Below are 229,169 nucleotides of genomic sequence, written 5' to 3' on the forward strand. Positions count from 1 at the left end.
CATGACTATGTTGTCTACTTGTTTTGAATTGCTTCTAAGAGTGAAAATTATCTCTACATACCAACACATATCCTTTTATAACATGTTTTATCTTCACTCACATGCTCCTTCCTGTATTTTTTTCCTTTCTAGTTTTTTTTTTTTTTTTTTTTTTTTTTTTTTTTTTTTTTTATGACTGACGTTGGATGACGATAATCCTTCAACTTTTTAACAATCTATTACTAATGGAAGAAAACCATTTCAAACAAAATCCTCACCCTTATCGAAAATTTCCAATGAGCTTCGACATTATTCTGTTGCAGCTCTTACTCCAAATTGAAACCATCGATTGATAATATCTTCATATTTGAACGTCTACATACTCCATCCAAGTCCAAAAGAAGAAGGAGAATAGAGAGAGGGTAATATGAAGGGCCTTGGTCAAGCGTCAAATAGAACCAAAAAAAAAAAAAATAGAGACTCAAGGAAGAGGCTTCAGAATTAGGGCAATGGCTTTATTCTGAGAAAAGGGTAAAAGACAGAGAGAAAGAGAGGGTGTTCGATGGTGGCTATGAAGAAAAGAGGAAGAAGAGGGCAGAAACTGAGAATGCGGACTTTGGAGTGTAGTTTAGACGAAGAAAGAAAGAGAGGGGCGGAGACGAAGTGGGGTCTACGCCTTTTGGACTGGTTTGCTATCGAGAAAATGAGCACGAGTAAGAATATCTCGAGCATATTTTGCAACTGAAGTTTATGCTGACGACTCCGAAGGAGCAGTAGGCGGAGCCGGTGGAGAAGTAGTCAACGTCATAGTAGGTGGTGAAGTTCTAATGGACAGAGAGGGAGCCACCCCAAAAGCAAGGGACAAAGACAGTATTGAAGCCGGAAGAGTCTCCACAGTGGGCGAAGGAGCTGATTTTGGCGACGAGGCTAGTGGTGACTTGGTTGGCGAAGAGGCCAGTGCGGCATCCGGATTTCGAGGGTAAATCTCTGCCGAAGGTCAATAGGCTTCTCAAGATTCTGTATGTTTTCGATGAGAGCGCTGATGAGGATCCTGAAGTTAGAGTTTTTATGAAGGATGAATGGAAGATTAGGAAGAAAATGAAAGAGGCTATGTTGGCTAAGGAAAAACCGGTTGTGCTGGAAAAGGTGAGGTTGTATGTACAGAGTATGGCAAAGGGTAATTTGGAGGTCAAGAAGGTGGAGTCGAAGAGTACTCAATCGGCTCCGCCTGCAACAGCCTAAAGACTGCTCTTGTGACGTCAAAGCCAACAGTGGTGGAGAAGAAGATAGTAGAAAATTCAGAAGCTATTGAAAATAAAGGATTGAAATTGCTAAACCAAGAGAACTCTGATACCATAAGAATATTTGCTAAAACCAACCCACTAAATAATGGTGAAATTCTCTCCACTAAATAATGGTGAAATTCTCTCTTTATAATCATCCAATAAATTACAAAGAAAATTGGAAAAGCAATCAATAGAATATCTTACCTCTTGCTGCCGAAGACAATTATCTAATATTTGTCTTTAATAAAAAATATATATAAATATATATATATAATTCACGATTAAATATCATTTAACACTTTTATATAAGAAGGTATGTCTAGTTAAAAAATAATAATAATAATATTTATGTCAGCGTCAGTCAAAACAAAATCACTCGTAAGAGTTAAAAGGTCTAATTTTAAAATTTTAAAATTTAAATGCAATCAAATGGGAGGAGGCTAAGAATCTTAAACACTAAATATGAATTTATTATACTCATTTTAAAGATTTAGAAATAAATCTTGTAATTAAAAAAAGAAACGGTAATAAATAAACACCCATTTTTTTATCTCTCAAATTTGACTCTCTTTCCTCATAGATGTCCATTTTTCTTGAGGGGAGAAAGAATTTCCCGAGAAGAGTACGTAGTATCTACCGCTAGCAAATATTGTAGTATGCTACGTATTATCGTCAGTTTTATAATTTTAAAATATGTGTATTAAAGAGAGGTTTTCATCAAGTCCACATATAGCAAATATTGTCTGCTTTAGCCTGGGGGAGAGAGTTCCACGCCTTTTAAAGAAGGATTGTTTAAGGAATGTTTTGTTCTCTGGCTTTAATATTATCTGCTTTAGTCGAAGTTTACACAGATTTATAAGAAATGTTTCATTCGTTTCGCCAAGTTAAAAAGTTAAAAAGTGGAAATAATTTAATTTTTGTAAACAAATTAAATAAGAAATAATTGCTGTCGGGAACTCAACTCCTGAATTGTGTACAAAGAACCCATGTCTAGATCTGCACGAAATTGGATAATTTTAATATAGAAAATGAAATGACAAAATGGGATGGGGAAGTCCTCTTAAGGCTATGCTTTGTCGCCCTCTCTACATTCTCCCTTGTCAGATTGAAAGTTCAGTACAGAAATCTGGTATTGGATTAGATATGGTCCATGAATATTTTTACACTACAAACAAATTAGAAATCCAATCATTTCCCACTTTCTAAAATGCTTGTGAAATCTACTTTATTCAACACATTATATATCCTAATTGTTTTTTATTTTGAATTCGATCCTCATACTTTAAAATATTCAAATTTAACCCATATATTTTCAATAAATTTAAAATTGGTCACCTATTATAATTATCAGAGAAGTGGACTTTTGCAACTAAATCGGAGAATAATCTCCCCAAAATTTGCTCTATAATCAATGATTAAGATTAATTAAGAAGAATGGGAAAGGTACCACACCTTCATTGTCTTGATTAAACACCAAAGGAGTGCTGTGCTGTGCTGTGTTGTGTTGTGGAGAACATAAAAAGTTCAATACCCTCACCTTTATTGAACTTCAATGGCCAATATTTGTTAGAAATTCCCTTCCAAAATAACACTCTCCCCACAAATCCTGGGCTGCAAACTCTTCAACTTCAGACTTTCAGCCGTAGTCTTGAACCAAGCTTCCCACCTCCCACTTTGGCAATCCTTCCATTGTGGCAACATTTCCACAACATACTTCTGCAACAATTTCTGCTCAATACCCTCCTTTAGAAGTTCTTCATGAACTCCCAACTCTCCTCTCACGTCCCACAACACACTGTTTAGTCCTTGGTTCTTGCAGTAATCTAGAATGTTCCCCAAACTTAACTGATCCACAACTACCGTTTCAATCCCCTTCTCGGCCACAGTCGCTTCTTTGTCGGTTAAGATTACTACTTCCGTAGTTGCATCTGTGATGCGAGGAATGTTGATCGAACCATCAGGACTCGGTAGAATGATCCAAAGGGGCTGCTTGGCTCCAAGTTCTTTGGATGCAGGAATTTCAAATTCCCCAGATGATGAGGTAGGAGAAATTAGAACAGCATTATATTCTTGCAGTAGTTGTGAATAGTAGCCACCAGCGTCTGCAGCTCCTTCCCCAACCTGATCTATAAAGCAGCCATTTACAGAGAGGGAGTACCTGTGGTCAATCAAGCGTCGCCATAAGTCAGCAGTTTAAAAAAAAAACACATGAGATGAGACATAGATACGATATGACCCAACATTGTGACACGTTAGTTTACATGCTTATTATAAAGCATGAATTGTTTACAAATACGTATCATTTTTATACAATAAAGGAACTTAAATCTCAGTAAATCTATCCATTTATGTAATAAAAAGAAGTTCTATGTATTAGACTATCAAAAGTGTTTGGCATAAGTGAATGACTTAGGGATATTAACCCAAGTATTAGGGATTCATAGATGAGAAACTTTGACAAATGCAATTTTTCCAAAAATGGAATTTACCTCAAAGTAAGAAGAGGCTTCCCAGTCAAGATTTGATGAATATAAGCTTCATTAAGCTTCTTGCAAGAATCTTCTTCCATCCTCACAGTCACATCAATTCCTGCATCTCTGAGTCGTTGGACACCTTTGGAAGCAACAATAGGATTTGGATCCACCATACCAATCACCACCCTTTTCACTTTGGCTTTTATTAGAGCCTCCGTGCACGGCGGAGTTCTTCCATGGTGATTGCATGGCTCTAAACTAACATATGCTGTCGCATTTTCTGCCAAATCCCCAGCTTCTCGCAGAGCAAATACCTAATCATTTCATTTCTTGCTTCAAAAAATCAGTGGCACTTTTAAATCACAAAACAGATGGGTAAGATCTTGTTTGATAACCTGTTGCAGTAATCTTTATAAAATATAAGCATATTTTTAGAATAAAGAAAATCTAAGAATAAGTCTTCCTTTTCAAAGTCTCACTCTTATTTCTCTTTTTTAAATTCTAAAATTTGTCTTTTTGTCTCCTAACTTTTTTTACTCAATTTGTTTTCTAAATCATCTCCTAATCTGTGTAGCCAAGTTCAATTTTGTCCATGATATTTAACCTCAATTTTTATCTTGTAAAGAATACTTTCTATTGACAATTTTTATTATGACTATAACAACGAAACATGGCAACATGATCTTTGTTTCATAGTTTCATACAAAACAAACAAAATTACAAAATGTCTCCAACGTTTATAGTTGGTTTCAATTTTGCTCCAAACATTTGAGAAGTTTCAATTTACCATCAATATTCTAATTTCCATTAAACATTAAACAAATGTGCTAACACAAAGGGGTTCTTTTCGAACAAGTTGAAAATTTGGGATAGAATACGAACTTCTTAAAAGTTAGTAACAAAATCATATCCAACCACCTAAAGGGCCTTTCGTGTAGTTCTTAATTTTTATCCACCTATCTCTTGCTTATCTAGCTCTTTCTCGACAACCCTTCTTTTCATCTTTCTCACTTTTCCTTTTTTTCTATCTTTTTTAATCTCTAAAATTATCTTTTAAAAAAAGTTGTCATACATTCTAGAAAAAGCATGAAACCAAGAATAAAAGCACAAAAAAAGATTCTATAGGTTATAAATAACTACAAGTTTTCACCTCTGTAAAGCCAAAACGCATAAACTCTGAAAAGAGTAAAGTTGTGGCGAGAAAATGGAATGGAATTAGAGATTTACCTCAGCATGAGGTTGACCTGCTTTAGGATGAAAGCCTTCGCCAACAATCTTCCCATTTTTAACAATTACACATCCCACCATCGGATTTGGGCTTGTGTGGCCAACAGCCTTCCTTGCAATCTCCAAAGACCTCCTCATGTAAACCTCATCATCAGCATCACAATCAGTGTCTTGAATCGCACTAACACATTTGGCCAAATGCCCTCTCCTACATCTCTCTGATTTAACCGTCCATTTCAGTGAACTCAAAACCCTAGATCTTGAGCAATCATAGAGCCCAAGTTCGTCGTTGTGATGGTAATGGTGATGGTGAATTGATGGATACTGAGGAAAATTAAGGGACATAGGTGGAGTAAATTTTGGAGTTGCATTCCTTCAACATCAAATAGGAACAATCAGCAACACAACTTGAGTTTACATGAAAATTCCCTAGCAGAGCCTACAAGTTAAATCAAGCCAAATTCTGCTCCATTTGTAATGTCTCCAGGACATTTAGAGAAATTCAAACTCAACAGAGTAGTAAAAACCGGGGAATTTCAAGTAAACAAAAAATGTAACGACCTGGAATTCGTTTCACTGTTTTCACAGAAACAATTCTCGAAGAAAATTCCAACATCATTTTCCACCGAACAAGCAGCGAGATGAAAATTAAATACAATGAAGAACCAAAAACAGATCGCACCGAATCAAAATACTTAAATCAAGAAACGAGAAACAAAGGATACTAAAGGAATCGAGAAACAGAGCAAGTTCAAAGCAAAATTGTATCCATATCGACAAATCATAAAACATGATTCTTCTTACAGATTACGCGTTTTTGCAAGTGAGATTCATCGGAAAGTTAGGGAGGGGAACGAAACTCACCAGAGGGAGGAGAAGGAACTGAGAGCCATGATTCGCGTCGCCATTCGGAGAAGCGAGAATCGCCCCTCCTTTCAACTCCCTTTTCATACAACTCCGCTCTTATTTATTTTAACAGATTTCTCTAATATTTCCCCTTTTTTTTTTTTTTTTTTTATAAACTTTTTGACAAAAATAAGAACAGTTGACTGTGACCGTTGGTATCCTTATTATAATATAGTGCAGAGTTTAAATTCTTTGGGAGCCATTTCAGACAAAAAAATCTATAATTAATAAACACTTAATAATTCAACCAATAATTATACTTAATTCATATTATTCTTTAATTCAAAATATATTTAATAGCGGTGGTGAAATTCATACCCACAAGAAATTGTTCTTCGTCTAGTGGATATCCACAGATAAAATATCTACTATAAACCAATGCATCAATCATGTAAGATAAACTTCAAAGAATATGTGAAGAAAATGTTACTCAAATTATCCCGAGATGTTGCAATTTATGATTTGTTAAAGAAGAATCAAGCTCAATTTATTCCTGAATAGTTACAAATTTTGGGTGGATGATGATTTAGAGTTGTGATATTTGTTTAATGTATTTTAGACATATTTACCTAGCTGCTAATTGTGGCCAATTGTGGCCGTATTTGTAATGACTAATTTGGTCATGAAGTACGAAAGTAATCACTCTTGGAATGCCTGATGTAAGTAAGGTCAAGGGTTTTTCATTCTGAGGCTACATAAAAACATGTATGTTATGTTTGTACTTTGCATTTTTTTTCTCTTTAGCCAATGACTAAGTTTGTTTGCAATTCGAAGTAATTTAGATGGTATGTTTAGAATCATTCAAGCTTGACATGATCAACCTTGTTTTTGGAGTGATTCGAATCTCAATCAAATGTTCTTGTTTTGAGATATTTGATAAAAAAGATAATCTGAAATTTACTTTCCTCGAAGTGATTCCTCATCATTAGAGCTAAGTGTTCTTACCTTTTCTTTTAACCAAGGATCGAGTTTCTTTGCAATTCTATGCCGTTTAAGTTGCATGTTTAGAAAAGTACTCTGTCGCCTTTATCCAAATCCACAAGTTGTTCAAGTTTGCTCACTCCTTCCTTTAGTCTTGCAAGGTCCATTTCAAATTTTTCTTTTTACTCGGATGCAATATTTTGAAGTTGGGTTGTTTGTATATCTTTTTTAATTCGTACAACGTTAATTATTTCTATGTGAAATGACACTTTTTTTCCTTTTGCTTGATTATGACGACGTTCTGGTTCAAATATGTCTACTAGTTGGCATTCCTGGCGTCTCCTCTCCCTACATATCCTTTGTAACGCGAAATGGTAGTAGTTCTAGTAGTGCTTTTACCTACTCGTCGTTTGATGTCATCTTTTCTAAAAGTTTCTACATCAAATCTTGTGGCATGATCTTTGTCAAACATAATATTCAAATCATGATAACGTGGAAATGGTTTGCCGTGCATGCCTTTTGCATCTGGAAGACCCTATGCGTAAAAAATGAAATATTAGCATATGCACTTGAATAATAATTTAAGTGTGGTTTTACAATCTTACACTAGCCCATGCATTGAAGATCTCCTTATCTGCCTCGATGCACTTGAGCTCTTCATTTCGACCAAATCCAATACATGTTGGTCTGAACATCTCAATAAGTATCGTCTACTGTTCCTTGAGACTCTTGACCTTACGGTCCATAGTCGGTGTCCCTTTCAGATTGTAACTTAGTAACTTCTCTTTCATCAACCATTTTAGTTTTTATAGGTATCAAGGTGTCGTCTATTTTTGTGCATGATGCATGCATACTTTTGTGTTTTATTTTTATTAGCCATGACGTCTGCATACATATATCTCAATAATTATAAGCTTGAAATTTAAAGATTTTAAGAGACATATTATACTAAAAAAAAATACGAATTACAACTTGTAATAACACTTGGGAAACATAAATTGTAACGCCTTAGCCCAACAAGCATGTAATATCTTTAGATCAAAACAGTGATATCCTTAGTCCAACAAGCATGTAAACATATTAATATGATGTACGCATACGCCTTAGCCCAACTTGTAATATCCTTAGTCGAATTTGTGCATGATGCATGCATACGTCTTCTTTCCATTCTCGATGTACATCAGAACATTGACTTGCGATCCACTTGAACTCCGATTTCCTTCATGAAATTTATGCGAAATTTCTCTAAGAACAACATATTAAAAATTCAGAACCTAAATCTAAGTAAAACTCGAGGATTTGAGGAAAAACTGAGAACAATAACTTGAAACTCTTACTTCTCAAATTTTATCGTTTTTGGAAAGATTTTGGTCATTCAAAAGCCCAATTCGACTCACCTGAGTCCATTGAACAGTTCTCGTGAAAGATATTTGGTGAAATTCTAACTTCAAACCCTAGCTCCCATTCTTTCATTTTCAAACCTGATCTCATTAGAGTTCCTACAAACCTTAAACTAGGAAAAACGGGTTAAAATGACCATTTTGCCCCTCAGTGGTGACATTGACGACTTTTTTCTAATTTTTTTTATTGCTTTATTTATTTTTTTTTTTTTTTTTTAGATTTTTTAAAAGCATTTTTCTCTTCTACCTAATCTTGAACTTCGACCTCCGAAGCTCTCAACAAAGTCTCGAAAATTCGAATCCTAAAAGGAAAAATCGAGAAATTACTCTTCTCAGGACTTAGGTGTTACAGGTGACCATCGTAGCCCATCGTCATTAATCCTTAGTGACTTTACTTTGGCAACTATTCATGCTGGCGATCAATTCCAACGACCACCCTCGACAACTATCATCGATGAACAACTCCAATCATAACTCTGACACCTCCGACGAAAATATTTTTAAATATAAATGTGAATTTATTAGTTCATAGTGATAGTTGTAGTAGTTGGATATAAAAATGCTTTAGAGAAAATGTAAGCAAATATAATAGTATTTTAATTATAAACTATTTTTTTATTAAAAAAATGCTTAAAAAAAACAATAATGTTTTTGAAAAACATTTATATTAAAAATCATGCTCAATTTGGTGAATGAACAAAAGCACAAAAAAAAAAAAAAAAAAAAACAAAAAACAATACAAACAATTTTGTCTGTATTTACAAATTTATGGTTAAAATTAACAAGGCAAAACCAAATTCATAGACAAATTGATTTGTTTCTCCCTATTTTTGTTGCTTTTTGATTGAATTTGGGAGTCCCCAACAAAATCATACAGCGAAATTCATCATTGATCTGTTGTACTTTTCTGTAGAAGCCGCAATCGAGGTACCTACTTTTTGAAAGGGAACCTAGGATCGAAGCGACGACGAACAAATGCCATGGCCCTTCAAACAAATTGTCATCCACCGAGTTCGTTCTAGCGATCGATCGGTCCCAGAAGTCCCCATCATCGGTATCAATCGCTTCAATAATACTCGCTCTAAATTTTAAATTCCATTAGGAAAAATAATAGTTAATTATGAGAAGCTCGTGGAAACTTGGCATTTATCATGGTAGATGCTTGATTCCATTTGTGACATGGGCTTGACTGGCGTTGGCTGCGGCAGGTATACTTGCGTTTTCCACTCTCTTTCTCTCTGTTTATCTGTTGTTTATTTCCTTCTCTATTATTGTTGTTAATCTAAATGCAACTCGGCTGAAACCTTTCCCAGCTTGCGAAGATTTATCTTCCTTGGATGTCATCATCCCCCTATCTCTTGTCTCTATCTTAACTTCAATTTTTTTAATTTTTTTTTATGTATGAATGAGCATTTTAGTGATGATTTAGGGTTTTCCAGTTGATTTTCTGTGATGGGTTGTTGTGGTGCTTCTCTTTCTTGCAGGCTTTAGGCTGCTGATTGTTTAATGGTTTTGTTCTTTCACTTTATCATCCCCTTTCAGATGCTTGCCTTTGTTTGATTCATAAAATTTCTGGTTGTGTAAGGCTTATCACTCTGGAGTTCGAGAGAAACTCTCGGTGCTCTCTTCCAGTAGGTTTCTTTAGTATATCTGAGTTTCTTTTTGCAAATTCGAGTGTTCTGGGAAGAATTGGGAAGAACCCCAGGAAGTTTTAGACCCAGTTCCAGTTGAATTTCTTCATTTCTAGTCTTACTGTTAAGAACCCTTCTTTTGTTTGTTAAAAATTGTACTGTTTTTGGCATTCAAATACAGTTTTTCCTCTTTCTTTTTAAGTTCTTCTCTTAAACTGTCATTTTTAAATGTATTTGATTCTTATAACTTCATGTGTTCCTAGCCTCATTTTCTATGTCACTGGCCTGTTGTATTCCCGTCGCTGAAGGTGTCTACTGTATAGCATGTGCTCGTTGGTTGTGGTTGAAATTTCTCTATAATGCTGGCCATGAAAGTGAAAACTGGAGCCTGGCCACGACTGAGGAATTTGAACCTATTCCTCGCTATTGTCGATTAATTCTATCTGTCTATGAAGATGATCTCCGGAACCCACTTTGGGCTCCTCCAGGTGGCTATGGCATTAATCCTGATTGGGTACTACTAAGAAAGGATTATGAAGGAACTCTTGGTCGTGTTTCCCCATATATGATTTACGTTGATCACGATCACGGTGATGTCGTCTTGGGAGTTAGAGGGCTTAATTTGGCAAAAGAAAGTGATTATGCAGTCTTGCTAGATAACAAACTTGGGCAGACGAAGTTTTGTGGTGGGTATGTACACAATGGCCTTTTGAAGGCAGCTATATGGATCTTTGATGCAGAGTGTGAGGTTTTAAAGGAACTGGTTGAAAAGAATCCAGGTTACACTTTGACATTTGTTGGGCATTCCCTAGGGGCTGGAGTAGTGGCATTGTTGACGATAATTGCACTGCAGAAACAGGATAGATTGGGGAACATTCAGAGAAAGAGGATCAGATGCTTTGCTATTGCGCCTCCTCGGTGCATGTCGCTAAATTTGGCAGTGAGATATGCAGACGTGATCAATTCTGTAGTACTCCAGGTACAGTTATCAAATATGATTGCAATCAAACTTGTTTTCTCTGAATGTTTATAACTCATAGGTTTAAGATCTTGGAGATGGTATATTAAACAATTTTTTTTCTTTTTTTTTTTCGAGCTTCGTATAGAATTTAAACTAGATAGGTTCATGGTGGTTGAATTCAGTGAAGGCCACTTGGATACGTTGTACAGAACTCTGTACTGTGTAACACATCATATTCAAAGCTTTTCATCAGTGAAAATGTACTGTATGGTTGATATAAAATGATTGAAACGCGTCAATATTGGAAATGCTTACTGAACTTGTAAACACAATCTTATTTTTCTATAAGAAACATTTTTTTTTATAGTATGAAATTATAAGAGGGGATATGAAGCAACATAATTCATATCATATCTTTAATATTAAAAACAACATATGGGAGGGTATCTACCTTCTATGATATTTTCAGAGAAGCAAAGCTCAATGCTTGAAATTTCTGGACTATGGGTTGAAGATGTGTCGTTTGCTATGAAATGACGTCCCAAAAGAAGCATCGCTTTCATATGCTTGATGATGAACTTTGGATGTTGCATCTTACTTCTGCAGTATGCAGACATAAGATGATTGTGTGGTTTTGTTGACTATTTTTTCGAACACACGTTTAGTCTCTTGGAAGCAATAAATCTCTATTTATGCTTTACTCTTGGCATTAAATGATTATAGTCAATGTGCTTGATTGTGTTGTACCAGGATGATTTCTTACCTCGGACTACCACAGCTTTGGAAGATGTATTCAAATATCTTGTCTGGTACAATTACAATCTTGTTAGCACCTCTTTCTAAATTCTTTTAAAAATTCATGGACAAATTTTACATCTATGTTTCAACAAGCATGAATGGTAAATTGTCAGAAAAAAAATAAAAAATAAAAAAAAGATTCCATAGGCATTTGCTGAAGACTTCTTTCGTGTTAGTGAATTAAGCACTTTTGTTATATGCTAGATCTTTTACATCGTAATGATCGATTATCCTTGTCTGAACAGCCTACCATGTTTATTATGCGTGATGTGCTTGAAGGATACATGCACAATGGAGGAGAAGATGCTTAAAGATCCAAGACGCCTTTATGCACCTGGTCGTCTTTATCACATTGTTGAGCGAAAACCCTTTAGGTAAGAAAGGCTTTATTTAAGTTAAGGTAGTTCAAAGTTAGTTCAATTAGAAATGGTTCCTCACTTGGTGACATGATGATGCATTTTTTTACTAGATAGGGAACTCTCAGTTAAGTCATTTATTCTTTGCTCTTTTAGTTCCAACTGTTGATGGAGGTTGTTATTGAATGCATTGGGTGCTCATTAACGCTTTCTTAATAATCGTATTCAGAATGTTATTCAACTTCTTTGTAAAAAATTGTTTAGAGATGAAAAGCTAAAAAACCAAAGAATCTGATTGGGTGGATTTCCAGTTTGTTTTATGAATGCTAGGAGGGATCTGAAGGGGAGTTAATGTAATGGTTCGAGTTTTGAAGAGCCCGGGTAGTTAGAATTAGCAGGACTTGCCTTTCGTATTTCTGTTGTGGTAACAATGTTATGTGACGTAATAAAAAGAAGGGAAAAAGGTCGATAGACGCTTACCGAAGACCTTAGTGTGTTCAAACTTTCCTCAAGTCTGCTATCCTTTGTACTGTACTCTACGTTTCCCTTTTGTACTGTAACAGTGGGTGTTGCTCCATGATTGAGGAGGTCCTCTTGAACCCTCCTTCTCATGATAAAGGGGAAGAGTCCCGTGGCAGACTCGTTTTTTTTTTCCGCTATTTTGTGGGGCATTTTGCTTTAGAGGAATAGTAAAATCTTTAGAAAGTTCGAGAGGTCTTGTGGGCATCCGTTAATCGAACTTTTTCGTAACTACCAGTTTGGTCTCGTTCTTTTGGATTGGGGTCCGTTCTTCTAATTAGCTTTGAGGTTTGTTTTTTTGTAGGACCTTGTGCATCCTTCTCTCACTGAAAGCTTAGAGTTCTTTTCTTTTCTTTTTTTTGGCTGATCTTGTTAGATTTCTTTTAAAATATCATTGTCCATTTTCAGGATAGGAAGATTTCCTCCGGTTGTGAAGACAGCAGTGCCTGTAGATAAGAGGTTTGAGCACTTAGTCCTTTCTTGCAATGCTACTTCAGACCATGCTATCATATGGATCGAGAGAGAGTCTCAGAAGGCTCTTGATGTAAGTCATCTTTTGCCTCTTGCTTCATCAGTAAAACAAGATTATATTTTCTAGTTTAGATGGGGAATCGCTGGAAGTTCCCAACCACATTTTTATGATATGTTTGTGATCATGAAATTCACTTACGTATCAGTTAATATATTCGAGTCCTTAGTGCCAAAGTAATCGACATGGCCGAGCGTCTGCATGTGGCTATTTGACATCACATTAACGAGCTACATGTTGGACAGCTTGTCCATCCTTTTACCGCACAAGTATTTCTGATGATTCATTTAAGTTTTGGTAGGTTAATAGAATTTGCATCAGCTGAAATGGGTTGAAAAAAGTTAATGTCTTTTCCTTTCCCCAGATCATGTTGGAGAATGATAAAGCCTTGGAAATCCCAGTGCAGCAGAGGATGCAACGGCAGGCTTCGGTAGAACGAGGACATGGCGAAGAATACCAGGCAGCTCTCGAGCGAGCTGCTGCATTGGAAATCCCTGATGTAAACTTACCACCCTCCTATGGAACGTTCAATGAATTGGAAGAAGGTGAGAATTCTAGCCAATCAATCGAAGATGCATTGGTAGCATCATCGACGAAACGAAGGGATCGATGGGATAAATTCATAAATCAGTTTTTCGACGTGGATCAGTCTGGTAAAATGGTGTTCAAGAAATCTTAAGCCTTTCTGAATTATGAATTCTTAGGAGGAAGTAGAAGCTGCAAAGTTTCATTTTTCTTTTTTTTTTACTGTAAAAAGAAACAGAGATTTAGTAGATGCCTCATTTGTTCCTTGAATAGCACTGATAGAGTTTTTTTTTTTTTTTCCTTTTTCTTGGCTTTGATTTGCTTTGCTTCATTTGGTAAGCAAAAGCCTTAGTCTAGAAATGATGTTGTGGTAAAATGGATTGTTATCATTTATTATTTTATAATAGTGAATAAGATGTTGAGAATATTCTTGACATGTCCAAGAAAATGGCCTCTTGCATCCATAGTAAAAGGGTGATTATCATTAGTAATGCATAAAACACCATTTACAAGTGCTGTTCTGTCGATCAAATCATTGCAACAAATAACATCGATTACCCTGATCTGCAATGTGTTGACAACTTCCAATGTTTGTGGAGAGATTAATTGTACATCTTCTTGCTGGCTATACCTGGAGATCATGAACAGATTCTCCTGCATTTGCAAAGCAACAGTTCCAATTTATATGTTTTCTCTCTTATCAAGTCTATATCAACATGTTAGAATAGGATTTCGCAACGAGAAGAAGCGGACGAGAGCTTTACCGTGCATTCTCTTGACAAATCGTTCAAACTCCACGAGGTTATGTCTTTCCAAGAGAAGCGGAGTGAGCTTGTTATAGATAAAGGATGACAAATATCTCCCATCTGGATCGTCCAGGGGCTTGGCATTATCCAATATCTTGTTATAACCCACCCTGTCGAGGAAAGGAAGAGCGTTCTCACTTACAACTTCTACACCAACGTCCCGTGCAGCATACGTCACCTGGATTGTTGGAGAGCGATTTTGCGAAAGCAGAGAAAACATAGGGAGTGAAGAAGTGTCAAACAAGATTTGAAGTATGATTTCTCGTGGTAATATTTAGGTAGAAAATAAGGTATACGAGCGGTATTAGAAAATTTGAGTCAAATATCATGTTCTTACTTGCCAGACTACTGCCTCGGGATCAGACGACGTATTTGCGATGTTTTCTTGCTGATCTAACATGTGAAATCCAGCAGCAGTGAAGTTCAAAGAAGCAGAATGTTTCTTCAGCATTGCCATGATTTCAGCATAGCCATCACGATTGCAAGGGTTATAGAACCCAGCAGTCAATTCAGCCGCATGACTTGCTGTCTTGTACCACCAGTGAATACCTGAGAGCTGCTCAGCAATTAAAATGCAGTAGGTGTATTAAGCCAGCTACAGAAAACTCGAAATTTCGACCGGTTTCAACTTTTAAACAGAAGTCTACAATAGAATGTAACAAAAATACTTCAAAGAAACCTTATTGCCTACAAAGCTCACCTACCTTGGCAACAATGTGGGTTCCTTCAAAGGCTAACTTTGCCAGATAAAGTACTAGATCACCGTGATCTACTAAAACTTGGGAGTACCAATTAAGGAAGAATCGACCGTAGTAGCCATCATAATCACCACCATCACAAAAGAAACCTGTTTCATGTGGCCGAGAGCTATAGGAACCAGCATTATCTGGCCCTCTGGCCCAGAAGGAGTGTCCCCTTGCTTCTGCTGCTTTCCTCAAATATTTCAACAAATACTGATCATAACACTGAAATGAAGAAACTTTTAAAATCAGACTTGTTAACAAAAGGTTTAGGCTGAAGATGAGATATTAGTAGCAACAAAACGTAGAGGAAGTTCGGGGGGAAAGACACGACTTGTTACGTCAAAAAATGATTAGGGGGATCATTGTCAATTCCCAGAGTAAAAAAGCAATCTTTTTTTTTCTTTGGAACAGAAACAAATTTCATTGATGAATGTAATAATGGAAGGTGGATTACAAGAAAGCTTTCCAATTCAAAATGAAAATCGTTCCAAACAGTAAGTTTAACATTTAAGAAAGAATAAGAATCCACAAAATTGCAAATTTGAAGTTCTGATTGCAAGAAAATCTTATAACATTACATAGTGCAGCATATTACCTGGAATTCACCAATGCCGGGATATCTCCAGCCATGCTTAACAGGACAGGATGGAAATCTAAGCTCTCCACATGGTCCCAAACCGACTTCAATTGTCGTGATGACACCATCTTCGAAGAAATCATTAAATTCAACACGAAAGCTTCTCATGTAGTCAAAATAAACCTATATGTATTCACCAATGAAAAAAAAAGTTAACATTATGAAATTCGCCAATCCATGTAACGAGGAAAATTCGTAACGGATTTAATGTTTGGCAATAGAGGCTTTTGTTTCAATAAGAACACACACATGGCGCTGCCTCAACAGACACCAATGATAAAATAAGCATGCTAGGGAGGTAATGGATCAAGCCGGACTTAGTTGTTTGGTTTCAAGTATCCTCATGTTCAATTCATATCTTTACAATAAAACATGACCTCATAATAATCTTTTATTAAAGTTACCTCAAGACCTGTACGGCCTTTTAACACTCGCTCCTTATCGACTCCCCATGAGAGACATTCAGGATTGCGTCTTCCCTCCCTATCAGTAAAGAATATGTCAGGATTACTCCGACCAATTTCAGCTACCCAATGAGGTAGCGGAATACAAACATCATCACCAACATTGCCTCCACATTCATGAAATGATAGCACAACCTGAATTGTATAACCCAGATAAAAGATTTCAATTAACAAAAACTTTTAGAATATAATTCAGAAAACTACATATAAGATGCTGATGATTGAAAAGATGTTGATGTCTAATAATGCAGGTAGATTTTAAGTCTAAGATGACAGCAAGCAGGAATTCTAACAAAAGTTCAGTAGGAATTTTAACCAACCTCCTAAAAATTGGCTGAAACAAAAGTTCACCAAGTCAGTAGATATCAATACATCTCTTGGATGTTAAGCAAGACCAAGAAATTTATAATTTCTTTATGTTCAAAGATATCTACTTAGTCGAAGTGAAACTAAATTATTCAAACAAACTATACAAGGGGAAATAAATATGAGAGTTTGTAAGACTTCCCATCTTTGTAGCAAAATGCCTGTTTATGTGGAGAAGATAACTTACAAACTCGGCCAATAAATTTTCCTAGTGAAGACATTCCATACCAGAAAGCAACCTTCTATTGTAAACGAAGTTAACTTCACAAGAACAATTTAAGTATATGAGTTACAACTGCCAATTGCCTTCCAATTCATAAGTCTGACATGATGGCTTACCCAATTCATTTGTTGTGAGGGAATAGCTATCATAAAGATTTTCAACATTTTTCAATATCATGAAGCCGTCAAACTATGCCAAGGAAGAAACTGACAAGTACTATTACCAATTGCAGGTGTCCACCGAGGTGATTCAATGTGGGTGGAAGTTTTTATTTAAATAATGTCCCACCCTCCAATAGCTTATATCCTACATGCTAAGTATCATGCAAGAGCAAAAGATACACTCTCTGGTTTAAGGCTACATAACTAGAGACGACTCCAAAAAAGTTTGTAAATCAGTTTTTAAAAGTTATGTAATGCGTATTGTAATGTATTGTGAATTATAAAATTTTATCATAGACTTGAAAAATTAAAATTTTAAATTTCTCTACAGAGAACGTAACCAAGTATTTGAAAGTTTCTTTCTTTTTTCCCCCTAAAAGATTATTATAAAGAGAAGACTAAGAAAGATATGAGAATGAACGGTTGAGGATTGTTGAGAGGGAGTCCCACATTGGCTAATTTGGGGAACGATCATGGATTTATAAGTAAGGAATACATCTCCATTGGTATAAGGCCTTTAGGAGAAGCCCAAAGCAAAGTCATGAGAGCTTATTCTTAAAGTGGACAATATCATACCATTATGGGGAGTCGTGATTCCTCACATGAACTATGACCTGACCTTAACATTAGGAGACAAACATAACTATCATGAAAATGAAAGCAAGAGAGTCAAGGTGATATGAGACAATATCTTCACCTGTAATTTGAGCTTCAATTCATGCACCATCTGAAAAAGTCTCCTGTAGCCATTCCAATTATATTCCTGTGGAGAATGAGCTTCAACTATCCCCCACAGACAATCAACCATGACACCATCGATATTTACTGATTTCAGCAGCCTTAGCTGCTTTAGCAATCCATCTGGATCAACTAGCTCACACTTCATATTAATGACACCCAACTATCACCAAAAAAAGGGACATGTAAATAAGTAACTCCAAAATATAATGCATAGCAGCAGCAATCTCCAACAACGACCCCATTTTTGTCAACACCAAAAGATGCTTTCCAACAGAAGGCCGAATCGTAGAGTAACTCATGGGGAACAGAACTTTGAAGGGCACCTACCGGTAGCATCACATAAACTGGAATGTAAGCACTCCCAGCAAAGTCACGTTCGGGTAATTTTGGTGTCATTTCAACAATCTACAATGAACAATACATTATTTAATTTTCAATATATTGGTACAGAAAGCACTTGAAATAAGGAGTTCAAAGTACTAATTATCACTTTCTATGCTTTAAGTAGAATAATATGCTACGTGTTTTTTTATACTTGAAATCCTTAGATAAGGCGATTAAAATCAAGCGTGGAATAAGTCCGGTGTTTATTATGCATCATCCACCACCGTCGTGCCTCTACCACAGTGCATTCATAGTGAGGAATGAGAAATATCGATGTGATTAATCAGTGTCAAAGCACGAGCAAGAACGACAAGAACAAACCCGCATATGGACACAGAAACAACCAATTTGACTACCTGCATTCCATCTACAACATCAACTGAACTACTGATGAGAGGATGACTAGCTGACTGTTCTCCAGCATTTCCCACCAGGGATGAACTTTGACATCTAGCATTTGGGGAAGCATCATACGGTGGTGAATTAGGCATAAAAACACCTTTCATCCGACATGCATTGTTTTCCGGCAAGCTCTTAGAGCCACAACCGACTCCCCTAGTGGAGCTTGGTGGAGTTTGTCGAGAGGCCATATGGGAAGAAGATGAAGCTACTGCAGCAGAACCTCCATTAGCAGGTTTAGGGACCTGTAAAAGTTGAAGAAAAATGTTCCCATTTGGGTATTTCCTGATATCTGTTAGAGGTAATATACAAGGAATGTTGATGCACAAGTTTCACAATTAAGCTGGATGATGCTTATTTCATGAGTGAAATTTTCACTTATAGAGGAATGGCTACCTCGAGTAACAACTACCTGAGATCTTGAAGGAAACGTGGTTCCATCTGGAAGAACTACCCAACCAGCTTCTGTAGCCAGAGCTGCAATCACATCATTGATATCTGCCCTAACTCTAAGATTATAATTACCATGCCGCCGAAGACCTGCCAAGATCCTGGCAGTGATTGCCCTTCGATGCCGCTCTCTCAGTTTCGTTCTCTCTTTCTCTTCCAGCGGTCGACACCTACGGCCACCCCCAGGGGTGCCCAATTGTTCTTGCACATGGTGCTGTTCAAACTGGTTGTTGTTGCTACCACTCGACACCATTCCTCCATCATCCCCAACTATTAACGAAGTACGAACCCGCCTCTCCCCATCGTCTTCTTCACCATCCTCCTCTTTTACATCCATCTCCACATCTTCATCATCATCTTCCTCACTCGTGCCTATCATTTTTTGCATATTTGTTGCCATAATCACGTTGTTTCAAAATAATATACTGGAATTCCACTATTTCTCAATCTAGCAACAATTATTGTCCAGATAACGTGTTCCATATGGTACCACTACCACTATGCGCTTGGACTTCTCTACAAAGCTGGCAGGAAAAAGTACACTGCCAACAAAATCAAACAAGAAATTAACTATTACATGTCGAACTTCTAACATATAAACATCCAATAAAAATTCAAAACAATTTTAGAGTTTGAAGATTTCAAACTTTCAGTCAAGTTAGAACATTGAAATTCAACATATTACATCTTTAATGCATCAACGAGACAGAACAAGAAACTAGTTCAATTTTCATGGAACGTTGAAACATCATGCCTTGTTGGCTAGAAATATTCTGCTATTCATTTGATTTAAGACTACACAGTCCGAAAAGAATTCGATATCTATTCTATCATCCATAAACACCATGAAAAGTTAACTTCTGAAAACACAGATTGTATACAAGGGAGTCTGATTCGAGCGCATAAGTAGCTTAAACTTCTCGAGAATGAAAGCTGCAGTACTTACCTTAAGTACGTCACGTTTGATTTTCATCGCACAATCTCTACCAGCACCAGCAGAAGGCACGCATGTCTCCAAAGCCTGAAACCAACTGATTTCTTCACACATTTCAAATCTCAGTTCCGAATTCTGGAAGAACAATTAAACAGTAAAAACCAAAAAGAAAAGAAAAAAATCGGTATAAACACCTAAATCTCCAATAAAACCTAAAAATTTTCTGGCGGAAATGACGAAACCTTTCCAGCGAAAGGCAAGGTACTTCAGAATCGATTTGCCGTCAATCAGGCAGGGTCCGACCGGAGAAGAGTCAAGGAACATGGGTTCGATAGTCCACGGCGATTCACTGGTCCGGCGAGAAAGAGAGAGAGAGGGAGAGAGAGATTGATTCTCAAGCGTGCGAGCATGCGAGGAGGAAAGTCTTCGCACGCGCGCGCGTGTGGAGGTGTGGCACGAAGGAGGCGTGTAAGGGTATAAGCGTGAGAGGGGGATGGGGTGTGCCCCGTGTGGGTCACACGTGCTTTGAAGCGCGTTGGCTAAACTCCTATCTCCAACATGGGATTTTCATGTTTCTCCTTGCCTTCGAATACGCACAAATCGTGTGACGTGGACAAATTGCGTGAACCATGGATTTCTTTTCAAGGGATTTATTAAAATTTTTATTTTTATTTTATTATTTTAATATTTATTTCTACACTTTTAAAAATAAAATTATGTTTATTGATTGAATGTCTCTTTGAAAGTGACTTCGCCTCAATTTGATTTAATTATTTATTATTTTAAAAAAAAATTTACTTATAAATTGTTTACTCAACCATTCAAATATAAATAATTCTTTTTTATATAATAAGTCTTCTAAAAAAAATTATAAAAATAAATTAAGATAAAAAAAATCTCTGTCCACTCCCTCCCTCTTCTGTTTCATGAAATAAATAAATATTTTTTAAGTTAGAATTTTTCTTTTTTCTCTTCGTTAGTTGTGAATATATGCGTTGGAGTTGTGTCAAAAGGAAATGTCTAATCTAATTCTAGTCTTATCTCTTGATCGAATAGAATTGTCTTATCACATTGGTTATAAAGATTTATATTTCTTTTAAATAAATTTGAATGCATTATACCTAATTTGATTTTAAAGTGTACCCATTAAAAACTTAAATGTTTTCTTGAAACGTATGAATTTGCAACATGCATGCCTTCATCCTTCCACTTTGAAACTAACGTCGATATACATATGTAAACAAACTCGGATCAGTCTAGAATTTTAGAAACTCAAGTCATTACGTCTTTATTAACTAAAATTTGAAACAAATCATCAGAGCCTTAACTCTAGTTGTATAGTACAATAGAACTAAACTACAGAAAAAGAAAAACTACTATCACAAACTCAAACTTCACGTTAAAACCACTTTATATCCCAAATAAAACTTCACACCTCAAGACTAAAACACCTCATAAATTTAATGAAATGCATTTAACTTGCACCACACACTTAAATTTTTATTTATATATCTCTTTTATTCAATTAAATAAATTAAACTTTTTATTTTTTTATTGTTAAAAAAAAAAAAAAAAGACAAAAGATTCTCCTAACGTAAGTAAATAAATAAATAAAGTAGATTCTTCCTTGTTTTTTTTTTTCAATAAAATAAAATAATTAAACTAAATTTTACTTATTTTTTTTAATAAAGTAAATAAATAAATAAACTTTACAAAAATAAAAAGATAATATAATAAGAAATTTTGTTGTAGTAAAATCGGTTAGGATACTTGCTCTCACACTCGTTCAGGTCCCGACAAAAGAATTTGAATTTTCGTTTATTATTATTATTTTTATTTTGAAAAAGAACCGTGTTGTCTCGACAATGCCTTGTAAATCTACCTAAGAAAAAAAAAATCATAGCAACCGATTAATGGGAAATTTCGTTGTAGTCTAGTGGGTTAGGATACTCGGCTCTCACCCGAGAAACCTGGGTTCAAGTCCCGGCAACGGAATTTGAATTTTTTGTTTATCATTATTATTATTTTTCTTTTGAAAAGAAACCGCGCGAGGTCTCGGCAGTGCCTTGTAAATCTACCTTGGAAAAATAAAAAAAATAAAATCATAACGACCGATCCATGGGCAATTCCGTTGTAGTCTAGTTGGTTAGGATACTCGGCTCTCACCCGAGAGACTCGGGTTCAAGTCCCGGCAACGGAATTTGAATTTTTCGTTTGTCATTATCATTATTTTTCTTTTGAAAAGGAACCGCGTGAGGTCTCGGCAGTGCCTTGTAAATCTACCTTGGAAAAATAAAAAAAATAAAATCATAACGACCGATCGATGGGCAGTTCTGTTGTAGTCTAGTTGGTTAGGATACTCGGCTCTCACCCGAGAGACTCGGGTTCAAGTCCCGGCAATGGAATTTCAATTTTTCGTTTATCATTATCATTAATTTTCTTTTGAAAAGGAACCGCGCGAGGTCTCGGCAGCGCCTTGTAAATCTACCTTGGAAAAATAAAAAAAATAAAATCATAACGATCGATCGATGGGTAGTTCCGTTGTAGTCTAGTTGGTTAGGATACTCGGCTCTCACCCGACAGACCATGTCGGGTTCAAGTCCCGGCAACGGAATTTGAATTTTTCGCTTTATCATTATCATTATTTTTCTTTTGAAAAGGAACCGCGCGAGGTCTCGGCAGTGCCTTGTAAATCTACCTTGGAAAAATAAAAAAAATAAAATCATAACGACCAATCGATGGGCAGTTCTGTTGTAGTCTAGTTGGTTAGGATACTCGGCTCTCACCCGAGAGACCCGGGTTCAAGTCCCGGCAACGGAATTTGAATTTTTCGTTTATCATTATTTTTCTTTTGAAAAGGAACCGCGCGAGGTCTCGGCGGTGCCTTGTAAATCTACCTTGGAAAAATAAAAAAAATAAAATCATAACGACCAATCGATGGGCAGTTCTGTTGTAGTCTAGTTGGTTAGGATACTCGGCTCTCACCCGAGAGACCCGGGTTCAAGTTCCGGCAACGGAATTTCAATTTTTCGTTTATCATTATCATTAATTTTCTTTTGAAAAGGAACCGCGCGAGGTCTCGGCAGCGCCTTGTAAATCTACCTTGGAAAAATAAAAAAAATAAAATCATAACGACCAATCGATGGGCAGTTCTGTTGTAGTCTAGTTGGTTAGGATACTCGGCTCTCACCCGAGAGACCCGGGTTCAAGTCCCGGCAACGGAATTTCAATTTTTCGTTTATCATTATCATTAATTTTCTTTTGAAAAGGAACCGCGCGAGGTCTCGGCAGCGCCTTGTAAATCTACCTTGGAAAAATAAAAAAAATAAAATCATAACGACCGATCGATGGGCAGTTCCGTTGTAGTCTAGTTGGTTAGGATACTCGACTCTCACCCGACAGACCCGGGTTCAAGTCCCGGCAACGGAATTTGAATTTTTCGTTTATCATTATTTTTCTTTTGAAAAGGAACCGCGCGAGGTCTCGGCGGTGCCTTGTAAATCTACCTTGGAAAAATAAAAAAAAATAAAATCATAACGACCAATCGATGGGCAGTTCCGTTGTAGTCTACTTGGTTAGGATACTCGGCTCTCACCCGAGAGACCCGGGTTCAAGTCCTGGCAACGAAATTTGAATTTTTCGCTTTATCATTATCATTATTTTTCTTTTGAAAAGGAACCGCGCGAGGTCTCGGCGGCTTGTAAATCTACCTTGGAAAAATAAAAAAAATAAAATCATAACGACCGATCGATGGGCAGTTCTGTTGTAGTCTAGTTGGTTAGGATACTCGGCTCTCACCCGACAGACCCGGGTTCAAGTCCCGGCAACGAAATTTGAATTTTTCGCTTTATCATTATGATTATTTTTATTTTGAAAAGGAACCGCGCGAGGTCTCGGGAGTGCCTTGTAAATCTACCTTGGAAAAATAAAAAAAATAAAATCATAACGACCAATCGATGGGCAGTTCCGTTGTAGTCTAGTTGGTTAGGATACTCGGCTCTCACCCGAGAGACTCGGGTTCAAGTCCCGGCAACGGAATTTGAATTTTTCGTTTATCATTATTTTTCTTTTGAAAAGGAACCGCGCGAGGTCTCGGCAGTGCCTTGTAAATCTACCTTGGAAAAATAAAAAAAATAAAATCATAACGACCGATCGATGGGCAGTTCCGTTGTAGTCTAGTTGGTTAGGATACTCGGCTCTCACCCGAGAGACCCGGGTTCAAGTCTCGGCAACGGAATTTGAATTTTTCGCTTTATCATTATCATTATTTTTCTTTTGAAAAGGAACCGCGCGAGGTCTCGGCAGTGCCTTGTAAATCTACCTTGGAAAAATAAAAAAAATAAAATCATAACGACCGATCGATGGGCAGTTCTGTTGTAGTCTAGTTGGTTAGGATACTCGGCTCTCACTCGAGAGACTCGGGTTCAAGTCCCGGCAACGGAATTTCAATTTTTCGTTTATCATTATCATTATTTTTCTTTTGAAAAGGAACCGCGCGAGGTCTCGGCAGTGCCTTGTAAATCTACCTTGGAAAAATAAAATCATAACGACCGATCGATGGGTAGTTCCGTTGTAGTCTAGTTGGTTAGGATACTCGGCTCTCACCCGAGAGACCCCGGGTTCAAGTCCCGGCAACGGAATTTCGAACGTTTATCATTATCATTATTTTTCTTTTGAAAAGGAACCGCGCGAGGTCTCGGCAGTGCCTTGTAAATCTACCTTGGAAAAATAAAAAAAATAAAATCATAACGACTGATCGATGGGCAGTTCCGTTGTAGTCTAGTTGGTTAGGATACTCGGCTCTCACTCGAGAGACCCGGGTTCAAGTCCCGGCAACGGAATTTCGAACGTTTATCATTATCATTATTTTTCTTTTGAAAAGGAACCGCGCGAGGTCTCGGCAGTGCCTTGTAAATCTACCTTGGAAAAATAAAAAAAATAAAATCATAACGACCAATCGATGGACAGTTCCATTGTAGTCTAGTTGGTTAGGATACTCGGCTCTCACCCGAGAGACCCGGGTTCAAGTCCCGGCAACGGAATTTGAATTTTTCGTTTATCATTATTTTTCTTTTGAAAAGGAACCGCGCGAGGTTTCGGCAGTGCCTTGTAAATCTACCTTGGAAAAATAAAAAAAATAAAATCATAACGACCGATCGATGGGCAGTTCCGTTGTAGTCTAGTTGGTTAGGATACTCGGCTCTCACCCGAGACACCCGGGTTCAAGTCTCGGCAACGGAATTTGAATTTTTCGCTTTATCATTATCATTATTTTTCTTTTGAAAAGGAACCGCGCGAGGTCTCGGCAGTGCCTTGTAAATCTACCTTGGAAAAATAAAAAAAATAAAATCATAACGACCAATCGATGGACAGTTCTGTTGTAGTCTAGTTGGTTAGGATACTCGACTCTCACTCGAGAGACCCGGGTTCAAGTCCCGGCAACGGAATTTCAATTTTTCGTTTATAATTATCATTATTTTTCTTTTGAAAAGTAACCGCGCGAGGTCTCGGCAGTGCCTTGTAAATCTACCTTGGAAAAATAAAATCATAACGACCGATCAATGAGCAGTTCCGTTGTAGTCTAGTTGGTTAGGATACTCGGCTCTCACCCGAGAGACCCGGGTTCAAGTCCCGGCAACGGAATTTCAATTTTTCGTTTATCATTATCATTATTATTTTTCTTTTGAAAAGGAATCGCGCGAGGTCTCGACAGTGCCTTGTAAATCTACCTTGGAACCGATCGACGGGCAATTCCGTTGTAGTCTAATTGGTTAGGATACTCGGCTCTCACCCGAGAGACCCGGGTTCAAGTCCCGGCAACGGAATTTGAATTTTTCGTTTATCATTATCATTATTTTTCTTTTGAAAAGGAACCGCGCGAGGTCTCGACAGTGCCTTGTAAATCTACCTTGGAAAAATAAAAAAAATAAAATCATAACGACCGATCGATGGGCAGTTCCGTTGTAGTCTAGTTGGTTAGGATACTCGGCTCTCACCCGAGAGACCCGGGTTTAAGTCCCGGCAACGGAATTTGAATTTTTCGCTTTATCATTATCATTATTTTTCTTTTGAAAAGGAACCGCGCGAGGTCTCGGCAGTGCCTTGTAAATCTACCTTGGAAAAATAAAAAAAATAAAATCATAACGACCGATCAATGGGCAGTTCTATTGTAGTCTAGTTGGTTAGGATACTCGGCTCTCACCCGAGAGACTCGGGTTCAAGTCCCGACAACGGAATTTCAATTTTTCGTTTATAATTATCATTATTTTTCTTTTGAAAAGGAACCGCGCGAGGTCTCGGCAGTGCCTTGTAAATCTACCTTGGAAAAATAAAATCATAACGACCGATCGATGGGTAGTTCCGTTGTAGTCTAGTTGGTTAGGATACTCGGTTCTCACCCGAGAGACCCGGGTTCAAGTCCCGGCAACGGAATTTCGAACGTTTATCATTATCATTATTTTTCTTTTGAAAAGGAACCGCGCGAGGTCTCGGCAGTGCCTTGTAAATCTACCTTGGAAAAATAAAAAAAATAAAATCATAACGACTGATCGATGGGCAGTTCCGTTGTAGTCTAGTTGGTTAGGATACTCGGCTCTCACTCGAGAGACCCGGGTTCAAGTCCCGGCAACGGAATTTCGAACGTTTATCATTATCATTATTTTTCTTTTGAAAAGGAACCGCGCGAGGTCTCGGCAGTGCCTTGTAAATCTACCTTGGAAAAATAAAAAAAATAAAATCATAACGACCAATCGATGGGCAGTTCCATTGTAGTCTAGTTGGTTAGGATACTCGGCTCTCACCCGAGAGACCCGGGTTCAAGTCCCGGCAACGGAATTTGAATTTTTCGTTTATCATTATTTTTCTTTTGAAAAGGAACCGCGCGAGGTTTCGGCAGTGCCTTGTAAATCTACCTTGGAAAAATAAAAAAAATAAAATCATAACGACCGATCGATGGGCAGTTCCGTTGTAGTCTAGTTGGTTAGGATACTCGGCTCTCACCCGAGACACCCGGGTTCAAGTCTCGGCAACGGAATTTGAATTTTTCGCTTTATCATTATCATTATTTTTCTTTTGAAAAGGAACCGCGCGAGGTCTCGGCAGTGCCTTGTAAATCTACCTTGGAAAAATAAAAAAAATAAAATCATAACGACCAATCGATGGGCAGTTCCGTTGTAGTCTAGTTGGTTAGGATACTCGGCTCTCACTCGAGAGACCCGGGTTCAAGTCCCGGCAACGGAATTTCAATTTTTCGTTTATAATTATCATTATTTTTCTTTTGAAAAGGAACCGCGCGAGGTCTCGGCAGTGCCTTGTAAATCTACCTTAGAAAAATAAAATCATAACGACCGATCGATGGGCAGTTCCGTTGTAGTCTAGTTGGTTAGGATACTCGGCTCTCACCCGAGAGACCCGGGTTCAAGTCCCGGCAACGGAATTTCAATTTTTCGTTTATCATTATCATTATTATTTTTCTTTTGAAAAGGAATCGCGCGAGGTCTCGACAGTGCCTTGTAAATCTACCTTGGAACCGATCGACGGGCAATTCCGTTGTAGTCTAATTGGTTAGGATACTCGGCTCTCACCCGAGAGACCCGGGTTCAAGTCCCGACAACGGAATTTGAATTCTTCGTTTATCATTATCATTATTTTTCTTTTGAACAGGAACCGCGTGAGGTCTCGACAGAGCCTTGTAAATCTACCTTGGAAAAATAAAAAAAATAAAATCATAACGACCGATCGATGGGCAGTTCCGTTGTAGTCTAGTTGGTTAGGATACTCGGCTCTCACCCGAGAGACCCGGGTTTAAGTCCCGGCAACGGAATTTGAATTTTTCGTTTATCATTATCATTATTTTTCTTTTGAAAATGAACCGCGCGAGGTCTCGGCAGCGCCTTGTAAATCTACCTTGGAAAAATAAAAAAAATAAAATCATAACGACCGATCGATGGGTAGTTCCGTTGTAGTCTAGTTGGTTAGGATACTCGACTCTCACCCGAGAGACCCGGGTTCAAGTCCCGGCAACGGAATTTCAATTTTTCGTTTATCATTATCATTATTTTTCTTTTGAAAAGGAACCGCGCGAGGTCTCTGCAGTGCCTTGTAAATCTACCTTGGAAAAATAAAATCATAACGACCGATCGATGGGTAGTTCCGTTGTAGTCTAGTTGGTTAGGATACTCGGCTCTCACCTGAGAGACCCGGGTTCAAGTCCCGGCAACGGAATTTGAATTTTTCGTTTATCACTATCATTATTTTTCTTTTGAAAAGGAACCGCGCTGGAAAATAAAAAAAATAAAATCATAAAGACCAATCGATGGGCAATTCCGTTGTAGTCTAGTTGGTTAGGATACTCGGCTCTCACTCGAGAGACCCGGGTTCAAGTCCCGGCAATGGAATTTGAATTTTTCGTTTATCATTATCATTATTTTTCTTTTGAAAAGGAACCGCGCGAGGTCTCGGCAATGCCTTGTAAATCTACCTTGGAAAAATAAAAAAAATAAAATCATAACGACCGATCGATGGTTAATTCTGTTGTAGTCTAGTTGGTTAGGATGCTCAGCTCTCACCCGAGAGACCCGAGTTCAAGTCCCGGCAACGAAATTTAATTTTTCGTTTATCATTATCATTATTTTTCTTTTGAAAAGGAACCGCGCGAGGTCTCGACAGTGCCTTGTAAATCTACCTTGGAACCGATCAACGGGCAATTCTGTTGTAGTCTAATTGGTTAGGATACTCGGCTCTCACCCGAGAGACCCGGGTTCAAGTCCCGCCAACGGAATTTGAATTTTTCGTTTGTCATTATCATTATTTTTCTTTTGAAAAGGAACCGCGTGAGGTCTCGGCAGCGCCTTGTAAATCTACCTTGGAAAAATAAAAAAAATAAAATCATAACGACCGATCGATGGGCAGTTCTGTTGTAGTCTAGTTGGTTAGGATACTCGGCTCTCACCCTAGAGACTCGGGTTCAAGTCCCGGCAATGGAATTTCAATTTTTCGTTTATCATTATCATTAATTTTCTTTTGAAAAGGAACCGCGCGAGGTCTCGGCAGCGCCTTGTAAATCTACCTTGGAAAAATAAAAAAAATAAAATCATAACGACCGATCGATGGGCAGTTCTGTTGTAGTCTAGTTGGTTAGGATACTCGGCTCTCACCCGACAGACCCGGGTTCAAGTCCCGGCAACGGAATTTGAATTTTTCGCTTTATCATTATCATTATTTTTCTTTTCAAAAGGAACCGCACGAGGTCTCGGCAGTGCCTTGTAAATCTACCTTGGAAAAATAAAAAAAATAAAATCATAACGACCAATCGATGGGCAGTTCCGTTGTAGTCTAGTTGGTTAGGATACTCGGCTCTCACCCGAGAGACCCGGGTTCAAGTCCTGGCAACGAGATTTGAATTTTTCGCTTTATCATTATCATTATTTTTCTTTTGGAAAGGAACCGCGCGAGGTCTCGGCAGTGGCTTGTAAATCTACCTTGGAAAAATAAAAAAAATAAAATCATAACGACCGATCGATGGGCAGTTCCGTTGTAGTCTAGTTGGTTAGGATACTCGGCTCTCACCCGACAGACCCGGGTTCAAGTCCCGGCAACGGAATTTGAATTTTTCGCTTTATCATTATCATTATTTTTCTTTTGAAAAGGAACCGCGCGAGGTCTCGGCAGTGCCTTGTAAATCTACCTTGGAAAAATAAAAAAAATAAAATCATAACGACCAATCGATGGGCAGTTCCGTTGTAGTCTAGTTGGTTAGGATACTCGGCTCTCACCCGAGAGACCCGGGTTCAAGTCCCGGCAACGGAATTTCAATTTTTCGTTTATCATTATTTTTCTTTTGAAAAGGAACCGCGCGAGGTCTCGGCGGTGCCTTGTAAATCTACCTTGGAAAAATAAAAAAAATAAAATCATAACGACCAATCGATGGGCAGTTCCGTTGTAGTCTAGTTGGTTAGGATACTCGGCTCTCACCCGAGAGACCCGGGTTCAAGTCCCGGCAACGGAATTTGAATTTTTCGTTTATCATTATCATTATTTTTCTTTTGAAAAGGAACCGCGCGAGGTCTCGGCAGTGCCTTGTAAATCTACCTTGGAAAAATAAAAAAAATCAAATCATAACGACCGATCGATGGGTTGTTCCGTTGTAGTCTAGCTGGTTAGGATACTCGGCTCTCACCCGAGAGACCCGGGTTCAAGTCCCGGCAACGGAATTTGAATTTTTCGTTTATCATTATTTTTCTTTTGAAAAGGAACCGCGCGAGGTCTCGGCGGTGCCTTGTAAATCTACCTTGGAAAAAAAAAAAAAAAAAAATCATAACGACCAATCGATGGGCAGTTCTGTTGTAGTATAGTTGGTTAGGATACTCGGCTCTCACCCGAGAGACCCGGGTTCAAGTCCTGGCAACGAAATTTGAATTTTTCGTTTATCATTATCATTATTTTTCTTTTGAAAAGGAACCGCGCGAGGTCTCGACAGTGCCTTGTAAATCTACCTTGGAACCGATCAACGGGCAATTCCGTTGTAGTCTAATTTGTTAGGATACTCGGCTCTCACCCGAGAGACTCGGGTTCAAGTCCCGGCAACGGAATTTAAATTTTTCGTTTGTCATTATCATTATTTTTCTTTTGAAAAGGAACCGCGTGAGGTCTCGGCAGTGCCTTGTAAATCTACCTTGGAAAAATAAAAAAAATAAAATCATAACGACCGATCGATGGGCAGTTCTGTTGTAGTCTAGTTGGTTAGGATACTCGGCTCTCACCCTAGAGACTCGGGTTCAAGTCCCGGCAATGGAATTTCAATTTTTCGTTTATCATTATCATTAATTTTCTTTTGAAAAGGAACCGCGCGAGGTCTCGGCAGCGCCTTGTAAATCTACCTTGGAAAAATAAAAAAAATAAAATCATAACGACCGATCGATGGGCAGTTCTGTTGTAGTCTAGTTGGTTAGGATACTCGGCTCTCACCCGACAGACCCGGGTTCAAGTCCCGGCAACGGAATTTGAATTTTTCGCTTTATCATTATCATTATTTTTCTTTTCAAAAGGAACCGCACGAGGTCTCGGCAGTGCCTTGTAAATCTACCTTGGAAAAATAAAAAAAATAAAATCATAACGACCAATCGATGGGCAGTTCCGTTGTAGTCTAGTTGGTTAGGATACTCGGCTCTCACCCGAGAGACCCGGGTTCAAGTCCCGGCAACGGAATTTGAATTTTTCGTTTATCATTATTTTTCTTTTGAAAAGGAACCGCGCGAGGTCTCGGCGGTGCCTTGTAAATCTACCTTGGAAAAATAAAAAAAATAAAATCATAACGACCAATCGATGGGCAGTTCCGTTGTAGTCTAGTTGGTTAGGATACTCGGCTCTCACCCGAGAGACCCGGGTTCAAGTCCCGGCAACGGAATTTGAATTTTTCGTTTATCATTATCATTATTTTTCTTTTGAAAAGGAACCGCGTGAGGTCTCGGCAGTGCCTTGTAAATCTACCTTGGAAAAATAAAAAAAATAAAATCATAACGACCGATCGATGGGCAGTTCCGTTGTAGTCTAGTTGGTTAGGATACTCGGCTCTCACCCGAGAGACCCGGGTTCAAGTCCCGGCAACGGAATTTGAATTTTTCGTTTATCATTATTTTTCTTTTGAAAAGGAACCGCGCGAGGTCTCGGCGGTGCCTTGTAAATCTACCTTGGAAAAATAAAAAAAATAAAATCATAACGACCAATCGATGGGCAGTTCTGTTGTAGTCTAGTTGGTTAGGATACTCGGCTCTCACCCGAGAGACCCGGGTTCAAGTCCCGGCAACGGAATTTGAATTTTTCGTTTATCATTATCATTATTTTTCTTTTGAAAAGGAACCGCGCGAGGTCTCGGCAGCGCCTTGTAAATCTATCTTGGAAAAATAAAAAAAATAAAATCATAACGACCGATCGATGGGCAGTTCCGTTGTAGTCTAGTTGGTTAGGATACTCGGCTCTCACCCGAGAGACCCGGGTTTAAGTCCCGGCAACGAAATTTGAATTTTTCGTTTATCATTATCATTATTTTTCTTTTGAAAAGGAACCGCGCGAGGTCTCGGCAGTGCCTTGTAAATCTACCTTGGAAAAATAAAATCATAACGACCGATCGATGGGTAGTTCCGTTGTAGTCTAGTTGGTTAGGATACTCGGCTCTCACCCGAGAGACCCGGGTTTCAAGTCCCGGCAACGGAATTTCAAACGTTTATCATTATCATTATTTTTCTTTTGAAAAGGAACCGCGCGAGGTCTCGGCAGTGCCTTGTAAATCTACCTTGGAAAAATAAAAAAAATAAAATCATAACGACCGATCGATGGGCAGTTCCGTTGTAGTCTAGTTGGTTAGGATACTCGGCTCTCACCCGAGAGACCCGGGTTTAAGTCCCGGCAACGAAATTTGAATTTTTCGTTTATCATTATCATTATTTTTCTTTTGAAAAGGAACCGCGCGAGGTCTCGGCAGTGCCTTGTAAATCTACCTTGGAAAAATAAAATCATAACGACCGATCGATGGGTAGTTCCGTTGTAGTCTAGTTGGTTAGGATACTCGGCTCTCACCCGAGAGACCCGGGTTTCAAGTCCCGGCAACGGAATTTCAAACGTTTATCATTATCATTATTTTTCTTTTGAAAAGGAACCGCGCGAGGTCTCGGCAGTGCCTTGTAAATCTACCTTGGAAAAATAAAAAAAATAAAATCATAACGATCGATCGATGGGCAGTTCCGTTGTAGTCTAGTTGGTTAGGATACTCGGCTCTCACCCGAGAGACCCGGGTTCAAGTCCCGGCAACGGAATTTGAATTTTTCGTTTATCACTATCATTATTTTTCTTTTGAAAAGGAACCGCGCTGGAAAATAAAAAAAATAAAATCATAACGACCAATCGATGGGCAATTCTGTTGTAGTCTAGTTGGTTAGGATACTCGACTCTCAGACGACAGACCCGGGTTCAAGTCCCGGCAATGGAATTTGAATTTTTCGTTTATCATTATCATTATTTTTCTTTTGAAAAGGAACCGCGCGAGGTCTCGGCAGTGCCTTGTAAATCTACCTTGGAAAAATAAAAAAAATAAAATCATAACGACCGATCGATGGGCAATTCTGTTGTAGTTTAGTTGGTTAGGATACTCAGCTCTCACCCGAGAGACCCAAGTTCAAGTCCCGGCAACGAAATTTAATTTTTCGTTTATCATTATCATTATTTTTCTTTTGAAAAGGAACCGCGCGAAGTCTCGATAGTGCCTTGTAAATCTACCTTGGAACCGATCATCGGGCAATTCCGTTGTAGTCTAATTGGTTAGGATACTCGGCTCTCACCCGAGAGACCCGGGTTCAAGTCCCGGCAACGGAATTTGAATTTTTTGTTTGTCATTATCATTATTTTTCTTTTGAAAAGGAACCGCGTGAGGTCTCGGCAGTGCCTTGTAAATCTACCTTGGAAAAATAAAAAAAATAAAATCATAACGACCGATCGATGGGCAGTTCTGTTGTAGTCTAGTTGGTTAGGATACTCGGCTCTCACTCGAGAGACTCGGGTTCAAGTCCCGGCAATGGAATTTCAATTTTTCGTTTATCATTATCATTAATTTTCTTTTGAAAATGAACCGCGCGAGGTCTCGGCAGCGCCTTGTAAATCTACCTTGGAAAAATAAAAAAAATAAAATCATAACGACCGATCGATGGGCAGTTCCGTTGTAGTCTAGTTGGTTAGGATACTCGGCTCTCACCCGAGAGACCCGGGTTCAAGACCCGGCAACGGAATTTCAATTTTTCGTTTATCATTATCATTAATTTTCTTTTGAAAAGGAACCGCGCGAGGTCTCGGCAGCGCCTTGTAAATCTATCTTGGAAAAATAAAAAAAATAAAATCATAACGACCGATCGATGGGCAGTTCTGTTATAGTCTAGTTGGTTAGGATACTCGGCTCTCACCCGATAGACCCGGGTTCAAGTCCTGGCAACGAGATTTGAATTTTTCGCTTTATCATTATCATTATTTTTCTTTTGGAAAGGAACCGCGCGAGGTCTCGGCGGTGCCTTGTAAATCTACCTTGGAAAAATAAAAAAAATAAAATCATAACGACCGATCGATGGGCAGTTCTGTTATAGTCTAGTTGGTTAGGATACTCGGCTCTCACCCGATAGACCCGGGTTCAAGTCCCGGCAACGGAATTTGAATTTTTCGTTTATCATTATTTTTCTTTTGAAAAGGAACCGCGCGAGGTCTCGGCGGTGCCTTGTAAATCTACCTTGGAAAAATAAAAAAAAATAAAATCATAACGACCAATCGATGGGCAGTTCCGTTGTAGTCTAGTTGGTTAGGATACTCGGCTCTCACCCGAGAGACCCGGGTTCAAGACCCGGCAACGGAATTTCAATTTTTCGTTTATCATTATCATTAATTTTCTTTTGAAAAGGAACCGCGCGAGGTCTCGGCAGCGCGTTGTAAATCTATCTTGGAAAAATAAAAAAAATAAAATCATAACGACCGATTGATGGGCAGTTCTGTTATAGTCTAGTTGGTTAGGATACTCGGCTCTCACCCGACAGACCCGGGTTCAAGTCCCGGCAACGGAATTTGAATTTTTCGTTTATCATTATTTTTCTTTTGAAAAGGAACCGCGCGAGGTCTCGGCGGTGCCTTGTAAATCTACCTTGGAAAAATAAAAAAAAAATAAAATCATAACGACAAATCGATGGGCAGTTCCGTTGTAGTCTAGTTGGTTAGGATACTCGGCTCTCACCCGAGAGACCCGGGTTCAAGTCCTGGCAACGAGATTTGAATTTTTCGCTTTATCGTTATCATTATTTTTCTTTTGGAAAGGAACCGCGCGAGGTCTCGGCAGTGGCTTGTAAATCTACCTTGGAAAAATAAAAAAAATAAAATCATAACGACCGATCGATGGGCAGTTCCGTTGTAGTCTAGTTGGTTAGGGTACTCGGCTCTCACCCGAGAGACCCGGGTTCAAGTTCCGGCAACGGAATTTGAATTTTTCGCTTTATCATTATCATTATTTTTCTTTTGAAAAGGAACCGCGCGAGGTCTCGGCAGTGCCTTTTAAATCTACCTTGGAAAAATAAAAAAAATAAAATCATAACGACCAATCGATGGGCAGTTCCGTTGTAGTCTAGTTGGTTAGGATACTCGGCTCTCACCCGAGAGACCCGGGTTCAAGTCCCGGCAACGGAATTTGAATTTTTCGTTTATCATTATTTTTCTTTTGAAAAGGAACCGCGCGAGGTCTCGGCAGTGCCTTGTAAATCTACCTTGGAAAAATAAAAAAAATAAAATCATAACGACCGATCGATGGGCAATTCCGTTGTAGTCTAGTTGGTTAGGATACTCGGCTCTCACCCGAGAGACCCGGGTTCAAGTCTCGGCAACGGAATTTGAATATTTCGCTTTATCATTATCATTATTTTTCTTTTGAAAAGGAACCGCGCGAGGTCTCGGCAGTGCCTTGTAAATCTACCTTGGAAAAAAAAAAAAAAAAAATCATAACGACCGATCGATGGGCAGTTCCGTTGTAGTCTAGTTGGTTAGGATACTCGGCTCTCACTCGAGAGACCCGGGTTCAAGTCCCGGCAACGGAATTTCAATTTTTCTTTTATAATTATCATTATTTTTCTTTTGAAAAGGAACCGCGCGAGGTCTCGGCAGTACCTTGTAAATCTACCTTGGAAAAATAAAATCATAACGACCGATCGATGGGCAGTTCCGTTGTAGTCTAGTTGGTTAGGATACTCGGCTCTCACCCGAGAGACCCGGGTTCAAGTCCCGGCAACGGAATTTCAATTTTTCGTTTATCATTATCATTAATTTTCTTTTGAAAAGGAACTGCGCGAGGTCTCGGCAGCGCCTTGTAAATCTACCTTGGAAAAATAAAAAAAATAAAATCATAACGACCGATCGATGGGCAGTTCCGTTGTAGTCTAGTTGGTTAGGATACTCGGCTCTCACCCGAGAGACCCGGGTTCAAGTCTCGGCAACGGAATTTGAATATTTCGCTTTATCATTATCATTATTTTTCTTTTGAAAAGGAACCGCGCGAGGTCTCGGCAGTGCCTTGTAAATCTACCTTGGAAAAAAAAAAAAAAAAAATCATAACGACCGATCGATGGGCAGTTCCGTTGTAGTCTAGTTGGTTAGGATACTCGGCTCTCACTCGAGAGACCCGGGTTCAAGTCCCGGCAACGGAATTTCAATTTTTCTTTTATAATTATCATTATTTTTCTTTTGAAAAGGAACCGCGCGAGGTCTCGGCAGTACCTTGTAAATCTACCTTGGAAAAATAAAATCATAACGACCGATCGATGGGCAGTTCCGTTGTAGTCTAGTTGGTTAGGATACTCGGCTCTCACCCGACAGACCCGGGTTCAAGTCCCGGCAACGGAATTTGAATTTTTCGTTTATCATTATTTTTCTTTTGAAAAGGAACCGCGCGAGGTCTCGGCAGTGGCTTGTAAATCTACCTTGGAAAAATAAAAAAAAAATAAAATCATAACGACCAATCGATGGGCAGTTCCGTTGTAGTCTAGTTGGTTAGGATACTCGGCTCTCACTCGAGAGACCCGGGTTCAAGTCCTGGCAACGAAATTTGAATTTTTCGCTTTATCATTATCATTATTTTTCTTTTGGAAAGGAACCGCGCGAGGTCTCGGCAGTGGCTTGTAAATCTACCTTGGAAAAATAAAAAAAATAAAATCATAACGACCGATCGATGGGCAGTTCCGTTGTAGTCTAGTTGGTTAGGATACTCGGCTCTCACCCGAGAGACCCGGGTTCAAGCCCCGGCAACGAAATTTGAATTTTTCGCTTTATCATTATCATTATTTTTCTTTTGAAAAGGAACCGCGCGAGGTCTCGGCAGTGCCTTGTAAATCTACCTTGGAAAAATAAAAAAAATAAAATCATAACGACCAATCGATGGGCAGTTCCGTTGTAGTCTAGTTGGTTAGGATACTCGGCTCTCACTCGAGAGACCCGGGTTAAAGTCCCGACAACGGAATTTGAATTTTTCGTTTATCATTATTTTTCTTTTGAAAACGAACCGCGCGAGGTCTCGCCAGTGCCTTGTAAATCTACCTTGGAAAAATAAAAAAAATAAAATCATAACGACCGATCGATGGGCAGTTCCGTTGTAGTCTAGTTGGTTAGGATACTCGGCTCTCACCCGAGAGACCCGGGTTCAAGTCTCGGCAACGGAATTTGAATTTTTCGCTTTATCATTATCATTATTTTTCTTTTGAAAAGGAACCGCGCGAGGTCTCGGCCGTGCCTTGTAAATCTACCTTGGAAAAATAAAAAAAATAAAATCATAACGACCGATCGATGGGCAGTTCCGTTGTAGTCTAGTTGGTTAGGATACTCGGCTCTCACTTGAGAGACCCGGGTTCAAGTCCCGGCAACGGAATTTCAATTTTTCGTTTATAATTATCATTATTTTTCTTTTGAAAAGGAACCGCGCGAGGTCTCGGCAGTGCCTTGTAAATCTACCTTGGAAAAATAAAATCATAACGACCGATCAATGGGCAGTTCCGTTGTAGTCTAGTTGGTTAGGATACTCGGCTCTCACCCGAGAGACCCGGGTTCAAGTCCCGACAACGGAATTTCAATTTTTCGTTTATCATTATCATTATTTTTCTTTTGAAAAGGAACCGCGCGAGGTCTCGACAGTGCCTTGTAAATCTACCTTGGAACCAATCGACGGGCAATTCCGTTGTAGTCTAATTGGTTAGGATACTCGGCTCTCACCCGAGAGACCCGGGTTCAAGTCCCGGCAACGGAATTTCAATTTTTCGTTTATCATTATCATTATTTTTCTTTTGAAAAGGAACCGCGAGGTCTCGGCAGTGCCTTGTAAATCTACCTTGGAAAAATAAAAAAAATAAAATCATAACGACCGATCGATGGGCAGTTCCTTTGTAGTCTAGTTGGTTAGGATACTCGGCTTTCACCCGAGAGACCCGGGTTCAAGTCCCGGCAACGGAATTTGAATTTTTCGTTTATCATTATCATTATTTTTCTTTTGAAAAGGAACCGCGCGAGGTCTCGGCAGTGCCTTGTAAATCTACCTTGGAAAAATAAAAAAAAATCAAATCATAACGACCGATCGATGGGTTGTTCCGTTGTAGTCTAGTTGGTTAGGATACTCGGCTCTCACCCGAGAGACCTGGGTTCAAGTCCCGGCAACGGAATTTGAATTTTTCGCTTTATCATTATCATTATTTTTCTTTTGAAAAGGAACCGCGCGAGGTCTCGGTAGTGCCTTGTAAATCTACCTTGGAAAAATAAAAAAAATAAAATCATAACGACCGATCGATGGGCAGTTCCGTTGTAGTCTAGTTGGTTAGGATACTTGGCTCTCACCCGAGAGACCCGGGTTCAAGTCCCGGCAACGGAATTTGAATTTTTCGTTTATCATTATTTTTCTTTTGAAAAGGAACCGCGCGAGGTCTCGGCAGTGCCTTGTAAATCTACCTTGGAAAAATAAAAAAAATAAAATCATAACGACCGATCGATGGGCAATTCCGTTGTAGTCTAGTTTGTTAGGATACTTGGCTCTCACCCGAGAGACCCGGGTTCAAGTCCCGGCAACGGAATTTGAATTTTTCGTTTATCATTATCATTATTTTTCTTTTGAAAAGGAACCGCGCGAGGTCTCGGCGGTGCCTTGTAAATCTACCTTGGAAAAATAAAAAAAATAAAATCATAACGACCGATCGATGGGCAGTTCCGTTGTAGTCTAGTTGGTTAGGATACTCGGCTCTCACCCGAGAGACCCGGGTTCAAGTCCCGGCAACGGAATTTGAATTTTTCGTTTATCATTATCATTATTTTTCTTTTGAAAAGGAACCGCGTGAGGTCTCGGCAGTGCCTTGTAAATCTACCTTGGAAAAATAAAAAAAATAAAATCATAACGACCGATCGATGGGCAGTTCCGTTGTAGTCTAGTTGGTTAGGATACTCGGCTCTCACCCGAGAGACCCGGGTTCAAGTCCCGGCAACGGAATTTGAATTTTTCGTTTATCATTATCATTATTTTTCTTTTGAAAAGGAACCGCGCGAGGTCTCGGCAGTGCCTTGTAAATCTACCTTGGAAAAATAAAAAAAATCAAATCATAACGACCGATCGATGGGTTGTTCCGTTGTAGTCTAGTTGGTTAGGATACTCGGCTCTCACCTGAGAGACCCGGGTTCAAGTCCCGGCAACGGAATTTGAATTTTTCGCTTTATCATTATCATTATTTTTCTTTTGAAAGGGAACCGCGCGAGGTCTCGGTAGTGCCTTGTAAATCTACCTTGGAAAAATAAAAAAAATAAAATCATAACGACCGATCGATGGGCAGTTCCGTTGTAGTCTAGTTGGTTAGGATACTTGGCTCTCACCCGAGAGGCCCGGGTTCAAGTCCCGGCAACGAAATTTGAATTTTTCGTTTATCATTATTTTTCTTTTGAAAAGGAACCGCGCGAGGTCTCGGCAGTGCCTTGTAAATCTACCTTGGAAAAATAAAAAAAATAAAATCATAACGACAGATCGATGGGCAGTTCCGTTGTAGTCTAGTTGGTTAGGAAACTTGGCTCTCACCCGAGAGGCCCGGGTTCAAGTCCCGGCAACGAAATTTGAATTTTTCGTTTATCATTATTTTTCTTTTGAAAAGGAACCGCGCGAGGTCTCGGCAGTGCCTTGTAAATCTACCTTGGAAAAATAAAAAAAATAAAATCATAACGACCGATCGATGGGCAATTCCGTTGTAGTCTAGTTGGTTAGGATACTCGGCTCTCACCCGAAAGACCTGGGTTCATGTTCCGGCAACGGAATTTGAATTTTCGTTTATCACTATTATTATTTTTCTTTTGAAAAGGAACCGCGCGAGGTCTCGACAGTGCCTTGTAAATCTACCTTGGAAAAATAAAAAAAAATAAAATCATAACGACCAATCGATGGCCAATTCTGTTGTAGTCTAGTTGGTTAGGATACTCGGCTCTCACCCAAGAGACCTGGGTTCTTGTTCCGGCAACGGAATTTGAATTTTCGTTTATCATTATTATTATTTTTCTTTTGAAAAGGAACCCCCTTGGAAAAATAAAAAAAATAAATTCATAACGACCGATCAATGGGCAATTCCGTTGTAGTCTAGTTGGTTAGGATACTCGGATCTCACCCGAGAGACCTGCGTTCAAGTCTCTTCAACGAAATTTCAATTTTCGTTTATTATTTTTTTTTCGATAAAGAACCGCGATGTCTCAGCAGTGCCTTGTAAATCTACCTTGGAAAAATAAAAAAAATAAAATCATAACGACCGATCGATTGGCAATTCCATTGTAGTCTAGTTGGTTAGGATACTCGGCTCTCACCCGAGAGACCCGGGTTCATGTCCCGGCAACGGAATTTCAATTTTCGTTTATTAATTTTTTTTTCGATAAAGAACCGTGAGTTCTCGGTAGTGCCTTGTAAATCTACCTTATAAAAATAAAATAAAAATAAAATCATAACTATCAATTGATGGGCAATTTTGTTGTAGTGTAGTTTGTTAGGATACTCGGGTTTCACCTGATTGACCCGGGTTCAAGTCCTGACAATGTTTATTCTTTTTTTTTTCGATAAAGAACCGTGAGTTCTCGGCAAATCTACCTTAGAAAAATAAAAAAAAATAAAATCATAACAACCGATTAATGGGCAGTTCTGTTGTAGTCTAGTTGGTTAGGATACTCGGCTCTCACTCGAGAGACCCAGGTTCAAGTCCCTTGGCTAGGATTCTCTGCTCACACCTGAGAGACCCGGGTTCAATTCCAAGCAACGGAATTTGATAGACCTGTGTTCAAGTCCCGGCAACGGAGTTTGTACTCTAGTTGGCTAGGATTCTCTGCTCTCACTTGAGTTGACAGACCGGGGTTCAAGTCCCGGCAACGGAATTTGAGTTTTTCATTTGTTATTTTTTTTCTTAAAAAGAACCGTGAGTCCTCGACAGTAACTTGTAAATAAATAAAATAATATCTTAACAACCAATTGGTGGACAAGTTCGTTGTAGTGTAGATGGTTAGGATACTTAGCTCTCACCCGAGTCTCGGTGAGTTATCGGCAGTGCCTTAGAAATCTAACTTATAAAAATAAAAACAAATTAATGTTTGAATTTTTATTAAATCTACCTTAGAAAAAATAAAAACAAAATAACGTTTGAATTTTTATTTATTATTTTTAAAAAAAATCATGATTATCAATATACCTTACAAAAATATATATATATATATATATATATATATATATATATATATATATATATATATATATATATATAATAACGTTTGATCGTTTGTTATAAATATAACTTATAAAAAAAAATATATATATAATAACAATCATGATAGACCTGTGTTCAAGTCCCGGCAACGGAGTTTGTACTCTAGTTGGCTAGGATTCTCTGCTCTCACTTGAGTTGACAGACCGGGGTTCAAGTCCCGGCAACGGAATTTGAGTTTTTCATTTGTTATTTTTTTTCTTAAAAAGAACCGTGAGTCCTCGACAGTAACTTGTAAATAAATAAAATAATATCTTAACAACCAATTGGTGGACAAGTTCGTTGTAGTGTAGATGGTTAGGATACTTAGCTCTCACCCGAGTCTCGGTGAGTTATCGGCAGTGCCTTAGAAATCTAACTTATAAAAATAAAAACAAATTAATGTTTGAATTTTTATTAAATCTACCTTAGAAAAAATAAAAACAAAATAACGTTTGAATTTTTATTTATTATTTTTAAAAAAAATCATGATTATCAATATACCTTACAAAAATATATATATATATATATATATATATAATAACGTTTGATCGTTTGTTATAAATATAACTTATAAAAAAAAATATATATATAATAACAATCAATCAATATTTTTACTTTTATCAATAACATATTTTAAAATATGAATTTAAATTTTAGATATAGTTAAGTTGATAATCAATATTTGGTATTAATCATGGATAATAATAGTAAATGAGTTAGTTGGGTGATATGAAATAATTTATTTTTTGGAAATAGAAATATAATATTGAATATTAAATATACTAGAATTCATGGACCAAAATTAAATAAATTGCCTCAAAATTGGGACCAAAATGAATTTTAAAAAAATGAAAACTAAAGGCACACGGTTTGTATGGTAAGGTTGGAAGAAAATTTGGGGCAAATTTAATAGGCCAATCCAATGGTCAACATATTGATTTGACCCGACCACGTGGATTAAGTCCCGTGGCTTAATGTAACTCACAATCTAACTTCAAATAATCTAAATTTTACTATTACTTAAAGACTTCACGAGACTTCTATCTCAAACAAAGTCGATATGACATTAGTTATAATAATATTATTTATTTATTTAGTATTAAAAAGTGTAATTTTTTTTAAAACGAATCCAATAATTTTTTAAAAAATGAAACTATATCAAAATTTATTGAAATTTATCATTAGATATATATATATATATATATATATATATATATATATATATATATATTGAATAATTTTTATAACTAATTAAGTTATGGGAAATAAAATAACAACAAAATTAAAATAAAAAAAACTAAAATTTGATTTTATCATATATTTTTATTAAATTTAATTAAGCATAAGTTAAATTATTATGTTTTAAAAATATTTAAAATTTGATACCTATTAAACTAAAATAACAAAAATTAATTAAATATCACGACTAAAATGTGTAATAATTTATTTTTTTAATTTAATATAAATTTAAAATATTAAACTTTTTAAATAAAAGTCAAATCCCATCGTGTGTGTATATAATATAAAATATTAATATATATTTTCAGAACTCTTACGAAGGTGGACGGCACGTATTCCTCACGACCATGCAACTTCTTTTACATTATCTATTTAAATATTATTCTTTTTTTCTTCATTTTTTTTCATATATATATATATATATATATATATATATATATATATATATATATATATATGAAAAAATTATTTAAAAAAAAAAAGAAAATTGAAAGAAGAGCAAATTATTGTGTCTAAATTTTTGGAAAATAAAATAGGATATTTTAATTAAAATATTTTTGAAAATTTAGACTAAAATTCGAGAATATTTTAATTTAATGTGGTTGGTTTTATTATTGTTTGGTGCATATTTAAAATTTTAAAAATTAATGGTTAGAAAAGAATTTTTAATTATTTTCAATTATAAAAATGAACTATATAATTGATTAATAAGATAAGTAAAAAATCATTAATAATTTTATTGCTATCTTATCTTCAATCTTTAAATGATTTTTTTTAATTTAATACAAATTAATTAATGAAAAAATTGCTCCATCATAAATTATGAATATATATTTTATTTAATCCATATATTTAAAATTTTTACATTTTTATCTAATTTTGGAGTTTAATTTCAATTTTATCCTTTAATACTCTAAATTAACTAAATTAAATATTATAATGTAAAATTAATAATAATAAAAATAAATTAGTGACAATAATTAATTAATATAAAAATTAACCTAAGAACCAAATAAAAATTATTTTGAAATTTGAAATATTATACCGAAAATTGAATAAATAAATAAAAATTTAGATAGACATAATATATTTAGAATATCCCTGTGGATTTGAAAGCTTGAAATTGTGTATAAACTCCATTTCCATGGCGGAATTCCCCTGTTTTCTCTGGTCCTAAAGTTGCAGAGCTGCTTCCCTCTCTTTTTCCAAAAGAAACAAAAAGAAATTTCAGAGAAAGAAAAAGGGAAAAGAAAGCAACCCACAAGGAGGGAATACCAATTCAAAAATCCTTTTAACTCTCTTCTTCTTCTTCTTCTTCTTCAGAATTCAAATTTATTAACCAAATCAAAGCTTCCAATGGAGAAATTCTCCATCTCCGACCAAAAATTTCATCTGGGTTTCTGCCCTTCCTCCTCTTCCATGGATCTAAATGACCCATCCACCGTTTCTGAAACTTCCGGCCAATCTCCGCCCAGCCTCGCCTACTCTTTCTCTTACTGCAGAACCAGCTCCGACGCCTCTGCCTTCTCCGACCCCACCACCGACGATACCAGTTTCTGTACTGAGCCCTCTCCATCGATTCCCGCCAGAAAATATAAACTCACCGCCGGAGATAAACCCGACGATCAAGACGCCATGGATTCCGGTGAGTGGGTTTTGTGAATTTTCTCCTCCTTCTTACAAATTCACAAGTTTTTTAACGTTGTTGCAGAAACAGAGATGATGAAGGAGAGATTTGCGAAGCTTTTGCTCGGAGAAGACATGTCCGGAAGTGGGAAAGGGGTTTGCACGGCGGTTACAATCTCAAACGCCATTACTAATCTCTATGGTCAGATTTTTCTTTTTCCGAACTGTTTTAACTTTTTTTGATTCTGGGTCTTAACTTTTGGCTCTGTTTTTTGGTCTGATCAGCGACGGTGTTCGGACAGAATCTGAAACTGGAGCCGTTGCCGGCGGAGAAGAAGGCGATGTGGAAGAGAGAAATGGCTTGTCTGTTATCTGTTTGTGATTACATTCTTGAGTTCTTCACTGAATCTCAAACCTTGGACGATGGAACAACAATGGAGGTGACATTTCTCTGTCTTTTTCAGAACAAAATTGGTTCTGTTTTTAGAACAAAATTGTCTGTCGGCTAGGATGTCGGTTCTAATGATGGGGTTTTTTCAGGTTTTGAACAGCCGACAAAGATCAGATATATACCTAAACCTTCCAGCATTGGAAAAGCTTGACATGATGCTCTTGGTAAAACACTATAAGAACTTTGTAATAAAACTTTGGTTAAACATTTTGAGAGTGATTTATCAATCTTGTTTGGGTTTTGGCAGGACATTTTGGACAGTTTTCACGACACGGAGTTTTGGTATGCTGAAGAAGGAAGCATATCATCGAACTCGAACTCGAACCATTCAAAATCGGCTTCGTTTCGCCGACTTTCGTTGCAGAAAGAAGAGAAATGGTGGTTGCCAGTTCCTTGCATTCCTTCATGTGGTCTATCAGAGAAAGCACGAAAACAACTAAGAAATAACCGTGAATTTGCAAATCAAATCCATAAAGCTGCTATGGCTATTAATAGTACTATTCTTGCTGAAATGGATATTCCCGAGTCATACATCGACACTCTTCCAAAGGTTAGTCCTCTAACCGATCATAGGAAGATAGCAATCTTTACTCTCGATCAATGTAAATCCGTTTTTTGATTGGTTTTCACGAAATAATCAATTTTTCATTTTTTCAGAGTGGAAAGACGAGTATAGGCGATACGATGTACCGTTATATGTATAGTGCTGATAAATTCTCGCCCGATCATTTGCTCGATTGCTTGAACATAGGATCTGAACACGATGCGCTCGAACTTGCAGACCGGATCGAGGCTTCAATGTATACATGGAGAAGGAAAGCATGTCTATGCCACTCAAAATCATCGTGGGAATTGGTAAAAGATCTAATGGCTGAAGGTGATAAAGGTGACAAGAACACTATCTTAGCTGAAAGAGCTGAGAGCTTGCTTTTGTCCTTGAAACAACGGTTCCCCGAACTTTCTCAAACAACCTTAGACACTAGCAAGATTCAATACAACAGGGTAAGTTAAGAGTATATGTCTTGTCCACTTACGTTATGCTCGATTTTCGAACTTTTAAAAATGCATATTAGATACAAAATTGAACGTTTATGGATCGAATATGCACTAAATTAAAAGCTTAAAGATCTATTAAACCCATTTTAGAATCCCGATACTTATAAGATTTGATGTTGTAGGACGTGGGACAAGCAGTGTTGGAGAGTTACTCGAGGGTGTTGGAAGGACTGGCATTCAACGTTGTGGCATGGATTGAAGATGTTCTTTTTGCTGATAGGTCCCTATGAAACCAAGAGTAGGGACCCTCCTCTTTTACCAAGAAAAGGAAATGTTTAGTTGCTTGTTTATATTGTATGGTCACAATTGGTATAAAAACTATGTTGTTGGTTGGGACAAAGGGTTCTCCTATTTGTAGAATGTATTTACCTTTTAGGTTAAAGTTGCACGGGAAATTGTACCTTTTTTTTTAATCGGTTCGATTGAAAATGCATAGTCACTTACCTAAATTATCTTCTTCTCGAGTAAAGAACACTTCTCTATCTAAAAAAAAGTAGAGGTGTATATAAATTGAGTTAAAAAAATCTTTTAGACTAACCTGAAATTTTGAGTTAGTTCAGTGTGTGACTCGAGCAATCCAGATATAGTTTATAACCGAACCCAACTAGACCCAAGTCATTTGAACCCTCTAAAAGAAAGTACCATGATTATTTAGACATATAGTCAAATTTAAAAACTAATTATGTATAAAACCCGATATATAAGTCTTCTTGTTTTTACCTGTATTATAAATTATGTCACGACAAAATTATTAATATTTTATAATAAAAATTTATGTTTTAATATGTTCTTCCAAATCCTCGAACTTATTCTAAACCCTAAACCCTAAACAACAATTCTAAAACAATTCGTGTTACATTAATCCACTAAAAAAATTTAAAAAATACCATTTAAAAAAAAAAAAAACCTCTAAATTTGGTGGCCATATTATTGAGGATTTATTACACATTTATATATAATAAATATGAAATTTATGAGCTTCAATGAAATTAATTACAGGTATACCCTCAAAAGACATTGACATATGGCTATTAATATTGTATTTAATATATCACCAAAAAAAAAAAAATTGTATTTATTTTTACTTTTCAAATAAAATTCATGGACATAAAAATATAAAATTTAATTTGGAACTTCGAGGACAATATTGACGTATACTCGAGCCTCGACTCACGTTTGAGAGAAATGTTATAAAAAACGTAAGCGAGGATCTAGGTTGAAAGCAAATTTAAAGGAATCAATGTTATAGGCTAAAAGCGAATAAGTAACAACAATGAATTTAATAGCATATAACTCGGTTAGGAATAATTGACAACTAGTTACATTCCCTACATTTTTGCGTGACAGGGTTAGACATGATTTTGATAACTGACCATAAATCCGGTATTGACACAACAAGAATAATAAAGGCCTATCTAACATAAAAGCAAGTAAAATAACCTAAACAAACATGACCAGAACATCTGACACAATTCATAAGCAACACTCAACCGACAAACATAAACAAAAAAAAAAAAAAAATTTTTTTTTTATCATCTTCGAAGTACATAGTGATGAATTTATTTGCATGAACCAATTTTCCAATTTAAAGATATAACTTTAAAATTTATTTGCATTATTAAATAACGAATTTATTTCTTTTTATCATCTTCAAATTACATAAAACTCATCAATGTAACCTATAATTATTATTTTATTATTATTTATTACTAAAAATAAATTTTGAAATATTTAAAATGTAATTTTTAAAAATATATAATGAAAATACAAATGTTTAAAAATAGATTTAAAAATCCAAAAAAAAAATTATAATTCCAACGATTGAATCGAGTTTGAAAAAGGTCTCAACTCTGCAATAGAAAAATTATTCAATAAAATTGCGCCTTTCTGTCCTTTCTCCCTCGCTCCCTCACCCTCCGGCGGCACCTACTCTTCTCCGGCAAGCACGTACTCCCCTTGTCGAACCATATCCAGCGACGGCGATAGACCCACCTGGAAGGCGGCCGACCCCCACGAACATCCTTGCAGCAACCCTCTCCTCCCGGCGCGACTTACAAGCGGTAAAATCTAGTTTAATCAACTCCATTAGGGTCGCTTACATCGATTGAGTTTAAATTCTGCTCAATTAGTTCTGAAAACCCTTATTTCGGATCGTTTGGATTTTTAGCGCCCCGAAAATTCGTTACTGGTCTCTTACTCGGGTACTCGTGCGCTGTATTGTTTGATTATTGTACGATTTTTTTGCTTAATAATTGTGGAGTTGATTAAGTAGCCCACTGAAAATTCTAGTGAGATTATTTAGGGTTGAAGTGTGTATTTTGGATTCTTGATATTGATATTAGAAAACGTAGGGGCGTTTCATTCCGTGACGGTTGTTAAGTTCAAAATTCCTGCAGAAATCCTTACAATTTCATCGTAGATTGCCTGATTATTTGCAGTATAGCGGTCTTGAAGTTGCAGCAGCAAGGTCAATGAGTAGCAACATGGAAAGGCCGCAGAAATCTAGGCCTCCCGAAATTGTTAAGTTGAATGACGCAGCGAAATTGGTAATAAATTAAAATTTCTTTACTCAGTTCATCATGGTTCTGAATTTGTTCTTATTTGCGTTCTCCTTCATTGTTGTTTGATTGGATAGCTTTCAACTTTTCCTCAGTTTTCTGTTGACAAAACTTCAAATCTTGTAGAGAAATTTGGCACACTCTAAGCTTATTATGTTGCAACATGAGCTCACTAAAATGTCAACTAGTTAAGATATATGCTCTGATCTAAGAGGTTCGATGTTCGAATTTCTCCGGTATACATGTTGAACTCAAAAAGATTGTGCTGTAACATGAGTAAAGATTTGTGATTAAATAAGTGTCTCACATTTGAAGTCTATGTTAAAGTGAAATTCTGGGCCTTCCTATGAAGACCTATGTTTGTGGATTAGAGAAATCTATGGTTTAATATTACGTCACGACGTTGTGCATAAAGAATTGTCCTGATATTTGATAAACGGAGTATCCATCTTACGTGCAGGCAGCGGAGTTGATGAGTAAGATGACAAATTGCGAATGGAAAGAAACTGCAAATGATAATAAATCAACCGTGGTAGAGCCCGAAAATCGACCTCCTAGGTCAGTACTCAACTATCTGGATCTCTTACTATGGCATTAGGCTGTTTTCTAACTAGCTCTGGACCTGTTTCTCTAGACTTGGACTTGGAGCCAAAATAAGTAGCCAGTTCAGAAATGGACCTTCTAATGACCCACTTGATAGAAAATTATATGCCAAGTTGGACGCTGGGAAAAAGCAAGCTGCTAGAAAGATGTTGGAGGATACTCCTGTACCGAACAATGAAAATGACGACGACAATGATGATGAAGAAGAGAGTAAAACTGCCATGTTCGATAAGAAGCGAGCACCAACTCGAGTAACTATGCCTCCTTTCTGGACCAAGAAAAAACGAAGGTAGTTTATTTTTGTAGGTAGGGAATATTCTTGATTATCAAACCAGTGAACATCTTATTTGGTCTTAGACAAGAAGGTATTTGATTTAGAAGGTAGTTTGTTCATTTATTGTGAGATCCTACATCGGTTAGAGAGAAGAACGAAGAAGTCCGAAAGAGAAAGTCCAAAGAGGACAATATCTGCTAGCGGTGGGCTTGGATCGTTATATTTATATTGGGATGATTGAACTTGTTAGGGCATATTTTGAATGACTTTGCAAGGTATTCCTAGGGACGATAACATTTTTTTTTTTTTTTTTTTTTGTTTGTTTGAAATAATTAGATTGGTTTGGGATTATTTTTTCAATAATCTAGTTGGTGGTGCTAAACTGCAAGCCTTGGTTGGGTGTGAAGTTAGCTCGTTTCCCTCTTACCTATACCTCCCACTCGGGCATAATCCTAGATCTCTTTTGGGTTGGAATCTCGTTTTGAGTAGGATTTGTGCTAGGCTTTTATCTCGAACAATAAGATTTTTCTCGAAACGTGACAGACTTACTGATCCAATTTGCTTGGAGTGGATCCCTATCTATTTATTTTCTCTTTATTTACTTTGCGCGCATTGAGTTTTCATTTAGACCATAAGTTTTAAGATATTACATTTTTACTCTTAACTTTTGGCTTTAGTTTTAATTTGATCATTAAATTTCAAAATTTTACATATTTACGGTTGAATTTTAAGTTAAACTTGTCAGAGTCTCAAGAAGATCTTACATTTTTATCTTTAAATTTTCACTATTAATATTTACTTTTGGTCATTGGTGTTGACTTTTCGTTAACTAATTTAAATATTATGCGGTAGAATTTTTTAATTAATTTTAAAAGTGATAGAAAGATGAGTGATATTCAAGAATAAAAATGGGATATTTTGAAATAAATATTGTAAGTTTTTATCAAATAATTCATCTTAAATAATTTTATAATACAAAGTTGAAGGATCCAATTCCCCAAAAAGGTCAGAAGTTTTTCTTTCAAAATTTTGCCATAAATTATATAAAAAAAACAAGAAATTTAAATGGTAATGTGCGGGCTCTGTATTTACCAATTAAAAGAAAAGGGGTTCGAATCAAATGCGGACGAGATCATCAAACTGGACACGTGGTTGGTACTGATTGGTTAGAATGTGATAACTACGACGTGAAGTCGGATCAGCCTGCAATAAGGCACAATTTTTTATGTACGGCTGAATACGGAGGTTGGAACATGTTCAGACGGTAGCCAGTCACCGACCTCTCATTGTCTCCCCACGCGCTTATACTTTTTGATCCCGAGCGTGGTTTGCACGCATTAACATGTGTGAAATAATCCTTTTCTTTAGGACTCAAACTTCATTACAATTCTTTTTATAATAAAAAACAAATTTCTTAAATATTTTCTTTAAATTTGTTTAGTACAGTCCAAAAGAATTAAATTAATAAAAATATTTTTAAATATAGCATTTATCTTACTACTCCTAAATTTAAAAAAATTTAAATAGTATTTATAAATTTTAAAAGAAGTCTAAAAAAATATTTAAATTTAAAAAAAATTCAGGAATATTCTTACTATTAGTTTGGAATGAAACGTTCATATTTTGTTTTAAAATACTCTTAGATTTTAATTTTTTTTTTTAAATACTCTTATCTTACATATATTGACGATAATAATTTTTTTATTTTTTATTTATAAAAGTAAAGAGTGTTAACTTTACTTCTATAATTTTATGAGTATTTTTTTTTTAAATATAAACGATTAAAAAATACTATTAAAAGTTTAAAGGATATTTATTATTATTATCTTTTAATTTAGTTTAAAGATATTATTGAAACTTTTTTGAAATTTAGAAATAGGTTGAGACAAATTAAATGCTATTTTTATTAATTTAGCCCTTTAAAATTTATTATTGTTATTATATTTAAGTTCAAAATTATTAATATCATTATTATTTCATCCTACCTAAGGTATTATATAACTTTTAAATATTATCAGCCTTTTGTTTTAATTATACATTTACATAAATATTATCAATACATTTTTTTTAAAGTCAGTTCAAATATCTATTTCCAGATTTTAATTATAATAAATAAAAGAAAATACATCCCATGCTTTTGGGGCCAAATAATATATATATATATATATATATATATATATATATAGAGGTTAAATTTGATAACCTAACGTATTTCAAAATACAAAAAATTAGGTTGCAATTAAGTTAGGATAAGAATTAGTTTAAGCTTTAAGGAAAAAAAAAAAAAATGGCCAAGCACGTACTACCTATCACACTAATGTAAAATGGTTAGATACGTTCTTGGTGAATCACATACTTTGTGTTTTTTTTTCTAAATTTCGGACTATTGAAGGTTAGGACCAATCACAATTCATCACCATCTTGCCCGCTTCTAATTGATGACTGACTATTAAATAAGTGTTGACCCAAGTCCATGTGTTGGGGCTCGTCTCCCTAACCGTACGTGAGCTGTCTCGTATGACCTATCAAGCCCTTCTCTCCAGGGCTTAGCTCTCTTTCTCAACTCGAGTTTGAAGTTCAGTGGCTTTTATCATTGACAAACTCAAAATTAATACCGTAATTACACTGAAAAACGATAATCAGGCATTTTTCAATAATAATAAAAAAAATAGAAAATATTATCAAATAATTAAGATTGAAGTAGAAAAGTTGTGTATAATCCCAAACAAATGCCTACCTACAACTAAAGGACAAGAAAATGTTCTTAATTACACTGGAAAACGTTAATTAATACCTTAAGAACACTAGAACTTGCTCAAACTTCTGAAGGATTGTTAGAGCAATTGAGGAAACTGAAGAAGAAAGGCTTTTGTTTTTCCGTGTAGGGATCAATGAATTGTGAGAGTACAATAATGGAGGTCGTGAGGTTGGGGAAAAGGACAATAATGGAGTCAGCTCCTGAGCAGTTCTCCACGCCACAGTGACGCGTGGATTATACGGATAAACAGCAACGGGTATGGATGGATTCTTCATTTCATCGCTCTAAAAAAGAAAAACCCAGTACAAGAGCCAAGAGGGAATCCAAATTCAACTCAACGCTTCTTGTACACGCCGTTTTCTGTTCATTTTCGTTTCTCTTGCCCATACCAACGAAGACCCAATACAAAATCAAACTCAAGTTTGAAGGCTCAACCGATCTCCCTCTCTCTCTCTCTCTCTCTCTCTCTCTCTCTTTTGTAGCTTCCTGTGATCTTCTTGTTCTTCTTCTATAAACCTTGATTCTCTCTCTCTCTCTCTGTTAGAGAATTCACTTTGTTAAAGCCCTAATACTTGATTCGGATCTTGGATTGGAATCGGTTCTGGGGTTATTGGGCCGCGATGAATTCGCGGGAAGATGTAATTACTGCGGTGCTTTTGGGTTTGTTGCTGACTTTGAGGCTGGTTTCTGCTGGGGATATAGTTCATCAGGACACTGTCGCACCTGCGCGCCCTGGTTGTGAGAATAATTTCGTTCTGGTTAGCACTTTTGCTTATTCTCTACTTCTTGTTCTTGATTTCAACTTATTTCGAAGTTTCAGTTTGAATATTTTGTTATTGCTACTCGAATTGTGTGGATTTGATGATTGCAAAATTTGGGTATTGGACTATTAATTGAAAGCAATTGAAAATATGGGAGTTGATGGTCGAGTTTATGATTTATTAGCTTATGGAGGTTCTTCATTTGTTCCCTCTCTGTCTCCCAAATGTATTTGATTATTCATTTTTTGCTTGAGTCTATTTGGCTGCTGACACTATGACAGAGCAACGAACTAATAAAATGATGCTTGCTTGTTATGCTGTATCTTGTTATGGGTACATATTCCGTTTTAGGGATTGGCGACTTACCCATTCGTTGACTTTGACATTTTTGGTGTACTATCGGTCGGGTGAATTCAATAATAGACGCCGATTGGCATTCCAGCCTTCCTTCTCCTTTCAGGGTCTACCCGAAAGAGAATCGAGTGTTTCTTGGTCGTGAATATTTGAATAGGACGAACTGCCACGTGGTTTGGTTCGGAACAAAACAATTAGAATTAGGCTTGTTGAACTGGGATGTGAGTTAGATTCAATGGATGGATGTTGGTGGTAGAATCGATTGCTTGTTCAAATAGTGATAATTTTGAGGATTGTAATCAGTTTATCCTACACACATATTGTAGCTCATTGATTTTTCTGTTTAGGTGAAAGTCCCTACTTGGGTTAATGGTGCAGCGGCCATTGAATATGTTGGTGTTGGTGCTCGATTTGGCCCGACCTTGGAATCAAAGGAAAAACATGCTACCCATACTAGAGTTGCTCTGGCAGATCCTCCTGATTGTTGTAGTATGCCTAAGAATAAGGTAAGGTTTTCTGATATTTATACTTCACAGTTCCATTGATTTGAAATCGAACTGTTCGGTGTGCTTGTAGCTGACTGGGGAGGTGATTTTGGTACGACGTGGAAACTGTAGTTTCACAAAGAAGGCAAATATTGCAGAAAATGCTAATGCTTCAGCCATCCTCATCATTAATAACAGTAAAGGTACCTACACATTTTCTTTTCCTTATTGTTCTTGGCTGCAAGATCTTTTGAGGTTAATTTTCTTTGCAATGGTCAGGTTAGATATATGTATATCATAATAACAAGTTGTGGATATAACTTTCACTAAGAATATGGAAGTGTGAAGGATGCATGAACTGGAGAGGAAGAGGGAACAAAACACAACCTCAGAGAACTATCAAGATAGGACCCCAGGATGAAGGTAAAAAAATGGGAATGCCACCAAACTGGAAAGACTGAGATGCTCTATAACGACCCGACTTCTAAAATATGACCAGACCGAATCATTACCACATGTATGCTATGGAAGTCTTTCAGGACTTAATCAAATGGAAATCAAACATACAGTTTAAAGCTTAAAAACATAAATCTCATCCTTATTTCTAACAAAAAACTTGCTTGCTTAGAACATTTAAAAAGAAAAAAAGCACATAGAAAACTAATGCGGAATCAACTCTATCCTGGCTACCCCCATAGCCTCTATAGCTAACACTGTTAGTTGCTTAGGACGCCCTTGTCCTTATTGAAAATAAAATGTAAAAAATATTTATTAAAATATCCAGGGTGTGGGTTAGTGACCCAGTACTGGGGTTAGGAAATGCATACACATGCAATAATGACTAAGACTACATGACTATGGTGGAACCGAAAACTTGGTCTTGGGTTCCACTTCTTTTCTTTTCTCAAGATTCACATCACTTTTATACACATAGTTCCATGTACACTGAACTTACTAGGTGAGCATCACTTTCGTACTTTCTAGGACTCACCAGGTATGCATCACTTTGTACATGACTTTCATACACATTGACTCTACATAAATCAATTTCATACCCATACAACCTTTGGACATGCATCACTTTTATGCCATCTGAACATATAGAAAAGAAGGGAACACGTTTAACATTTCATGACTTTTATGAATACACAAATGCATGAGGTCCCACATATAAGAAAGCATTAGTTCATTAATACAATGCAACGCACCAAATCTTTCATGCATAACAACGTTATCATAACATACATTTGTTTTCATCACATATTATTCCTGACTTACGAGATTCGAGATTCGTTACCCACTATGAATCACTAATAGTGACTGAAATTGAACACAATTCTAACTCTGAAGTTGCTGAACTCAATGGGAGTTGCGCACTGTAGTGTCGTGTAGCCAAATAACTATATAAAATAATGGACTCAAGAGGAGATTCAAGATTCGTTACACACTATAAATCATTGAAAGAGACTAAAATTGAAGGCAATTCCAACTCTGAAGTGTTTCTGAAAGCTCCTTGAAGATTTCTTGTCCTCTCTTATGTATTCTTCACTTTAAATGAAATTTATTTCTTATAAAAGGGAAACAAGAAAAAGATAAGGAAAAAGATCTACAGAAGAAATCCTCGCCCAAACTTTTCTCCCTCTTTTGTGCCGACTTCCAAAAATAGTGGTGAGGGTGTTAATCATCGTTTTATACATTATGTCTGTGCTCAGATGTTGGACTCATATCCTTAATTTCTGAGTTGCCTGGTGTTTTCCAAAGGAAATGATAGGAGTTCTCACTCAGTTATTTATTGGGTTGAGATTTCCACTTAAGGATGACGTTCTCCTGTTAAATGCTTAGGAAGCTCTGCCTGGTACTGGCTGGAAAGAAACGGTAAAAATGATTAAATATAAGATTAGGGACTGTTTAAATGGGATTTAGCGAGTTTTATTGCGTTCTTTTTCACTTATTAACACAAAAAATCTGTAACTTACCTACTTTCCTCAATATAGCCAAATAGAAAAAACACCTGAAGAACCAAGACTCCAACGGCTATAAATGTAACAAACAACTGAATAACCAACTAAAACTTGACGAACTGCTAACTAATCCAACAATCTGGAAAAATACAAGCAGTTGCCTAAAATAAAACACAACTCCCAGTCGTTTAAATTATAAGCTTCATCATTTTCCCTTGCTTTGGAAGGTTTAGTTTTTTGCTTGACATGGCTTACATAGGAGAGCTAATACTATAGATTATGTGTAGAGATATTCTCCCTTCTTTTTCGGGCCTCATGGTTCCCTCACATAGAGTGGCAGAAGATCTTGACCATACGTCATTGAACCACAAGTTTTCATTTTTGATTTGGTTCCCTTTTTCGGGGGCTTTTGGTGTTTCTTTACCGTCGAATAGGAATTGTAGGGCTATGATAGAGGTGGTTATACTTTTTTCCTCCTTTGGGGAGAAGGATAAATTTCTGGCAAGCTTGCTTCTTTGTGGTTGTCTGGGAGATTTGGCTTGAGAGGCATCATAGAAATTTTAGAGGTTGGGAGAGATCTATAAAAGCTCGATTACTCAACGGAATGAAAGCTCGATTTCTTATATTTAAAAAAAAAAAAGAAAAAAACTCTTTTTTATCTACCTCCGTCTCTATAAATTTATACATGTTTTTTCTGTTTGTTATCCCAAAGAAAACGGTTCTTCTAAGAGCCCCTAAACTTTAGCTGGCTTGTTATAAGACTGAAACTGTGTCTGTCGCTTACTCAACGTAGGTCTCCTTTTTTGTTTTTGTTTTTAATTTTTGTTGCTAGGCGTTGAATCATTGGGCCCACCATATCGCTTCGATAGTTTTTTGTTTCCAAGTCCATTAGGTTGATGGACTTAACTGATTGAATGGCTCAATCGCAACTCCCCATTTTAAAATATATTTCTTAAATTCTTATAAAAATCCAAAAGTTCTTTTTTGTTTTTGAAAAAGAGAATTCCCATTTTTTCAGAACTTTTCAAGATGGTCTGTGAGGAGAATGAAACTGATGTAACCATAGGCATACCTGCTGTCATGCTCCCTCAAGATGCTGGTGATAGTATTGAGAGAAATTTGAAGAACCACATCTCAGGTGTGTACTTAATCTCTTCAATTTTGTAATCAGTAATTCCTTTGTGTTTTTCTTTCCCTCCTATTCCATTTTAATCAATTTTAGTGTGAACTTACTGTTATTTCAGTATCTGTGCAACTTTATTCCCCACTTCGACCAGTAGTAGACGTCGCTGAAGTATTTTTGTGGCTTATGGCTGTTGGTACTGTCTTAGTGGCTTCTTATTGGTCTGCATGGACTGCACGAGAAGCAGCTATCGAGCATGATAAGCTGTTGAAGGTCCTACAGTCCTCTCTATCTAGTTTCTCCTTGGGGAAAGTTTTTCTGAATATACTTCATTTGCAGGATGGTTCAGATGAGTTGCTGCAGACGGAAGCCACTGGTTCCAGTGGTTACATAGATATTAACACTACAGCTGCAATTCTCTTTGTCGTGATCGCTTCATGTTTCTTGGTTATGCTCTACAAATTAATGTCTTCCTGGTTTCTTGAAGTTCTCGTGGTTCTATTTTGCATCGGCGGTGCAGAGGTTTGCCTGTTCTTCTCTTTATGTTGGGTTGTTTAGATGGACAAATGGCTTTGCATTTGTAAATAGTTGTCTATGAAATCATGTGCATGTTGAATCAATTTCTTTGATTCATAAGAAAATTGTTTTAAGACTCAGAATCTCCAGATGTTTGATCATAATGAACAGATATAAAAGAATTAATATAATAAAATTATATTTTGAAAAACTCTTTTGCTGATATCGTATTGCCATTTGTTTGCATCCATTTTAACCTTTACGTGTATCCATTAGCTTCTGATTTTTCTGAACAGCTCTCCATCACTCCACCCCCTAACTTGAGGCCTTATAAGGTCCCTAGCTTAGCTTCATGAACTATTGAAACATTCATCGCACTATTATGCACGTGTCATATGAATAATTGCTAGGTTAAAATCAATATCTAAATAATTTAATCATTGCTTGTGTTGTGATGTGGCTGTACCTCATAACATCTCTGTGCACCAACAGGGACTGCAAACTTGCTTGGTGGCTTTGTTGTCATGGTATGTATCTTCCCTCACATGTCTAATGCTTCATTTTCTATAACTGCTATGCGTAACGAAGAAAAGAGTATAGATTCTCTCTCACTCTCGTTTGACATAGCATGTTTTCTGGGTATTTCTCCCACCAAATCTTTTCCCATGGGCTTAGTTGGCTTACCGAATGCGTCATTTAAAAGATTCCTCCTTTTCCTCTGCTATTTATTATTTTTCTCCAAAACTGCTGTAGATAAGATTAGTATTCAGGGGATCTGTTGTCAACTTGTTCATATCCTTGTTTATGTTTTCTTACAGTTTGGGCTCAATATCTTTGAGTTATATTAATTAGCTGGAGGCATTGTGACTTCGTATCTGCGGCAATATTGTCTAGCTAGAAAATTTTACGACTTTTATAGTATCACCTTGCACCGTACTGCGCTGTCAACCGATTAATAACTAATGAATTTGAGGATAATTTCCTAGTATGATGCTGTATTTCATTGAGAAAAGAGAGGGTGACAATTTGAATTATTTTGAAGTTTTCCATAACATATATCTTTTCAACTTTTAGCGGGATGAAACTAACGACATAAGAACTACAGTTTCAGATGGTTTGAACATGCTGCTGAGTCATATATCAAAGTACCCTTCTTTGGAGCCATGTCCCATCTGACGTTGGCAGTTTTTCCTTTCTGCTTAGCGTTTGCTGTTCTTTGGGCTTACTATCACAAAATATCTTTTGCTTGGATAGGCCAAGACATCCTTGTAAGAAACCCCACTATTTCCAGTCTTTCATTTTGCTTGCTTCATTGCTTTTCCACTTTTCCATTTGATAGCTTTTACCAAGTTGAGGATCAAATATCAGGAGTCATTACTTTTTTCTTTCAATATATATTTTATTATAATTTTTAATTGCAGAACTTTTCAATGCTCGATTATTTATTTTGTGGTTTGCTCTATTTATTAAGAACAAGTTGTCCCATATCAGAAAAAGAAGTAACAATTGGACAGCATTATTACTAACTTTCTGACTGAAGCAAAAGGCACTTGAACATTTACACTTCAATGACCTGAACAGTTGATGAAAGTTAACTTACTGCCGCCTTGTTCTGATTGGTTCAGTATGTTTCCTATGGTCCTTGGTTTAGTTTTGCACACCGGTAGCTTGTTTCTTTTCATTTGACGAAACTTTGGAAAGGTATATGGCAAGGTTGGTAGTTAAAGGATATACTCAAACTTACGGTATAGATAACCAGGAGAGTTTTTCCCAATTGTAAAGATGAATACCGTAAGAATATTGTTGTACTTGGCTGCCAACTTAAATTGGTAGCCCTCGTTGTACGATGTGAAGAATGTGTTCCTTCACGGCGAACTGTATCAGAAAATCTACATGAGCATTCCTCCAAGACTTGAAGAAAGTTGAGAAAATCCCTGTATGGACTAAAAACATAATCCATACCACTCTCTTTATCAAGCACTTAGAATTAAGGGGAGTTATTGTGCTTCTAGTGTATGTAGATGACATATCATCGTCACTGAAGATAATGAAGAAGAAAAGGTTGGACTTAGAAGGGAATTGATGAGAGAATTCAAGTTCAAATAACGTGGAAGACTAAAGTATTTTCTCGGTATTGAATTAGCTTACTCAGCTCATGGCATCTACATATCACAACAGAAATATGTGATGAATTTATTGGTCGAAGATAATCCTTGACAACTTATAGGTTACAGGAGAAGGCTCGATAAAGTTGTATTGCGCAAATTAGCCATCAATATTGCTCATAATCCTATCCAACATGGTAGAACAATACATATTGTAATCAATCAACATTTTATTAAGAAGTTAGAGAAGGGGATAGTATGTATGAGTTATGTACCTACTACTTCCATTGGTAGATGTGCTAACAAAAGTATTTCACAGTTTATTGTTTCATGAGTCAGTATCCAAGCTATCCAAGCTGGGAATGAATGATATCTATTCCTCCGTCATTGTTTCCTTTTTTTTTTTGTTTTGTTTCTTTTCGAAATGATCTATCTTATATCATATTTATAAGTTTGTCCATTTGTTGATGTGATTTCATTAAAACTTTGTTGAAATGGCTTCCCGTTCCTACTTTCAATCAGGGTATTGCGCTCATAGTTACCGTTCTCCAGATTGTTCGAGTTCCTAATCTCAAGGTAATTTTTGAGTTCCATACATTTCCAGGTTTTTCTTTGCTATCTTCCACATGTTTGCCTATTGATCTTCTTGATTGCTTCTACTATGAGGCGATGGCATGAAATGATTCTCATCATTTTGTGTCATAATATCCTCTTTTTGTATCATCTAAGAGGTACCATATTTTAATAAACTAAACAAAGATTTTATCGAAACTTACGAAATTGCATTGTGAAAGAGACTATATGTTGTCTCCCGTGGGCCGATAATCCGTTGTTGAGATCACAAACAACTTTACATATATCAAATTCAAGTGCGAATGTTGGGAAGGTTTTAGTTGTTGGGACAGTTTTAGTTAACAGCTTAAATTTTAAATTTGTTTTCACTTATCATCAGGTTGGGACGGTTCTCCTCAGCTGTGCCTTTTTGTACGACATTTTTTGGGTATTCGTCTCGAAATGGTGGTTCCACGAGAGCGTTATGATAGTGGTGAGTTGTTTACTAAAGCCATACCCTTTTCCATTGATCTATATAGGCAATATGGTTTGTTTCTATCAAGGACCTGTCTTATTTTTTCTTTGGAATTTCAGGTTGCTCGTGGTGATAAGAGTGGAGAAGTTGGTATACCCATGCTGCTTAAGATTCCACGGATGTTTGATCCTTGGGGAGGGTACAGCATTATCGGATTTGGTGATATTATCTTGCCTGGACTTGTAGTCGCATTTTCACTAAGGTGAAAGCAATGAGTAGAACATGTTCAATATGTCTGCAAGTTTCTTTTAGCTGGGATTGCATCAATGGTCCATGGAACTTAATGGTGGTTTGCCTGTTTTTTACAGATATGATTGGCTTGCGAAGAAGAAACTCCGAGCAGGTTACTTTGTTTGGGCAATGACTGCTTATGGCACAGGTATGACCAACACAAAATCTTATGACAATCTCCAAACAGATTACTTCATTTTATCTCTTATTTCCAAATATTGGAGTCCTTTTTCGTAAATTGTAACATACGTATATTGTCTTGAATTCATTGGAGCTTTATCTGTGAGATTCCACGTTGGTTGGAGAGGGGAATGAAGCATTCTTTATAAGGGTGTGGAAACCTCTCCCTAGGAGACGCGCTTTAAAATTTTGAGGGGAAGCCTAGAAGGGAAAGCCCAAAGAGGACAATATCTGCTAGTGGTGGGCTTGAGTTGTTACGAATAGTATCAGAGCTAGACACCGGGCGATGTGCTAGCGAGAAGGCAGAACCCTGAAGGGGGGACACCAAGCGGTGTGCCAATGAGGACGCTGAGCCTCGAGGTGGATTGTGAGATCCCACATCGATTGGAGAGGGGAACGAGTTCCAACGAGGATGCTGGGTCCCGAAGGGAGGTGGATTGTGAGATCCCATATCGGTTAGAGAGGAGAACGAATTATAGGGGTGTGGAAACCTCTCCCTAGAAGATGCGTTTTAAAACCTTGAGGGGAAGCCAAGAAGAGAAAGCGGAGGACAATACCTGGGAATAGGGGGAAATGGTGGGCTTGGGCTTCACCTGTTACATTATTTTTCTTTCGTCGACTGTTAGTATTCTTCATATAGTTTCTCCATGTCAGAACAAAAAACCGGGACTAAAAACAATCAAAAGTTGATATCCTCAACTCGACCTCGTCTTGCTTACTGATGCGTTCATTTTCCATTTCAGGCCTACTCATCACTTACGTAGCTTTGAATTTAATGGACGGACATGGCCAACCAGCTTTGCTTTACATAGTTCCGTTCACCCTTGGTAAGTCCCACAGTTCTATTACCCGACCCGACCCATCGTCCCACGAACAAATTAGCCCTGCTAGAAAACATAAAAAACTTGATGATTTGATGGCAGGCACATTTTTGACACTGGGAAAGCAAAGAGGGGATCTTAAGATACTATGGACAAGAGGAGAACCAGAAAGGCCTTGCCCACACATCCAACTCCAACCCTCCTTTCAACATTAAAATAAGAGTAAGTAACCTACCAAGCTTGCATCATAACCAACACCCGTTGTAATACTCCCACTGCTAATTAAGAATCACAAAGAACTTAGAGAACGAACCATTTTCCCTTTCCCTTACCTTTGCCGAGGCTGTAGATTACTACTTGCATGTGTAATTTATATATACCTGTTTTTACAAACTACATATGTATACCTGCACAGAAACAAAGAAAAACACTCTGTTCCCAGCTGCACACTTTCTGCAGTTCTGCTACTTGTGTTATAATGAGATGTTCTTACTGATAATCTAAGAATAGAGATCAAAATGAAAAACGTCTTTCACAGGGTGAGTTTGAGTTAAGAAAGTAGAGACGATCTCAACTTTTTAGGTCACTAATCGTTGAGCTAATCATGTTCACTAGTGTCAATTGGCATATCTCAAACGAGGGCGAGCTCCAAAGGGTTCAGCTTGATATTGTAATAAAGATAAAAGGTAAATGGAACTCGTTCCTTGCAAATTTTTCATGTAGAATCTTCGTCCCGATCCACGTAAAAATAAATGAAAAATTTTACGTTAATGAGAAATGAAATAGGTGATGGAGATGGGTTTTCCTGTCCTATCGCACCCAGTAACTCACCCAGTAGACATCTCTGGTTACGATTGATTAAAGGAATATATTTATAGTGTCTACTCTTGTTATGATTGATTAAAGGAATATATTTATAGGTAAATACTAAAGATAAAGAATTATTAGAAATAAATTGGGTAAAAGATGTATATTAGAAATATATATTATTACATAATTCTTTCTAATTTTTTTAATAAAAAAATAAAGTTCTATGTATAATTTTTTTATACTTCTAGTATTACTTCAATTAAATAATTAGTATATAAATTATATATTCTTTACTACGAATATTAAATATACCAATCAAATACACTTTTAATAAATGAATGTTTAGCAAATTAGAATTCAACCACAGATTTAACACAATTTAATTTAACAAATTATGTTTAAAAAAAAAAAAATTGAAATATAACATTAATAACCCTATTTTCTATACACATACTTAACCCATCTTTAAATTCATTAGGAAATAGGTTAAAAATTACGATTTTCGTAGAGGTAATAATTTAGTCTCTAAACTTTAATATATAATAATTTAATCACTATAACTATAAGTTTGTAATAATTTAATCTCAATCGTGAAAATTATTATCACAAGGGAGCTACAAATCATAATTGCTCAATAATAAAATATTTAATTTTGACAAGTTTTTTTTAATTAAATTGTTACATACTAAGTCTTCCTCTAATACAGTAATTTTCCAGTTCTAATAAATTTTTTATTTTTAAGAATATAATATTGTAATTTTATAAAAAAATAAATAATATTTTTTTGAAATAAATGTAAAAAATTGAATAGCAATTTATATATATATAGTTTTGTTGCTAATTTTTTAATGTTTTCTAAGAAAATGGCTGCCCTAGTATTGATGCATGTCATCTTAAGTTCAGGCCTCCCTTTCTCTTTATAACTCCACCGCCGTCGACCACCCGCCACCTCTCACGGCCTATTCAGACAGCGACCCGCCGCCTATTATTCATCGTTGTTGCAGCTTGTAGAAAACCTGTAGACTCGGAGCCGCCCCCTCCCTCTATTGGTATATTTCCTTTGTCTTTCTCGGTATCATTGGAATTTCGTTCTCATTCTCACCTTTTCCTCTTCGTTTTCTTCGTTGTATGCTCTCTCAATCTTCTTCTTCTTCTTCTTCTGCTTCTCCTTTTTGTTTTCTTGATTCCGTCTTTGCGCCGCCCTATTTCAGGTTACCGGGCAATTAATTTTGCCGCCAATTTCTTTTGTGTTCAGTAGCCGCTAGCTTCCTCTCTTTTTGGGCTTTTTTCTTTTTTTTCTGCCATTGTCACCCCTCCCCCCTTGATTTCCCGTAAGTGGTGGTATTAAAATATTTGATACTAAGATTGTAGTTTTTGATTATGAGATCGAAATATGTTATTCCTTAAGAAGTTTTCTTTTGGTGTTCGGTCTGGTTCTGCAAGTTTTGTCTTGGTTCTATATATATGTATAGTTGTTTTTTCTACTTCTATTGAATATTTGATTTTTTAATCCAGATTGGCAATTTTGCAATTTAACAATGGTTAGAGGCCTTGCAACTACTCTTTTAAGGATTTCCTCTTCAAGAAAATGTGACTCTCGGTTTAGGATTTTTACATGGAATAGATTGCTACATTCTAGTGGACAGTATGTTGATCATAGAATTCTCCAAAGTAATCCAGAGCGTCCTTTCTCAAGCACTTCGAATCAAGTTTGGTTTAGATTGCTTTCTCAGAGCTCAAGGTTTGGAGCCTTTAATAGTTTCAATGTGAGAGGATTCTCATTCATAGGTAAGCACAAGGAAGATAACGAAAATGATGATGATACTGTAAGTGGTTCAAATGTGGTAGAAGTTGGGGAGTACGATGCAGATGTTGGAAAAAATGTTAGCTTTGAGATTGATACTTGTGATTCAGTGATGATTACAGGTGGGGATGATTGCAGTGAGGGTAGCATTTGCGGTACCATTGTGGATGATTCTAAAAATGGTGGCAATGACCTAAGGTCATCAAAATTGAGGAATTATGAGACTATCAGATTGTCTGATCCCGTTGAATTATATCGTGAGCTTCGTGGTGTTGGACGGGGCGGTGCAAAGCCAGAACAATCTGAATGGTTAACTCTTCAAGAGATATTTCGCTACTTTGCAAAATCTGGTTGGGCTAGCAATCAGGCTCTTGGTATTTACATTGGCTTGTCATTTTTTCCAACGGCTGTACATAAGTTTCAAAGCTTTTTCTTCAAGAAATGTTCTACTGATGTTGTGAAGTATTTGGTGTTTCTTGGTCCTTCAAATGATGCTGTCAAATTCCTTTTTCCAATATTTGTTGAATACTGTTTAGAAGAGTTTCCAGATGAGATTAGGCGGTTTCGAAGTATGGTTGATTCAGCTGACCTTACTAAGCCACACACCTGGTTTCCGTTTGCACGAGCAATGAAGCGTAAAATTATATACCATTGTGGTCCAACTAATAGTGGTAAAACTTACAATGCCTTGCAAAGGTTTATGGAAGCGAAGAAAGGGATTTATTGCAGTCCTCTTAGGTTATTGGCAATGGAAGTGTTTGATAAGGTGAATGCTCATGGTGTTTATTGTAGCCTTCTCACAGGACAAGAAAAGAAACTTGTACCATTTTCTAGTCATATTGCCTGTACAGTTGAAATGGTGTCGACAGATGAGATGTATGAGGTTGCTGTAGTTGATGAGATTCAGATGATGTCAGACTCATATAGAGGATATGCATGGACAAGGGCTTTGCTTGGCTTGAAAGCTGATGAGATTCACTTATGTGGGGATCCTAGTGTTCTAAATGTTGTTCGTAAGATCTGTTCCGAAACTGGGGATGAGTTGCATGAACAACACTATGGGAGGTTTAAGCCATTGGTTGTTGAAGCTAAAACGCTACTAGGTGATCTTAGAAATGTTAGATCTGGTGATTGTATTGTTGCCTTTTCAAGAAGGGAGATATTTGAGGTTAAGTTGGCAATCGAGAAGCTCACCAAACATCGATGTTGTGTTATTTATGGTGCTTTACCACCAGAGACTCGTAGACATCAAGCAAATTTGTTTAATGATCAAGATAGTGAATTTGATGTGCTTGTTGCGAGTGATGCACTGGGAATGGGGCTAAATCTTAATATTAGGAGAGTTGTGTTTTACAATCTGGCAAAGTACAATGGGGACAAGGTTGTACCAGTTCCTGCTTCACAAGTTAAGCAGATTGCTGGGAGAGCAGGGCGCAGAGGAAGTCGCTACCCAGATGGACTTACAACCACATTAAATTTGGATGATCTTGATTACTTGATTGAATGTTTGAAACAACCGTTCGATGATGTTCAAAAGATTGGTCTCTTTCCTTGCTTTGAGCAAGTTGAGCTATTTGCAGGGCAAGTCTCTAATGTTACATTCTGTCAGCTATTGGAAAAATTTAGTGAAAATTGTCGTCTAGATGGTTCTTACTTTTTATGCCGACATGATCATATAAAGAAAGTTGCAAATATGTTGGAGAAGGTCCAAGGATTATCTCTAGCAGATCGTTTTAACTTTTGTTTTGCCCCTGTTAATGTTAGAGATCCGAAGGCTATGTACCATCTTTTGAGGTTTGCTTCGTCGTATAGTCACAATGTTCCAGTGAACATTGCAATGGGCATGCCCAAGGGTTCTGCTCGAAATGATATGGAGCTATTGGATCTTGAGACGAAGCATCAAGTATTGTCGATGTATCTTTGGCTGTCCCAGCACTTCAAGGAAGAAACTTTTCCTTACGTCAAGAAGGCCGAGGTGATGGCAACAGATATTGCTGACTTATTAGGTCAATCTTTGACAAAAGCTAATTGGAAACCAGAATCAAGGCAAGCTGGGAAACCTAAGTCTCAGAGCAAAGAAGGGCATGAAAAGCCAAGGTCTCCCGTTAGCTTGTATGAGAAGCAAGCTATTTGAGTTTAAGGTGTGGATTTACATTCAAATAAACTTTTTTATATTATCTAAAAGTTCTTTATTTTTTCATCTTTGCATTTTGTAGCATATGAAGATGCCATGTTATTGATTTCTTGCTTGTTTGTTGTTATTATTATTATTATTATCATCAATATTTTGACTACTTGATTCTTTCCAAAGGTCAAGTAAAAGTATTTTGTTTCATATCTGTTTCATTTCTAGCTTGTTACATTTTTGCAAAATAATTTGGAGCCAAGCATGTAAAAATGATGTTTCTTGAAATTCAAAGTGAAATAGAGCTCCAAAATATAGGCATCAGGATTTTAAAAACCAAGGGTGTTCCACTTTTGCTTTGTTAACTCATTGGGTCTATTATAGTTGTAGACGGACGATATCATCAAAAACCCAAGTAGAAGAATGTGTAGTAATTTGTTCTAGGTGCTAGAAGAGGAGGCATGGTGGTTGGTGACGTTATTTACTATTCATGATTATGTGTTGCTTTTTTCGTGGGAGAATTTCTTAGAAGCATGATGTAAGGTATCAAAATAGCAGACAAAACACCCCCCCGCACGCACACGCACACACGCATGCACTCCATTGCAACTCTCAACTTTTTATGGACTGGCATTTTTAAATTCTGAGGCTAATTTGCTTTGGAGTAATGCAGTAAAAGTTTTTCTTTCGGATAGTATACTTTCAATCCATCAAAGAATTGATGTATGGAGATTTTTGAGTTGGTTGGTCTGACTGAAGAAAAAGATGTCATCATGCTTCTTGATGAGGCGAGGCCGAACATCTTCTTTTCACTCATAGTTATACCAAATAACTCAGGCTTCTAAACATAATATTGACCTCTATCTGTTAGCTTTTTTGCACTCTGGATAATCAATGCAATTCCCTGTTTGTCCATTCGTTTCGATATGTAAATATTATTTACACTAAAATTGTTTAGTTTCTTGGGGTCATCTTTATTACTAGTTTCTCGTATCATTTGGTTGTAAAACCCTCCTGGTAGTGCAGAACAAACATCCCATCCATGTAAAAGAAATTACCTTTCCTTCTTTTAAGTCTCATATACAGCATTTGCTTAACGCAGACGCAGCTCTTTCTCTGATGTCCTGCTAAGCTTATTGTTATACCCTATCCCCAAATCCCAGTAGTATCTTCCCCATTTTTCTGGTTTAATTCGTTTTCACGTTCCTGGGACCGTACCATTTCATTTCTTATGGTTGATATTTGATTGAATTTTAGCTGCATTGTGGAGTGTATTTGTTCAATATAGCGTTTATATCTCCATACTGCTGCTTACTACATGAATTTTTCATATCAATCTCAGAGGACACTTAAAACGCACAGGATGGAGGCTGCACTAAAAGAGGAAGATGCTGGGAATTGTCCTCGCTTACACTGGCTCCTCTGTGACTCTCATTGCAAAAGTTTTCCATACACAAAAGCCTCTAGCAATGGATCTCAAGGTACGTTTCTCAAGTATGAATACTTTTGGAATTACGTAGAACGAGTTGAATAGTAGCATTTCTGTACATATTGTAGTATCGAGATGATTCGAATTAGATATCTAAAAGAAATGGATTTCTTCAATCGGAGTGATCTTGGAGTTGAGAATTGGAAGGGGTGGAGTTGGTCTAACAACATAGAGGCTTTGCAGCAGTAGATAGAAACCACAAAACTTATGGTAGAAAGATACTCAAAATTATGCTGATTGTAGTGGTATTATCTCAAAAAGTACTCACTTTTTTCCCCATTTTAGTAGATATGTTCAACTTTGGAATTTGTATTGTTATGTTTGCTACGTTGCATTGCGTTTAAATAAAATCTTACGAGTCATTAAGAGCTCATATTTATGTTAGTGTTGACATATGAGCACCAATCACCATTAAAAAAGTCATGAAACTCTTAAGGATGAAGTAGATAGAAGTATAAGATGTTGGAATTTGAGATCCATAAGATACGTAAGCTATGAAGAACAACACCCTAATTAACTATAGTAAGTGATAGTGTGACGAACCAGACGTCCTTGGTCAACTGAAAACTTTGATATAACATTGGGTCAACTTCCAATTCCTTGAGAATGCTCGCTAGCTATTCATTTAGTTGCAACTTTATACTTAAAGTACTCAGAATACCAAATTGCGGTGAGGATCTTGTGGATTTTACAAAACAATTAGTAAAAGTAAGCTATAATGAAAAATCATAAGAACACCAGCAAAAAAAGATTCAAATTTGGTTCTATCCGAAGAAAAATATGTCCATGCACACACAATTTACTCAACTAGGTAAGATTCATTCATAATTTGTTGTCCATTTGCGTCCGTATCTTACTCTTTTATGTTATGCATGACTTGAGTAGAATACTATTTGAATGAGCCTACAACTTACTCTAATCGACACTTAACACCTTAAATTGAGTGAACACTTATACCTCCGTTTTAAGTGATTTTAAGAGCTTAAACACCTAAAATGTATGTCTATAACAATTTCTTCTTTGACAAATAAAAGCATGACTTTAGTGACCTTAAAGGTTTTTATCTTGTGTCTTGGTACAAAAACCAAAGTTCTATTTCTAGCCTTTTTTCTTAGATTGCATTTATGAAAACATGTAATCAATGGATCCGACTCTAAGTTGATCAAGCACATGAGATTTTCTATTTAAAGAGATGAATCAAATACAATTGAATTTAAATTGAAACAAAACAACTAAAATTGAATTTAGCAACTTAAAATAAAAGAGGAACGAAATACTAGAAAACTCGACTAACCTAATCCAATTCAACTTGTACGGTTTAAGTTGCATTATAAATTTATTTCAAAATTTTATGAAATGGATTGATTAATAGATTTCTTTAAAACTAGATTCGGTTGAACCAAATCAATCTAAATTTATTGTTCTTTTTAAATTTTACATTTTTTCTTAGGATAGAATTATATATACATGCATTTATTTTATAATTATTCATCTACGTACTCTATCGAAGAATAGTGTATAGAGTTCGTAAACTATGAAGGGATACAAAAAATGAAATGAGGAGAAAGAATTTTAGTAAATGCATTAAGCATATAGAAAGAACGGGAGTAACATTGAATGACAGCCATAACCTACCATTAATAAGAGACAACAAGGAATAACAATATGCATTATAATGTTAGAGTGTTGATGTAATATTAAACATATAGAAAGAACGGGAGCAACATTGAATAACGACCACAAACTACCATTAATAAGAGACGACCAAGAATAACAATATACTATACAATGTTAGCGTGTTGATGTAATGTTAATCGTATAGAAATAATGGGAGTAACATTGAAAAAAAAAAAAAAAACCCCAAAAATTGTTGTGTAAAAAAGGGAAAGCTCAGATTGCGCCAATCAACTCGTCAGATAGATCAGACGGTTGCGATCGACCAGATCACAGTCAACGCTAAACTCATCATTGCCAACCACTTAAATGCACCAGCCGGGAATCGAACCCGGGTCTGTACCGTGGCAGGGTACTATTCTACCACTAGACCACTGGTGCTTGTTGATTAATATATGATCTTTTATTTAATTGTTCCTTTTAAAATTACAAATACCCCTAAAATATTCCGCTTTAAAAATACCCAAAAATTTTCAAAATTTTCAAACCCCTTAAACTAAAAAAAATAATCTAAAAGCATTCCTAAAAACTTTCAAATAAAGTCTTACCATTAGTTTTTTTTTGGAGTGGAGTTTGAAAAAAATGTGATTTTATTTGAATATGAGATGGTAAATTGAAGCATAAAAGGAATTATCGAAGATAAAATAACACCTAATTTAATTGGAGTTCGACATATTAAAATATATGAGAATAGAAAGTTCAAATCTTCCATTATACATATCGAATTATAAATTTATTTGGGTTAGATTAGGTACAAATAAATGAAAAATTATGAATTTAGTCTATTCATCATTTTCTTAAAACTAGATTGGTTCAACCCAATCGTTCTAAATTTATTTTTTAATTTTAAAACTTACATTTTTTTTCTTAGAATAGAATTATAAATACACATACATATACATATACACACATAAATAAATAAATAAATAAATAAATAAATAAATATATATATATATATATATATATATATATATATATATATATATATATATATATTTAATTATTCATCTACTTACTCTATGGAAGAATAGGGTATAATGTTCGTATATTAAAAAAAAAAGCCAAAAAAAAAAGGAAAGCTCAGATTGCGCCAATGAACACGTCAGATATAGATCAGACAATTGTGATCAACCCAGATCACAGTCAACGCTAAACTCTTCATAGCCGACCCACTTAGATGCACCAGCCGGGAATCGAACCCGGGTCTATACCATGGCAGGGTACTATTCTACCACTAGACCACTGGTGCTTGTTGTTGATATGTGATCTTCTATTTATTTATTTATTAATTTTAAATACCATTAAAAAATACCTTAAATTTTAATAAGTTTCATAATATCTTTCAAACGACAAACTTTCGTTGAAAATATCTTTACCATTGGTATCAGTATTATGTTTAAAGAATACCCGTATAATTAGCATTAACACCTTTTTACCTTTATAAAAGAAAAGTTAAAAAAAATTCTTACTATCAATGGACGAAAATCGTCTATCAACAATTCATAGATTATTTATAAATATTTTAATGTTACTTTTATTTTTTTTTTTGAAGTTTTTTAAAAAATTATGATTTTAATTTTTTTTTTTTTTAAATTTGAAACTTTTGAAAACTCAAAATTATTTTTAAAACAATTTGAAATAGTTATTGTTTGAAACGATCTTAGAAAATATTTTTGTAACAAAGTAGTATTAACGGTTTTTTTATCCTAAATTAGTGGTAATAATTTTTTTATTTCTTTTTAAATTTAAAAGATATTATTGAAATTTTTGTAAGTTTAATAGTTTTTTTTTTAAGGCGAAGTACAAGTTTAATGACATTTTAGTAATTTAGCATTGTATTTATTTAGTTTCTCAATTTTAAAAGATGTGTAATAGTTCTTTATGCCACATTTATGTGTATATATATTATATCCTTAAATTTTTAAATTTATATTTAATAAACCTAACATTTACAAGGATCATGTCAATATAAAACATTCTAACTTTCATTTATGCAAGATTTCTACATACTTCAAAGGCATAAAATGCAGCTTTTTTATTTATTTATGATATTTCATTCATGTACTCTACGTTTTAAGCTTTTTTATTTTTATAAAGTAAGAACTTTATTTTGATATTATATAAAACAATGTATGTTATCCTGTAAAGAAACTTGGAATAAGTCTTTAATTAAAGTTTCATACACATTTGAGGTTATTTGATGAGTTATTTTAAAGTCTCTTAAATCTCGAACATAACACTCGATTTAGGTCCTTAACCAACAATTCTTAGCTTAATTATTGCATACTCCTTAAACTTTTACTCTTAGGGTTAGAAATCCAACAGGAATGCATCAACAAGACTGCCATTCCATAAAGATTGTCGTGGCATGAGTGATTGAGTTCAGTAGTTCCTCATATAAAATTATTGACTCTAGAGCTGTTCCAGAGGGTTCCGGGGACAAGATAGTCAAGTCAATCTACTTACTCATTCATGAACCTGATTGAACTCGATAAGTAAAGACAAGACATACGTTTATTATGATTTGATTGAAGATTCTTCTTCTTCTTCATGAATTTGGCACCAGACTGATCGTGAGAATTCTACTCACTCTGGTTCCTGAACTTGAAGCTTTCAAGACGAAAGAGAAAGCTAGCTAGCTCCTGGAGTCAGACTCTTTATTCACCTTTACTGTGTTTGTTTGAAGAAGGTTCATTTACTTACTCCCCCTAAACTGTAACGGATCAATACTCTTTCTTTATTCGTTATCCTTCCCAAGTGATTTCTACAAGTATAAAATAAAAAAAGTCTAGAATGGTTCTTACTTGCTCGTTGATGTTCAAGTCTTAATCTTAGGTTATCGAGCTTCTGGTATCTGAACTTCTTTTAGTAAAAAGAGCATTTGTGATTTTCTTTAACTAATGACTAAGTTTCTTTACAATTTCATGTAGCTTAGATTGCATGTCAATCATTCAAGTTTGACATGATCGATCTTACTTGTGAAGTGATTTGAATCTCAAACGAGTGTTTATGACTTAGATATTTGATCAACAAAATAATTCAAATCTTATTTTCCCTTGGAGTGATTTCTTATCATTAAGGCCAAGTGTTCTTACACTTTTATTTAGTAATGCTTAAGTTTTTTTTTGCAATTCTATGTAATTTAGATGGTATGTTTAGAATCGTTCAAGTTAAACATAATCAGTTTAGAATAAGTTCGAATCTCAAACAAGTGTTTTTGCCTTGAGATATTCCATCAAACACTAAACTTACTTCATTATAGTGATTCCTTATCATTTGATATCCATAGAATCGATCAAACACTAAACTTACTTCCTAAATGTTTTTGCCTTGAGATATTCCATCAATCACTAAACTTACTTCATTGTAGTGATTCCATTATTTGATATTCATAGAATCGATCAAACACTAAACTTACTTCTTCTATAGTGATTCCTTATTATTTGATATACTGTGAGTCGATGCCAAAACCTTTTCTTGAATTGATCGCAAAGTTTTCTCTTGAGTTGATTCCTAACACTACCAAACCTATGTTCTGAACAGTTCATTTTTATCTCGGTAGAGAAAAAAAAATAAGTCTTTTGACCGATTAACTTGCAAATGTTGCCTACCCAACTAATGCAGACAAGTTCAAACATGTAGTAAATAGGTATAAAATGCAACAAAAACCAGGGAAACCGTAATACAATAGCTAGTGATTACAATAGTGTTTATAATGAGTTGATTATGCCAAAATAACAAAAAAAAAAAAAAAAAAAAAAAAAAAAAAAAAAAAAAAAAAAAAAACACAAACAAAAACAAATTCCACCACTAAAGAATTTAAACGGTGATTTTAATCATTTAAAGCATCATGCTTGTACGTTTTTCATAAGCCAACATGAGAGAGCAAATATACAAGAATCAAACCTTTGTAATGAACAAAATGGCATCCTCTTCCAAACTACACCTATTTGCCTTGTTTAAGAGGCCCTTACGACCAAGATCCTCCTCATTTCTTGGAGACAAAATCTAGCCAAACCAATTAATCAACCCCTCAATTAATCGAAACCAACCGAACATCTGAGCCTCGGAAAACAGCCCGTTTTCATAACAATTTGTTGGTAAATCACGACGTATTTGTCCCATTGACTTCCTTCCATCTTCCACAGATTACAACTGCAACTTTCCATGTAACACACAAGAATTTTCCTTTTCACACTTTCCTTACAAAGATCAAAAATAAAAAAATGCCTGTTTCCAAATCAGAATCACATTATCAACATAGGTACGTACTTGTCAAAATCCGTTTTCAAGCGATACCTCAAGCTTACCGTGGCTTCTTGGGAGAGTAGAAAATGGAGCCAGGTGAGTTATGCACTTCGTGTCCGAATCCATTGGTTGTAATCCCGGATTCTGATTCATCGTCACTGTCGATTTTGTTCGGTGTAACCCGATTTTGGTGTCCTCTACGACGCAAAAGAAAGACATTATAGTAGTAGCTAACAAGATCTTCCCTGCTCCTAGAAGGGAATGACTCAACAATCTCATCCCAAAAACATATCCCGAGAGATGGAGGGTTCGACGTCACTATATCCTCGAACTTTTTCTCATCATCTACTTTCCAAGCAAATGTAACATCTTCGCCCATCTGATCAAATCTCCATTGGAGAAACGCAGCGCCCAACTCTAGCTTTAGTCTGTGCCTTTTCTCAGCAACGTGAAATTTGACACAACCAACTGAACCAGCGTCCAAGCATCCACAAGGATCTCGCCTTCCTTTTCCAATGGGATCCCTTTCAACGGGATTTCTGTTACTTCCTTTCTTTAAGTTTAAAGGCCATTCTTGAGTTCCCAACCACTTCAAATTGCTGTTGGATATCACACCATTCCATTCTGGTATCTGAGCTTGATAATCTGGCCCTAGGAGAACGGGCTTGTACTCGTCTGATGAATCTGAAGGAGAAGAATCACTTGATTTAGACACAGGTTCTTGAGATTGAACCTTCTTGTCAATGCTTAATCTCTTCCTAAGATTGTAAATTGGAACCGTATCGTTATCATACATACAAGGATGCATCCTCTGATTTCTCTGCAAAATAGGGAAGATCAAATGAACCTGATAATAAATTATGTCAAAGACGTTAAGTTTGGTAATGGTAATTACCCAGCCTTACAACTCCGAATCCTGCCAATGGCTTCCCTTACACCCTAATTTCATCCTCCTTCCTTTTTTCTTCTGTAATATGTTTATTTATCATGTCGTTGCGAGGTTAACAAGTCCTTGAGAGACAGGGAGACCTCTCCTCCCTCTTCTTTGTATAACTTATCCTTAAAAAAAAACCATTATCACTCGTTCTCACACTCACTTTATCATTATCATTAGATACCATACTTATTCAATTCTTCTCAATTCTTGACCTAGACATCATTATAACACATTACTCTAATCCACTGTTACTAGGCGCTAATCCACTGTTACTAGGCGCTAATCCACTGTTACTAGGCGCTATGGAGCTGAAGTAACCCATATCATACTCCCAAGAAAAGCTCGAACGACCTTCAAAAAAAGGGTACCTGTACCCAAAACCGTCAAAGATGGGAAGGGAGAATACCTAGGGGTGCGAGACAATTCTCTCTAAGGAAATCGGCAAAATAGCTCTGTTAACTTTGGAAGAAAGGGTGCCTCCTAACAAAGGGGGGTCACAGTGACCAAGCCCGAGAGACTGTTTACCAAAAACACAGGTCTCCGCAAAGTCGGTAAGACCATGTATTGGGGCTGACGCCTGGCCAATGTCAAAAGGTCTACGAAATTACAAGTACATGTCTATAAGATTAGAAGCATAATTTTTTAACTTTCAAGTTTATGCCTATAAGATTCTTAAAATTTAAAAAGTGTCTAAGAAATGTCTAATAGGTCTTTGAAACTACAATTTTGTGTCTAAGAAGTTTTTGAATTTTGAATTTTGTGTTTAACATATTTATGACATATTCAAAGTTTTTGAAAATAAATTGATTCATTAGTTATAAAATTAAATTTTATGTCAAATAGGACCTCAAACTTCCAATAGTAGCTTTCAACATGTTATAAAAAGAAAAAGGAAAAAAAAAGTAGGGAACAAATACTATTGCAAAAAATAAATAAAAAATTACAATACCTATAAGTACCATGAGGACAAACTTTCAAAAACAAGTTTTTGTGTTTGAAAATTTGGTTGAAAAATTCAAACATTTTTTTTAAGAATGATGAAACCAATTGTAGAGAAATGATGAGAAAAAAAAATACAATTTTTAAAAACAAAGAACCAAATGATTATAAAGAGAAACAAGTATAATTTATAAGCTTATTTTTCATAAACAAAAAATCAAATCGCTAGGTTTTATATAATTATCAAATTGGCCTTTTGTAGTCCTTAGGGTTGAATGAGACTATTTTGGTGAATTGTAGTTTTCTTGATTTTGTTAGTTGAATATTAGACTTAATATCCACGCTCAAGTTTAAGGCTAGATTTTGATATTTTAATGGCTGGATATAAATAGTTTTTACAGTATTTTACAGGTATTTTCTACAATTTACTAGTTGGTTCGTGAAATTTTTTCTAATTAATTTGGAGGAACCAATTTCATCACTTATTTAAGCTCAAGATTCAATTTTACGAAATAAAAACTTAACCATCATACTACTTCACTAGGTTACATATAGGGAATAAACATGAATTTTTCCCAAAAGCTATTTATGATAATAATAATTTAACACTTATTTTAGAGCAAATAATATACTTCCTATGGGATAGTTTTACAAATTTTGATAGCTGATAAAATAAAAAAGAATCTGTAAATATCACAATGTAGCTACTATTTTGCATTTCCTAGTTTAAAATACTTCTAATAAAAATAATGAAGAGTTTTGCTTGGTGTTTCTAGTAAAGTAGTACCTTTCAAAAATGTTCACAAGGACCTAAAAACATTTCCACACACACGAACTACAAGCAGTTCAAAAATCAAATGTACACTCGAAGATTCAAGCTATTGGCCACAAAAGAACATAGTTAAATCGACATCTAAAGTACTTTCATTTCTTCTTAATATGGGAACCATAATTTTAAACAGCTAACACTCATAGTATCTTCATACAGAGATAAATAATATTCTGAGTTGATATGAAGGATTCTATAGTTTTATATTCACACAAGACCATTAAACCATTAAACATATAGAAAGGACACTACAGAAATTCCTAAGAGATACAAAGGTTCATAATACTAAATAACCAACTAAACTAGATAGATACTATAGATCAGATGAAAGAAAATTATTGTAGTAACTCGATGATACATTTTAAGATTATGACATAGTTCCATATTGGCCTTCACAATGAGAATCTTTGCAGTTTACAAGGAACAGAACACTATTTAAGATGTGAAGGGATACCAATCTAAATGCATAGTATGAAAATCATATCAAGATGGAGAGAACAATGATATGAAAAACAATAAAATACTAAAAGCAGTTCGAAAAATACTACAATCAACTTATATATCATGGGACAACGAGAACACACAGAACTTCATACAGGCACAGATATAAATAGCATTTGATTATTTATATGGATAAAGATATAATATAAACAACTTAAGAATTTATGTAAAGTACCTGCAAGAAAGATTGCTCGCTACTTGCATCGACTCGTCTTTTTACAAAAAATTCCTCTCGAACTAGCAAAACTTGTTTCCAAACCTCTTCATTTCCATGTGATTTCCATTTTGACTTTTCTGGTAGTGAACATATTGATGGATCACAAGGGTTTCTTGCAACATCTTTCAGCCAATTAAGCAATCCCAACATCGGTTTCTGCGTTCTCTCTGAGACAAAATTTGCTTCCTTGACCGAAGGTGGATCGATAACTTTTATATCCTCATTTTTGATGGTGCAATGATCAATATCCTGGAGTTTCTTGCTTCTTTGAGGAAATACAACCCCACTCTTCATCCTATCACTCTTCATATCAAATATTCTCTTGGAAAAATCTGAAATTGAATTTTCGTCAAAGCCAACACAATTCATGAGCTCATCTGACAACATGACTGCAGTTTCCTTTTAGTTTCAACCCAATTCACGACCACCACAAGATGCTACCACATGTTTTGCTGAATTTTCGCATAGCAATTCCCAATTGCTAGCTCCATTCGTGTCACCACCATCCTAGCACTACAACCTGCACGCCAGACCTAGATGTGTAGGTAACTCAGCTTCCTTCTTCAGATCAAGAATCTCTGAGTTTTCTGAACTCAGCAGACTTCTTTCTATCTTTGTAACATCCAGAGCTCAAACTGCAGCCTCATTTCCCCACAACTTACTCCAACTCTCTGTATCCAAATACTTGATTTAATATAACTTCAAAACTGAAGCACATTCAAATCCGATCAAGATTTCCTACACAGTCAAAGTGAATCCAAAGTCTAGCATGTAACCCTTCCCTTTCAAACCGTTCGGCAGCACCGTCTAGTGCAACTCAGACACATCAGCTATCACCCAACATCCTGCCATAAATTGGAATTCAAACCCTATTAACCAAATGCAATCACCCTGGTTCCATTTTCGCCAGAGAAAACAAAATCACACCAAGCTATAAGGATCTTAAACAAAAAATAAATCTCAGGTCATATAATTTCGAGAACACGAAAAGATGGCATAAAATCAAGTAATCGGCTACCACTAGTTAACTATCAGCGATTGGGTTCGACGATCAAAAATTTTGGCGGGAAAACAAGATTTGGTAGGGTTTTTTGAAATCTATGAAAAAAAGTTGAAGCATCCATACATCCCGCCATTAGCGTCATATTTGCAGATATATTGAGAGACTAGAATTCAAAAATGATGAACAAATACAGAGAACTGTACACGAAAACAAAGAAAATAGCGGGCAGGTTCAATGGTGATTGGAAGAGAAAGGAACGTACCTGTTCATAATTCTTTTGTTTTGGAAAGAGTGTGTCTACTTCTACTGCAACTATGTGTAATGGCCACCACATCCCTTAAAGCTTCACCAGTTTTGGCTTGTTCCATGTCCTCCTTGTTGCTCTGTGACTTGGCCCTTTGTATTTATTTCTCTTTTTCTTAGGGTATTTTGTAGTGTTCTTGGATAAAGATACCCAAAAGAAAATGGTGGTTTTTCTTTTTAGGGTTTTGTGGGAAAATGCTCCTCATGTTTATAATCCACTTGATGAAACTAACCTTGGTTTGGAATTAACCTTGGTTGAGTTTGGGAGGGTGATGAGGGTTACTTTTTTTTTTTTTTTTTTTTAATAATATTTGAAGGGAGGATTTTTTAAATTTTGATTTTGTTTTTTAGTTCGACCCATTCAATCAAATGGGTTGATTACCAATGTTTATATGACCTGATAACCTGACCACTCTAGATATCAAATCCAAATCATGAACGTTGGGTTGGGTTGGGTTGGGTTGATTTTTATTTTTCTAGTTTGGGTTTAGGTTGAATTTTTGAAAAATCAAAAAATTTGGATCAGTTTGAGAGTTGATATTTTTGGGTCGGGCCAACCTGACTAATCCGAAAACAGGGTTACAACCCAACCCAACCCTATCCTAGTCTCAAGAGTATTAAGAAGATTAAGAATAATTGATGTTAGTTATCTGTTGTAATTCATAAAGGTTTGATATTTGAGTTTTATAAAATTTTACTCAATAATGAAACGTGTAAGGTAGATAAATAGGATTTTTTAAAACTAATTAGAGAAAGAATCGAACAATCCAACCCAATTCAACCAATAAATATAGGGTTGAGTTGGGTTGGGTTGGGTTGTGAACTCTATTTGAGTTGTTCGAGTCACCAACTCAATCAGCCCGAAATTTTAAGAAACAAAAATTCCGGTAGCAATGAACAAGAAGTACGCTTCAAGAAACAAAAATTCTCTCAAGTATAAGAGCCAATAGAGAGAATGTTTCAAAGATTTCCTCCGAGTTTCAATGTGGTAGTTATGAATGATTGTGAGGTCTCTTGACTCACTAATGCCCACAACTTATATAATTCTAATGAACTAGATCTTCCAGGAGACTGTTATACTAGTTTGTAATAAGTCCAAACAAATTCTTAAGGGAGCAATATGATAAACCCTTAAACACTTAATGTTCTATTTAGTGAGTGTTACACAATGCTCTTCGAGTATGAGTCTTGAAAAACAATGTTCCCCTAGGCACTGAATGCTATAGAATGTGGTCTAGTGAACCATTTTAAACGAGGAATATTTTGTAGTTTGTGCAAGCCACTAATGAGGTTATGCAAAGGGTTAGGATGTGATGCGTACAACTTGAAGTAGAGAAAAAGTTACATTGACATAATACGTAGAGATCTAGAGTTTGAAGTAGGCAACAAGATATTCTTGAAGGTGTTCCTGACGAGGGGCATCTTAAGGGTCGAACGGAAGGGGAATCTGAGCCCATTCTTCATTAGGCCCTTTGACATTATAGATTAGATTGGATCGGTGGCATACAAATTAGTCCTACCACCATCCCTCCTTGTGGCTCACATACCGTATTCTATGTATTCATGTTCCACAAATACTTGGATGACCTAACTCACGTCATAGATTACGTGTCCTTACAGATAGATGATGGCCTATGTAAGGACAGAAAGAAGAGATTAGGGAAAATACCCAAGTAATTTTTCAGATTAAACACTCTCGAGGACAAATGTTCATATGATGTAATAACCTAATAAAATTAAAAAAAAGGGAAAGTTGTCCCACATTGCTTAGGTTGGAAAGTGAGGAGTTAGGCTCCATTCTAAAAAGGAGTTCACTTACTCCCTTTCATCCTACTTAAACGGTTCAAAGCCAATCAGAAAATACATTTTCTAACGACTCCTGGCCATCATTTTGGCTTATTCGGCTTGGGTCTGATATGTTCGAACCTTTTTTTTTGCTAGTTTCAACTCTTCAAAATTAGGTGAGCTAATTCCTATCGTAGAATTCTAATTTATGATTGTGGGACTCCTGGGTAGAATAAATTTCAGAGAGTAGTATTAGGCTTTTATGATTGTGGGACTCATTGGTAGAATAAATTTCAGAGAGTAGTATTAGGCTACCATCAAGGGATCGTAGTAGCTTCGACCTAGGCTAACCAAGTAAATGACCCTACTATCGACTCGATTGGAAGACTTGTATTATATGTAACGACACGTGCCCAATGGCCTCTACACATGCCATATATGTTGATATGATGTTTTGTGATGATATAATATGTTATGATGATGTGATATGCTACAATGATATGATAGTATGATACAATTATGATGACGTAATATATTATGATAATGTGATGTGCTATGATGCTATGATACGTTATGATGATGATGTAATATGCTATGATGACATGAGATATATGACGATATGATATATTATAATGATATCTCATGTTATGATGATATGCATGTATGAGATGCCATGTTGCACTATGATATAACATGCTACGACATGTATGACAATGAAGAGTCTTCTGACACACAACCCCTAAGTAATGTTATGAATGATGATTGTATGAAAGCTTATGCATATGTTACCTAGGTTAATATGTGAAGAATTTGTGAGGTTGTACCACATGAATGATTAAGATGAACATAATAGGAACTTCATGCATATTGTAAGTTCATTTACATCGAGATACTTCCTTTTTATGATGAGTATGGACACGTATACTATACGACGACTATCATGCTTGGTATGATGAATGACAGTCGTTGTACCTCTGAACGTCCGGCTACAGTCAACTAGCTCTATCATGTAAGCTTAAGTGGTATGCGAACCCGCTTGGTGGGCCACATTCATACATGTGGGTCGTGTAGGAAAGTACTACACATTCCATTTGTTCGAACTGGAGGCCACCTAAGAGACTATGATTTTAAATGATAGGTCCCTATTCATGTTGCATACGTTTGCTTTCCCTAACCTCAATAAGGGAGGTCATTTACTGAGTATTTCTTAAAATACTCTAGCCATGTGCTATTTTTATATTTCAGGCAAGGCATCCCTGTACAGTTGACGACGACATTGCATCAAAGACCATGGAACCTACATAGGATTACATTTATGTCATAGGCCTTGGGCTAGTATAGAGCATTGTTCTTTTAATATTTTTCTTGTTTTTATTTTAATTTGCTTTGAATATTTCCTTTGTGTTATTTTAAGACCCTTTGGCAAACATATAAGTTCATGGCATCGTTTTATGAAATTGTTTTGAATCAATGTTTCCGCATAAAAAAGTTTTGTCATGCATATGATAGCGACTCTGTTTCAATAAAAAATTAGGGTGTTTTGAATGAATGTTTCCGCATAAAAAAGTTTTACTATGCATATGATAGCGGTTTTGTTTCAATAGAAAATTAGGGTCGTTACAATAGTTAGGTAACATGCATCTCCCAATTAAAGTGTTTAAATTTAAGGAAACCAATGAAAAGATTAAGAAACTAAATAGGATAAGGAACTAACTCAAGGGCAAAAAGGTCATTTTACAAAGTTTAAGAAAATCATTTAAAAAAAAATTACAAATTTTTTTTTTTTTATAGATTTTTCGGAATAAAATAGCAAAAATGAAAAATTACAAAATGTCCCTGTTTAAAATAATTAGGAAAATTCTTCTACCATTAGATTTTCTATAGATTTGGTTTCATAATCGATTAGCTGGACCAAATCCTTCATATCTTCAAATATAATCGTCGGATTGACTTGAAAATTCAGTGTGCTCACGAAGATTCAAGGTTCTTTCGATCCAACAACTGATATTCAAAACTAAGGTTGAAAATCCTTTAACGAAAGTAGATTTTTTTAACGAACTATCCATAAAATTTAGGTTTGAAATCAAGTCACTTCTGAACGATTCAAGGTCGGTCGAGATTCTATCTATAAATAAAAAGTTATGGCCAATGTTTTGGGACAAGAACCAAATGATAAGGGTTCCTAAAACTCGAGTTTGAAACTTTTAGATTATGGGTTTCCTTGCTCTTGAGTTTTCGAGAATTTGGGAGCTATGGTGCATTAAATTCCCTCCAACCAATTCCTAAATGTTCTATATGATCTCCAACCAATTCTACGAGATCTTTCTTACTACGATTCAAACACAAATCAAATATCGTGAGATGCTTTTCAAACAAAATTTCAGTTAGAGAATAAAAGTTTTAACAAAATTCTCCGCTAGAGAGTGTGAGAATGCCTTTTGGCTAAACCGAAAAGATTTTGGAAAGAACTTTTGACAAATAATGTATTCAAATATCTATTATATTTTATTTAAGATTATATTTAAATTTCATAAATTAGCTAATTTCTCAACCAAATTTTAAATATATATTTTTATTTAATGTAAATACATTAAATAACATAGAATAAATACATTTTTTTTTCTTTTCTATTTAATATATCTAATATATAATATCAATTTCAACCTTTTATATATATATATATATATATTTAATATATCTAAATTGAAACATGCCAAATTAAATATATTTTCTTATCTACCTTTAATATATCTAATATATTAAATATTAATGGGAAGATATCAAATTAAATATATTTTCTTATCTACATTTAATATATGTAGTATATTAAATATTAATTTGAACCCTTCAATTTTTTTTAATTAAATTAAACATTTTAGTGTTACTACGAGCTATACGAGCTAACAAGAAGATCTTAGACCCATAGATTATAAGATTGCAACTTGTGCCGTGTAGGACATGTCTGTTGATATAATTAAACTATTTGATGAATCAATTTTCATTTATTAATTATAGGTCACTCTACCGTAGACTTATAGTTGCAATCTTATGCCGTGTAGAACATGTCTGTTGATATAATCATTACAAACAAATCAATCATTCACGAGTTATTTATAATTACAGCTGGATCAAAAGTTCGTTTTACCCTTGCACTTATATCTTTAATCTCAAGTATCACTAATTCATTGATGAATAATTTATTTATGATCCAATCACAAACCAAGTCACTCTCGGACCAATGAGAGGGCGGGACCCCATTGTTAGCACTTAAGAGAAAAACTCATTTAATTTCTTTATATGGAAATGATTGAATTTCATCTTGTGATATTATGTTTCTAGCTCCATGTTTAGTCAAGTCTCCAAAATGATAGACATATTGAATGAGTTACAAGAGTCATTCTCACCTATGCAAATTAAAGGACAATCTCTCACAGGTAGGAGTTCATAACTCACTCAAAGATTAAGGTTGAGTCGCATATGATCAATTAACTGATTTATATAGAGATTAAATATTTCTTGGTCCAGTCTTATACAAAACTCATTTTAAACCAAGTTAGGGGTATAAATTAGGGCGTAGTAAAAATGAATAAAATACCCCTAAATGATTGACTCTAAGATTTATGCATCTTAATGATTCCAATGGACTAGAAGTTTAATGACTTGTGCTGACTTTCGGGCCTTGAAAGTTATCATATCACACTTAGGTTTAGCCCCTAATTTCAAGTAAATCAAGAGGCTCCTCTAAGTCAAGATGAGTTTTAGGTTCGTTCTGATTTTCAAGTAGTCAGAATACTACCTCAAGATAAGCTTTAGGCTTAGTCCTTGGTTTGTAAATAACCAAGAGGCTACCCTAACTCAAGATCTGCTCAAGATTAACTCCTGATCTTTCGATGCTACCTCAAGATAACTTTAGGATAGCCCTTGATTTTCAAGCAATGAGGAGGCTATCCTGTATCAAGATGAGCTCTAGGACAACTCTTGAGTTTCAAGTAATAAGGATGTTGCATCAAGATAAGCTTTAGGTAACTTTTGATTTTCAACTAATCAATATGCTACACTAAGGCCATAAGTCAAGTAAGTTTTAGATACGGTTTGATTTTCAAGTAATTAATATGCTACCATAAGGCCATGAATCAAGATTAGTAACCTTACCATACACCCCTGGCTTAATGTATACCACACAAGCCTAAGCCCACTAAGACATGAAAGCTACTAGTTAACACTCAAGAAATGAACCAAGGACAAGAACCAAGATTAAGGATAAAGGACACGAATCAAGAACCAGAACCAAGAACTAGAATCTTAGAACTAAGAGCAAGACCAAGACCAAGACCATGACTAAGGTTAAGAACTTAAAACTCAAGCCCAAGATCTTGGGCTAGACCATAATAAGAACTCAAGAACAAAATCTAATGGCTTAAGTTCTCTAGTCGAGAACTAAAACATAGACAAAAGAAAATGTGATATCCTAGCATACGTTAAGGATATGATTAAGAAAGAGCCTACAAGTAGACTACTTACGGAGAAAAGTTAAGTTAAATTTTAGCATTGAACTTGAGCTAGAGACCATGCTTATTTTCAAGGCTCTCAATAGAACAAATCCGACTAAATTTAAATAAATTACAACTACGAGAACTATTAGATAATGATTTTATACACCCTAGTATATCATCCTAGAGAACATCAATGTTGTTTATTAAAGAAAAAAGATGGATCTATGTTGTTAGACATTGACTGTAGAAAACAGAGCAATGTGATTGCGAAAAGTTAATATCCACTTTCATGAATGGATGATTTGTTTGACCAACTGCCGAGAGTTTCTATATTTTCAAAAGTTGATTTGTGAATGAGTATCATAAACTGAGAATTAGAAATGAAGATATAACCCCAAGACTGCATTTAGAACTCAATATGGGTATTATGAATACCGTAATGCCTTTTGATTTGACTAACCTGCAGTATTTACAGATATGATAAACATCTGTAAACCAAATATTTATGAAGTTTCTTGTCACTTTTGTTGTTGTATTCATTGATGGTATCTTTGGTACATTCAATGACAAATATAGAACATGAAACAAATCTTAGAAAGGTTTTGACAGTGTTAACGGCAAACAGGCTATTCACTAAATTTTCAAAATGTAAATTTTGGATCCAACGAGTATCATTTCTAGGACACATGGTGTTGAGGGAGGGTATCACAATAGACCCAACAAAGGTAGAAATATTTCTTAAATGGTCTCACCCAACCACAGTTACAAAAGTATATAGGTCTTGGGATTGGTAGGTTATTGTTGATGTTTTTATTTATAAAGCTTGTGAAAAGAGCATCCAGAAACTTAGAGAAATTAGTTTCAGCTGCAAGGGACTGAAAATTTTGTGATATGAGGATGCTTCAAGAAAATGCATAGGTTGTATGGTGATGGCTCCTATAAGTTAATCATAGGCTTTTAATTGACAATTGACAATTGAGATCATGTTGGTGATGCAAGGAGGAATATTGGCTAAAAAATTTTTATGGATGACTTCATGTACGTAAGAGAGAATATAGACAAGGAGGAATATTGGCTAAATAATTTTTATGGATGACTTCAGGTATGTAAGAGAGAATATAGAGAAGGAAGTAAGTATATTTCAAAGCACTACCTAGGATATATATTGTTTCAGTTTACTAAATATAGCTTTAAAAGATTTAACACCTACGAAATATAATCTATCAACTATATCTCTACCAAATCTTTACGAAATATCTACCATATATATCTTTACTAGATCTTTACGAAATATCTGCCATATATATTACTATAAATGATCGAGCCTTGGTCATGTTTGAGAAAAAGTGTTTTAAAAAACATGAGTGAGGAAATGCGTTAAAAACTATTTTTGAGAAAGCAATGTTATAGGCTAAAAGCAAATAAGCAATGACCACAATTTTGATAGCAAATAACCTGAGTATAAATAATTGACAGATTAGTCACATCTCTTATAGTAAATTTTTGGACATTTTAGCCCTAGCGGGTGTAGACATGATTTTGGTGACCGGTCATACACCCACGTACTGACACAAGACCTATCTAACATGTAAGCAAGTAAAAGGGGTTGGGACGGGCATGCGACCATGGACATCACTTCCTCAAACATGATCAAGACATCCAACATGCAGTCACAGGCAACACGCCTTAGACGAGCATGACCGTGAGGTTAGGCGTGTAAACTAAAGGATCATTCTATCTAATCTACGTTATGCATATTCACAATCCATGTCTTGTTTTTCCTACCAAAAGAATGAAACCTATAGAAATAATTTACAGAAACCGATCGAAAAGCTATATTGGGTAAAGGTCTCCAATCAGCTGAAACTCGCAAATCGCCTCTATTTTTGCTTCCTTCTATACACTTATAGGCAACTAATCCTGCCTAGCCTAGTTTACATTCGAACCTTCTCTTTCGTTTTCACCATTTGAAACAAACGAATTGTCAACATTCGAAACCCTTTCTTTCGAACAGAGGAAGAAGAAAGATGATGTGTAGATAGTCAAGTGCCAAATGCTGTAAACAATTCGCGAATTGAAACTAAGAGAAACAAAAAGAGAGAGGGAAAGAGATGGGGTTTTGTGGTACCTGTGCCAAATCCAGTAAGTTTCAGTGGTTTCCAATTTCCAGCTTATGGCAGCCATAGCCAATGCAGTGAAACCTGCAGTCATAAAGCCCCATCGATATCTTCTGTACAGAGTCTTTAAAAGATTGTGCCCCCATGCTTTGATAGATTCCCATCTGCATGAACATACACAAGTTCCAAGTCAACATGAGTATAGCTCAATTAATATTGATTAGGACGTATGTTTTCCACCCGTTAGAATTTCAGTACTCCCTTCTGTTGTTAAATTCAGAAAAAAAAAACCCATCACAACGAACCATTTAGTTTCCAGAAGCAATACTCAGCAACCTCAGACGATCAAACTTAGCAAACCGACAAGACAAGACCAAAAAGGTTCTCCCAAATAGACCCTTAATTGATTATTATACTTACTAAAGAAAACAGATTATCATACAAAATACCAAAAATCCAAAATAAAAAAATCATCTCAAGTAGAAAAGGCTGTCACCTGTGAAGCACATTCAAAGAAATTCGCAGTGGCAAGGAGAACGATCTATACTTTGTCAATAACTCGATCAGCCATCCAATAAGAAGACCGAGTGCACCAATTGCTAGCACAATGGTGATATTGGAAGACCTGTAGAAGTTCAATATTTGGTCATCATAACTGATAGCTCTTTTGATCTACAGAAGGCAGGTCATGTTAAGCATTTTAGTTACCGCGTTGCATTGGTTATAGCCATGAGAGCAGTTAGGATTGCAACAACGGTATGAATCACCCTTTTATAGACTTCGTCGATTGTGGCTAGGTACACGAAAGTGCTAACAACAGCCATGAAAGAGAGCCAGAAGTCCATAAACTGAAAATTATCAGGTCATTAGTCCATGTAAAACAAGTACCCAATAACTGAACAAATACAAACAAACACCCATCATCAGATTGGTAGAGGTCTTCCGTGGTGTGGATTAGTTTCATACAACGGTTCGTAATCATAGTATAAAATGTTATGGTAAGCTTAAAATAGGCAAAGATGGGGAAAATCTTGTACCTGTAATACTTTGAATGACAATGGACACCAAGTGCCCACATCACAAGCATGATATAAACCACTTGAAATTCCACTTGAGGTAAACAGCACCCACTCTGCTAGAGCCTGCAGGAACAAGTTTATATGGCTTGGAGAAAAGAAAAACCTTTTTGAAATTCAGAGAAAAAAACAAGAACATCATCATTAGATTTACCTTTTGTCGAAGAGCCCAAAAAGCGGGGAAAATGGCAGCAGCATTTGACACGACGAGAGCAATTGATTGTTGCACGTGCCCTATGTCAATTCCAAGCTAGGATCAGAATTGATGTGGAACATAATTTATACATGAGTTGACACTTTTAGCTTAGAGTTCCATTATGAAAACTTTCTGAGAAACTTCAGAATTGATGACGAATTTGAAGTGACTTTTACCTCTATGATTTACGATCTCAACGCTGCAATCAAAGCCTCCGTGATTTCGATCACAGGAACAATAGCTGGAAGAAAAACAAAATCGGGACTCAGTTTGCCAAACTAGTGAATTGGATAGCTAAAAGATCAGAGCACAAAAGTATGCAGTGTGAGGATCAATAAAGCAAACCTATATGTTGCGGCTCCACTAGCATCAAAAGCATAATCACATCTTCCATGGGATGAACATCTGTTTGGACATCGTTCAAGCATGACCGACATAATAGTCTGATATTTGGCCAAACTTCTGTTGATCGGATGCCTTAATCCAAGAACCCAAGTTCCTTCACTAGCATATAAAATATGGAAATTGATATTTACATTACTTGAATTGTAGAGGGAAAGGAATGTTGAGCCACCACTGTTGCTGGTTTGGTTTTTATAACAGTAGTCCCAGTTATCAAGAGATGGTAATCCACCAAATCTAGCATAGACTTCATAATCCATTGTCTCAGTAGTTGATAATTGAAAGTTAATATTTCCTCCAGATGCGCCTCGAGGAACATCCAAAACAAAATAAGTCCAAGCATACTTTTGTTCTCCATGATTTGAAGAGTTGCTTAGAAGGGGTTCAACAGCAAATTTCGGTTCTTTGAAGTACTGTTCTGTGATCGGCATAAAATATGATTCAAAGGGGGATGAACCTCTTCGGACGATTGCCTGCAGTCAAGCTCATCAATCAGATAATGAATCCATAAAACTTCTTCAAGAATCAAGAAAAATTGAAAAACACTAAATGCAAATGAAGGATATATGGTCTTACCTGGAGGATGTATCTGTTCCATGCACAATTAGGTCCAGTCTTTCCATATGGGCATTGAAGCACATATGATTCCATGGAATAACAAATTCTCACATTGTTGGCCGAAACGCTTTCAAGTTCTTTCGAAACATTAATAGGAACTATTGAGATATACCATCGGCCGACTTTTGGAGAACGGATAATCAAAGGGCCTGTGTTTAAGTTACTGGAATAATCATGCAGGGCAACTGAAGGAATTGCACCAAGACGAGTGAAGCCCGTCAAACTAATTCCACCGACATAACTAGAGTTATCTGACTGTGTTAAGTTGGGCCTCACATTTGTAGCTGAAATGGTCAGCTCTTCCGCCACACCTTCCACATCCAAGTAGTATATTTTTGGTTCACCATCTCCAAGACAAGATGGTTTCAACGTACTCCTGCAGGCAACCAAACTTTCCCCTGTTTGGTTATATGACATAGCTTCTAAAATGTTTTCAGCAAGATTATGACCATCAAATAACGAGCATGAGAGCGGGTCAACTGTATGATTGCAATATTGCCCGAACATCGTGGAGGGTGAACACCCTTCCACTGTTACATTAGCCGTGAACGAATATGAAGACCCTCGGACTACCTGCATTGCAAGGAGACAAGTTTCTGTCTTTCATTTCCTTTGGTGCCATAAAAGAATGGTATTTTTCTCATCAGAAAAATATAAAATATACACTCAACTAATTAATAATCCAAAAATTTTGCAATTTGCGTGAGCGAAGGCATATACACATACCATCTTGGATTGCGTTCTTGACGACCCAATGCCATTGAAAAGGCCAAAATACCAGACTCCTGGAGGTATCTAAACAACTAAATAAACGATATCAGTATCACCAGCCAAACGCGAAACAAAGAGAAATGGCTCAAATCAGAGAGGTTTTAAAACCAAGGGAAGGTGAAGTCATTATAATAAAATTAGAATAGACATATTATTGGAGAAGCCAAAACAAAAGCAAGAAGGCATAATCTGATATTCGAATTATTTTCTGAACTTTTGGTTTCCAAAAGAGGAACTCTACACTTCTAATTGAAAAACAAAATGATTCTCGATATACCTGCTCATTTGTCAGCTTTAATTCGATATATTGCTGCATGGGATAGCATTGCTCCAGATTTTTATGACCTTGGATTCCTTCAATGGAAAGGATGGTTAAAGGAGCTAACCCTGTTGCAGGAGAGAACTTCCAAACGTCACTTAACATAAAATCATTTTAAACATTGTCCAGATAGCAGAGAAGTGAAATGTAACAGTCCAAGCCATTGCTAGTAGATATTGTCCGCTTCGGCCTGTTACATATCGCCGTCAGCTTCACAGTTTTAAAACGCATCTACTAGAGAGGTTTCCACACCCTTATAAGGAATGTTTAATTCCTCTCTCCAACTGATGTGAGATCTCAAATCCACCCCCTTGGAGGCCCAGCATCCGTGCTGGCACACCACCCGGTGTCTGGCTCTGATACCATTTGTAACAGCCCAAGCCTACCGCTAGCAAATATTGTCTGCTTCGGTTCATTACGTATCGCCGTCAGCCTCACTATTTTAAAATGCGTCTGCTAGGGAGAGGTTTCCACACCCTTATAAGGAATGCTTCGTTCCCCTCTCCAACCGATGTGGGATCTCACATGAAATGTATCTTTCCACTTTTAAATCAAAGATAGCGGGAAGTCAAATAGTAGAAGTAGTATGCTTCAAAAATGGGGATACAGCCCTCGTAGCCTCGAATGGTTAGCGTAACTTAGAGTGGTTAGCACCTATCTTTCAAGTCCTGTGTATGGTCTTTGAGGAAATTGTGTTTTAAGCCTCATCACATTACTTCCTTTTATTTTCAAGGAAAGAATAACAACCTTAAAAGATGTTACTGAAAATACATCCTAGAAATAAAATATTCCATGTCAAACACAAGGCTAAGAAGAATTCATTCAGACAGACTAGAACAACTAAGTGAAGCTTGTTTAAGTGTAGCTAACTCAAATTACCTGAATCTATTATGGAAGTATTCGAAGCATCAGGCAGCGGGGGACTGCCTTCTCTGAAGCAAATTATAGGCAAAGCACGCTTCGGTATCTTTCTTGCTTTTGTGATGTCCTGAAAGCAATTTGCACCGTAAGAAACAGGAAAACCGAGAGGTTACGGGATATTTCAATGGTAACAATTATTAACATTTTCAAGGCAAATGCATCGTAAAGTTTCCAATTGAAAACAATTACGGATATAACCGCAGCAGCAAGTTGAAATAGATCAAAGTCAGAAAATAAAATAAGCACAGGACAATTGAAGTCATAGAACAATCATCAAATACCGGACTTTAAGTAGTTCTACTTTCAAACTTCGTATGCGTACTTACGAGATCTACGTCTGAGTTCAATGAAATAGACACCGATGAGAACCATGGCGGCAACTCAACTGGAACAGGGAAAAAAACAAACAAAATTACAAACTTAAAGAACACTCAAAGAAGATATTGTATAGACTCACTTCAAACAACAAACCATATGCCTTAAACGACTTGATCTAAAAGTAAAACACATCAATTTGCAAACGAAAAAAAAAAGTGAAAAGAAGAAATGAAAACTTTCAACAAACAAAACCCTAATTTCTAGTCCAAAGAACTCAATGAAATATGGCTTGAACATCCTTCCCTGAGACCTTTGATCATTGTCTCCATTGTTAAACGGCAGAAACAGACCTGACTTTGTATCAGTACATCAACTCCATTGTTTAATGAACTCAAGTATTGTAACTCATCAATATACATTGTTGAGGATTCAAAGTTGAAGAATATCAAAAACGATTCGAAGTCGAAAGTCATATAATTCTCAGATCAAAATCAGCAACACAAAATTCAGGATTACATTAAACTCAACAGCGATCTATTCAAACAGAACACAATCATAAACTAAGAGCCAATCAGAATTCCACAATCATAAACGAAAATAAAATCCGAGGCAACTTCTTCACTAGCATATAGCAAGTAAACAAAGAACTACGAATTCAACAAATTGTTCAAGACACTGACACCATGAAGCAATCAATCACTCAAGAATGCATCAAAGGAAAAAATCCAGAATAGCTTTAAAAAAAAAATCGGAACACGCACCTCTAAAATACCGTAGCTGAAATGGCTGCAACCGGGTATGAGGGTACACAAGGCTAGAAACTGTGAAGGTATTGTGAGGAGCAAAATCGTCGAACGAATCACAGTGGGCAATGAAAATCGAGAACAGAACGAAAAGACATAGAATCAAACTGACAAGAGTGTGAAGAATCAAATCCGAAGCCATCTTGAAGTTGAAATACAGAAAATTACTCTTGGAACAATTCGGCTCCAGTAGGATCATTCGATTACGGGGAAGGGGGAGAAGCAGGATTCTAAAAGATGAAATGATAGAGATTTTGGGTCATTCGCATCGTGAAGCACTGATTTCTTCGATCTGGAGCCGTAATGGAAATTTTGTTAACACAAAGATTTAGAACCTTTACAAAAAAATTGGAGTTCCAAATCATTTGTTATTTGTTAGAACATTGTTGTAACTTCTACATTTGTTCATAATATTTTTTAAGTAATTTTAAATATCTATCACAGTTCTTTTCTTTTTTCTGTTTAAATATTCTTAATACTTTCTATTCAATATAATTAATAAAAATATCTTTAAATTTTATATTTTATCTAAAAATATATTTTAAAGGTTTAAAAGAATCTAAAAAATATTATCGTTAGTAAAAAAGTTAAATTTTATGTTTAAAGAATATTTATAAAATTTTAAAAGTAATATTAATATATTTTATTTTATAAAAAAAAAATCAAAAAATTTCTTACCGACAATATATGAATGCTACAAACTTTTTAATATTATTTTAGGAAGTTCATGAGTATTTTTGAAACATAGTGCTTGTATTCCTCAACTTTTAAAAAAAATTAAAAATATTTCAAATTTTAAAAAATTTAAAAGTATTAATAAAACCAATTCAAAATTTTAAAAATATTTATGTATGTATTTAAAAGATTTTTAAAATTTAAAAGTGTCTAATACATTATAAATTTTTAATTTTATAAGCAATAAAAAGTAAAATAAATAATAAAAAAAAATAAATAACAAAACAAAATAAGTTAGGTTGGGTTGATGTATGTTATGTGAATGATGTATGATGTCATGTTATGTATGTATGTGATGTCGTAATATGTCTTGATATGAACAAAATGAAAATCTATGTATGTGCTATGTTTTGTCACGTGAAACTTTGCTATAGATTATATGATGTTGCAAGATGAAAGACATGATGATTGTTATGTATGCATAACGCATCGATGAACTCTGACATGGATGAAAGGAAAGGGAAATGATTTTTAAGTTAAGCTATGATTTTTAAACCATTGGGACCTCATGGATTATGTACGTCACATGCATCGGGATACTTTCTCGTTATGTTATGTTAGTACGGAAGCGTACCTTCGATATTTATGTTCGTCATGATATCATGCATGTATTTTTCCTTCTGTCGTGGTCGGCGACGCATTTGTGCGTTGTGCTCAACGAAGCCAAAATCCAAGTGGTACGTATATGAGCCTATCTGGTGGGTCCATGTAAGCGTACGTGGGTTGTGTATGGAGAATTACAACACATCCAACCCTGCCCAGAACTAGAAAGAGCTCTCAAGGCCAGTCTACCGTTTTAATTTTGTGTCTTTCGAAAATCAAACCACCATCTTAGTTGCTGCTTCAGAAACCAAACCTCAACCTAACCGCCATCTCTTTCACTACTACGGTTGTCGCCACTAAGTATCATCGGATAACTGTTTGAAGAGAAAGATGATAAGTTTAAGCGAAGTTCATTATTTTATGTCAAGTTCAGCTCTGGCTATACCGGGGCGCTTACAGTGACTCCCGCATTTTTAATATACTAAAGTTAGAAGTCAACGTGCCAATCATTAAGTGGGACTACATCCATGAAAATTAAATTCTCAATTTTTTTTAGTTAATAACTTTCATTAAGTGCCAATCATTGGTTGGAGGAGTTGTCAACTAGTTAAGCCTGGAGAGTTTAACTAACTCTAAGACAGGGTATAATAGATTCCCAACAAGAGGATTCTAATTGCGCAAAAATTATAAATCAACTTACGTTAGGATTAGGTGATGGACAACAAACTTCTTTTTTCAAGGACGTTTATGTGTAATTTTAGGTGACAAGATAAGGAGCAATAATTGATAGAAACTTAAAACTTACCATTTTTCATGCATCTAGGCCGTATTGAGATGTACCAGTACCTGAGGCTAGCGTAGAATGAAAAAGAATATAACAGAGTTTGTAAGTAAATTTCAAGTTTACGATATATGAAGACACTGAAATAGAAAACGATGGGTTACACAATATTATTTGCAATCCTTTCGTTTCTATCGATTTTAGTCATGTTAGAGTGTGGTTGTCCATAGTTAAAACTAGAGGGTAAGTTAACAAGCCTACCTAGTGGGCCCAGGTGTATGTGCGCGGACCAGAGAAGTATTGTACGTCATACCCTATCCTATAATAAAAGTAGAGTCTGACTATAGTTATGAAATTAGGTTCCTAACCGTTATGATATATGTTGTATGTAAATGCATTTTCTAGAAGAATTTTTTTTTTCTTTTACTTTTTTTTTTTTTTTTTTTTTTTTTTTTTTTGTTCTTTAGAAGAAAATAAATATATTAGTAAATATTTTTATTTTTAAATCTGTAGTTCTTTTACCTATGAAGGGAAATTTTTTAAAGTTATTCTTAGATATTGTTTATTCTAATAGATGTAATAATAATAGAGGTAGTAATTAGAGTTTGGAAAATTTTTCTCATGTTTTTATTTTTATTTTTTTTAAATGATTGTTTTGACGAAATTTTTCTGTGCATAATTTCTATTTTACAATATAATTTTTATTAAAAAAAATGTAAATAAAAATTTAATATAATGTTCTCAAATAAAAATATAATATAATATAATGTTTTTTACCATACTTTCTAAAAAAAATAAAAAAAAATATTAAAGTATAATCTTACTTGAAAAAGGTTTTAAAGTAGTTTTAACTCAAATATTATAATTATAGTTTCAAAAGTTTAGAGGCAGTTTATAAATAATAATATGCCTAAAAAACTCTAAATTTCACTGTTACTTTGGACATATTAGCCAAAATAAAGTATTGCTGAAATAAAATGATATCTATTTTTAGAAAACCACAAAAATATAATTAATTATAAGATAAAAAAAATATTTTAAAACCTTATTTATGATAGAAAAGATATATATTTATTTTTATATGTAAAAAGGTGGAGATGGGGTGGGACGGACTCGAGAATTAGGCAAAGACAGAGAATACAAATCTCATATCCAACCTTGTTTATCTAAGGACGAGAACTCTCTTCTCACGTTCATTCTCCATTTAAATTCTCTTGCTTTATACGGGGTGGGTCCCTATAGGCCGAAGCCTTGTGAGTAAATGAATTTGATATATATATATAATTATTATTATGTGTGTATAAGGAAATAGGAACAATTTCCAAAACAATTTCAATTCCCCTAGTTCAGCCATTGAAAGTTTGTTGTGTTCACATTCAATAGCTGCTCTCAAATTTACCAAATAATTTTACTGAAATGTTTTAGGTTAATTTTTTTTAAGGAGAATGGATAAGAAAAAAAAAATCAATTTAATCGGTTGATCCATACGGTTGAATAAAACTTGACAAATCATATTTACTATTATTATGAAAAATAAAAAGAAAAAAAGAAAAAAGAAAAGGTGATTATGATGGTGAGACAGAGAAAGGATGAGAAAAAGCATACATCAATAATTAAAATATAAAAGAAATTCAATAACCTTAATTTTCAAAAACAATAAAAATATAAACTTAAAATGACTATGAAACAAGACCTAAAACTCTTTAAAATTCAATAACATATTAACCACGATTTAAAATTTTAGAGACCTACCAACTAAATTTAAAATTCCAGAAATTAAGAACTTAAGTAGGCACCAGTATAGAAATTGAGATACGAAACTTGTAAGTTAACTAATATTCATGAAAAGAAATACTAGATCTCCACGATTCACTACACATTTACATCATCAAGGTGGAATTGGCTGTCTATGTGGACCCAATAAGGTAATGTAGGCCCATTCTTTTATTAATATTCATATATGGAAAATTTATCACTTGCCACGTCATCTATTACCATAAGCCCCAAAAATTTTAAAAAATTAAAATAAAAAGCAACCCAAACTCCATAAATACAACATGTATATAATATATTATTATTATCAACAGAAAAAAAAAAAAGTCTAAAATTACCAAACTACCCATTTATTTGACTAAACACAATGTCTCGGTCTCCCTAAAACCCACCCTATGAAATCTCCTGCTGTCCACGTTCATGAGCTACGCTAAACTCACCCACCCCGCCACGCAATGCCACAAAACAGACAGCATCATCGTGGATTACGCAGAGAATAACAATATCAAAATTAAAAGTAATTAAAATAATAATAATAATAATAATAATAATACTAATAATATGTTACACAATAAAAATAAATAAAAATAAAAAAGAAAAAGAAAATCCTTCAACCCTAACAAACAATTGAGAAGCCCTCGATAAAAATTTCCCACCACCAAAACCAAATTCCAAATTCAAATTCCAATCGCAATTCCAATTCCATTTCCATTTCCATTTCATTCTTCCTTCACATCAGCGACTTCAACGACCGCGCTTTCACCGGCTTCCTCATTCGCTTCTTCCCGCCGTCGCCTTCCCCGTCCTCCTCCTCCTCATCGTCGTCGTCGTCCTCCTCTTCCACATAATCCAAATCCGCGCTGTTAATTTCCGACGGCGTCGTTGCATTGCTCCGAATTCCCATCGTATTTTCGCTCGACCCTCCCCCTCTCTCCCGTCTCTTCTTCCCCCATTGTGGCCCGAATCCAGAATAATAGTAAAACTCGTACGGATTCGATCCACCGACCACCGCCGCACTAACCGCCTTCTTCGAAACCCTTGCCGGCCGCGTTAGCCGCCAGGGCGTATCTCCGGTGGCGGATTTCTTCGTACGCGAGCAATTATTGGGAGTAGGATAATAATTATTCTCACTAGACCTAGGAAATGTACGGTGGCGGTGGTGGTCGGGACTAAACGAAGAATAATCCTCCTCTCTAATTTGTTTCTTACATTTCCAACTGCTATCGACTAAGTTCTCGAATCCGTCTCCATTTTCATCCAAATCTTCACGATTATCCCCATCCTTGTCTGCCATTACTTCACTCTCGTCCGTAATAATTATATTATTGTTCGAAAATTTCGCTGACCCCTCCATCGACGCGACGCTGTATTCGTATATATAAATAAATCTCAAACACGCAAACAGCGACGGACAGATAATAACAACACAGACTACCAGACCATTTCTCTTGGAAGAAAAATTTTCAGATTATCGTATGAGCATTTACTCATTCACTCAACAGCGACTATTTACGAATCACAGAAAAGGCACAAAGAATGCACAACAATAAAAAAAAAAACAGAAGAAATCACAGAAAAACTCACCTATCGACCGCTCCGATGGAATCGCCTAAGCTAGCATTTTCGACGAAGCTATCTTCAGCCTCCTCGAGCTGTAAGAACGAAACATGGAGAAATAGAGAAGAATGAGGAAAATTATTAGGGTTTTAGGATGAACCCTAAAGTGGAAGGGGAAAACGAATAACCCTAAAGAAAGAGGGAAACGGAAGGAGGAGGGAGAAGAAGAGAGAAAAGGAAATTAATAGCAGATCTATAAAGAAGAGAGTGAAAAAAAGAAGAAGAGAAGGAGATTGAAGATTTAGAAGATTAGAGAATAGAGAATAGAAATCTCTCCATCTCTGTATTAATTTTAACAAACCTGGTTCGTGGCGTGTTGGTGGAGAGGAATCACATCCCATGGCGACTGGTTCAACTGACAAACGTGCGTCTGAAGATGAACCTCAGGAACCGACTCCACAGCCAAAAACAACAGTGGCGATAACTTCGCGTTCTTCCGGATCCTCATGGCGGAAGAAAACCGAAAGAAACGCAGATTCCTTCCAAAATACCCAAAACCAAAACCAAAACCAAAACCGCCACAACAGATTATACAAATACACAATCCAGAGAGGAACTCGGCTTCGTCTTCCGCGCAGCTTTTCGCCTCTTCCGTCTGCAATTTTCTCAGTGATTTTCTCTCATTTTCTCGGGAGAGAAAATCTTCTCTCTCTCTCTCTCTATCGCGCTTGTTCTTTTTTTTTTTTTCTCTCTCGCAGATCTCACGCAGAACTCGATAGTCAGGGTTTAACTTTCTGTTGCTTTCTCTGCCCTTCATATGTATTGATCTGTTAATTTCCATTGGACAATTATACCCCTCCGTGTCCCCTTTAATTACAGGGGTAAATCCGTTTTTCTCCTTCTTTTTGGAGGAGAAAAGAAGAAAGCTGCCGCTATTACACGTCACCAAACTTGTCCAAACAAAACTGATTATTCAAACATTATTTATATAATTTATAATTTTTCTCAACTATAAGAGAGTATAATCCTCTGCGTCCGCTTCCACTGGAAACTGCCGTTATTATTCAATGAAAAGCACGTATTGTCTTCATGGCTATCGGGAATACAATACGAACGGTTCGCACTGGATAATTGCTCGGTGATAAATTGTGGGAGCGGATTGGTTTACAAAATATGTGTGTGTTTTTTGAACGATTGAATTCGCGAAACCTAACCATGAGAAAGTGGGGGAGCGTGCAATACACTTCTTTGAAACGCGCGTGGTATGAGGAATGGCGGACACAATTTGGTCCACATTCGAAAAGGTTCGAAGCAAGTAAAAACTAGGTCACCCATTATGTTAATTTGTATCTAAACCATACTTAAAAACTTTTAAAATCGTATAATAATTTGTTTTAAATTTGTTTTGTATGGGTAGAAATTTTTTTTTTAGACCCGCCAGAAGTTTTTGATTGGTTAGGTTAGTGATCCGAACAATTCGAATAGAGTTCTTAACCAAACACAAATTCTCTACTTTCGAGTTTTCGAATTATTTTTTTAATTAGTTTAAAAAAATCGTATTTATTTACTATACCATGGTTGACATTCATAATAATCTTTAAAAAGTATGGTAGGATAAAGTTTGGTTGAATTGTAACTTTATTTTCGAGTTGGTAGGATTGTCTTGAAAAAAAATACCCGTGAACAGGCTTGAATTTTCAATTTTTCAAAAATTCAATCCGACTTAAATATATATATAAAAAAATTAAACCCAACCCAACTTTTAGGGCTTGTGTTAATAGTCTAAATTGATCGAGTTTTTGGATCATAAATCTAATATCCATATCTATCAGAGAGAGGAAAGAGCGTTAGCGAGGACGTTGTGCCCCAAAGGAGATGGATCATGAGATTCCACACAGAGGAACGAGTGCTAGCGATGGAGCTAGACTCCAAAGAAAGTGGATTATGAGATTTCGCATAGAGAAACGAGCATCAACAAAGACGCTGAATCTCAAAAAAATAGATTGTGAGATCTCACATCCACTAGAAAGGAGAACATAAATGAGTGGATTGTGAGATTTCGCGCAGAGAAACGAGTATCAACAAAGACGCTGAATCTCAAAAAGGTAGATTGTGAGATCTCATATCCACTAAAGAGGAGAACGGAACATTTTTTATAAATGTATAAAAACGTCTCCTTGGACAATAGTCCAATTTGGAGGTGGTAAAATTCTCGTGTCTATAGAATAGAATCGGTAATTACATCTGTTCCCCAGAATAACGTGGATGAGTGGGTCCCACGAGGTAGAAACAAAAATGGACGGTGTTGGGTGGGATCTAATCATGAGGTGGAGGACACAGGATCGGATTAATATGAAGGGATCAGATTCATTCATTTCATCGTGTTTCGTAAGAGGTTGGGTGGGAGTGACGTGGCAAGCGCTTCAAGGTTGATTTAGGAATTTAGGATCACTCGAAAAATTAAAAATATATTTTATAGAAATTATATATTTTTTTATAAATGAAATTAATATTTATTATTATTCCGGTTTGTTCGTTGCCGTCTATGGAATTTAAAGTTGAGAAGGAAGCTAATAGGTGGTAGGTTTTATTTATAGGGGCTCCCTATTATAGACACGTTATCCATATAAACACTTTTTAAGATTCCATTTTTAATTTTTTTCCTACTTTAATAATATTAAATATAATTCTTAATTCCTAATTTCTTTAATTAATCTAATTTTTTTTTCCACAAATTATTATCTATATTTTTAACTTAAAAATAATTAATCTAATTTATTTTATGAAATTAAAAAAAAATAATGTCTCTTTTTGTAAAAGGCCCCGAAGACACAGATTCGTTGGATCAATAGCGAGGCAACGCCTGCAGATTGGACACGTAAGTCATGGCGCAAATTCCAAAAGGTTCTTACCAAACCTATCGCCTTTTTTCCTCTCTCGTTTTCAGTTGCCGCCGTTATAAATAATTCGATATCGCCAATCGAACAATCACTTTCCTCTTCTACCGTAATCGATGCTGGTTGCCTTTGTTCTCCGTCGGAGCCGCTGCTCTCACCGTCGATTTGTGATTCTAGGTATTGCGTTTACTGAGTATTTTCTGGTTTTGAATTTCGCGATATGTGATTTTACTGGAACGCATTATTTTTGTTGTTCCGAAGTTTAGTTGATTTGATCTAATAATGTTACGGCTGATTGATTGTTGTAGTCGATGGTAGTCGATGATCCGAGGGAGATGAACTTACCGATTGTTCTTCTTCGGATTTGATTCTGCTTGGAGGAACTATGGAGCGGGATTTGAACTGTGATTCTAGGTATTGCGTTTACGGAGTATTTCCTGATTTTGAATTTCGCGATCTGTGATTTACTGGAACACATCATTTTTGTTGATCTGAAGTTTAGTTGATTCGATCTAATAATGTTACGGCTGATTGATTGTGGTAGTCGATGGTAGTCGATGATCCGAGGGAGATGAACTTACCGATTGTTCTTCTTCGAATTTGATTCTGCTTGGAGGAATTATGGAGCGGGATTTGAACTGTGTCTACTTCCGAAAGAATCGCTTTCATCAGGTTCATTCTTCACTGATCTGATCTGATCTGTTTTAGTTGCAAATTTGCTAGTCGATTTGTTGATTCTCTTCTCCCTTCCGTTTACTAAAAGAAGAAAAAAAAGGGAAATGATCTGTTTCGGATTAATGGAAGATTCTCAAATTGCTGGTTTGTGAAAAGCTTGTTGCTGTTTCTAATGGAAAGACATTTTTGTTTCATTTTCTTTTCTTTGATCATCAAGTCATAAAATGCCCTTTTCCTTCTAAATTTAACTATTTGATTTTTTTTCTAAATTTTCTAAATTAACAATTTTTTAAAATTTTATTTTCTATTTTATTTAGATCCTCAAATTTGAAATGGGTTTTTAATTAAAACGTCAATTCTACTATTATTTAATAAAAATTATATTTAAAAATTAAAAATTCATCCCAAATTATTTTAATCAAAATTCAAAATTATCCATACATTTATTCCAATTTTTAAAAATGTAGAAGTTTATCTATATTTCTGCTTTTTTTTTTTTTTTTTTTTTTTTTTTTTTTTGTCCCTATCGAATTTTCTTTTTTTTTTTTTAAAAAAAAAAAAAATTGTCATCTTTTTCTACTGTTTTTTTGCTCTCCTTTTCTCACTCTTTTATCTATTTCAATGTAATTATAATTAAACTATACAGTCCAATATTAAAATAACTTTTTTACCATTATAATTATGATTAAATTATTTGGTTTAAAAACATATGTTATAAAATGGTTCTGAAATACATTATTTCGTATCGGTGAATTTTATGTACGTTTAAATTCAATAACAAATTATTATTGTTTTGTTTAGGATCATTTTAAAATATTTTATGTTTTTATTATAAATTTAATATAAATAAATATTATATTTTAAAATGAAATATTATAAGAGTAATGAGATTAGATTAGATATTATATATAGTTATAATATGAAATATATATTTTTAAAAATAAATTAAAAATGATTTGATGTAGGTCTAAGTATAAAGTGAAGATATTATCTTAATCTTAGGTTAGGACCCGAAAAGAATTAAGATTTTTGACCCACAAACATTTTTGTATCACTGAGATAAATTATACCCACTATATTTAATTCTTAAAATTTTATTCCGAAATTAAAAAAAAAAAAATAGTTCATTCACATTCCAATGGAATTAATGTACTGTTAATTTCTTTAAGAATTAAAACGCATAACAAAATAATATAATATACTAATATAAATTTTAATTAACATTCATAATAATAAATTATCAATTTTCTTTGTTTTATTCCTATTTTATAACATTTTTTTTATTTTAAAAAATAACAACTAATTAAAATAAATGGAAACAATATTTGAATATGTACTTTACACAATTGTATTTGAATAATTTGTTTATCAATTAACTCATTTTTAATTCATGTGTCAAAATATATTTAAGAATCATTATGTAAAAATTCATGCAAAAAAAAACATTATTAAAATTCAAAATATTAAATTTATAAGTAAACTATCTATTAATAAATCAATTTTGGAGGATTTTTTTCTTTTTTTTACTAAATTTTATGTTTCATTTTTATTTTAATATATATAATAATGTCTTTTCATATTAAAGTACATTGTGCTATTTTGGATTTTTTTTAAAGCTTGATAAAAAATGAAAATAATTTAATGGTAGGTTAATAGAAAAAAAAAAAAAAAAAAACATAATAACAATCCAAATTATTCGGAAATATTAATAATAGTTTTACTTTTAAAACTTTTCATCTCTCATTTTCACATTTAAAAAAAAACCCAAAACAAAAATGAAAGCTTTATCATTTTCTTGTTTTCAAAATTTTAAAGATTTATAAAATGAGTTAAGAGGATGATAATAAAATCTAAATTATTTAAGAAAGTATCTTTTTCTAATATAATATTTTTCAAATTAAAATAGAAAAATAATTGAAATAAATTAATTATATTTTCCATTCTAAAAATATACCAAACAAAAGAAAATAGGGAAAAAATTAGTAAAAAGACATAGGAATATTTTATATTGAATTTCATAAAAATTTTATCGATCAAGTTTTTAAGTGTTGCATTAAAACGAACTCCCTGGTTTGTCTCTCTCTTATTTTTAAATAAATAAGTCTCAACACCACAAATAACCCTACAATTAATCCTAACCCACAAAACACCAAATTCAAACTCCCTACCAAACTGTTTAAAAGGCCCCAATCTCCCCAATAACAAACCAACTCACCATGGCTTCTCTTCTTCTCTTCATCCTCCTAGTGGTCTTCACTCTCCCATCGGTCTCCCTTGCCGTCACGAAAGCTGAAGTTTCGTATCTCGTTGGTCGTCAACTTTTGGCTCTAAGAGAACACGATGAACTCCCAGATGACTATAAATATGATGCTGAAATTGATCCTCATGAAACTTTCCTAAATGAGAGGTTGAAGAAGGCTTTTGTTGCCCTCAAAGCTTGGAAAACCGCCATATATTCTGACCCATATAACTTCACTGAAAATTGGGTTGGCAATGACGTCTGTCTTTATAGGGGCGTTTTTTGTACTACGGCGCTTGATGACTCCACCGTTGAGGTTGTGGCTGGCATTGATTTGAACCATGCTGACATTGCAGGCTACTTGCCCCCCGAGCTTGGACTCTTGACAGATTTGGCATTGTTCCATATCAACTCTAATAGGTTTTGTGGGATAATTCCTCGTAGCTTTTCTAAGCTCACTCTCATGTTTGAGTTCGATGTCAGTAACAACCGATTCGTTGGCCATTTTCCAGAGGTTGTCTTTCATTGGCGTATCGCTAAGTTCCTCGATCTTAGGTTCAACGACTTTGAAGGAGAAGTCCCACCAGCACTCTTCACTATGACCTTCGACGCCATATTCTTAAACAACAATAGATTTAGTTCCTTAATCCCGGATACCATTGGAAACTCCACTGTCTCCCTTGTGTCCTTTGCGTACAACTACTTCCATGGCTGCATTCCTAGTTCGGTCGGCCAAATGACCAGCCTCAACCAGGTTCTCTTTATCGGCAACAAACTCCATGGCTGTCTTCCTGTCGAGATCGGAAAGCTTGTCAATCTAACGGTTCTTGATATCAGTAATAATAGCTTTCCTGGCTGGTTGCCCGCATTGTCGGGGCTCAAGAATTTGCAGTATCTGGACGTTAGTTACAATGAATTTAGAGGCTCTGTTTCTGGGGAGATATGCAAATTGCCCCATTTGAATAACTTTAATTTCTCCTTTAATTATTTTGATCAGCAAGATGCAAAGTGTGTGGCACCTAAAGATTCAAAAAAGGTTTTTGATGATGTTCATAATTGCTTACTTAATCGCCCGGAGCAAAAAGATGCTGAGACTTGTAGCTCTTTTATGATGAAATCGGTGGAGTGTAGAAATTGTGGTGAAGATCCTACTACAAGGTCTCCAGAATCTCAGCATCCAGTTCCATCCTCACCTCCTCATCATCACGCGGGTGCCCCCCCTGTTCCCCAAGTTGAGACTCACGCGGGTGCACCCCCTACTCCCCAAGTTGAGACTCACGCGGGCGGACCCCCTGCCCCCCAAGTTGAGGCTCCATCGGGCGGACCCCCTGCCCCCCAAGTTGAGGCTCCATCGGGCGGACCCCCTGCCCCCCAAGTTGAGGCTCCATCGGGCGGACCCTCTGCCCCCCAAGTTGAGGCTCCATCGGGCGGACCCTCTGCCCCCCAAGTTGAGGCTCCATCGGGCGGACCCCCACCCCCTGCCTCCCAAGTTGAGGCCCCATCGGGCGGACCCCCTGCCTCCCAAGTTGAGGCCCCATCGGGCGGACCCCCTGCCTCCCAAGTTGAGGCCCCATCGGGCGGACCCCCTGCCTCCCAAGTTGAGGCCCCATCGGGCGGACCCCCTGCCTCCCAAGTTGAGGCCCCATCGGGCGGACCCCCTGCCTCCCAAGTTGAGGCCCCATCGGGCGGACCCCCTGCCTCCCAAGTTGAGGCCCCATCGGGCGGACCCCATATTTCCGAACCCCCTGCTTCCCAAGTTGAGGCTCCATCGGGCGCACCTTCTGAACCCCCTGTCTCTCAGGTTGCGGCTCCATCGGGCTCACCCCCTGCCTCCCAAGTTGAGGCTCCATCGGGCGCATCCCATATTTCTGAACCGCCTGTCTCCCAAGTTGAGGCTCCATCGGGCGCACCCCATATTTCCGCACCCCCAGCGTCCCAAGTTGAGGCTCCATCGGGCGGACCCCCAGCGTCCCAAGTTGAGGCTCCATCGGGCGCACCCCATATTTCTGCACCCCCAGCGTCCCAAGTTGAGGCTCCATCGGGCGGACCCCCAACGTCCCAAGTTGAGGCTCCATCGGGTGCACCCCATATTTCAGAACCCCCTGTCTCCCAAGTTGAGGCTCCATCGGGCGCACCCCCTACCAAACAAGTTGAGGCTCCATCGGGCGCACCCCCTACCAAACAAGTTGAGGCTCCGTCGGGCGCACCCCCTACCAAACAAGTTGAGGCTCCGTCGGGCGCACCCCCTACCAAACAAGTTGAGGCTCCGTCGGGCGCACCCCCTACCAAACAAGTTGAGGCTCCGTCGGGCGCACCCCCTACCAAACAAGTTGAGGCCCCATCGGGCGCACCCCATATTTCTGAACCCCCTGTCTCTCAGGTTGCGGCTCCATCGGGCGCACCCCCAGCCTCCCAAGTTGAGGCTCCATCGGGCGCACCCCCAGCCTCCCAAGTTGAGGCTCCATCGGGCGGACCCCCAGCCTCCCAAGTTGAGGCTCCATCGGGCGCACCCCCAGCCTCCCAAGTTGAGGCTCCATCGGGTGCACCCCATATTTCCGAACCCCCTGTCTCCCAAGTTGAGGCTCCATCGGGTGCACCCCATATTTCCGCACCCCCAGTGTCCCAAGTTGAGGCTCCATCGGGCGCACCCCATATTTCTGAACCCCCTGTCTCCCAAGTTGAGGCTCCGTCGGGCACACCCCCTGTCTCTCAAGTTGAGGCTCCGTCGGGCGCACCCCCTGCCTCTCAAGTTGAGGCTCCGTCGGGCGCACCCCCTGCCAAACAAGTTGAGGCTCCGTCGGGCGCACCCCCTGCCAAACAAGTTGAGGCTCCGTCGGGCGCACCCCATATTTCTGAACCCCCTGTCTCCCAGGTTGAGGCTCCATCGGGCGGACCCCCAGCGTCACAGGTTGAGGCTCCATCGGGCGGACCCCCAGCGTCACAGGTTGAGGCTCCATCGGGCGGACCCCCAGCGTCACAGGTTGAGGCTCCGTCGGGCGGACCCCCAGCGTCACAGGTTGAGGCTCCGTCGGGCGGACCCCCAGCGTCACAGGTTGAGGCTCCGTCGGGCGGACCCCCAGCGTCACAGGTTGAGGCTCCGTCGGGCGGACCCCCAGCGTCACAGGTTGAGGCTCCGTCGGGCGGACCCCCAGCGTCACAGGTTGAGGCTCCGTCGGGCGGACCCCCAGCGTCACAGGTTGAGGCTCCGTCGGGCGGACCCCCAGCGTCACAGGTTGAGGCTCCGTCGGGCGGACCCCCAGCGTCACAGGTTGAGGCTCCGTCGGGCGGACCCCCAGCGTCACAGGTTGAGGCTCCATCGAGCGGACCCCCAGCGTCCCAGGTTGAGGCTCCATCGGGCGGACCCCCAGCGTCCCAGGTTGAGGCTCCCTCGGGCGGACCCCCAGCGTCCCAGGTTGAGGCTCCATCGGGCGGACCCCCAGCGTCACAGGTTGAGGCTCCATCGGGCGGACCCCCAGCGTCCCAGGTTGAGGCTCCATCGGGCGGACCCCCAGCGTCCCAGGTTGAGGCTCCATCGGGCGGACCCCCAGCGTCCCAGGTTGAGGCTCCATCGGGCGGACCCCCAGCGTCCGAGGTTGAGGCTCCATCGGGCGGACCCCCAGCGTCCGAGGTTGAGGCTCCATCGGGCGGACCCCCAGCGTCCGAGGTTGAGGCTCCATCGGGCGGGCCCCCAGCGTCCCAGGTTGAGGCTCCATCGGGCGGACCCCCAGCGTCCCAGGTTGAGGCTCCATCGGGCGGACCCCCAGCGTCCCAGGTTGAGGCTCCATCGGGCGGACCCCCAGCGTCCCAGGTTGAGGCTCCATCGGGCGGACCCCCAGCGTCCCAGGTTGAGGCTCCATCGGGCGGACCCCCAGCGTCCCAGGTTGAGGCTCCATCGGGCGGACCCCCAGCGTCCCAGGTTGAGGCTCCATCGGGCGGACCCCCAGCGTCCCAGGTTGAGGCTCCATCGGGCGGACCCCCAGCGTCCCAGGTTGAGGCTCCATCGGGCGGACCCCCAGCGTCCCAGGTTGAGGCTCCATCGGGCGGACCCCCAGCGTCCCAGGTTGAGGCTCCATCGGGCGGACCCCCAGCGTCCCAGGTTGAGGCTCCATCGGGCGGACCCCCAGCGTCCCAGGTTGAGGCTCCATCGGGCGGACCCCCAGCGTCCCAGGTTGAAGCTCCATCGGGCGGACCCCCAGCGTCCCAGGTTGAGGCTCCATCGGGCGGACCCCCAGCGTCCCAGGTTGAGGCTCCATCGGGCGGACCCCCAGCGTCCCAGGTTGAGGCTCCATCGGGCGGACCCCCAGCGTCCCAGGTTGAGGCTCCATCGGGCGGACCCCCAGCGTCCCAGGTTGAGGCTCCATCGGGCGGACCCCCAGCGTCCCAGGTTGAGGCTCCATCGGGCGGACCCCCAGCGTCCCAAGTTGAGGCTCCATCGGGCGGACCGCCAGCATCACAAGTTGAGGCTCCATCGGGCGGACCGCCAGCATCACAGGCTCCATCGGGCGGACCGCCAGCATCACAAGTTGAGACTCCATCGAGCGGACCGCCAGCATCACAAGTTGAGACTCCATCGAGCGGACCGCCAGCATCACAAGTTGAGACTCCATCGAGCGGACCGCCAGCATCACAAGTTGAGACTCCATCGAGCGGACCGCCAGCATCACAAGCTCCACCCGTCTACTCTCCCCCACCTCCGACCGCGTCTCCTCCTCCACCCGTCTACTCTCCCCCACCTCCGACCGCGTCTCCTCCTCCACCCGTCTACTCTCCCCCACCTCCGACCGCGTCTCCTCCTCCACCCGTCTACTCTCCCCCACCTCCGACCGCGTCTCCTCCTCCACCCGTCTACTCTCCCCCACCTCCGACCGCGTCTCCTCCTCCACCCGTCCACTCTCCCCCACCTCCGACCGCGTCTCCTCCTCCACCCGTCCACTCTCCCCCACCTCCGACCGCGTCTCCTCCTCCACCCGTCCACTCTCCCCCACCTCCGACCGCGTCTCCTCCTCCACCCGTCCCCTCTCCCCCACCTCCGACCGCGTCTCCTCCTCCACCCGTCCCCTCTCCCCCACCTCCGACCGCGTCTCCTCCTCCACCCGTCCCCTCTCCCCCACCTCCGACCGCGTCTCCTCCGCCACCCGTCCCCTCTCCCCCACCTCCGACCGCGTCTCCTCCGCCACCCGTCCCCTCTCCCCCACCTCCGACCGCGTCTCCTCCGCCACCCGTCCCCTCTCCCCCACCTCCGACCGCGTCTCCTCCGCCACCCGTCCCCTCTCCCCCACCTCCGACCGCGTCTCCTCCGCCACCCGTCCCCTCTCCCCCACCTCCGACCGCGTCTCCTCCGCCACCCGTCCCCTCTCCCCCACCTCCGACCGCGTCTCCTCCGCCACCCGTCCCCTCTCCCCCACCTCCGACCGCGTCTCCTCCGCCACCCGTCCCCTCTCCCCCACCTCCGACCGCGTCTCCTCCGCCACCCGTCCCCTCTCCACCACCTCCGACCGCGTCTCCTCCTCCTCCTGGCGCTTCTCCACCACCGGCGTCCGATGATCTCATCCTACCGCCAAACATTGGTTTCCAATATGCATCTCCACCACCACCACAGTTTCCCGGATATTGAGTAGTCTCGTCTTTATTCATATTATTTCTTGATATTTTTTCAATAATGTAGCTTCTTTTTACTAAGAGCGAAGTTTTGCCCAATTTTGCCCACTTAGTTGAATGCAACTTGAATTAACCGTGAAATAATTGTTCAATCATTTCAACCCAAACGAATACTAATCATCAATATACAACAATTATATTACCTCATATTTATTTATTATATGGTGAGATTTTTGGGAAGAAACATAACCATAGGCCTTACTTTTCGCAAATTACATGATTTGAGTGTTGTAAACACAAGTCACAACACCGTGATATGGATAAACTCAAGATGAAGGCTAACAACAACATTGCTGGTGAGCATGGTTGTGGGCTGGTGGGCGCACTTGTTGGGCATGACGGCGTGCACGTGGGTGTGCAAGGATTTGGTGGGTTGGGCACTGCATGATATTCGCTTGGGCGCGCTTTTGAGACTGTGCATGAGGTTGGTGGGTTGAATGTTAGATCGTCTTGGTTTGAACATACATTAATGGATGTGTGCGGGGTAGATGTTGTACATGGGCAGGTTAGTGAAGAACATGGGCAGTGAAGCTATGCATTGTTGGGCCTGAAATGTCTACTCGCGGCATGTTGAAACATGTGCACAATTGTAGGTTGGTGGGCACACATGACCTATTGACGTTCACAGGCCCTTGATGCATGCATGGGCTTTCGACCTGATCATATGTATGGCGAGGGCTCATGATTTGGTGTTGACCCGTGCAAGCTCAACGCTATCAACATAGTATGAGAAATAGTAAGCAAGCTCAACGCTATCAGCATAGTATGAGAAATGGTAAAAATAGTGGTATTGACTGATGCAGCTGTAAGGGGTTAAAAGGTCACTAGCTCCATAGGGTCTCATCCAACAATTGTATGAGCATATAATATTATATTTTAGGAAAAGAATTTAGGTAATTCAGGAATCACTAGCTCAATAGGGTCTCATCCAACAATTGTATGAGCCGTATAATATTATATTTTAGGAAAAGAATTTAGTTAATTCAGGAATGAATCGTCCCCACCTGTTCTTGATTGGTCTTAATAAAAGTGTTGTTTCCACAAAAGAGTTGTGCTCAATAATCTATGGTATCACAAAACAAAGATTGAATAACCAAAATGAAGTACCCAAGCGCGGGATGAGCCTTTCTTTAGGGATTCCACCTTTAGGGATTCCACTTTCAGGTGCGGGACTTCCTCTTGATGCAAGGTTTTGCCAAGAATCTGCTTTTACTGTTCACGACTCCGATCTTCTTTAATGGAGAAAGGCGTTGACACATGACTGCATTTCAATGCTTTAACTCACAAAAGAGTTGTGTTCAATAATCTGCGGTATCAGCACGATTGGTATAGGTTCTCTCTAATCTCTTTTTGTGGTTGTAGTTTTGTATGATTGAGAAACAAATTATTGAGAAGCTTGTCTAATCTCTTAGAATTCGTTGTCGTTTTGTCTGATCCTCCACTTGAGAAACAAATTATTAAGATTATCGGCGAGTGAGCTTTTTAGTGTCATGAGTAGTTCATAACTTTGCAAGTTCTGTTTTGAAAACTATAACATGTGATCAAGAAGTGAAATTACGCCTCCAGAGGAGGATGCTAATGGTATGCTAATGGTGTCTTGCACAAATGAATGGTATGCTAATGGTGCCTTGCACAAATGTTTGCCTTAAAGACAACAGTCTGAGAAGATATGTTGGAATATATTCAAGATGACAAGACAGCGAAAGAAGCATTAGACACGTTCGTAGCACTTTTGTAAAAAAAGAACAACATGAAGTTACAACTGTTAGATTGAATGGCACGATAACCTATATGGGTCACGACCTCATGTATTTATCGATGCGTATAATGAAGATTACATTCCAAATCTATGATTTGGTAACAAACCATAAAATCATAAATTTGGTAACAAACCCTTCAAATCATAACAACTAGTAAATTTGAGACTATTTTAGTATATACAGTTATGATCTATTTTAGGTTTAACACCCCCCTCAATCTGGACGATGTACTACTAAGTTCAGATTGCGCCTAAAATAGCTAAAAGGAGCTGGCAGTGGCTTTGTCATGATATCGGCGAGCTGATCCTTGGAAGATATGAGTCGAACATCAAGCTGACGAGTCGATACTCGTTCACGAACGAAGTGATAATCAACCTCAACATGCTTCGTCCGTCGATGAAAGATTGGATTGGCGGATAGGTAGGTGGCACCAATGTTGTCACACCATAGGCTAGGCGCTCGCGCTTGCGAGATCCCGAGCTCACGCAAGAGGACTTGGATCCAAATTAATTCGGCAGTGGCATCAGCAACCGCCTTATATTCGGCTTCCGTACTAGAGCGAGAAACTGTCGATTGTTTCCTCGAACTCCAAGAGATAAGATTGCCACCAAAGAAGATCACATAGCCTCCAGTGCTTCGACGATCATCAGGATTCCCAGCCCAATCAGCATCTGAAAAGGCACTCAACAAATCAGTGTTGGACTTTGTAAGACACAAACCCATATCAATCGTGTCATGTAGATAACGGAGAATTCGTTTGACTGCCGCCCAATGTATAGAAGTCGGAGAGGACATGAACTGACACACTCTGTTGACACAGAAGGATATATCAGGACGTGTCAGAGACAAATATTGGAGAGCACCAACGACACTTCGATAGCGAGTAGTATTCTTAGGTGAGAGCTTTTCACCACCATTCAATAACAACTTCTCACTGGGAAGCATAGGTGTGGGCACACCTTTGGAGGTGAGCATATTGGTTCTGGCTAATAAATCTCGAATGTATTTATGTTGAGAATAAGTCCACTAGAAGTATGGCGGACCTCAATCCCAAGAAAATAACTCAAAATACCAAGATCCTTGACGGCAAAATCATCCTGAAGCTGTGTAAGAAGTTTCTCAGTAGCCGTAGAAGATGAGCTGATGATAATAATATCATCAACGTAGATGAGGATATACATCTGAATGCCCGTTTTGTTAAAAATAAAAAGAGAGACATCAGCCTTTGAAGATGTAAAATCCAGCTGTAATAGTTTGGAGCTAAGGCGAGAAAACCAGGCACGCGGAGCTTGTTTAAGGCCATAAAGCGACTTATCCAGCTTGCAGAGATAACCAGGGTGTTGAGAATCCACAAATCCAGGGGGCTGCTTCATATAAACATCTTCATTAAGAAGGCCATGAAGAAAAGCATTTTGAATATCAATCTGCCGAATAGCCCAACCACGAGAAATAGCAAGAGATAATAAGAGCCGAATGGTAGTGGGCTTAACAACTGGACTAAAGGTATCATCATAATCAACGCCATACTGCTGTTTAAAACCTTTAGCAACCAGGCGTGCTTTGTAGCGATCAATAAAGTCATCTGGCTTTTGTTTGAGTTTGAAAACCCATTTGCAATCAATAACGTTAAGACCAGCACGAGGAGGAACTAAGTGCCATGTCTTATTTTTTTGAAGTGCCTGAAATTCATCATTCATTGCCTGACGCCAGAGGGGATGCTCAATAGCAGTAATATGTGAAGTAGGTTCAGAGGCAGAAGACCGAGCTACAAGATATGTTACTGTTCCATCTGTACGCACCTTGGGTTTCTTGATATTGTGCTTCAATCGAGTACCATACGGATGAGTAGTAGGTGCAGGATCCACATTTGAGGGGACGGCCCTATCAGCCGTTGCGAGGGGAGCAACCGATGCTACAGCAGTTGGTTGACCAACGGCCGAGGATTCGACCGGGCATTGCGCAATATCATCTGCTGGCGGAGGAGCCGAGGCCTCAATCATTGGCGGAACAACCAACGCTGATTCGCATGGCAGCGACGCGGAGGATTGTTGCGGCAATTCCGAAGCTGATGTAGACACCAAATTTTCTGCATCCAAAAAGTTAGTAGGCCCAGACATATGCATGTGATCATTCTCCAAATTAGTACTGCTATTACCCAAATGCAAGGTGCACAAATCAGGGGCATTATGCGTCGACTGCATGATTGGGGAAGAATTAGGTGAGGCTCTCTTGAATGGAAAAACATTTTCATCAAATATGACATCTCTAGACATATAGACACGACCAGAATCGGTGTCAAGACACTTATACCCTTTATGTGAAGAACTGTAGCCTAGAAAGACACATTCCTTTGATCGAAAAGAGAGCTTTTGTTTGTTATAAGGACGAAGATGAGGCCAACAAGCACACCCAAAATTTTTTAATAAGGAGTAATTTAGTGGGGTATGAAAAAGAAGCTCTAAGGGGCATTTTTTATCGATGACACGAGTAGGAAGACGATTGATGAGATATGTGGCTGTAAGAAACGCGTCGTCCCAAAATTTAATAGGTACATGAGCATGAGCTAGAAGGGCTAGGCCAGTTTCAACAATATGACGATGCTTGCGTTCAGCAGACCCATTTTGTTGATGTGTGTGAGGGCACGAAACACGATGACCAATTCCAAGGGAACGAAAAAATGTGTTATGAATTTTCTGATATTCCCCACCCCAATCAGATTGGACCCACTTGATTTTAGTATCTAGGAGGCGCTCAACATGAGCTTGGAATTGCAAAAATATACGAGGAGCTTCTGTACGATCATGCATCAAATAGATCCACGAAAATTTACTGAAATCATCAATGAAACTAATATAATATTTAAAACCCCCAACAGATGGAGGTGCAGGGCCCCAAACATCCGAAAAAATAAGTTCCAAAGGTGACGAAGACCTATGGGAAGAACTAGTATATGGTAATCGATGACTCTTTGCTAACTGACACGCATTACAAACTGACAAAGATGACTCACTAGCACACGAAATATTATTTAGACGCAAAATGGATTTTATTACTTGAGATGAAGGATGTCCAAGACGTGCATGCCATTGGGCGTGAGTAGTAGATCTGCTCACCAAGGCGTGCTTGAGATTATCGACATCGGATGGCTTAATAGGATAAAGACCAGATTCACACCTCCCATTTAGGAGACTTTTCCTCGACTGTCGATCCTTTATAGAAAAATGCCAAGGATGGAATTCAAAGAATACGTCATTATCACGAGAAAATTTATGAACAGAAAGAAGATGTTTGGAAATTTCAGGCACATGCAAAATATTACGCAACGCAAGAGGACGAGTAGCAGTATTAATTAGAGAATGACCAGTATGCAAAACACGCAAACCTGCTCCATTGCCGACTTGAACTTGTTCACCTCCATGATAACGTTCACGCACAGCGAGACGATCCAGGTCACTGGTGATATGGTCCGTAGCGCCTGTGTCGCTGTACCAATTTGGGTCAATCTTGTAAGAGGAAGTAGCCGCCAGTGCCGTAGGAGGAGCAGAAGAAGGTTCATCTTGATAGGACTCATCCATCCTATGCCAGCAGCGGATAGCAGTATGCCCCACTTTGCCGCAGATCTGGCAGGAAGGACGAGCAGAAGGGCCACGACGATCACCAGCAGGACGAGAGGGTGCATAACCTTGAGAACGACCACGACCGCGATCCCTACGCCCACGATTCTTCTGCTGACCACCACGACTAGCATAATTGGCAGAAGATCCAAGATTTAACTGAAGTTCAGCCTGGTGTTGTAGTTGGCGAGCTTCATACGTCATTAGATGTGCAAACACATCATCAAGGGTGAGGGCTTCACTCTTGGTAGTCATTGAGGTGACGAAGGGATCATAGTCAGGGCCAAGACCAGCGAGAAGATACGCGATCACATCATCATCCTGCAAGGCAGAGCCGGCGGCGGCCAGCTCGGTGGCTAGCCCTTTGATCTTGCAAAAATAATTTGCAGGAGATTGATCTCGTTTCTTGGACGTGGCGAGCTCAACACGAATCTGAGTAGTGCGAGCACGAGTTGACGATGAAAACATCCGCTACAGGGTATCCCACGCCTCCTTGGACGTAGTAGCGGCAACCACATCATGAAGAATCTCCTCAGACATGGAGGAGAGAAGGCCGCTAAGGACTTGTTGATCCTGATCATACCACTGATTATAGGCCGGATTAGAGACCAGCTCAGCACCAGCAGCAGTTGAGGAAGGGATCAGCTTGGCAGGTGCAACATTGGTCCCATCGAGGTAGCCCATAAGCTTCGTACTCCGTAGGTAGGGGAGGAGCTGGGCACGCCATATGATGAAGTTGTTTTTGGTTAGACGAATTGTGACAACATGGTGTAGAGGGATTGGATATTGTTTAAGGCCAAAAGTCGCCATGGTAGTTGAGACGGTGTTGGAGATGGTGGATGGAGAGGAGGAAGAAGACATGGCGAGGAGTTTAAAAAATAAACCTTGGCTCTGATACCATGTTAGATTGAATGACACGATAACCTATATGGGTCACGACCTCATGTATTTATAGATGCGTATAATGAAGATTACATTCCAAATCTATGATTTGGTAACAAACCATAAAATCATAGATTTGGTAACAAACCCTTCAAATCATAACAACTAGTAAATCTTAGACTATTTTAGTATATACAGTTATCTATTTTAGGTTTAACAACAACTTCTAGACAACAAGTTTTTATTAATCTTACAAGGACTACGATCATAATATAAAAGGTTTGTTATTGCTATACAAGGATGGTCGTGACCAAGGAAATGGGAGGCATCGTGCTGTAGAGTGAAGGAGAAAAAATCTACACAAGTAAAAGTCGAAGCAACAATAAACTGCATGGATATGAAAGTAGTGACAAAGGAAGAAGTGATCAAAGAACTACACGATTTAGATCTCATTAGAACTATAACAAGAGTTCTGAATGGGATACATTTTAAGGTATTTGCTACAATTGTGGAAATAAAATCTTTTTTATGGATTCAAGCAAGCACCAAGAGATGCATATGCAAACTCAAGCTTGTTCATCAAAGAAAGAGAAGGAAATTTGGCCTAGAAGTTGATTTCACATATGAATAATTGTTTCTTCACCAATAAAAGTATACCAGAGCTATGTTTAAGAACTTCGACATGTTTGAGTGCAAGCAAGTCTTGACACCAATGGAGCCAAGTGCCAAAATTTATGGATATAAAAGCAAGGAGTTGAATTATGAAACGATATACCGATAATTAGTAGGTAGACTTATTTACCTAACTTTAACTCGGCTTGACATTTCTTATGTAGTTAGAGTTATGAGTCGATACATGCAAAATCTGAATAAACCTCAACAAATCTTGAGAAATGTCAAAGGTACAGTCGACTATGGTTTTTTATCCAAAAGAAGTGAAGACTATAAGCTAGTTGTTTATTGTGATGCTAAGTATGCAAGAGACCACGATACCCGAAGATTAACTACTGGGTATGTGTTTAAGTTTGGTTCGGGACAATTTCTTGGTGTAGCAAACGACGACCAATGGTATTATAACTACAAAAGTGGAGTATAGAGTAATGACTGGAGCAACTAAAAAAGTACATGGTTAAAACTCTTAATGGAGAATTTGCACCTAAAAATGGACTATTCAATATCACTTCATTGTGACAACCAATATGCATTTCGCCTAGCAGAAAATCCCGTGTTTCACACTGGAACAAAGCATGTGGAGGTGCAACATCATTTTATTACAGAGAAAGCCCGAAAGAAAGAAATCGAAATGCGGGAGATCAAGACAGATAACCAAGTGGTAGAATTGTTTACAAAAGGGTTGAATACGGGCAAATATGAAGGTTTTCGCTATGGTACGACGAATGGAGATAGTGATAAGGGAGAGTGTTAAAAGATCATCATTAGTCTAAGAGGGTCAAACCCAATAATTATACGAGTCAATTGTCTATACATTTTAGGAAAATAATTTATATAGCGTGGGAATAAAGATATATGCTATATATACATTTCCACTCTACTCATTTCATCTCAAGCAATCCCTAATCAAAGCAAAATGAACTAAATGTTTTGAAATTCTTTTTTGATTGGTCTTAATAGAGGTGTGAGTGTTTCCCACAAAATAGTTGTGTTCAATAATTGTCATCGTTGACTAAAGTTTATTAACAGAATAGTACGTGCGGGGTTCTAGGATTGATCCGCACCAAATATTAGGGGTGTACATGGGTTGGGTTGGGTCGAGAGATTTTCTTGACCCAACCCAAACTGGTGGGTTGGATTAGTAACCTAATCCAATTCGAAAATTTTCACAACCCAATTCTCTATTCTCTATTCTGTGTTGTTAAAAAAATTTATTTATCCACAATTTATAATTATTCAGATATAACCTGATGAAAGATATTAAAAATTTACAAACGAACACAAATCAATCTATAATTATTCACAAAAAAAAAAAAAAAAAAAAAATCAATCAATCAAGAACAATGAGCGATGGTAGCATATTATAATATAGTTCAGCATTATCATAAAACTAAAGACAACTAAATACCTAACACTTCGTTGATGATTGGTTAAAGTAAGAAAAATATAAGGATAGATGATGAAATTAAAAAAAAAAAAAACAACAACAATAAAGACACTCTATATAACAAAAAAATAAAAAATACTATAAAAATATTTTAATTGAAATCTATACCTCTATGAAATTAGAAGGTCCTAAACTATTAAAAAATAAAAAATAAAAACATATAAACTGTGCTATAATAATGATAATGTTGTAACTGAGATCAATAATCTTTATAATTAGAGTTTGTAACTTTATACTTCATGACTATAACTAGCCACGGTATAAACGTAATTTAAAAATAAATTAAAAATCTTAAAACTTAAAATACATTAATGAAATAACATAAATCTATATTTTTTAATTTTAAAATTTGTAACCATCTCAAAATAATAACTAATAAGGTTAAAATGATTTAATTATGTTTATAAAATACAAAATAAAAAAGAAAATAATGGAAAATTAATAACAAGAAATAGGAATATTGAAATTTTGTGTATTGAAATTTGATTTTTGAGTGTTAGAATTAGAACGATTCCTTGGTTTCTTTCCTTCTATCTCTTATTTTTAAACAACTAAGTCTCTCTCAACACCACAAATAACCTACAATTAATCCCAACCCACAAAACAACCAATTCAAACTCCATACTAAACTCTTTAAAAGGCCCCAATCTCCCCCACAACAAACCAACTCACCATGGCTTCTCTTCTTCTCTTCCTCCTCCTCGTGGTCTTCACTCTCCCATCGGTCTCACTCGCCGTCACGAAAGCTGAAGTTTCGTATCTCATTGGTCGTCAACTTTTGGCTATAAAAGAACACGATGAACTCCCAGATGACTACAAATATGAAGTTGAAGTTGATCCTCACGAAACTTTCTTAAATGAGAGGTTGAAGAAGGCTTTTGTTGCCCTTAAAGCTTGGAAAGCCGCCATGTATTCTGACCCATATAACTTCACTGAAAATTGGGTTGGCAATGATGTTTGTCTTTATAGAGGCGTTTTTTGTACTACGGCGCTGGATGACTCCACTGTTGAGGTTGTGGCTGGCATTGATTTGAACCATGCTGACATTGCAGGCTACTTGCCACCTGAGCTTGGACTCTTGACAGATTTGGCGTTGTTCCATATCAACTCTAATAGGTTTTGTGGGATAATTCCTCATAGCTTTTCTAAGCTCACTCTCATGTTTGAGTTTGATGTCAGTAACAACCGGTTCGTTGGCCATTTTCCAGAGGTTGTCTTTTATTGGCGTATCGCTAAGTACCTCGATCTTAGGTTCAACGACTTTGAAGGAGAGATCCCACCGGCACTTTTCACTATGACCTTCGACGCTATATTCTTAAACAACAATAGATTCAGTTCCTTCATCCCGGATACCATTGGAAACTCCACTGTCTCCGTTGTGTCCTTTGCGTATAACTACTTCCATGGCTGCATTCCTAGTTCGGTCGGCCAAATGAGCAGCCTCAAGCAGGTTCTCTTCATTGGCAACAACCTCGATGGCTGTCTCCCAGTCGAGCTTGGAAAGCTTGTCAATGTAACGGTGCTTGATATCAGCAACAATAGCTTTCCTGGTTGGTTGCCCGCGTTGTCGGGACTCAAGAATTTGCAGTGGCTTGATGTTAGTTACAATGAATTCAGGGGCTCTGTTTCTGCAGAGATATGCAAATTACCTCATTTGGATAACTTTACTTACTCCTTTAATTATTTTAATCAGCAAGATGGAGAGTGTGTGACATCTAAGGATTCAAAAAAGATTTTTGATGATGTTCATAATTGCTTGCCCAATCGCCCGGAGCAGAGAGATGCTGAGAGTTGTAGCTCTTTTATGATGAAGTCGGTGAAGTGTAGAGGTTGTGGTGAAGATCTAGTTAATCAATCTCCGACCCATCCGGTACGGGTTCGTAGGCAGCCACCTTCAGAATCGGGCGAACCCCCAGTTCCATCCTCACCTCATCATCATCATCATCATCATCATCATCATGAAGTTCCATCCTCACCTCATCATCATCATCATCATCATCATCATGAAGTTCCACCGCCAACGACCGAATCTCCACCGCCAACGACCGAATCTCCACCGCCAACGACCGAATCTCCACCGCCGACGACCGAATCTCCACCGCCGACGACCGAATCTCCACCGCCGACGACCGAATCTCCACCGCCACCTGTCTACTCTCCCCCGCCTTCGATCGCATCCCCACCGCCACCCGTCTACTCTCCCCCGCCTCCAACCGCATCCCCACCGCCACCCGTCTACTCTCCCCCGCCTCCGACCGCATCCCCACCGCCACCTGTCTACTCTCCCCCGCCTCCGACCGCATCCCCACCGCCACCCGTCTACTCTCCCCCGCCTCCGACCGCATCCCCACCGCCACCCGTCTACTCTCCCCCGCCTCCGACCGCATCCCCACCGCCACCCGTCTACTCTCCCCCGCCTCCGATCGCATCCCCACCGCCACCCGTCTACTCTCCCCCGCCTCCGACCGCATCTCCACCGCCACCAGTCTACTCTCCCCCGCCTCCGACCGCATCTCCACCGCCACCAGTCTACTCTCCCCCGCCACCGACTGCATCTCCACCGCCACCAGTCTACTCTCCCCCGCCACCGACCGCATCTCCACCGCCACCAGTCTACTCTCCCCCGCCACCGACTGCATCTCCACCGCCACCAGTCTACTCTCCCCCGCCACCGACTGCATCTCCACCGCCACCAGTCTACTCTCCCCCGCCACCGACTGCATCTCCACCGCCACCAGTCTACTCTCCCCCGCCCCCGACCGCATCTCCACCGCCACCAGTCTACTCTCCCCCGCCCCCGACCGCATCTCCACCGCCACCAGTCTACTCTCCACCGCCACCCGTCTACTCTCCACCGCCACCCGTCTACTCTCCACCACCACCACCAACCGCATCTCCACCGCCACCCGTCCACTCTCCACCGCCACCCGTCCACTCTCCACCGCCACCCGTCCACTCTCCACCGCCACCCGTCCACTCTCCACCGCCACCGACCGCATCTCCACCGCCACCGACCGCATCTCCACCGCCACCGACCGCATCTCCACCGCCACCTGTCTACTCTCCACCGCCACCTGTCTACTCTCCCCCGCCACCGACGGCGTCTCCACCGCCACCCGTCTACTCTCCCCCACCGCCACCCGTCCACTCTCCCCCACCTCCGACCGCATCTCCACCGCCACCCGTCCACTCTCCCCCACCACCGACCGCATCTCCACCGCCACCCGTCCACTCTCCCCCACCACCGACCGCATCTCCACCGCCACCCGTCCACTCTCCCCCACCACCGACCGCATCTCCCCCACCACCGACCGCATCTCCACCGCAACCCGTCCACTCTCCCCCACCACCGACCGCATCTCCACCGCCACCCGTCCACTCTCCTCCACCTCCTACCGCATCTCCACCGCCACCCGTCCACTCTCCCCCACCTCCTACCGCATCTCCACCGCCACCAGTCCACTCTCCCCCACCTCCTACCGCATCTCCACCGCCACCCGTCCACTCTCCCCCACCTCCTACCGCATCTCCACCGCCACCCGTCCACTCTCCCCCACCTCCTACCGCATCTCCACCGCCACCCGTCCACTCTCCCCCACCTCCTACCGCATCTCCACCGCCACCAGTCTACTCTCCCCCACCTCCTACCGCATCTCCACCGCCACCAGTCTACTCTCCCCCACCTCCTACCGCATCTCCACCGCCACCAGTCTACTCTCCCCCACCTCCTACCGCATCTCCACCGCCTCCGACCGCATCTCCTCCTCCTCCTCCTGGCGCTTCTCCACCACCGGCGTTCGAAGATCTAATCCTACCACCAAACATTGGTTTCCAATATGCATCTCCACCACCACCACAGTTCCCCGGATATTGAGTAGTCTCGTCTTTTTTCATATTATTTCTTGATATTTTTTCGATAATGTAGCTTCTTTTTACTTAAATAAAGAGAGAAGTTTTGCCCAATTTTGCCCACTTAGTTGAATGCAACTTGAAATTACTTGAAATTACCCATAAAGCAAAGCTATTGGAATTGGTTTCAGTGTTGTAATTACATGAAAATACTATGAGAGTTGATTTGGCAACGTTTTAGATATATGGACCTCCTAAGCAGAAGTCACAACATTACTGGTGAGCGTGGTTGTGGGCTGGTGGGCACACTTGTTGGGCACGACGGCGTTCACATGTGGGTGTGCAAGGATTTGGTGGGTTGGGCACTGCATGATGTTGGCTTGGGCGCGCTTTCGAGATGTGCATGAGGTTGGTGGGTTGGGCACTGTATGATGTTGGCTTGGGCGCGCTTTCGAGATGTTCATGAGGTTGGTGGGTTGGGCACTGCATGATGTTGGCTTGGGCGCGCTTTCGAGATGTGCATGAGGTTGGTGGGTTGAATGTTACATCGTCTTGGTTTGAACATACATTAATGGATGTGTGCGGGGTAGATTTTGTGCATGCGCGAGCCAGTGAATAACTGCATAGGCGTGCGAACATGGGCGGAACATGGGCGGTGAAGGTATGCATTGTTGGGCCTGAAATGACTACTCGTGGCATGTTGAAACATGTGCGCAATTGTAGGTTGGTGGGCACACATGACCTATTGACGTGCACGCGAGGCCCTTGATGCATGCATGGGCTTTCGACCTGATCATATGCATGACGAGCTAAGAGGTATGCGATTGTATGAGAAGTGGTAAAAATAGTGGTATTTATTGATGCAATTGCAAGGGAATGAAGTGAGCTAAGAGGAAATTATGACAAGAAAAAGTACAAAGAATACAGTAATAAACTTGACATGGTGTCACCCAAGCCCATGAATGACAAGTTATGTACTCTAGACCTATAGACCTAGAGTTGCATTCTTATGTACGATAGGACAAGTTATGTTCGTTTCATAATTACAATTGGGTCAAACGGACTGATTCTCTAATGAACAATTTGTTTATGATCCAATCATAAATCAAGTCCCTTCTGATTCTTTAATGAACTATTTGTTTATAATCCAATCATAAATCAAGTCCCTCTCGAGCCAATGAGAGGGTGGGACTCTTCTGATTCTTTAATGAACCATTTGTTTATAATCCAATCATAAATCAAGTCCCTCTCGAGCCAATGAGAGGGTGGGACTCCATTTTCCCAAGATCAGTACATAGGATAACCCCACTTACATATTTCCACATGAATAATTTGGATCAAATCATTTGTAACGATTATAACAGGATAAGGCACCGCACCAACCGCATACTGTTCATGTCAACCACATACTGTTCAAGATTACATTAATAACCTACATTAATAATCTTGGATTTTCATAGAAGGGATAACAAATAAATTACAAATGTTTTCATGTATAAAGAGAATTTGTTGTCAATGTCACAAGGAACTACTCAAATGATAGAGAATATATGTCAAATGAGTTGGATGGGGAGTAGCCAATGTGGGACACCCTCCCAACAATCCTCAACAATCCTATTAAGGACATGGCCCTGATACTATGTTAGGAATCAGAGATCTTCACATTCGTATGATATTATCCCGTTAGAAGAGCATGAGCCCTCATAGCTTTGCTTTGGGCTTCCACATTATCCCGTTAGAAGAGCATGAGCCCTCATAGCTTTGCTTTGGGCTTCCACAAAATGTCTCATACCAATCCCGTTAGAGCATGAGCCCTCATAGCTTTGCTCTGGGCTTCCACAAAATATCTCATACCAATAGAGATGTATTCCTTACCTATAAACCTATGATCATTCCCTAAATTAGCCAATGTGAGATCCTTCCCAACAATCCTGAGTAGAGAATACGACTAATCTTAATCATGTATATAAGATTAGAAAAGCTCCGTATGGATTCAAGCAAGCACCAAGAGATTTCTATGGTAGAATTTCTGATTTTTGTTTACTCAAACTGGTTTTTTAGTTGCATATGCAAACTCAAGCTTGTTCATCAAAGAAAGAGAATGAAATTTGGCAAAAGCATTGGTTTATGTGGACGACTTGATCAATGGAGACGGTGAAAGAAAAATTCATCAAACAACAGAAAATTTATTTGTGTGCTTTCAGATGAAAGAGCTAGTAGAGGTTAAACACTTCTTGGGTCTAGAAGTTGATCGCACCTATGAAGAATTGTTTCTTCGCCAATAAAAGTATACAAGAATATGTTTAAGAAGTTCGACATGCTTCAGTGCAAGCAAGTTTCAATACCAGTGAAGTCAAATATCAAGATTTGTGCACTCGAAGGCAAAGAGTTGAATGATGAAATGATATACCAACAATTAGTAGGTAGACTTATTTACCTAACTTTAACTCGGCTTGACATTTCTTATGCAGTAGGAGTTTTGAGTCGATATATGCAAGATATAAAAAAGTCTCATTTAGATGCAACTCACGCTATGGTATTTTGTACAAAAGAAGTGAAGATTGGAAGATGCTAACTATGCAAGGAGACCACAATACTCGAAGATCAACCACTGGGTATGAGTTCAAGTTTGGTTCGAGATAATTTCTTAGTGTAGCAAAAGATGACCAACGGTATCATTGTCAACTACAAAAGTAGAGTACTGAGCAGCGATCGGAACAACCCAAAAAAGTACATGGTTGAAACTCTTAATAGAGAATTTGTACCGGAAAATTGACTATCTAATATCATCACTGCGACAACCAATCTACGGTTTGCCTAGCAGATTGAAAGCGTTGAAGAAAGAAATCAAGACAAAAAGAAATCGAAATGTCGGAGATCAAGACAGATGACCAAATGACAGAGTTGTTTACACAAGCGCTGAATATTGGCAAATACGAAGGTTTTTGCTATCAACAACGTAGTATAGCTCATTGTTGGTACATTTTAGAAAAAATAATTTGTGTATTTTAGGTATAAAGATAAATAGGTATTTTAAGAAAAAGAATTTTTTTTTAATATGATATTTATTAAAAAGAATTTAAAATATTGCAATAAATTTAATAATATTTTAGAAGTAAAAATAATTTTTAAAAAGTTCTAAATATATATATATACACAAACATAATTTGATAACGGATGAAACCAAATTTTCATTTGGAATTTCTTCTTTTAGACAAATTTTCATTTGGAATTTCTGTTCAAACGTCTCATCAAAATTTGCGGAAAACACAACAAATTCCAGAGTTCATTATCAAAATTTGTTTACAGTTCAAAAAAAAAAAAGAAAAAACCCTCCAATTCATCTTCTTCCTTGACCGCTAAGAAACCTAAACGTGCAAGCTCCATTGTTGACTGTGAATATCTTTAGATTTCCATATTGATCTTCGAGATTTAGCGTCGAATCCCTTCTGAAGTGGTTCAATCCGCAACCCGACCATGGCGTCGCATGCCGATTACCTTGAGAAAATGCAGCTTCGTCAGGATTACAGAAATTTCTGGCATACGGATCTCACGGGCACCATTTCTGCCAATACGCCTTGTATGTATTGGAAATTTCTTGTTCGATTTTGGTTATCTTTTTGGGATTAATCGATTGAGAGGGAAGAATGTTGAAAATCTTGTGTTCGTACTTGATTTCTTTTACTCTGTTTCGTTGATGGGATAGGGTAAAAATTACCTCAAATCGAATCATCTTTGATTTTGCTTGCGATGACCTTTTACCTTTCTCTACCTCTGTTCCTTTCCAAAGGGTTAACAATGGCGGCTATTGGTTTATTTGCTACAGGGTATTCTTTAATTTGTTTATTCTATTAAATATCTTGATGTTGCTTGACCAATCAATTTTCTCTCAAACCATATAAATACGCTGATTATTTCTTTATTTTTTTCTTCTGTTTTGCAGATTGTTGCTTTTCTATATTCTGGTAAGGTGTTTGTTCTCTGATGAGTTCTTCTCATTCGTCGTTTCGATTTCGGGAGTCGAAAAACTTTGCTATGTTTATGAACATGTGTGTTCTTAGTTCTTTAATGCAATGTAATATTCTGCAAGTTTCATATGGCTTCAAAAGAATGTAGATGTATGCTTGCTTTATAATGTTCAAAATGGTATTCGTTTTTTATTGCTTTTGAGTTTTGTAGAGTACTTTGATATGGTTTTTCTTATAATGCTTCTTGATTGTGTGAAAAGTGCCCCATGTGCTTCTTACCTTCTGCGAAAACGAGCTCTTTATGACGATATGTCGAGGTATTTTCGGCGAAGGTTTGTAATTTTACCACAAGATAAAGTGTGTACCATTGCTGAATCCTTTGCTTAATCTATCATAGATACAAATGCTGTGGTGGTTACATGCCTTGTAGTGGCAAATGTGGAGAAGGCCACTGCCCTGAAGCTTGTCTATGCACCGAGGTTCGTTTATCCATCGAGAACCATGGTCCCCTTTGATCCTCTAGCTATCTAAACATCATTTAATTTCATTCATTTATTCTCCTATGGGATCTAGTCTGAAGAATTGTGTATTCTTTTCAGGTTTTCTGTTGCTTTGCAAATTCAGTTGCATCAACACGTTTCATGTTGCAAGACGAGTTCAATATACAGACAACTGAGTGTGATAACTGCATCATCGTGTCGTCTTCTCTCTCAAACCGTTCATTCATTAAGCTGCTTGTGCCTCGGCCTTTTCTCCCCTTAACAAGTTTGTCTTACTTTGTAGGGCTTTATGTTGTGCCTCTCACAACTGGCTTGCATATGCTCCATAATTGCTTGCTTGCTTGGAAGTGAAGAGCTTCAAGAAGCCTCGGATATAGTGACCTGTTTATCTAACCTTGTGTACTGCAGGTATGGGGTTGCATTCAATCTTCTTAACTCATATTGACATTAAAGTTCTCTTATAAGAATTTTGAACTCTTTTGTTTTGCAGTGTATGTGCGTGCATGCAGGTATGTCCCGATTTTTTAAAAAGCTTAAAAGATGTCTACCTATAATTGGTGCATATGGATTTTCTTTCTTTTCTCATATGGCTAATCTAAATCTCTACTTGCATAAACTTAGGTTCATGAAACATAACTTTCCACATTTTATATCGACTTTCATAACTCACAAACCCATGAAGGTTACATAAACTTGCGCTTATGAAACTTACCATTTTGTTACAAATCACAAACTCACGAGTAAAAGACACGCTACCCAAACCCAGGTTTCTACATCCTCTTTTCTGTTGAGGATTGTTGGGAGAGGAGTTCCACATCGAGTAATTACATGGTTGGTATGAGGTCTTTTAGAAAAACCAAAAGCAAAGCCATGAGAGTTTATGCTCAAAGTGGACGATATCATACCATTGTGGAGGTTCGTGGTTTCTAACATAGTATTAAAGTCATGCCCTTAACTTAGTTATGTCAATAGAATCCTCAAATGTCGAACAAAGAAGTTGTGAGCCTCGAAGGTGTAGTCAAAAGTGACGCAAGTGTTGAACAAAGGGTGTACTTTGTTCTTGAACTCCAGAGAAGGAGTCGAGCCCCGATTAAGAGGAGATTGTTCGAGGGCTCCATAGGCCTTAGGGGAGGCTTTATGGTGTAATTTGTTTGAGGGGAGGATTGTTGGGAGAGGAGTCCCACATTGGCTAATTAAGAGGTTGATCATGGGTTTATAGGTAAGGAATACATCTCCATTGGTACAAGACTTTTCGGAGAAACCAAAAGTAAAGCTGTGAGAGCTTATGCTCAACTTGTATAGTATCATATCATCGTGGAGGTTCGTGGTTTCTAACATTCTCATCATCTAAATGCTCTTACTCTCAAACTTGATAGAACATGGCTCTTAATCAAACTTTGACACCTTCTATTTTCTTGATTATTTTTTTAGAAATTTATTTTCTTGAAATGTATGATGGAGATAATTATTTGCTTGCTTGTGTGAGATACTTGAATTCTATATGGGAGTATCTGTAATTTCTGTTGCAAAACCATAGTATTACAGTACAATATGAATCAGTGTTATGCTTTTCTGATGATGTTACCATTGAGAAGTGCAGACACAACACAAGATGGAGTTAGACAAAAGGGATGGCAAGTTTGGACCCCAACCAGCCATGGCTGTGCCTCCTACACAGCAGATGTCTCGGATCAATCAACCGATCCCCGGTCCAGTCGGATATCCTCCTCCGATGTATGGACAACCCTTTGGACACCCACCCCCTCCATATGTTCAAGGCTACCCGCCCCCTCCCTCGGCTCAAGGCTACCCGCCACCTCCCCTGGCTCAAGGCTACGCATCCCCTCCCCCAACACAAGGCTACCCGCCCCCTCCCTCGGCTCAAGGCTACCCGCCTCCTCCCCCAGGTCAAGGCTTCTCGTCTCCTCCCCCGACTCAAGGCTACCCACCTCCTCCTCGTGCTGAAGACTATCCGCCATCGGCTTATCCTCTGCATCAGCCACCTAGTCAATACAAGTGATTTGTTCCGCATCGTTTTCCTCCTCGTGTGGTATCCGTTGCCTGAATCTGCCTCCCTAACAGTAATGAAGCTTTCATGTCCTAGCTTTTGACGTTTGATTGTGCGTTTCATTGTTGAAACCTATATCGTGATGTTTTTATGTGTACAAATCATATATACTTTCATTGTCGACTTAAGCATTGAGCTACTATGTACAACTATACTTTGTTTGGTCTTGAGAGAAACCAACAAAAGAAACAACCTACTCAGGACTGTTATTTAATACAATTCTTGCTCTTTCTTTTCAGAAACAAGAACATTATCAAATGATGTTCTAACAACAACATTATCAGAAAATGAAAACTTTTTATGAGCTGATCTTAGAGACATCAAACCACGTTCAATAAATTTTGATTTTTTTTTTTTTTTTTTTTTTTTTTTAAATTGAAAACTAAAAGACATCATGGTAACTACACTTGAAAATGTGTTGTCAAATGCAAAATATCTTGTCACATACAATAAATTTTTAAAATAATATAAGTTAATATATAGTTATTATCTATATTATGTGATCTCTTGAAAATTTTAGTAGGAAACATGAGTGAGGACAAAACTAGTTTTTGTGGGTAAACTTTTAGGACAAAACTAGTTTTTGTGGGTTAACTTTTAGAAACAATTTAAGATAAATTGAATCGGTAATCTAGTCATGTTGCAGATGAATCTTTGTCTCATCAGGTATTAAATCGTCTCATCCAGTCATCCGGTATTAAATCGTCTCATCCGGTACTAAATCAAAATTTCAAATAACAGTTCAAACAATGAGAAATGATGTGAGATCACACATCGGTTGGGGAGGAGAACGAAATACCGGTGTGGAATAACAGTTCAAACAATGAGAAATGATGTGAGATCACACATCGGTTGGGGAGGAGAACGAAATACTGGTGTGGAAACCTCTTCCTAACAGACTTGTTTTAAAAACATTAAGAGAAAGTTCAAACAATACAATATTTGCTGGGCTTCGACTATTACATAATGACCCCTTGGAAATAATATTGGAAAGATATTAGAGAGAAAATTGATTATGTGCCTCCTTCCTCAATTTCGTGTGACAAGCATAGTAATTATGTCATTCCCGATGAAGATTGGAAAGAATATCAAATGGATCGTGTTAGTTTTGGTCGTTAGAAACTCAATTTTTAAACTAATAGTCGTTAGAGAAATTTGATCAATTCATGAGCGTTTGGTGGAGTTTTTGTTCGTTTTTTGTGTGGTGTTGGTTTGGTGAAGGTTGGACCACGGTTTTGAGACTTCAGTTTAGATAAAGAACCGTTGTAGAAATCGATTAAGATTAGTCGATTTCAATCTTAACTGTCTCAGTAAACAAGATCCACATTTGCATTAGATTAGAATGGATGAAATAGGATGGTGCTCTACATACATGTGATATGTATTACCATCAAGTTATTATGTGATAACTGCTTAAAAGATCTCCAACCGTTATCTGTCAATAACGTTATTTTTAGGGATAAAGGAATCTTCATAGTATCAAGATAATTGGCAAGTACAAGAGTCGTTTCCACATGATTATGACTTTATGGGGACGGTTAAAAAATCTCTAATTAATCTCTAATGAATTCTCTTATACATGGTCGTATAATAAAGAGCAGATATAACTAGACTATTTGAACCGTGGTGAATCGGTGATGTTGGAATTTATACCCTAAAGCCTTATAATTAATTATCTTTTTTATTTTTTTTAATTGTAATTATTCGAATAGTTTGAGATTTTTTTTTTCTTTCATATTAAAATGGTCGGATGGATCAAAATTTTATTCTCTTTTCATTTCCAAAAATGTCCAAACAATTAAAATTTTAATGCCAAAAAATACAACAATTTATTAAAATATTAAATGAAAACAGACTGAAACCACACAAAAATGGGTGGTTCTTGTCGGAATCAAATTTGAAAAAAAAAAATGTTATTTGAAATTTTTATGAGACAAATTCAAAATTTTGATTTCACAATCTAACTTTAACTCAGATTGGATTCTCATATACATTTTTTAATTATTTAAAAAATACAACTTACCGTATATTTCATATTAATAATTAAAATCTCATAAAATTTAAATATTAAAACATTCTCGATCTATAATTATAAACATCAAATATTTTTAATATTAATAATAATCTCAAAAATATGATAAATTTGAATTGAATTATAACTATATTTAAAGTTGATACGAGAAAAAGTCAACCCAACATAACCCAACCAAATCTTTACAACCCTAAAGATTTGAGAGTTCTGAGACCATATGAACACTCCTAGGCGCCATAAATTAATTTCTCAACAATCTCCATTAAAAGAAAAAAATAATAATAATTAAAAGAAAAAACTTTAATTTTGGGGGAAAAGCACCCGAATTCTTATATATTTGATTTACACATTATATATTTATGAATATATACAGTTTCAAAAACCTTCTTTTTTCTTTTTTTTTTTTTTTCCAACTCCCCAACCCAAAAAAAAAAAAAAAAAAAAAAAAAAAAAAAAAAAAAAAAAACATTTATTTGGCAAAAGCCACCAAATAAAGTGGCATTTGGCTTACTTTTTTTTTTTTTTTTTGTTGGGTGCACTAACCTAAAACCGAGTTGAACTCAGAATCAAACTCAGCAATTCCAGAGGCGGCCCACAGCCGTTGATTGAACTCATCCATCATCCCATCAGGCACGAACGGCGTTCTACAAAGCGGACATGTCTTCTGATCATGATCCATCCAACGGTCCACACACCCTCTATGGAATATGTGCTTGCAGTTCGTCAGCCACCGGATCTCCTCTGCTCCCTCGAATTCGTACAGGCATACGGCGCAGCTCTCTGCCGCCGCCTCCGCCGCCTGGGGAACATCCGAGAATTTCACTACGGGGAGGAATTCGCGCAGGACCACGGCGGAGGCTGGCGGGTTCAACGGAATCCCAACCTCCCGCGAGATGGCGGCGTCGGAGTGGAGAAATTCCGGGAGGCCGAGGAGGCGGAACAGGTACAGAATTAGGCGTTTTAGTAAGTCGAGGAGAGAGAGTAAATGGAGGAATATTGTGGGGAAGAAAACCTCCGTGCAACCCACCGGAAAGCCCATCGGGTCGGGTCGGAAAATGGACGGTTTCTGTTGGTTTTGCAGAAGGGGTTTTTTTTTTTTTTTTTTTTTTTTTGCTTCTTGGCTCTGCAGAAATGGGAATTTGATTTAAGATATAGGGAAGACGGAGAGGTGGGCGGTGATAACCTCACATGTCGTGCGGTGAGGGTGATGGAAATGACCAATAGAGTGGGATTTCAGTGGGTCGTTTTCTTTCCTTTTTTTTTTCTCTTTTTTTTCTTTTTCTTCTTAAATTATAATTTCTGTTTGGAATTTTGAAAAATATATCGAATAAGTCAAATATTTATTAAAGAAATTGAAAATTTTAATCATAAAAAATATTTAAAAAAATTAAAATTTTTTGTAGGGTATTAGCCACATGTATGTAGAGTAGAAGATTTAAAAAATGTTACTAATTTTTTTTTAGGTTAATTAAATTTTATTTAAATAAAAATTAGAGGTGTTTTTTATATATATATATATATATATATATATATATATTTTTTTTAATGTGTGGGTGCGGAGAAGGACTTGCGTTGAAAATGACTGTCATGGACTCAAGGGAGAGGAGAGGGCAGTAGGTGAGGGAACACGTGGGGGATAAAATGGTCATTTCACGTTTCGAATCCGGACATAACACCGCGTTTGCCTTTGCCCATAAAAACCTTTTTTTTCATTAATTAATTACTAAATTATTATTATTTATTTTGGCTTAACAGAAATTAATGATTTATTATTTATTTATTTATTACTCTAAATAAAAGAAAATAAAAAAGATTATTAATGTGCTTGACACGTGTCAAATAAGAAGTGCTTGGTCTATATCCATCAATCTTGTGTCGATAATGCACATGAGGTTCCTTGATAAAATCGAACCAGTGGTAATTCATACTTAATTCATCTCTGATCCAATTTAGCTAACGGAGTGGGGCGGGGATTGAGAATATAACCCTCATCTCTAATCTAATTTAGCTAACGGAGAGAAATCTCTTCCCACTCTCTTTAGTAACGGAGTGGGGCGGGGATTGAGAATATAACCCTCATCTCTAATCTAATTTGTACTCAATTCAAGATGGGTTTAGAGAGATTGAACTAAAATACAAAAACAAGAATATAACATAAAGGCAGAGAAAATATAGATTAAAATGGTAACGTTACCGAATATAAAATAGGTTCGATTATGTTTGGGAAGAAAAAGGCATTGTATCAATGATTACAAAGCAATAAAGGGAAAGAAAATTTTGCATCTTAGGTTGAAATTTCAATTATTTGAGTGTGATATTTGAATTAGGCAACATACCAAATAATATTAATACATAATAAAAGTTGCCTCTTATTTTAAAATTTAGAAATGCCCACCATTTCTTAATCATCATCCTGGTTTTAACATTTTATTGCTCAATCTTCCCGTTTCATCTTTATCATCTTATATTAGTGATACAGTGTGACTTACTAATATTTGATATTTGAATTTTACGAGATTTTAGTTATAAATGTAACAGTAATCAGACCAACTTGTAAAACCTAACCTAACCTAATCCAGCCCGAAAATAGAGAGTTGAATTGGATTGCATTGGTCACCAACTCAACTAACCAAAAATTTCGAGTAGGAAGATCATTTGAGACAGTAACCAGACCAACTTGTAAAACTTAACCTAACCTAATCCAGCCCGAAAATAGGGAGTTGAATTGGATTACACGGGTCACCCATTCAACTAACAAAAAATTTTGAATAGGGAGATCATTTGAGACAAAGGACGGTAGAAGCATTTTCTAACAAAGCAGATATTTTCAACCTTCGTGTGAATATTCGAAACGAGAACGAGAAGAATTTAGGAGTAAAGAAAGGAAAAATGAAAGTCTTCAAAGAATGAATGATGATGGTTTACTTTATTGACGACGGTGTATTTGCTCATTCTCTAGTCATTTCAAAAGGTAAAGAATATAATGGAAAGGATTGGGGAGCAATCAACCAACTCATAATTACAAATTCCAACACATCAAACTGTTTTTCTTTTTATGAAAGAAATGTGGTTTATTAATAGGATTATATATACATTTTTTTATATTTAATTTTATAACTAATTTTTAAAAATAAATAGATAGTTTTATTAAAAAAAAAAATTGAATAAATGACGAGAAATAAACGCAACTCAACCCAATCCAAAAACTGTGGTTGGATTGGATTAAGTTCATAATTTAACAAGTTGTTTACGGTTAAATTTTTTTACCACCAGTGCTTTTCCTGAAGGTTTTAACTTATAATAAGAAATGTTTTGTTTCTCATCTCTGATCCACTGTGATCCCACAATCTACTATTTAGGAGCCAGCGTCTTCGCTTCGCTGTCACACCATGTTTCTAGCTCTGGTACCAATGGAAGGGAATGAACTCTTCATCTACGTAGCTAAAAATTGAATTGGGTCTAAAAAATGTACTAACTCAACCCAGCCCGACTTACAAACATACTTACAAGCAAAGAACTGTTCAAATACGATCTGTTACGTAACCCATTCGTCAAAGTTTATAAACTAAATTTGTATCTCGATCTAAATTCAAACGGAGAAAACGACAAGGATCGTCGGTAGCAAGAGAGAGAGAAAAGGTGGAAAGTGGCAAAGAACAAGAGCACATGAGATGAGAGTGGAATGATAAGAGAAGGTCACCCCTATCCCCACCACCCCACACGCTCACCACACCATAGGTTGGGCCTCCCCAATGGCCAATGCTATGGGAATAGAGAGTTGGAGATTTAGAGCTCATGGGGGCATTTTTAAGATTGGATTTGGGTTCACTTGCCTGCCCACTCCTAGACACTACTGGCCCCTAATCGCCTCCTTTTGTTTCCTTTCCCTAACGTCAAAAAAATTTGATCCTCAATGTGTGATGTTTGTTTAAAGTCACTTTAACGATCGAGTTAGGTACACGATCATGACCTACTGTGAGTTACAACAGGCTTTTGTCCCAGAGAGGTAAAGATGTATTATACGACATGTTGTGCAGAGTTTAGAGAGAATTATTATTGTAACGACCCTAGATTTCTGATAGTCTAAAGTTTCTACTGTATACTTAACATACTCATTTGTGTAGAACTAATAATTTGAACCTTCAATATAAAACACTGTCATAGACTTATATGTCATGGTCTCGACTTACGACGTCGTTATCAGCCGTACATAAGTGTCTTACTTTGACCTAAAATAGAAATAACACGTGGTTTGAGTGTTTTAAGAAATACTCATTTAAGTGACCCAACTATTAAGGTTAGATGCAAACACATCAATCATGAATGTGACCTATTCTTTAAGTCTATTTCCTTAGGTGGCTATCCTAAACGGGTAATTGGATGTGTATTTACTATTCTACACATGACTCACACGTGTGAGTGGGAGTTCACTAGTTGTTTTGCACACCTTCTGGGCTTCTTTCTTTGTCGGCGAGCATTTTCTAAAGTTGTTGATGTCGGACACCCGTTAGAAATAGCTACCGTCGTAGCATTATAATAAACATAATGATCATTCTCGTCCACCGTAACGTATGAAAAATTTAGCTGTACTTTTATAAATTTAAAATTTTTTAAACGTAGTGGTCAATAATTATTTTAAAAGGTACAAGGTTTTTATTTTTCAATTAATTTTTTTTTTTTTTTGTTCATTGTGATATTCATAACCAAATTCGTCATCTAATTTACTTGTTGAAACCTTTCACGTGCGTGGGGCCACACCTCTTTTTAATGGCTCTATTTTCTCATTTTTTTGGGCCAGTTCGATTTTGTAAAACTATAATTGTTGTTTTAAAAAAATTGACGATCCAAATGTAAGATCCCACATTGATTGGGGGAGGAGAACTAAACATTTTTTTATGAGCAAGAAGAAAATATGTGCTAGCGGTGGGCTTGGGCTATTATTACAAATGATACCGGAGCTAAACACTGGACAATGTGCGAGTAAAGACGCTGGGTCTTGAAGGAGGTGGATTAGGGGGTCCAACATCAATTGGAGAAAGGAACGAGTATCAGCGAAGACGCTGTGCTTCGAGAGGTGGATTGGAGGGTCCCAAAAGAGAGAAGAAAAAGTCTAAAAAAGACGGGTTTCTGTAGAATAATTGAAATTATATGTTATAAATATAAAGTTAATGGAATGGAGACTATATATTAAAAAAAGAATGTTGATTATATTGTGGAAAATGGAAGGAAACAACCAAAAAGGGAATTTTAATATAAAGTTTTATAAGCAAATATTGGGCCGTACAAAACAATATGAGAAGAGTAAGTAGGCTTAGGTGCGTTGGGAATATCGCCTACCAAACTTCTAATCATTTCATGTCACATAAGGAAGGCCTTATTTTTCCTATAATATAAACTTTTTAATCAACTTTTTTTTTTTAATTTTCAAAATTAATCATTGCTAAACTCTTCATACATACTCAATTATTTTTTGTTATTTTTATTTTATTTTAATTACCAATTATTCACGTACTTTGGTTGGATTTTTCTTTAATTGCGTGACTGCTCAACTCTCGAAGGTTCTACCACCCTACCGACAGTCAACGAACACTAGAAAAACAAATGTAAAATGAAGTGAGTATAAAAAAAATACTTGTAAGCTCTTATTACATCTGATTCCTAATAGACATCTGCAAGGTTTTTTTCTAGGATCTGGGAAGTTCGAGCCTAATTCATTAGCTATCTAAACTTTTGGGAATGTTTTGAAGTTTTGAACGGTTCTCATGTCCATCACAAGCCGAATCTAAGGCCAAAGGTAGTTCACCATTTTTGGCACTGCGGATCTACTAGACGACGTATCTTAACTTTGGATGAACTTAGCTTGCATAGCCACAATAGTGAATGATTGATATCTTGGGTTGAGATGCTATCTTATAAATTTTGTTAAGACAGTATGTCATCTAGCTGGTTTGGACATCATCTGTGGAATAATTGACAAACCCTTCCTTAGGGATATAGAGTCACTTTGAGTATAGGGGTATGATCCCATGTGCTTGCTAGCCATTAGGTTACTTGCATGGTCCCGCACACCCCTCTCAAGACGAGTTTACATTGCAGAGGCCCTGTTCAAGAGACCTTACCCATTTTCTGTAGATAAAGACACCTAGTCTTCTTGATGTGCTACACTATCCGACCTAGGTGTGGCTCGACTATGCTTCTTCTACTTGGCAGGGCGCTGCTAGAGGTAAGAGCGCACAGGAGCATAAAGGAGACAAAAGACTCTGCCGACATTGTGGTTCTTATGGCGTCTAGACGATTTAAATCTTATCTCATATTTCTAGGATGCTTGGGACTATCTCCTCTAGGCTAATCCAATTTATAGTAGAACTAAGGTCTAGACCTCTTATTGCCGCTCATGATCTAATATTGATTGGTCTACCGAAAACGTACCTAAACCAGCTCTAGTGCCCTAATCTTAACTTGGTTCACTCGCACATGCTTGTTAGAGAGATAATCCAATCGATCACCTAAAGTACATAATGTATAATTTAAACACGAACCACTTTCTAGCACAATAGAAGACATTAAAATTAGCATTAACCCTTTATGTGAAAGCGGGAGTAAATTTATTTAGTGGGTGAAGATCTGACCTGCGAAAGACATGCACACTAGAATAATATTTTATCACAGAAGTTCTGATACTTAAGTCGAAAAAAGTTACAAAGTGTCCCAAGAATTTAAAGAATAAGAACAAGTTTACTCGATATAGGTTTCAAAATAGAACTTATATGAGGTCTCTAGAGTCTTACTTTTACAAATTAGGTTAGGAAAAACTGAATAGGACCGAATGAAAGGTCCATGATCGAAGACATGCATGACACGTGCCCCCGACGCTAGCCTCGACCCTCAATGCCTTCTACACTAGACACTTTTTAAATAAGCTTATATTACACCAAGACCAAGTTAAAAGAAGCAACTACGTACAGTTGTCTCTAAGCTTTTTATGAACCGGGTAGCTGACTTGAATATTGAATTGTAGGTGACTTACCATCACATTGGCGTTCATTTGTTTTTGTTTTGCACGCTCGTTTAGTTTCTTAGAATATAAATTTATTGTTGATCGGTTAATCCAAATTATGGTATCAATCGTTGGTGTCATATATGGGAATGAGCTTGTGTTTTACCATGCATGGACACTCATTAATACCATCAAGTGGCTCAAATTTCTTACCTAAAATTACAGTGAGATAAGAAAAATATTTACAAAATGAAAATAAAAAAAAGCCCTTCGGAATCTTGAATGAGATCTACTATTCTAGACCTTCTCAACCTTTAATGTATTCACAAGAATCGCTCTCATTGGTCACACGAAACGTAGGAACAAAAATTAGAAGCAAACTCTAAAAATTTCACGTTGGAAGTCACAAAATTACCCACTTTTTCTAAAATTAACTCGAGAGAAATCATGATCACTCTTTATTGAACAAAACCCCTCAAAATTCAGACTCAAAACGTTGATGGAATCATAAGAGTCTTGACACAAAACTTCGTTTCTGAGTATGGTTCCCTCTCAAAAAATTAAACTAAAATCCGGGTTGATTTTCATCTATTCGTTTTAAGCACGAGTTATGGTCTAATTGTTGTCTCTTAGATGAACTGAAGCCTTCTATATCTCTATTCCCGTCTCCTATTTCAATCTCCATCTTTAAAAAATTATTCATTTATTTTTGCCCCTCAATAATAAGAGAAACTTAATTTATGATTGAATCATAAACAAATTGTTTGTTAGAGGACAAATAATACTTAAACTGTCAAATGTAATTACCGGAGTCAAACATACTTTTGACCCAACTGAAACTATGAACATCTCGTGAATGATTTGTGTTTATATGTAGTGGTTATATCTTTGATACAACTTATCCTACATAACTCTAAACCTACGTTAAATAAATTAATTGATTTAATTAATTAAAGAGTTTAATAACTTATTTTTGAGGTTATAATCGTAAGTTCACCTAGAATATATTTAATTTTGGTAAAATACGCGTAAATAACAAAATTAAAAAAAGAAGTGAAAATTAAAAAATATAAACACATTCCATTTTATAAATGTTTTATGTATTAAATTATATTTAGATTAATCCAAATGGTGACCTTAATAATTCAAAATAAAATAAAAGTATTAAGATAAACCCAATTAGGTATTTTTTTTTTTAATAAAATAAAATTATAGATTTAAATCCAAAAATCAATAGGAGTTGAGGAAGGTGATGAGCTGTCTGACCTGATCTCTGTAAGAGCCAAAAAGCTCGAAAGAAAACGATCAGTTCCGTAAAAAAAAAAAAAAAAAAAAAAAAAAAAAAAAAACAGGCTTCGGTTTGATACTGTTCAAAGGATTTGAGATCCAAATCCCACTTGATAATAATTGGGCAAATTTGGCTTCAACATTCTTCTCCAAATCCTGAACATCATTCAGATCTCTTCTCATAAGCCCTAATTCTACGTGCTTATTCAGTATGTTTTCTTTTTGATCCTTCATTTTACCAGCTTCCAATCCAAGATCACACTAAGGAACAGAGCGACAAGATGTATATGGCGTATGGATGGCCGCAGGTCATCCCTCTGGAACCTGGCCTTTGCCCATCTTCTCAGCAGATCATATATCTTAAGGTCGTTAATCGTTTACTACTTGTCGTCTCTCCTACTCATCTCGAGCTATGGAGCTCAGCCCAGGTACCAATTCTTGTACTTGTTTTCTGCGTGTTTTCTCAATTGGCGATTCTGTGTGGACAATTTTTGGTTGGTTTCGACATTTGGTTGTGGTTTCTGTCATTTTTCATTCTGTTTCGGTATTGGCAATTGAGAATTTTGGATTTTGACATTCGAATATTTGGGTTTGGGTGGAGCTCAGCACAGAATAAGATTGGGAAAGTACAAGCGGGATTCGGATTCGGTGCAGAGGGAAGGAGAGAATATGCAGGCCGTGTGGAGCCCTGATACCAAATTGATCGCCATTCTTGTAAGTGTTTCCCCTAATCTAAATTGGTTCTGAGTGATTATTTCTTGTCCAATTTGTAATGCGGTTGTTATTTAAGTACAGCATTCCTGTAATGTGTAATTAGGAATATATCTATCTTTGATCCCTATTTCTGTAAATGTCCAACCAGCGCTGTTAATTTAATCCATATATTAGGATACATTCTGAGATTAGGTGTCATGAATGGAATTTGGTTGAGGTTATATTCATTCAATCTGTAATTTGGTATCCTCCTATATTTTGGTATTTCTTTAATTTCTTGTATCGATAATACCATAGAAATTTTGATTTGAAGCTCCTGGAAATTTGATTTAACAACTGGTTGGAAGATAATTCCTTTAGATCTAAAATATCCAAGAACTCCAAAAAAACGATAAGGAATTAACCCAAAGAAAAGTAAGATATGAGTTTACCTTGATGATCAATATCAAGAGTAAAGAAAACTTGTTTCTAAACTCGAGATTCGAATCAACCCAAAGAAAAGTAAGATATGAGTTTACCTTGATGATCAATATCAAGAGTAAAGAAAACTTGTTTCTAAACTCGAGATTCGAATCATTTCATAAGATTGCTTGATCAAGGCTACTTGAATGACTCTAGCATGGAATTTAAATACAAGAAATGCAAAGGAACAAGCACATGGTTTAAGAAGCATAATATACCACTTTTATTTTAATCTCCAAAATCTTAATTGTAAAGCAAAAATATGAATGACTATTTATAGTCTTAAAAATAAATCCGGGAGTTAACCTATGGGTCAAATGAAAGGTTGTGACTCTACTACCCACCAATACCATAATGACCACTAGCTAAATTGTAACTTAAAACCTTAAAAATAATACTTTAAAACTGAAAAATAGAATGGAACATCCTTAAAGTTGAGACTAATACTCTATTTTGTTGTCTGTGGCATGATTAAGTTGCCTTATTTTTTTTTATTTTCATTTTTTCAAATCTCTTAATCTAATTTTGTTTGCAGACGTCATCTTTCTTTCTCCTCATCTTTAAGGTCCAATTCACTGATAGAAAGATACATATTGGAGGAAAACAGCCGTCTGGTTTGTTTTTTGCCACCATCTCTTTGGTTCTTAGCGAGCAGGTGCCTTTTGCAGCGAGGGACTTGACAGTGTATGCAATCTTCTAATTCTGATAAAAGGGCTATATCTTGTTGGCTATATCCTGTTTTTAATGTAACTGAATTTTCGGTCTTGCTAAAGAGAAACCATTTAGCACTCTGTGGAACTTTACAGAAGTTTTGTAGTGTGTTATGTCAAATGATGTAAATCTTCAATTTGGCAACAATCAACGAGATACGGTGGTACATTTGTGTTGTGGAGAATAATTCCAACTGAACAGATTAAGCTTCATTTTTTAAAGACACATCTATTGTAACAACCCATGCTCAGAATTCGGATCCGGATTCAGAATCTAGATTCGCCACATGATGGCCCTGACATTCTCCTGCATCCCCCATGACATGGTCATGTTACATACTCTTTGCTTCTAAAAGTGAAGACTATCTCCATAGACCAGCACGAGTCCTTCCAGCATGTTTTGTACTCACTCACATGCATCTTAAAATTTTTTTGAGGAGGTCACCCAACACAGAATTGCTGCAAGCAAAGTGTGGTTAATCTTGAAGTTTTTATGATTGAGCCACTGAAAAGGAAGGTGTACCTTGTTGGTATAGGTTGTAACTTTCATTTCTTGTAGGTCTTTCTTAGCTATCCTATCCTTGGGATCGCTCTTATTCATATATGGTTTCGGTTCATTAATGCACCTCTCCTTTACTCGGGTGTCACATCTATATTTTCTTGACCAAATACACTGAATAGGCCATATGTCCATGGATTCATTTCTGCCATCAATCTTGTTGTCTATAAGAAGGAGATGCTCTAGAAAAACTTATTCAAGATATTACGATGAGAATATTTGGTCTCAAAATGCCATAATAACTTAAGATGTTGCTTAATGGAAAGGATGTTTGACGACAGATAAATGAGCAGAACTTTTAAATTCTGAGCCATACTTTTGTAAGGTTTACCTTATTAAGACTGAAAAGATCAGCAAGAGTTTCTATTTTCAGCACTGTCGCTATTAGCATCATTCTTCTTGTAGCTACCAACCAAGTTAAGTGATGGATCCTTTTTAGGAACTTGTGTTTTCAAATAGTTCTAAGAAATACAGGTTAGTGAACAGAAGTAAAATCCAATAGCCCCAATATCTGGTAAAAGTCCTGAATATCTAACAGGGGACCCTAGATTATCCTTTAAAATTTTCTATCTATTGTTCTGTATCATTTTATAGTTGGAATTACTTTCAATGACACTTAAGCAGATTGTAGTATCTAACTTGAGGTTAACACGTGAGAAATAGTTGTTTTAAGCTACTGCCTTTCCACATAAGGATAGGAGAAACAAAAAGGAGAGCTTCTTTCTAATGTCTTCCAAAATACAGTTATTCTTCTCATTCTTCATGGAAAATTTGTATGCATGAGATTAGTGAATTGGATAGTTGTAACAAGAGACTTGAATAATGCAGCTCTTGGGACTTGATTTCTGAAGGCTCCGCTGACCAAAATGCAGCCAATAAGAAATTTAATTATTAATGGACACCTAGATGTAGACTTACCTTAGTGATACCCTTAAATGGATTGACAACTGAGGAATTGTTGCATCCTTTTCCCTTTTGAATTAACTTTTTAGAATTCTAGGTTAGATACTTTGTGTTACTAATACTTATTTATGTTTGTGTATGATAGTTATATTATGTGGATTGATTTTGAATTTTACATTATTTCTGCAGTAGCAACATAGTAAGTGATAGCAAGCATATGCTTATTGGGCTTTCCAGTGGATCTTTATACAGTATATCCTGGAAGGGAGAGGTAATGTGAAGATTTTTGCTACAGTTATTAATTGTTTCTTTTAGATGTATTCTATATCCCTTTTGAAATGCTCTTTGATATTGTCATTTATCATGCTATTTCTTGGTGTAAATTATCTAATCTCTTTGCTTATGCTTCCCACTAAACCAACTGAGAGAGCCTTTTGTAACCCATTGGTTCTATATCCATTTTGTAAATTTGATACATCAATGAAGTTGTTTTTTATACAAAATAATAATAATTATAATAATAAATATTTCTTTTAGATGCATTCTCATATGCTCAGTTTCCTAATCATCGTTGCTTTTAGGTTGAATTGCCATTATGTTTCCAATTTCTTTTGTTTGTCTTTCTTCTGATTACACATCTTTCTTAAAACAGTTCTATGGGGCCTTTCACATTGATCTTCACCCCCATGATCATGATGAAATTGGCGTAACTTCTCTTTCTCTGGATAATGGACTTCCTTATAAAGGTTCACCAAGAATTCTAAAGTCCAATTATGATGTCTGCGAAAAGTCTGCTATCATAAAGTTAGACCTTTGTCTTCCTCTGAGGATGCTCCTTGTGCTATATGCTGATGGAAAGTTAGTGCAGTGTTCTGTAAGCAAGAAAGGCTTAAAGTACACCGATGCTATTAAGGCTGAAAAGACGTTTGGTTCCACGGATGCTGTGTGTACATCAGTAGCTTCAAATCAACAAATTCTTGCAGTTGGCACCAGAAGAGGGGTTGTTGAATTATATGATCTGGCAGATTCTGCCTCCCTCTTTCGTTCTGTTTCTTTGCATGACTGGGGGTAAGCTTGGAGTTATCTTTTTCCTGAATAAAGAAATTTCTGTAGGGTATCAGGATTAAAACTTCCATTGCTAGTAAAAATTGTTTATTTCTTTAAGGATGGAGTCTCCTTAATGTTGCTTGTTTGTTGACCATGAATTTGAGGAATTCAAGGATGTCTATGCTTACACTAATTCATTGTATCTAAAGATGATTTTGACATCATGCAGATATTCTGTAGAGGACACTGGTTATGTTAGTTGCATTGCTTGGACACCAGATAATTCTGCCTTTGCCGTCGGGTGGAAATTAAGAGGATTGGCTGTATGGTCTGTTTCTGGTTGCCGTTTGATGTCAACTATCCGGCAAATTGGTTTAAGTTCTGTATCATCTCCAATGGTAAAGCCAAACCAAGATTGTAAATATGAACCTTTAATTAGCGGTACCTCAGTGATTCAGTGGGATGAATATGGTTATAAGCTTTATGCCATCGAGGAAAAATCTTCCGAAAGAATTCTTGCATTTTCTTTTGGTAAATGTTGCCTTAACAGAGGTGTTTCTCGCACAACACACGTACGGCAAGTCATACATGGTGATGATCGAATGCTCATTGTGCAATCGGAAGACAGTGACGAACTTAAAATGCTTAACGTTAATCTCCCAGTATGCATTCAGATAATCGGCTATTTTAGTTTGTTATTTATTCATCTATATGTATGCATCTCTGACAACATTTATCTTGGTCTAGGTCTCTTATATCTCTCAAAATTGGCCTATTCAACATGTTGCAGCTAGTGAGGATGGAATGTATTTAGCAGTTGCTGGCCTACATGGTCTAATATTATATGATATTCGGTTGAAAAGGTGGCGTGTATTTGGGGATATTACTCAAGAACAAAAAATCCAGTGTGAAGGTTTATTGTGGTTGGGGAAGATTATAGCGGTCTGCAACTACATTGAAGCTTCCAACATGTGAGAAACTATTTAGAAGTATTCTCTTCTGGCCACAACTAATTCATATTAAAATATCAGTTTTCAGCCTGGTCCAGTATCATTGGCTTGCTTAAATAGTTTCACTGAATTGGCTATATTTTTTAAGCAGGAGCATTCACAGCCGTCTTTGTTTTTTTTCTTTTTAACCTTTGTTTTATATACTTTGTATACAGCATTTTTTTGTCCTATGTTTGGCTACATTTTTTATAAGACTTGCATTTAAATTTGTTCTACTATTTTGTATATTGAGCACATTTTTATGTTTATCTGTAATTATGATCAATCTGTTTCAGGTATGAGTTACTGTTCTTCCCAAGGTATCACCTTGACCAGAGTTCTTTACTGTGTCGGAAACTACTGCTTGGCAAACCTGTGGTGATGGATGTATATCAAGAATATATATTGGTCACCTATCGACCATTTGATGTTCACATTTTCCATTTGACATTACTTGGGGAATTGACATTGTCTAGTACTCCAGAATTACAGGTAAAGGAATATTTCAAGTTACTCTGATTTTGAAATTTCTTTGAGAATGGTTGTACTTTTCAGATGTGCTTTCTTATCAAGTGTTAAGTCGCATTTGAGTGACAACATTTTGATTACTTAATTCTTCATTCATTTTTTAAGTGATAAAATGACAAACAGCTTTCTACAGTAAGAGAACTGTCAATTATGACTGCAAAGAGCCATCCAGTATCAATGCGATTCATTCCTGAACAAATTCCAGGGGAAGGCATTTCAAACAATCATATCTCTTCTTCTGACATGTTAGTTAGAGAGCCTGCAAGGTAAATGTCCGTAATGTTATGTAAACAGGTGTTCTCATTGGACATACTTCTGAGGGTTGATATGCTTCTTCAGATGTTTGATTTTGAGAGCAAATGGAGAGCTTTCTCTTCTGGATTTGGATGATGGGCGAGAAAGGGAGCTTACCGACTCAGTTGAATTATTCTGGGTCACCTGTGGTCATTCAGAGGAGAAAACAAATTTAATTGAGGAAGTTTCTTGGTTAGATTATGGTCATCGGGGAATGCAGGTGAAGGACTTTTCTGCTGTTCTCTTATTAATTATTATATGGTGCACATATTTAATGTATCTTGACTCCATTATTTGGACATGGCTGATATTTATTCTGGTTGGAAGCTTTTTACAGGTTTGGTACCCTTCTCCAGGTGTTGACTCTTTTAAGCAGGAGGATTTCTTGCAGGTATGCTTGCCTGTGACTATTAAATTATTATTGGTTACATAGTGATCAGTTCCTAAGCAATGCCAGAAAATTAAGAATTTCTCTTTTTGGTTCGTCACAAATATTTCTCATTTATTTGATTCTGCCAATTTTATTAGTTCATTTGTGGTTACTGTAAGTTTTTTTTAGTTTTTCTTTTAAAATTAGTTTAAATAATGAGAACTTATGAGTTAAATCTTGCGGATTGATACTAAACATTTTGGTTCAGCCATTCCGTCATATCTTTTCTATTGCCCCTTCTGTTTGACTGTTTCTATATTTGTATATCCTTGTACTACCAAGGTGGTCTTTTTTGCTGCTTTTACCTTTCCTATGAGAAAAAGTAAACTTTCTACTATAATGAGTCATAAATGCAAAATAGTTGTAGAACGTTCCCTGATAAACAACCTGTTTGTAGTTGGATCCGGAGTTGGAATTTGATCGGGAGGTATACCCACTTGGACTTCTCCCAAATGCTGGTGTCGTTGTAGGTGTTTCTCAAAGAATGTCATTTTCTGCAAGCACAGAATTTCCATGTTTTGAGCCATCACCTCAAGCTCAGACCATACTTCACTGCCTATTACGGCACCTTCTACAGGTAGCTCATTGTTCTTATGTTATTAAAGCTCCATTGACTTCAATGGTTCCATAATGCTTGGCATGGCTATATCTTAGAATTTGGTACTTTCAGCTTCCTCGAAGGAAGAAATTTAATATTACTTGCTTCTTTGTAACTATATTGATGCTTTTAACCTTATTTTCCTCTTTTACTAAGTATGAAGCTAATCAGACCTACTTCATAACAATGTGAACCATTACTCTGCTGCCTGTTAGTGCATCCTCTGCATGAAAAGTGCCACAAAAAGTTATAACATAAATTCTAAGTGAGGGGAAAAAGGATAAAAAATAAAAACTTCATCCAAACAAAAATTTCTGTCTTCTAGTCACATTGCATTTGTGAAGTTTTTCCTTATTTATACGCAAAAAGACATATTCCTCTCATTATCTCCTGGCCTTTTCAGTATGTTCTCTTGTACCGCGGTTCATCTTAGAGGTGAATATCTAATAGTCGCATGCTACTTTAGACAATGTGGGTGTTCTTTAAACACTATTGTGATTGGAAATTTGCCAGAGGGACAAAAGTGAGGAAGCTCTGAGATTGGCACAGTTATCAGCAGAGAAGCCTCATTTTTCTCATTGTTTAGAATGGCTTCTTTTTACCGTTTTTGAAGCTGAAATATCCAGGTACTTATATATCTAGGAAATTTTTTCTCACTCAATTCAGTTCAAGTACTATTTCTTTGCCTTATTTAGTTTTTCTTTGCGTTTGTTCTTGTTTCCTTAAATTTATAATACATTTCTAGTATCAAATTCAGGACATTAACTACACCTATTCCCATGCTTTTAAGATATTGATTGTCCACGTTCCATTTGTTTAATTTTCCCCCCCTAATCTTCAGAGCAATGTTTTAAGGAAAATGGCATATTATACGGCAATTAGCTTCTTGCTTGTCTAAGTGTGAGGGCGCAGCTTCTATTTGTAAACCTGCTAGGAAAAGAAACTCAAATAGAAAACATTTAACCTGCTTGGAACAGCCATTTTAATATTGGATTTACCAAGCATGAAAATTTGATATAACATGAGGCAGAATTTTTTCTTATTTCCTTTCTAAGAAATGTGAACAAGAAGATTTGAATCATCCGTTAAAAAGGTTATTGATGCAAACCTTCGGTGTAGCCTTTTTGGGTACCTATCACCTACTGGGGAAGCCAGCTCCTAACTGATAATTTTCAAAAGGTTTTGGAAATAAGAGGAAGTAGAAGAGGAAACATCTCTGGTCCTTTATGATGACTAAGACACTTCCAGATGAACTTCAATTTTGCTCAATTTCTAAACTTCACTATACTGTATCTTTGCTAAAATTTAGTGACCTTGTAATTATGTCTGAGATTGTAGTATTCATTTTTTACGTTGAACTTTACATCATGAATCATGATTTGGATTGTAGGCAAAATGTGAACAAGAACCAGAATATGGCTGCTAAATATGCTAACAACAAGCTATCACTTTTGGAGAAGACATGTGAACTGATAAAGAATTTCCCCGAGTATCTTGATGTAGTTGTAAGTGTTGCAAGAAAAACTGATGGTCGACATTGGGCTGACTTGTTCTCTGCCGCTGGAAGATCAACAGAGTACAATTTTTATACTCTTTACAACTTTGGTTTCTTAAAGATATGTGTATGTTTAAAGTGTAACACAAAATTTCATGCTTAGGTGGTAGGAAATTTTTATTGGCATTTACTAATGATTTCAGTACCTAGAACTTGTGTCATGATTTCTTATTATCTTTGTTACTTTTCTTGAGGTGAGCCTGTCAACTAGATTTTCTTTGTACCGTGCATTTTTAGATGCCTAGTCTTTAGCCTTCTTGCTTAGGTGGTAGGACATGTTTATTGGCATTTACTAATGATTTCTGTACAGAGAACTTGTGTCGTGGTTTCTTATTATCTTTGTTACTGTTCTTGAGGTGGGCTTGCTGAACTTGATTTTCTTTATTCCTTGCGTTTTTGGATGCCTAGCCTTTAGCTAATACATTTTTAGACACTTATAATTATATAGGTATGTATGCATTGGATAGATTTGATTATTTTGATCTTATTGCTCCTTATTTTCTCATAATGCTATTTTGAAGCCTTTTATGAGTCATAGTTTGGGAACATCTAAATTGGAAGCTAATTATGGTAAACTGAATACTGAATGAACTTGGAAGGGAGAGATGAAGGCACTTAATTGTGATAATTCCACGCTATGTAGTACTAAAATCTTCTTGAATTTATTTTTTTAATCTCTTGTTTATACTTCTTCCGCATATCTTTGGACTTCAATCTTGAAAGGATTACAAATTTGCATTTACTTTTAGTTTTTCCTTTGTTTCATTTGAAGGCCAACATGGAAATATTTAGAATGGATTTGTCAAGTGTTTATAAGAATATTGACATTGACATTGTTTTAATTGTGTACTCTAATATGTAAAATTTAATGATATGTGTTTTTTAATTAAATAATTGCTTAATTTTACCTTCTAATTTATAACTTTTCTTATATTATTGTCTAAAAGTAGTATGAAAGATTGGTGTCTTATCAAGGATATTATTGACATTAATATAGTTTAATTGTGTTCTCTTATGTGAAAAAATGTTTTGATATGTGTTTATGAATTAAATAATTGTTTAATTTTACCTACTTGAAGCTAAGAATATTTCTTATACTATTGTTTAAAAGTAATATGAATGATTGGAGTCTTATCAAGGATACTATTGATGTTTCCACGTGAAGACTTTTCTCTTTGACTAATTTAATCATGATAAACACAGCTTTCACTAACATTGCTGAGCATTTAGACTTTGATTAATAGTTCTTCCATTTAAAAGCTACCGTTGTTACGGGATTTGTTTATATGATTTTTTAATGACTTGGAAAATTATCTTAACTTTCTCCTCTTTCTTCTCCTATCTCTCTTCCTCTTCATATTTTCTCCTCCCTATTCCTGTGAGCCTGCGGGTTGGATTCTGACCATTTTATTGGTAGTGCTGTTGGATTCAATTTCTCTGATCTGGGCACAATCCGGCACAGCTCCCACGAGAAGTTTCTGCCATTAAAAAATTTGTGGCCGCCTGTTGCGGCGGTGGTGTTGGTGGTGAAAGTGGTTCCTTCCCACTTCATTGATGGAGGAGGATTTTATGGGAATTGGTGACGGTGGGAGCAAATAGGAATTTTGGTTGGAGCAGAGACAAGTGGGATTTGGGTTGCGATTTCAGTGAAATAATTGAGGTGGTGAAAGGACTGAAATTTGACTATTAGAAGCTCCGTCGGTGGTGGACGTTTGGAATCAGGAAAACTCTGGAGTAAATGGCAAGGGGATTTGGGTTTCTTCTTCTTATCTTGTTTACTCATTGCTGATGACTGGTTTTGAAATTTTAATTGGTATTTTTTTTTTTCCCTTTTCCATTTCCATTTCTATTTGCCTGACTCTTTTGAAGTACAAAGGGGTGACTAACTCAGGCGGGACGAAGAAGAAAAGGATCAAGGGCAGGGGGGAAAAAAAGAGAGATGTCCCATAAGTTGAACATAGAATAATTTCCAACTCATTAATAAAAACATGTCAACAGTTAACTGCCAAAGAATCTTTGTGTTAGTTAACTTACGGTCTAGGCACCTTTTAGAATGTTAAATGTCTAGCAGTTTTTGAAATTTAGGGACCAAATAGAAACCTATCCTCAAAACTAAGGGACTTAAGTGTCTTTTACCAAATTAATGTGTGTCTTAGACATGCATGATATTTAAACCACTATGTCTACTTCAGTCAAATGTATGGCAATGACAGTGCTCATGTCTTGCACTTTGGCACCTCATATCTTGCACTTTGGCACCTCATATCTGTTAAGAGTATTGCTACTTGATACATTGTTATATCCCCTTTATAAGTGCTATGTTATTTATTACAGTTTCATTTTTCAGGTTGTTTGAGGAATGCTTCCAACGGAGGTGGTACCGTACTGCAGCCTGCTACATACTTGTAAGAGAAGCATTTCTTTTTTAGCATAAAGTGAAAATAATAGAATTTGTAATTGTTAAAATTTGATTTGTAAAAAAAGGATGCTTTGAATTTTACTACTGATGTTTGGATCTCCCCGAGCCCAAGGGTCCAGAAGAATTTAACTTTCTAAGAGGTTTAATTTTCATTTGGAATTGATTAGATCCAAGTCTAGAAAAAACTAATGGCTCTATTAGTAGTTTATGAAGGCTAATCAGAAGTTTTCATACTCTGGAATCTTGTAGGTTATTGCTAAAAGAATTAGATAGGAAGTAAGTTTTATTTTGAGCTGCATAACACAAGTCTATGCACAACCTAGAGAATTGCTTTACTGCTCTCAAATGAAAACTATATGAAGATTTTGAGCAGCTTCTTGCCATGAAATAGGGCTAGCTATGGCACAAAGTTGAAGGTAACAGAATGTTCTTTATTTGAATTTCACAGGTGATTGCAAAACTTGAAGGTCCTGCTGTTAGTCAGTACTGTGCTTTACGCCTTTTGCAGGCAACACTAGACGAGTCCTTGTATGAACTTGCTGGAGAGCTGGTAATATTGGATATCTTTTAGCTTCTCTTAATTGGGTATGTTAGTTTAAACTCATTGAGGTTAATAATATTTCTTCTATTGTTGAAGGTGAGGTTTCTGCTGAGATCTGGAAGAGACTACGATCATGCATCAATTGAGACAGACAAACTATCACCTCGATTCTTGGGCTATTTTCTTTTTCGTTCTAGCAGGAATCAAACCTTGGATAAAAGGTTATTAACATATTGAGATATTTTGCATGTTTCATAAACCTCGCAAATTCTACATTTGGAATGATGTAACTTATGATGACATCTTTATTAGCAGCTCATCATTCAAGGAACCGAGCGCACATGTTGCTTCTGTCAAAAACATTTTGGAAGGCCATGCTAGTTATTTGATGTCTGGGAAGGAACTATCAAAGCTTGTAGCATTTGTCAAAGGAACGCAGTTTGATTTAGTGGTAGGGAAAAGCTATTTTAAAAACTTTTTGAATGTTCAGGTTGATTCTACATATTGGATTTGCGTTATAATTGTAATGTTTGCAGGAATATCTCCAAAGGGAGAGATATGGAAGTGCTCGTTTGAAGGATTTTGCATCAGGGCTTGAACTAATTGGGGAGAAGGTATTAGAACTTTATGATCCAATTCTGAACTCTCTTTTTGGGTTTACAGATTCTCGACACTCTTCTTGTTCAATCTGTAGTATCAAGTGAAATTAGTTGCTCATGTGAGGATGAGAGGCTCTAATCCCGATTATTGCCATAAAAAGTAATGGGTTCCCACTATTTCCATTAAGTGACAACTTGATAAGGTTACTATATTATATTATAACATTTCATACTTCGAGCATCTGGTATAATGATGTAATTGATTCTTTAATACTTTCATATCTGCATAATCGACAACCAGCTTTTCTTACTTAATATATTGTTGTACCATTTTGAAGCCATAAATATAGCTAGATTTTGTAATTTTGCTTCCAGCATCATGCAATTTTCCCAAAGGGTGGTTACTATGTTCTTACTGTGGAGCTTATCTTTTTTGTCCAGCTTCAAATGGGAACACTTCAAAGCCGGTTGGATGCAGATTTCCTCTTGGCTCATATGTGCTCTGTTAAGTTTAAGGAATGGATTGTTGTTTTAGCCACTCTTCTAAGACGGTCTGAAGTATGCACCTTACTCTTGATTACATTTGTGTATATGTTTGGAAATTTCACCCATTGCATCCTTCATAAAATATCATTTTATCACGTGTATCCCTCTGAAAGGGAATTATCTGAAGCATTTTCTTACCCAATAAAATGAGTAGAGCACAAAAGCCAACACACATCTCAAGATCTTTCGTCTCAACTTGCCAATATCAGTGACACTCATCAAATTTGATTTTTTGTTCAATTTTTACAGGTTCTGTCTGATCTATTTAGGCATGATCTGCGGTTGTGGGAAGCATATAAGAGCACCCTACAGGTAAAGTTTGTGCTGAACTTTTCAGAGTACTTGTAATCTTCCATGTTAATCAAAGTAATTAAAAGACGAGAATCGAATGCTGTTCTGATAATGTTTTATTTCGTATCCTCGTAGTCATCGTTTGCCGAGTATCATGATCTGCTTGAAGACTTGAACGAGAAACTGCTATCAACGGAAAACTTGGATGAGAAATAGTCTGGACTAGCTTCTAACCATTGTTCATCTTCATCTACCGTCTGTTGCCAAATGACATGGTCACTCATTTCCATGTTAAATGGGATTACCTCACTGGTTTTTGGTGACAGATTGCAGATAGATCAAAGTACATTTGATCGAGCATCGACACGTTAACATCGAGCACAGTGAAGTCGTAGTTTCGGCGCAAGCATCAAATAGTAATGGGTAGAGTTTCAATAAAATGTTCGTGATTATTCTTAACAGCCTTGCAGGTTGGGGAGGTTACAAGTCTCTCAGCCAAGCAGTTATCTTTCTTCACCTTATAATCGTAATTCAATGTTGTGTATATGGTTATCTCCCCCTTTGTGAAGAGTTCTATTGGGTGAGGGTGGTTCAGTAATGTTAGGAAGGCTATCTGTAAAGTTGCTGCAAATGTTCACATTGTAGCAAGTATTATTTCTCTTACAGTAATTCCTTATTTAAATTAAAATTTTAAGCAAACTTGTTGCATTAGTTTAGTGCTTTGAGTCTTGTACTAAATATGGATAGAATGTTAAATATATTTGCAGCGGCTTAGCAATGTCAAATGGAGAGCCCTTTAGAAGATGGTGTTTTGAACAACTAATTGAAGAGATTGCATCCTCATTTGTTTGAGGGTTATAGATCTGTTTCTCTTGAACACTAAACCTAGGAAAGGTTTATAATATGGTTCTTACCTAAAAAAAATGTTTGAATTCTTTTGATTCAAAAATAAAAAAACAAAGTTTTTAGTAACGATTTTTTTTTTCTTTTTTCTTTAAGTTGAATTTTAAAAATATTGTTCGAAAGTGGATAACAAAACAAAGAAACTCGTAGGTGGTGGTGTATTAGCTTAAGCTCACTGTTTGTAGTGGTGTAATAGTTTAAGCTCACTACTAGCACTAGTGTAAAAGTTAGAAGATGTTTATGTTTTCTTTGGACTTTCACTTTTTCCTTCAAGGTTTTAAAATGTGCGATCCCTTCAAGGTTTTAAAATGTGCGATCCCTTCAAGGTTTTAAAATGTGCGAGGCTAACGACTATATTTAATGGATCAAAATGAACAATATCAGCTGGTGGTAGGCTTGGGCTGTTACAAATAGTATCATAGTCAAACGTCCAACAAGGACGCTCGAAAATGGGTGATGAATAGATATCATTTTTATTAAATCAGAAGAAGTTATATAAGTGAAAGAAAACAACTTAGATAAATAAAAATTAGCCGTGAAAATATTGAGTCTCATTTCTATGTATTTTCTATGTATAAGAGTTAGCAAAAATAAACGTAGGCACAAGAGAGCCTTTATCCCAAGATTGGTTGACTAGTTATCTTGTTTTGAAGCGAACTCAAAAGATCAATCAAATCGAGTCGGACGTATTTTAAAACCGTAAGGCTGACGGTGATACGCAACGTGCGGTGGGCTATGTTACAAGTGGAGTCGTGTTTATTATCAAATAGAAGTATATTTCAAGTATCTAGATTAGTAGGAATAGGCCCCAAATATATTTCTAGTGTCTACATTAGAAATTGTTGTAAAAACATAGTATAAAACTAAGTTCATGAATACAATTGAGGGTGCCTTGACTAAAGATAGATGAACATGAAGAGAGATTTAAAACAATAAAGCATTTAAAGTAGCTGTTCCACACCATAAATTTATTAGTACTCTGATATATCACAAACATATATAAGTGTATAAATATGACATTTCCTTGAGATTGTTCTCTCAATAACTTCCAAAATATCATTACAAATTTCAACAAACAAACCCTAAAAGAAACAAACTTAACATTCAAAACAAACTTTGTTACAGATTTATATTCTACTTTACTACTGGTTTTCAGATACAACAATTCCACCAACTTATACATATTTATGTATCCTCAAATATAGAACATGTGTTTTTAACTACTGATTGTCTACTCCCATGCTAGATTTATCTCTCCAACTATCCACCACGGGAAGTTTCGACCACGAGAAAGACTCGTCCCTCCCGATCACCTTCCGACGTAACATCAGCGACACGCTTACGATCAAGCACAAAATCACTACATATGGAACTAAATTAACGGTGTATCCTCGACATCCCTTCAAAACCATCTCTGCAGATAGGCTACCATCAAAGCTACCCAAAGAGTTGTTCAATTTCATGATCTCAATTCCATTTAGTAGACCATCTACAGCATATGGGACACTCTGATTAGAGCTTCCAATACCAATTCTAAGAACTCCTTCTTGACCAGCATTAACCATGAAATCAACATAGAATGGAGAAGAAAGTTCCCAATTAGTAGCACTCGAGAGATCGAAATTCTCATACGCCATGTACCCGTTAACATAGATATTGAAAAACAGAAAACCAATTGATATACTTGCAATATCACAAAAATGCAAGCGAACAATGTAATTGTATCCATCAATTACAGGGAATGTCCATGTCATGTTCATATTTGGAACCGAAGAATTTGTACTTTGGATCACTCTGGCGGAGTTGTAAACATTGTCAGGACCAACTTCACGACTAGCGCCACCTGCTTGATACTTCATTCTTCCAGTAGAATACACTTTCTTTGATCCCCAAATGGATTCAAAGTGTTCATCATCAGGAAGCCAAGTCCTCCAGAAAGAATCATTAAACGGGGTCACTTTAGGGCCCCCAACATTGACCCTGTACAAAACTTCAAGCCCTTGCTTGGACAAACCATCAACAACTCCACTATGTTCATAACTCAAGTATTTTGCAGTATCAGCAACAAGATCCTTAGGCGCAGAAATAACTTCAATCGCATTAACAAAAGCCAAATTGGATTTCTTAACAGGGACAAAGGTAATTTCAAGGGTTTCAGTTCCAATCCAGATAAGGAACTCCTTAATTCTAGGGTTTACAGCAGAGACCCCACTAAAATTACTCAAAATCACATACCCATTAACCAGAACGTGGAATTGAGCACGAATCAAATCCAAATTTGAGGAACTAAAAGTTTGAAAATGGAGACGTACCATATGCGTCCCTTTATCTCTGATCTGAAACTCGTACTTGGACGGTGCCTCGAAAACGCGAGCCGAGCTGTAAATCGGGGGCAAACCCTCGAAGGGGTGTTCATTTCTGAGGGAGAAAGAGTGAGGAGCGGTGAGAAAAGGAGAGTTTGAAGGGGATGAATCGGAGAGGAAGATGCGATGATCGACGGTGGACTTTAGGGTTGACCCACAGTCGACGAGGTAATGATCGACCGGAGAGAAATGAGAATAGGAAAGAATTGGAACGGCGGAGGAAGAAAGTAACAGGGTAAAGAGAATTAGCTTAAGAAACTCCATTGGAAGAGAATTCAGAAGAAACTGAAGAAGAAGAAGAAGATGGATGGAGGATTCGTGATCAAGAAAACCGCGTTTGATAGGGTCCAAATGGAACCATCACACCTCATGATACAGCTAAGATTTGAAGACGAATTCCACTTAGTTCCATTCTTTACAATATTTTCAAATTATAAATAATTACTCCCTATTACACGTTTTTGTCAATAATCGTTAAAATGTTAAATGAAAGGACCCGATTCGCCTTAAAAAATATCATTTTTAGTGTCACAATCGCGCAACGTAATTGTGCGCCACTTAATCTCACCCTCGAGAATCAACCCACTAGAACTTGGGTCGTTTAGTCTCATTTCTCATAAAAATTTTAGAAAACGGTAATAAAAGAAATGTTAGAAAGCGTTTGGAAATCGTTGATAGCGTATAACCTAGGTAGGAAGAATTAACAGCTAGACACATCTCCTATAGTATATTTGGTATTTTAGCTTTGACACGAGTAGACAACAATAAATCAATAAAACGAGCATAAACTATAACTAAAACTCGTAAACACAATTGAAACTTTCTAAACTTATTTCTAAGTTAAGAAACCGAGTTCATAACTTAGTTCACAAAGTGGCAAACAAGAAGATAGTTTCATTAATCTCTTTTACACCCCAAACCAATGCAACACAGAAGAAGAAAACTGGGAAAAGAATGAACAGCTAAGATTGTCCAATATTTTCTTCAACAAATTGGTATGATCTTCATCAAGCGGGATCCGGGTTGAACTTCACGGATTCTCTCCATACAAGTTCCTTGATGTTTTCTTCGGTAAACGACGGTTGCTCGAAGTCAAAACTGAAAAGCCTCGGACATACAGGCTCCTCATTGATATCATGAAGAGGTGCCAAGTATGGATGCCTCAACGCCTCATCAACTGCAAAGCATCGAGGTTCGATATGACCATCCACACGAAGAAAAGGAAACGAAAATCTATATGTAGTTTTGTTGTGACTATTATTAGTTCTTGTTAGGATCGCACAACAATGCACACTCTCGATCCTTATGAACACAAAAAAACAGGAGAGAGAAAATGCAAGGAGAAATAATGACTAAAGATTTTGTATTGATTACTTCCGATATACACAGTAAGAGAGGGTATGTACAGTAACAGAGAAGACAGAAACTACATTTTCAAAACTCTGGCTAAGGGTTATATATATGGTTCAGTTTACTATGCATAACTTTACCAGATATAACCATCTACTATAGATATAGCTTTTTGCTGTGTAGATTGCTATATGATAATTTATTTTATATATCATTTACCATATATAGTTTTACTATGTATAACAGTTGACTAAGATATAAATAAGCAGAAAGCTCCCTAATCTAACAATTCTGTCATCTAAATGTATATATCCTAAACAAGTATGAGACGTGAAAAACTTTATCATGCTAATAGAAAAGAGATCAGAATCTTCGAAAATAGTATGAACAAAGGTCTACTTAGTACATCGACAGAGCTAGAAGAGTTGGTTAGTTTTATTCGTCACCGAGTCAAATTGTACCTGTAATGCGTTTAGTAGGATCAAAGACGAGCATCTTCTCCAGCAAGTCGATAGCAGCAGGAGACATCGTAGGAAATTTAGTGGAGAACGGTTGCCTCGGGAAGTGAGGAATATTTTTAAAATATTTTCGTGGATTGTCACTTCGTAAGAACCCGAGGCTCGAGTCGTCAGGTGACCCAATGAGCTTCACAAACCAAAAGGAAAACAGTGTTAAGATTAGAATCGAAATCAACACCATGGTGATTGAACAATCATAAAGAACAGAGAGATACTCATTTGAAAAAGTAAAACTGAAAGGTGACTAATCAGGACTATCAATTCAAGTCAATGTAGAAGATTCAACTTAGCAACTAGGTTGCAATTGCTTCCAAATCATGACTATTTCTTTAAGTCCACGGCCCAAGCCCACCGCTAGCAGATATTGTCTTCTTTCGGCTTTCCCTTTCGAGCTTCCCCTCAAGGTTTTTAAAACGCGTCTACTAGGGAGAGGTTTCCACACCCTTGTAAAGAATGTTTTGTTCCCCTCTTCAACCGATGTGGGATCTCATAATCTACTCCCCTCCAGGGCCCAACGTCCTCGCTGGCACACCGCCTAGTGTCCACCCCCCTTTGAGATTCAGCCTACTCGCTGTCACATCGCTAGGTGTCTGCCTTTGATGCCATTTGTTACGGTCCAAGCCTACCACTAGCAGATATTATCCTCTTTCGAGCTTTTCCTCAAGGTTTTTACAATGAGTCTACTAGAGAGAGGTTTCCACACCCTTATAAAGAATGTTTCGTTCTCCTCTCCAACTATGTGAGATCTCACACATTTAGTACCCATTGTTCGGTGAAGAGCAAAAACTAGGAAGCTAAGGCAGATTATGGTAACTAGCAAGTGTACCTCAGTAATAAGTTTTAGCTGATGGACATAATCTTTTCCAGGAAACAGTGGTTTTCTGTGCATAATTTCACCAAGTATACAGCCAACAGACCAAATATCTATTGCTCCAGTGTATTCCGAACAATTAAGAAGCAATTCCGGTGCACGGTACCACCGAGTAACAACGTACTCAGTCATAAAATCAGTCTCAGAAGTTGTCCTTGCAAGCCCAAAGTCCCCAAGTTTTAGGTCACAGTTTGCATTGAGGAACAAATTGCTTGGTTTCAGATCACGATGTAGAACATTAGCGGAATGTACGTATTTTAGGCCTCGTAACAACTGGTACAGAAAGAACTGCACATAAAAATTTTTAAGTATTAATAACATAAAATCTAATCTAGTGTTTCTTCTTAGTCAAGAACACTATCATGTCCGACCTATGTAATTCAAACGTTTTCTTAGGAAAGATGAAAACCATGGTAAACGTTTTCATAAACTAAATGATTATTAAACGGGATCTAAGTCGTTGAAATTCATAAATACTCCAATGCCTAGAAACGTTCATGGTATTGTAACTCCGAAGAGAGAAGAGGTGCGAACCCGACAATGGTCATCAGTCAACGATTGGTTGGACCGTATTATCTGATTTAGATCAGTATCCATCAGTTCATAAACAAGGTACACATCATTGAAATTCTCCTTCTGAGGAGGTCTTATAATATCTTTAAGAGCAATGATCTGCAGTTGAGAAAGAAAAAGAAAACAAGTCAGCCCACATGGTCACACAGTTGCAGCATAGATATGAACTAAAAAGTGATAAGATGATGGTTGTGAGATCCCACGTCGGTTGGGGAGGAGAATGGAACACCCTTTATAAGGGTGTGGAAAACTCTCCCTAGTAGACGCGTTTTAAAAACCTTGAGGGGAAGCCCGAAAGGGAAAGCCTAAAGAGGACAATATTTGCTAACGGTGGACTTAGGCCGTTACAAATGTATCAGAGCTAGACATCGGGCATTGTGTCAACGAGAAGGCTGAACCCCAAAGGGAGGTGGACATGAGGCGGTGTGTCAACAAGGACGCTAGACCACGAAGGGGGTGGATTTGGGGGGTCCCACATCGATTTAAGAAGGGAACGAGTGCCAGCGAGAACGAAACACCCTTTATAAGGGTGTGGAAACTTCTTCCTAGTAGACGCGGTTTAAAAACCTTGAGGGGAAGCCCGAAGAAGACAATATCTCCTAGCGTGGACTTGGGCCATTACAATGGTATAAGGTAAAAGTCACTGAAAATGCTCGATGTATTCTATCAAGTGATCGTGATCGACTAATAAATTCTCTTAAAATCATAGCGTGAACATGAAAGATCCTTCTTCAATCCTTTGTTATATCTCTTTGAATAATGAATTTAAGATCAAGAAAATAACAAAACTCATAGATACTAAGAACTTACATTTTCATGATCCATGTGACGAAGAAGCTTGATTTCCCGCAAGGTTCTTTTAGCATCAATCCTATTGTCAAATGCATTGCCAACCTTCTTAATAGCAACCTCCTCATTTGTTTCTGAATTAGTAGCAGCACTGAAGGGTACAAACAAGTAATGTCTTGCTTTAATTGTTCATATTACTTTTGTACAAAAACAATATGAACAAAGAAAAAAAGCTATGTCACAAGAATTTAAAGAAGAACCTCAAATCTTGCCTCAAAAAACTAATCCAAAAATGATCAGAACCCTATAAAATTCATGTTCTATAGGAATTCCAATGCTTGTATGCAGCAAGAATCTAGCAAGTTCCAAATGACATTCTCTATCATAGATAAATTTACCATAACTCGTAATTGAATAGAAAGAAGACCCCGAACGATGGGTTTAACTTCCTATATGAAAACTTTCATTACCATTATACTCTCAGGAATCATGGATCTCCACAATGGTATGATATTGTCCACTTTGAGCATAAACTCTCATGGCTTTGCTTTAAGCTTCCCTAGAAGGCCTCATACAAATGGAGATGTATTCCTTACTTATAAACCTATGATCACTCCCTAAATTAACCAATGTGGGACTCCCTCCCAACAATCCTCAACAATCCTCCCCTCGAACAAAGTACACTATAGAGCCTCCCTTGAGGCCTATGAAGCCCTCGAACAACCTCCCCTTAATCGAGGCTCGACTCCTTCTCTAGAGTCCTCGAACAAAGTACACCTTTTGTTCGACACTTGAGCCAACACAATGAAAAATGGAGCCTCCCTTGAGGCCTATGAAGCCCTCGAACAGCCTCCCCTTAATCGAGGCTCGACTCCTTCTCTAGAGTCTTCGAATAAAGTACACCTTTTGTTCGACACTTGAGTCAACACAATGAAAAATGGAGCAAATGTAGCCTATCACATCTCCCTTCCAAAAGAATCTAAATCACTACCCAACACAATGAAATCGAAAAACTAAGTAATCGGAAGTAAATCATAACTCAGAACAGTCTCAGAATGAGTGCATCCTAGTAAGATCGAGAACACATAAGCCCATAAGAACTAAGGAAATCAACACAAAGTTTATACATCTAAATCAAGAATTCTTGTTAAAGTTAGACTCAAAGTAGCACAAGTCAAACCCATAATTTGAATGAAGAACAAATAAGAACAAGCAAAAGGAATCAAGTAGAGAAGCTTCATACCAGACAATACCATAAGCTCCTCTACCAACTGGCTTTATGGGTGGAATATACTTCCTAGAAACTTCAAAGAGATTCCCATACAAATTGTATTGAATGTATCGACCGCCATGGGTGGGCACTCCCCTGATGTTCTGATCAAAAGAACCGGACTCCATTGACACTCCGGAGGTCCAAAGGAGGAAGTGATGATATCAAAATTGACAAGAAACCCAAATCGAAAATTCGAAAACGAAGATTACCCACTTGAGATTGAGGCTAAAACTGAATTGGGATTTTGAGAGATGGACGAATTTGAAGATGGGTGTGTTGGAATCTGCAGCGAAAGCGAGCTGAGCAGTTCCCAGAATGATCTGTGGGCAGAGGAGAATTAGGAGAAGTTGAGAGGAAAACGCACTTCCATTAGGACGACTTCGAGAAGACTGGGCGGCCCGCGTGCGTATGCTCTTCCTAGTTCACATTTTCATGGACGACTGATCAACTTTTATTTTTTATTAATTTGAAAAAAAAGTTGATTCTTTTGTTTCATTATGACTCTAATCAAAAGTTTGTTTGACCTTACATTTCTTCTCTATAAATAATCTTTTATACCTTAAAAAGTTTTCTATAAATAATTCTCAGTTAATATAAATTTCTCATATCTTGATCTTATTTTAACTTGAGGAGATCATGAAAATTAACCTAGCATAACAGAAGTCATAGTATCACATAACATAATACATGTCACAATAGTCATAAAATACGGCACATGGAAGGATCATAGAGTATCTGTCATTCATACTTCATTTAGTTCATCCATCATGCCAATACTAGAGCCTATTATCTAATTGACCTAGGTCGGAGTTATTAACTATCCTTGGAACTAGCGTGAACAAGCTCTTTAACTTCAATTTATCCTATGCAAACCCACGACAAGAATCAGGCCAAAACATACTATTAATTTATCTAACAATGGGCATATTGACCTCAAACACTTCTAAAAACGTTAGAAACAGCTCCCTGACCGTCCAAGATAATTGGAAAGAGGCTAGAGATATCAAGTGAAGCTGCCTAAACTGTGAAAAATGGTTACGACCAATTTTTGACCCATGATTTTCTTTTACCTTCTTTGTCAAACTTAATTTCTTAAAACATATAAATAATTTTTTTATTTAATTTTTAATTTAAAAATATGATTTTCACACTTATCTTCTAAACTAAAATATAAATTCCTCAAACAATACAATTAATGAAAAAAAGAATTCACCAATAAAATGGAAAACTTGCATAGACTTCAAAACTTTCTTTATTTTTATTTTGTATTATTTACTTTTCATTTCGCTATTTATTTTTTTATTTTATTTTTTCTTAATAAATGTTATTTTAGGTATCAATCAGTTTATAAAGGCTTGAAAAATGATAATAAATTGAAATACTGTATTTTATGTTAGAAGAACTGAAATAAATATATTATATTAAATTTTTTTAAATATAATATGTATAATTAATTTTTGAGTTCCATTATCCATACTACTCATTTATAATTATATTAAAATTATTTATAATTATATTAAAATAATTTAGTTGAGAATAATTATTAATATTGACGGCTATTTATTCTCCTAACTTATTTTATTTTGTTTTGAATAAATTTTATTAATTAATTGATATTAGTTTACAAAATTATTATATTTTAATTATTTAATTATAATAAATCAATAATAATTTAATTAAATAGATATTTAATTATTTTGATAAAAAAAATTATTATTTATTTACACCCTAATTAATTATCTAAAAATAAGTGGGTAATAAAATTGTTGAAACTATTTTATTTATCTAAAATCTTGATAACATTTTCATATAACATTGAATATATTAAGATAACTTTTAGGTCTCGTACTTTTAAATATAATATTTTTTTAGTATTACAAACAAAATTTTCAGTTAAACAACGTCTAAGACCAAAAAGATTTTAGGACTCGACCCACGAGACCAAAATTTTTAGATGACTAATACTTAACCGAAAGTTCTATGTCACGATGTGCTAGTATTTTTCGTGCATGTACTTCTTTATTTTGCTCTTGTTATCTTGTTGCCATGATTATGTTATGCCTCATGAGATACTATAACACATTAGTTATTACGAGCATGTATGAAGTATTTATGAACATGTAAGAAATACTATGTGCTACATTATATTGTCCCATGATTTTAAATGTTGAACATCATGCATGTTGTATGTTATGAGCATAGATTACTTTTCTAGTATATTACATACGAGTGCATATACCATGATATATTATACGCGATCCTTTTTTTTTTTTTTTTGGTTAGTTTTCAACAACATAAGCGTGTGCTAGTCTATAGGTTAGGTCTAGGAGATACATATACAAACTAGTTTAATGAGCTTATGCATGCATATATGAATTATCGTGTGGAATAGTATCATGCATCTAACCCTATTTGAAAAAATAAAATAAAGTTCAAGGAACAATTAAGTACGATCATGAAAAGTAGATCTCGCCAATGAACCATATCTTCTAACCTCAACAATAGGTCATTGAGTATTTTGAAATACTCATTCCACGTTTATTATTTTCCAGGTAAAGACGAGTCTCTTATATAGATGACGACGCCAACTGAGATAAAGCCACCCGTTGAAAAGCGTTCGTTGCATACAAACTTCTGCTGACATGGCCTTAACTGCTGCTATGGACTTGAACAAGGACGCTGATATGAGTTTCAAGAGTTTTGTACTCGACGGCCACCACATTCACAGTCGGCAAAGGGAGAAGAGTTGGCATCCACGTCAACGGGTAGGCAGACATCGTCTTCAACATGGACGATGTCGTCCGTATAAGGGCATGCAAACTCTTCAATCAATTTGTATTATTATTATTATTATTATTATTATTATTATTGTTATTATTTAACAACATTATTAACTCATTTATGAACCTGATATATGTTTGAATTTTGTATTATCATTATTTTACTATATTATGCCATTTATAATATATATTGTTATACATATTCTAATTTAACAAAAGCAAAATAATTTTATATCATGCAATAATAACTTCATCAAAGTCCCATTTAACATTTAAATAAATTTAAAATCATGAAATTAAGACGAACCTCAAATTCTTGACATCCCAAGGAAACATTCCATATAAAGAGATGAAAATCTCTCCTGACATCGAGCCAAAGGGTGGGCTAGGACTGTTAGGATTATCATTTTAAAGGTCGGAACTAAAGAACGAAATTCAATTCTAAAAAATAAAGAACCATTTGCTCAAACATAGAAACCCCATATGTATTACATATTACCATTTCAAAGTTCGGTCTTACACACGTTAATAAGAAATACAACCCAAAAGCCTTAAGCATATAACCAAAGACTATAACACTATTACACTACACTACACTACACTACACTACGGTTAGTTAATTAGTATACTTTAGTTGAAACACAAGAGAGACAAACCTAGCCCTGTACAGAGGTTCTCAAGTTCAGCTCCATATGGTTTCTGAATCCCTCAGGCTAGATAGCAGAGCATCACGTCCTGCCAAAACGATCTGGAAAAAGCTGTCCACTTCATTAGTAAGCAAATGAAGATCTTCTGAAAGTTTCTCGGCCTTTCCTTGCAACTCCGATACAGCGTTTTCCAGCGGTTTAGCTTCTTCAACTTCTGGATTCTCCGGGATTATTTTATGAAGATTGGCCACACATTGGTCGATAGCTTCAAGCTCCTTCAGGGGGGTAAACTTTCCATGTGAGTATGTACTTCTAATTTCATTATTTACATCATTTTGCAAGGAGGAGAAAGTTTGTCCCCATGAATATGTATCAGCAATTTTCAGATCAAACAGTTTTGGGGAACCTAGGAAGGCTGAGGCAAAGACACTGCACATAAAAACTGTCTGTACCTTCACCCCGTATAAAGCGAGCATCAGAACCTTACCTTTGGCTGAGTTCTTTACTTTTGGAAGATCAAGTGATTCTCCAAGGCTGTCTAGGATTGTACAACAATTCTTAATTCTAGAATTTGAGGAGCTGATGTTCAGTCTCCATTGACCTAAGGAAGCACGGGCTCGAGTGAGTCGCTTTAACTCGGCAGAATCCAAATTATGGGTGACACATCGAAGCATGAGGTTGCTTTGGTTCAAGTGTGAAAGCTCTGAGCTAATAGCATTACAGATGTCAAGCAATTTCACACTGATGTCCAAATAGACATCGATCCACTTTTCATTCCAGTCCGGCACTGGGAGATCTAACTCCTTGATAAGAGTTTTAATATCACTGTGAGTTTCACAAAGCAACTCCATTGCTAATTTCATCCATGAAAGGCTAAGAACGTCATCTTTACTTGAAGGATGGAGCTTTCTTAGTCTTTCAGCTAGGCTTCTCTCAAAAGCATTCAATATTGCAGCAAGTTTAGAAGGCAAATTCGAACCTTTTGGAGATATCATGCGGAATGGGTTACCAAAGGGGAAAAATTGTCTGGGGGGAGTCTGTGGGCGGCTCATTTTTGTGAACTATGAGCTCTTGATGCTATGTATTGACTGCCAAAATGTATTAAACCACATTAAAAGGTATAACTTAAGATTAAAAGAGGTAGAATATTTCAGCCGTATTTTACATCAGGAAATAAAAAATTAATGATCCGAATATTTAAAAGTTAGAATTACTTGTAAGCTCATTTTTTAGAGCATTGCATTTGAAACTTTCATCTACAATCAACAGCAGGAAAATCCCTATATCCAATTTCCTAGTAAATATAGGTAGAAGATGGAGAAATGATGTTTCTAGCCATAAACACCTCAACCTTCTTGCACGAATCAGTTATTATTTTCAGGATTTGCAGAGATTCAAAACAATTAAAGACAGGAAATATAACTGAATTTCTTCTCATCTCATCCTAATTCCCAACTAGGGAAGAAAATTGAATATCAGCTGTAAAAAATCATCAAAATCATTATATAGCTTAAGTTTCACATAACAAGATCAGAGTAAACAAACAGACTCTTCTTATCAACGAATATTTACAGAACAGATATCTCAAACATAGATCTATGGATCCAATTTCAAAACCATCATAAAAACAAAGACAGCAGAAAAAAACAAAACAAAACTAATTTCACTTTAGTTTGCCTTATGTAGTTCTGTTTTGCAGAGATCTAATCAACTAAAATCAAATTGAACTCATAGAGTACATCCTTTTAACGAAATCCCTAAACCAAGGATAGAAACTGAGTTGTTCAGATATTAAGTCTTCAGATCTCGTTTATAAATCTACTAATCTATCCTTTCAGTTGCAAATATAACATAAAGATCGTCAAAACCTCAAACATCCATTACACGCTCCTCTAAAAACCTCCAACAAACGAATCTCTTCCAGAATCACTAAAAAAGCAGATGGTAGCAAACTCAAATACAAAGCATGGAAATCTAAACCTAATATTACAAGAAACCAAACAGATATCCAAAAAAAAAATTACAAAAATTACAAAATAACGCAAGTATCAACAAGCTTACTTACATAGGAGCTAGATCTACGAAACTCCTACAGATAAAGAGCACCGGAACCCACACCAGACGACTCCAAAAGGAACGGGAAAGGAAGAAACGAAAATCCAAGAACTAGGAAATGGAAAAGAAAAAAAAAAAAAATCTAAAAAATCATCCTAAATGTATCGAATGAATCAAAAAACATCCGAGGGAAACGAAATATACCGTGTAGTTGAACGAAGATCGATCGAAATTTCTGTGAAGGATTTTTTTTTTTTTCTGCAGCGTTGAAATTTCAGTATGCGGAGGAAACTGGGAGGAGATGAGGTATTAGAAAAAGAGGAAGGGGAGACTTTGATAATATCACGGGCAGGTGAGTCAAGGGGAGTAGGTATAGCGACGTGGCCAGCTTTGATTGGGTTTGGGAGTGGGGGAGGCTGGTTTTTTATCGGTGATTATAGCGAGGGTATTTTGGGAAAGTTGAAACGTGGGGACTGTGACAATATAGGTGTGAAAAGAGACGGAAAATGCAAAGAAGAAAAAGAAAGACGACAACTTGAAGGTTTATTAGGGTTTCTTTCACAAATTGCCTTTGCCAAACTTGAAGGTCATTTTGGTCTTTTTGTTTTTCATTTTTCAATTTAATTAAATACTGATGATATTTTATATGGTAATTAATTCCTTTTTTAATTTCTAACCTATTTAATTAAAAAATAAAACAGTTGACATATGATATATTTTATTTGAACGTTACATTATTATATTTTTATTTTTTTATTAAAAAAAAAAAAAGTGTTAACGTCTTAGAAAAGAAAGATAGAAATAATTTTATGGAAATTCTAATATTATTTTTTATAAAATTAATTTGAAAATTAATAGGATTAAATCGAAATTAGCTAGAAAATGTAGGGACAAAATGGTAATTTGACGATATTTAAAATTATATGGTCATATTTAATGGGGAGGCAATGGGTGTGGCCACCTTTTGACGAAGTCCAATGGCCAAACTATTCCACAATTTTATTTGTGAACTTATCAACTTGAATTGTCTTTAATAGGTGGGCCGTATAAAAACGATGGGTCGGGTCGTTGTTTCGATTATATTTCTATGGTTTAAAATTATTTTATTTTAGTCCTTACGATTCATAATTGTCGGGAATGAATTATGATGCCGACCATTTTGTCAATCTTAAAATAAAGGTAAAATTACGACATGTTAATTGATCACGAGCTTAGAATTTGATATCAGTGATGAACAATTGAGTAGTCATGGAATAGCGAGTTGGGTTCACGTTTAGTTAATGTTGTAGGTATGTTATTTTAATATTGGTTCGTATAAGAGTGGTGTGCTAGGTTTTATTTATTTATTTATTTATTATTATTATTATTATTATATAAATATAAAAGAAAAAAAAAAAAATCTAAAATAAGGTTGGCTTAAATGTCGAACTATAAGCTATATAACGTTTTAGGCTGTCCCCACAGACCAACACGAATTCTTGTAACACATCATGTCCTAATTCACATGCTTCTTAGAAAGATTTTCGGGAGATAATCTAAAATATGTGTGGGGCAAATCAGTTGGATTTGGTACATACGCTTCATGCTTAAGACTTGGATCAAGTTTCAAGATTCGCCTTCGACACCTACGGCCTTGACATTATCCTACAATATGGTCACAGTTTCTTATTTCTCATTTCTAAGAGTGAAGTTTGTCCGAACAGACCAACACAAATTCTTGTAGCACATATTGTCCTTATTCACGTGCTTCTTAGAAAATTTTCAGGAGATATTCCAAAATAAGATTGTTCAAAACAAAACACGCTTAATTTTGAAATTTCTATGATTGAGCCACCGAAAAAGAAAATGCACTTTATTAGTATATGTAGTAACTTTTAATACTATTAAGCCTTTCTTAATCGTCATATTCTCTAGATCGATCTTATTCCACGTGCACCTACTTCTCTACATGAATTGGAGGTTAAATATGTGTCAAATCCAAGGTATCCTTAGACATGAATTGATTAGAACATCTTTTATAAGTGTGTGGAAACCTTCTCCTAGCAAACGCGTTTTAAAGCCTTGAGGAGAAGCAGAAAACGGAAAATCAAAAGAGGACAAAATCATATAGAAAGAGGATACAAGATATATGCCTATGATAAAATGAGAAATATGATATTTATGGTAAGCCGTAATGAAAAGTATGATATATAAGATAATATATAATTCATGACTAAATATCTTTAACACAATGTTTATGATTTATGCTTACATTTGTACTGTTTTTAACAACTCGACAACCCAACCTAACTCATAACAGTATCGTGTAAAAGAGTAAAGAAGATAGTGGACCAAAAATATTTCAACTCAACCCGTGTGAGGGATATGAAGGAGAGGAATCACCGCCACATGCATACATGTGGCTAAAATCCAATATTTAATGTTTACTGGCGCATGCCGTTGGATTGGTCTGGGTCTAATATGAAATGTTGAGTTAGTTTGAGAATGTTTGCTGAATTCACCCCACCTAAATGGTGTGAAAGTTATCTTATTTATAATCAAACAATTTAGAAGGATATGGAAATAGTAATAAATGAAAATAACAATAAATAGAAAGATACCTATGGAAATAAAGCAAATATTATATATTTGCCTTATAATAAAATATCAAATATAATATATACGGTAAACTATAATTTATTACTAAATATCCTTAACACCCCACCGCAAGCTGAGCGTCGGATTTGAACGAACGTGAAGCTTGGATCTGAAAAATTCAAAGTGGTTGAGAAACACTTTTCGTGAAGATGTCAACAACCTGGTTCAGAGGAGGCGTAGAGAAACACTTTCTTGGCCATCGAAAGGGATCGCCGCTCAGCGGCGATGCTGCCTTGGCTTCGACGAGAATATGTCTAACCCATGAAGAGAGATTGTCGCTTAGCGACGATGCTACCTTGGCTCTGGTGAGAATATGTCTAACCCCAAGACATAGAAGGGGAAACCTAGAGCAAGGGACAAAGATAATGTTGAAGCCGGAAGAGTCGCCACATTGGGCGAAGGAGCCAATTATGGCAAGAAGGGCAGCAAGAAGAGTCTCCACATTGGGTGAAGGAGCCAATTTTGGCGAGAAGGGTGGCGGCAACTTGGTTGGCGAAGAGGCCAGTGCGGCGCCCAATTCCAAAGGTAAATCTCTGCATAAGGTCGATGGGCTTATCAAGATTCTATATATTTTCGAAGAGAACGCTGATGAAGATTCTAAGATTAGGGTTTCTGTGAAGGATGAAGGATGAAGGGAAAATTGAGAAGAAAACGAAAAAGACTATGTTTGGAAAAGGTGAGGTTGTATGTACAGAGTATGACGAATGATGATTTGGAGGTCAAAAGGGTTGAGCCGAAGAGTAATCAATCGGTTCCGCCTGCGGCAGCCATGAAGACTGCCCTTGATGAGAAAGGATCGAGGTTGTTAAACCGAAAGGGTTTTGATACCATAACAATGTTTGCATAATCCACCACACCTAAATGGTGTGAAAATTATCTTATTTATAATCAAACAAATTAGAAGGATATGGAAATAGTAATAAATGAAAATAACAATAAATGGAAAGATACTATGGTAATAAGGCAAATATTAGATATTTGTCTTATAATAAAATATCAAATATAATATATATGGTAAACTATAATTTATTACTAAATACCCTTAACGGGTGCATGCCAGTTAATGTTTACGGGCGCATGTTGAGTTAGTTATTCCAATAGAGTTTACCATTCAACTCAACCAACATTTTATTTTAATTATTTAAACAAATCTTCCCTAACATCAAACATTTACAAATCATGGACCTAAGTTACCAACATTAAATATTTAAAATTATTTCATTTTAATTTTTTTTTAAAACACATTTAAATAATTCAAATTCAACATTTATTATATATATATATATATATATAATATGTTTTAAAATATAGAATCAAACTAAAACTTATTTGTACAAAATTAAAAAAAAAAAATTATTTCTAAGTGAAAATTTTCAAATTTTATAGGAAATAAACTCGATATGGAAGAAATTTAAATTTGTAGAAATGAATTTGATTTTATTAATGTGTTATAATCCTAATATTGATCATTTAATTCACAAGCAAGCTTTGACTTTTTTTTCAAATTAATTAATTATTTTATTTTTTTTTGGATCAATCTAGTTGTTGATATTGTGGAACGAAATTGAAGTTTTAGAATATTAATGTTTAAACATCCTCTAAATTTGATCTTAACAATAATAATAACATTCTTAATCCGATAGGTAACATATTTTAGAATGTTTGATACGTTGATAAATTTTACATTTGAAAATACAAACCTCTAATAAAATCTTAATCGTTGAATTTTATATCTAAAAGAATATGAAATTTAAAAGATACTGAACATTTGGAACACTCAATAGACTTTGAACATTCTGAAACTATAAAAGTCTATTTGAACATTTTGAACACTCAATAAACTTTAAAAGTCTATTAATTCGGTTGGAAGTAATTTGAATCCAAAAATTCAACATAATCTTATAAAATAAAAATATATATTATAAAAAAAAAAAAAAAAAAAAAAAAACCCATAATCTTAAAAATATATCAAAATTTATCACATTGACCCTTACATAAGTTATACAAGTTTACCTTTTATTTTAAATTTTGCAAATTTGCCCACTAGTACCAAAATAAAATAAAACTTCTAATAGAAAAATAATTAATATCAATAAAAAAAATCGAAATAAATTTTACCCAGAATTAAGTTTGATCCATATAATATTAATCAAAACTCACAACTCTATCTTAAAAAATAAGTTTAGTTTAGGGATAATTGACATATACTCTTTCGGATATATACTCTCCGTTAAGAAGAAAGAGTTTGAATTCTCCAAACACGTAGAAATAAAAAATGAAAAAAGAAAACTAAAAGAGAAAAAAACATCTAGTCTAATGTTCTTAGATATATTACCAAATTAAACTTTTGCTCCAAGGTATATAAACAAAACCAGAAATTGGCGTTAAGGGACTGTAGCAAATACCGAAAGCAAAACTGCTACCCACTTTGTCCACTCAAATTTGGCTCATATTCAGCAGATCATTTCAATGGCAGCTGGTAGAATATGGAACTTCCTTGGAAGAAATCCCAAGTGTTCCCCATCAGCTTGAACGTAAATGCTGCCACTGCTCGAAACTTCTTCCACTTCGATCGAACGAACACTGCTTGAAAAAAATGCAACGATAAACTGATGATACTCGAGATTTATTCAATCATGGACGAGTACATTGATGTCGGTCCAGAATTTCAAACCAAGTTCATTATATATAGTCAACAAAGATTTTAGCAATCATATATAGCTTTGGTTGAGGATGCATCAGAATGCCAGAAATTTTAGCAACATAAAACTTCTCCTAGAGCTTCAGTGCTAGGTGAACAAAACATCTCCAATAAGTTTGGATGAAAGTTTTTATAAAGCAAAACTTGACAGAAGTGAACACAACAAATTCTCCATACAATTGAAAATGGAAGATCTATGGAAGAAAATACAGATATATAATGCTTAAAGAGATGACAAACCTTCTTGATGATACGTTTTTCACTGTCAAATGTGTCCCATTGTATATTTTATGTAAATTAAGGATGAAATCGTACCACTTGAAATCCTGAAGTATTACTACCTGCAACAGAAATCGAAGGGCAAGCGATACATGAATCAATGAGACAATGAAGGAAACAGTGAAATCAAATAAACTCCGGAAATAAATTCTACCTCTAGATTCCCGTTGGAAGGATCGGCGTTCGGCACGATTTTCATTCCACCGCCGAAGTATTTAGCATTTCCAATACACAAGGAAGTTACTTGTGGATACAGCTCCCATTCACCGTTGTCAACCTGTAAGTTATAGCATACAACAGAAATGAAATCAAATCATGATGGTAACAATGCTCTCTAACATGCTCTACATTTTGAAACCACCTCAAGGCACCACTGTTATTGTACAAAAATACATGAGTTTCACATCGGTTGCGAAGAAAACAAAACACCCTTACACCCTTTATAAGGGTGTGGAAACCTCTCCCTAGCAGACGCATTTTAAAAACCTTGAGTGGAAGCTCAAAAGGGAAAACCCAAAAAGGATAATATCTACTCGCAGTGGGCCTGGGCCTGCTAACCTTAATCTTAAAGTCTTTGTTTTTATGTCCTATAAAGCCTTGCAAAGCACCAATAACATAGCATAAGTTTCCAAATCTCTTGTATCTTGCAGCATAAAACCCAGCCTTAGCGCTCCTGCAAAAAGTTCCACGCAATAATAATTAGTTGTCTGGTATCAGCTGAGTTAATCAGTTAGCATCAACAATACTGTTTCGATTAACCTTACAAATGAATGTCTGCAACATTTGCAAAGTAATGATACTCTCCATTTTCTTTATTGACAACCCCAATATCAATTCGGGACCTCAATCCTGCAGAGAATATGTTACATGAACAAAGAATGCTAATGCGATTTATTGGGTGGATAAATAGAGCCATTTTAAGTACTTAATCAACAAAAGGCAAAGAGATAAGAATGAAAAAAGTGAAACAAGGGTACCTTTAGCTATACGATCCACGGCTTCAATAGGATTGTTATTCCTAATTAAAAGAATGTTGACCCAGTTTGCTTAACCACATGGAGGAAGTGCTCTAATTTAAAGCAAGCTCTCACATTGTACAAAAACACAATGCAGTAAAACATACACTTACCAACCAAATGTTCTTGCAAAATCTGAACCAGTCCCCAAGGGTATAAGCTGCAAGGAGACAATAATTAAGTAGTCTGACAATTCAATATCATAAGTTCATGTAAATAATCTGAACCAGTCACAGACTGATAAACTAGCAGTTAAGGTAATCAAATAGACAGGTTAGATTGAAACTACGGAGCAGTCTCTTACACCGAGTGCGGTTGATTTATGAACTTCTCCATCATTATTAACAACAGGTTTTCCATCCCAAAAGAAGCCATTAACCACCTGCCAATCAGAAGCAGGTTAATCCCCTCACCCATCAAGACAAACGTATACAATGGATCCAAAATCCTAGAACCTTTTACTTCGCCTATAGAATTCTTGCTCATATCTAATGGAAAATCCATGAGGGCTGCTAGAATCAAAGCCAACTAAAAAGGCTATCGTTATTGCAAACAGATTATGATAACCGATCATTATTAAGTAGTAGGAGAAGAAGACCTCCTCAACAAGCAACACTCAAGGTTAGACATTGCCATTGAAATCTCAGGCTTCCAAAACTAAAGAATAGAACAAATAGTATCTTCAAAAGGCTGGTTGAGGCCCAAGAGAAACACAAGAAAATACTGGCCATAAACCAATCACATCATTCAACTTAGATGTGCAGGCAGTTTGGCTTGGCTTTCTGGTGGAACCGAAACCAAAAGCAGCAAAAGGAATAGGTAATTTAAGAACCGAGTTTGAGTCAGGCATTGAAAACCAAACTAACAGTAATAATTCTCATGAGATTACACAATTCATACCTCATGAAAAGTTCCGTCTCCTCCTACAGGTATGACAGCATCGGCACCTTCCCGAATTGCCTGAAGCTCATTAAGTCAACAGAAAGGTTGATAGTAACTAATTGAAGTCCTAGAAAGAAAGAATCCATACTAACCTCCCTCGTTATATCGATAGCATGGCAAGGACCCGAGGTCAAAGATTCACAGATCTGTCCACAGTGAAAAAAAAAAATCAACATATTGATTTAAATATGGCCCAAGTGACTAGTAGATAAGAAAGCAATAATAATACACGTAAATTGTAGGTTATTTAAAAAAGGTAGAGCAATGGAAAAGGTATAAATGGGATATAAAATTTTCAAGGATAATATAAGACTTCCTTTTTTTCTTTACGAGAAACATTCTGGCATTTCATTGATGAGATAAATATAAGAAAAGTGAGTGAAGCAAACCCAAGCCATTCGATGCTACCATTGGCCAATTGGCACTACATTACCATGAGACTTCCAATTGGCCAAAAGAGAAAATAGGCTGTAGCCATAAAAGAAAGAAAAAAATTTACACCAAGAGTGATCCTAGAGGGATATATTATCCACAAAGCTATCAAAAGGTCTTCCTTTGTCATTGAGGATTTGATCCATGTAGACCAGAGCTCCAAAATTGATTGGTTCTATTTTTTTTTTAATAAGAGATAATTTCACTAATGTTTGAAATTTACAAAAGGGATATGTTATCCATGATGCTTACAAAGATCTTCCGAATTTACAATGAAGGAGGTATAACTATAGGAAGAAAAAAGTGTGAAACAATTTACACCAATAAATGATGTGGTAAACAAATTCTCGAAGGGCCCATAAGTTTGTGTCTTCTTAATGAATACTCATTTATTTCTTTGTTTCCATAGATACCAAAGAAACTGATAATGAGATTTGTCCATCGTAGAGATTTTTCATTCTTGAAGGGGGTATGTTAAGACCATATTCAATAACTCTTTTGCCTTCCTAGGAAAAGTGAGGTGTCATCCAAAGATATTGAGGATCTTTATCCTTAAATTATAAGGATATGTACACTACATAAACAAGTAAATTTGCGATATGTTGTCTTTCTTGCATAAAGGGCACCAAAATAGAGTCACCTAGAGCATTCTTTATAGTTATTTCTTTTTAAGGTTTTCACTTGTGCTAATGGATTCATGCACCATTTCCCAAAGGAAAAACTTCATTTTATGATGATTTCCTTTCCATATTGTCTTTGCTAGTGTGAGGTTTATGACATCTACCTTTTCCCTCATATACATCATCAAAGATTTTGTGAAGACCCCGTCAGCACTAGAACGCCATTTCAATGAGTCTGCTTCTTGGGGCAGCACAATTGGGGCAAGATAAAGACTTAATTCAGCCAATTCCATAGTTTCGCTATCCTTTAGATTCCTACAGAGCTGCAGGTTCTAGAATTTGTTCATATCTTTGCATTTTTCTTTGAATGTGGTCATCTTGCAATGAAGAGACTATATAAAAGAGGATACTGCAAATAGCGTGGTGTTGTCAATCCAAGAATCAGTCCAAAAAGATGTATTTCCTCCATCACCCACCCTATGGCAAATGCATGTCCAAAAAGCGTGGTGTTGGACAACTTTCCTCAACCTCACTGAAAACTACCCCCATCGTCCACCAAAAAACCTAACCAACAACCAAATTCCAATCAACCTCATAATAGAAAGCAAGACCACAAACATTTTTCTAACCCATACAACCCTTGCTTATCATTAAAAAACCACTACAAATGTCAGAAAATATAAAGACAGAGGTAGAAACATACTTCTCGATCCTAAACAAAAAGGGCAAGACGATCAAAATTGAGCTCCCCAGTTCTATTCTAATCCATCCTCCATATGAAGGAGCCACTAGGTAGTTCAAGTGTTTTTTCATCTGACCATGGTTCTATTTTCAATAGATAGCTTCCCACGTTTTGCCAATCCTTTTTATTACAAAGTGAAGAGACCTGCTCCTTTGCTGTGGAATGGCGGTCATCTTGTCGTCCTAAAAGGATTTAAGATAGCAGAAATCGTTGAGCAGGGATGGAATGCTTCTTTTGTCATGAACAAATCGTTGTGGAAGTATTTCCATGTAATGATCATCATTGTATCACATAGGATAGGGAGGGGGAGGGGGGAACCTCTATGATGACTATTTTGCCTTCTTGTTGAGGATCCAAAGGTATATTTCTATATCTGCCTCTAGATTTCCTGCCTTTTGTGATGGTTTTTTAACGGTATGCAAGGGTTGTAAGGGTCAGAGAAAATGTTTATGGTCTTGCTTTCTATTATGATGCTCATTAGGTTTTGGATGTTGATCAGGGTTTTTGGGGAACAACGAAGGATAATCTTCAATGAGGTTGAGGAAAACTATCCATCCTTTTCGTTCTTCATCCACTAGAATAAAAAGTCTCTCAAGACCACCATTTCTATAGAGCAGAGAGATTTAAGCCATAGTGCCTTCTTGTCGGCGAGTTTCTCTGTCTAAATGGTTTAGCTATTGGAAAGAGTCATTTCAATGAATGAAAAAAACTGTATCGGGTGATCTCAGATAACTTTATTCTTGTTTCCCTATATCTTTCATCTAGCTCAATTGAATAGATCTTTCTATCAATGACAGTGTTGCATTTTAGAAGTATAGAAGTGATGCCATGGGACTTGGTCTGTGAGGGTGGGGGATGAGCTTTTGCAATCTTCCAATGACCACATTCTTTGAACTTTTGGTGTTGACACCTTAGCCCAAATTCCACTAACCAACTACTGGATACTCACTAACCAAAAATGTTGTTGGTAAACCTTCACACAATCTTCACACGATCTTCAATCTTCTATGGTTATCAGACTCACCCAATTTTCACATATTCAACATTTTTCAATTTTGTGTAAGGTTGTTGCAACAAGTTGTCATGCTTGGAAGGCCATTGGATGTCGTGGGTTGCAGTTGGATAAGGTTGCATTGCTGATTTCGTCAGATAATAAACAAAAACCAACTCTGTTCGCATGGCTCTCATGGTGGACAAGGTAGATTGTTGGGCATCTAGGGGTAAGCACAAAGGTGGAGAGGTTGGGGGATGCAACAACCATTAACATATATATGGCGCCAAAAAGGACTTCAGTCCTTTCTGCATAAGGATCAAACAAGTTCAAACTCGCAATTCTAAAAACTATGGGAATCTTATCTGAAGTCCTTGAAGTGGGTCACAGCAAAAGGTCATTAATTAGCCATGATGGAGCAGGTTCCCGTTGTTCTTGGGTGTTCCTCACTGCCACCGAGGAGGGAGTGCCGCACTTACATTGGAAAAGATCACTAAAGGGTGCAGGTTGCAGTACAGGTTTGCGTGTCATTTTTGTTCAAACACTGCAATTAACTCAGCCAAGGAAGATGACCGATGTCGCATGGGTTTGTCGCTGGAGTTGAAGAAGATTCTGCTCGAATTTCACATAGAGCTTTTAGAAGCAGCAAGCAAATTGATTGGTTCTACTTACAATCACATGGTTATTCAATCAAAATGGTGTTGTTGGATAACCTTTGTGTGAGTTGTATGTAAGGAAAGCAATACTCGATCAATACTAAGACTAGATCTCTCAGTCTAAGTCCAAGCAAGCACATGTTTGTGATCCCTTTAAAAAATTTAACAATATCCTTTTCTAAAATGATGTCAAGGCCCACTCTTCATGACGTTTGAAGGGAGAACAAATTCAATTACTCCAAGAACAGGCCAACAAATAGATAGATAGTATGGAAAACAACTCTTGAGTAACAGATATCCAAATTCCAAACATGTCGAACTAAACTTCTGTTCTCATAAAAACAGAAAAGTAGCTCTGAAAACAGCTCCCAAACATCCCCGAAGTCCATGAATCTAGTATTTCTTTCGCAGAACATTCTTTCTAATAAGCTCCTTATACATTCAACAAGCTAAATAGACTTCAATGGAGATTGTGAAGCTTCCTACAGAGACCAAGAGAAAAAGAAACTCACATTATAATGTTCACCAAGGCGAGTGCGTAGATATGGAACGAGCTTCTTCCATTCCTTCACCGTCTTGCCATTAGCACCTGCATTACTGCTATAACGTGAGCAAATCCACGACTAGAAATCACCCAACAGCACGATAACTTGAAAAGCATTAAATAAATTTGTAAAAAGAACAATCTCAAGAAAATTTACAATCAACTCAAGGGATTACAGTCTTTAATTCCACAAAATACAACAAACCCCACATCATAAAATCCCCATTCCTCAACAAATTTTATCTTTTCCAACAACGAAGATGAAAACGAAGGGACGAGAAACGAACCGCGAGGATTAACAACGAAAACCAGATCGCGACGACCGGAAGAGGAGAAAGAAGACGACCCACGATGAAAAATTGATCGGTCGGCGTTGAGATCGGGCGCGATGGGTTGCTCGGCCCTAGTGACAAAGGGTTTTGTCGCCATGGAAGGTCTGAATGCTAAATGATAGCAAAAGCATTCAACCATCTCCTTAATCGATGAATTTTTCTGCTCCGATTGATTAGGAAAGTGTATACAATATGAATTCAAGAGTAATAATAAGAAGACAAGATAGGAAATAGCATTGAGGAGATGACAAAGCTTCTCATCAACACCAACGCCATTGCTTAAGAAAAAGATTCTCGTGAGCTTACCTAAGATTTGGGGAAATAACCATTTTACGGCAATTCACGTCCATTTGATCGCATAAATCAGAATGTGATCGAAGGGGGCTCTTTGATTCAAAACAATTTTGAAGAAAAAACTCTGTTCATTTGGATAACGTCTGATTTTGGTTGGTTACGTTAATTGAAGAAAAAACCACTACAATTAAATTTTTAAATCTTCAAAAAATGCACTAACTCTGTTTAAATTATAATTTTTTTTTTGTTATCAAAAAACAATGAACGACAGCAACGATGGCAACAACCATGAATGGGATTCGACATTTGACGATCTCAGTATTCTTCTAGACATGGTTAGGTTATTGTACTGCTCGATTTAAAGAGGGAAAGAGAGAAGATTGTCCCTACGCACCGAACTCCAGCATTCTGAGTTTTTACTCCAGGTACTTCCTATAAAATTTTCTAAGAGATTACCCAATAAAATACACTTAATTTTAGAATTTGAGTCACTGAGTACGAAGCGACATCCATATACATAAATAAAAAAATTCAGAACCTACCTATAAATAAATAACATTCCTATAAAATTTTCTTAGAGACTATCCAATAAATAAATTTTTTTGCAAAGATGTAAATTAAAATACGAGACAACATCGCAACATTCCGTACCGATGAGGCTTAAGTCGCACACCCAAAGGCACCTAATTCCAACCAACCGAAAATGTTCTAGCACCACACTGCCTTCAAAACATAGGGCTGGCCCAAGGCTGGCAGGCATCACCACAACGTCACACACTCAACGAGGTTCATGCCGCACGTCCGAAGGCACCCAGCTCCACCCCACCTTGCACGTTCCATCATCGTACGAGCCATCAACCATCTTCAAGCCAACCTAAATTAGAAGGAAACACCGCAACATTTCATACTCAACAAAGCTCATGTCGCACGCCTCGAAAAGAAGATGAGGGTACAAAAGAGGAACAGAAATCAATGTGAGAAAGCACAGAAAGATATTTGATTGTTCATTGGAAGTGTGAGATTTAAAAAGGGAATCAATGCATCATTGACTATGCCCAACGTAATGGCTCAGCTTTACGCAATATCTACACCAACATACCTTACCTCATCTGAGTGATAAATATCATTCGTGTGATGAAATCAAAACCTAAAAATTTGACAGAGTAAATGAAATACACGAAGAGTTCAACATGACTATCGATTAAATTTACGTAAGTTTCGATTATACATTAACAATCAGAAAACATTCAACGACACACAAATCTTTCGGTTTTCTTTTCTTCCTTTAGGTCTTTTCATTTCAAGCCTTTGAAAGGATAGCGCATAGCGGTAGCTAGGTCGGTTTACACATAAAGTCCCCACCAAAAATTGTTATCCTTAAAAGGGTTAAGTTGGGTGATGTGTATCAATCAACTTCAGACAAAATCTCGCGAAGTATAGATCAAGACATTACAAGATTTTGGAATTGAGATGAATTTTGGGAGAGACCCAAAAAAAAAAAAAATATATGATTTGGGTATCATATTTTGTTCAATTCATACCCTAATTTTCACACACAACTATTCTACTTCGTGCGTAAATCAGAAGAAGTTATGGAAGCTATTATGGGACACTTTTGTCAATTTCTAGGAAAGAGCGTGAGTCATATTGGAATGTTCTCGTTTATGTTTGAACACTATTTTGACTCAACCCAATTGTTCCCGTCCTAAATTTTTTCAAACAAATTTTATTAAATAGATCAGATTGGATTAGGTTGTTAAGTCATTTATACAAATTTTTATTTTTAAGTAAAGTAAAATCTAAAAAAAGATTAAAAAAAAAAAAAACAAAATTATAAGTTTTAATTCTAAAGAGGTTTATGTTTCTTTCCCCATTACAACCAACGTGAGATCTCATAATCCACCCCCCTTCAGGATTCAGTGTTTTTGCTGGCTTCCGTTCTTCCACCGCTAGCCGATATTATCCTCTTTGAACTTATTTTCTCTTTGACATATATCTGTTAGGAAAAAGTTTCTGTGTATTTATACAGAATGTTTTGTTATCCTCTCTACTTAGGTGGATCAAAAAACACGTACATATACTCTTTCCAATTTGTCCTACGTGGCAAATTTCCACATCCCACGGTTATTTTAGAGAAAGCAAAATAGTTAATAACATTTGCCATTGTTTTTTCTTGTTATGGAAAATGACGTCATTTTCCTAATCAGCACCAAACTGATACAAAGTTTTTTACCACGTAATAACAAAAAAAAGAAAAAAAAAAAAAAAAAATTATCGTACAAGCCAATCACGTGGAGCCGAGTACACGACGGACGCAAAACAAGGATTACTGATTATCAACAAACCACCGTGTGATGCTGACACGTCACTTGATTCAGTGGTCGACGTGGCGACCATCTATGGTGGGCCCTGTCCAAACCGTGGATTCGATTTTTGACGGTGTCTATGGGCTCCCTCCCACAAATTCAAATTTATCAAATATAAAATTTTAATTTATCTCTAAATATATTTATTAATTTTAAAAATTTAATGATATTAAATTTGTAATTTAATAATTTTTTTTTTGGGTATTATAATTAATATGGCCATAAAATGACTGCTAATCTTAAGCCCCACCACAACTATAAGTCACTGATTGTAACGCGCCGCCGTCTCTCGGTGGGTTTTCTTCAACGTTGTCTAAAAGTGTGTATAAGAACAAGTGTTTGGAAAGAGGATTAGAAGAGAAAGAGGCGCGTGGTTCCCAATCTCCGTTGCCATGCGGCTTTGAGTGAAAATGACTGTGTTAGGAAAGAACCTAGAAAGAAGGGTTGAGGATGTTGGGATTAGAGCTTGAACGTTTTAAAGAAATGAGATTTTCTAGGAGATGTTTTTTAATTTGTTTCTGCATATTTAATAATATAAACTTTATAGTTACTATCTATATTAATAAAATATAAATTTTTTTCTTGAAGTAATTTTATTTTTGGTAACTTACTAAGAAACATGTGAGTAAGGACAAAATATATAGAAAGAAGTACGTGTGGCTTGAATATTTCAAGAAATACTCCGTCCGTGACCCCACTGTTGAGGTTAAATGCACACACATAAAATTTCATGAATGAGACCTATCATATCAGTCTATTCTCTTATGACAACTATCCTAACGAGCAATTGGATGTATACTTTAATTTTCCTACACAGAGCTCGCACGTGTGAGTATGGACTCACTAGTCAGTTGGCACACCTCCTGGGCCCTTTTCTGGTAGGGCGAGCATTCTCTGGTAGCTATTGATGCTGGACAGCTGTTAGGAATAGCGGCCGTCATGACAATATTATGATAAACTAATCTTGTAGTGTAGGCGTTCGTACTATCGTGAAGGATAAGGGGTATCCTCCAATGCATGAGCACATAATAATGCATGAGGTCCCAACATTTGTTTTATTTTCATTATCATTTAATACAACTCCGCTGCGTCTTCTTTCATATCATATTGTTTATTATATCTTTCATGCGTATACTGAGGTTGTATTTCATGCTAGTTCGTTATTTTACATGTCAATCGTATCATATCATTCATATTACATACATATGACATATCATGATGTTTCCATGCTTCTAGACATGACAATTCTCATCATGTACATATCATACAAGATTTTTTTTTAGACTTTTAGTTTCCCCAAACGGCCTTGGACCCATGATCAATACCTTAATTAGCCAATGTAGGACTCATTTCCCAACAATTCTCCCATCGAACAAAGTATACTATAGAGTTATGATATTGTCCACTTCGAGTCATAATCATTGCCTAAAGTAGGCCGATATGGGACTTTCATCATCCAACACCTCCCCTCGAACAAAGTACGCCTCCCCTTAATCGAGTCTTGACTCCTTTTTCTTTTGGAGTCCTTTGTTCGACATTTGAGGATTTTTCAATTTATTGGCACGACTAAGTTTAGGGCATGACTCTGATACCATGTTAGATGAACACGACTCTCCACAATAGTATTATATTGTCCACTTTGAGCATAAGCTCTCGTGACTTTGTTTTGGGCTTCCTTAAAAGGGTTCATGCCAACGAAGATAGTAGTATTCTTTGATTATAAACCCATATCATTCCCTAAATTAGCTGACGTGGGACCTTCATCATCCAACATGGAGCACTCGAACAACCTCTACTCAATCGAGACTCGACTCGTTCTCCATAACCCTCAAACAAAATCCACTCTTTGTTTGACATATGAAATGAGTCGAATAACCCAAAGCATAAAAAGGAAGAAGATCTGAAATACCAAGGGAGAGTGGGACCAAGGATCAGCCATGGAAGAGGAAAAGAAGGCAAAAGGCGGCGCGTGAGTGTCACGCAAAAGAAAACCCCAAATGTACGTCAACAAAACAAAACAAATGTGCAGAGGTGTCGGTCGAGGTTAAGCAATGCATTGGGTTAGAAATGTGGACAGAGTGGCTAGGTCTGAGTCTATAGATCACCTTCAAATCTCCACCATCTCATCTCTCACCTTTATTTAAAAAAAAAAAAAAAAAAAAAAAAACAGCTCCTTTTTCTCTCTCCCCAATTCTGCCCATTTCTTGTTTGGACTCTCAAAGTTTTCAACTATTTCCCTCTCACTTTCTTTTATCTATGGTACCACGGCTGCCCAAACACACACCCTCACTCTCTCCATCTCTCAGTAACGCCATACCCCAGCTATGAAGGTCTCTGCTTCTTCTTCTTCTTCTTCTTCTTCTTCTTCAAAAATGGTGTTTTTTTTGTGCTTTTTTCAAGAATCTAAGACATGGGTTTTAGAGCTTGGATTCATTCATGAGGATTCCAGAAGAAAAAATCTGAACTTTCTCGACAAATGTGTTAATTCTGATGATTCTGTCTCTGTTTTTTTTAATGTTTTTTTAAGTTCTGATTATGTTTTTCTTATGGGTTTTTCTTTTTGTTAAAAGGGTTTTTTTTGTTTCCCCTTTTTTTAATTGATTTGTGATGTGGACCCTTTTAAGTATAGATCTCAGTTTTTGGTCTGTGATTTCTGGGTTTTGCAGAAGGTCATATTGAAGTTGGATTTACATGATGACAGGGCCAAGCAGAAGGCTTTGAAGACGGTCTCTTCACTTTCAGGTTTTTTCAATTTTTTTTTTTGGGTTGTTTTCTTAGCTTTGAATTGAAGCTAATTTTGAATTTTCGTCATTTGAGTATTTTTATTGATATGACTAAGTTAAGGGTATGATTCTGATACGATATTAGAAAGCACGAACCTTTGTAATAGTATGATATTGTTCACTTTGAACAATAAGCTCGAGTGGATTTGTTTTGAGCTTCCTCAAAAAGCTTTAGGCTAGTAAAGTTATGAAGACTTGTAAACTCATGATCATTTCTTAAATTTGTCAACGTGGGACTCCTTCCTAGCAATCCTTCCCTCAAATAAAGTACACTATAGAGCCTCCCCTGAGACCTATGGAGCTCTCGAACAACCTCCCCTTGATCGAGGCTCGACTCCTAAAGTATGGTATAAAGCCTCCCCTGAGACCTATGGAGCCTTAGCCTCGAAAAGTACACTATAGAGCCTCCCCTGAGACCTATGGAGCCTTTGAACAACCTCCCCTTAATCGAGGCTCGACTCCTAAAGTACGCTATAGAGTCTCCCCTGAGATCTATGGAGCCCTCAAACAACCTCCCCTTAATCGAGGCTCGACTCCTAAAATACACTATAGAGCCTCCCTTGAGACCTAGAAGCCCTCAAACAACCTCCCCCTTAATTGAGGCTCGACTCCTTCTCTGGAGTCCTCGAACAAAGTACACCCTTTGTTCGACACTCGTCACTTTTGACTACACCTTCAAGACCAACAACTTCTTTGTTCAACATTTGAGGATTCTCTTGACATGACTAAGTTAAAAACATAACTCTAATACCACGTTAGAAACCATGTACTTACACAATAGTATGATATTGTCCACTTCGAGCAATAAGCTCTCATGGTTTTGCTTATAGCTCCCCCCAAAAGACCTCATACCAATGAAGATATATTCCTTACCTATAAATCCATGATCATCCATTCCCTAAATTAGCCAACACGGGACTCCCCCCAACAATTTTCGACTCAAATTTTCATTAGAATTGTTCTTGGATGGGTTTTCAGGGATTGATTTAATAGCCATGGACATGAAGGAGAGGAAGCTAACAGTAATAGGGACAGTGGATCCAGTGAGTGTAGTAAGCAAACTAAGGAAACATTGGGCAACGGAGATAATCTCAGTAGGGCCAGCAGTGGAGCCCAAGAAGGAAGAGCCTAAGAAAGATGAACCCAACAAAGAAGAAGAGGGCAAGAAGGAGGAGGCAAGCAAAGAAGGAGAACCCAAAAAGGAGGAGCCAAAGAAGGAAGAGGAGGCGAAGAAAGAAGGCGAAAAGAAGGAAGAAGGGAAGCAAGAACAGGGGCAGCTGGTTGGGACAGTGGCAATGCCACTGCCTGACCCAGTGATGGAAATGGTGAAGGCTTATAAGGCATATAACCCTCACATGAACACTTATTATCAGGTCCATAGCATTGAAGAGAACCCAAATGCTTGTGTTATTTGTTGAGTGCTACAATGTCAATGGAGCCTTTAAGCCAAGGCATTTTTTGAATACTATGTCAATGGAGCCTTAATACCCCTTTCAACCTAAACCTAAAGCTCTCCCTTGTACATAAGAGAACACAAAGATTATGCCTTTTTGTTCTTTTGTTTACCCAATATTTTAGTTTATTGTGTAGAAATATTCAATAAATTTTGTTTATCTTCGATTGCAAATTTGTAATCCATGTCTTAATCTTCGATTAAACCATGATTTTGTTTAAGTTCTAAGAAAATTTCTTGTTTATATTGTTATGATCTCGAATTTCTCGACTATATCATATAGGGTTCTAGGACAAAGAAACACATCGTTCTTTCTTTTGGGTTGGTGGATATCATAATTAATGTAAAGATGCATAGAAAACTTCGATGATTTGACCTAATTATTAGTTGTTGTGATGGAGTTTTGGTTGATGATGTTTGTTTTGAATACATTTTTGTGGGGTTTGTTTGGTGTTAATGGATGCCTCTTTGTTGTGTGTGTGAGATGAGCTTGGGATTCAATAATAATGCATCGATCGATGGAGGAAAGGTGGTGGGTTCTACCGAAAATCTACATAACTCTTCTATTGACTTTGGGCGATTTGAATCATTTGTTTGATTTTTTGAACTATTTCATTCGTAGCTTAAACCAATCTTAGCCCCAGTAACGGCTGTTTGCCAACTTCCTCTCAAAAGATGACCGACACCTTCGACCATATAATGCTTCAAAGTGTGACATCTGTATCACAGCTTGGTAGCTATTATTGTAGGTAAACTCTATGAGAATGAGTGCTCATCCTAGCTACCTGAAAATTTCATGACATGTGCCCTTGGTGTGTCTTCTAAGATATGATTCAATTACTCATTTCGTTCACTCGTCTAAGGGTGAAAAGTTGTACTAAGTTTCAGTTGTGTTCCAAGTGCATTTTAAAGGCTCTTCCAAAATCGAGATATGAATCTTGTTTTTTAGTCCAATAATATCGAGGCTGGTACTCTATAAAGTCATAAGATCTCTTCCATATATAACTGGCACCACTTGCCTGTTGAATATGTCGCCTTGTTGAAGATGAAATTGAGGATGACCCTAAATCTTTTCTGTCTTTAGCATCACTGAGATGAAGTTCAAACTGACGTCTTTCCACTCTACATTGAGAAACACTCGGGGGTTATAATAATCTTGAAGGTCACTCCCTTGGCTCCTTAACTTGTTGATAGATCAAGTATCGACTTACATATTCTATGCTGTCTAGTTTTATCCCTTGCCACCAATAGTAAGACTTACTCTCGACCTCAAGATAACTCTTAAAGCTATGAGATCTACGCGTTAACCAACTGTGTCACCTTCTCGTGGTGAAAAGATCTACGCGTTAACCAACTGTGTCACCTTCTCGTGGTGAAATTTAAACGTTCAAGATAGTTACAGCCTTTAAGTGTACCCTAATAGTTGGAAGGTGTCACAGTGGTCTTTACAATATGGATCGATGTTGATATATTGACAGCCCATTTCATTCCTAGCAAAAAAAAGATGTGCGTAGCAGACAATTGAGCCTAGTTATACATGGAAGAGACCGTCCAACTTCACGGAGTACTAGTTTTCAATAGTGTCATAGCAATATGTAAGGTTCACGTATCGCTTTTCAAAAGACACTTAGCACACAATTAAGGATCAGTATGATTCAACCTTTTCAAAAGACACTCAGCACACAATTAAGGATCAGTATGATTCAACCTTGTCGTGTCGTACATGCCTACTAAACTTCTAATCTTTTTTTTTGCGAGTGTAATCCACTGCTCGTTTCCTAACTTTTCGGATCGTCCGATTGAGTGGCTCAAAAGCCTAGAACCGGATCGTCCGATTGAGTGACTCAAAAGCCTAGATCGGTTCTTCTAAAGCTACTGAGTATTTCTTGTGAAATGACGAAATTTCAACTAATTCCACGTAAACGTGACGATCCCAACAAATTCCATGTAAGGAAAGCGCGATATTTGATCGCTGAATCGACAAGCGTCAACCGTGCAAATTAGTCCAACAGTTACGCGATCAAACCGAACCCATCATTCATAATTTCAACACATAAAAGTACATCATTGTTCACCATATAATACGTACACCCACATAAAAACCAAGAGAAAAACAACAGCTGCTTTAAACTTCAAATCAAAACATTTACACAACATGAGCCACCAAAGAGGCCTTCTTCACTATCCACCATCCTACTAATTTCACTATCATTTCCTCCTTTCATTCCTTCTTCTCTCTAAATACCCCTTTAGGAAGTTTACTCACAACTTTCTCGTTAAAAACCGCGTACCTCTTTTTACTCTCGACCATGATCCTTTGTGCAGACGTATCGATCTTACCCTTGTACTTCTCGTAAACGACCGGTACCGTGTGCAGCAATACGACCGCTGTTCAAAAAGATCAATATTGTGAGAAAAGTTCGAAACAGCATGAGTTTCGTGCGGAGTATCGTTAAATTATTACCGATGTAGAACAACGTCAAAAAATTGCACCAACTTCCTATAACTGATAGAATCCACAAGCCAGCAACTACCTAACATTGTGAGAAACCAAAAACATTGTTAAGTATCTATTATTAGTACACCACAAGTTCATAAATGTACTTACAGCTAGAAACTTCTTCACGTCTCTCCCCGATGCTATGTCGCCCAACGTTGCAATGGCCCGATTGATCATGGTCCTTGCTGCAGAGGCGACCTGCAGGAACGGCTCGTCTTTGATACGAACTTCGGGAAGATGAGGTGGGGTCCTGTAAAAGTTTTCGTTGAAATTTTGCATTATAAAGTAAGAGTTCAAGAATGTAACACATAGTTTGAGGTAATGAAGGTTACTTGTAGATGAAAATGTGAGCGTTGGACCAAAGGAATAAGAGAGCAACAACCAAGATCAAGGCGTAACATATCAATGGGAGAAGATGATACTCGAGGACTTCAAAGAACGCCCAAATTGCGGTGGCTCCGCCGAGAATCCCGGCAGAGATCTTCTTGTTCTTCCATAACAACACGTCCGCAGCTACACAAATTACCATCTCATCAATAATGTTATCTATGTTAATATGCACAACTTTATTGCTCTTATACCCCTCAACAATTAACTATTTACAATTGGAGTTAAAAATGAAATTTTGATTGAACTTTTTTTTAAAATGCTTACAATTGGAGTTAAAGATGGTCAACTCAAACACTCTGATCGATCGAAATATACGTGGTAACAGTGGAATTGAAAACTCCACGATGACCAAGAGTTTATATATCGATGATTTCACGTATGTTATCGATAACCCATCTTGGAGTTATGGCAAAAAATTTATATATCGATGACTTCACGTATGTTACTGATAACCCATTTGGGAGTTATGGCTAAAAATTTATATATTGATGACTTCAAGTACGTTATCCATAACCCACCTCGGAGTTATGGCTAAAAATTTATATATTTATGACATCAAGTATGCTACCGAAAACCCATCTTAGAAACTCCACGATGGCTAAGAAATCATATATTGATAACTTCAGGTAGGTACCGATAACCTGTCTTAGAGACAAGACGGGAACTCACTTCCACTTCCTTAAATTACTTAAGGATTAAGTTTCTATTAACCCTCTTAACTAAAATAAACTCGTATGAAAAAGAGACTTCAATTTTACACATAAATAAATTCATGATTTTTTCTTTTTTAAAAAATTAAAATAAAACAGAATAATTTTAAGATTTATACAAAAAAAAAAAAAAAAAAAAAAAAAAAAAAGGCATTTTAATGGGAAAATTAAAAACAGAGGATGCGTACGCTTTCCGCCGCCGAGAACACGATGAACAGGCTGCTCGCTGTCGACCATTTTAGACCCCTCAGCCTCCTCCACAGGCGGCGAGGGAGGAGAATCGGCAATTTTCCCGGCATCCGAATTGTGAGACGGCGGCGAAGAAAGGGGTTCAGTTTGGTCGGCGACTTCCACCGCCATGGGCTCTGATTGTTTGGTCTCCAAGTGGTCTGCCATATCTATTTTGAAGACAATGAAAGGAGAATGTGGAAAGATAAAAAAAAAAAACAGAGGGTGATAATGGTGGGGGATTTGTGAAAGAGGTGGCGTTTTGATGGTAAGGATTGTTCAGGTACGTGGCTGCGGAAGTGTGTAAAATCACGACGGCTGTTTCCGCCGGAGACATGCACGTGGCGGCACAATTCTGAGGACACCTAGGATTTTGGATCGAGTTTGTTTCATCCAACCCCATCAATTGCTTGTATTCTAAAGGTTAAAAAGTACTTCTACTTTTTAATCAAAAATTTACTTTCCCATTTACTTGAATTCAAACTACACAACTCAATATTCCATTCAATATTAATCGGAGTTATGAAAGCCGTTAGGACTTATCTTTTGATTTGTTTGGGTGAGAATAGCTCTGGTTGTCAATTCAGTAGGTCTACCTTTTTTTAGGACTCATGACCAAATATAGAGTTGAGAATGTAATGTCATCAGATATAATTTACTTCATTCCAGGTAGGAAAAGTAAAGACTGATTTCAAGACTTGAATAAGATCTCGTCCTCTCACTACTAAGAGAGTGTTGGATGAAAGTCCCACATCTATTAATTTAGGGAATGATTATGAGTTTATAATTAAGGAATACTCTCTCCATTAGTATGAGATTTTTTTGGGAAATCCAGAGCAAAGCCATAAGAGCTTATGCTCAAAGTGGACAGTATCATTACCAGTGTGGAGAGTCTTAAAGAGTTTATCTCGAATTAGAGGACAATAAGGGTTAAGTAAAGAGTTTATCTCGAATTAGAGGGAAAGTGAGATAACTAGAGTACAAAGAAAGGTAATCTAGTTCTACTTACAAATCACATGATAGTATGAGGTTGGTTGCTATGAAGCGTACGAGTATGTTAATGCGATAACGCTACACCTACTTTTGTCAAAGAGTCAAGCGAGGCGAATATCGAATGAAAATGTTTTTGCAATCCAGAAGGTGGCTGACAGTAGTAAGTCTCTTTCGTATTGGATTATACCTGAGATACTTATCAAGTATGTTTATATACTCATGCTTCTATTTTTCTTGTAGCGTAGCTAGAACCCGAAGGTACCGGTTGTTGACGATGGCATGAGAGATCAAGAATGTTAGACCTGTCTTGTTGTACATACGAGATTTTCATGGTTAGTTTAGAATTTATATTTACTTTATAATAAATGTCAATCAAACGACTCAAATAGAAGAAACCATTTTCAAAAGTTGCTAACTCAGAACATAGAACTCAAGAATTATGTTAAGGATTGTTAATGAAACTTAAAGTTCACATGGACCTTTGTGGATGATACAGCAAAATGTTGAAACAAATCAAACACAAAATCGTGATCATTCCATTCTATGCCCAACAAATGGAATTTCAAGATACAAAAACATGAAGCTCAGAAACTTTTAGCCTTTCAAACAATTACAGCACCATGTGAACTGAACACAAACCACTCCCATGTAAAATAATCAATTGAACAACATTACAGGGCTTTATCATCATTAACAAACACAGTAATCCGTAGTTTTCTATTAATTACAAAATCCCATGGAAGAAGATCTCAGTATTTTGGGAGCGGTCTAGAATTATGTGTGTTCTCAGATGATGTGAGAGGAACTGTTGAGAACTCAGAATCCGAGTGATGTCTTGAAAGCCGAATATCACCACCACCAAAAGGACGGTTAGTTGATTGAAGATGTGAAGGAAAAGGTGTTCTTGAAGAAGAATCAGATGTCGAACCATTTGGACCAGTAGCGCCAACATTCGGACTGCTGAGTTGGGGTTTTTCCTGAAGCCTGATGCTTGCCTCGGCTTCTCTTTTCTCTCTTTCTTCAGTTTCCTTGAGGAGAAAATCAACCCACAAATCTGCAAAGGACTGAAAGGAACAGCCAAGCTTAGAACATTGCCTACATTTATTCACAAAATCAAATTCTATTACGATAAGGTTCAAAATGATATCGGTGTTCAAACAATAAAACAATAATTAGCTTGGTCCCTAGCCATGATTCTACCATTCTTTTGTTGGATAGATGAATAGCAAACTGGAATATGTACATTAACGTATTGATGTGAGCGTATATTGAAATCACTTATACTGGCTTCAGTGGATTTTGGGTGAGATAAGACATTGATGATAAAATCATTTATAGATTATTGTCTCATTATGAGTGATGTACCTGATTATCCGATGCCATATCAGCAGGCATCTCCGCAGAGCTTGCCCCCAAAATCCCACCCACCAGGCGTCCAGGGAGGCCCAAAACTCCACGTACAACGCCCTTGCTTGGACCTTGTCTAGCAGCTCCTATCCTCTGCTTGTCATCTTCAGAAAATCCAAGCATACGGACCATAAGATCCAAGACCTGCAGATGCAAAGCACAAGAACTGATTGGATGAAAATTTGGAAAGGGAAAACGAGTCTGTATGAAAGTGTGCAAGGCTGAGTGGGGTATTTTCTAGCCTCAATGTGCGTTTGGATATGGTGCTTGGAAGGATAGATACCCCAAAATGTGCAAATCCTTATATGGAATACCTTTTCCTGAATTCTGAAAGCATTAAGACTTCAGACAACGCAACAAAAAAATACTCATAGAGCTGTGTCTTTTGTTTGGTGCGTTTTTCAGAGCAACAGGAGCCACTGAAGATGACCACTTGTTGTAGAAGTTCTTAAACAGCTTTAGTTCAAAATTAAAATGGAGATCTCCCTAGAATATAGATCCATTATGAAGCTGCCAAATTTTTCTTGCTTCAATCCTCCGTTTATGAAAAATGCTAGACTCTACAGAACAACCTTTGAACCACCGCAGAGAATTTGGCTACCAACAAAAACGTACAATTATGCTCTTTTCGATCATTCTTTTCATAATTGTACCTATCACAGTTATAACATGATTGTACCTAGCACAGTTATAACCTAATTGTACCTAGCACAGTTATAACCTAATTGTACCTAGCACAGTTATAACCTAATTGTACCTAGCACAGTTATAACATAATTGTACCTAGCACAGTTATAAATTTCAATTACGATTTTGATTCTAGTCAAACTTTGCCATTCTAATGTCATTCCAATCAACGAACCAAGTAAACTTGCCAACTCTAAAAGAACGTAATGTTATGTTCACACGTCTGCAGACAAATTGAATGCAGGGGAAAAACACGGAGCTTATATTACGAGAACTGTGTAAAAAGCATACATATAATAATACCTCTTTGCTGTGATTTCTCTGGAAGTACGTCACCAGTAATTTGATCACAATACGCCTGCCAAAACTCCCCAACAATCATTAGTATTAGAACTCCACGTGATCAAATTGCACAGGAAAAACATAATTGAAGGAGTAGTTTTAAGAACACCAGATATGGAGAGAAGATGGAGTTCATGAAGTACACGTGATACTTCAAAAGAGCAGATACAATGGGGATAGCTAGAACTTCAATTTGGAGCGACAATAATGGCTAATCAACCAAACAATAGTTAGTAGCTTGTCTTTGTGAAACTTGACAGCAGATCTTTCCTTCGCAATTTGAAAAGGCCAGTACTACCCTAAAAAGGTAAACACTCTGTGGACAGCTCGTCTTCATGACCTTAATGCAGCTGATATATTAGTGCCTATATGATAAGCCTTAAAACAAGCTTGGTCTTCTCTTTGCTTGGAAGATTTTAAAGGAGTGGACCATTAACTTCATTCTGTTGGCAAGACGATACAGGTTTCTTTGCTACAAATTTTTAGCTTCAACTGGATTCCTCATTGCTTTAATGATGGTAACTAGGTGTAGTTTTAATGTGTACCACTAAGTGGAAAGCATAGATTTCTCAAGGCTATAGTTATTATGTCTATACTTCGGAGCATTTAGTAAAAAAGATGCACTAGAAGTTTCAAATTCCAGGATTTAAATTATACTCCATCTATAATTAACATAATCTTTTTGTGTGGGCATCTAAAGGTGATGGGGATGTCAAACATCTGCAATGTAAGTGGACTGGAAAAAATATGTAAGGGTGTGAACTCCCAATAAAAATTTGAGGATTTACCTGTCAACAAGAAAATCTGAATCCACTGACATCCTATTCAGCCTTGTCATACTCTGGTCAAGTGCGCGGCGCAGCTTTGAATTATCTTCCTCAAGTTTATTTACTCTGCTTCTCCATTCTACCAATGCACTTTCAGAAAATGAAAGCTTTGCCAAAATTTCTTCCTTCTCCTTCTTTAATGCATCCTCTCTTTGGTTAGCCAACTGGATAATGAAACAAAGTATTAAGCAAAAATGAGAAGAACAAAAAAGGACAAAAGGTAACAAGCATCACTCATACAATTTAAGTAGTCAAATCTCATCAGTTAACTGCGGAGGCAACGTGGATCCTTAATCCAAAAAAAGTAAGTCCACAATATATCAAATGTGAAAAATGATCATGCTGAAAGTCTCGATGATCATTAAGAGTCTGAAAGTGATAAATTGACAAATGACACCGATAATTTCACTAAATCCCTGAAATTATGTTGAACTCTTCATGGTCCACTTATAAAACTAAGACGCGAGATTAATAGGAGTATGGTAGACAGAGTAAGAACAACATACTTCTAACATTTGAGACAATTTAGCTTCTTCTTCTCTTTCCCGAGCCAAATCACTCTCCAAGTGTTCCTAAAATTCAAAGTAAAAATAAAATTATAAAACAATCAAATAATGGCATGCTTTGATGCTCATTGCGCATTCCTATAAGTTATACAAACTCAAATTAAATTTCATTGTTCTTTTACCTTAGCTTCAATTTCTGCATAGTACTGGCCGAGTGCAGTTTGAAGATTCAAAAGTTCAATATTCTTGGAATCTATAATACTCATATAGTTTGCAACTTTTCTGTTAAGGTCTTCAATAAGTTCCTTAGATTTCTGGAGTTCATTATTCGTATACATCTCAACCTCCTCCTGAGTTGCAATTGCCTGACTCAATGCTTTCTCTAATTGCAATATCTGGCCCCTTTGATGTTCATTATTTTTCCGAAGTTCTTCAATAATTCTGTTATCTTCATCCATCTTTTCTGACTCCTCAGATTCCTTGATAGAATTCCAGAAATAAAATATTAACAACAATACCCACACAAGCTAAAGCAAGTTCTAAAGATAAACGCTAACACACAAAAGATCCAAACTTTTGCCAAAACACTCGCAACGAAAAGAATATAAGCAGAAACATTGCAGCACCGTGATAATTGATTTGCCATCAGCTAAAAAACATCAATCTGAACATATTTACCTTTTTCTTGAAAAAAAAAAATTAGTATAATCACTAAATACAATTGAGTTAAGCTTTAAGGAACTCGCAGTGATGTTTGATCATAGGCAGCTCGTTCTTCCAAGAAAAATTGAATCTCAACAATGATGTCAGTTCTCCATTTAAAAAATAAAATAAAGAGTTTGTATGCAGTGACCTCAACCAGACCCCGCATCATCCCACTTCTAGAATGAACTGGATAAGATTAATAATATATACATGATTTAACAGTCCAGATTCATAACCATATCACAGATTTAATTTGAAGAAAAAAGAACGCAAACTTGACTATTGTCACCCACCTTCACTGATAGTAAGATAATCAATAAATGGTAAAGAGAATAAGGTCATAAGCCAATTATCATAAGCTTGATAAACATGCACTTCAGATGGTATATCACATAATGCAACTTCAGAGGCTAATATAAATGACCATACTGCAGTGTTGAATATCAAGCCCACAAACTAGTTAAGACCGGAAACCTTTTCCAATAAATGCTGCTTGAGACGTGATAGTTCGTGCACTGCTTTGTCTCTCTCTTGCTGTATATCCTTCAAATCTTCCTTCAATTTTTGCAATGATAGATCCGTATCTTCTTTTCCGGGGGGAATTCCAAATGGGCCTAATTTCTACTTTAAAAAGAAAAAAAAAAAAAAAAAAAAAAAGAGAGAATGAAAATTATAAGAAAAGCCGTCCCGAAAATTTTGACAAAAAATAGAAAATCAACCTACAACAAATTAACGTCACTATCAATGTATTTAACCAGTACATGCAAGCAAATCTAGCACGTACAAGCAACCTGCAGTGCTTTATGAGAAATCAAACAATCTGAACAGCTGGTAAACAGATTAGGTACCCTACTAGATTATGTTTATCAGAATTACCTCACTAGAACCACTTAGGTGCCGATTCGCCTTTTCTAAAGAACTTGATGGGCTTTCAACACTTGAGGATTTTCGGCTCTTTTCCAATGTATCTTTAAGTTCATTTTTTTCCATCTATACATGAGATACAGGAAGCAGTTGATATTAAGGACGGAGAACACAAAAATTGTATAAACAAAAAAATACACTTCTCACTTATTCCAACCAAAATCTAAAAATGGTTAGCGACCTCCAGAGTACTCTTTTCTTTCTCCAATTTTGCAACTAATCTCTTCAATGCCTCCACATTATCATCAGACTTCGTATTCTCTCTTCTATTCAACTCAACATGCAACTTCTTTACTTCTAATTTCTTCTCATTAAGTTCTCTTAGAATGTTGCTCATCTCCAAAGATGCCTGCTTAAGAAAAGAGACCATGTTAGCAAGAGTAAAAAAGAGGCATATTATATACAATTACTAACAAATGTGCATATATATCTTCAAGAGACATTCAAAAGAACAAGTTAACCTCTAGTAAGGAGTGGCCAGAAAGTAACAAAATCAGCTTTCCAATAATGACAGAGCCCGCCTCAATCCATCCTCTAAACCTAGAATTAGCCGGCAAGACACATTCCAATTTCAACAGTTGGGTGTGAGTTGTGCCAATCATATATTGGTGATGCTAGATATTTGTGCAGACAAGTGAATGCTGGGGCACACCTATGCTCTAAGGGCACATTACATAATAAAAAACACTCATAAGAGAGCCCCAAGTTCCTATTACTTTCTTTAGTGTCTAAAAAAAGATCAAATTACTCATTTGAAGCTGTGATTCAATTCACAACAATTCTTTTTTGTCTTGAAAATAGACAGCAGCATGACTTTAGCCCCAACAAAGTTCGATCCCTTTGGTGCCCGATCCTTAAGAGGATGATAGGAACCTTCTAGGAGCTAGCCGCAGGAAGAACAAGTAACAACGGATGTTCAATTCTCTTAGACAAGTGGGAATGCATGGGACTTGTGGATCCTTACCAGAGAGGAAATAATAATTCCCACAGGAAAAACTAAGCTAATAAACTTCTAAGACATTCTACACAGAACATGAAACTAAAAGAGAACAACTTGTGCATAAGGTATACATACAGTTTGAAAATTCAACTGCAAGTAAACTCATAAATAATATCCAAATTCAAACTTACTTTGTCCTTGTTCATCATCAGAGAGTTCAACTCTTCCTGGAACTTTTTGTTCAATTTTTGCTCCTCTGTAAGAGAGAGAGGGAAATGAATCAGATCTAGCAGGGACTCAACGGCAGTTGAAGAAATTACAATAAGCAGGTATATATCAAATATAGCAAAGACGGATCTTTCAAACTTCAAGGAGAAAAAATGTAACCTTGTAATCTTAGTTGCATATCTGCTAACTGTTCCCGTTCTTGATGAAGCTCCTTCCTTAATTGTTTCATCTCAAGAGTAGCTTGCACATCTTGTGGTGATCCAATATTCCCTTCTTGCAAATCCGCAAGCTCCTAGAAGGCATTCATATATCTGTTTGTCAAGTTCATTCATTATTAACAAATAACTAAATAATCAATTCAAATAAGTGGTTCATTTTCTAAAATTAAAAACATTAGGGATATGCTATCGTGATGCTAAAAAAACCCAAGCCAAAAAAAACTATTAAATCTGAAATTGAATAGGGTATCAATAGAATACTGGCAAGAAAAATTACAAAAGTTCTAACCGTTCAAGAGGATTGATCTTTCTTCCTAGACACTCAAACTAACGAAACCCTAAAAAAATTACCTAACTAATGGCTAATATGCTCCTAATATCTTAATAGTAATCTGATAGAACAATAGGGAGCAAGTGTTTTGAGGTATCCTAATATAAGAGAGGAAAACATAGAAATGCAGACACTTGAGAGTTCTGTACTCTCCCATAATATACAAGACCTATGCACAACTGAATGAGGCCCCCGCAAGTCCCCATACAATAACAAAATATTCCTCTGTTCCCTGACCCTAACGATTACTGTTAATTTAATAATTTTTTCCTGCATAAATTGGAATATATGTTATCTATAACAGGGAGTAAAGATATTACCGTATCCTTTACCCGTGAAGTTGAATGTTCTGGTATCATCTTACACTGGTGATCAAGTTTTCCAGAATGTGAAGCTCCATTAGTAATTCCATCCTGCTTAGATATAATACCATTACGTCGGTTCTTCCCCCTACGCAGTTGGCTAGGTGATTGATCACTTCCCTGCAAAATTATCAAAATATCCAGAAAATTACAATAACAAAATACTTGGCTATGACATAATGATAATCATTTTAAACAGAAGGGAAAAAAAGATATATTGTCATAAAATAACATCACGGGAAAATATAAAATATTCCTCTCTTTAATCTGACAAAAATCATCTAGAATTTTCTCAAAGTGGAACATCATTTGTAACTTCCAATAACTATGATGACTGTATTGATGAAGAATTAAAATTTAATGACTTGTTCAAGGAAAGGAAATATATTTCCATGTTTTCTACATCAGTACCATACCTAAAAGACTGTAATACTAAAGACAATAATATTCAATCTCCGCAGGAGACCAGATATAGCCCTTTTGTGTGCCTTCTCCTTTTCTTTCGTAAAATTTTCCTCCCTTCTACAAAAAGTCTGTAGGTGACCAGATGATCATTCCCAAAAAAATCACCATTCATTAAGACAGATGAAAGTACAAAAAGAGCTTGAACAGGAAAGAATACAGCCCCACCATCATGCAGACCTTTTTTAAAAACAAATAAGAAACGATCAATTCATTGTCAAAAGAGGTACAAATGGTAAGTTTGCCACAACAAAGCCTACAGTCTGGGGAATGAATACATGACCTCATGAGGAATTTATCATGGGCCACTATACTCGGTCAATTTAAACCATGTTATCTTAAGTTAATAAAAAAAAAAGTATACCTATTTGTAGTCACTGACTTCTTTGACCCAACCTTATACTTGATCAATTGGATATCAGAGTCTCACAACAGAAAATAAACAGCAAAAGCAGAAACTCTACACTATAACTACATAAATATAACCCTAAGACCAGACCATGGATAAGGCGCATCCTCAAGTATCATCTTTATTAATGAGAGGAAAAAAAAAACATTGATGAGATGAAATTTAACGTCAATTAACAAACTCGAATGCCGTTTAACATCTTTCCATGCAGCATAAGCATCAAAGCAGAATCAGGGACTGGAATAACATTGAAAATGTCATTGAAAAAAATGAGTGTTTCTGACACACACGACCACAAAATCAAACACAGCCCAATATATATAGCAATCAATCAAGCTCATAATTTTTGGTAAGAGTTGCTCATAATTTTTCATCAGCATTCCAATAACTACCTTCACATCATTAGTTCCATTTGCTGATGATTTGGAACTTTCATCTCTAGGTGAATTTGTGGCGTCCAAATTTTGTTTTAGCCAGCCATTTTCCTTGTTCAATCGTAAGATTAACTCCTGCCAAATGGAATGAAACATGAAATAACAATAAATTTCCAAGGGTATTTAATATATTACATCAACACATAATAAACAAGTGGAACATTGTGGTCCATGAGTGTCCAAGGTTGATTTTGCATTTCATCCAAATATAATAGAGAAAGCCTGCTATTATTCATCTAAAAAGTAATACACAATGCACCATAGAATCATATTATTAATTATCTTATATAACACCAAATGAATTTTCAATAATAACTTTTGTCAAAAAGAGAAATTAGAATAACAACAAAAGATAAAGAAGAAGATACTACACAAAAAAATGAGTAAAAAATATAAATAAAATAAAATAGTAATTTAATTATAAAAAGATCGAGCAACAAAAAATAAAATATATGAAGGAGCTATGGCGTGGGCCAGCATGTGAAAAAGTGAGTAGGAGAGTATTAGCGCGTGTGAGAAAGAGAGGGAGTCAGTCCCCAAGGGGCAGCCTCATTGGCCCAAAGTCTCTAAGTATCACAAAACCAGAGGTCACATGTTCAAACCATGTCTCCAAGTCTAGTTTTTAGGGCAAGCACGATTATTTAAAAAATAAAAAAAATAAAAAAAATTAGAGATAGAGAGCTGATTCATGATGACAAAAGAGTAGATAGAAAAATAGTAAGCCTCCCATGCAACATGTAAGATGGCAAGTAAGTAACACATGCCATTTATGCTTTTGTCCAACAATGGAAGGGCACTACAATCTTTTCCTTCTTCATTAGCCAATAACAACCCTCCTTATCATAGAACAATGCAAGCTAAGAATAACATCAACAGAATCTAATAATTATTACTTAGAAACCATTAGATATGGCTCCATAATACATGAAAATAGAACTATGAGTACAAAGGTAAACTCCAAGGAGCAACCTGATACCTCTTTTTCCTTTAGCAAAGCAGCATAATTCATTGATAATGATTTAATATCCCTCTCAGATTCCTGAAGCCTCTTAATTTCCGTTTTGTATTGTTCAATCTACAAGGAAGCACAATAATTGAAAACACCATACATGATTTAAAGTCATGAAATTAAAAGGAAACCGAAGATAACAAAGCATAAAGATATAGGCAAGTCTAAAATAACTTATTCTAGGAAGATAAGTTCATAAATTAAGAAACATAGACATATACATAAAAAGAGCATCATGACTAAGAACTAAGCAACAGTGCTCATAAACCCCAATCACAATAACGCGCTCATAAACCCCAATCAAAATGCAGCACCTTCCCACAATTCAGCTAAAATAAAAATCAAATTCATAAACATTTAGGCACCTCAGGGTGACGAGCATCCTCAATCCCATTCGTAATCGGCGACCGCGTCACCGAATTCGAATGAGCAAAGCTATGCGAGTTCCTCCGATCAGAAACAGAGACATCACCATCCCCTCCATTGGAGCCATAAATCGCGAATTCCTCTTCGTCATCGTCGTGGTGCACATCGAGAGCTATCTTATTCAAATTCTCTTTAAAATTAGCTATCGAGCTCCACATTATTCAAACACCAGAACTCCAGAAACCCGAAATGGCTCCTAAATCCCGGTATATGATCAAAATAATAGGATTTTGCACCAAATTTTTGCAAGAACTGGAGAGGAAATCAGATGGAGAAACGAAATTTGCAGATCTGAATCTGTAAGTTGGTGATGACGAAACGTATTTTCTTGGAATCAATGGAAACAATTAATTTGAGAGAAGAGTCGAAAACACAATTTTGGTTTTCTCTGCCTTCTGAAACGTTTAGACAACATGACTCGTTCGTCGTCAACTGCACTACTCTGTCGGTTTGGAACAGTCGATACGTCGATCTTTTCTCTCTCTTTTTTTTTATCCTTTTTTTTTAATTATTTAATTAGAGCTAGATTTTTTTTTTTTGTTCAGTTTGGAGGTTGACATTTTTTTATCCGGTCATCAACTTTAAAATAGGGTTACAATCTAATTCAATCATTCTCCCGTTCTAAGATTATTATAAAATTAATAATAGTTGACTTTTCTACCTAAGGTCAATGATATTTTAATATTCAATTCAATCATTCTTAAATTAAGAATGTTTATTGTGACTTGGAATATTTGATATGTGAGTTCATGAGATTTTAGTTATTAATGTAATATATATTGAGACAAGTAAAAAAAATTAATAAAAAATAATACTGTGATAACTCAACTCAACCTAACTTGAAAATAGAGGGTTTAGGTTAGGTTGTGAAGTCTGTTCGAGTTGTTTGGGTCGTTGAAATTTTGGATTAGTCCAAAAGATTTCCCTAACCCAACTCAATTCGTGTAGACTTGGGTGGAAGATCCTTAGATTGTGTTGTCATTCGTAAATGGGGCATCGTGTTTACTTGAAAAGATATTAAACGTGATTGAGTATTAAAAAATATCTAGAAAGTGATTCAACTGTTGGAGTTGAGAAATGTAATCGCATGCAATCATTGTTCGTTGTGGGACCTACTTTTCGTGACTATTCCTTAGACTCTACTTTCTTTTTCGGGTAGGGTTGGATGCATAATACTTATCTACACACGGTTAACGCATGAACCCACTAGGCGTGCTCGTATATGTACAAAGCTAGTGTAGGCTCATGCTGTCAAAAACTAAAGAAAAAAGAAGAGAGCGTGTGTCATATCATGTGACATACAACATGCAGGAAGCACCATATTTTCCAATCATTATATATTGGTACGATGCACATCATACTTTCATATTTTTCATAACATAACCTTCCTGTAAGACCTACTTATGTGTACATGACGTATCATTTATTCTTATCATACATGACTCATCGAGTGTCTCATAGAGCATAACATGGATATGGTATCATAGCATCACACAAAGTTCATCAACATCATATCATACAAGTAATAATACATGCGTACGTCAATTAGTACGTGTTATTCATGAAACATACAATTCATCCAAACTGTAGGCCTAAGATAAAGTCACAAATTTCCTATGTTGACGTTTGTTGGACCACACTTGTCGTGTTCTAAGTATACCTATAGTGTTTCATGACATCATACAGGTTGGGAGCTGGGTCGAGCTAAAGCGCGGGTGGGCGCTTTGTAAGCTTTTAAGCTAATTTACATAACAAAATTTATATCACTACTCAACAACTAAGAACGAACATAGTTTCATAATCTCACGGCTTTAGAACAGAACGTTCAAAGTAGGTATTATCTTAAAAAAAAAAAAAAAAAAAAAGTATCATTTATAAAATGTTCAATAAGTAGCTCATTTGGAAGTCTCCAAGTAAATATCAATCATGAACGAACTATTTATTCACACAAATAATAAGTGTTGTAGGTTTGACCACGAACTATATTGTAGATATCATGGTTGACAAGTCTCATTATTGTGTCCAAACAGAAACAAGAATAACAACTACTAATTTATCAACTAATATATTTCTGAAGATCCAACTACATCAACAACTGAGGAGAAGTTCTACGAATTTAAAGTGAGATCTTGCAAAACAACCACGCAATGCCTGAATCTGCAAGCAAGCGAGCCCCGCCACGTGTCACGGTCCTACATTTTTTATCGTACGGCGTTGTGATCTTGACACGCTCACGACTAGCCTTAAGAGGAATTAAACCCCATATATATTTTTCGTCCCGGCTTTGTGGCTTCGTCGAACCTTAGGCGAGATTTGTCTTCGCCAATCGAACATCGCTTGTGCGGAATCCAAGCTTATTCAACTACACACGGCGCCTGCGCGTGCATGTTCAATCGTCTGCGACACATCCGACTTGCCTCTACACTAGGCCAAGCCATTCGGCTCGACCTTGCCTCTGCTCGGGCTAAGGTCTCTCAATGCAACATCGCATCTCATCTTGTCATCTCGACCCCCATTGACATGGTCCATATGTCTTGACACCATCCCGAGTCTTGGGATGTCATCGTCATAACTCACTCGATCATGCCATCGAGAATGGGCCCGCTGTTGTTCATCTCATCGGAGCTTCCCGAACATCCATCCATCCAGGTTCTATCAAGGCATTGGCCCTCCCGTGCCCATGCCGAGTCATTTACGGATACCGTACCGATAGCGGGTGTATGTAGCGACCTCCAACACTCAGGCTGGGGTGCAATATCGGCACACCCGTGTCGTCCGATACTGTCCTTTAAAAATCTATTTCAAAGGAAGTCGCCCGAGACACTCCTCTCGGCACGCTCGCCCGCACTGTGACCCACGTATGTGCCACAGGGTAGCTCACTTAGGCCACAGGGCCCAAGGGTAGTGGAGAGCTAACACCACAGTATCCCTATAGTACATTTTGAGCTATTTTCAATCTTACAGGCATAGACATGATTTTGGTGAACGGTCATACGATGTTGTGCATTGTTCGTCCGGTATCCGATTGACACCAAACTTGGCGAGCATTCATATTTCATATGGACGGGCTTAATTCTCGAACCGCATGCCCAAATTCCTTTCGGAACCCCAACTTTTGAGGTTAAGGCCCGAGGCCCTACCCGGCCCTTCAACAAGCCTATCTTTGCCCCTCATGTCTATTTGATGTCTCTATCTTGTCGCCACTTCTATTGTCGCAACGTGAGGGTCACAACCTACTCTCTTCATAGTTAGGTTGTGACATTCTCCCCCATTTAAACTAGTCCGTTTCCCTTTTCATATTTGTTTAACTTTACCTTCTTTGATTTTGATAGGACGATATTAAGACCAATTTTCTAAGTTTGATTTCTACGTCTCGGACCTGCGTCTTTTTAGATTACTTTTTACCAATCCTTACTCTTCCTTTCTTCTTTCTCTTTTCTCTACATTTTCTTATCTTAGAAGTAAAAAATGTTTCTTCTTTTACCAATCCTTACTCTTCCTTTCTTCCTTCTCCTTTCTCTACATTTTCTTATCTTAGAAGTAAAAAATGTTTCTTCTTTGTGAAATTCATACAAACGATGTTTAGCCATAACAAAATCGAGATAAGTTATATCAATCTAACATTTTTTTGCCCGTGAATTGCCCGTGAATTATGGTCATATAAACATCGAGGCGATTTTTTGCCATATATGTGAAAACCACCCCGAGAGCTAAATTCATACTAACGATGTTTGGCCATAACAAAATCGAGATAAGTTATATCAATCTAACATTTTTTTTTGCCCGTGAATTATGGTCATATAGACATCGAGGTGAGCTAACATTTTTTTTTTGTGGCCATTTTTACCATAATTGAGAGTTTCACATTTATTCGTATTGAAAACGACACATTTATTCGTATTGAAAACGACACATTTATTCGTATTGAAAACGACACATTTATTCGTATTGAAAACGACACATTTATTCGTATTGAAAACGACAACGTGACCATGTATTACTTCTAAAGCAAGACATTTTGTTTGAATTAACTTTGTCCCTTATGGATTAAGTTTTAGCATTTACATAGTACATTTTGAGCTATTTTCAATCTTACAGGCATAGACATGATTTTGGTGAACGGTCATACGATGTTGTGCATTGTTCGTCCGGTATCCGATTGACACCAAACTTGGCGAGCATTCATATTTCATATGGACGGGCTTAATTCTCGAACCGCATGCCCAAATTCCTTTCGGAACCCCAACTTTTGAGGTTAAGGCCCGAGGCCCTACCCGGCCCTTCAACAAGCCTATCTTTGCCCCTCATGTCTATTTGATGTCTCTATCTTGTCGCCACTTCTATTGTCGCTACGTGAGGGTCACAACCTACTCTCTTCATAGTTAGGTTGTGACATTCTCCCCCATTTAAACTAGTCCGTTTCCCTTTTCATATTTGTTTAACTTTACCTTCTTTGATTTTGATAGGACGATATTAAGACCAATTTTCTAAGTTTGATTTCTACGTCTCGGACCTGCGTCTTTTTAGATTACTTTTTACCAATCCTTACTCTTCCTTTCTTCTTTCTCTTTTCTCTACATTTTCTTATCTTAGAAGTAAAAAATGTTTCTTCTTTTACCAATCCTTACTCTTCCTTTCTTCCTTCTCCTTTCTCTACATTTTCTTATCTTAGAAGTAAAAAATGTTTCTTCTTTGTGAAATTCATACAAACGATGTTTAGCCATAACAAAATCGAGATAAGTTATATCAATCTAACATTTTTTTGCCCGTGAATTGCCCGTGAATTATGGTCATATAAACATCGAGGCGATTTTTTGCCATATATGTGAAAACCACCCCGAGAGCTAAATTCATACTAACGATGTTTGGCCATAACAAAATCGAGATAAGTTATATCAATCTTAACATTTTTTTTTGCCCGTGAATTATGGTCATATAGACATCGAGGTGAGCTAACATTTTTTTTTTGTGGCCACTAACATTTTTTTTTTGTGGCCATTTTTACCATAATTGAGAGTTTCACATTTATTCGTATTGAAAACGACACATTTATTCGTATTGAAAACGACACATTTATTCGTATTGAAAACGACACATTTATTCGTATTGAAAACGACACATTTATTCGTATTGAAAACGACAACGTGACCATGTATTACTTCTAAAGCAAGACATTTTGTTTGAATTAACTTTGTCCCTTATGGATTAAGTTTTAGCATTTACAAAATTCAAATGTCTTTTTCTTCACTTTGAAAGTTCTATTTTCACCCGTCGCTCTCATAAATTAGTCAATCAATTTGACCGAACGAATCAGATTCACGAATATTAATCGATAGCACCCCTTTCTACTTCACCCAAAGTAAAAGAACGTATCACGATTCAAGTCATCGAATAGGTCTAGGTATGAATTAATCGTGCTTGAGATAATATCCTACAACATCCTTTATTACTCGAGTTAAATGTATACTTACCTCAACCAAATCAATAGTTTCAAGTCAAATATCTTACCGATGTTTAGGGTTAACCAATCAAAAAACGAACCGCACAACCCGAGAAGTGACCTAAAAAGAAGAGAAGCGGACCAATGTTTAGGGTTAACCAAACAAAACCGAACCACTCGACTCGAGAAGTGACCTAAAAAGAAGAGAAGGGGACCAGTGAGCCACATCTTCGACAGGCCATGTGTTGTAGGGCCAAACCCCTTTGGTAAAACAGAAACAGACCATTTTCAACTCAAAATCTCAACACAAAGCAACAACAGAACATAAAAGCAAAGATTCGTAATCAAAGACACAATGGTCGAAATGGGACATGGCTGTATGTTCTAAAACAGGGGAGTTCATATTCAAAGAAACCCACAATTTATGAATCTTTCTTCATTCATATCACAAGTTCAGAACATTTGTAGTAAAATCAAATGAAATAACCAACAAAAGGAAGCAGAGAGAGTAATGGTTTCAGAGCATATCAAAAACATAATCCAAAACATAAAAAAGAACAAGAAAAAAAAACTGCTACCATTATTGAGAAGTCTAGATAAGAACTATGAAAGATCTGACCTTCTTCTTCATGTTCATCTTCACCATCATGTTCATCCATGGGTGTTCACAGCTTCCCATAGCAAGTTTTTAGGAACAGGGTTGGTCAAATCTCTTGCCTGCAAAGCAGCTGTTCTAAGAGTTCTAATGGTGCGGACATTAGCATCCCAAAATGACAAGCTTCTATAAGGAAGATTGTGTTTCTTGCAAAGCTCCACAACAATTGGAGAGATCTTCCTCAATTGGCATCTGGGCATCCTTGGAAACAAATGATGTTCAAGCTGAAACTGTAATCCGCCAAAAAACCAATCCATCCACGAAGAACAAGAGATATCCAAAGTCCCACTAGTTTGCTTCTCAAACCAATCATTCCCTATGGGCTTCCCAACATAAACATCTGCAGAGAAATGGTTGAGGCAGAATTGGATATGCTGTAGAGAAGTAACAGCGAAACTTGCAAGAACAAACATGAATCTCTCAGGCCAATTAGGGAGATACGAAACTAGAAGAGGAAACCATGTCCAAAACACAAGAATCCCCATTATGTTCAATGCTCTATCAGGAACTTTTCTAGTGGAAAACAAGAGCAATAATGTTTGCACAAAGAGATTCACTCTAGCCACACACATCACAGGGTAAAATGTGAAATGCTGGTAACTAACGAAGAATCTAGCCAAGGAATCGAACTTAAGCTTCCTTCCATAGAAATGAGATGTCAAAGAGCGGAAGAAATTAACAGAAACAGCAAAAACAGGGATGTGTTGAAGATCTGGATCATGGTCAAGGCTATTACATGAGATATGATGAGCATTATGAGTCCATTTCCACCAGGCTATACTAATCCCAGTCAAGCAATTCCCAGACAGAATTTGAGCCAATTTGTTAAATCCACGGCTCGACATCACATTAGAATGTCCAGAATCATGACCCACATAAGCACTTTGAATCCAAAGCATACCCAAAATCATAGCGCAACCCAAATGAACCAAAACACTCTCAGATTTCACAACTCCATAAACCACAATGAACAACATGATAAAAACAGATATCAAAGAATACATAGTAACATGCCCTTTCTTCTCGAACAAACCTTGTTTCGAAAACTCAGCAGCAAGCCGCCTATAATCCTTAGAAACCTCCGAGACCTGGAAACCCTCGAGATGAAATCCAGTAAACAAGGGTTCCAAATACGCCCAAGCAGTACCAGGATGATAAGCGATGAATGCATCAGTAACATCATGACCAGCCATGAGGAGAAAAGGCGCATCGCCACCAGGATGTACTTTAGCCCAATCTGAGACATTATAGACCTTACCCTGAATGGAAATCCACAGATCTCCGGGTTTGTTGTGCTTGAGAAGCTCCTCAGACGAAATGTACTTCTCGGCCACCATATCTGAACAAGACCTTCAAAAATCCAACAATGGAGGAAAAGGAATCCAAAAAAAAAACGAAACCCAGAAGAGAAAAAGGATCAAATGAACACTCGATTCCTTATTTTCAACCCTCCATTAGGAGAAGAGGGCTGGGTTGATTCAAAATCTAAGAACGCGTGAACCCCTCTTTCTCAAATTGCATGACGCTTTTAGGAAGTTCTAATATAGAAAAGATTAAACAGATTCAAATGAATGAATAGTGGAGAAGGAGAGGTCGTGATTGTTAACAGCGAAGTACACGGTTGATTGAGGGGGGCCGTTTCCCTCGCATCATCATCATCAATTTTTGTTTCTTAAAAAAATAAAATATTATATTTTAAATTTAATCCCACGGCACAACTCATGATTATAATTATTTAACCATTTAAATCAATAGAAATTCATGTTAAATTAGATAATAAATAATTTCAAATAAAGTAATGCGTGTTTTAAACATAAATGAGAGGGATTAAGAAATTTCCTAAATTGATGAAATATTAATAATTTAAAATTTGAATTTAAGGAATTAAAAAAGGGAATTGATAATTAAAGTCGGTTAAAACAATGATTTTTTGCGTAACGTGTGGTGTCATGCGTAGTGACGGGTGAGTGGCGAAGATACGACCGCGTCAGTTGTAAGGGAATAAGATTCAAAAATGGACGGCTGAGATGAGAGAATGGAGAATGTTAATGTGGACGAGAATGCACAGGATTACTATTTTTTTTTTCTTTTTTTTAATATTTAGGTGGGATGATATTTTTATTTCTTAAAAAATTAATATTTCGAGAGATATTTTTGAAGGAGGTGCCAGTCGCTCCCAGCTGTTGGTTTTTCTGACCGTCGATGATTTTCTTGTCTTTTTTTTTTTTTTTTCCTTTTTTGTTTAAATTAATAAATATATTCCTAAATTTAATATTTAATATTTTGTCTAAAAAAATATCTTTAAAAGTAAAAAAAAAAAAAAAAAAAAAAAATCTAAAAAATATTCTTAATTTTAAACTAATAGGTGTTTCAAAAATACTTTTAAATTTTAAAAAGTTTTATTACTATATTTATCATTAATACTAAAATTTAAAAAGTTTCATTACTGCTATATTTATCAATAATATTATATTTTAAAAAGTTTTATTATTACTATATTTACCGATAATACTATATTTACCATTAATACTAAATTTTAAAAAGTTGAAAAAATATTAAAAAAATACCATGAAAATTGAGAAGTAGCATTAATATTAATTACTTTATAATTAAAAAATTTTAAAAAAATATTGTTAATATATGAATAGATAATCTCGTAAATTATTTTCAAAACTTTTAAAATGTAATATTGATGATGAGTATTTTTTAAAATGTAATATAAATTATGAGTATTTTTTAAAGTTAAAAGAGTATTTTTAAAATCAAAATTCACGTCTATTATTATTGAAATTTAAAAATTTATAAGTATTTTTTAAAATAAAAAGTGAAATTTAAAAGATATTTTTATTAATTTAGTCAAATTTTTTCCTAAGAGGTTTTGTATAAATCGTGAGTTAAAAATACAATTTTAAAACTAAAAATTAAAAATTAAATAGTTATTAAATGGGCCTAAAATTATAGTTTTAAATTTTGTTTAATAGGAAATTAAAGTGTTAAAAGTAAAGTGTATTTCTTTTTCTAAAAAAGGTAAGTAAGATAAGGACTAAAAGGTATATTTGAAAAGTATAGTTGAATTTTTTTTTTTTTCCAAAAATAAATTTATTTTTTAATTAATTTTGGGGAAAGTAAGATAAGGGAATATGGCGCCTACTTTAGAGTCTGCTCTCATCCCGGACCGATAGGCTCTTAAATTCAATAAGTAGAATACTTGTAGGCTGTTAAATTGTGTCAATGGTAGGTGATAAGGTACAATACTCTCTTTGAACGACGAGGGAGTTGACATTTATTCTTGGCTTAGGTTCATGGCTCATAGTACTTAGTCAACTTAGTAACTACTCCTACCGTGTCTTTAGACTACTCTTTTAAAAGAACAAAACATTCTTTAAGGCAGTAGTGGCTTGTCTATGGTGTCTTCTCTAGAGCCAGCTCTCATCCTTCACTTGTTCCTAATTACCTGAAAACATAGAAAACAAAGTGGGAGTACAAAAGCTGGGCGAACGTCCTGCATAAGCATGCTACATGACATCCTGTGTGACAACATGATTGAGAGAATTTTGGTTGTGACCCCACATGCATGACAGGAAGAGGCGATGCTCAAGTTGCCTCTATCCTGTCATGATGCAATCAAGGAGGACAATGCATTATCCAACACACCAAGTAAAACTTTTGATAAGATTCGAAATGAATTGCCTGCCTTCCGGCCAATAGGCAATAAACAAAAATAAAGGGCACAAAACATAAAACACAAAATAATAATAATAATAATACAATAATAATATTATAAGATGAGGTAGAACATGGAAGGCACATTTGCTTCCTCGTCCAAGAACCAGCTGGATCTATCACGTATGAGAACGCACCTTTAGGACCCTTTGTTTTCCTTAATTCATTAATTTAATTTTTGTCAATACAAGGTTTTTTTTTGTTTTTTTTTTTTTTAAAGTATCATTAGAAAATGCCCTACTTGCTTCACGTGGGGCCCACATCAGCTCGAGATTTGTATCGGTGTGGAGCTTGTCCTTAATGAATTAACGACGGTAACTTCTTATCTAATTGTAACTGTTGAGAATTTGATATAACAATTTTATTAAAGAATAAAACTTTTAGATCTAAATATCTAAGAACCCAAAAACGATAAAAAAAAATCGCTCTAAGAAAATTTGTTTGAGATTTGAATTATTTCACAAGAGATTTGATCAACACCACTTAGAAGAATTTTGGAGTTCTTGTTGCACAAATGAGATGTTTGTATTCATATCAGTTCTAATGGTGACCATTATTATCTTATGTCATCAATTCATATTAGTTTATTTGACTCAACACGATCACAATTAGCTCATGATGTTTAAAACATTATGAGTTAAACGATATGAGTTCCACGTTGATTTCAATTTTTTTTAATGTGAATCAACCGTCTTTTATTGATCAATTGGAGCTCAAATTGGTTAAAGATTTAATTTGATCGATCTTATAATTATAATTTATGTTAAATTTTAATTAATTTAGTTCCCAATTTTTAAATTTCAATTTGCATTTGGAAGAGGTGATCCACATCTTGTTTTCTATCACATGCAAGTGCACGTGCGTTTTCTTTAAGCTCACGTGCTATGATTTTTAATTTTTAAACCATTAACTTTTAGCAAAATATTGTATATTAATTGTCATGAAATTCAATTTAACGTTTATATCAAATTAGTATCCAATTATGCTTTCAATTTTTTAAATTCAAATATTAATTTTTTTATTAATTCAATTAAATTTAATCATAATCCGACATATTTTAAAATCTTGAGGAAAAGTTAAAAAAAAAAAAACAACCGTTGCTAGCGGATTTGGATGACTTGAACTGTTAGGTATATGATAACGAGTTCATGTTGATATTGAACTATATAAACTCGGTAATATTTTTATTTTTAAATAGTTTAAAGATAATTAGTTTAATATTTATAATTAATTGATGACATATTTGGCAATATTTTTTTAATCCCCACTTTTTAATATATGGTTGATTTTTAATTTTGATTATATTAATTAGTGATTTAATTAAGAGGGTATGGGTGGCATAACGGCATAATTATCATACATATAAATATTCAAATGTGTGTTTTTAAAAAATCTAATAAGTTAAAAATGGTCAACTATTAACTTATGGTATTAGAAAATTCAATAAAAAAAAATGTCAAATTTAATTGAAGAATCAGGCAAATCTCCATCAATTTATTTCTCTTTTTTTTTTTTTTTATTTGTCTTTTCATCAAAATCAACAATCAATTAACAAGTTTATTTATTTATTTTTTTCATAAAAAAAGTTCAACAATATCTGTAAAAGAAGAAAACAAATTGTGCAGTTACGTGGTGCTTATTGTCACAGCACTAAAATGAAGATGATAGGTTGTGCCTCTCACATTGCCACAAGTAAAATGACGACCCTCAAGTGACATCCATCTAGCTACACAAGGGTTAAAACAGACGGAGTGTCATGATGCAATCAAAGATAACAGTGTATCATCCAATACATCGTGGGCATTGGAGTGAAGATGAGACATAAGCAAAATAGGGAAAAACAAGTAGACAAGAGCGTCAAAAGATAGGCTTGTTCGAAAGTTGGGGTTCGAACGAAATTTGGTCATGCAGTTTTAGAGTCAAGTCCATCTATATGAAATATGAAAGCTTCCAAATTTGGTATCAATCGGACATCGGACGGACGCTCCACAACTCGTATGTCCGTTTATCATGTCTACACCATCAAAAATACTCAAAATGTGCCTTAGGGGACGGTATGATGCCAACTCTCTAACACCTCTGGTCCTATGGCCTAGTCAAGCTACCATGTGTCACATTGAGGGTGAACATTATGATACGAGACAGATCTTTTAAGGACCTTGTGATATTCTAGATTTATCCTTAAAACATCTAAATATTTATTTTTTATTCTTAAAATAACTAGATATTTATTGTTAAAAATTGGATGTTTCACGATAAATAAATAAAATATATATAATATCTCAATCTGGTCCAACCCAACAAACCTACGTATACCCCTATCCAATCAATTTAAACTATCTCATACATGACTTCGAGAGACAAATAGTGTTTAAATTTAATTGTACAAAAAAAAAATTTCAAAAATGTTTATAAATTATAGGAGTTAACTACGGTTCATCAGACATTCCCATCAATCAATACACAAAATTGGCCTTCAAATTCACATTATATATCACTTACAATGTTTGTACAAAGGCTCATAAGATGAAAAACATGGGTAAAACAGTAATTACAGCCTGATTATACACACAAACACAGCACTAAAATTTTGTACCGCCTTATGCTATAAAACAGTATCATCCCAACATATTAACAGACAATTAACCAAACCATATTCCAAAACTTTTTCCGTCACTTTCAACTGAGCTATGTTTCGTTTGAAGCTGAAGAAGACGATGACGTTTCAAAATAAGTGGGTTTCGGAGTAGACGAACAGCCAATGGCTTGGACCAACTCTTCCACGGTCAGAACCCGAAACTTGGGAGGTGGTGAGTTGAGAGCTATATTGTCGACACGGTGCTCGTAGATTTTACCTTCTTTGTCAAGCTTATACTCGGAGGTCCCATCAAATCGACCACGACTCTCCCATGGAACTCGTGGGATGCCATGAACGGTCCATCGAACCATGATGATGCTCTCCATCGGCTGCCATACGCCTATAACATCGACCCACAAAGCCCTGAAAAAGATCTTTCCATGGAATCGTAGTGCCCATAAGATTGACTTGTAGTTGTCAATGCCAGTGAAAGTGTTGAGAGGATCTTTGAATACAATGTCATCTCTTCGCATGGAAGTCAGAACAAAAGAGGAAAATCAGAATATTACAAGATAAGATAAGGTAGAATATAGTAAATGCCATTTGAAAAGAACTTGTTACTTCAAAGAGTTGAAATTCCAAGTCACGTCATCCATCTATTACAAAAATTGGGAGATTAGAAAAGAGGGAGAGGAAAGCAAAGGAAGCCCAGAGAGATTACAAAAAAGTTCTTCCAATTGGCCGATAACTATGAGATCTCACGTTGGTTGGGGAGGAGAATGAAGTATTCTTTATAAGGGTGTGACAATCTCTCTCTAGCAGACGCATTTTAAAAACCTTGAGAGGAAGCTCAAAGAAGACAATATCTGCTAGCGGTGGGCTTGGGCTATTACAGAACAGTACTCTAGTGGTTGAAATGAGTACGAAAAGGCAATTCTATGTCGACAAAGATTCGTCCTTCTAAGCCAAAGGTCCAAAAGGAAAAGAAGGGGAAAAAAAAGTTCACTCTAACAAAGTGAAGCCAAAGGGTGTTCTTGTCTTTCTTCAACGGATGCCCCACCACTATAAAAGGAAGAAGGTGATTGTGTCATTAGGAAGGGCAATGTGGCAAATAAACGTGCAAAGTATCAAATTCCAGCGGTTTCCAGCAAAGGGCCAGTTGAGAAAAAGGTGGTCCTGAAATTCTAAATCTTTGTTGCAAATGGTAGACCACTCCAGCCAGCAAAATCAATCATGAAGTTAGCCATTTTTTGGAATCTTGTCATGGATGGGTGTTTAGACACCCTTGTGGCTCAGCTCCCAATAAAAATTTTGAGTAGTCATATCAAAACATAGTGAAAGAATATGTGGGCATACAAAAAACCAAGCCCACAAAAGGATGGGGTTGTAGTCTAGTGAAAAGAGATTTAAAGACTAATTACAAAATAATCGAGTTATCGAGGCTAAAAGCCATTACCCTCAAACACTGACCTGCCACAAGAACTACCCATTTGTTATTGAATCTTATGATCTCAGAGTGAGGTTGTTGGGTATTCAAGCACATAAAAACACAATATGCTAATATATCACAATGGCAAAAGTTAATTACAATATAACCATACGTATTCGAGAGGGTTATCTCTCCCCCAAGTCCCATAATAGACGCTCCACTAAAATGATCATGTGTCCCTAACACCCCTTATTCAATAAGATGTTTCTTTTGCCCCTAGAAGGGGATCGAAAAATAAAGAAATAGTTAATATATTCAAGATAATACCGTCTCAATTCATCCTATTTCATCAGATCAGGGATGTAATATGGTTCCAAAGAATGAACTGGGTATGGATAGTTCCAATAAGACTTCATTCTCGAACAAAAATCCATTTATTTATTTATTTATTTCATTTATTCCATGACCGGAAGAGGAGGGGGATACACGTTACACCACGATTTTGAATCAGAAGAGAGATTTCAATAAATGGTAGATTTATTCACTCCATCAATAACCGAGCCGGATCTGGTGTATCATAAAGGATTTGCCTTTTCTATTGATTCCTACGAATTTGATCAAAAGCAGTTCTTGAATGAGGTATTGAACCTCCCTCGGGAATGATTTGGAAGATCCAAAACAGAAAATAACAAAGACACCCCTAACTCATTACCACTATTCTCCTCACTAATATACTAAATCCCCCAGCAAATCTCATACTAGTACTCAAAGTACTCAACTCTTACATAGGTCTATTATAGTCTCTCGATCTAGTCGTAGAATCAACATGGAAACCACAAAGAGCATTAGTCTCTTTTCATTTCATCGATGACAAGTTTTGTTTCTTGTTAAAAAAAATATAACACCTTGGAGATAACCTCTGATATTAACAAGGTACAGACCCTTCACTCAAATGAGAAGGGGCTTCACCTTATTCAAATTGGAGGAGACGTTTTCCTTCTTCAGATAAGGAGAACTTATCCCAAGAGCTCATTCATCCCTAAATCAGCCAGATTCCTTCTTAGAGGGAAAATTCACTTTATTAGTATCTCATGATAGTGTAAAGGAATGCTCGACAACTCTACTTGGCAAAAGTAAATTGGCCCCTTCACAAGAAGCCACCCTTCCTGTGAGATCCCATATCGGTTGGAGAGGGGAACAAATCATTGTTTATAAGGGTGTCGAAACCTCTCCTTAGCAGACGCATCTTAAAAATCTTGAGGGGAAGCCCGAAAGGGAAAGCCTAAAGGGGACATTATCTGCTAGCGGTGAACTTGGGCTGTTACACTTCTACTCAATCGTTGGGATATTAAAACTTTGAAACACATAGGAGATGCCTGTGGAAGTTTTGTTGAGATTGCCAAAAAGACTTCATCGCTTGTAGATTTGATACAAGCCACCATCCAAATCAAGAAAAACTCAGAGAGAGGAAGTATTCCCCTCATGGTCTTGACCCTTGCTTCCATGGAGATTTGTTTGTTGATGCAATGGTCAGTTTCCATGGAACCGAAGCAACAATAAAAGGATTTTGCACCATCAAGGATAGTGAAGTTATCGTAGAAACTTCAGGAGGCATTCTTGGACCATACCCTTGGTCAAACCACAAAGGCACATCACCAAAAGGGACTTCTCAAGTACAGTATTACTCAACAATCTTAGATTTACACATCACCAGGTCATATCCCATAGCCCTAAAAAGGTAAATACAACCCCCATCCACCATGGATAGCCCCCAACTTTCTAGGCCCACTCCTACAAAAATAGCTAAACCCCTCAACCAAACCCATTTCCTGCACCCTCCTCTTCATGGACCCATAGCTACCCCATTCGACTAACCCACCGCCGCATATAAAAGTCCACCTCCCCCACATAAACCAAAGGTCACCAATCCCCCACCCTACTTTTCGCTAACTTCCACAATCTCATCTACTATACCACTTTTTATCCTTGATCTACAAGTTGTGACAGTATCACTAGAAAAACATGCCATCATCGTAAAGAACCAAAAAAAAAATCCTCGTTCCAGGAACAAAATTCTCCACGGTTGACTCTCACCAAGAATCCGATGACAAATATGCATCTAGTCATCTCCCCTTCTCCACATCTCCTCATCTCCTACTGCGAGTATGTCCAATCTCTCTGTCTCTCTATCAGTGATTATCCTTGTGAATATAGAGCTTGACACTTTTTTTCCAGAAAGAAGAATAAAACAAGGCAAAAGAAATCGCCCCAATATTGGCGAAACTCACATCAGTAATAGCCCATTCAAGTCCTGGCACCATGGCAAAAAGAACACCACATGTGTATCACGACTATTCCATCTGGGAAAAATAAGCCCACTATAGCCATGAAACAGAGTAAACTAACTAGGGAGATTGTTGGCCTCCTTTCGAGCATCAATTATGAGAAATCCAACAAGTCACAATTGGGTGACCACTATCTTTTATTATTATTATCTCTTGAAAGGTCAAAAATTTAGGAGATTGGCAAAAGAGAGCCCTCAACAAGACCTTCCTCCTCAAATACAATCCCATTAGGGTCATTCTTCCAGAAACAAAATTGAATTTTGTTGATCGCTCAACAGTTAAATCCCTTTCGAGTGCTAGACATATTGGTTGGACATTTTTTAATGCCTCAGGAACATCGGGGGATCTTAATAATGTGGAATAACCCAACTTTGATCATCTCCGAAGTCAACAAAGGTATTTACACCCAAACCACATGATATGAACCAAGAGGCATCAATCATACAATATACTTCAATGAAGATGTGAAGAAAATGTTGTCAAAATTCAATCATACAATATACTTCAATGTGGCATGAATTGCTTGATAATTTTGACAACATTTTCTTCACATCTTCATTGAAGTATATTGTATGATTGATGCCTCTTGGTTCATATCACCACACATATTATATTGGCCAACAGTTTCCATTTTTGGATAACAGGGATCTATAGCCCTTATAGATATCAAGAAAGACCTCTCTTCTGGCCGGAGTTACAAGAACTATATAGCCTTTGCACAAAAAACTAGCTTTTGGCGGGTGACTTCAATATCTCTCAGTGGACACATGAAAAATCTAGCGGAAAAGTTACCAGCGGCATGAGACACTTCAATAACTTCATAATAGAAGTTGAACTCATTGACCTTCTCTTAAGTAATCGTCTCTATACCTGATCAAACAGCAGATCTCACCCACCTTGACACTAATCGACAAATTTCAGCTACAAAAGGTCCCCTCAGAAAATTTAGTAACACTAGTGTTTAAAGACTGAATAAACCTACATCTCATCATTATCCCATTGTACTTTCTATGGACTACTAGAAATGGCCCCTCACTATTCTGCTTCGAGAATATGTGATATAACCACATTGAATTTTTGCAATAGTAGAATACTGGTGGAAGAACACACCCTTTCGTGGATGGGCGGGGCATTAGTTTCATCAACAAACTTAAAAGGTTAAAAGAAGTCTTGAAGAAATGAAACAAGAAGGTTTTTTGTTGTATTTCCACAAAAATAAACCAACCTTACTGAAATTGCTCTCCTTGATCTGGAGGGGCTCTATCAAATTAGTTTAAAACTCACCTAGTTGGCAGCAGAGGAATAGCAATCTTGGAGACAAAAATGCAAAAAAAGATGGCTAGAAAAGGGCGACATAAACTCCAAAATTTTCTATCATAACATGGCTTCAAAGAAATGAAAGAGTACCATCATGAAAATTCTATCAACACAAGGCAGAAGTTGGTAAACGAAGATGCAATTGTAATAGAACTTTACACATCCTTATATGCAAAGGACAATACCCTTTATCGAATTTCCAAACAATATTGACGGGAGCCCAATTGACCAACAGCAAGCAGCCTCAACAGCAAGCAGCCTCCTTTGAGGATCCTTTCACTGAAGAAAAGGGAGGAAGGGAATGTAGTTCCTAGGCTTCGAAAAAACTCCAAGACCAAAAGGAATGCCCACATTGTCGCCGACTTTCACCCCATGAGTCTTACAACCGAACTATACAAAATCATAGCAATGGTCAATCAGAGTGTCTTAAAAGGGTTCTACCTTTCACGATTATTGGGCTGCAGACAACTTTTGTAGAGAGAAGACAAATCCTCGATGTATCCCTCATGGCAAATGAACTTATATATGAATGGAAAAGAAAGAAACAAACAAGTGTAGTCATCAAATTTTTGGAAAAAGCCTTCAATAAGGTCGATTGGACTTTCCTCAAAAACATTCTTGTAGCAACAGACTTTGGCTCAAAATGGCGGGATGGATATAAGGTTTCATTTCATCCACAAACTTCTCCATGATCATCCATGGAAGACCGAGAGGGAAGATTCATGCCTCACAGGTTCTTTGAAAAGGGGATCCACAACCCCCTTTCCTTTTCATAATGGCAATGGATTGCTTCAGTCACTTACTCACTAAGGTCTAATATGAAGGGCAGATAAATAACTTTTAAGTTGGAAAAGAAGGCTTAAGCATCAACCACCTTCTGTTTGCGAATGATACAATTCTCTTTTCTAATTTGTCAGATGTCTCCTCCATAAAAAACATAATCGAGGTAGTATAAACCTTCAAAAGATGCTTAGGACAAAATGTCAATCTCCAAAAAAATAAAGATTATGGACATCAATATTAGCATACAGATTATCAAAGACCTTGCCGACAGGATATGTACCTAAGATTACCCTTCAATGGGAACTACAAATCTTTCTCCTCCTGAAAGACCATTATTGAAAAAATAGAAAGAAGGTTATCAACATGGTCATCATCTTATACTTCCAAAGGTGAAATGCTCACTCTAATACAAGACACACTGTCCAACCTCCCCACTTACTACATATCTCTATTCAAAATGCCACAAAAAGTGTCTACAGATATAGAAAGATTATTCAGAAACTATTTGTCACACCTTGTCTGATGAAATATCATAAACCTCCTAGCAGACAAGGGAGAAGTTGTACTATTTTCGATAAAAGAGAAGAACAAAGCTCTCCTCGCCAAATGGATACGAAGATATTATCACGAAGACAATGCCTTGTGGAGAAAACTTATAAAGGCCAAACATCCTCCTACATCATGTCCAAATCGACCCATCTTCTGCAAAGGGTCATGGAAGTACATAAAAAACATCAAAACATCATCACCAACCGAATTCACTATAGGGTGAGTGATGGAGGAAGCACATCTTTCTGGACCAACCATTGGACTGAGAGTACCACGCTAGCCTTGGAGTATCAATTGCAAAGTAAAACATCTGAAATATTTTCTTAGAGACTCCAAGTTTTCAAAAAGAATTTTTGCTCGAGTTAGTTTGAAATGTCATGACATGCATGTAATAACGATCTTATATTTAAGAGGAAAAATAGGGGGTCGCTCCAACTTTTTTATGAGGTGGTCTCTTCTCTCTCTTCTTCCCTCTTCGCCTTTCTTTTTTCTTCCTTTCCTCGGTCAAAGCTTGTCGTTGTCGCTCACCGCTGTCCTTACCATCTGCCACCACATCTCTCCTCTCATCGTTGTCATTACACCATTGCCATCACATTGTGGAAGGATTCTTCTTCACAGATCTAAGACAGAAATGTTCCTTCTGTTTCTAACTCTCCAGAAGTCTGAAGACTTCACAACATGGATTTTTACCAACTCATCAATCATAATGCTCCAAGAAACCACATCTGGATGAGACATTTTATCAAATACCAACCGTGCTTCCACTTAACCTTTAAAATTAAAATTGATCTGATATAAACCCATCTCTAAGTTTTCCTTTTCACTCTTCACACCTTTCCTTTGATCCTATTTGGTTTCTCTTATTTCTTTTTGGTAAGAAGTTGCGCTGTGAGAAAAATGAAAGAAAATACAGGCCATACAAGAAACAAGCAATAAAAGAACATCTCAGAAACTACACATAAGGACTCCGATTCAACAAAATCAAACCAAGATCATAATTTCAAATATAATATAAAAAAGGCCTAGCGACTAACTCCAACATGAGCTATTAAGCCTCACCAACTCCCACAATGCCAACCTGATACAGTTCCACATCCAAGATCTCCACTTAACACCGAGCCCCTTCTTCTCCAAGACCCTGTCTAAAAATTCCAGTCTACATGGTCATAAGCTTTTTCAAAATTTATTTTGAAAATCATCCCTTCCTTCTTACTTTGCCCATAGTCCTCAATGGCCTCATTAGCTATCAACACTTGGTCCAAAATTTTCCTCCTAGCCATAGAGGCCCCTAAGTATTCAAAATAGTCCTAGGAAAAACTTTCCTCAACCGAACTGCCAATACCTTAGCAATAATCCTATATAAACTTGTGACCAAACTAATGGGCCCAAAATGCTTCATATTGTGATTTGTCATTGTTGTCTTTCTTAGGAATTAGGCACATGTAAGTCTCACTCATACTTGCATTATCGATAATGTAACAGCCCAAGCCCAAGCCCACCGCTAACAGATATTGTCCTCTTTAGACTTTCCCTTTCAAGCTTCCCCTCAAGGTTTTTAAAACGCGTCTGCTAAGGAGAGGTTTCCGCACCCTTATAAAAAATGTTTCGTTCTCCTCTCCAATCGATGTGGGATCTCACAGATAATACCCCTCTCAAAAACTTATGCGAAAACTTTCCCCAAATACTCCTTGACACAATTCCAATTATCCTAAAAGAAGTCCATAGTGAACGCATCTAGTGAAGGAAACTTATTCCTATCAACTCCTCATTTTCCCTAACTAGGATAGGACACCAGTCAAGATCTTCCAAGAACTGTCTAGGAAGCGGATAAGGAGCATGCAACTTGGAGGAAAAGGAAATAATCTCTTCCTCAATTCCCATGTCATCCTCCATCACCACACAATCAACCTTTCACTAAGAATTGGAAGGTTTGTAAAATGATGTAAAAATGGAGAAAACTGATCATCTCTCACTCTCACAGTAACAACCCAAATCCACCGCTAGCAAATATTGTCCTCTTTGAACTTTTCCTTTTGAGCTTCCTCTCAAGGTTTTAAAACGTGTTTGCTAGGGAGAGGTTTCCACACCCTTGTAAAGGATGCTTCATTCTTCTCCCCAACCGATGCGGAATCTCACAATGGCTTTTTCCCCTTTGTCTTCTCACATCATCTCACTGAAACCTTCTATCAAACCTACAACTACCAACAATTACAACATACAAATTATCGCACCACAGTTCTAGGCTCTCTTCCATCCTGATACATCGATCATACAGGATATACAAAAAAGAAATCTTCACAACAATCAATAAAACAAAAGGACAGACATTAAATACCTGTATATATCAAAGCTAAGCTCCCTGTAGAAAAGCTCCGGAAACTCTTCCCTCAGAGTTCGTATAGCATACCCCATATTCACATAATAATTCTGCTTTTCTTCCTCCTCTTTACTCATCTTGGAGTCCCCTTTCAATGGAGTTGCAAACTGTCCGTGCAGCTTTACATACTGATCCCATTTCGAAACACCAATTTCAGAACCCTTCACTTCCGAACAAACCTTAATCATAGCCTTAGCGCCGATCGTCCCAAAATTCGATGAAACTCTGAAGCCTTTAACATTTCTAGGATTGGGCTGGCTGATAATCTTCGAGACGATGGAAAATTCCGGTGCACGAGCGAGAAGAGCCATGGAAATACACAGTCGACAGCTAATTCAAGAATTAAACGAAATCCAATACAGAAAATACCATTTTTTTCCCTTGTTTTTCTGTAAGAACGAACGAAGATGTTTACACCACAGAGCCGATCGTTCTTTAACTGGTGAGAAAATGCGACTGCAGAGAAGGAGAAATATCTGTATAGATAAACCTATAATTATTTTGGATAAGCTGAATTATCAACACAATTCACTAATCACCCATTAATCTTTACTAATCACAATTATGTCTACATCAATAAGATGTGTTCCACACACACTATAAGGATTTTTTTTCTTTATTTTTTTTATTGATTTATTTATACAAATTAAAAAAAAAATCTATATTTATGTTAAAAAATGAGGCGGAGTTTTAATATTTTTTAAAAATATTATATGTTACCGATGTGTTATTATTGATAAGTGTTAAATTTTTTAAAATGTCTAATAAATTCTTAAACTTTTGGTTTAATTAAAAAAAATCAATAAATTTGTAAGGAATTATTTATTTATTTTATTTCCCAATCCTTTTTTATTTCTATGAAAAGGAAATAAATATATTGCCATTGTTTAATTATAATTATATAAAAATAATATTTATTATTTAAAAAAAATAAAGAAAAGAGTAGTTGAAAATTCACACACCATTAAATACCACAAAATATCATATTTTTATAATGTTTTTAACAAAAATCCAAGACTATTTGCAGAAAACCCCCTACAAAATATCATATTGACATAATTAGTCCACATCTTCTATTTCTTTTGCCTATTAGTATTAAGCTAAGAAACTGCTAAAACAGCTCCCCGCCACCGTCACTCTCCATTGTTCTACCTCTCAGATCCTCACTCTTCAAGCGCCAAAGCCTCTGTGGAAGCTTGATTTCCAACGGCAAGGTAAATCTTAGTAATTTTGGTTCATGAACTCGTTTTCTTTTGGTTACTTTTAGTTTTTGAATTCGTATTCTGAATCCTGCCCGAAAATTTTCAGATCATTGATCATTGCGGATGAATCCGTGGCAATTTCGCATGGTTAAGTTCTGCTGATCTGTTTGCCCACTGCCATTTGTGTTTTGTTTCCTCTCATTGTGATTGATCCGATTATAGGCACAGAAAGTTTGTTAAGATTGGTTTTTAATTGGTTTCTTAAGCTCGAATCTGGCCTTGAGAGTTCAGTTTTCGTACTCCTGATGGAATGGGAGTTCTTATCTGCAGTTGATTTGTGTTCATTTCTTGTTTGAATGTTGTTGATTGATTTTGTAATTTGATTCTGCGACGAATGATTTGTGGATAGTTCTCGTCTTCCTCCTTCTGGCTCAAAGTTTTAGAGATTTACTTGACATCGGCTTCACACTGTTCTGTGTTTTTTAATGCACGAAGATGCCGTCGATCTTGCACCAAAGACCCATTCATAACCCACTTGCAAACTCATACCCACTTTCTCCTCGTTCTTCCTCGAGTTCTGAGAGATCCTTTTCCATATTCAGTCCTTTAAATCTGCTTGCTCTGCTTTCTCTTATTGTGATTCTCGGGGTCTTCTTACCTTGGATGAATATACAAGAGAGTATTTTCTCAAGCTCCAAGATCTCGAACGATAAATGGCGAGAATACTCATTGGCTGAAGCTGCGTCGTTCGTCGCTAGGAACGGGACTGTGATTGTTTGCGCTGTGAGCCAACCCTACTTGCCGTTTCTTAATAATTGGTTGATTAGTGTTACTCGGCAGAAGCACCACGAGAAAGTTCTTGTTATTGCAGAGGACTATGCAACGCTCTATAAGGTGAATGAACGATGGCCGGGGCATGCAGTGCTCGTTCCACCAGCTCCTGATGCTCAAACGGCTCATAAATTTGGTTCTCAGGTGTGGTTAGTTGACTCTATTATGTGCTTTCATAAATTTTGTTTCTTTATCATAGGCGTAGATTTATTTATTTTATTTGAAACTAAAAACATGATTGCTTATATAAACATATTCAGTGTTTGTTGCTTCTCTGTTCAATATCTCATTACATTTAAGATTGCCTGGGCAAAGATGTTTTGTTAATGCAGCACTTGGTCATGAACATTTTCATTCTTGCATGTGTTTTCTAAACATGATGCCACTTGTATTTTTTCATTTTTTTCTCAATGAAAGCTCAGTTTTTTAAAAATGACAATAATAAAAAATCTTCAGCCAAATTCACTGCCTATGTGAAATGAAAATGATTGTCTTCACTTTTCAGGGATTCTTCAACTTCACGTCCCGAAGACCACGACACCTACTACACATTTTGGAGCTTGGTTATAATGTTATGTACAATGATGTTGATATGGTATGGCTGGCTGATCCATTTCCTTATCTGCAAGGGAAACATGATGTGTACTTCACAGATGACATGGCTGCGGTACATACAACCTTTCTTCTCCCTTTTTTTCCCATTTCATCTGGTGCAATGTTTGTGGACTTGTGTTGCTTACACTTTCCTTGCATATAAACTCCAATTTTTTATTTCTTAATCTTTGAGTAAGAAAGATGTGAGATCCCACCTCGGTTGTGGAGGAGAATGAAACATTCTTTATAAGGGTGTGGAAACCTCTCCCTAGTAGACGCGTTTTAAAAACCTTGAGGGGAAGTCTGAAAGGGAAAGCCCAAAGAGGACAATATTTACTAGCGGTGGGCTTGGGCCGTTACAAATGATATGAGTCAAGAGGCGTTACGAGGAGGTTGAGTCCCGAAGGGGGGTGGATTGTGAGATCCCACATCGGTTTGGGAGGAGAACGAAACATTCCTTATAAGGGTGTGGAAAAACCTTTTCCTAGTAGACGCGTTTTGAATATTTGATAATTTCTTTGATCAATCGATCAAATTGACTGGAAAATGTGGTACTTGTAGATCTCTAGCTTAATATAACTTGAGAAGCGTGGTGACACTAAACTCTCATCTTAAATTTTGATGAAATGTGCATGCATCCTTGTTTGATTAACATAAGGTTATTTGTCCTCGTGCCTTAACAGGTAAAACCTTTGCACCACTCTCATGATTTGCCACCTCCAGGGAAAAAGGGCCGCACTTACATATGCAGCTGCATGATTTTCTTACGCCCCACCAATGGAGCAAAACTGATCATGAAGAAGTGGATTGATGAACTTAAAGCTCAGCCATGGTCCAAAGCAAAGAAATCAAATGATCAACCTGCTTTCAACTGGGCACTGAATAAAACCGCCGGAGAGGTTTGCTTTTCTCGCCTTATAGTTCTTACTATCATATCCTAATTGAGCTGCATACACCCCATACGATAACAATTAAGTTTACAAAAATTAGAAAATATTGAAAGGAGAATCAAATTTACACCATGTAAGAACACAAAAAGGATGGTGTGTTATGAAATTATCACAAGATTGAATCAAAACTTTTCATGAAAATAGTGAAAATTTACTAAGTATGAACTTCCATTCGATTATAAAGCAAAGATTTTTCTTTGTCATTAACGATGCTATTGTTGCTTTCAAGCCAAAGATCCCAAAAGATAGCTTTATCGAGCTGCAGCCAAAAGAATTTCCTTTTTTCCCTAAAAGAGTGGCCGACAAACATAGTAAGAATAGCTCCTTGATATCTAGTGGGCATGCCACTTGCCAATTTAAAGCGAAGAGAATCGAAATCCAGAAATTACCAGCAAAAGAACAGTTGAGGCCTTGGGTCTCCAGATATTTCTAAAAAAGTAAAAAAAAAAAAGAAAAAGAACAGGGAGAGGGAGCATGTGGGAAGCCATTTTTATGTCTCATCGTGAGTTTATGTTTTCACAGCTAAGCTCACACAAGAAGAAACTCACTTCTTTGGGTATATGCTGTGCCACATTTTTTTTAATAGGGCGATGCTCCAAGCTAACTTTGTAGACAATTTTCTTTGAAGAGTGAACGGACTTTGAGCCTGTGAAAACCGAAATGATTCCAATGGCCATACCAGCTTCTTGGGGCTATCCAAGGGATGAAAGGGTCCCATATGTTTGTTTTTAGTTTTTAAAAATTAAGCTTGTCCGATTTACAATTTCTTTGTCTAGATTTTTCCCCTTTTAAAAACACTTTTTTAGTCTACAGAAAATAAGCTTGTTGAATTGTTTCATGTCCCTCCTCAAAATTTGGTTCATCTCCAAACAGTGTTTTTCCTGGTACTCAGTTCTTTACACACTCCAAATGGGCCCTGGAAATCTTAGACGTTCAAAGGGGACCAAAATTGCAGTGGTAACCGGTAGAAATAGCAATTGTTTCTATATAAGCCTAAAAGTAGAAAACCAAGAACAAGATTGTTATCAAACTGGCCTTAGAGTAGACAATTTTTTTCCCTTTGGTAATCTAGAATCAGAATCAAATTTTCCTTTGAGCTAACAATCTGCCAAGCTGCTGAAACCAATTGATCTAGTAGTTTGTTCACTCAAGGTTCTGTCACTTGGATTAAATCTCTTAACTATGGCATAAATGCGGGAAGAATTCTTCAGTTTTTGGTCAAGACGAGACGAAATATATTAGATTTTCTCATAAAGAGAGACTATGCAGTTTAGATAACGATCTAAAATTGGCTACAATGATCATATACAGGTGGATCTATACCTGCTGCCGCAGACAGCATTCCCAACAGGTGGACTATACTTCAAGAACCAGTCATGGGTACAGGAAACCAAGGGAATGCATGTTATAATACATAATAATTATATCACAGGTTTTGAAAAGAAGATTAAGCGTTTCCGAGATTTCAACCTGTGGTATGTGGATGATCATACTCTCGAATCCCCTCTTGGTCGAATATGAGAACTTCATAGGTGTCATCACAATTCTTCCTTCAATTCAAGGTACATTCTTTTAGAAATGTGCAGCCTTAGCTACATGTAGTTGAATTTTGAATTTTCCTTCTTCCTGGCAGTCTCGTATTTTTCTTTTGCGGTTTGTTTTCACAGTGATTCAATTAGAGGAATGACAATCATGCAACTGCAGTGAAGCCTGCTCTGTTATTGTTTATTAGCATTCGGTTAGAACTATATTTCATGACAACAAAGTAGCAGCATATAGCAAGATTATCATCATCATTCTTTGAACATTTTCGATTATTACCAATATTATTCTGAAAAACTCAGTCTCATTGATCAAATTCCTTTCAAAATTCTGTTTGTGGAAGTTATTTTACTTAGAACTTTAGTGAGGGCTCTCCATTGGAGAATTTACAAATTTATGACATTCATGTATGACCAAACGAACTCTTGCTAGAAACTAAAGAAATGAAATGATATTGAAAGACAAAACTAACTCCACTGCCCTTTGATATACTTGGACTCTCCCTTATCTAAGTGCATTTAGGTTCGTACACTCAAAATATTGCCTACCTTCATCTATTCCCTTTTCTCATGCTTTTCTTTTGGCCCTTTTCCCAAATATTAGGAGCATATCTATTCTTGCATTTGGTGAGCTTTACATGCTCATTAGATCTGAAGGCTTGTATATCATATTTATTTCTCTTTGTTATACATGATTAGGTAGAAGGATATAGCAACGATGAAGGAAAACGGGCATCGATGACGGAGGAGGGAGAAAGAAAATTCTGAATATTGAAGTTGAGATTTTCTATTTGGTCTCGGAATGGAAAATGTAGGAAATTCTTGAAATTTTGGTAGTTGTATTCAATTCTTGGGAATAATTCTTCTAAATTCTGTAAGGCTAATTTGTATAACTCATGAACTAGATGAATGCAACTGAATCTTATTAGCAGAGGCATCTCTTACTCTTAGATCTCTAAACGATGTTCCCTCCTTTGATTTTAGGAATAACCATGTATGTATAAGTTGTTGATTATTATGCTACAACAACCCAAAATTTCTTAATGCTACAACACTATTTTTGGTTGTTTAAATGAGAAAGTAGAAATAGTGGTAGTTAGGAAACCTCTAATCTACCAATTTCGAAAGCAGACTATTACCATTATTGATGTCATAAACCATTTTCGTACGTCTTTGCATGCATTTTAGTCGTTAAATATGAAATACCATTATTGTAGCAATTAATTTAAACAATTTTCACATATTATCATTTTCGTGTTCAAAATTATTTTCGTGTATTATCATTCTTGTTTTGCATTTGGCTTAGTATTTGATTTCACTGCAGCAATCGATCATCTTTGCAACTTATATTGTTCCCAACCTCACTTATCATGGGCCTCGTTCCCGTTGCCATTGATTCTTCTATCGATCATTCTCGTTTTCTCTCATATCAATTGTGACGTCTCAATCTTTATTTTTTGTTTTCAATTCAAATGTGTTATGACTTTGTTTGTTCTCTTAGAAATTTCATTGTCATGTGTTCCTGACTATTTGTGTAGGAGCAGTCGTCACGCATCATCGGCTACCATCAGTAACACGCGCAATTGTGGGTGAGGAGGAGGGACAAGAGAAAAACTACATTTAACGTAGTGGATTTTAGGGGTTGCATGCAAGGATCTCATGTGTATCAGTCTGGTATGGTTCAATTCATATAGACTAATTTGATTTTATTAGTTGATTCGGTATGGTTTATCCAACATTTTTTTTTTTTGTTTAGGTAAGGCCAGTGAGCTTATATGGCCTCATATTTAAACTAGAATTTTATGAATTAAGTTTTTTATTTATTTAAAAGGTGTTTTGATTAGGTTTTGGTAAGTAACTTCGAAATAGATTAAAAATAATTTTTCTTGAGATTATTTTACATATTTTTTGAACCAATAAATATGTGTGCATGTGGTTGACCATGGTTTCTGTGTTTTTTTTTTTTTTTTTTTTTTTTTTCTGTTTTTGATGTACACCATGCAAATTCATTGTATTTATGGGACCTCTGGCATGTTTTGAAAGTAAAATTGTAGCAATTACCTCTTAAGATTATGGGTTAATTGTACCACTACGGGCACAAACTCGTTGTCCCACATTTCGATTCCTGATCTCAGTTTAGTTGGCCAAAGTTTTGGGTCTAGTCTCAAGCTAGCATGATCGATAATTGTAGATTTGAATAGAGATGCGTAGATGCTTGTCACAATCTAGTTGGCCAAAGTTTTGAACGAGATAAAATGCTAGTTGGCCCTTTTATAAACGGTCTTACATTCCTTGATCTATTTTATATTTTCTTTGTGTGTATATGCATATCTAACCCAATAAAAAGATTACTTTTGGAACTCAGCCTTTCAAAATATTTTTCATATAGGAGTAAGAGCGTACGACCCGTGACAAAGCTTTTGTGAGAAACTACTCCCATATTTTGATCATACTTCCACGTTATTTAATGGTTATTCAATATATTTACTCTATTTGCAAACTTATGTTATTTGTTCATGAAGTTTTCAATTTATTAATGAATTTTGATGGATTTTTTCAAAAATGTATTTAAAGCGGTACCCACAATATTAATTTATTTCTCTGAAAATGTATGAATTTGTAACTTGCATATTTGCGTTTGTTTTCTGCTCTAAAAATAACGTCGAACCTATAAACTCCCCCAAACCTGTTTTATTTATCAAAATAAAAATAGCTCAATTAAAACATTTTCGTAATTAATAGGTCAGAATTCAAATCTCTATCTCTACGTACGGTCAAATAAACTCGTCTTTTTTCGTTAAGATGTATTTATACACGATAATTACTTTTTACGTTAAATTTTTAATTACTTCTAAATATATTGTTAGTAAAGTATATTGAAAATGAATATTAACATAAATGTCAATTATATGACTATATATATTTAATGTATTAAATAACATTGACTTTCTTATAATAAAAATAATAAAAATAATAAAAAGCAAATTGACTTTGAATAGTATATTATTGGTTGAAATTGATTCTATTTTTGTATTAAAAAAATTTGTATAATAAGAGTAGTTCAGTGGGCTTATTTTATTATAATTTCTTTTTTAAAAAATTAAATTTTAATATTTATTATGTCACGAGATAAATTTTTTCATTTTGAAGCATGAGTCTCAAAATTTGAGTCTAGAAAGATGTCATTTGGAGGAGGAAAAATCAGCCACTACAATCAGGTGAATAAGAAAGATCGAATCGATTTGGACCTAACTTGCATCCACGAACCGTATTCGAGACGCACAAACGTAGAGCTTCAGCCTAGACGCACGTCTTCAGCTCGCAGGGGCAATCCATTGGTGGACACGGTCCCATGAGCGCCGCCTCCAACCTAGTCCCACAGTTGGACGCAAAATTTCACACATATTTTAATGTGTTCGGATTCTATCCATTTTATTAATTGGTCTTCGATTAATTATTTAATTATAATAAATCAATAATAATTTATCAAATATATATATATATATTTTGACAAAAGAATATTAAATAAATAAAGTACTTATTTACTAAAATAAACAAATAAATAAATAACAATATCTTGAATATAATTAATTAATTAATTTGAATGAATTAACTTATAAAAATGATCTTCAACAATTATAATTACAACAAATTAATTATTTATTAGGATTAGTTTTCACCATCTGAATGTATCATAATTTTAAATAAAATTAATTGACTCAAATTAAAACTATAATTAATATAAATATACTATGACCAGTACAAATTAATTAAATATTCTATTT

The 229,169-nt window shown here is 36.8% G+C and overlaps 24 protein-coding genes, 1 long non-coding RNA gene, 89 other non-coding genes and 1 pseudogene across 144 annotated transcripts; 98 read left to right on the top strand and 17 right to left on the bottom strand.

The window, feature by feature from the left end:
* Positions 1–2,626: 2,626 nt before the first annotated feature.
* On the bottom strand, positions 2,627–5,988 carry PYRD (Cytidine/deoxycytidylate deaminase family protein). Of its 3 annotated transcripts, none has more exons than XM_023658477.2 (4): positions 5,831–5,988; positions 4,967–5,339; positions 3,755–4,053; positions 2,627–3,423 (listed from the first exon to the last, which is right to left on the bottom strand). In XM_023658477.2, the coding sequence occupies exons 1-4, from the start codon at positions 5,872–5,874 to the stop codon at positions 2,832–2,834; spliced, it is 1,308 nt and encodes a 435-aa protein (XP_023514245.2). In that variant the 5' UTR covers positions 5,875–5,988; the 3' UTR covers positions 2,627–2,831. The 3 variants fall into 3 exon arrangements, with proteins under 3 accessions (XP_023514245.2, XP_023514246.2, XP_086975012.1); XM_023658478.2 differs by having other exon boundaries at positions 4,967–5,290; positions 5,831–5,971; XM_087118886.1 differs by lacking the exon at positions 5,831–5,988 and adding an exon at positions 5,692–5,766 and having other exon boundaries at positions 4,967–5,290.
* A 2,993-nt stretch (positions 5,989–8,981) lies between these two features.
* Positions 8,982–13,939, top strand: LOC111778567 (uncharacterized). Of its 3 annotated transcripts, none has more exons than XM_023658475.2 (6): positions 8,982–9,401; positions 9,678–10,803; positions 11,536–11,594; positions 11,829–11,957; positions 12,867–13,002; positions 13,352–13,939. In XM_023658475.2, the coding sequence occupies exons 2-6, from the start codon at positions 10,099–10,101 to the stop codon at positions 13,664–13,666; spliced, it is 1,344 nt and encodes a 447-aa protein (XP_023514243.1). In that variant the 5' UTR covers positions 8,982–9,401; positions 9,678–10,098; the 3' UTR covers positions 13,667–13,939. The 3 variants fall into 3 exon arrangements, with proteins under 3 accessions (XP_023514243.1, XP_023514244.1, XP_023514242.1); XM_023658476.2 differs by having other exon boundaries at positions 10,088–10,803; XM_023658474.2 differs by having other exon boundaries at positions 8,982–10,803.
* A 26-nt stretch (positions 13,940–13,965) lies between these two features.
* Positions 13,966–20,286, bottom strand: LOC111778565 (beta-amylase 7). 14 transcript variants are annotated; one of them, XM_087119030.1, is made up of 13 exons: positions 20,015–20,284; positions 19,833–19,924; positions 19,377–19,428; positions 18,849–19,258; positions 18,394–18,681; positions 17,981–18,058; positions 17,610–17,813; positions 16,103–16,297; positions 15,657–15,821; positions 15,019–15,283; positions 14,656–14,867; positions 14,277–14,496; positions 13,966–14,166 (listed from the first exon to the last, which is right to left on the bottom strand). In XM_087119030.1, exons 1-13 carry the CDS (start codon positions 20,142–20,144, stop codon positions 14,138–14,140), a joined length of 2,340 nt encoding a protein of 779 aa, XP_086975156.1. In that variant the 5' UTR covers positions 20,145–20,284; the 3' UTR covers positions 13,966–14,137. The 14 variants fall into 14 exon arrangements, with proteins under 14 accessions (XP_086975156.1, XP_086975157.1, XP_086975155.1 ...); XM_087119031.1 differs by having other exon boundaries at positions 14,656–14,874; positions 15,023–15,283; positions 20,033–20,282; XM_087119029.1 differs by having other exon boundaries at positions 14,656–14,874; positions 15,023–15,283; positions 20,015–20,282.
* A 1,456-nt stretch (positions 20,287–21,742) lies between these two features.
* TRNAE-CUC (transfer RNA glutamic acid (anticodon CUC)) lies at positions 21,743–21,815 on the top strand. The gene has a single exon. It is a non-coding gene; the product is annotated as a tRNA-Glu (tRNA).
* A 132-nt stretch (positions 21,816–21,947) lies between these two features.
* Positions 21,948–22,020, top strand: TRNAE-CUC (transfer RNA glutamic acid (anticodon CUC)). The gene has a single exon. It is a non-coding gene; the product is annotated as a tRNA-Glu (tRNA).
* A 132-nt stretch (positions 22,021–22,152) lies between these two features.
* Positions 22,153–22,225, top strand: TRNAE-CUC (transfer RNA glutamic acid (anticodon CUC)). Its single transcript has one exon. It is a non-coding gene; the product is annotated as a tRNA-Glu (tRNA).
* Positions 22,226–22,567: 342 nt separating this feature from the next.
* Positions 22,568–22,640, top strand: TRNAE-CUC (transfer RNA glutamic acid (anticodon CUC)). Its single transcript has one exon. It is a non-coding gene; the product is annotated as a tRNA-Glu (tRNA).
* A 126-nt stretch (positions 22,641–22,766) lies between these two features.
* TRNAE-CUC (transfer RNA glutamic acid (anticodon CUC)) lies at positions 22,767–22,839 on the top strand. The gene has a single exon. It is a non-coding gene; the product is annotated as a tRNA-Glu (tRNA).
* A 132-nt stretch (positions 22,840–22,971) lies between these two features.
* On the top strand, positions 22,972–23,044 carry TRNAE-CUC (transfer RNA glutamic acid (anticodon CUC)). Its single transcript has one exon. It is a non-coding gene; the product is annotated as a tRNA-Glu (tRNA).
* A 132-nt stretch (positions 23,045–23,176) lies between these two features.
* TRNAE-CUC (transfer RNA glutamic acid (anticodon CUC)) lies at positions 23,177–23,249 on the top strand. The gene has a single exon. It is a non-coding gene; the product is annotated as a tRNA-Glu (tRNA).
* Positions 23,250–23,376: 127 nt separating this feature from the next.
* On the top strand, positions 23,377–23,449 carry TRNAE-CUC (transfer RNA glutamic acid (anticodon CUC)). The gene has a single exon. It is a non-coding gene; the product is annotated as a tRNA-Glu (tRNA).
* A 130-nt stretch (positions 23,450–23,579) lies between these two features.
* On the top strand, positions 23,580–23,652 carry TRNAE-CUC (transfer RNA glutamic acid (anticodon CUC)). Its single transcript has one exon. It is a non-coding gene; the product is annotated as a tRNA-Glu (tRNA).
* Positions 23,653–23,785: 133 nt separating this feature from the next.
* TRNAE-CUC (transfer RNA glutamic acid (anticodon CUC)) lies at positions 23,786–23,858 on the top strand. The gene has a single exon. It is a non-coding gene; the product is annotated as a tRNA-Glu (tRNA).
* Positions 23,859–23,984: 126 nt separating this feature from the next.
* Positions 23,985–24,057, top strand: TRNAE-CUC (transfer RNA glutamic acid (anticodon CUC)). Its single transcript has one exon. It is a non-coding gene; the product is annotated as a tRNA-Glu (tRNA).
* Positions 24,058–24,190: 133 nt separating this feature from the next.
* On the top strand, positions 24,191–24,263 carry TRNAE-CUC (transfer RNA glutamic acid (anticodon CUC)). The gene has a single exon. It is a non-coding gene; the product is annotated as a tRNA-Glu (tRNA).
* A 123-nt stretch (positions 24,264–24,386) lies between these two features.
* Positions 24,387–24,460, top strand: TRNAE-CUC (transfer RNA glutamic acid (anticodon CUC)). The gene has a single exon. It is a non-coding gene; the product is annotated as a tRNA-Glu (tRNA).
* Positions 24,461–24,588: 128 nt separating this feature from the next.
* On the top strand, positions 24,589–24,661 carry TRNAE-CUC (transfer RNA glutamic acid (anticodon CUC)). The gene has a single exon. It is a non-coding gene; the product is annotated as a tRNA-Glu (tRNA).
* A 128-nt stretch (positions 24,662–24,789) lies between these two features.
* Positions 24,790–24,862, top strand: TRNAE-CUC (transfer RNA glutamic acid (anticodon CUC)). The gene has a single exon. It is a non-coding gene; the product is annotated as a tRNA-Glu (tRNA).
* A 126-nt stretch (positions 24,863–24,988) lies between these two features.
* TRNAE-CUC (transfer RNA glutamic acid (anticodon CUC)) lies at positions 24,989–25,061 on the top strand. Its single transcript has one exon. It is a non-coding gene; the product is annotated as a tRNA-Glu (tRNA).
* A 133-nt stretch (positions 25,062–25,194) lies between these two features.
* TRNAE-CUC (transfer RNA glutamic acid (anticodon CUC)) lies at positions 25,195–25,267 on the top strand. The gene has a single exon. It is a non-coding gene; the product is annotated as a tRNA-Glu (tRNA).
* A 123-nt stretch (positions 25,268–25,390) lies between these two features.
* On the top strand, positions 25,391–25,463 carry TRNAE-CUC (transfer RNA glutamic acid (anticodon CUC)). Its single transcript has one exon. It is a non-coding gene; the product is annotated as a tRNA-Glu (tRNA).
* A 109-nt stretch (positions 25,464–25,572) lies between these two features.
* Positions 25,573–25,645, top strand: TRNAE-CUC (transfer RNA glutamic acid (anticodon CUC)). The gene has a single exon. It is a non-coding gene; the product is annotated as a tRNA-Glu (tRNA).
* A 132-nt stretch (positions 25,646–25,777) lies between these two features.
* TRNAE-CUC (transfer RNA glutamic acid (anticodon CUC)) lies at positions 25,778–25,850 on the top strand. The gene has a single exon. It is a non-coding gene; the product is annotated as a tRNA-Glu (tRNA).
* Positions 25,851–25,983: 133 nt separating this feature from the next.
* Positions 25,984–26,056, top strand: TRNAE-CUC (transfer RNA glutamic acid (anticodon CUC)). Its single transcript has one exon. It is a non-coding gene; the product is annotated as a tRNA-Glu (tRNA).
* A 123-nt stretch (positions 26,057–26,179) lies between these two features.
* On the top strand, positions 26,180–26,252 carry TRNAE-CUC (transfer RNA glutamic acid (anticodon CUC)). Its single transcript has one exon. It is a non-coding gene; the product is annotated as a tRNA-Glu (tRNA).
* A 128-nt stretch (positions 26,253–26,380) lies between these two features.
* Positions 26,381–26,453, top strand: TRNAE-CUC (transfer RNA glutamic acid (anticodon CUC)). Its single transcript has one exon. It is a non-coding gene; the product is annotated as a tRNA-Glu (tRNA).
* Positions 26,454–26,581: 128 nt separating this feature from the next.
* TRNAE-CUC (transfer RNA glutamic acid (anticodon CUC)) lies at positions 26,582–26,654 on the top strand. The gene has a single exon. It is a non-coding gene; the product is annotated as a tRNA-Glu (tRNA).
* Positions 26,655–26,780: 126 nt separating this feature from the next.
* TRNAE-CUC (transfer RNA glutamic acid (anticodon CUC)) lies at positions 26,781–26,853 on the top strand. The gene has a single exon. It is a non-coding gene; the product is annotated as a tRNA-Glu (tRNA).
* A 133-nt stretch (positions 26,854–26,986) lies between these two features.
* On the top strand, positions 26,987–27,059 carry TRNAE-CUC (transfer RNA glutamic acid (anticodon CUC)). Its single transcript has one exon. It is a non-coding gene; the product is annotated as a tRNA-Glu (tRNA).
* A 123-nt stretch (positions 27,060–27,182) lies between these two features.
* Positions 27,183–27,255, top strand: TRNAE-CUC (transfer RNA glutamic acid (anticodon CUC)). The gene has a single exon. It is a non-coding gene; the product is annotated as a tRNA-Glu (tRNA).
* Positions 27,256–27,364: 109 nt separating this feature from the next.
* On the top strand, positions 27,365–27,437 carry TRNAE-CUC (transfer RNA glutamic acid (anticodon CUC)). The gene has a single exon. It is a non-coding gene; the product is annotated as a tRNA-Glu (tRNA).
* Positions 27,438–27,569: 132 nt separating this feature from the next.
* TRNAE-CUC (transfer RNA glutamic acid (anticodon CUC)) lies at positions 27,570–27,642 on the top strand. Its single transcript has one exon. It is a non-coding gene; the product is annotated as a tRNA-Glu (tRNA).
* Positions 27,643–27,774: 132 nt separating this feature from the next.
* Positions 27,775–27,847, top strand: TRNAE-CUC (transfer RNA glutamic acid (anticodon CUC)). Its single transcript has one exon. It is a non-coding gene; the product is annotated as a tRNA-Glu (tRNA).
* A 123-nt stretch (positions 27,848–27,970) lies between these two features.
* TRNAE-CUC (transfer RNA glutamic acid (anticodon CUC)) lies at positions 27,971–28,043 on the top strand. The gene has a single exon. It is a non-coding gene; the product is annotated as a tRNA-Glu (tRNA).
* A 100-nt stretch (positions 28,044–28,143) lies between these two features.
* TRNAE-CUC (transfer RNA glutamic acid (anticodon CUC)) lies at positions 28,144–28,216 on the top strand. The gene has a single exon. It is a non-coding gene; the product is annotated as a tRNA-Glu (tRNA).
* A 132-nt stretch (positions 28,217–28,348) lies between these two features.
* Positions 28,349–28,421, top strand: TRNAE-CUC (transfer RNA glutamic acid (anticodon CUC)). Its single transcript has one exon. It is a non-coding gene; the product is annotated as a tRNA-Glu (tRNA).
* A 105-nt stretch (positions 28,422–28,526) lies between these two features.
* Positions 28,527–28,599, top strand: TRNAE-CUC (transfer RNA glutamic acid (anticodon CUC)). The gene has a single exon. It is a non-coding gene; the product is annotated as a tRNA-Glu (tRNA).
* Positions 28,600–28,731: 132 nt separating this feature from the next.
* On the top strand, positions 28,732–28,804 carry TRNAE-CUC (transfer RNA glutamic acid (anticodon CUC)). Its single transcript has one exon. It is a non-coding gene; the product is annotated as a tRNA-Glu (tRNA).
* A 132-nt stretch (positions 28,805–28,936) lies between these two features.
* TRNAE-CUC (transfer RNA glutamic acid (anticodon CUC)) lies at positions 28,937–29,009 on the top strand. Its single transcript has one exon. It is a non-coding gene; the product is annotated as a tRNA-Glu (tRNA).
* A 133-nt stretch (positions 29,010–29,142) lies between these two features.
* Positions 29,143–29,216, top strand: TRNAE-CUC (transfer RNA glutamic acid (anticodon CUC)). The gene has a single exon. It is a non-coding gene; the product is annotated as a tRNA-Glu (tRNA).
* A 132-nt stretch (positions 29,217–29,348) lies between these two features.
* On the top strand, positions 29,349–29,421 carry TRNAE-CUC (transfer RNA glutamic acid (anticodon CUC)). The gene has a single exon. It is a non-coding gene; the product is annotated as a tRNA-Glu (tRNA).
* A 133-nt stretch (positions 29,422–29,554) lies between these two features.
* Positions 29,555–29,627, top strand: TRNAE-CUC (transfer RNA glutamic acid (anticodon CUC)). The gene has a single exon. It is a non-coding gene; the product is annotated as a tRNA-Glu (tRNA).
* A 126-nt stretch (positions 29,628–29,753) lies between these two features.
* TRNAE-CUC (transfer RNA glutamic acid (anticodon CUC)) lies at positions 29,754–29,826 on the top strand. Its single transcript has one exon. It is a non-coding gene; the product is annotated as a tRNA-Glu (tRNA).
* A 132-nt stretch (positions 29,827–29,958) lies between these two features.
* TRNAE-CUC (transfer RNA glutamic acid (anticodon CUC)) lies at positions 29,959–30,031 on the top strand. Its single transcript has one exon. It is a non-coding gene; the product is annotated as a tRNA-Glu (tRNA).
* A 126-nt stretch (positions 30,032–30,157) lies between these two features.
* TRNAE-CUC (transfer RNA glutamic acid (anticodon CUC)) lies at positions 30,158–30,230 on the top strand. The gene has a single exon. It is a non-coding gene; the product is annotated as a tRNA-Glu (tRNA).
* Positions 30,231–30,336: 106 nt separating this feature from the next.
* On the top strand, positions 30,337–30,409 carry TRNAE-CUC (transfer RNA glutamic acid (anticodon CUC)). The gene has a single exon. It is a non-coding gene; the product is annotated as a tRNA-Glu (tRNA).
* A 132-nt stretch (positions 30,410–30,541) lies between these two features.
* Positions 30,542–30,614, top strand: TRNAE-CUC (transfer RNA glutamic acid (anticodon CUC)). The gene has a single exon. It is a non-coding gene; the product is annotated as a tRNA-Glu (tRNA).
* Positions 30,615–30,746: 132 nt separating this feature from the next.
* On the top strand, positions 30,747–30,819 carry TRNAE-CUC (transfer RNA glutamic acid (anticodon CUC)). Its single transcript has one exon. It is a non-coding gene; the product is annotated as a tRNA-Glu (tRNA).
* Positions 30,820–30,952: 133 nt separating this feature from the next.
* TRNAE-CUC (transfer RNA glutamic acid (anticodon CUC)) lies at positions 30,953–31,025 on the top strand. Its single transcript has one exon. It is a non-coding gene; the product is annotated as a tRNA-Glu (tRNA).
* A 126-nt stretch (positions 31,026–31,151) lies between these two features.
* On the top strand, positions 31,152–31,224 carry TRNAE-CUC (transfer RNA glutamic acid (anticodon CUC)). Its single transcript has one exon. It is a non-coding gene; the product is annotated as a tRNA-Glu (tRNA).
* Positions 31,225–31,356: 132 nt separating this feature from the next.
* TRNAE-CUC (transfer RNA glutamic acid (anticodon CUC)) lies at positions 31,357–31,429 on the top strand. The gene has a single exon. It is a non-coding gene; the product is annotated as a tRNA-Glu (tRNA).
* A 126-nt stretch (positions 31,430–31,555) lies between these two features.
* Positions 31,556–31,628, top strand: TRNAE-CUC (transfer RNA glutamic acid (anticodon CUC)). The gene has a single exon. It is a non-coding gene; the product is annotated as a tRNA-Glu (tRNA).
* Positions 31,629–31,760: 132 nt separating this feature from the next.
* On the top strand, positions 31,761–31,833 carry TRNAE-CUC (transfer RNA glutamic acid (anticodon CUC)). The gene has a single exon. It is a non-coding gene; the product is annotated as a tRNA-Glu (tRNA).
* A 123-nt stretch (positions 31,834–31,956) lies between these two features.
* On the top strand, positions 31,957–32,030 carry TRNAE-CUC (transfer RNA glutamic acid (anticodon CUC)). The gene has a single exon. It is a non-coding gene; the product is annotated as a tRNA-Glu (tRNA).
* Positions 32,031–32,158: 128 nt separating this feature from the next.
* Positions 32,159–32,231, top strand: TRNAE-CUC (transfer RNA glutamic acid (anticodon CUC)). The gene has a single exon. It is a non-coding gene; the product is annotated as a tRNA-Glu (tRNA).
* A 123-nt stretch (positions 32,232–32,354) lies between these two features.
* TRNAE-CUC (transfer RNA glutamic acid (anticodon CUC)) lies at positions 32,355–32,428 on the top strand. The gene has a single exon. It is a non-coding gene; the product is annotated as a tRNA-Glu (tRNA).
* A 128-nt stretch (positions 32,429–32,556) lies between these two features.
* Positions 32,557–32,629, top strand: TRNAE-CUC (transfer RNA glutamic acid (anticodon CUC)). Its single transcript has one exon. It is a non-coding gene; the product is annotated as a tRNA-Glu (tRNA).
* A 483-nt stretch (positions 32,630–33,112) lies between these two features.
* Positions 33,113–33,185, top strand: TRNAE-CUC (transfer RNA glutamic acid (anticodon CUC)). Its single transcript has one exon. It is a non-coding gene; the product is annotated as a tRNA-Glu (tRNA).
* Positions 33,186–33,317: 132 nt separating this feature from the next.
* Positions 33,318–33,390, top strand: TRNAE-CUC (transfer RNA glutamic acid (anticodon CUC)). Its single transcript has one exon. It is a non-coding gene; the product is annotated as a tRNA-Glu (tRNA).
* Positions 33,391–33,522: 132 nt separating this feature from the next.
* On the top strand, positions 33,523–33,595 carry TRNAE-CUC (transfer RNA glutamic acid (anticodon CUC)). The gene has a single exon. It is a non-coding gene; the product is annotated as a tRNA-Glu (tRNA).
* Positions 33,596–33,933: 338 nt separating this feature from the next.
* TRNAE-CUC (transfer RNA glutamic acid (anticodon CUC)) lies at positions 33,934–34,006 on the top strand. The gene has a single exon. It is a non-coding gene; the product is annotated as a tRNA-Glu (tRNA).
* A 127-nt stretch (positions 34,007–34,133) lies between these two features.
* On the top strand, positions 34,134–34,206 carry TRNAE-CUC (transfer RNA glutamic acid (anticodon CUC)). The gene has a single exon. It is a non-coding gene; the product is annotated as a tRNA-Glu (tRNA).
* Positions 34,207–34,338: 132 nt separating this feature from the next.
* Positions 34,339–34,411, top strand: TRNAE-CUC (transfer RNA glutamic acid (anticodon CUC)). The gene has a single exon. It is a non-coding gene; the product is annotated as a tRNA-Glu (tRNA).
* A 128-nt stretch (positions 34,412–34,539) lies between these two features.
* On the top strand, positions 34,540–34,613 carry TRNAE-CUC (transfer RNA glutamic acid (anticodon CUC)). The gene has a single exon. It is a non-coding gene; the product is annotated as a tRNA-Glu (tRNA).
* A 132-nt stretch (positions 34,614–34,745) lies between these two features.
* TRNAE-CUC (transfer RNA glutamic acid (anticodon CUC)) lies at positions 34,746–34,818 on the top strand. The gene has a single exon. It is a non-coding gene; the product is annotated as a tRNA-Glu (tRNA).
* Positions 34,819–34,951: 133 nt separating this feature from the next.
* On the top strand, positions 34,952–35,024 carry TRNAE-CUC (transfer RNA glutamic acid (anticodon CUC)). The gene has a single exon. It is a non-coding gene; the product is annotated as a tRNA-Glu (tRNA).
* A 126-nt stretch (positions 35,025–35,150) lies between these two features.
* TRNAE-CUC (transfer RNA glutamic acid (anticodon CUC)) lies at positions 35,151–35,223 on the top strand. The gene has a single exon. It is a non-coding gene; the product is annotated as a tRNA-Glu (tRNA).
* Positions 35,224–35,355: 132 nt separating this feature from the next.
* Positions 35,356–35,428, top strand: TRNAE-CUC (transfer RNA glutamic acid (anticodon CUC)). Its single transcript has one exon. It is a non-coding gene; the product is annotated as a tRNA-Glu (tRNA).
* A 123-nt stretch (positions 35,429–35,551) lies between these two features.
* Positions 35,552–35,624, top strand: TRNAE-CUC (transfer RNA glutamic acid (anticodon CUC)). Its single transcript has one exon. It is a non-coding gene; the product is annotated as a tRNA-Glu (tRNA).
* A 132-nt stretch (positions 35,625–35,756) lies between these two features.
* Positions 35,757–35,829, top strand: TRNAE-CUC (transfer RNA glutamic acid (anticodon CUC)). The gene has a single exon. It is a non-coding gene; the product is annotated as a tRNA-Glu (tRNA).
* A 132-nt stretch (positions 35,830–35,961) lies between these two features.
* Positions 35,962–36,034, top strand: TRNAE-CUC (transfer RNA glutamic acid (anticodon CUC)). The gene has a single exon. It is a non-coding gene; the product is annotated as a tRNA-Glu (tRNA).
* Positions 36,035–36,157: 123 nt separating this feature from the next.
* Positions 36,158–36,230, top strand: TRNAE-CUC (transfer RNA glutamic acid (anticodon CUC)). Its single transcript has one exon. It is a non-coding gene; the product is annotated as a tRNA-Glu (tRNA).
* A 128-nt stretch (positions 36,231–36,358) lies between these two features.
* Positions 36,359–36,431, top strand: TRNAE-CUC (transfer RNA glutamic acid (anticodon CUC)). Its single transcript has one exon. It is a non-coding gene; the product is annotated as a tRNA-Glu (tRNA).
* Positions 36,432–36,564: 133 nt separating this feature from the next.
* On the top strand, positions 36,565–36,637 carry TRNAE-CUC (transfer RNA glutamic acid (anticodon CUC)). Its single transcript has one exon. It is a non-coding gene; the product is annotated as a tRNA-Glu (tRNA).
* A 133-nt stretch (positions 36,638–36,770) lies between these two features.
* Positions 36,771–36,843, top strand: TRNAE-CUC (transfer RNA glutamic acid (anticodon CUC)). The gene has a single exon. It is a non-coding gene; the product is annotated as a tRNA-Glu (tRNA).
* A 126-nt stretch (positions 36,844–36,969) lies between these two features.
* On the top strand, positions 36,970–37,042 carry TRNAE-CUC (transfer RNA glutamic acid (anticodon CUC)). The gene has a single exon. It is a non-coding gene; the product is annotated as a tRNA-Glu (tRNA).
* A 133-nt stretch (positions 37,043–37,175) lies between these two features.
* On the top strand, positions 37,176–37,248 carry TRNAE-CUC (transfer RNA glutamic acid (anticodon CUC)). Its single transcript has one exon. It is a non-coding gene; the product is annotated as a tRNA-Glu (tRNA).
* A 123-nt stretch (positions 37,249–37,371) lies between these two features.
* Positions 37,372–37,444, top strand: TRNAE-CUC (transfer RNA glutamic acid (anticodon CUC)). Its single transcript has one exon. It is a non-coding gene; the product is annotated as a tRNA-Glu (tRNA).
* Positions 37,445–37,550: 106 nt separating this feature from the next.
* Positions 37,551–37,623, top strand: TRNAE-CUC (transfer RNA glutamic acid (anticodon CUC)). The gene has a single exon. It is a non-coding gene; the product is annotated as a tRNA-Glu (tRNA).
* Positions 37,624–37,753: 130 nt separating this feature from the next.
* Positions 37,754–37,826, top strand: TRNAE-UUC (transfer RNA glutamic acid (anticodon UUC)). Its single transcript has one exon. It is a non-coding gene; the product is annotated as a tRNA-Glu (tRNA).
* Positions 37,827–37,959: 133 nt separating this feature from the next.
* On the top strand, positions 37,960–38,032 carry TRNAE-CUC (transfer RNA glutamic acid (anticodon CUC)). The gene has a single exon. It is a non-coding gene; the product is annotated as a tRNA-Glu (tRNA).
* Positions 38,033–38,165: 133 nt separating this feature from the next.
* TRNAE-CUC (transfer RNA glutamic acid (anticodon CUC)) lies at positions 38,166–38,238 on the top strand. The gene has a single exon. It is a non-coding gene; the product is annotated as a tRNA-Glu (tRNA).
* A 126-nt stretch (positions 38,239–38,364) lies between these two features.
* Positions 38,365–38,437, top strand: TRNAE-CUC (transfer RNA glutamic acid (anticodon CUC)). Its single transcript has one exon. It is a non-coding gene; the product is annotated as a tRNA-Glu (tRNA).
* A 132-nt stretch (positions 38,438–38,569) lies between these two features.
* On the top strand, positions 38,570–38,642 carry TRNAE-CUC (transfer RNA glutamic acid (anticodon CUC)). Its single transcript has one exon. It is a non-coding gene; the product is annotated as a tRNA-Glu (tRNA).
* Positions 38,643–38,774: 132 nt separating this feature from the next.
* On the top strand, positions 38,775–38,847 carry TRNAE-CUC (transfer RNA glutamic acid (anticodon CUC)). Its single transcript has one exon. It is a non-coding gene; the product is annotated as a tRNA-Glu (tRNA).
* Positions 38,848–38,979: 132 nt separating this feature from the next.
* Positions 38,980–39,052, top strand: TRNAE-CUC (transfer RNA glutamic acid (anticodon CUC)). Its single transcript has one exon. It is a non-coding gene; the product is annotated as a tRNA-Glu (tRNA).
* Positions 39,053–39,185: 133 nt separating this feature from the next.
* On the top strand, positions 39,186–39,258 carry TRNAE-CUC (transfer RNA glutamic acid (anticodon CUC)). The gene has a single exon. It is a non-coding gene; the product is annotated as a tRNA-Glu (tRNA).
* Positions 39,259–39,384: 126 nt separating this feature from the next.
* On the top strand, positions 39,385–39,457 carry TRNAE-CUC (transfer RNA glutamic acid (anticodon CUC)). The gene has a single exon. It is a non-coding gene; the product is annotated as a tRNA-Glu (tRNA).
* Positions 39,458–40,154: 697 nt separating this feature from the next.
* On the top strand, positions 40,155–40,227 carry TRNAE-CUC (transfer RNA glutamic acid (anticodon CUC)). Its single transcript has one exon. It is a non-coding gene; the product is annotated as a tRNA-Glu (tRNA).
* A 3,244-nt stretch (positions 40,228–43,471) lies between these two features.
* LOC111778566 (rop guanine nucleotide exchange factor 3) lies at positions 43,472–45,876 on the top strand. Its single transcript, XM_023658473.2, has 7 exons — positions 43,472–44,000; positions 44,067–44,183; positions 44,267–44,421; positions 44,522–44,596; positions 44,680–44,982; positions 45,090–45,434; positions 45,611–45,876. The coding sequence occupies exons 1-7, from the start codon at positions 43,712–43,714 to the stop codon at positions 45,716–45,718; spliced, it is 1,392 nt and encodes a 463-aa protein (XP_023514241.2). The 5' UTR covers positions 43,472–43,711; the 3' UTR covers positions 45,719–45,876.
* Positions 45,877–47,317: 1,441 nt separating this feature from the next.
* LOC111778569 (uncharacterized) lies at positions 47,318–49,458 on the top strand. Of its 2 annotated transcripts, none has more exons than XM_023658480.2 (4): positions 47,318–47,548; positions 47,908–48,034; positions 48,507–48,604; positions 48,681–49,458. In XM_023658480.2, exons 2-4 carry the CDS (start codon positions 47,960–47,962, stop codon positions 48,940–48,942), a joined length of 435 nt encoding a protein of 144 aa, XP_023514248.2. In that variant the 5' UTR covers positions 47,318–47,548; positions 47,908–47,959; the 3' UTR covers positions 48,943–49,458. The 2 variants fall into 2 exon arrangements, with proteins under 2 accessions (XP_023514248.2, XP_086975468.1); XM_087119342.1 differs by having other exon boundaries at positions 47,319–47,548; positions 47,927–48,034.
* Positions 49,459–51,954: 2,496 nt separating this feature from the next.
* On the top strand, positions 51,955–61,772 carry LOC111778571 (signal peptide peptidase-like 4). Its single transcript, XM_023658481.2, has 14 exons — positions 51,955–52,439; positions 53,144–53,302; positions 53,373–53,484; positions 56,261–56,380; positions 56,487–56,638; positions 56,705–56,887; positions 57,374–57,408; positions 57,987–58,149; positions 59,509–59,562; positions 59,939–60,031; positions 60,133–60,275; positions 60,382–60,452; positions 61,228–61,311; positions 61,408–61,772. Exons 1-14 carry the CDS (start codon positions 52,302–52,304, stop codon positions 61,518–61,520), a joined length of 1,620 nt encoding a protein of 539 aa, XP_023514249.1. The 5' UTR covers positions 51,955–52,301; the 3' UTR covers positions 61,521–61,772.
* Positions 61,773–62,962: 1,190 nt separating this feature from the next.
* On the top strand, positions 62,963–67,841 carry LOC111778990 (ATP-dependent RNA helicase). Of its 5 annotated transcripts, none has more exons than XR_002812626.2 (4): positions 62,963–63,164; positions 63,631–66,060; positions 67,387–67,525; positions 67,602–67,841. XR_002812626.2 is itself a non-coding variant. In XM_023659013.2 (3 exons), the coding sequence occupies exon 2, from the start codon at positions 63,654–63,656 to the stop codon at positions 66,051–66,053; it is 2,400 nt and encodes a 799-aa protein (XP_023514781.2). In that variant the 5' UTR covers positions 62,963–63,164; positions 63,631–63,653; the 3' UTR covers positions 66,054–66,060; positions 67,387–67,841. The 5 variants fall into 5 exon arrangements, 3 of the variants coding, with proteins under 3 accessions (XP_023514781.2, XP_086975476.1, XP_086975475.1); XR_015413570.1 differs by having other exon boundaries at positions 67,407–67,525; XM_023659013.2 differs by having other exon boundaries at positions 67,387–67,841.
* A 1,676-nt stretch (positions 67,842–69,517) lies between these two features.
* Positions 69,518–69,588, bottom strand: TRNAG-GCC (transfer RNA glycine (anticodon GCC)). Its single transcript has one exon. It is a non-coding gene; the product is annotated as a tRNA-Gly (tRNA).
* A 797-nt stretch (positions 69,589–70,385) lies between these two features.
* TRNAG-GCC (transfer RNA glycine (anticodon GCC)) lies at positions 70,386–70,456 on the bottom strand. Its single transcript has one exon. It is a non-coding gene; the product is annotated as a tRNA-Gly (tRNA).
* A 2,562-nt stretch (positions 70,457–73,018) lies between these two features.
* LOC111779097 (AT-rich interactive domain-containing protein 1) lies at positions 73,019–78,367 on the bottom strand. Its single transcript, XM_087119351.1, has 3 exons — positions 78,144–78,367; positions 76,837–77,723; positions 73,019–74,275 (listed from the first exon to the last, which is right to left on the bottom strand). Exons 2-3 carry the CDS (start codon positions 77,263–77,265, stop codon positions 73,514–73,516), a joined length of 1,191 nt encoding a protein of 396 aa, XP_086975477.1. The 5' UTR covers positions 77,266–77,723; positions 78,144–78,367; the 3' UTR covers positions 73,019–73,513.
* A 7,507-nt stretch (positions 78,368–85,874) lies between these two features.
* LOC111778156 (uncharacterized) lies at positions 85,875–92,385 on the bottom strand. Of its 2 annotated transcripts, XM_023657829.2 has the most exons (14): positions 91,962–92,385; positions 91,209–91,267; positions 90,841–90,949; positions 89,920–90,029; positions 89,598–89,666; positions 88,830–89,444; positions 88,197–88,726; positions 88,028–88,092; positions 87,810–87,889; positions 87,617–87,721; positions 87,288–87,427; positions 87,076–87,204; positions 86,591–86,743; positions 85,875–86,518 (listed from the first exon to the last, which is right to left on the bottom strand). In XM_023657829.2, exons 1-14 carry the CDS (start codon positions 92,200–92,202, stop codon positions 86,392–86,394), a joined length of 2,532 nt encoding a protein of 843 aa, XP_023513597.2. In that variant the 5' UTR covers positions 92,203–92,385; the 3' UTR covers positions 85,875–86,391. The 2 variants fall into 2 exon arrangements, with proteins under 2 accessions (XP_023513597.2, XP_023513598.2); XM_023657830.2 differs by lacking the exons at positions 91,209–91,267; positions 91,962–92,385 and having other exon boundaries at positions 88,830–89,467; positions 89,598–89,674; positions 90,841–90,863.
* Positions 92,386–96,332: 3,947 nt separating this feature from the next.
* LOC111779019 (uncharacterized) lies at positions 96,333–98,163 on the bottom strand. Its single transcript, XM_023659048.2, has 3 exons — positions 97,754–98,163; positions 97,420–97,487; positions 96,333–97,199 (listed from the first exon to the last, which is right to left on the bottom strand). The coding sequence occupies exons 1-3, from the start codon at positions 97,898–97,900 to the stop codon at positions 96,566–96,568; spliced, it is 849 nt and encodes a 282-aa protein (XP_023514816.2). The 5' UTR covers positions 97,901–98,163; the 3' UTR covers positions 96,333–96,565.
* Positions 98,164–100,256: 2,093 nt separating this feature from the next.
* Positions 100,257–101,158, top strand: LOC147787481 (uncharacterized). Its single transcript, XR_015413512.1, has 3 exons — positions 100,257–100,466; positions 100,598–100,703; positions 100,834–101,158. It is a non-coding gene; the product is annotated as an uncharacterized LOC147787481 (long non-coding RNA).
* Positions 101,159–102,898: 1,740 nt separating this feature from the next.
* On the top strand, positions 102,899–109,010 carry LOC111778746 (uncharacterized). The gene has a single exon (XM_023658718.2). It carries the CDS (start codon positions 103,181–103,183, stop codon positions 108,815–108,817), a length of 5,637 nt encoding a protein of 1,878 aa, XP_023514486.2. The 5' UTR covers positions 102,899–103,180; the 3' UTR covers positions 108,818–109,010.
* A 5,415-nt stretch (positions 109,011–114,425) lies between these two features.
* LOC111784341 (small nucleolar RNA Z247) lies at positions 114,426–114,565 on the bottom strand. The gene has a single exon (XR_002813524.1). It is a non-coding gene; the product is annotated as a small nucleolar RNA Z247 (small nucleolar RNA).
* Positions 114,566–117,689: 3,124 nt separating this feature from the next.
* LOC111779399 (uncharacterized) lies at positions 117,690–121,199 on the top strand. Its single transcript, XM_087118884.1, has one exon. It carries the CDS (start codon positions 117,910–117,912, stop codon positions 121,108–121,110), a length of 3,201 nt encoding a protein of 1,066 aa, XP_086975010.1. The 5' UTR covers positions 117,690–117,909; the 3' UTR covers positions 121,111–121,199.
* A 3,086-nt stretch (positions 121,200–124,285) lies between these two features.
* LOC111778151 (uncharacterized) lies at positions 124,286–127,853 on the top strand. Its single transcript, XM_087118883.1, has 8 exons — positions 124,286–124,665; positions 125,029–125,050; positions 125,314–125,370; positions 125,451–125,532; positions 125,653–125,748; positions 125,837–125,961; positions 126,044–126,062; positions 127,154–127,853. The coding sequence occupies exons 1-8, from the start codon at positions 124,563–124,565 to the stop codon at positions 127,571–127,573; spliced, it is 924 nt and encodes a 307-aa protein (XP_086975009.1). The 5' UTR covers positions 124,286–124,562; the 3' UTR covers positions 127,574–127,853.
* Positions 127,854–129,935: 2,082 nt separating this feature from the next.
* Positions 129,936–130,780, bottom strand: LOC111778995 (brassinosteroid-responsive RING protein 1). The gene has a single exon (XM_023659018.2). The coding sequence runs from the start codon at positions 130,690–130,692 to the stop codon at positions 130,192–130,194; it is 501 nt and encodes a 166-aa protein (XP_023514786.2). The 5' UTR covers positions 130,693–130,780; the 3' UTR covers positions 129,936–130,191.
* Positions 130,781–137,962: 7,182 nt separating this feature from the next.
* LOC111778450 (uncharacterized) lies at positions 137,963–151,821 on the top strand. 3 transcript variants are annotated; one of them, XR_015413322.1, is made up of 23 exons: positions 137,963–138,365; positions 138,544–138,651; positions 139,649–139,797; positions 141,475–141,556; positions 141,938–142,353; positions 142,562–142,994; positions 143,080–143,303; positions 143,618–143,813; positions 143,973–144,115; positions 144,189–144,363; positions 144,481–144,534; positions 144,971–145,150; positions 145,685–145,797; positions 146,562–146,747; positions 149,074–149,131; positions 149,594–149,695; positions 149,783–149,907; positions 149,999–150,137; positions 150,223–150,300; positions 150,381–150,445; positions 150,727–150,843; positions 151,081–151,143; positions 151,258–151,337. XR_015413322.1 is itself a non-coding variant. In XM_023658285.2 (22 exons), the coding sequence occupies exons 1-22, from the start codon at positions 138,219–138,221 to the stop codon at positions 151,336–151,338; spliced, it is 3,369 nt and encodes a 1,122-aa protein (XP_023514053.1). In that variant the 5' UTR covers positions 137,965–138,218; the 3' UTR covers positions 151,339–151,821. The 3 variants fall into 3 exon arrangements, 2 of the variants coding, with proteins under 2 accessions (XP_023514053.1, XP_023514054.1); XM_023658285.2 differs by lacking the exon at positions 150,381–150,445 and having other exon boundaries at positions 137,965–138,365; positions 151,258–151,821; XM_023658286.2 differs by lacking the exon at positions 150,381–150,445 and having other exon boundaries at positions 137,966–138,365; positions 150,002–150,137; positions 151,258–151,821.
* A 1,189-nt stretch (positions 151,822–153,010) lies between these two features.
* Positions 153,011–154,753, bottom strand: LOC111778843 (receptor-like kinase). Its single transcript, XM_023658824.2, has one exon. It carries the CDS (start codon positions 154,650–154,652, stop codon positions 153,246–153,248), a length of 1,407 nt encoding a protein of 468 aa, XP_023514592.2. The 5' UTR covers positions 154,653–154,753; the 3' UTR covers positions 153,011–153,245.
* A 430-nt stretch (positions 154,754–155,183) lies between these two features.
* Positions 155,184–160,199, bottom strand: LOC111779354 (mitogen-activated protein kinase homolog MMK2). Of its 2 annotated transcripts, none has more exons than XM_023659505.2 (6): positions 159,733–160,196; positions 158,511–158,640; positions 157,662–157,799; positions 157,083–157,415; positions 156,200–156,383; positions 155,184–155,565 (listed from the first exon to the last, which is right to left on the bottom strand). In XM_023659505.2, exons 1-6 carry the CDS (start codon positions 159,885–159,887, stop codon positions 155,396–155,398), a joined length of 1,110 nt encoding a protein of 369 aa, XP_023515273.1. In that variant the 5' UTR covers positions 159,888–160,196; the 3' UTR covers positions 155,184–155,395. The 2 variants fall into 2 exon arrangements, with proteins under 2 accessions (XP_023515273.1, XP_086975145.1); XM_087119019.1 differs by having other exon boundaries at positions 155,412–155,621; positions 159,733–160,199.
* A 2,802-nt stretch (positions 160,200–163,001) lies between these two features.
* LOC111778658 (protein BPS1, chloroplastic pseudogene) lies at positions 163,002–165,602 on the bottom strand (annotated as a pseudogene). 2 transcript variants are annotated; one of them, XR_015413131.1, is made up of 3 exons: positions 165,449–165,563; positions 165,255–165,355; positions 163,002–164,277 (listed from the first exon to the last, which is right to left on the bottom strand). The product of XR_015413131.1 is annotated as a protein BPS1, chloroplastic pseudogene, transcript variant X2 (transcript). The 2 variants fall into 2 exon arrangements; XR_015413130.1 differs by lacking the exon at positions 165,255–165,355 and having other exon boundaries at positions 165,449–165,602.
* Positions 165,603–170,026: 4,424 nt separating this feature from the next.
* Positions 170,027–177,582, bottom strand: LCBK2 (Diacylglycerol kinase family protein). Of its 3 annotated transcripts, XM_023658721.2 has the most exons (13): positions 177,443–177,582; positions 177,092–177,296; positions 176,773–176,849; positions 172,912–172,965; positions 172,778–172,837; positions 172,182–172,259; positions 171,991–172,037; positions 171,839–171,879; positions 171,626–171,710; positions 171,420–171,534; positions 171,016–171,138; positions 170,823–170,923; positions 170,027–170,464 (listed from the first exon to the last, which is right to left on the bottom strand). In XM_023658721.2, exons 2-13 carry the CDS (start codon positions 177,273–177,275, stop codon positions 170,335–170,337), a joined length of 1,095 nt encoding a protein of 364 aa, XP_023514489.1. In that variant the 5' UTR covers positions 177,276–177,296; positions 177,443–177,582; the 3' UTR covers positions 170,027–170,334. The 3 variants fall into 3 exon arrangements, with proteins under 3 accessions (XP_023514489.1, XP_086975339.1, XP_086975340.1); XM_087119213.1 differs by lacking the exon at positions 177,443–177,582 and having other exon boundaries at positions 177,092–177,436; XM_087119214.1 differs by lacking the exons at positions 172,182–172,259; positions 177,443–177,582 and having other exon boundaries at positions 177,092–177,436.
* A 4,362-nt stretch (positions 177,583–181,944) lies between these two features.
* LOC111778144 (heavy metal-associated isoprenylated plant protein 39) lies at positions 181,945–184,213 on the top strand. The gene is made up of 3 exons (XM_023657811.2): positions 181,945–182,126; positions 182,463–182,538; positions 183,558–184,213. Exons 1-3 carry the CDS (start codon positions 182,121–182,123, stop codon positions 183,995–183,997), a joined length of 522 nt encoding a protein of 173 aa, XP_023513579.1. The 5' UTR covers positions 181,945–182,120; the 3' UTR covers positions 183,998–184,213.
* A 1,831-nt stretch (positions 184,214–186,044) lies between these two features.
* LOC111778919 (Reticulon family protein) lies at positions 186,045–188,245 on the bottom strand. Its single transcript, XM_023658929.2, has 5 exons — positions 187,821–188,245; positions 186,865–187,045; positions 186,641–186,782; positions 186,497–186,566; positions 186,045–186,420 (listed from the first exon to the last, which is right to left on the bottom strand). Exons 1-5 carry the CDS (start codon positions 188,026–188,028, stop codon positions 186,254–186,256), a joined length of 768 nt encoding a protein of 255 aa, XP_023514697.1. The 5' UTR covers positions 188,029–188,245; the 3' UTR covers positions 186,045–186,253.
* A 1,123-nt stretch (positions 188,246–189,368) lies between these two features.
* On the bottom strand, positions 189,369–199,527 carry LOC111778646 (golgin candidate 3). The gene is made up of 15 exons (XM_023658578.2): positions 199,010–199,527; positions 198,612–198,710; positions 197,594–197,710; positions 196,289–196,450; positions 195,579–195,711; positions 195,383–195,447; positions 194,433–194,600; positions 194,204–194,317; positions 193,802–193,948; positions 192,805–193,101; positions 192,623–192,688; positions 192,078–192,280; positions 191,251–191,305; positions 190,219–190,404; positions 189,369–189,917 (listed from the first exon to the last, which is right to left on the bottom strand). Exons 1-15 carry the CDS (start codon positions 199,226–199,228, stop codon positions 189,603–189,605), a joined length of 2,346 nt encoding a protein of 781 aa, XP_023514346.2. The 5' UTR covers positions 199,229–199,527; the 3' UTR covers positions 189,369–189,602.
* A 5,387-nt stretch (positions 199,528–204,914) lies between these two features.
* LOC111778574 (delta(8)-fatty-acid desaturase 2) lies at positions 204,915–206,763 on the bottom strand. The gene has a single exon (XM_023658485.2). The coding sequence runs from the start codon at positions 206,500–206,502 to the stop codon at positions 205,162–205,164; it is 1,341 nt and encodes a 446-aa protein (XP_023514253.2). The 5' UTR covers positions 206,503–206,763; the 3' UTR covers positions 204,915–205,161.
* Positions 206,764–211,348: 4,585 nt separating this feature from the next.
* On the bottom strand, positions 211,349–220,749 carry LOC111778526 (DUF2358 family protein (DUF2358)). The gene is made up of 2 exons (XM_023658417.2): positions 220,225–220,749; positions 211,349–211,991 (listed from the first exon to the last, which is right to left on the bottom strand). Exons 1-2 carry the CDS (start codon positions 220,575–220,577, stop codon positions 211,577–211,579), a joined length of 768 nt encoding a protein of 255 aa, XP_023514185.1. The 5' UTR covers positions 220,578–220,749; the 3' UTR covers positions 211,349–211,576.
* Positions 220,750–221,323: 574 nt separating this feature from the next.
* Positions 221,324–226,315, top strand: LOC111779174 (UDP-D-xylose:L-fucose alpha-1,3-D-xylosyltransferase MGP4). Its single transcript, XM_023659256.2, has 6 exons — positions 221,324–221,480; positions 221,575–222,443; positions 222,805–222,966; positions 223,577–223,792; positions 225,155–225,405; positions 226,084–226,315. Exons 2-5 carry the CDS (start codon positions 221,964–221,966, stop codon positions 225,362–225,364), a joined length of 1,068 nt encoding a protein of 355 aa, XP_023515024.2. The 5' UTR covers positions 221,324–221,480; positions 221,575–221,963; the 3' UTR covers positions 225,365–225,405; positions 226,084–226,315.
* Positions 226,316–229,169: the final 2,854 nt, after the last annotated feature.

Source organism: Cucurbita pepo, chromosome 17, assembly GCF_057944985.1.
Source record: "Cucurbita pepo subsp. pepo isolate OVF chromosome 17, ASM5794498v1, whole genome shotgun sequence".
Classification (NCBI taxonomy): Eukaryota; Viridiplantae; Streptophyta; class Magnoliopsida; order Cucurbitales; family Cucurbitaceae; genus Cucurbita; species Cucurbita pepo.

Excerpts from the sequence above, each read along its gene's own strand:
- LOC111778746 (XM_023658718.2), top strand. The coding sequence starts at position 103,181 with ATGGCTTCTCTTCTTCTCTTCATCCTCCTAGTGGTCTTCACTCTCCCA.
- LOC111778919 (XM_023658929.2), bottom strand. The coding sequence starts at position 188,028 with ATGGCAGACCACTTGGAGACCAAACAATCAGAGCCCATGGCGGTGGAA. Across the intron at positions 186,783-186,864 it reads GCTCACATTTTCATCTACAA|GACCCCACCTCATCTTCCCG; the intron begins GTAACCTTCATT and ends AAACTTTTACAG. Across the intron at positions 186,567-186,640 it reads ACGTGAAGAAGTTTCTAGCT|GTAGTTGCTGGCTTGTGGAT; the intron begins GTAAGTACATTT and ends TCACAATGTTAG.
- LOC111779019 (XM_023659048.2), bottom strand. The coding sequence starts at position 97,900 with ATGAGGATCCGGAAGAACGCGAAGTTATCGCCACTGTTGTTTTTGGCT. Across the intron at positions 97,488-97,753 it reads ACCAACACGCCACGAACCAG|CTCGAGGAGGCTGAAGATAG; the intron begins GTTTGTTAAAAT and ends TCGTTCTTACAG. Across the intron at positions 97,200-97,419 it reads TCCATCGGAGCGGTCGATAG|CGTCGCGTCGATGGAGGGGT; the intron begins GTGAGTTTTTCT and ends ATACGAATACAG.
- LOC111778567 (XM_023658474.2), top strand. The coding sequence starts at position 10,099 with ATGTCACTGGCCTGTTGTATTCCCGTCGCTGAAGGTGTCTACTGTATA. Across the intron at positions 11,595-11,828 it reads GTATTCAAATATCTTGTCTG|CCTACCATGTTTATTATGCG; the intron begins GTACAATTACAA and ends TTGTCTGAACAG. Across the intron at positions 11,958-12,866 it reads GTTGAGCGAAAACCCTTTAG|GATAGGAAGATTTCCTCCGG; the intron begins GTAAGAAAGGCT and ends GTCCATTTTCAG.
- LOC111779354 (XM_023659505.2), bottom strand. The coding sequence starts at position 159,887 with ATGGAGTCCGGTTCTTTTGATCAGAACATCAGGGGAGTGCCCACCCAT. Across the intron at positions 158,641-159,732 it reads GGAGCTTATGGTATTGTCTG|TGCTGCTACTAATTCAGAAA; the intron begins GTATGAAGCTTC and ends TGTACCCTTCAG. Across the intron at positions 157,416-157,661 it reads TGACTGATGACCATTGTCGG|TTCTTTCTGTACCAGTTGTT; the intron begins GTTCGCACCTCT and ends TTTTATGTGCAG.
- LOC111778144 (XM_023657811.2), top strand. Across the intron at positions 182,539-183,557 it reads GACGGTCTCTTCACTTTCAG|GGATTGATTTAATAGCCATG; the intron begins GTTTTTTCAATT and ends ATGGGTTTTCAG.
- LOC111778990 (XM_023659013.2), top strand. The coding sequence starts at position 63,654 with ATGGTTAGAGGCCTTGCAACTACTCTTTTAAGGATTTCCTCTTCAAGA.
- LOC111778526 (XM_023658417.2), bottom strand. The coding sequence starts at position 220,577 with ATGGCTCTTCTCGCTCGTGCACCGGAATTTTCCATCGTCTCGAAGATT. Across the intron at positions 211,992-220,224 it reads CTTAGCTTTGATATATACAG|AGATGACATTGTATTCAAAG; the intron begins GTATTTAATGTC and ends TTCCATGCGAAG.
- LOC111778646 (XM_023658578.2), bottom strand. The coding sequence starts at position 199,228 with ATGTGGAGCTCGATAGCTAATTTTAAAGAGAATTTGAATAAGATAGCT. Across the intron at positions 194,601-195,382 it reads TGATGATGAACAAGGACAAA|GCATCTTTGGAGATGAGCAA; the intron begins GTAAGTTTGAAT and ends TTTCTTAAGCAG. Across the intron at positions 194,318-194,432 it reads AAGAAAAGAGTACTCTGGAG|ATGGAAAAAAATGAACTTAA; the intron begins GTCGCTAACCAT and ends TCTCATGTATAG.
- LOC111778565 (XM_087119029.1), bottom strand. The coding sequence starts at position 20,144 with ATGTTCCTTGACTCTTCTCCGGTCGGACCCTGCCTGATTGACGGCAAA. Across the intron at positions 18,682-18,848 it reads CGTTTCCTTCAAGATCTCAG|GTCCCTAAACCTGCTAATGG; the intron begins GTAGTTGTTACT and ends CAACTTTTACAG. Across the intron at positions 18,059-18,393 it reads ATGTTGTAGATGGAATGCAG|ATTGTTGAAATGACACCAAA; the intron begins GTAGTCAAATTG and ends TGTTCATTGTAG.
- PYRD (XM_023658477.2), bottom strand. The coding sequence starts at position 5,874 with ATGGCGACGCGAATCATGGCTCTCAGTTCCTTCTCCTCCCTCTG. Across the intron at positions 4,054-4,966 it reads CAGGTCAACCTCATGCTGAG|GTATTTGCTCTGCGAGAAGC; the intron begins GTAAATCTCTAA and ends TGAAATGATTAG. Across the intron at positions 3,424-3,754 it reads AAGCCTCTTCTTACTTTGAG|GTACTCCCTCTCTGTAAATG; the intron begins GTAAATTCCATT and ends GATTGACCACAG.
- LOC111778156 (XM_023657829.2), bottom strand. The coding sequence starts at position 92,202 with ATGATCCTACTGGAGCCGAATTGTTCCAAGAGTAATTTTCTGTATTTC. Across the intron at positions 89,667-89,919 it reads TAAAGCTGACAAATGAGCAG|ATACCTCCAGGAGTCTGGTA; the intron begins GTATATCGAGAA and ends TTAGTTGTTTAG. Across the intron at positions 86,744-87,075 it reads TCTTTGAATGTGCTTCACAG|ATGGGAATCTATCAAAGCAT; the intron begins GTGACAGCCTTT and ends ATGTTCATGCAG.
- LOC111778995 (XM_023659018.2), bottom strand. The coding sequence starts at position 130,692 with ATGGGCTTTCCGGTGGGTTGCACGGAGGTTTTCTTCCCCACAATATTC.
- LOC111778151 (XM_087118883.1), top strand. The coding sequence starts at position 124,563 with ATGGCGTCGCATGCCGATTACCTTGAGAAAATGCAGCTTCGTCAGGAT. Across the intron at positions 125,371-125,450 it reads CTTTATGACGATATGTCGAG|ATACAAATGCTGTGGTGGTT; the intron begins GTATTTTCGGCG and ends AATCTATCATAG. Across the intron at positions 125,749-125,836 it reads AGTGTGATAACTGCATCATC|GGCTTTATGTTGTGCCTCTC; the intron begins GTGTCGTCTTCT and ends CTTACTTTGTAG.
- LOC111779097 (XM_087119351.1), bottom strand. The coding sequence starts at position 77,265 with ATGTTGTCAGATGAGCTCATGAATTGTGTTGGCTTTGACGAAAATTCA. Across the intron at positions 74,276-76,836 it reads GCGAGCAATCTTTCTTGCAG|AGAAATCAGAGGATGCATCC; the intron begins GTACTTTACATA and ends CCTATTTTGCAG.
- LOC111779399 (XM_087118884.1), top strand. The coding sequence starts at position 117,910 with ATGGCTTCTCTTCTTCTCTTCCTCCTCCTCGTGGTCTTCACTCTCCCA.
- LOC111778566 (XM_023658473.2), top strand. The coding sequence starts at position 43,712 with ATGGAGAAATTCTCCATCTCCGACCAAAAATTTCATCTGGGTTTCTGC. Across the intron at positions 44,422-44,521 it reads ACGATGGAACAACAATGGAG|GTTTTGAACAGCCGACAAAG; the intron begins GTGACATTTCTC and ends GGGTTTTTTCAG. Across the intron at positions 44,597-44,679 it reads AGCTTGACATGATGCTCTTG|GACATTTTGGACAGTTTTCA; the intron begins GTAAAACACTAT and ends GGGTTTTGGCAG.
- LOC111778569 (XM_023658480.2), top strand. The coding sequence starts at position 47,960 with ATGAGTAGCAACATGGAAAGGCCGCAGAAATCTAGGCCTCCCGAAATT. Across the intron at positions 48,035-48,506 it reads TGAATGACGCAGCGAAATTG|GCAGCGGAGTTGATGAGTAA; the intron begins GTAATAAATTAA and ends TCTTACGTGCAG. Across the intron at positions 48,605-48,680 it reads CCCGAAAATCGACCTCCTAG|ACTTGGACTTGGAGCCAAAA; the intron begins GTCAGTACTCAA and ends CTGTTTCTCTAG.
- LOC111778571 (XM_023658481.2), top strand. The coding sequence starts at position 52,302 with ATGAATTCGCGGGAAGATGTAATTACTGCGGTGCTTTTGGGTTTGTTG. Across the intron at positions 53,303-53,372 it reads GTAGTATGCCTAAGAATAAG|CTGACTGGGGAGGTGATTTT; the intron begins GTAAGGTTTTCT and ends GTGTGCTTGTAG. Across the intron at positions 56,888-57,373 it reads TTTGCATCGGCGGTGCAGAG|GGACTGCAAACTTGCTTGGT; the intron begins GTTTGCCTGTTC and ends GTGCACCAACAG.
- LOC111779174 (XM_023659256.2), top strand. The coding sequence starts at position 221,964 with ATGCCGTCGATCTTGCACCAAAGACCCATTCATAACCCACTTGCAAAC. Across the intron at positions 222,444-222,804 it reads CTCATAAATTTGGTTCTCAG|GGATTCTTCAACTTCACGTC; the intron begins GTGTGGTTAGTT and ends TTCACTTTTCAG. Across the intron at positions 223,793-225,154 it reads TGAATAAAACCGCCGGAGAG|GTGGATCTATACCTGCTGCC; the intron begins GTTTGCTTTTCT and ends GATCATATACAG.
- LOC111778574 (XM_023658485.2), bottom strand. The coding sequence starts at position 206,502 with ATGGTGGCCGAGAAGTACATTTCGTCTGAGGAGCTTCTCAAGCACAAC.
- LCBK2 (XM_023658721.2), bottom strand. The coding sequence starts at position 177,275 with ATGGTTGAATGCTTTTGCTATCATTTAGCATTCAGACCTTCCATGGCG. Across the intron at positions 172,260-172,777 it reads GAGACGGAACTTTTCATGAG|GTGGTTAATGGCTTCTTTTG; the intron begins GTATGAATTGTG and ends TCTGATTGGCAG. Across the intron at positions 171,711-171,838 it reads CGTGGATCGTATAGCTAAAG|GATTGAGGTCCCGAATTGAT; the intron begins GTACCCTTGTTT and ends TATTCTCTGCAG.
- LOC111778843 (XM_023658824.2), bottom strand. The coding sequence starts at position 154,652 with ATGGAGTTTCTTAAGCTAATTCTCTTTACCCTGTTACTTTCTTCCTCC.
- LOC111778450 (XM_023658285.2), top strand. The coding sequence starts at position 138,219 with ATGTATATGGCGTATGGATGGCCGCAGGTCATCCCTCTGGAACCTGGC. Across the intron at positions 149,132-149,593 it reads CTGCAGCCTGCTACATACTT|GTGATTGCAAAACTTGAAGG; the intron begins GTAAGAGAAGCA and ends TGAATTTCACAG. Across the intron at positions 150,301-150,726 it reads TTGAACTAATTGGGGAGAAG|CTTCAAATGGGAACACTTCA; the intron begins GTATTAGAACTT and ends TTTTTTGTCCAG.